The sequence below is a fragment of the Seriola aureovittata genome, chromosome 17 (genome assembly GCF_021018895.1).
Source record: "Seriola aureovittata isolate HTS-2021-v1 ecotype China chromosome 17, ASM2101889v1, whole genome shotgun sequence".
NCBI lineage: Eukaryota > Metazoa > Chordata > Actinopteri > Carangiformes > Carangidae > Seriola > Seriola aureovittata.
Genome location: NC_079380.1, coordinates 19,012,417 through 19,299,288, shown reverse-complemented (window position 1 = coordinate 19,299,288; position 286,872 = coordinate 19,012,417). Strand labels below are relative to the sequence as shown.

Below are 286,872 nucleotides of genomic sequence, written 5' to 3'. Positions count from 1 at the left end.
GACTTCAGTTAAAATGTAGGTAGGATCAAGCTTGGGCATGTAGAAGAAATGAGTTTAAGTGGTTGTATACCAACATTACAGTCTTAACCTTGTATTGTACAGTCTTGTAGTCTTAGATAACCTGCTTTAAAACACAGGAATGTTACGTATCTTTAAAGCAATTATAATCAATATTTTATATTAACAATAGATCACTTGACTACTTATATGTGAAAGGGATCGCTGGTAATGAAGAATCCACAGCTGATTACCGTCCGATATGTTAGTGCTTCTCAACTCCACCGAGCTGACCTACATAGCTTCTTTTAGTTCACTATTCTGATTTTTCAGTCTGCAATGTTTTGGTAAACTCTCACCGCTTAATAAACCAATTATCTGCTACTTGATCGGCCCCAAACGGCGCACAGACAGTGAATCATTTAGCAGCTTAAGAGACAGATATTTCCTTTAAGAATTTGTTGGAGACCAAAAACAGTTAAAAGTTAAAAGAGAGTGAAAATTGGATTTAGATTAATGAACAGAAGCATGAAATGAGCAACTGTTTGCAAACAATCTGCCCTGAAGAGGTAGCGCTCCTCAGAGGACATATTATAACCTCCTGTTTTATAAAGACAATGATGGTCGAAGCTCCTGTGAAGCGACAATCATCACCAGCTGCTCCCGGAAAGAAACCACGTTCAGCAGTGAGGCTGTCCTCAACCGTGCATTAGCTGAATGCTAACATGCTCACAATGACAATGCTAGCATGGTGATGTTTAGCAGATGTAATGTTTACCATGTTCACCATCTGTGTTTAGTGTGTTAGCATGCTAACATTTGCAATTTAGCAATAAACACAGTCGCCTACAGCTGAGACTGATAAGATTGTAATTTCTTATGCAGGTATTTTTCCGATTAAGCAATTTTGACCTGATAGTGCTACATGAAAACTGAGTCTTCTATTATGGCTGACAATACGGAGAACACAGGATTTTTCTTGAATGTCTTCCATGTTGACATATAACAGAGCACACAAGCAAAAGGAATCAACTGGGAGATTAAGCAAATATTTAAGCCAACAACCCCCTGTCAGCTCCTTTCTGAGATCTTCTCTTGGTTGAAATGCAAAACAGGAATTAAAGAAGCGTGGAAGCAACCATCACATCTTCCAGTGCTTCTAAATGCATTATGAAACTGTTCTTTCCAAAATGTCAATGTTTAGCAAAACATTTCAAAATTTTAAAATAGTTGTAATTGCAGTTCATGCAGGTTAAAACGGTCAGAACTGAGATTTGAGGACGTTAAAATGTTCATTGTAATAGTTCCTTTCCGAACCAAGACCAAAAAATAAACCATGTTAAACCAGTGAAAGTTGTGTTTTTTCTACTTCTGTAGTCTGGACAACATATGTTGTTTTCATGGAGCTGTTGACTGAGTCATTTTAAGCCTAAAAAGTAATGAGACCTAAATTAAAGAGTCAAGATTGATGTCGATTTTCTCTTTAGCTCTATAAATGTACATAAAGACTTTGATCACTTACTACATTTCTAAGTGGTTTATCTTTAGCATGTTGTGTCACATCAGTTCTTACAAGCAGAACAGTATTTCTGACCCCAAGAGATGAAACAACACACACACACATCTACACAGACAATTCATACATATGAGTATGATCTAATCAAAGCATATTGCAAAGCTATATAGCAATAAAGTCGGACTTATCAGTGAAGCAAAAAATCCAACTCTCTAATTTCTAACATTTTCCTGCCAGAACAGAGCTGGAGAAAAAACATGAAAATGTTTAGGATTCCTGCAGAGGAGGAAGAGAAGAAGAGATTGAAATGACGTTAATTATCCCCAAAGATTATAGAGGAGGTAGAGAGACATTTGGGAAACCTAAAATAAAAAAAGAAAGTAATAAAAAAGAAAGTGTTTGTGTCGCTGTTGCTGTTGCTGTTGCTTTGATAAGAGATTGTGTTACCATCCAGGACTGCCCTGGGCGTCTGAATTAAATATCTACCCAATAGGATTTAGCATGATTAAACTCAGGGCCAAAGGAAACAGTGTAGCGGTGGCTTGTTAAATGACCCTGCAAGCAAGTGACAGTATGTGATCTGAAACTTTAGTAGAAAATGACTTGGTTTGACTGACCAGAAAAGCAGCTTGTGCATGGATGGATGGATGGATGGATGGATGGATGTCTCTGAATAACTTTATCATTTATGTCACACAGATTTTCCATTGAATGTGGCACCTTCAAAGACTACCCAGGCTTCACATGACTGTACCACTGGCACACAAAATAAGATCTAATGTGGAGAAACAGATTGTGCTCAGTGGCTCTCCAAAATCTCTTTGTATGCTGATGACTTACTTGTGTATATGAATCATACATCAGCTACACCGAAAGAAAATTTTGCTTTGGTTCAGCTGCAACAAAACCCCAGTATTTCATATATTTGAAACACTGACTGTCTTCATGCCAGTCTTGTAGTTTCTTTGTTAAATACTGACTGTATTTGTATAGTAAATGGTGGTTCGAGTACTGTGGGAGAATAAGTGATGTTATTTTATTTGTATGTCAGTCAAGGTAAAAAAAAAAAAGGTAATAATGTGTCAAAAAAGTTCCTCCATTCACAGTTACCTGCAGTAAAGTGACGAGTTAATGGAGTCATCGTCCACAGGTTGCACACTGGCACAAAGTGAGGGGAAGAAAAGGAAATGTTGGCTGAATGTCTTTGAAAAGAAAAAGAGTCAAATTCTTTTTCATGGAAAAACTTTGAGCAGGAACCTGAGGAAGCAGCAGCTCTTTTCTCTCTGAGAGACCACAGCACATTTTAAAATAACTTTCCTGCAGCCCAAACACAGTCATATACCTCTGTTAAAAACAAAGCTTCAAAAATGCTGTAATAAATGACTGACGACAATGAAAATATGACTAATTGTTGAAAAAGTATTATTTAATGCCAGATCAGTGATTTACTGTTCACATTGCACAATATTAGAGCCATTCGGGAAAAGGTAGAGACCTTCAACCCTTTAATATCTCGTTAAACGCACATTTTCTTTCATGGAAAGTAGATGTATTCAACTTTATTAAGCTTTCTACAGAACTCTGTCGAAGTGAAGTACTGCTTCTAATAAGTAATTATTAATTATTAGTTTCAGAGCTCACTGATAAAAATTACATAAATCAATAATCCTGAAAATGTCTGTTTTTTTTTTTAATAATTTCTATAATTAACATGTAAAATCAATTGAAATATCCATTTATCGTAAAGTTATTTTCACTTCTTTTAACCAAAACTGAACTGAATTTTTGTTGTTTTTGAATAAAGATTATCATTTTATTATTAATCTGTATATGTTACATATAAAATGTTACATTTCTTAGGTTTTAGATATTACTCTTGTTCATAAAAACAAATCAGTCTCTTTGGTAGATGCATAATTGATATAAAAAAAACTTTGCAGTCTGTTGTGAAATAAAACAACTGATTTTTTGTGTTTATAGGTAGAAATTAAAGCAAAAAGAAAAAAATATATTTTAGTCGTTTTGTTTAGTACTCGTTTACACTGACAACAGGGTTTGGGAGACACAAAATAAACTTGAGTGACACATTCACAAGCAGGTGAGGGCAGAGAGACAACTATTAACAAGCTGTGAAGCCTGTTTCACCTTCAGTTCATACATTTGACACCTAGACATAAGCAAACACACACAGACACACACACACACACACACACACATACACACACACACTGCAGCCTTTGAACTTCAGGATTCCCACACTGATCCTCTTTTGAGCTCAGATGAACTACAGTATATTTCCCCTCTGCCACCTCTGTCTGTACGATGTGAATGCTGCGATGGCGTCTTCGCCGCATCATCACCGCATCATCGCCACAGTGGCATCAGAGCCACAGATCGACAGGAGCTGCCACTGAACAGTGAAAAGGCCACATGATGGGCCTGGATCTGGATTCAAAGCTATGACAAGCATCATCAAATTAAGACTTGTCTCTTACTCACTTACTCCTAATTTTTTAATTTTGATTACCAAACCTTGCTGCTTATGTGAGTGTGTAGATGACAGTCACTGAGTTGAAGGATGCTTTGAATATTTGTCCCTTCTAACACAGCGTCTCATCTGTTTCCAACAAATGGACAAATGACATGCTTTTCTGTAAGCTGAGGTGTTTTTTGCTGTAGGCCTCATATTACTCAAGCAACCGCTGCTGTTATTACTGGTACTTCTGTTTCTCTTAGTAATATTACCATCACTGGTGACAGACAGATAAGTGGCTGCATGTCAAAGTACAGCGCAGCACTGCTGAGTGTGGTTCATGTTCATGTGAAGTTCCTCACAGTTTCACCTGTTGCTCACAACGAAAATAAGGGTTTACTCCGCCTCGGTATTTGTGCACAGTTGGCAAGAGGCTTCTCACAGTTCCTCTGTGGATTCAGGCTGTATCAGTGTCTCAGTGTCATCTGTGTCTTCGAGTGATTCCACACTGATTCCATGAGGTTAAAATCAGGGAGGTCAGAGCATCTGCTGCAGGACTCATTGTTCTTCTTGTCACTGAAGATAGTTCTTCATGGCTCTGGTTGAACGTTTGGGGTCGTTGTCCTGCTGCAGAATGAATTCGGAACCCATCAGATTCAATTCAATTCAATTCAATTCAATTCAATTCAGTTCAATCAGGTCCAGACTGTAGTCTTGTGATATTTTTTACAGAGCCCCCCCCCCCCCCCCCCCCCCCCCCCCTAACAGGCAGAAACCTTGAACAGGACCGGGCTCATGGTTGGTGGCCGTCTGCCTCGACCCTTCCTGGGGATGCTGAGCTGGAATTTGGTAAATGACTAAAACAGACTGTTATGCTTCCATTTTACTGATCAACCTAGCTTCTTTTCAAAAGGATAGTATATATTGAAAAGCTTTATAAAGATTTTTATTTTGGACTGGCATTTGAATCTTCATGGCCGAGGTCTGGCTCAAACTGCAGCGATGATTGTAATCTGATCAAATTTATTAAGCTGGAATGGAGTGCCTGACCTGCACAGAGTCACATTTCACTTGTGATTTTCTCAGTCATGAACTGTGTCCAAAGTCTATTATGTAACTCACTCATCCATCAGAAAAGTGGGCCGAGCTTCAGAATTCCAGAAATGCTGAGCTTTTTGGGAAATGAAGGGGTTTTGTTGCAGAGCAGAGACTAATAACAGTACTAGTGCCACCAGTCTTAATAATAATGATCAGGACTAAGTCAAAGAAGTCACACAACCATCTGAGATCCTCCGCAGGTTTCAGACGAGCCACGAGGTGTTCGTACTTCCGACAGAGCTGTTATTGATCCTGCTGGAGAAACCATCACCTGACGACGCTGAGCCGCTCCAGCAGCAGTGGCACATATCCAGTTGAAGGTAGCAGTGACGCTGCTGTTTCATTATTACACAACCAGACTTGTTACGCAAGAATTTTAATTGATCAAAATGGCAATGGAAAAAAAAAGGAAACCCAACACTCAAAAAACAGGGTGAGTTCTGAGGTTTTCCCAGAGAAACGGAAATACTCTCATTGCTAAAAACAGTGGTTTGTGAAATACATATTTTAATGAGAAAACATTTTATTAATGGAAAAGTATTTATTATAGTTTATTATGACCGTTTCAATAAAGATTTTTTTATGTGACAGCATTATCAACACTTCAAGTTGAAGAACAGCACAAACAGACACAGACACTTCACTATGGCTGCTATCAGTCCAGGTGTCAGTGCTGTTTGGTTTCTCATCTTTCAGTAGAGGCAGGTGAGGAGTGGGCTTTGGAGAGGGGGGGGGGGGGGTCCTAAACCTTCATCTGGTGATCCTCCCAGCTGTTTCCCCCCTGGGAGCAAGGCTCTTCCTCACTTTACTTCTCGACTGTGTCGTTAAAAAACAGATCGCGTGGAGACGAAGAGGCGGGTGGAGGAATGTGGAGGGGAGGGATGGAGGGATGACAGCAGGATGCAGAGAGGATGAAGCGAAGATGAGGAAGAGAGGTTCAATTGTTCTCAATAAATCACAGTCACAGATGGAGGTGTTTGAACAGGAAACAGCTAGCCTCGTATTAAAGCTATCACCAGAACGTCCGACAGCCTCCTCCACTGATCTGACTGGCTGGATGAAGTTACCTGTTTTATAACCGAACATATCTGCACTTTCCCTCCACCTGCACACAGACTGGATGAGAGCTGGAGTGAGAGGTAGAAGTGCAATACAGCACTTTCCTAAAATGGACTACACATTCAGCATGACTGAAAAACTATAATTCACCAAACAACACAATTAACGCTCTGGAATTAGTTCCTCCCGAGTCCTCATTGGCTCCTCCTGCAAACATTTAAAATTCCTCACAAATATATATTCATCTCTTTAGTCCGGATCCAAGACTTGGAAAATAAAGCAGTTGGCTGAAAGAGAACCAGACTTGTGTCGGTATGTGTGAAAATGTGTAGCGAGTAATGGAGAGTTACGCTGGGTGGAATTTGGGTCCAGTGAACTTACGTCCTCATCTAAAAAACTAATTCTCAGTTCTGATGTAATTTCCTTTTGCATTTGTGTTTCAGCCTGTGAGGAATTTATATTTGTACATCCCATGTAGGAAGGTGCCCAAAGTCAAAAAGTTGTTTGACCACAGACTCACACACATGCCCATAATTCAAAAGAGATGTTGCAGTTCAAGTCACCTGTAGGCAATTTATTTTTATCACATATATGCATCAATAAAATATATGAAACACCCACAGTAAAATTTGTATATGTACATATCAATAATTGTTTTACGGTATAACAAGTTGCGACCATATATGTTAACAATATATAGGCCTATTTAATTTATAGATGCAAGTTTATTAAAACAACATACATATGGAAAAAGATCCTATATGTTTATGTATGTTTGTCTAATTAATATAAATTTTAAACATTTCTATCTTTCCATTTCTGGGAAAGTGATATCCAAGATATTCCACTGGGTGATCAGAATATGATGCCACACAAATAATAAGCTGTGAGGACTAAAAAGGCAGAAATTTCTCATAAACTAAAAGCTCCCTTGGTGCACCGGCAGTTGAGGTTTGGGTTTTGGGTTGAGCTCAGTGTCTACGAGGGTCACTGAGCCAGACGAACTGAATGTGAATTAGCAGGAAAAGATTTAGCACCGTGACAACAACCCCGCTGAAGTACAGTTGGACACGAGTGAAGAGGAAGAGGAAGATGTCAAAAAGTAAGTTAGGAGGGTAAAGGACAGGGAAGAGGAGGGTGATGAGAAGAAGAGAAGAAGATGGAGATTTAGAAAAGAAAAGAAGAGAAAAGAAAAAGGCTGAAAACACGACAGAGTAAGAAAAGGGCGTGTGTCTTTGGCCTGGAGTCAGTGTGTTGTCCAAACAGACTGAAATAGAAGCAGTCATTACTGCATGAACTGCTGTGACTGCTGACTGGCTGACTGACTGACTGACTGAATGACTGACTGTCTTCCTGTCCATCTGACAATGTGTCTGTCTTATTGTGTGTCTGACTGTCCCTCTCTTTCTTTCTGTCTCACTGACTTCTGTGCTCTGGTCATTATGTGATGTGGTCAGTTAGCAGAGATACAGACTGCAGGGTGGAGCTGCCTTTACTGTAACCACACACACACACACACACACACACACACACACACACACACACACACACACACACACACACACACACACACACACACACACGAAAGTCCGCACAGTTATCCTTGTTAGACATTGCATTGACTTCCATTCATTGTGGGCAGCCGTAACTCAAACACTAACCCTAACCTCAACCAGAAGCTCAGAAATTACATTTAGCCTCATTAGGACCAGGTTTTGATCCCTGTGTGTAAGAAAGTAACAAAAATACAAGTACACACACAGACATACACACACCCACAGATGTGATTCCTTCTTGATTTGGACCTGAACCGTTGGCAGCATCAGTCAACAAGCAAATGTCAGCAAGAAGGCGGGAAAATCTGCATCATCTCTATGAGTCAAGTGTAGCAAGCCAACAAATTTGCACAATGCAAATACACTAGACTGAAAAAGGTGCTCTGTGACATCATGTTGCTTATATAAGCTGTGTGTTACCCAATCATTTTTAATTAATTGTTAATATATTGATTAGGTTTGTAAAAAACTGATTATTTAGTAAATGTGAAAACTGCTCTTCAACAGAGGCCAAGGGGAAATCTTCAAATTGCTTATTTGATTGACAAACAGTCCAATATGTTATCAATACTTTAGTTAAAGAAATCTTTAGCTTCTCAATATTCAGCCAGACATTAGAAGAAGAAGAAGAAGAAGAAGAACGATAACTGTGTGATTCTACAGCACTCGACATGTGAACTGAAATCCTAGCACATCTTTCAGCTTGCGACTGTCATGAAGACAGTGGTGGAGCCTGAACCAGCCTGTAATCCATTTATGTTTTTGAAGTGATGCATGATTTTGTTCATGCAGACGAAAGACTTTCCCATTACATCTACAGTGACACACTCACTGCACTTCCTTTTTCGCGTCCTGCACAATAAAAAATGTATAGAGCTGAATTACATTTGTAAAACCGATCTGCCTCATGATGCATTGTTTAAATGTTAAAACACACATTCATTGTTTTTTTCTTGGCTTTTAAAATCTCTGTGATTCTGGCTGTGAAACGAGTTGCAAGAGGAAGAGAAGAAGAAATCAGAGCAGCTCATTTAAAAAAAAAAAACTATTTTAAAAAATGAACATGAACTAGTTGATTTTAATCTGTGTGAACTGAACTTTGAGCTCCTGTGAAGTGTGACCATCACACAACATGTTACGTGGCTATGTTGGGTCATGACACTTTGAAACTGTCGACACAAACAACATTAGAGGAGAATTAAACAACTGCGGAGAACTGAACATTAGTGTGTTGAATTAAACTGTACTTAACTGTACTGCCACTTTGATGTTGCTCTGCTGTCGACTTAGCACTTCCTCTCTGGTTGTAAAACCTGAACACACAGCTGTCTGTCATCACACACAGCAAGAGAGGCTGTGTGTGTGTGTGTGTGTGTGTGTGTGTGTGTGTGTGTGTGTGTGTGTGTGTGTGTGTGTGTGTGTGTGTGTGTGTGTGACAGAGAGAGGGGTTAGCCTACCTGCTGCTTTCTCATTACTGCCTTTGAGAGCCTCAGCAATAGTCAAACATGCGTGTGAGTGTGTGTGTGTGTGTGTGTATGTAGGTGTTTGTGAGTGTGTGTGTGTGTGTGTGTGTGTGTGTGTGTGTGTGTGTGTGTGTGTGTGTGTGTGTGTGTGTGTGTGTGTAGGTGTTCGTGTGTGTAATGGGCTCTTTATGAACGGAAGCTCTTGGTTGTTTGAAGTTTATGCTACTGGCAAAGAAGAGAGGAGTTTAGGGTTTTATGCAGAGTGTGTGTGTGTGTTTGTGTGTGTGCATATGCATATGTGTGTATCTGTATGTAGGTTATATGTACGTATGTGTGTGTGTGTGTGTGTGTGTGTGTGTGTGTGTGTGTGTGTGTGTGTGTGTGTGTGTGTGTGTGTTTGTCAATGTGTGTGTGTGTGAGGGGGGCCTCTTGCTAATAATCATTTACTGCAAGTGTGTGTGTTTTGTATGAATGGGAGGGTTACACCTAATAAACATGTTTCACCTGGATGTGTGATGGTGTCTTCGGTTCTACAGGAACTGACCAGCAGTTAATGGGCTGTTCTGGGTCCAGTGTGTCCTTCAATACGGCTCCACACAACCTGCTCCTTTAACATACTCACTAAACATGAAAGGGAAATTTTTACATAATTTTAAATTTATAATGTATCAATTTCCAAGATGAACACATAATATGAAAGTAACTGGATGAATTCATTTGGACATCATTTTTTACTCTCATGACTGTACATTAGATATGAAGCTAAACCCAGCAGCCAGTTAGCTTAGCTTAGCTTGATTAGTGAGTTTAAGAGGTACTGGTTGGTGTACAGAGCCAGGCTAACAACTTCCACTGTTTCCAGTTTTTATGCTATGCTAAGCTATGCTAACCAGCTGCTGTATGTTTAATGTAGATATATTTATCAGGAAATGACCTAATGTGCTTTCTCACTGTAGCCTCCTGAAAACGTAGCACTGCTCAGAGGACGTATTATAACCTCATGTATTATAAAGAAAACAATGGCTGAAGCTCTTGTCAAACAACAATCATCACCACCTGCTCCCGGCAAGAAACCAGATTTCTACACAGAGAAAACTTAGAAACTCAGCCCCTTTACTTCGGTTTGCCAACTTTTGTCCACATTTTGATTGATATTGTTTGTTTATAATATCAGCTCTTCACTTACAGGACGTCCCAATGGTCACTAAAGGGACATCCATGAAATACTGACATCATTAGACATTATTATATTTTTTATCAACCATTACCACATATCAAAGGCCACATACTCAATCAATCATTAGAGATGAGGTTAATAATTTCATTATATGGATAATAATTCTGTGTGTGTGTGTGTGTGTGTGTGTGTGTGTGTGTGTGTGTATGTGTGTGTGAGCGTGTGTGTGTGTGTGCGCGTGTGTGTGTGTGTGTGTTTATGTTTGTGTGTGTTTGTGTGTTTGTGTAAAGTGCAGGTCTGTGGGCCAGACTGACTACACTCTACTGCCACCTGTTATTAAAACCACCTACTGGAATTACAACTGAGAGAAAGAGAGTCAGAATCAGTTTAATCTCAATGAACATTATAAAGGAATTTAGGAATTTCCTGGGTTGAGAGAGAGAGAGAGAGAGAGAGAGAGAGACAGTGTGGAGATGAAGAGCTTCTTACTGCAGAGTCCTCTCTCTCTCTCTCTCTCTCTCTCTCTCTCTCTCTCTCTCTCTCTCTTTGTCTCTCTCTCTCTCTCTCTCTCTTCACCAAAAGCAGATAATTGAAGGCCTCGCTCTGGTTTCGGAAACAAACGGATAGAGATGAGCGAAGAACAAGATGCAGCGATCGAGAGCAAAGAGGAGTGACAGAGAGAGAGAGAGAGAGAGAGAGAAAGAGAGAGGGAAGCCACGTCCACATGTATGACTCACACTCTTTCCCTCCCCGTGCTCTATAACTCTTTGTTTATGTCACTCTCCCTCTCTCTCTCTCTCTCTCTCCATCTCTGTCAATGAGGTCAAACTGAACTCGGAGCTGCAGCGATTTCACTTCTGCTGCTACTAATATTTATTTGCACCAAGCAGAAATAATAATATTCATATTTCTAGAAATGGTTTTTACTAACGAGGAGCATTATTAGCAGTAGAAGATAAAAGTGCCTCTGGGCAAGGCATTGAATACCTCTTACACACACACACACACACACACACACACACACACACCACACACACACACACACACACACACACACACACACACAGCTCTTTTTGATGTGTTTGCTAAGGTAAACTCAGACAGGCTTGAGGATGGTGTCTGGCATCTAAATATATATCTAATATATATATGTATGCATGTGTGTGTGTGTGTGTGTGTGTGTGTGTGGCGAATGATACATGCTCCTTTGCTAACCGCAAGAAATATCTGAGAGACTGAGACTGAGAGCATAAAACAACAGGGCTGGCAAAATTGAAAATTGCACAAGCATTTATGAAAATAACAAACAATGAATAATCTTTTCAGAGCTGGAATGTTTTTGCAGTTTTTTCCTCTCAAGCAGTCAAATCACTCGACAGACTGGAGCTAGGAGTGAGCACCAGCAGTGTGTGTGGAGTTTACCTGTGCTGTGTTTGAGGTAAAGCTCAGCCTCTGATTGATCATCACTCAGTTCAGCTGCCAGATGTGAACACTGGTGTAACGATGGGAATTGGGACTGTACAACTGATAAAGTGTCAATAATAATAATAACAACATTAAACTGCACGGCCTGTAAAATTTGCTTTGTGTCGAGTTTAAACGCAAACACGAGGCTCAGGAGGTGAAGTGGTCGTCTGGCAATCGCAGGGCTTCTGGTTTGACCCCCTGGTTTTCCTGACAGCGAGACGAAGTGTCCTTGAGCAAGACACTGAACTCCTAACTGTTCCTGATGCTACGCTGTGTGTGAATGTGTGTGTGAATGGGTGAACTGGACATACTGTAAAGTGTTTTCAGTGGTCGATACATAAAAAGCCGTCCATTTACCATTTCCATCTATAATGGAACTATAACAGGACTATCTAATATATGAAGCTAAATCTACAGTGATGCAAGATTTCTCTAAACACATCCAACCCAAATGCACAGTTGCATCTGAGCAGCAAGATACTTTTCTCTTACCTCACAAGTTCTTCTGCCTAAAGCTAGAAATCAAAAGTTGAAGTTGCTCCTTTGGTTTTAATTGAGTTCTGAGTTTTTGCAAACGTAAGTGCAACTGCAGTGCAGCACTGCAGGGCCATGATTTTCAGTCTCCCAAAATCTGTTGCTACCAAGTTTTATATTATTAATTACTATTAGTGTTTTATGGTTTAGGTTTTGTTATTTTTGTGCCATTGTGTTGTTCCAGACAAAAGTTGTCACTGTGAGAGAAATGTCATAAAATCCTGGTCGTCAATCCAGAAAAGTGGTTCTAGATCACAATGAGAGAATCTTCCATCAGTGGTCAATGTGGAGCTTTGGTGACCAGAGACAGTCTGTGTCTCTGATGCATTACTGCCAACAGCTGAACTGGTGTGGAAGTTGTGAATCAAACAGCAAACCGCAGACAGACAGACAGACAGACAGACAGACAGACACACACACACACACACACACACACACACACACACACACACACACAGATGGGGCAATGTTTTCTCACAGGCTCTACGTCAGCAGAGGGAGACCCTCCGGTCACAGCGCACCAGGAACATCTGAGTGACATCACCCATCAGCAGCCAATCACACACTTGCAATAAATGTTTAGAATATTTCTACATTTGCAGGGCGTGTTGTAACGATGAGGGCCTGATGGCAATCAGACAAATAAAGTTTCCTTGTGTTGAAAGAACGGGGGGACCCGAAAATTAAAGAAAGAGAAAGACAGAGAGTGGAATGAAGAAGGAAAGTCATGAATAAAGGATGGGTTGGATTATAAAGAGTAGAGGAGGAAGCCAGTGAGAGTGAACGAATGGAAAAGCAGACGGAGGAGTGACTCAGTGCAGCCAGAGAGAGAGAGAGGGAGAGGAATGTTTAACACACTTTATGTCTCTCTGTCGAACTTACTTCTGTTTCCCAACATGCCCCCCACCCCCTCCTCCAACACACACACACACACACACACACAACACACACACACACACAGATGGGGCAATGTTTTCTCACAGGCTCTACGTCAGCAGAGGGAGACCCTCCGGTCACAGCGCACCAGGAACATCTGAGTGACATCACCCATCAGCAGCCAATCACACACTTGCAATAAATGTTTAGAATATTTCTACATTTGCAGGGCGTGTTGTAACGATGAGGGCCTGATGGCAATCAGACAAATAAAGTTTCCTTGTGTTGAAAGAACGGGGGGACCCGAAAATTAAAGAAAGAGAAAGACAGAGAGTGGAATGAAGAAGGAAAGTCATGAATAAAGGATGGGTTGGATTATAAAGAGTAGAGGAGGAAGCCAGTGAGAGTGAACGAATGGAAAAGCAGACGGAGGAGTGACTCAGTGCAGCCAGAGAGAGAGAGAGGGAGAGGAATGTTTAACACACTTTATGTCTCTCTGTCGAACTTACTTCTGTTTCCCAACATGCCCCCCACCCCCTCCTCCAACACACACACACACACACACACACACACACACACACACACACACACACACACACGCACACACGCACATACACACAGAGCAGACTGGCTGAGGATGGAAACTATGAGCACTTTGCTGCTGCCAGACAGCAGAGAGAGAAATGATCAACAGAGGGAAAATAACCAGGAAAACTTTGACTCAGTTCATTCTATTCTATTCTATTCTATTCTATTCAGCTATCTTCTGTTAAAGACGGGGGAATGATGTAAGATGTAATTTTGATTAAAGTGACATTTATTTGGAGTCCAGTTCAGGAGAATAAGCCTGAGCTCACGTGCCCAACGCAGGTTCAGATTTACACCTTTGCAGACACAGCACACCGACACAGACACACATTTAGGCAGAGAGTTATGATGATAATGATAAGGTGGGGTTAATTGGCATGAAATGAAAGCATACAATCAACGTCTCTTCATTCAAAGAGAGTCTGTGAGCCCTGTGATGTCAGACAGTGCTAAGATTCTGCTCCTGGTTCATTTATTTTGTTGTCTGAGTGGTTGTGAAGTAGCTCTGCTCTGTTTGCAACCGTCTCTCCACTGAAGGAGAATAATTTTAACTGATGTCACCTCACTGATCTGCTGCTGGGTCAAGCATCAGAAACTCATGCAGTCAAACGCTGTGCAAACACAAAAAGTCTGACAGTTCATTCATAGAGTGTGTGAGTGGTTTCCTATTAGGGATATCTCTTAGAGATCTCTGTATTCACATTTATACAAGTGGAAGGGGCTTATACAGGAAACAGGAAGTTGTTAGAACTTGTGTTGATTGTTCAGAGGAGCTTTTTATAAGTTTCGCTATTGCTACACAGCCAACATTATCATTAACAGCTGTTTACTTACATGTATAGAAGAAATGTGCATCAAACCTCATTCCTTTACTCACCAAGAGTAACAGGTATTTTTCAACAAATCCTGAGTTCCTCTCTGTCTCCTCCCCTCACACACCTTTACATTTCCTCATTCATACAGTTGATATCAAATGCATATCTGAAGATGATCAAAACATCCCAGTTTGATATTAGTTTGTTATCCAACATGATCGTTTCCGTCAGTTCTTTAAACAGCGATCTCTGTCCTTACATTCAAATATTACACGACTTTATCCTCAGCTCAGAATAAAATATAGGCTGCAAATAGTTTTGACAACATTTTGAAGTACAATAATTCAGTTTTGCTGAATGACATTTTGAAATTTAAAATCAATATTATTTGTCCAAAATCAATGTTAGTCAATTCAGAGTTCAGGGTTATTTATTATTATTTTATTATTATTAGAGTTTGTTAAATCTGCTTTCTGGAACAGACCACTGAAGAGACAAAATGTGTGTGTGTGTGTGTGTGTGTGTGTGTGTGTGTGTGTGTGTGTGTGTGTGTGTGTGTGTGTGTGTGTGTGTGTGTTAATGACATGTCATAACCTCCTGCTGTCCTCCATTTCCTGTGTAATAAATCCACAGCCTGCAGTCACACCTGTGTGTGTGTGTGTGTGTACGTGTCTACACCTCATGGGGTGCTTAGGCGCCATTTGCATGTGTTTTAAAAGGCAATCCACCGTGTGCTGACTCGAGAGGCAGTGTTAAATGTTGATGTTGGCTTTAGCTGATTGAGCTGGAATCAGAACAAAATCCAGGTAAAAAAAAAACACAGTGTAGGTGTTTCATTTCACGTACTGGTGAGGTGATGAAATACGAGGCTGGTTTCAGTGATAGACCCGTGTGTTTGAAGGTTTATGTATCTTACAACTGATCGACTGATACAATCATTTTATTCTACACCTCCTGAAAGCAACCACCTGAATGTGAAGCAGTCTACCAGGTGTGTGACCATGTATTTGATTGGCGACCAGTGCAGTGTGACGATGATGATGCTGCTTCAGTGAATTTGTTTTTCGTAGCGTTGCTTTGGAAAGAATGAAGGGGCATTAACTGTATAAAGGTAAATGAACTAAGCTCCAACTAAAAAAGCTAATTATCCTGTTCTTCCATGACACTGACTACAATTTTAAGTCTTAATTTGATATTGAAAAAATTGCATCAAGGCGAGGGTCACATGATAGACACACTCTGTTAAAAGAGTTCATGGGCTTCTTTTAGGTTAGCCTTGCTAACTATGCTAAAGTTACTTGCTGTGTACTGAAAGGAGACAATAAGAGTCGACGTAGTGCTGCAGGAATAACACATATATGTAAGCCAGCTGGGATGTTGGCGCGCATGACTTCAACGTCACCGCTAAACTTTCAACTTGTAGTTTGATTTAACTTTTACCTCTTCTACAAAAGCCTTTCCATTTACAAAGTTAGCACTAGTTTGCAACAGCGCAAGTATAAACACAGTGAGGTTGTACAGGTGGACAGGTGAGTCGATTGGTTTTTGTGTTGGGTGTGATGATGATTAACGTCCCCGACGACCTCTGTAGTCTCATTTAGACATTTGTTAGCAACCGGCCTTTTTTAAGAGACGTAACAGCTTAAAGGAATCACGACTGGGGTATTTTTATATCATATTTTATATCATGGAATAGAAGTTTAGCTTGTGTTAACCACAGACCGTATTTCATTCATCTTACCAAAAAGAAACAAACAAAAAAAAAACCATAGACCCATAGGGAACATGAACACTCATTTCCTGGTTTCAGGACTCATTCCTGTGGCACTCTATGGAGAAGCTCACATGACCCTCATCTTGTACATTGTACATCATCATCATCATCATCATCATGTACCATTTCATTCCTCATGTAGGTCTATGCATGTTCTAATTTATGTTTTGGACTGGTCTTTATTGGCGATTATCTCAGTTCAGCTTTGAAAGTTTGTGGCTTCACAAACAAAACTTTGAAAATATCCAGTAAAAACACTTAATAACAAAACCATCACATACAGTGTGTGTCTGGAGTGTTGGTACATCCTGAGCAGATGAAACAAGACCTTGTGATTCTGGATCTTTGTAGACGTATGATTTAAACACTTTCTGTGCCATTTAAAGAAAAAAAAAGCATGACATGGTCAGATGGGAGTGGGCGGGGCTAAACCATTCCAGACACTGAGATCAAATACCTCCTCCGTGGTCTGAGGCCGATCTGCAGAGCTCCAGCTCTCCAGCGCCCCGCAGCCTCTGTTAGCTAATGTTTTTTTCCCTGGCTGCTCGCCAAGACCGCAGCCCAGGAAGAGGAAGAGACACAACACGCCGAGCAGAGCTGCATTTATCTGCGGTCACACACCTACAATCCTTTACCTGTACAAACACACACGGCGGTTAGGAGATAAGACTCTCCATGGCACACACACACACACGTATCCATCAATCAGCTGTGAAGAGATAACAGTAAAACTCCATGTGATCTGTCAACAAAAGTGTGTAATCTAATGTTTACTGTACTTGAATCAATGAGGTGAGTCTTTTCCTTCCATCTAATCTCCTTCTCCAAGTGTAGTACTCCATATTTACAATATATAAACGTTCTGTAACAGAGACACCGATCTGTGAGTGTATTCTGTGCTTCATTAGCAATTTTTTTATCTGGTGCAGAGCAACACAACAACCTTTGCTTTGTTTTGTTTTTTTAGTTTGTAGAACATCTGGAAACATTCAGTGCTACGTTGTCATGGCTACAACCAGGGGATGGACAAAGTGGCAGTGTAAATCCGCCTCTGCTCTTGTCCCCTGGATGAGAAAGGCATGATGGGAAAGCTAGGAGCAGGTCCCGCCTGGAAAGCTAAAAGAATAAAGGGGATGTCATGAATGAGGGAGTGTATGTGTCCACAAACTTCCACATGAGAGCGGAGGTCACTCTGAGAGACATCACTGCTCATCCCCTGCTAGAGGTCAAAGGTCAGAGGGGGTAAGTGTCAGTGGTGGGGGTAGAACAGTTACTCCGTCTGACTCTGACATGGTAAAAGCTTTTCCAGCTGCCCCAGCTCCAGGCTCAGGATGCCTCTATTAATTCTTATGCGTTTATTTTATCACCTCTGAAGCGCCAGGTGGGTGGGGCTTTGCTGCATAAGACGGTTCACATGACGTCACTGTTGCATGTTTACTTTTACATAATTTTTGCTCAGCATGTTGGAAACTTTTTGTAGGTTTGACTTTGTTTCTGCTTTTCTTTAGCTCCACCTGAGCCTGAAACTTTGCAACTCCAATATAACCACTACGTTGACTTATTATTACAAATATTCTATATGGATTTGGTTAAAGTGTGGATGTGAGACAGCACTCTGTTCTTCTGGGGCTTGTTCTTCCTGCCTCCTGTTGGTCTTACATGTGTTTTCTCCATCACTGCTGAATACTGCACCTCATTGGCTAAGAGGTCAGTGACCCCAGCGGCCTGTGAAAACACACAAGAAGAAAGTCAAGGTATGGATCCTCCCATCAGTTGCACTGCTGAACATCGTCACTGCAATGTGAGGACTTCATTACCCAGAAATCCTCTCTCTGCACAGAAACGTGTGGTATCAGACTGGAGAGAAATCTGTGCAAGCATGACGCTCTCAACCGTGAATTCAGCAAAGGACACTAACGGTTTAAATTAAGTCAGGTGGCTGCTGACAGAAGCAGTGTAGACAGATGCTGGCGGTGCCAAGGTGCTGTGTGGGAACATGAGGTAGAGAAATAAAGAGCATCATAGTTATACATTAAAACTGTGCTGTCAGTAGATTGGTTACTTGCGTTTCCCTTTGGGCGTTAGCAGGAAATTGTCAAAGCTTGTTGTACAGTGGCCCTGAGAGCTCAACACACTGCAACTGAGGAAAACACATGCAAATAGAGAAAACACAATGAAATTCAGAAAACACCTCCATAAATTTGACGACACGTGTTCTGCAAATACTCACAACACAACGGAAGTGTTTTCGAGAAGACACTAATATATTTCTAACTTCTTAAGCTCCTCCTCTAATTTTTCATTTTACAGATGCAAATCTGTAAAATCACGCTCTATACTCCAGTTGCTAAAGTAGCTCTCCTGGTTCATGAGGAGCAGTGATCAGGTCTGAAATCTGATATTTACACAGCCACATCAGCAGCATCACTGAGCTGTCCCTCTGTCATGTGACAGTATTTCCATTTACAGAGTTCCAGGGTTCGTCTTTCCATCTGTTTTGGAATAAAACTCATCTTTATCACGTATGATGTTATCACGTATTATATCATATGAAATAATATTCACCTCAGGTATGGAAAAGCAAATATATTTTTAGGATTAAAATATTGGAAAATTAGAAATATCAGAATTAAGGGGAATTTGTGCCCAACAAGTTCATAGAAGCAGCATATTAAAACTTTAGAAATATAAAGGTACAATCCCTATATATGGTAAAAAGTATCACCTCAGTCTGAGTTATTAAACTTTTCAGATTCTGCTGAAAGTTTTTTTGCATTAGGAAAGATTGTAAACACAAGACTGATCAACACTCTAGTAAACTGATCATATATCAGTCAGTTCTGGAAATGATGCACAATACAAAAATCTGAATCTGAAAATTGTATGATATTATGTCATTTATACACTTATACACTTATATAATGCAACCGATGTTCCTGTTGTTGTTGCATTTGCTTTTCAGTGTTAACTGCTGGAAAAGACTTTTGGTTGGTACTTCATGAGTTCACCTGGTCTGACATCCTCAGCAACAAGACAAGATATTGTTTCATTTACCAGCAATGCAACTGTAATAACATTAGCTAGTTATCCACAGTGAAGTAACAAAACCCTGACAAGAGCAAAAGTAGAAGTCAGGTGATCATTTTATAGAGCGACAAAGTCCAGGTAGGAAATTAAGTCGTCCTGCTGATGGAGCGTCAGATCAGAAAAGGGCAGCGACAAATGATGGACTTGTTGAGCCACATTATAAACTAATATTAAACCAGTTTAAAACACAAGTTGTGTCAGCAGTTGCTTTCCCTCTGATTGTTTTCTTACTGGCTACTGACTGTTTTTCTGTTCCTTTTTCTGTCAACCTGCAGGAGTGGACTAAACCGTGTGCACCTTTTGAGGGACCTGACCACAATGCCTCAGACTAGTGGACAGTATGTCCATTTGATGGGGTGCTGAAGCTAAAAGTATAGTCTTCCTTCATTTAGTCATATTGGCACATTGGGTGGAAAAATATCTTTCTGAAATCAGGGTTTGAGAGTAATCACAGCCATAAACTTAGTCCCTTAAATTGAGAGGCTCAAATACTGTTTTAGATACAAGAAATTGTCTGTCAATAATTTATTCAGCCAACAGTAATTGTTTAATTATGATGTTAATGATGTTAAATGTAAAATTTGCTGATAAATACAAACTTAACTTAATTGATGAAGCCATATAGTCTTTCAGAGTTTTGTAAAAGGTTTGTGTGTAAACTTAGGATTCATCTGTTTGACATTCACACAGACCTTCATATTTAATTCAGCCCACTGAATTCAAATGGTATGGGACTGGTTACAGCCTGGAGTCAGAAGCTATGATGTTTTAGCCAGAGCAACTAAAACAAACTTATCTGCCTCTCGTGGACTTTTTTGCAGTATCGCAGCTCCAGTCTGGTTTCCAGCGTTAATGTGAGGTGATGAAGCTTTCCAGGCCGCCCTGCCTGCAGCTCAGAATAAACTCCTCTCTCTCAGTCTATTTCCAGCTCTTTCTTTCTTTGCCTTCTCTGCTCGCCTCACATTTTCTCTTTCTCTTTGCTCCACCTTTAACTTTAACTTTTCTCTCTCACTTATTGATGTTGTACTTTTGAAGTTCGCTTTAAAGTTAATGATGATAACATGGCTGCATCAAGCCCCTGTGATGTTTGACATGTGAAGGAGTTTTTACACCACGCTTTCTCATTTTCTTCTTTCTCGCAGCCTCACTCTGAGACAATCCTCATCTATTCCCACTGTTTCATTACCTCTTTTGACCTCTATTCTGTGTGTGTGTGTGTGTGTGTGTGTGTGTGTGTGTGTGTGTGTGTGTGTGTGAAAGAGAGAGAAAGAGGCAGACTGCCGATCCTCGACGTGGCAGGGTGACGTTGCAAAACCTGAAGACAAACCCTGAGGCTGGCGGAGAGACAACCATACAGAGACAAAGAAAGAGACAGAGGAACAGGAGGCTGTTTTATTTTCCTCTGTGTTTATTAAACACCGTGGCCATTTACAACTCATACCAATAAAGACTTTGCTTTTTAAAAAAAACTATGGTACAAAGAATTTGGGGAGGAAGAAAAAGCAAGACACATTTGTCCTGTGTAATACCAATTTGTAGCAAGTGTGTGTGTGTGTGCGTGTGTGTGTGTGTGCGTGTGTGTGTGTGTGTGTGCAGCAGCGAAACAGCTATATGTGCTGTCAAACATGAACAGCAACAAACATGTTACAATATAATTAGATACATTTAATAAGAATTAAGGCTAAATACAGGAACATACATCGCTACAGTACATTTTTAAGCACATGAGTGATTATTAAATAATCATTTGTTTATTTTCATTAATTAAACACTTACTTCAAAACTAGAGACCATCTAGAGATGGGATCACACCAGCCGCAACACCCGTCAACATGTTGACGTTTAGGACCCTTAGTGCTCATTAGACTTTACTACATTATTACATGAAAAGTCAAAATTCATGGGTTGGACCACAACCACCTACAAACTGGGCCTTCAGTTTGAGCTCAGCTACACACCTGTGAAGTTTTGTGACTGTATCTGACACGGTTGTGACGCTATTACAGTGAAAGGATCTATGACGACATGCCGCAGTACTCAAACCGTGGTACTTCCTGCTACAGTAGATCTACAGGACTGTATTTTGCCATGATGACACACACAGACACGTACACACACACGCGTTCACACACACAAACGACCATGGTACCTGTGGGTAGCTTCAATAACCATGGAGTTTGCGGTAAACTTGGGCAATTACTAGAGCCAGGAAATCATAATTTGGGCAAACCACTGTCACTGGCTGTGATAGGCTGACACACACGTCAGAAATGCAAAAACACTGAACCTAAAAACAAAACTGAGAGTCTGTAGCCATGGCAGCTGCTCTGTGCGGGTGTAGCCTACTTTCAACACATTTAGCTAAATGCTAACGTCAGCCTGCTAACGACCTGCTTACAATGGCATGGCTGACATAATGATGATGATATATATCAGGTATGATATAATGAATCATCTCTAAAACAGTTTCCACACAGACTGAACAGTCACGAAGGAAGATTTATTGCAGGACTGTTGTGTTAGCCTGCATTAGTTTTAACTCAGTGTACCTAATCAACTGCTAGCGAATAATGTGGCTAAAAGTCTACAGTTTATTAAGTGCTGACTGCCCATTTCCCATTTATTTGACAGAGTCTTCTTCAAAACACATTGTGGTCACTGCTTTGTCCTGGGCGCACAACTAATAAAGGTTCCTGTATCTGACCAGTTACATCAGCCTCTAACACGGTGGACATAGTGAGGGGTAAAAAAAATTAAATCTAGTGCGGTCCCACTGGAAACATGGTCAGTTTGCCACCAAAACAACATGTAGTCCACATTCTCTACTACCAGAACCACCCAGCTATGTTTGGTCAACAGCGTCACATTTTATCATTTCCCATTTCCTTTGTTCACTTCCTCAGATAAGTCAATGTGAGATTTCACTTGCTGAAGCTGAGCAGGAGAGCAGTTTAGCGACTTTGCTATTGGCTTTGACGGAAAATAATAAAAACAAAAAAAACTTGGTTTGGTTCCATCTATTAACCTGCAACTTGTTAATTGTCTCAAAATACAAAATACTTTGGTAGCAGTGATATATTTTGAAAATGAGTCTGTAAGAAGTGTTTTTAAAATGTGTTCATTTCTTCTCTCATCGAGATGTGATTATGAACACAGAAGTTTTAATTATAGAAACAGTTATTCCTCAACAATAAAAAAGAAACTTTGTCATGGTGAGCAGGCAGATAAATGCATGTGAAATGTAGCTGGGACAATGTCCCACAAAGCAGAAAAGAATGTATTCACAGTTTACACTAGCTAAAACATTCCTCAAGTACAGCTGCATTTAGTCCTCTAATCAAAAACGTAGTAATGGATTTATGGCATGTTATGTTACACTCTGCTTCTACAAAAATGCTGTAAAGATAAAAAAGTGTTTTCGTGTTTATGATAATTCAGCTTTCCGAGCTGAACTGAGAGAGAAAAGGAGAGTAACAACTAGAGAGAGAGTCTGGGTCAAATGTGGGAAAAAATATTCTCTCTCTCTCTCTCTCTCTCTCGCTCGCTCTCTCTCCCCGTGGCAGTTTAATCTAACCAATATGTGTGTGTCTGACACATAAGGGGAAGGAGATGGAGAAAAAGAGAGACTGAGAGGGAGAGAGAGGGTTTGCATTCTTTTCCATTGAGGTCAATGTTTTACAGAGCCTTTGACCACTGCCTGCAGAGTCTGTATGTGTGTGTGTGTGTGCGTGTGTGTGCGTGTGAGTCTGTGTGTGTGTGTGTGTGTGTGTGTGTGTGTGTGTGTGTGTGTGAGTCTGCGTGCATGTGCGCGAGTGTGTGCGTTTGACTTCACCGCAGAAGAACAAGTTCATGTGCAATGCAAAACACGGTATGCAGCAGTGTGGACACATGGGAACTTGATCATTTGTCCTATAATCAATAATCAGATTGAGAGGGATGTCCGTTCACTGCCCTTCTCTTTTTGGTTCGCATGTGTCTTGGCATCGTCTCACAGTTATGACATCACAGCCAAATGCTTTGAACTGCTTCGTCTGTGGAGAAGCTTTTGTATTTTAGCCAAGCATTTAAAACTTTCACTTTTTCAGTCAGTTTGAATAATAATCAGTTAATATCCACTAATTATTTTGATTTAAAATTTTTATTTTCATGCTTTTAAATTAGATAATTAGATTAATGATAATTTTAAAGAGTTTAAAAGAAGTATAAAGATGTTATGTGTGTTTTGCCTTTTGCTGATTTCTCTGCAGTTCCTTCCCTCTCCTTTCTCCTCCTCCATTTTTCCCCTCTCTCAATGTTCCTCTACTTTTCATCTCCCCCTCCCTCTGTCTTTTCTCTCCTCCTGAAACGTCCCACGTCATTCAGATCCAAATCCTCTTTTAATGTTTTTTAAGTCTCCTCTCCCTCTCTCTCTTCTTCTCCTCCTCTCTATCCACACGTCACACTGTCTGTCTCTTTTCCTTGGTTTTCTCCATTTTTTCCTTCCTTCCTTTTTTTTTTATCTGTCGTTCTTTCTCGTTTCTTTTGTCTGTGACATCAATCTTTCCATTTTCTTTCTCCGCCCTTTCAGCCATCCCTCACTGTCCATTTCTCAGTTTCTTTTGTCTTTTGATCCTAGGCTGCATTTTGACCTCAAATATCCCCTTTTTCTCCTCCACCTTTCTGACTTTCTGTCATCTTCTCGTGTATTTCTCTTCTCTGTCTCCTCTGTGCTTCAGGCGAGCATGAGGAAAATATCTGAAACTGGAAGAAATGGGGGGGGGGACTTTTTTTTCAACAGGTTTTTAAAATTTTCCATATAGCAACCATGTGTCTGCACGTGTGTGTGCATGTGTGTGGATCTCCAAGTTCAATCATTGTTGAAAGAGTTGATCAACTTTACAGTAATTTCAAAGGAAGGGGAGCAAAGTATAATTTGTTTGCATACTGAGAATGGTAACCTATCATCTTAAGCAGTGCTCATTTTGTCAGTGGAAACTATGATGAAAAATATTCAATGAGGAATCTCACATTGTAGTGACTGGTAAAATGTATCCTTCACTACCCAAAAGCATCTATTCTCCAGCTGATGTAGCTGCTTGACTTGTTGCATCAATAAACAACAACATTACTCATCAGTAGCATTACATCTGCCTGTGTTGTTAGCTAACGTTACTGGTTCTTAAGTTTCTGGCAGCGGAGTTAGCTAACGTTAGTGGTTAAGTCACTGGCGGTAATGTTAGCTAACGTTACTGGTTCTTAAGTTTCTGGCGGCACAGTTAACTAATGTTAGTGGTTAAGTCACTGACAGTAATGTTGGCTAATGTAACTGATTCTTAAGTCTCTGGCAATAATCGTGGCTAAAATTAGCGGTTCTTCAGTCTCTGCCAGTAACATCAGCTAAAAAGTAAAAGATTTATTTATCAATCTGAAATTCCGCAGAAAAACTCTGTTGACTCAAAGTGTCAACAGAGTAAACTACAGAAACATGTAGGTCAGGAGACATTCATGAAAAGGTATCAGGTGTGGACGTAGCTCTGTAACCGTAGTAACTGCATACAACATTGATGGCGACAACTGTAGCCTCAGAATAAGGCTAAAACTTCACAGATGTAAACTAGGCTAAAATGTCTTTCCATAGTCCTTTTTTTTTCACTGAAACTAAACTGACCAAATGAGTGAAATGTGACTGGATGTATCCCACACACACACACACACACTCACACAGACACGCACACACACACTATTTTTATCAGCAGCCCTGTAATTTGACTGTATGTGGTCAGTGTGGATGGGATATGAAGAGTTAACCTCCTCTCTCCATACGACTCCTCTCTGCTCTGGTTTCTCTCACACTCTCGCCACTCCCTAACATGAGTCGCAGTCCACCACAAGTGTGTGTGTGTGTGTGTGTGTGTGTGTGTGTGTGGGGTGGGGGGGGACTCGAAGCCTTCCTCCCAGCTGGATTCAGAGACTTTTTGGAATCAGCTGTGATGCATTTATTTCATTGTCAGAGGTGGAAGGAAGGACCAAACTGCAGAAACTTTTCCTGATATTTTGCTCATACAGACGATGCTCAGAGAACATTTGTTCCCTGGTATTCATGAGCATTACCATGTAGTTTGATAACGTGTGACTTTAATCGTTTTTGTCCCTCTTCTCTCTCATCTGACTTTCCTTTGTCTCTTTCTTTCCTTCACTGTTAACTTTTCTGGCATGGGTTTCATTTTCCCTTTTGTCTCCTGTTACTGCAGTCTGCTTATTCAGTTTTTGCTGTGCCCCCCCCCCCCCCCCTCGTAATCTCTCGCCCACATGACTTCACCTATTTCCTCTTTTCCTTCTCCTCCTTTTTTCCTTTGTTTATAACCACTCCAACATTGACTAAGAAGCACATTAGCCAGTGACACTAGTTTCACATTCAACTGTTGCATGGGGCAAGTTTCTCTGAGCTTACTTTAAATCTCAGTTTGAAATGTGCACGCAGAAGCCTGATTTGTGGTAACACAACAGGTTTGGAAGCAATCTACGCTCCAATATACAATTTACACAAGTGTGACGTGGAAATCTAAAACTTCCAGAGCGCATGCACTGAGAATGGAAACATCGAGGAAAGATCTTGTGTCCAGCAAATAAGCATTTGAGTAGAAAAATTTCCATACTCACAGAGTTTTTTCAATGAGACGGGGGAAGAAGAATTTTGAATGAATTTTTTTTGTGGGGGAACCAAATAAGATTCAAATGATTATTTTAAGTAAAGTATTTTAAATGTCGTTTAGCATAATGTTATCGTAGTGCAGCACAAAGTATTTGGGATGGTAGTGAGGTGGATGGTTCAGCTTAAAAGGAGAGAGCTGCTCACGTCCTGTCTTCTACCAACTGTGAACAGTTGGGTTAGCTAACCCTAACCCTAACCCTAACCCCAACCCTAACCCCAACCCTAACCAATGAGTTTTAGTTTCCTAAACTAACTAACTAACATAAATGGCATATGAGAAGACAATGAGAAATGTATGATGTATTTTGTCGAGTAGGTGATTCACACCTTTAGCCCTGGTTGCTGACCTGCAGCACTGCCTGCTCTCCTCCGTTTGTGTTGCTTCTCCTCACATCTCCCCACCTGACCACGACTGATTGAGCCGTTTGTCTTAATTTTGCCAGACTTGTAAAAATAAGAAACTTTTACTTTTGCTAAAGATTTTGCAAAGCCAATGAACAACAATAAGATCACACACGCACTTTCAACTCAAACTTCTTTTAAACTTGTCTTTGTTTGCCCGGCTCTCTTTGGCGCACTAACTCTTTTAACTTCACTTATTTATCTCAGCATTTTCCCGTCGCTCGCTGTGGTCGCCGTTCACCGTGTGCCTCGTGTGTCAGTCCTCCTCGGCCCAGCACGCTACTGCATCAAGCAAAGGGAAGAAACTCATTAACAGGCAGCAGCTGATCAATCACCTCACCTGGCACTGGCCTCTCCACACCCCTCTCTCTCCTGCAGCTGCGCACACTGATGGTGTGAGCTGCTGTAAGAGTTAAGTCACATTTCTCCAAACTAAAATTCATATTATATGATGACAATAAAGCTGCTACAGACACCGGACTCTGAATATGGTGAAAACGCGCCTTTATTTATGACCTGTCTCACAAAAAAAAAAGTACATATCACAACGGGTGAATGAAACAAACTAGAACCCAACTTTCCTTCTATGCTAAAACCCACATTGTGTTAATGTGCTCTCAACTTTTACAACCTAGGCTGACCATCAGTCCAATCTCCTGGAAACTGTTTTCCTTGAACAAAAAATAATTATACTCTTTTCAACACATTCCTCAAACAGGCCTCACCTATCCTGTTAAAACACCTTAAATTACACGTTTCTCCACATCTCCTAAGCACCCCCCCATCTAAATCTCTCCCTCTCTTTGTCTTTCTCTCTCTCTCTCTCATCGTACCACCTGTGTCCTCCTAAGCAGGTGTTTCCCATGATGCCATATGGTCTGTAATATGTGACATTATGGAAGCAGAAGGGAGAAATATGTGGGGTTTTATGATCGTCCCGACACCCCTGTTATTTTCTTATGATTAGAGGTTCAACTACTGGAAGTGGAGTGTGTGTGTGCGTGTGTGTGTGTGTGTGTGAGGAGGGAGAGGAGGATAAGGAGAAGAATCATACAACAGTATAAAAGGTGAAGAAAGCTGAAGATATTTGTTTTTTCATCCCACCGGGGATTAGGATCCGCAACAGTGCAGATGTAAAGAGGTCACGAGTTCAACGTAAACACAAACACACAGATACACTAAACGGTCATGCTCTGTGATCATGTGTTGTCGGGATTTTGCAATTAAAGGCCAGCTGAAGCAGAGAAAAGAGAAGAGAGAAAGACACGAGAGAGAACTGAAGGACAATAATAACTTCTGAACAGAGAGGTTGGTCGTTTTGTGGTAATTTTTTTTTCTTCTCTTTTTCAGGGTGGACTTCAGGAAACCACACGTATGCACAGGGAGAGAGGAGGCGGCAGTCGTGGTAATTTCAGAAACAGGTTTGAGCTCAAGTGTCCTTTCCTCACTCTGAGACGTCACGCAGGAATAGAGAATAACTCTGGTGATATTCTATATTTTCTTACTGTCAAGAAATCCCATTGAAAACATCCATGCCAACAATGGATAAATCCTCCTAACAGAATCGAGTGTGTCTCCAAAGCCTGGCATAGCTGATCCCTCTTTGCCATAGAGCGCCATTGTTCATCTCCAAAAACTAAAGACACATCAGCGAACCACACCATTGCACAAAGGGTCGTTTTCCTTCACTGCCATGAACACACACTGGTGGCCTTTTAAATAATGTGTCTACAGTTGGACAAATGGATTTGAAGCTGGGTGCCACAGACAGGGAATGAAAATACAGAGAGACACATTGCTGATTTTGGTCCTCATGGGATTTACTGACAATGAAAAAAACACAAAATAGCAGTAGACTTATTCTGCAGTTGAACTCTGCACTTTGGGAGTCAAACTTTAAAGGGAAACTGCATCAGTTTTACACATCAAGACCTGGTTCAAGTCTCTACCACTGCACATGTGAAAAAAAGTTATATAAAGTCTTTTGTGGCTCCAGGAGGAGCTTGATGAAATGTGTTAAATGTCGTCATGTGATGTCACTTGAGTCAGTGTTGGCTGGTGTGTTGGTGTGGTGTTACCAGAGCTCTGTCGCCTGCTCCTCATCTCTGCTTGAGGCCACCAGTTAAAGGCAACACTAGCTGCTACTAGGTTGTCGGTGGTGGAGTTGCATTTTGGGTAATGGGTAATGTTATATATATAACATATATATACTCTATATATATATACATATATATATATTATAAGCACCAAAAGCAGGTCTGTAATAGCCTGTTGTTTCAGTGACGTTACTGAAACAACAAAGAATTAGTCCTTGTGCGTTCATTTCTGCAACGTGCATGTGTGGCACTAAAGTGCCACACATGCACACAACTGTAGGTGAACTAGGTTGTTTTTTTAGTAATGATATGATCACGTGGTTACAGTACATTAAGAAAATGACGTTTTCTCCCACATTATCCTCCTTTCTCCTCATTTACAAACCACTTCCTGTTTCTGGGTAAAAAACACACACATTTAGACCCCCCCCCCCTTCTTTTGTTTATGTTGGGGTAAATAGGCCTAGTTATGTGTGACAGTGAAATGTGTGTGTGTGTGTGTGTGTGTGTGTGTGTGTGTGTGTGTGTGTGTGTGTGTGTGTGTGTGCGTGCAAGTGTGTAACCTGGCCTCCTGATGGAGAAACCTGCCGCTATATTTTCCATCAGGACACTGGAGCTGATCTGTGAGTGTGGGTGGATGTGCATTGATCTTTGTGTGAATGAATGTGTGTTTTTGTGCAAAGCATTTATGTGTAAAGAAATAACAGATGATCAAAATAACACAGAAACAATTAAAGACTTGATCACACCTGCATTTAAAATGACAAAATCATTATATTAGAATAGATTAGTTTCATGCTGTTTATCAATAGCAAAACAGTTAGTTAACCTCAACCCTAACCTTAGGTAATTTTAACCGTAACTGTCTTCACAGTGATGGTTTCAAGATAAAATTTGTCCACGCAACCATAGAAAGACCTGCACACACACACACAAACATACACACACACACACACACACACACACACACACACACATAGCAAGAGGGAAAGGGGTGAAATAATCCAGGAATCCATGGATACAGGTGACTGTCTCTACCTAGTGTGTGTGTGTGTGTGTGTGTGTGTGTGTGTGTGTGTGTGTGTGTGTGTGTGTGTCTCTAACTGTCCTTTTTCGTGATGACTTGAACACGTGGAAAGAATTCTTCACAATCGTGAATTTTTGCAGGCAGGTTTTCTTTCACCAATGGAAACCACACCTTTCCCCCTCCTCCCCTCTTGGCTTTAGAAAATGCCAGGTGTCTAAATGCATAATACACACACACACACACACACACACACACACACACACACACACACACACACACAGATTACCATAACTATCTAGAAAGGTTTCTGGTCTCCTTGTACTTCCTGTACTTTTAATTTGACTCTTATGATCTTCTGGTATTTCATTTACTGAAGATTGAATCTGGAGCTGAGAAATATTAGCGCAAAGTATCTCACTGCTCTTTTTCAGAATAATAAACACCTCTGTAATCCTCGGAGGCTTCCTGATCCACTCCTCCACCCGACTCAGCCTTCACACTGCCACCTCTCCAGCAAACCTCCACCTCCCAACCACCTGAACTCCTCCTGAACTTGGTACAAAGTGAAATTGGACTTTATTAGACTTGCATCATTTGACTTATTGTATCATTACGACTTTCCATCCACCCACTTCCTGTTACTGGTCCAGGTCACAGTGGTAGCTAAGTTGTCCAAATATCTTTATCGCTCATCAGGCCAAATGGGATAATAATCCCTCCAGCATCTTCGTGCCGCGCCAGGGTCTCCTCTCTCTGGAAATACCTTCACAGAAAAGCATAAGTGAGGCATCCTAATCCTCATCGGCTTGAAACACCTCAAACGGCTCCTTTCAACACATAGATGCAGCGGTTCTTTCTGTGTGTGTGTGTGTGTGTGTGTGTGTGTGTGTGTCTGTGTGCGCACGTGAGTGAATGGATGAATGTGGCTTGTAGTGTAAAGCACTTGGAGTGGTCAACAACTAGTAGTAGTGCTACAACTAACTCACATTACCAGGACTGTGAATACTAATAAACTGTCTGCTTTGCAGTTTCACACAAAATCTGCCATTTGAAAGGAGAGTCAATCTGTACCTTTCAGAATAAAAGCTCGAAAAGTGAAGTCGTGGTGTGCAAGTCACAGGAAAGGAGGGGAGGGCTGGGAAGAGTACTGTGTAATCACGCCTCAACATTTTCCTCCATCCACCATGGCGTCCAGGCCACTCAGACTGCTATAAATATACATCAAATTAGAGACTCTCCCTGTGTGTGTGTGTGTGTGTGTGTGTGTGTGTGTGTGTGTGTGTGTGTGTGTGTGTGTGTGTGTGTGTGTGTGTGGGAACTAATGGTCCTCGGGCTGAGAAGACGTGAACACTTGTGTATTTGCCTACGTGTGTGTAGATTACAATAGATGTGGACTGACCACTGGTCTGCCCTCTTTCTTTCTTTCTTTCTTTCTTTCTTTCTAGGAATGGCAGACATCTGGCCTCATTTCAAGACTGCAGAAACTCACGAATGAATTTCTTCTGGATTGTGAAATGACGTGGCTGCCCTCTCAACCTTCGGCTGAGAAATAAAACTCAAAGTGTCCATCAGCACTTTGCTTCCGTCTCTTCCACGCCACCTCCTCCGCTCTGCTCTTAACATACTTTGTGTTTGGCAGCAGGTGTGATGAGGCTTTTAAAAGCCCCCAACCTTTTCATTTACAGGCACAGTGAGGAGAAAAGCGACAGCATGTGTGTTTAAGAAGACGTTCGCAGCGCTACGATTAACATAACTACCGTTGGTGCTCCTCTATTAAAGGAAAACTCCACTAAAACACTGTAACTCCGCTCACAACAGCTGTTGGTTATGTTCTTCTCATTCCTGGCTGCATTTTGTAGTTCTTTGTATATTTCTGTAGCCTGTGGGTAGGTGGCCAGTCACATATTACATGACATCATATCCCAATATTTCCAGCAGCTCCAGTTGAGTCTGAGAGAAGAGGATTATAAATATCATCTATAATCAAAGAGAAAGGGCTTATTACCAAAGCTGCAGGTTTACACCAGTGTTCGCTGTAGCAGCCCCATAACTTCCGTTCAGATGTTACTGGTCAAACGGAAAAACTCATCGACTCATATTGTTCTCATTAGTCACATTAACATTTGTAAAAATGCAAATTACGTCAGCACAGAGTCTCTATACAGCTTTTTGATGAAAGGCATCCTGGGAAATACATCGAAAATCACAAATAGATAACATAAAGCCGTGTAATAAGATACAATTCCCCTTTATATTACTGCTACCGCTGCCATTCTGTTCATGTAAGCATAACACGTCCATTAAAATGCATTGGAGCTGATTTTACTACTGTGTTAGCATGTGTGTGTGTGTGTGTGTGTGTGTCTGGTGTTGCTGGCGGCAGCAGGTTTTACACAACTGAAGATCAAGGTGAAGAAGCAGAGAGCATGGTGGGATACCTGGTGTGTTTACTGCTTCCTTAGAAACCAGAAGCTCTTATTGGGGTGTTTCTCTGTGTTTGTGTAAAGTCAAAGAGAGAGAGAGAGATATGCCAATAAAGCACCTTTGAATTTGAATATGAATGTAAATAAACCTAAATGTGATTCTATCTGCTTCAGCTTCATTACTTGAGTGAAAGAATAAATACTCAGGGTCAAATATTGCTCCAATACAAGTGGAGGTTGTTCAGTCAAAGCATTGTTGTATTCTTCCACATTTACTGAACCTAGTGACTCTGAAACAACCTGGACACACTGACTCAGTGTCCAACCTGTAGAATAAAAAGCTTGTAGGATATGCTATGGCCATTGCTGTGTCTGAGATACTTCAGTCAGTACACTCACATGTAGTACACTGTGTACACAGCGTACTCACTGGAACACTGTGTGAATGTCAGTGTTGTCCCAAATCGAAAACTGTTGTTGACACCCACTGGAAATGACGATCGCGGCGTGTCACTGCGATTGTCGCCTGCCTGCCGACTTGACATCAAAAATAACGTTTTACTTTCCTCCGTCTGCCCCCTGTGTCATGCAACATGGAAATCAGGCCGCCATTGGTGCTTCCGGCAATGTGTTCTTCTTCTTTAGTCGCCATTTTCACAAGTTTGAAAACACATTAGAGAAACCATCAGTGTCAGATTGCTTCACAGACGAGGATCAGCTGTAGTTTATACTTTGATCCGCTGTAGTTTAACCTGGTGCCAAAACCAATCAACATCAGTTCTTGCCACAAGGCCGGAAGGCGGCCATCTTTGATTGTACCTGGACACATACACACATAAACATTAAGCTGAAACATCAGCAGCTACGCCACGCTGGCACCCCCAACCTCCTAAAAGTCTTTATGAAGTGGTTTTAAAATGGCCCCCCTCTGGCGGTTTCCAGTATGACATCGGGGGGCCACAGGTCACCTCTTCCTCTCCTTTCTTCTCCTCTTTTTATGTCCCTATTTCTCTCCCTCTCAGCAACTTTTAAACAGTCCCTCTTTCCATATTAGCTGCTCTCGAAGCCTATTAACACCCCCACCCCCCACCCCCCCCACCCCCCACTCCTCTCAGCCCCCCACCCATAGCCCACTGATGTTTTCTGTTAGCACTTAGCCACATCGTACCGGCTGTATCTCCACACAGGGATGAAGAGGAGGAACCGCTTACATTGGACCTGCACGTTTTTGAAGTTTTATGGTGGTGTTTTAAATGGGTTTTCTGGGGCTTTAGGTCACAAAATGTATTTTATAGCTGCTTCCATTTTGCCTTCAGTTTTAATTTTTTTCCATTTCAACAAGAGTGGCTCAAAACCTTAGACCTACTGAGTTCGACATCCATTAGAGATGCAGATTAGAGGATATTAAGATTGTAAGGCCTCAGTTACACTCACTTGTGGATACCCGGACAGCTGTGGTCACCACCGAGCTCCACATGTGCGCGCCACGAAAAACAAATCAAAGTGGCGACATCCCTGCAGGAAGACATTTGGTTGGCGTTGTGTTGTTTTAAGGAGAAACTGTAGAGGTGAGGGTGGCGGCAGACCTCCTCATACATGGACCTCTTCAAACTCGGGGTCCATGTCTGTTTTCCAACTCATGCACAGTTGGTAACCTTAGTAACGTAGCAGCTGCGTGGAGACAACAACATGGTCGGTACGCGGACATCCGCTCCAGAGCAGTGTGTTACACCAAATTTATGTCACGCGGACCTTCGAATAAGCGCGCGTGTGGAGAGTGTAACATTGGCTTAACGCTGTATTTAAAAAGCTCAAGACTGTTCTACTGCTGACAAGTTGTAGGTCCATGAGTTTGAAGGCTTATCAGACCAAAGCAATGCACAACTATTTGATGCCAGCTTCATGACAGCATGAATCATCCTCTAATACGAGGGAAAACTCTTACAAGATAGAAAGTAGGAGAAATGTGCACCGGAATTGCAGTGTGTTGCTGAAAAATGTTGCATCATTGAAAGATGAAGTTTTAACTGCCACAGAGTTTACATTGTGTTAAGGAAATGTTGCTGTGTCTGGGTCAAAGGTCACAATGAAGAGACACATGGACTGGGCTACCACCAGTCCAGACAGGGAGAGGATTATTCAGATAATTCAGATGATTCCTCAAGCTTTCAGACTGAGTGTGAAGAGCAGAGTGACGCTGAGGAATTCCCTCTGAGCCGCAGAGAGAGAGAGAGAGATCACCCTGATTTTATTTTTCAATCTGTTGCTACTTATACAGACATCTGCTTTTCTCCTTCTTGCTCTTTTAAACACAAACATCATTACCTGCACTCGACTTTTAGTTCATGGTAAAAATTCAGTTCTCCTGACAGAAAGAAAGAAACTCTGGGGACAGAACTCATATCCATATCCTACCTGCATATCCTCATCACATATTGATCAATGTGTCTTCTCTCTTGTTTGACTCATCAACAAAACTGAGAATAAAAAGATGCAAATTTACACCAGTAAAGTCTTTGACAGAAGTGATGCTCAACACATCAATGCAACAGTCCAAGAGAAGCAGGGATTTATTCATGTACTGTATTCATATATTCTCCCAGGTGCAGCCTCCTATTGATCTCCTAATGCCACAGTAATGCATTATTACCATGATTGGGCCATAAAGCGTTATATAGTAACAAACTACTGTCATGTCAACATATAATGACTTTTTTTGAGTAACAACTAGTGTAAGGAATCACTCATTTGAAATTTAGCATTTATAATACAGTTGCTAACCCTAGTAACGCCCTGCCGCTTCAACAATTTTGGAGTCATCTGGTTTACCAGGGATTAGGGATTAGATCGAGGGTTGAACAACAATTAGCTTTGTCTACATCAGAGGACGGACCGGTACAGGACATGTTTGCTTGGTACAGTGGATGGAGAAGTCAGGGAAAAGAGAGGAATGTGACTCAGCTGGTAACTCCAAAGTTGTCATGTTCATATGCTGTGTGTTCATGCTGGTTTGCTAATGTGAATCACTACACTGGACTACATTCAAGAATCACTTCGCTCTGTCGGAAGGTATGTGAACCCCACAGATTCACTGTGAGTCATTGTAGCTAATGTTAAGCTAGCTGTGGATAGTCAGTGAATCCCACCAAACTACAGACTGGCTACTTGTCAAAGCACATCTTGTTTTCTATTTCTACACATTGACTACAGATGTGACATGCAGAGGATTTGGAGTTGTTGATTGGGCTGTGATGAGAAGTAACTGTAAAGTAACAAGTAATAAAAGCTTGCTGTTGAGTAATTAGTAATATAATGTAATACTTTTATTTTCAGTAACATGGTTACTATGGTTAGTATTTGATGACGTTTTTAACGTTACTTAACCGACACTGTTGCTCAGTTGTGTCATTTCGTGAAATGTTTTTGCTGTTTGGCCAAACTGATGTATTTTACTTACAATTTGTTTCTGGTTTCGTATCAGCAGAGTTACTGAAGACTTCTCTGACATGGGAAGGATCAGCTGTATTTTTGCCTTGATGACCCACCTTAATGTTCCTCCTCTCTAGTGGACAGTCTAGTGTCTTGTTAAAGAAAACTTGAATGTGTTAGTTTCAACAAAATAGCACTTGAACACTTCAGCTCCTGGCATGAGTCCAGGATTACCAGAGCTCTTAAAATAAAGACTGCTTCATGTCTGAGGTAGATTCACCACACTGTTCCTGCGTGCCGAGAAATTCTGTACGTGCTGGATTTTGAACCGAGTCGTTGACATTAGTTTTATATTGTTGAGGTTTGAACAAAACAGATGAAAGTTTTTTTCACTTTGGGAGAAGAGGCATCAGAGCTTCACCAGATGACGGACGAGGCCCTGCAGCCGCTGGTGGGCGGGGCTAAGCATTGGGTGGGTTCATTCAAACGGGCCGCTGCTGATTGGTCAATACCAAGATCGGTTGCATACTATTGGCTGTTGCGGTGCTGAGACATCGGAGCTGCTGGAATCTGAGTTGGCTGATGAGATCTGCAGAGGACCAAGAGTCCAAGACACACACACACACACACACATGCAGACATACACAGCCAATGGATTATTCGTTACTGACTGCACTGTAACAGTTATGTGGCCTGGTTTCATCTCTCTCTGTTTCTTTCTCTCTTGTTTATCAGTGTCTCTCTCTCTAACCTTCACTGTTTATTTTTCCCTATCAGAGGTTTTCCTTCCGGCAGAAATGGAGCGTGGTCACAGTATCTGAGTTTTACAAAGTCACAGTCACCTTTTACTCTGAGAGTACAGACCGTTGCTGTTACATTAACAGACTTCTGATGCACCTGGATCTCTTTTATGACGCTGCAATCATCTCTTACCTTCCCAGATTGTAATAGTTTACTGTAAGGTTTGTTTTCCGCTGTTGGAAAGTGTTTCTTCATTGTAAATTGAACTTTTCCCATTAACTTATTTTTCCATATTGGACAATCTTGACCACTTTAACACTTTACTGCGAAAAATAACAGAAAAAATATAACAGATATAGGATCAACGTTACATCTGCTGTTGGCTGATTTTTTTAATTTATTTGCTATTTACACATCAATAGGGGCTGGCTGGGCGATAGGACTATGGTTAGTAAAGTAAATATGACAGGGAGAAACAGTTAGCCTGGCTTTACAGGTGCTGGTAGGTATATTTTGTTTACTTTGGACATGCTGCAGATTTATCAATATATGTGTCCTGCTGCCTTCAGACAGCTGCAGGGATTAAATGAACTGAAGCAGAAGCTTTTAACACAATATAAAACAGCTGTGGATGGTAGAGTCACCTGTATCAGATAAATGCAGACTGATTTAGATTTCTGTTTTCACCACTTTAAATGTTATTTTTCATGCCAAGTTAAAAGCATCTACTGGTTGGGGAGGATTTAGTTAGAACAGTTTTTCAGTGTTATTGTATTATTGATGATTTGTTTGCTCAGATTGGCAGCAGATTGACGTTGCACCGATTGTTTCACTAGTTGCTGCACTGCCACAAATTCAGGGCTGTAAGTCTGTGAAATGCTGCTGTTCTTCCTTACAAAATTTAGCATGGAGTTACATTTTGATGTTTTCCTTTTCAGCTGCATTGGGTGGTTCTTTGACTGATCAGGTGGTACGGTAGTGTCCACACAAGCAGTACGTGACACCCCTGTCATACATAGATGCATGATGGTAGCCAGAGAGGCTCTCCTGTACGACGGCGACATCACGTAGCAATCCTTGGACTGACAGGGCACAAAAGGAAACAGACACACGAGCATGAGTCTGATAGAAAGATGGCAGAGGGAACACACTCACACACACACACGCAAACAAACACAGGTGAACACACACGATCTCAACACCTGCGTCTGGAGCACATGTTTTTTTTGTTTTGGCAAACCGGTTTATTTGACCTGTGTAGCTGTTGGACTGAGCACTGACTTGGTGTGAAGTTGGTTCAGTATAAAAATAAATAAAAAAAAGTAGCTCCTGATGTAATAAACTACCTTTGTCATGTTGCTTGTAGCTTAGCTTGCTACATGTCTCTGGAGCAGCTTCAGTGCAGTGAAGCTTCACTGGCAGCATTGCCCACTGCACTTTCCAAGTAGCTTGGCCAACACTGGATAATAGCAGCCTCCTCTTCATCAGTGCTGTCTGTGGTTTTAACAGTGAGACCTCAGCAGCTCTGTTTTGACAGGCAGAACTGTTCTGGTGGCCCCTGGTGGACACACCGGGTCACTGCACTCCCACAACCAGAACTCCCATTCACACACACAGACCCTAGGTCCCTGTAGTCTCCCTAAGCTGCTCCTGTACTGGTACTGGTACTGGTTTCACTGGTGGACTGGTTTGTTTTTGTGGTGTGGGAGCAGGAAGAGACAACATGCCATATCACCTGGATATCACCAACAATCAACTACATGTGAGAAAACACTGCAGATTTGGGGTGTCGGGGGAGAGAGGGAGGGAGGGAGGGGCAGCTGAGGGTAGAACTGTACAGAGCATAGGGGCGTGTTCTATAAGATGAAGGAGAGGAAGGAGGTGTCCTCTTTCCAGACGGGAGGCGAAGCAAAGCAGAACAAAACACTCCAAGATGTGTGTTAGCGTTCTAGCTGATAACATACACACATGCAAGTACATACAACCTACATGTGCAGATGAACAGCAACATGTTAAGTGAACCAGATCATACTCTGTGTTCATCAGTGCTTTAGTGATTAGTACCTGGAACATTAACAACTTCAAGCAGCTGATCAAAGCTTTTTGACTTGTATAATCAATTATTCTGCATTTTACTTATTGTCAATAAATCCCATGAAAAAAACAAAATTAACAATTTATCCTATTAACAGGTATTGTGTGTGTGTGTGTGTGTGTGTGTGTGTGTGTGTGTGTGTGTGTGTGTGTGTGTGTGTGTGTGTGGAGCTCCATTGTTCATCTCCAAAACCTATTATACAAATATAACACATCAGTGAGCCAAACTGATGCACTTAGTGACATTTTTCCTTCATTTTAATTTCAATGAACACACACACACACACACTGTAGTTTATTTTGACTCAATCCCACATACACTGTCCTGCTGCTGGAAATACTACAGCGATATAAATGTGTATTAATCCACAGCTAAAAATAGTCCCAAACAATTTCCTCCTGCTTGATTAACATTTGCAAAAAGCTCCAGTTCCCAGCTGTTTTAGTTCATCTTGAGGTGAACCTACAGTTATTTGGCATTTTATAAGTACACCTTTTAAGAAGGAGGATTTATCGCAGGACTGTTGGGTTAGACTACATTAGTTTTAGCTAGTACCAACTGTGTGTATATATTTGTGACCTGTCCTTAAAGACGTGTCTTCAGTAGGAACCAATGGGCTGGGAGCCGAGTTCCATAGACTGGACAGTGTAAGGAAGTCAGAAGGTACTGAGACGCAGACTAACACATCGTTGGTGTTGGTGGTTGGAAAAATTCAAAATAACTGCAGGTGTATGCTGCAGTTTGGATATTGAACAATAATATATGTTATACTTGTGATTATTTGTGAGTATGGCCATAAGACTGGGGGCTAACACCACTATTGTATAGGAAAAGAAGGTAAGGTGAAGGCCTCACGTCCAAGACACAAATGTTCATCAAATTCCCAAACAAACAGTGGGATGCCTTAAGGAGGAGCCAAGGATGCTGTTTATTTTCATTTTGATAGCACTTTGTAATAACATCCCACAAAATACAAAAGTGAAAAAGAAGGAGGCAGCATTTATATATATCTATGTTTTCAAACATATTACCAATGGAAGACGTGAAAACCTTCTTCAATGTGCAGCTCTGCCTCTGCACTAGCACATCACATGTATATCATCAAATGTATATCATCAAATGTATATCACTGATAATGAAAAGTGCATGAAGTGCAAATTAATTAAATGAAATGCAGGATTCATTTTTTATTAGTGGTCTATAATGATCAGCTGTAAACCCTCATGCAATGCATGTGTTGTTTATGTGTTTTAACTGTCAAAATATCTGACAATAAAACAAACTACATTTGTGTGTGTGTGACTTAAGGCTTGGAGCTTGTTTGCTTTGCAGTGGGACAGAAATATTCTCCCCAACTCCAAGACAGATAGAGTTTCTATGTGAACAACACAGGACTCGTCATGGTAGTTAAAGTGTTAGTGTGTGTGTGTGTGTCTGTGTGTGTGTGTGTGTGTGTGTGTGTGTGTGTGTGTGTGTGTGTGTGTACCCCTGGACAGTGTCTCAGGTCTGAATTCAGAATGGGAGCGACTGCAGTGTGGGGCTCTGACTAAAAGGTTTCTCTACTATTGACATAAATCAGTGGGCAACATCAGCAGGCCAGATGTGTGTGTGTGTGTGTGTATATGTGTGTGTACATTTGGGTGAAGTGGGGGGAGCCAAAAGCAGGGGAGGTCTTCTCTGATTGGCTGTCTCAGGATGACGATGTGAGTCACCAACATGAACTTTGGGCGGATGAAATATCTCTCTCTCTCTCTCTCTGCTTTTTTGAGTTTTCTCAAACACACACACACACACACACACACACATACACACACACACACACACACACACAGACACCTCCCCCCTCCGTCTCCTCAGGATGGAAAAAGCAGATTCACCATCAGTTCATACCAGGAAAAGAACACAAGCTGGTTTTGGTTAGAAAACCTCCCAGCTGAGAGTTTCCTCCAAGTCTGACACTGTGATTAAACTCAAAATCCTCTCTGACACTAAATGATTCGTTAAATTAACTGCAGTAATAAGCAACATTAAAACAGCATGATCAACATTTTCTAGCATGATGCTCAGTCTGTCATTAAAACTTGTCTAAGATACGATCTCATCATTGATGATTATTCATTAATTGCAGTTAATGAGATAAGAATATGGAAAATATCCTCACAGGCAAAAACATCCTTTCAACTCAATCCTCTTCTTCTTCTTGTGTTTAAGGTTCTTTTGTTTTTTTTCAAACTCATGTTTTATAGCTGCAACATCAACTCAAATCAACATTTTTGATGTCTCATGCATCACGTCCTTGTACTTCAATTGTAAAAGTCAAATTCAACCTTGAAATGAAGATGTGAAAGTTTCATTCCCTCACCTGATGTAGTTCAGATATTTGCGGGGGTCAACCATTAATTCTGTGGTTGGGTAGCACCCTGCAACTAAAACCCAAAGACAAAGGCATCATATAATAAGACAAGTATATATATACATATATATATATATATTCCTTTTGTATAGTCAGGGATAAAAAATCAAGACAGATGTGTGTGTTAATGACTCATTGCTGTACAAATTGGATCATAATTAAAAACTGTTGATTTCAAAAGGCGAGCAACAGACAAGGCAAAAATGAATACACGTCATCATCACTCCTCTTCCTCCTCAGTTCAGACGAGGAAAACTTTTAGTCGTGGCTGAACCAAAGTGTTAGGGTGAAGGCTGAGCATATCCTCCCTCCTTCCCTCCCTCCCTCCCTCCCTTGCTTCCTCCTCTTTCCTCCCTGGGTGTGTCTTTTCACCCCGAGCAAAAAGAACTCCCCTGGAATGTGGGATGAAGAGAGTCGGCCAAATGGCTTTTCAAGCTTTTAATGTGTTTCTATTGTGGTTTACTTTATTTGACCGTGTGTGTGTGTGTGTGTGTGTGTGTGTGTGTGTGCCTGTGTGTGTGTGTGTGTGTGTGTGTGTGTCTGTGTGTGTATGTGTGTCATCAGCTGAGTGTGTGGACTGTATTCATGTCAAATGAATCATCACAGACTTTTGTCTTCATCGTAAAAATTCAAGATAACAACATCCGGACCAACTTCCCATTTAGTTTCTAATAGGTGATGAGGTCAAGATAAAATGAAGAATACACAAATATACTCACAAATAAACAGGCAGAGGGAGGTAGCTTTCTGATTTCTAACATGTTGAAATGATTGAATAAAAAAAGGCCTTCTAACCAATGAAGTGTCTGTAAAGATTGAGTCATCATTCCTACAAGATCCCAGAAGAAAAATCAGAGGTGGAAAGTTTTCATATCCATTTACCATAGCAGAGTGTAAAAGTAAAAATGTTACTTCATTAAAAGTTTAATTAATTATAATCAATTTGATTACGTAACTATTGTATATGCTGCTGGGTCATTTAATCTGCAATCTGTATTTATGAGCCCATAATACATTTTGTATATCAGATCTGTAAAGTAATTAGCAAGTATTGCTGTACAATAAATGTATTGCAGTAAAAGGCACAGCACAGTATTTTCCACTAAAATGTAGTGCAGTAGAAGTATAAAGTGAAATAAAATATGAAACAGAAAATACAAGCACCTAAAGCAGTTTAAAATCTTTCAAGAGTACAAAGTGACACATCAGATGAATTGCTTTGTTTTCCAGATGTTCACAGTTTGCCTCTGGTTTTGAGCATAACAATACTGTAACTATCACCTTTATGTTGTTAGCATGTTTCCATCCATCAGATTAGCAAAAAGTTTTGACGTTACGCACGGGTTTCTGAAGAGCGGTTTTAAAGCTCATGCTGCTGTAACAGTATGATATAATAACATGATAGATGTTTGGTGATTCTTATCAGTTAACAGTATCAGCTGCAGTGTAACGTATGAGACGCATTGACTCATCAGTCACAGGTGATATTGTGGCTCTGTGGGTTTGGATCTGACTGACGAAGAACACACGTGTCTAACCTGCAGCACAATTAAACAAATATGAGCTGATGTGAAATTAGTTTTTTGATTCAAACGCAGCAAACCTGTATTCAGACTGCTGCCCCTGTTTCCCTGTGAAGTCCTCATCACCTCGTCTTTGTTTCCTCTCTCGTCTCCTTCAGTCAGCCTGTCTGTGCCTGCCTCCAGCATACCTCAAGTTCCAGCCTATAGTTTCTCCCTCTTTCTATTTCTCTGCTCCTCCGTGTTTAAATAAAAGACAAACAGTAAGATTTACAGTAAAATACTGGCTGCAGGGTAGCTGCAGCCACTTTTTTTTTTTTTTACAACAATCTTACTGTAATTGAATTACAGCTGTTTATTGTATCAAAAATACAGGAAAACTATGTATTTACTCATTTTAGAGTAATTTACCTGAGATATACTAGCAATATAATCCTGTACAGTGTATGACCCAATTGTGTGAATTCGCTGTATTTGAAATAAGTAACACTATATTTCCAGTATATGTGTCTGTGGCCAACAACAGCAAACTGGCTGCAATGTCCCAAAAAACGTCCATTATGGAGAAACAAGCTGCAAATTCAGAAACTATGCAGATTCAAAAGCACCGACGAAAATACAAAACAAATACAACAACAGGAAAGTGCTGTGAACATAGACTGTATACAACAAGGCTGTGAGGGGAAGAATGTGCTGCAGGAAGCCAAAAGAAATACATCAACAGCAAACACACTGCAAATACTGAATCAAGGCAAAAACAAAAGACACACAGACCCCCGAAACGCTGCATATCCAGACAACACAAGGGAAGTGCTCCTGGCCTCTAGGGGGAGCATAGTGTTTTAGCCACTTAAAAAAAACTTGAACCGCACAAGTGCACCTATGGCGCACACTGTAAGTGCGTAGGAATACGGTAGTTCAGCGGTTGAGAAAATGTAGTTCCAAATGAATAAAGCAGTTTCACATTTAAAGACAGTGGTTGACCGACGCTGAGCAGCGACACGAGATGTCAGGGAAGAGTTGGGAGCTGAGATTGCTGCTAAACTTTTGTCTGATAACTTATGAACCAGACGTTCAGGAAGGTTTAATGGCAGCTGAATTATGCACAGAGTTGTCCTCTCCATAACAAACGGACCAGGGGATTAAAACCAGTAGAAACAGCCACCAAGCAGTTTCACTTTAAAATCAGTGATTCACCGCCGCTCTTCGGGGGACACAGGACGTCTTGGAGCGACTGGGAGCTGAGCTGTGTAACATTTACCTGGCTTTTTTCTCCAATGAAATCCTTTCCCAAGTTAAAATACATAGTTGAAAACAACCAGGGTGTAAAAAGTGTATGTGGCTTTAAACTAGATAAAACTCAATTTCAAGCTTCCAGCAGGAAACAGATCAACGAATGCACGAAGGAGATGTGATGTCATTGAGAATTGCTGGAAACATTTGAGAAAATGTAAGTACACAACTCAAAAAATATATATCATAGGTCTAGGTCTAATTGTTTTCATTTAAACTTGCAAGACTAATGCCTCTATGACCACCCAAGATTTAAAACCACACACACACACACACACACACACACACACACACACACACACACACACACACACACACACACACGCACACACACACGCACACACACACGCACACACCTGCAGACCCATCAACTTACACGGGTTTGACCTCTGCCTATTTAAACACATAAAGACAAGCCTGGACAGGCATGCTGCTCTGGATATAGGGTTACACACTCATACACACACAGGACAAGCTGCCACAGGAGAGGATGTTAAATAATTTATAAAGTTTAAGATTTGAACACAGAAAATAAATCCTCAGAGTGACTGTAACTGCTGAACACAGAGAGTGGAATTAGAAACATGTTAGCAGCCGAACATGTAGAGGAACTCGGACACAAAGACAAACACACGACACAGAGTGAAGGGAACACTGAGACTAAAGACACTGGGGCAGGAGAGACAATGACACACAGGTGCAACACATTAGGGCGGGGTCAAGTAATCACACAGGAGGGCAGGAAGTGCAGGGACCTGGAATGAGACAAGAGGAGAGTATCAAAACAGGAAACATGATGAGATATGAGGGAAGAAGACAAAATGGACTTGACTAACAAGATGTGGCAGTGACTCGAGTCATTCCCACATTACAATAAAAATAAAACCCAATAAATAGGTATTGTACAGTCACTGTTTCTTTGCACTGAGAAGTAAGGCTGCACCATATGCAAATAAAAAATAATCATATTGCGATTATTTTGGCAGATATTGAAATTTGCGATGTGAGACACGATTTCAGTTGGAATGATCTTCTTTGCATTTTCTTCTTTCACTGAAAACATGTTCCCTTACGTCCGGAGAACATGATTTGTAGGTCGGGGCGTCTCTGTAGCACCACAACTACTTATGGTGCTAACAAGACACAGCAATGTTGTGACACGTTTTAGCTTCATCAAGAGAAATTGCAGCTCCTGTGATTTGGATATTGCACTTGGCCATATTGCGATTTCGATTATATTATCATATTTCGATTAATTGTGCAGCTCTACTAAGAAGTTAAGGTTGATCGTGAATCTGGTCAGTGCTGATGCATCTGTAGCTGCTGGGTTCATGGATTCGGAGGAGACAATGGAGCAGAACAGCAACAGTTTTTTAATCGTTTTTTAATTGATGTCTTTGCTTGAGTCAAACTTGTGGTTCTGCTCTGTGGTGTTCACCATGTGTACACTCATTACACCCAACCCTAACCCTTAACCCCTTACATTTCAATATGTGCTGCTTACCCAACAACTTTAACGTTTCACCCCCTGAGACACGTGATGTAGGTGTCGCATTGCAGTGACTATGATAATAATAAAAAAAAAACTTTATCATACTCTTATCATACAAAATGATGTTTCAATCCTCTTTTACATGATGCTAAGGTGGAGTTTTCTGGGCTTCATTTCCTCTGCAGTACAGGTACTAATCACACAACTTGTGGCAGTGAAACACACCACCACCCTAAGTGTCACCCACACAGTCAGACAGTAGACTGCAGCAGACATCTTAAACCAAACATAGTGAATGAGTAAAGGATGCAACCGTGTGATTCTTTACAAATTACATTTATGACTTTGTAAGTAATAATTAAGTGTTAAGATTGGACTTACAGATGAAAATGTTTTCAACTGTTAGGACAGGGGAGGCAAATCTTTTTCCCTTCGCAGGCCATACTTACACTTATATCACACTACTCTCTCTGTAGTGCGATGACTGGGACTGCCTCTCTCTGGCGTCTGATGTCAGAGGGTGGTGATGATGATGCTACTCAGTTTTGAAAGGAACTGCTCACAGCAGCAGGTTGTTGAACGCGGATTGGTCAAGAATTGAGCTCAAATTTGTGGTAAATGTGTAAAAGGCCTTAAAAATCAGTAGCTAAAGAATAAGTCTATCATCCAAAATCATATCTGTATATTCGCTTCTACTCAAGTCTAGAATTAACCTGACACGTCTTCCTTGTATGAAGCCGCATTCTTCATTTAAAATACTGAATGTGATCATATTAAGTTTTTTGAAAAATGGTAGCAAACAACTTTTTTCTGTTATTTGGAGGATCACCTTCAGATTACCGTCCTGCTTGTAACATGTGAAACTTCCAGATTTCATGGCTCCTCTGACACTGCTGCTTCATCTTCATGAAGTACTTTGAATTCGTTTGACTTTGTGAACTGTGCTCTATGAATAAACTTTACCCCATATTAAAAGCAATATGTTGTTGCTGTGTTTTCTATTGTTCATGTGCAGTTGTTCGGACTTTAAGAGACACAGTGCGACTCAGTGGGTGTATCTTTAGGCCTGAGTCTTGCAGCTGGATCTCAGTATCGTCTCAGTGTGAAGCTCCCTCTAGTGGATTACTGCTCACACCCACTGGTGATACACGTGTACCGTTTTCTCCAGCCGTGAAGCAGAAAGCAGCAGAGTTGGCCAACTAGCAGCGTGGTCACCACAGAAAGGGAGCACCATGCATTATGGGAGCGCTAACCAATTAGACCATGTGACTAAAGCTCAACTCTGTTTTAACTGGATGTGCCGTTGACCTCAGCCCAGCGCCTGAACCTATCCGACACCAGAAAAGCCTCATGTAATTCCATGTTTCAGTAATGACACACAGGAAAGTCTACTTTCAGTAACATGGGGTTAGAGACATGGCTCAGTTTTAACTCTTAACTCTGTCTTTTCTTGCTTTATTCTACATCCAAACCAAAACACACACACACACACACACACACACACATACACACACACACACTTCCTTTTTCGGGCTCACAGATTTTTTGATGTGGCAGAAATGCATATTTATCAGAGATATCGATGTATCCAAACACAAATTCAGGCCCGTCTGGAATTTTATTGGACACCCTGGTGCACCCCCCCCACCCCCACCCCCAACACACACACACCCCACCCCACCCCCACCCCCTCCCAAACCAGAGTCAAGAGGTAGTTGTCGGCTTGCTAGTGTAAGAAGTGACTGGATTGGAAAGTCAGTCAAAGTATCACAAAGAGACACGAGATGACTACACAGAGACACAAACAACTACAAGGGGATGCAAATGATCACAAAGACACACAATATGACCACAGAGAGAAGCAGAATGGCTATAAATAGATTACACAAGGATACACAACAACCATAAAGATGTTTTGTCGATCTCATTGTGTTGTTCCTGTGTAAGAAGAAGATTTACATGACTGTGTCTCATATTCTGTCCATGGCTGTTTGGAGTTTCTATTATCATCTATTTACATGATTTCATATTAGAAAATTTTAACTTTATTTGGCATTTTCATGTGTAACACTGAAAACCAGTTTTATTTCTCAAGAACCAGGACTTTAAATGTGAGTCTTAACACACTTTTACTCATTCTTTCTTTCCTGTCTTCTGCAGTGATTTGAGTGGATGGAATTGTTTTGATCCCAAACATAGAAGGGGTTTCTCTAAACTGAAGTCTCTTCAGATAACACAGTGGTCTCAACCAGGCGTAAGTGTGTAATCCCAGTGCAGCATCTTATCGCCCCCTGGTGGCCATGTCAGAGGGTTACCATGTGATTCCAGCACAGCTGCCCTGACAGACCAAGTCTCGCTGCTCTGAGACAAGAGAGACAGATGATGTTGAATTCTGCTGTTGTTTATTGTTAAACAGACATACAGACAAGGAAAACTTTAAATGGAGAAAACATGTGAAACACACAAACTCTGCTTCCACGCAGGAGTAGGAAGGTGTAAAGTAAATGAAAATTGTGTGGCAAAATTACCACTGTTATCACAGTGTATGTGTGATGATGGTCTCTCAGTCTCCTGTCATAATGGAGAGGTGATTTGAGGTCCGGTAATACACTGACTATAGATAAAAAACCCCACATCAATAATATCACTTTAACTTGATGTTCAATATTCTGTGAATATCTTTTACATCTTCAAATACTAGTAATACTAGTAACTTGCTCAACACTATTGAGGCACATTTTTCACCATATTTACACCAATATTAGTGAACGTTGTCTTTTAGTTTTCTATAAAAATATTTCATGTCATGTTAAATCTAAATCTAAATGCTAAATCTAAATGTTACATATCAAATCTAGATTTAAGATTTAGATTTGACACCAAATTTTAATTAAATACATATTTTTGAAAGAGAAAAGTAAATATGACAAAGTTCACAAGCATTGGTGTATATCTAATAAAAAAAGTGACTATAAAAAAAATTCACACCACTTTTTTTCAACATTGTTTGGAGCTAAATCCTCCAGTTACACATGAAATCTTCTGTAAATGACACATGTAGGAGAAGACTGAGATATATAGGTTTAACAAGCAGTCAACAAGCTAAGGTCATGGATAAAAGCTTCTGCCAAATGAGTTAATGTAAATTTAAATGTATTTACTGACCATCAGCAGATAGTTTTATGTTATGGAGCATGCTACAGCAATACAATACATACAATCTGAACTTTATATCTGCCTGCAACATATGTTTGAAAGTTATGTTAACATATGTCCACTCATTTAAATACCTCCATGCCTCAGTGATAGACAAAACAGTGCATTTGATTAACTGATGTCTTTATACTCTCACCTTGTCTAATTGAAACAGTAATTCAAGAGTACAAGTTTAGGATTCCCCATCTCAGTGAAGGTGCTGTCAGCCAGTGAAAGGTTGCCATTCAAATATCACACACACTCACACGTCCAGGACAACAGGTAGAGTAACACTGCAAACAGGTCAAACTATGAGCAACAAATAGGGGGTCTCTAAATTTATATGAAGCCTCAATCAATCACAGTTAATTAAGTTAACAATGATAATAAAAAAAAAAAAAAAAAAAAAAAAAAATGATTAGATTAACAAAGGCAGGAAGAGGAGTACAGAGATTAATAATTAATTACTGCAAAAGGCCCATAACCCTAGCCAATCCTTCACATGGGAAAAAACTGTGACAGTCAATGTTACAGTCGGCTAGAGAGAGATAGAGTGAGTGAGTGAGTGAGTGAGTGAGTGAGTGAGTGAGTCTACTTCTGTTGTCCCCTAAATAATCTTCCCCAGGGTCTTAAGGCACATACACCAGTATCGATCCTTGGAGCACTCCTGTGGGGAGGGGGGATAAGGGATGTTTGTCCTTGCGCCCAGTGAGATCCAAACCAAGATGCCCGTGTCAGAGAGGATAGACAGGACAGGCTGCTGATAGGTCCAGCAAGATAAGGACCGAGGACTGAGCTGCAGCTCGAGCTTGGGGCTTCTGTCACAGACAACAGAACCGTCTCAGTGGAGCGGCCGCTCTCAAAGCCCCACTGGTTTGGATCAAGGAGGTTAAGAGGAGGTCTGCTAATAGTTTGGGTTAAGAGTGACGTGTTCTAGTTGGTGAATAATCCACCAACCTATGGATCCAGAGCTCCCCATGCCATACTGCAAGTGTCATGTTTGGTTATATTTCTCAAACTAATTGAATGAAAACCGCGTCCATACTGCATCTTAATTCTCATTTTTACTCAATTTCTCAATTTTTTTTCTTCTTTCCCCTGTTTCCCTTTTTCAAGAATGATATAATAATGATTTTGTTCTCTGATGAAACAGTGTGCCTCAAATATTTGGGAGAATACAATTATTTACATCTATACATTTATTTTCTTGTGATCACACAACATTTTGTCCACAGGTCTTCATCCACGTACAGAGTTTGCATTCTGCCTTCACAGCCACGGCGCAGCACACACACATATACAGAGACACGTTGGACAAGACAATGTGACCGAGTTAAAAAAAAAGAGACATGACATCAAGTCATTACAAGCATCTGTTTAGCAAATATGCAATGTTTTGTGTATCACTGAGGCATGGAGGCATTTGAATGTGTGGCTGTATTAGGGCACGAGAAAAAGAAAGCACCTGTCATCAGTAAAATAATTAAAAAGCCTTATATAAAGACTAAAACATAAAATATAGAAATTACAAAAATTGACCAGTGCATATCTCATTTTCATTTTCAGCGACCTACCTACCTACAATCTAATTTCACAAACCCGTGTCATGATGTAAAACCAGGATTAAGTGAATATAGAGGATATTCATTGATGGGTTGACATTGTTCCAGACCGAAATATCTAAACAACTTGGATTGTCATGACATTTTACATTCGACAGACATTCGGTGAGAAGATAAATCTAGTGACCTTGGCGATCTCCTCCATCAAGTCAAAGTTTTCCCCTTTTCCAGTGAAATATCTCAACATCTGCATGACGGATTTGGTTAAGGCATTAATGGTTCCTAAATGATGTATCCAAATTAAGCTTTGACATTAAACATTTTATCTGATGCTGTTTTGGCTTAATTTCTCAAGGGGGTGAATTTATGCTGTATTCCTTCCTGCTCTAGTCTTGTATGTCACTTCCACTTTACACTTTTTCTATGGTTTACATTGACTACCTTATATGTGCATGCTGTTCTATAATCTAAGGTCTGGGTGAGCGAGTAAAGGAGTAAAGTTTGTTGTTTAACCTGCAACATTTCTTCTGGACTGGTAAGTAAACAGCTGTTGCTGTTAGATGCTAACACTGGCTATGTAGCAAAAGCAACACTTACATATAGTTCCTTTAACAACAAGTACCATGACATAATGTAATGCATATACCTTTTACAAGGACTGAACACCAAGAGGCACTAATCCCTGCTTTGTATATCAGCTGGCGCTCCACTGGGATTTGCCAGATGACCGGGGAGACAGGAAGAGAGAGAGACAGAGAGGATGGGTAGGTGACTTGCAACCTTATAAATACCATAGCTGGCACGGTAACTCTGCTTGGTGTTGCACATTGCTGTGATTGTCCATCAGACTGAAAGCTGGTTTCACTTCTGCTATTGCCCAAGGTGAGTGCTGTTATACAAACTAGGAAAACGAATAGTGCCAGGCACTAAGCAGCTGTTTAACAAGTTTTACAAGTAGTTTTTTTTTTTTTTTTTTTTTTAAAGTAATGTCTCAGTGATTCACAGATGTCATAACAGTGTTAGGGACAAAGTAGTTCAAGGTTGCATCCATAATTGAGTGCACAAGTTGGTGAATTACTGTTTGGACTGATCAAATTAGCTCTTTTTAATACTCATTCAGAGATCTGACAACAGAAACAAAATGAGAACAACTAAAAATGTGAAGCCTACATTTTATAATACATCCCACTAAGTAAAGTGTATTAATATATTCCTCAGACAGCACGGTACCATATAAGTACATAAAGTATGCAACTATTAAAAAGGTAAAATTTCTGCACTACTGCTGAGAAGTGTCATCAAACTACCTGCACCAATCACTGCACCATCACAGCAGCTGTGAGTCCAGCAAACAAGTTAAAAAAAATGTTGTTAATGAAATAATTGCTCTATAAAAATGTTCATGTAACTGCAGGTAAATCCTCCTGTGGCAGATATAATGCTGAAGATTCTTGTCCCGCTGCTGCTCCTCCTTCCTTCTGTGTGTGGGCAGGTGGGAGGACTGCGAGCTGCCAAGTTTAAACAGTACCCTTACTCTGGTTACAAGAAGACCTGGGCAGAAGCACAGGTCTTCTGCAGGAGGAATCACACTGACCTGGTCACCATCAGAAATGAAGAAGAGAATCGGGCCTTTGTCAGTGGCGCCGGCTGGATCGGTTTGTACCAAAAGGACTCAAACAGTCCATGGAAATGGTCCAGAAGAGGAGAGATAGCCAACTTCACCAACTGGATGTCAGGCGGTAAGCAGGGCCAGCATGTCACTGAGTTAATCATGTCAGGTTTTGTAGATCATACTTCATTGTTATCATACTATGTCAATATTTGTGCTGTGCACTCAGTGTTTTTTTTATGATGAATAAGTAAATAATTATAGATATGTAAAAAAAAAAAAAAAAGTATATCTACACAAGCTTTGCCCTTTGCTGAACAGAGGCCAGTTTTTTTTTCTTTGGGAGAGCAGTGTGTTCGCTGCCAGATGAGTGAAAATTAAGTTCTTCTTAAAGTTCTTCTTAACAAACGTTCACTTAGCTCGGTTTCAGTTGATACCTGTTGACAAATAGACAGAAGCTAAACAAAATATTTCAGAGATGTGTATCATTCATCGTCCATCGTGGCCTGAATGAAAAGTTGTTTGGAGCTTTCATCTGCAGCACTCCATATCTCTACCTCACTTCTCCTGCTTCTTGCAGAGCCAGACTCAGTTGATCATTGTGGTTTCAAGGAACGCAACACAGCAAAATGGCAAGGCGGCCTCTGTGAGGACAAACATAGTTTCATGTGTTTTGACAAGAAGCTGGTTCTGGTGAAGGAAAAGAGGACGTGGGAGACAGCACTAAAGTACTGCAGGAATATGGGGGCGTTGGACACAAGTAAGCCTGTCTCGGACTACCAAAACCACCGCTATGACCTCGCCACCCTGATCACTCAAGATGACCACCACTTCGCACGAGAGACAGCACGAGAGGCCATCACTGCAGAGGTACGACAGTTTTACCAGTGTATTGTGTTACTGAGCAAGCTCGTCCTCTGTGTTTACATCCCTCTGCTAAATGTTGGTAGGTGTGGACGGGCCTGCGTTTCCTGGCCGGTGGGTGGAAGTGGGTGGGTGGAGAAACAGTGACGTACCAGGGTATTAAAGGCTGCCCGACGACGAAGCTCTGTGGCACCCTGGCGAAGAACAGCACCACACCGTTCGGGAGAAGGGACTGCAAGGAGAAACTGAACTTCCTCTGTTACAGGAAGAATTAAAAGTAACTAAGTACATTTTCTCAAGTGCTGTACTTAAAGTGATAATTTGGGTGTGAGGTACTTATACATTGCGGGTGGCCGTGGCTCAGGAAGAGGCGGGTCGTCCACTAATTAGAAGGTCTGCTCCATCCGCGTATGAGTGTATGGGTGTGATGTATGAATGTGTGAGTGCTTTGATGGTCAGTCAGAAAAATCAACCGCCCGACCATAATAGCTGGTCAATTAACCAAATAGTTACTGGTTTTGTGTCTTGTGTTGATATGCAGCTTCTTAAATTACAGGTCTGTTGGTCAGGTTTGAGCTGTGTTCTAAAAAACAAATTACAATTAGCGCCTCGCGGTTGTATCCCTCCGCCAACCAGCCAAGTTGCAGAAAATATAGAAATCTCTCCTTCCTGAGTTAAAGCATTGAATAATGGCTGGAGGTGTTTTTGCTAAACATTATGATGTCACAGTGGAGTTGACCTTTGACCATTTGGATATAAAATGTTATCACTTAATTTTATCCTTATGGACATTTGAACTAAATTGTGTCATAATTAATAATTAGTTCATTTGTGAGTTCTGGCCAAAAATGTGAGGTCACAGTGACCTTGACATTTGTCTTTTAACCACCAAAATCTAATCAGTTCATACTTAAGACCAAATGAATGTTTGTGGCAAATTTGAAGAAGTTCCCTCAAAGCGTTACTGAGATATTGGCTTCACAAGATTGGGAAAGACGTACAGACTCGAAAACAAGATTACTCTGGCCCTGGCTGTCGCTGGCGTTGAGGCATGAAAATGACTGGAACAATCAAGAAAATAATAAGCAGATTAATACATAAGAAACATCATTAGTTGCAGACCAATATTGAATAGTTAGTACTTTTACTTTTGATACTTTAGTTAAAACGTTCCTGATGATACTTACATACTGTTTCTGTTGTTGTGTATTAATTCTTGGCGTCCAGACTCCATCTATTCATACAGCTGTGCAGCATCACCACTACTGAGTCTGGTCCAGTCTGCTGTGGGATCCCCCTTCACTGGGTGGTGCTGATCACATGATGTGGTAAAAGTGGGCCGTAGCAAACACTGCTGCAGCTGTGATTTAACCTGAGCAGCTGTTTCATGCTAACTTGAGCTTGCTGCACAGTTAACGCTGCTGTTACCTTTGATTTATTGCTTTTTGTTTCCATGGATTTGCCTCTATGCGCAGATCTCTGGTTGTGTCACCTTGCATCTGAAGTTTGTAAACAGAATAATTGTCCTTGATAACAAACAATAAATGGCAATACAATGCATGATTACACTGGTGATATGTTGCTACCCTTAGTGTAACAGTAACATTTGAACATTTATTTCTTAGTGGAAAATTCCTCCTTAGAAGACAGTATATCCACTGGGAAAGTCAGCCTCAAACATGTAAACAAACCACCATGTGGGGATGAATATATAGAGTGATTAGGTCAGCCAAAAAGCTGCAATGGATGTAGCTCCTTTTGTAGTTTTCTCCACTTTCTGTGTTTACTTTTCATGGACCTGTAAATAACTATACAGTAACTATATTTTCCACATGTCGAGGCTACGCTTGATTAAAGCAAACAAAAAAAAAAAAAATTAAAAATTGTCGACAATTTCAACAGTAGATTTGTTGTATTTCCAAACAGCAAACAAACAATCAAAACATCTGTAATGTCCTTTTATGAATTACAGTGGCAAGTGTCTTAAGTATGAGAAGCTCAGCCGACGTGACCCATCACATGCCACTCAGTGTGATGTCCCCATACGGTCTGATGTCACACATAAGGGCCCACACTCCCCATGTGGTAAGGGGCCACAGAGCAGTTCAGGAGTTGGCGCCGGTCCGTGGCCCTCTGTAGACTTGGATCCTGGCTTCATCATCCAGCTCCTCCATGATTTTCTCCTGTTTGACGGACAGGATGGTGTAGCTAACTGGACAGCTACACGTTAAAGGAAAACATGACAACATTTAACAATTACCCTCGCACCTTGTTGATTGTGTAAATTCATTTTATTTTTTAAATTTCATTCTTGGACTATGAACTCAAAGCTCTCCTAAAAACAAATGAAAATTGGGGGAAAACGAAGTACATACAACATTTGATGAGTAGTTTAAGCTCCACTCCAGTAGCAAGTGTTCAGGATAAACCACAGCGATATTTATGACTCTCACAATACATTTATATGAAATAGTGTATAGTAGACATAATAATAGGATAATAGGAGACATAGCGAACCAATTCAACTCTTGCCTGAAACCCAAGAGGATCCAAATCTCCTGCAGACAAAAATAAGGACACTTCATTCTAGACATGGCCAAGACCATTTTATGTATTAATATTAAATTTGATTTATTATTATTATTTTTTTTAATAGCCTTTGTAAGTAACACTAAAGCAGTTGTCATCTCCTCATAGTTTAAATTTTAAAGGATAATTCCTGTAATATTTTTTACTTCTTACTGTCAACAAATCGCATGAAAATCCCAAAACCAGTAATGAACTCATCCACTGTATTTAGATATTAAGTTTTTGATATCCAAACGTAGTGTAGGCGATACCACGACAGTTTACTTCATGTTAGTTAATGTAACCACAGTTACACTTTACAGTGTTAATGACATCATTGCTTAGCAGTGTTTCAAACATGTTAATATTAACTCTGACATTGGTAACTTGTGTTTATATACATTTTTAAATATTACATATCATGTAAGCTCTATCTGACAGTGCTCTTTATTTTTTTGTCAACCCCCACTACATCTTATGGTAAACAATACGATCATGTTAAGTGTTGATTCAGATTCATGTATATATCTGCAGCTGTGAGTTCAGCAGAGTCTTTTCTGTTTGTTTAAGTAGCTCACACTTTATTTTATTTTTAAATACAATTAAATAAAAAACAGCTTATGACATCTATATGACCAGACTGTGAAGGATACACATCCCGACCACGAACGCCCCGATAGTCAGGCCGGTCAGCAGGTTCCGCCTGCGGAGCCGCGCTGCGTTTTTCCTCCAGTAGTCGAGCTCCTGTGGGCGGCGGAAGAGGTTGTTCTCTGCCGCTGTTAGCACCCGTTTCGCGGATCCTTCTGCTCCTTTCTCCGCCATGATTTGTTTGGATAATCAGCTGCTCGGGAGCGATGGTCGGAAGTACTCTCTGACATGACCCGGAAGCCGTCTTTCACTAAAGAAAAACAAAGTGCATACTGCCACCTACTGTACTGGAGTGTGTAGAATCGGTGATTATGAATTGAAATTACTATCAGATTTTAAAAATCATATCCTACTACTAAGCTCAGCTCAGCCTTTGTTATCTTGTAGCTGTTTGAAATTTCAATGAAGGCACATCCTTAGTAACTTTTGAGTGGAAATTACACATATAGTGTGATTTTTGTAGCTTACTGTTTTATAGACACGTTTTAGCAAAGAAACTTGGGAAAGAAACTTTTAGCCGTGCCGGGTTGTGTGTTTTCTCTTGCGTGAAAAGGCAGCAGAGGGAAACTGCTTGATTTGGTGCCTCTTCACCTTCCCGAGGAGCTGGACTCAGGCCGTCCTGACCTCCAGCTCAAACTGCGAGACTATGTCACCAGAGAGTCTCGTGTCACAGTTCAAGATGAAGCAACATGTCTATCTGAGCTCCATCCACAAAGATGAGCTCTGTTCACAGAAACTGAAAAACAAACATAGTCATGTCTGTGCCTGCTCATCTCTGTGGCCTCATCAGAGCGGACCTTCTCCACCTTGTGAAAACATGGCTGCAGCAACACCAAGACCAGAGACAAATTCACCTCTCCTTGATACATGTCCACACTGACATTTTGAACTCATTGGACATCCATGCCCATATGAAAGACTCTCCACAACACCTGAGCACAAGGCCACATTTGGATTATTATTATTATTACTGGAGCACCTGGCCTGCAGCTTAAGGTAGTTTTTTGGTTTAAGCTGCCGCCGAGCAGTTTAATATTCAGTTGTCAAGTACTTTTAACATCACACTGATATACCTTTGTTGAGAAAATGTGCATATTTGTGTGTCAATATTTGGATATGTTCTTGTGTGCCGTGTGCAATAGGCTTTTATGTCTATAGTGAACCTCAGAAAAAGGTACAACATGTACTGTATTTGTTTAGTTACAAATGTTGCATATCAGGGGTCATTGATGTGAAAAAGTTTGAGAACCGCTGGTTTAAAGAATTATAAAAAGATTTAATGCATCCAAGCCTTCAACTAAACTTCAAGCTGTAACTCTCAGTTTCCTGGAGAGGGCGACATTGTAAAGAGATTTGCACTGTATGAATTTTCACTTTGAATGTCCATGTCCTGAAGGAATCAGACTGGCACTTCAATATAAACTTCTCTAGCGTGACCAGCCACTCGACAGTCGGGAAGTGGCTGAAGGATTTGACTTTATTGCTATTGAACCAGCTTGTCAACAGAAACTTTAATTTTTATCTTAAATACTTTTAGCATTCTTTTGCTCCACAGATACCGATGCCATACTCCAGTAAAATATCATGTTTGGCCAAATTTCTTAAACTAATAGAATGAAAACTGCGTCCATGAGTGAAACTGTTTAAAAGGTCCTCATCCATATGCAAAGGTTAATTAGCATTTTGCTTTCAAAGACACGTTGCAGCGCAAACACAGACAAGTCATGGTGACATAGGAAAAGAAGAGACTTCATCAAAGGCATCCATTTTGCATGACATTGTTTTGTCTATCAAATGCCTCAGACATGGATGTATTTGAATATGAAGGAGTATTAGGGCACAAGATTCAAGGTTGGAAGGCATAAATCACACCAATGACATTGGTGATCTCCTGACTTTTTCTCTTGCGCCTCCAGCAAGTCAAGCTGTTTCACTGGAAAGGTTTTAACTCATACAGACCTTTGGATCCATATCCATCATAATGAAGCTTTGGCGTAAAATCTTTTCTCTCGCGGTGTTTTGTGTTCATTTTTCAAGGGGGTGAATTTATGCTTAACTCCTTCCTGCTCTAAACTTCTAGTTCACTTCCACTTTAACACAACATTGTATTACCTTTTAATAACAAATTCTGGCGTGACCAGAATCCTTTCATTCTGTGGTTTACATTAACAGCTGATCTCCTCTTCTTGAACTGAATCCCCTGACCTTTCATATAGCAGGTTTATCCCTTTGCTACAGAGTGAAAGGTTTGAAAAATCATTGGCTGGATTCCCCTTAAATTTGCTACAGACAGTCATGTTCTAGTTGCTTAGTTTTTACTAAGCTGAACTGTGTCGTCTCTGATCAGCCATCATTGCGTTGAGACAAGAGGTTATAATACATGCTCTGAGCAGCTTCTTCCTCAGGGCAGACTGGATGCTACAGTGACTCTGTATCGGAAAGTGTCGAGACAGTTCAGCCAGACCATAGTTAGCAAAACTAACATGTTTAACAACAAGTACCATGACATAATGTAAGGCATACACCTTCTACAAGGACTGAACACCAAGAGGCACTAATCCCTGCTTTGTATATCAGCTGGGACTCCACTGGGATTTGCCAGATGACCGGGGAGACAGGAAGAGAGAGAGACAGAGAGGATGGGTAGGTGACTTGCAACCTTATAAATACCATAGCTGGCACGATAACTCTGCTTGGTGTTGCACATTGCTGTGATTGTCCATCAGACTGAAAGCTGGTTTCACTCCTGCTATTGCCCAAGGTGAGTGCTGTTATACAAACTAGGAAAACGAATAGTGCCAGGCACTAAGCAGCTGTTTAACAAGTTTTACAAGTAGTTTTTTTTTTTTTTTTTTTTAAAGTAATGTCTCAGTGATTCACAGATGTCATAACAGTGTTAGGGACAAAGTAGTTCAAGGTTGCATCCATAATTGAGTGCACAAGTTGGTGAATTACTGTTTGGACTGATCAAATTAGCTCTTTTTAATACTCATTCAGAGATCTGACAACAGAAACAAAATGAGAACAACTAAAAATGGGAGGCCTACATTTTATAATACATCCCATTAAGTAAAGTGTATTAATATATTCCTCAGACAGCACGGTACCATATAAGTACATAAAGTATGCAACTATTAAAAAGGTAAAATTTCTGCACTACTGCTGAGAAGTGTCATCAAACTACCTGCACCAATCACTGCACCATCACAGCAGCTGTGAGTCCAGCAAACAAGTTAAAAAAAATGTTGTTAATGAAATAATTGCTCTATAAAAATGTTCATGTAACTGCAGGTAAATCCTCCTGTGGCAGATATAATGCTGAAGATTCTTGTCCCGCTGCTGCTCCTCCTTCCTTCTGTGTGTGGGCAGGTGGGAGGACTGCGAGCTGCCAAGTTTAAACAGTACCCTTACTCTGGTTACAAGAAGACCTGGGCAGAAGCACAGGTCTTCTGCAGGAGGAATCACACTGACCTGGTCACCATCAGAAATGAAGAAGAGAATTGGGCCTTTCTAAATGTCCACGGCTGGATCGGTTTGTACCGAGAGGACTCAAACAGTCCATGGAAATGGTCCAGAGGAGGAGAGATAGCCAACTTCACCACCTGGGTGTCAGGCGGTAAGCAGGGCCAGCATGTCACTGAGTTAATCATGTCAGGGCTTTCAGACTTTTAGTAGCTTCAAAATTGTTTTGTAGATCATACTTCATTGTTATCATACTATGTCAATATTTTTTTATGATGAATAAGTAAATAATTATACATATGTAAAAAGAAATTTAAAAAAAATTATATCCACACAAGCAGAAGTTTGCAGCAGCATATATGTTGATAAAAAACATAATGCTGCTTCTAATGTGTTTTGGTTGTAATGAGCATATCTGCACAATGTTCACTGTCAACATACCTTAGTTCATTTGTTTTCTGTAAAATATGTACAATTAATGTTTTTTATAGTTCGGTTTTTCCAACACATTGCTCCTTGGATTAAGATTTGCCCTTTGCTGAACAGAGGCCAGTTTTTTTTTTTCTTTGGGAGAGCAGTTTAAGATGTTTTAAGATTGCTTTCATATGCAGACAACAGTAATTTCTCAGTGTAGCAGCACTATTGTACTGCAGGAAGTAGAACTGTATGTTGCTGTCAGATTGGTGAGAAAAAGACATGTAATAAAGGAAGACAGATTGGTTGGTCAGGGGTTCATGCTACAGCAAGATATTGACCCAAAACAGTAGAAGAACCAGACAGAGGCTTCACATGATGAGAACCAGCACAGTCTCCAGACATAAACCCCATGGAGCTGGTTTTGGATGAACTGGACAGAAGGTGAAAGCAAAGAAACCTGCAAGTGCAACACATTCATAGGAACATTGCAACAGTGTTGGAATGAGCAATATTTGCATTTCCATTCTAGACAGAACGCCACAAGTGTGTTCGCTGCCAGATGAGTGAAAATTTTGACTTTTTCTATCTTCATTATTTCTTTGTTCTATGCTTTAATTTCACAAAAATTTAGATATTACACAAAAGAAATCTTTTTTTTCTGTATATACTGTATGTTGAGACACAGTCAGTCACAAATGAAATGCATAATAAGTCGACTCTTAATGAATACAGGCATTTATATACATTGACAAGTGTATTTTACAAAAAGCCAGAACAGGGAAAACAGGCTCGGCACAAGACAATAGTGGAGCAGGGAAAAGCCTGCGTCTCAAATCTGGCGAACACGTGCACCAGATGCTGCTGTGACACAAGGACTTTATCAAAACCCAAGAGATCTTAACTAGTTTTCCACCACTCAAAACGTTACCCCCCGAACTCTGTAGTTGGACCAGTTGGGACAAGTCCGCCCTGTTCCTCCTTTCATGTTCTTCTTAACAACCGTTCACTTAGCTCGGTTTCAGTTGATACCTGTTGACAAATAGACAGAAGCTAAACAAAATATTTCAGAGATGTGTGATATCATTCATCGTCCATCGTGGCCTGAATGAAAAGTTGTTCGGAGCTTTCATCTGCAGCACTCCATATCTCTACCTCACGTCTCCTGCTTCTTGCAGAGCCAGACTCAGGTGATCGTTGTGGTTTCAAGTACAGCTCAAGAAAAGAATGGCGAAGCAGTCCCTGTGAGGACAAACGTGGTTTCTTGTGTTTTGACAAGAAGCTGGTTCTGGTGAAGGAAAAGAGGACGTGGGAGACAGCACTAAAGTACTGCAGGAATATGGGGGCGTTGGACACAAGTAAGCCTGTCTCGGACTACCAAAACCACCGCTATGACCTCGCCACCCTGATCACTCAAGATGACCACGACTTCGCACGACAGACAGCACGAGAGGCCATCACTGCAGAGGTACGACAGTTTTACCAGTGTATTGTGTTACTGAGTGTAACCGGTAGGTTATGTCCTCCCTGCCACTGGGGGTTGCTGTGTAATCCCAGCTCCTTCCTGTTCCACACCTGCAGCAAGTCCCCTAATTTGCAGCACATAAAGACAGGTGGTAGCAATAACAATTGAGATCTTCTTGCTGCTGTCCCTGGTTTGGTGCCATTGTATTCGGTGGAACCAACAAACGGTGTCTGTTCCCCCAGGTTGGCCATATCATATACATTGATTGGATAATATACAGCCAAGGTAATAGTATTTCTCAATTGTAAGTTTCTGTAAATGTACTGAAGACAAGATTAACCTGTGTTTTGTCTCAGCAGGTGATTGCCACTGCTGCTTTGTTCTACTGAAACTCACTTGGATCTTTAATTTCTTTTATTGAGTTTTAAATACTAGGTTTCTTAAGTGATTTTAGTCTATTTATGTTTTTTTAGTAGATTTGTAAATTGTTTTATATTTTGGGCTAGTGGTGGGGCTCATTTTTATATCGTGGTTGTTTTAAACTTTTAAGATTCATACAGAAGTGGTTTAGCACTAACTTTTAAAAGGTGGCCTTGTGATTTTATTTAGTTATTTTCTTGTGTGCTTTTATATTTTATCGTGATTTATTTATTGTGTTCTAGTTTTAACGCCTACCTAATAGTGTGACCCCTTTTGTATGTTTTAGTTTTCTTAATTCAGTTTTAATTATTCTAAAATCACTGAAACCTTGATCTTGGCCAAATCTTCAGTTTGATGTATTTTATTGCTATGGTATGAAGCATTTGCATCGCTGAAAGAAATTAAATGTAAAAAAAATTTTCTTCTCAAAACCACGTCCCTGTTAAATTTTTGTGATACTTACTTGTGTAGTCAAAGTGGGGTTTAATAACTGTGTATTCTCTGGGTGGAACTTCCAGAGTGGCGTTGTCGGGTTTGTTTAATTTAGCTCGAGTTCAGCCAAGACCTGATCAGGTTACAATTCTTGGTGTTGTCGGCAGGATTCACAGTCAGGGACTTGTTTTTGGATGTTTGAGTTTTTTTTTTTTTTTTTTTTTTTTAGTTTTTTTTTATTTATTCAAGTGAGTTTCAGTAGAACAAAGCAGCAGTGGCAATCACCTGCTGAGACAAAACACAGGTTAATCTTGTCTTCAGTACATTTACAGAAATTTACAATTGAGAAATACTATTACCGTGGCTGTATATTATCCAATCAATGTATATGATATGGCCAACCTGGGGGAACAGACACCGTTTGTTGGTTCCACCGAATACAATGGCACCAAACCAGGGACAGCAGCAAGAAGATCTCAATTGTTAGTGCTACCACCTGTCTTTATGTGCTGCAAATTAGGGGACTTGCTGCAGGTGTGGAACAGGAAGGAGCTGGGATTACACAGCAACCCCCAGTGGCAGGGAGGACATAACCTACCGGTTACATGAGCAAGCTCGTCCTCTGTGTTTACATCCCTCTGCTAAATGTTGGTAGGTGTGGATGGGCCTGCGTTTCCTGGCCGGTGGGTGGAAGTGGGTGGGTGGAGAAACAGTGACGTACCAGGGTATTAAAGGCTGCCCGACGACGAAGCTCTGTGGCACCCTGGTGAAGAACAGCACCAGACCGTTCGGGAGAAGGGACTGCAAGGAGAAACTGAACTTCCTCTGTTACATGAAGAATTAAAAGTAACTAAGTTAATTTTCTCAAGTGCTGTACTGTATTTTTGTTGCTTGACTTTTTTTCTTTTTTTTGGGGGGGGGGGGGGAGGTACAGCCACTGCAGGTGGGGTGGATGACCAAGGGAAAATATGGAGTGAAACTAAATTGAATGAATATCATCTATGTAGGGAAAATAAACTAGAATTTGCATAAAATTTCTTTTTGTTGCTTCCCCTATCTTTATAAAAGACCGATAAATAGTCTGTAGTGTTGTGTGTATGTGTGTGTGTGTGTGAAAAAGTCTAAGAAACCACTATCCTGAACTGACATACACCAAATCCAGTATTATCATCCTAAAAATTACAAAATAAAAATGCAGAGCTGAGTAACCACTAAAAATGGCATTATTTTAAGTCATTACTGCTACATCACTATCAATATGTATATATACATATATTTTATAAATTAATTTGAGGACTATAATTCCTTCCTCCTGAACTCAGCGTCTTTTTACACTTTTCGATACCTGTGGATTTGTTGGTTTTATGTGCATGAGCAAATGAATAACCAAGGTTATATTTGAAAAATCTGATGGCAAAAATAATTAAAAGTCATACTGATATTCACCAATATAGGCCATTTAGCAAACTCTGGCAAATACTTTGCTAACCTGCTTTTATGTAAATTAAAAAAGAAGAGAACGTGACTCAGGGTCATGAAATTATTCAGTTCATCATCACATCATTTTACAGCTGCACACACTGTACAAACACACAGTTATCATGTTGTAAACTCTCTGCCCGGCTCTAATTCCCCTTTCAAGTAAAACCTTTTTATTTTCTGTCCTTGCATATTATATTCATCATATTATTTATTTATTTATTTTGGGATTAAAGATGAGCTATATTTTTATGTTATATTGGACGACATTACAGAAATTACATGTAAGATGCGGCACTGTGAAATGATGTGGCTGGAAAAGGGTGATAGGATCATTTCATGTGCCGAGTCAATTAACCTATTTCAATTTAAGACACAAGCTCACTGAAGGTGTACCGTGTACGCTGTATTGTAAATTTATCATGAGATTCACCCATTTATTGATTTTTGCATATGAGCTTTTTTGTTTAAAGTTATTTGCCTTACATATGAAACACACACATAAAACTTTTTTGGCATTTTCTTTTCTTCTTTTAAAATTTTACTGTTGATAAAATGCATAACTGCTTCATAATTCTTGGTAGATACAGGTTCTGGACACAGGTGTTTGGTCTGAAGTGCTTTAATGACCTGAATAGTAAACACAAATACTCCCTTTGGCATTTCAGAAGTACATGAGAACCAGGATAAAAAAAAAAAAAGCTACATTTTCTTACCCACCAAGAAAAGCTGCCAACTGCAACATCTCTTCCTTCTCGTATTATTTGTCTGTACTTTCTGCTTGTGAATTTGTCAGCAGAAGCTGAAATATTGTGACTTTTAAGATCTAAAAACACCGGATCCCACATTTCCTATAATGCAAATTGATAGCATCTTTCATCAGTCCCTGCCTACCTGGTAATTGCCCACCTCTTTCAAACCCCACATACCTGATGGTAATGCAGGTTTACTGTTTTTTTTAGTGTTGGAACCAAAACTAAAACGACTGATAACATTGCTCCAACGATATCAGGATTTTTTTCTCAAATCTATAAAAATCTCCCTTCACCACATCAAATTGCATCACAAAATCAGGGTACTGCCCCTTCAAAAACACTTGTATTGTGTGCTTAGATGTATTGGAATTCAAAATAAGCAATCACAGAAAGACCTGGAGGAGATACAGCACCTGGCTGTGTTCATGAAGGCAACAGTACAGTGGAAAAGCTTAGTGTTCCTGGTCCACATCACAAAGTAAGACCATAGTTTTGACCATTTTGGTTGTGAAAAACACCAATTTTTTTTCTGGTCAGAAGAAACAAAGAGCAAAAGTTGCCTGTTCAAAGAAGACAAACTTGAAAAGTGTGTACAAAGTGTATTTTTGCAAAGTGGAAATACCCCTGTAACCCTCAGCTATAAGCACTAGAATGCTCAGTTACGCCCATCTTTGAAAATAAAGGATTTATGTCAAAATACTGAATGTAAGTAAATCCCCACAACACAGGCGCTTTGCTTTTGAAGTTTCAAGATACAGAAAAACCCAAGTAAAAAAATTCAGAACAGGAAAAAGCCCAGTCACAGCAAAAATGAGAAAACAATATCCACATTTTCCAGGCTGAACACTCCAGAGGCTCAGAGCTAAAACAGCTACAGCGCTAACAACCAGCAGCTGGGAGGTCCAGGATCCAGAGGCAGGTGGGTGGAGCTACTGGGAAGCAGATAGGGTGGAGGCATGGAAAGAGTCAGGAAGGTTCTTGGCATACTCCACCAGCTCATAGGAATCTCTGATGTCTGTCAGGCCGAACCAGAAGACGGTCCATACCCCGTTAACAAAGCTCCCATCACAGTGTTTAAAGTACCTGGACGGAAAGAAAGAGAGACAGACTTTGTGAAATGTGTTTGTTAGTTTTATATTAACGTTGTAACAAGACTACGGCCCTTTTTTCAAATAGTCAGTCTTAGGCGCTGCACTGTGCAGGCGTCTCCACATGCTGTTTTGGTTCATGCATGTGCTCAGACTCAGTTTCCACCAAAATACCAACTGACTTTGCAGGTGCACTTGTGCGTAGTAATACATAGTAGTTCAACCGCTGCAAAATATAGTTCCAAAGTAAAAGGCTGTTTGATGGCAAGATAAAGCGGTGAAGATATTCCAAATAAAGCGAACACTTCAATTGATATTGGCTTTTTATGTAGCTAAAACACATTTTTCTGCTGACCCCATCCACATCCCCTTTCAGTTATTTGTTTAAAAAGGATACCCTCCCTATCTAGCTCTTGTCCGTATGTGCTTTTAATTGTTGCTTTGTACAAATAGATCTGCCAAATACATGTAATGTCCAGGTGTATGTCTCACCAGGGGTTGATCCTGTTGGTGGCTCTAGACCTCCAGAACAGTTTGCCCAGGTCCTGTCTGATACACTCCCACAGGATGTGGCCGGTGCCCTGGCCCTGCTTACTGCTGCTCACCACAAACTTGTCGAGGTAGGGAGTACCGCTGTTCACTGGCTCCATGGTGATGATGGCTGCGGCACTGTAGCTGGAGGGACAGAGGCAAAACATTTAGCAGAGAGGCTCACTTGGTTTGGATTCATATATCTAACATAGTTACTGTTATGGCCCCGGTTGTATTGTTGACCGGTGTCCAGTTCTTTCTGTATTACTCTGTTGTGTGACTGTTTTTTTGTGTGAGAGTGGTTGCTCTGTTCGTGTGACGAGCCTTGCGTGCTGCACCTTTAGGTCCCATCTATTTGGCTGGATGAATGGGCCTTTTCCAGTGCCCAGGCACCAGTACCACAATCCAGATCTATGACAGACCTGACAGCAGCATCTCGGTTCTGTCCCCGGCCTCCAAACTGATCCAGTTTTATTAGTTCTGTGCGATACCTATGAGTGTTTGTCAGGCCCAGTGCCGGTGTTAGTATTGTTGTAAATAGATTTAGGACTACGTAAGTACATAGATTGACACACTTTATTGCAAATAACACTGAATCTGTAGGGGTGAACTGCTTTACCTTAAGCAGGCAGGTTTAGTCAGTGTCATTTGTTTTCACCTAGGGTTTCACTTACGCTAGTTTCTTTTGTTTATTGTTTTGGCCCTGGTTCATCCTGAGGTGGTTGCTTCTAATAGTTGAAATAAACGAATAAATTGCTTCACTTTATCGATCAATCAGTGTTTCGACTTTGGTTTTGGGGAACGGCAGCAGAAACCACCTTGTACTTTTATGTTGCGCTTCTAATCCCCTAGACGGGAGTGTAACACTTAAACCTGTGTGCGTTTGTTTGGTAATGACGACAGGGCGCAGGTTATAATGATAACCCTGGCCTTGATTTATATGTGGGTTTGGGGACTTTATTCCTGGAATAGTTGCACACACCCTTCAGAGAGGTAGATGGAATGCAGTCGTCCTTTCAGGGAGTCAATGTAGTCTCGCCTCAGAGTTTTATCAAATGACTTGTTGATGAGAGCCAGGAGACGCTCCACATCGATCCCATCCAGAGAGCTGTACCTGCACACACGGACAGGGAACAATCATTTACTTTAAATGCTATAAATGAGTCAAATCCTGTGTGTGTTTCTGTGCTTTTAAACTTGTGAAGGAGACAGCAACTCAATACTTTAAGGAGGTAATTTATGGTCATGACTTGAGTTTATGGTTAAGGTTCAGATTACACATTTGTGTGTATGTGCAGTTAGTTACCGGTGTATGGGGTCTCCATTTTTAAAGAGTGTCCCAGACCCTAAGGAGGAGGGACAGACAAGAAGAAGCAGTTATGAAAATCCTATTAAAAAATAACTCATGTTAATCACTACTGGCTGGTCAAACCATGTCTCCACACATACAGGCCAGCGCCCTCTTGGGTTACACCTCAAAATAGACAGCGCTCTATGCATGTGTGTGTTTACATATGAGCCAGTCCACGGCCTCACCTCTGTGGCTGAACAGCTCGGTCAGCAGCGTGTTGGCAGAGGTAATCACTGCAGACGACTCAGTCGGCAGCTGGTTGAGCAGTCTGGCTATGGTTGTCACTCTGTGGCGCTCTGCAGTGCTCAGCCATGCCGCAATGGTAAGACTGGGGAGGTCGCAAGGCAACGACACCGTGCCCAGCACCTGGAACACAAATACAAAGTGTTCGGGACATGTTTATGTCGATGTATTCTGCAGCCAACTTTGCAAATAGATAGATGAATACTATACACATACTATACTACCACATACTATATATATAGTATACTATATATGTCTATGGAAACAGTCAGGAGTCAGGGTCCATGCCTTGTGCTCTTGGCTGCAGAGGCCTCCTGAGTTGTTTAGGAACATGACTTTGTGCGGCTGTAGGGCTCGGGAAATAGCCGCTGTCACGTCCGTTGGGTCCAACATTACCGAGCAACCGCGGCCGTCCCTCCCCACTGGACAAACCAATGGGATTGTGCCACAGTCCAGAGTCCACTGGAGGAGGCTGGTGTCCACAGCAACATATGGTGGAGCACTGAAGGGAAGAAGAAGGAAGAGGATGAAAACAGGGTCAGTGGCAACTGTACAATATCATGCATCAGTTCCAAAAAATTAAATCTGCTGACTGATACAAATCTTGAAGCAATGAAGAAAAACACTCCTTACTGAAAGACAAATGTGAACAGGTGAACAAAACTCATGCAGTAAGAAACCTGACACCCCTCACCTGCTGCCTCGTGGTGCTTCATGCAGCAGGAGGAAGGACTCAGCAGAAAAGAACGGCAGTACGGTGGCTGAGTGCTGCTGCAGAGCCTCTGTCAGCTGCTGGCACCACTCCACCAGCCCTCGGCTGCACCGCGGCTCGGCTACCGGTTGAGCCGGTCCCATCTCCCTGTACTCAGACCAGCCCATCACCACCACAGGCTTCATATCCATCCGCTGCAAGAAGGAGAGCCCAAAGGCCAGGCTTTGAACCATCTCCCTGCTGTTGAACACCGAGCTGTCCACCTGGGAGGGACAGAAGCTGATTTTAGACAGCATGCAGGTGATGTGTAACACAACAGCATCGGGGATTTGAAGGTGAAAGAACAATGTTTTTGTGCAATGTTTTTTTCTATACAGAACGATGGGGCGGAATAAAGGCACAACCTTCCTACCTTGAAAAGGCTGCATAAAAGGGACTAGAGACAGGCAGGCACGCTGATTAGTGATGTGCAAAGCAGCTCTTTACAGTGTCCTGAATCACTAGAATCAGTTCATTCAAAACATTAGTTCATTGAATTGTTCAGTGACTGACCAGAGCTCTGACTGTGTAGTCCCACTCACAGAATTGAAACACGGCCAAACTGTGTATATTCTTCATGATCCCTGACGTCCAGAGACAGGAGTGCTGTCGCTTTGAAAAGCACGGCAAACTCTGTTTATAATTCTTGATATTTTATGTTTCCTCACTGAATATCAGAGAGGAAAGCTGGTTTGTAATTACTTTTAACAGATCTACAGTTCTGCATTACTCTTGCTGGGTCTGATTCCAGCAGGTGTCACATTCACTGTGTAGTGCGTTCAGTGAACAGGATACACTCATTCATTCAGTGGGTGAGTGTATCTCCGAAAACTAATCACACTCGCTGGGATACAAACGGATCACTTTCACTTGCAGTGTGTGTGAGTGTAACACTGCACATTCACTCACTCAGTGATTCAGTTCAGTGAATTGTTCGTTAACGACACTACACTAACAGATGGACAAAAAACACAAAATGTCTCATTAGCACAGTAACAAACTAATAAATTCTCTAACAGAAGTTTTTCAGGGTCTGAACCACAAAACAGGGTTAATTTGTACAACACATCAGTCCATTTCCTATACATGACTGTCAAGTGTCAAAATCTGTCAAACTTATTTTTATAGCACTGTCATCTTTCTTGGGTTTAATGAAGTTAGTTAAAGTTACTTTTTTTTTTTTTGGTAGTTTAGGGCAACCTCAGGTCTGGATTAGAAACATTATAATAATATGTATAATAAAAAGTTTGTCTACTTGGTATTTCTTGACTGCACTTGAACAACTTTTGATGTTGTTCCTCAGGTTTTGGCTGTCAAATAGAATTAAGTATCAATTATGAAATTTACAACATTTTACCTCTGGCACCTGTCAACTTTAAAAGCCTGGACTTCTATCAGTTATGACCAACTGACGGTTCTACTACATCACGGTTTTTATGAAAAACCTGATGAGTTATTTTCTTTCCAACCATTTTTTAGGTTGTGAAATTGCTCGTATATACTGAAACGTAAAAATTATATTAGTCAAATAATTCAAAGAAGTGCGACACAACAGTTTGAACATTTTCTGTGAAGTTTTTGAATTGAATAATAGTTTACCATGCCGCCTACCTCCAGTATGGCAAATGCAGGAGACTGGGCCGAGGTGGCTCTCTGGAACTGGGTCAGCCAGTAGCGAGCCTCCCGGGGGTCTCCACCGACTTCATTCAGAAAAGCCTTCACGTCCCGGTAAATTAAATTCCGGTTCGCCAGCACATGTCGGTCTGCGGCGGAGAAATACCCTGGTTGCTCAAGCTGGGCCAAAGCCGCGGTCTTTCCTCCCGTGCCGGCCGCGTCAGAGCTCACCATACGGCGATGGGGACCGAACATCCTCCGCTGCCGCTGGCCAGAACTCCGGGTCAGTACTGGGAGAGACGGACTCGACAGGTACTTTCCTGCCATAACCATGGCCCGACAACCGGAGGAGCCGCTGTTTACTTTGGCCATGTTGCCTCCTGCCAGAGTCCTGAGTCCCTCGGGAAGACGGCTGAAGTTGGAGAGCACCGCATTTAGTCCCTGCCGGGTACTAGCAGCTTTCGGGAGCCAGTGTTTCATTCAGCGGGCTCCGTGCTGCTGCTGCGTCGGCACTTCTCAGGTTTCATCAGCCCGGGAAATGAAGAGAGATGCTGTCACCTGCAGTGGAGTATGGAAGTTGTAGGCTTTAACATAAAATGTAGTAGAGCTCAGTTTTAATCAGATTTTGACTCTTCACTTGATAAAGCTGCAACCACTGTGTGAGAAAATATTTTCAGGCTGTCCTGTCTATCAAATGGGTATAAAATGTTTATAGTTATTTCTGCTTATGTTACTCAAACTTATTATTTAAAAAAAATCTACTCAGAAAAAAGAGGTGTATCACAAGATTGACAACTGTAACTTTTGAAAATGAAAATGTAGGCTCTATTTTATTTTTCTTCTACAAATTTAAAGTGATGGAAATTGGATCATTAAGTGCCCCTCTTTAGGCAGTATTTTAATTTTATTATGGTCATTTGATGTAGTGGCTCTAGAAGATAGAGAATGAATACTGAAAATTTTATAAGAATAAAATAGGATTCCTTCTCCCTTAATTTACATGGATTATCATGACTATAGACATGATACAGACTACCATAAATCACATTATTGATCATTTTGACTGATGTGAACTGAAAGTCCATTCATAGTCAAACTCACAATGTACAGCCTAATAAATAGGCCTGTTACATAATTTATGTACCTTTTACCACCCTATGTGTGAGTGTCTAGTTATTCTATAAAGAACTTGAATATCTGACAAAAAATCTCAGCACAGGGTCCATTCAGAAGGCTAGCTGTTAGAGCTTTTGATCACATTGCATGATCTTCAGCGAATGGAGTTAAGTATGGAATTAGATGTTAAAATGTCATTTTTTCTGAGCATTATGAGGACTTTTCATCCATGTCAACTTGACATTTTGCTCATTTCATCAAGTCAAGTAAGTGTAATCCTAGAACACATACATGTGGAAAATTACATTTTCATTTTTAAGTTTACATGATCATTTGAATAAGATCCCCAATAGGCTCATATAATGACTTTAATATATATAATTTTAGCCTGTTTTGAGGATGGAGCATTATATCATCATCATGGATTGTGCATTTAAAGGAGAATCCATCCCTTTATATTCAATTCAATTTTATATGATTTCTAGCTTTAAGACGATAATACAGACTTAACTGTCCTTGGGCATGGGAATAATACATGTGACATTTAAGCCTTTTATTTAGTTAAAATTGCTTTCAAATGAATGAACTGTATTTTTATGAATGTTGTGATTATTATTTATGAGTATTTTGAACTTCATACACAGCTGCTGTTGGACTTTTACCTTCACTTCCCGTTGCAGTTCGTGGATTTCAGCTGCAGCTTATGAAGTTTGAAGGTTCCTTTATGGATTTTGTGTCACTTGCAGCTGGACTTCATGTTTGCTGGTTCACTCTTTCCTTTCCTGTGCCCATGAGACAAAGCGGCAGATGTACTCACAACACCGCAGTTCTCGGCAGAGTCATATAAATACCAGCATAATAAAAGTAAACTGTGGAACCATCGATGTGGGGAACATGGGTGTAGTCCTATTATAAGACATATTAGTTTGAAATAATACAAGCATGGTTGGCAACAAACAAACACCTGTAACAGACGGTGGAGCCGGAAGGGGAGGGGAGCTCTGCACTGTTATACACTGCCCTCGTGTGGTGATTGGGCAGTTTTGGCGCCATTTAGGATTTAAATACGGACGACAAAAAAAAAAACATGATGGCGTTAGAGAACTACTCGGTTCAGTGTGCAGTCCGCGGTAGTTAAGTACTCGGATCTCCAGGAACCCTCGTCCTCTTACATCTTGTTTGAAGAAGAAATCAACTACCCGGTACCGGGGGTAAGTCCGACAGCGTCGGAGTTTTAAGAGGTTACTCTATAAAAGATTTATTTGATTGGGAAGATGGCTCGTTTGCATGGTAAAGGCATAGGGTGAAACAATGAATTGAATGGAAGTGAAACATTGATTGTTTGGGAAGAGTGTTACTCAGCACAAAGTTCAGATACTTAACTGAATTTCTGTTGTTGCTGGTCCTTGTATGTCCAGGCAGTCCGTTTATTATGAATTTACACGGACCCAGGATCTGCCGATGAAGGCAACAGAAACACCTGCACTCTGATTGGACTCTGCTTTGAATTTGGACTGAATACTACTACTAAATTAACTATTTTAATGAGGTCGTATTTGCCACTCAATAGTAGTTTGTTTCTCTCCGGGAAAAGGGGAAAATATTAGAATTCTGTTACTAAAAAAAACATTTTGAAATAGTAAAACTGGCTATGAATGAGTAAGTACATGATTATGAAAATATAAAACTCAGCATATCCAGAGATCGTTAAACGGTAAGCTTGCTTACAGTTAGCCATGGCAGTTGACCACTTACCGTTAGCCTAGCGTTAGCCTAGCATCATGGGACTGGCCTTGATTGTCGAATAAGTAGTTTTCAACAAATAACTTACAGCCTTTCAAGTTTAGAACTTGGTGTTAATGAACCATCCCGGCGATTACCATCAGCCGTTGTAGTCTTCGGCAAGTTGTGGTGTGACACGTTGAAAATAATTTTGTCCAAAGTTTAGGAGTTTTACCGGCTGCAGGCACTGAAGGTAACTGGATGTAAACAACCACGGCGTTTGACTACTTCCGCTTTCGTGACGCACATCATGAAAAGGGCCTACTAGGCATAGGGTGAAATAGGCTCTCGTTTTCATTGGCACCAGTAAATACCACTTAGACCATATCCAAGTCATGTAAATATAACATACTCTGCTGTGTTTTCTATATGTTATGCTTTTTGAGGTGTGTCCTCTGGGAAGTGCCATAGGACTGCCTTGAAGTGTTGGTTGTTGTTGTTGTGTGCCTTGTTTTATATTGGCACTGACTGTATAATGTGACCAGTTGAAAACCTGTCTGATCAGCTAATTCCTCATTAAGGTGGGAGAATAGTGAATTTGCTGACTTTGTTAAACTGTGTTGGTATTTGTGCTGACTGGTTTTGCATTGCACACTTTGATATTTGTGTACTTTCTTTTCTTAATAGGGACGTTTCCAGTTGGGGGGGTGTATGTAACAGACTCTCCTGTTTGCTATGTGTTATGCTTTTTGAAGTGTGTCCCCTGGGAATTACCGTAGGGCTGCCATAAAGTGTTGGTTGTTGTTGGAAACTATTTTGGGGGTCACACGTGGAGTACAGAAATAAAGACAAGTGTCGCTAGTGTTCATCGTATTCCTTCTCCATGACCCGTTTGCAGTTTTGATACTAAGTACATTGATATTGCATAACCCAAGACGCTCGGTTACATAAGGTTTGAGGTAGCCTGTTTCTTGCTGAGAAATTTGGTGTGAATATAGGGGTGGGTCATCTGGCAAAATGATCACTTAATAATCTTTTTTGGGTAATTGCAATCCATCTGCATTCTGTTTCCGCTATTTTTATTGAGACAGTCCTGTCTGGAAGTTGTGATTTGTATCTTTACGCCACTTTGATGATTTTTTTTTTTTTTTTTTTTTTTTTTTTTTTTCTCTCTTCGGATGTTTGTCTGCTCGCTGCCAATGTAGATCCGCAATGCTGTTTACAAATTGTGTCACAACTAATCAGGCCCACGGATGGACTGTAACTCAGCCAACTTAGCAGGTTAGCTGTTTAACAGTTGGCAGTGGGCTGGTTAACAGTGACTGAATATTTAAATTTAAATATCTAAAAAAGCAGCTATTGATGATGCAACCTGTACGATTTATCTGGAAAGTAGATCATGTTCCAAAGTAAGATCATCCATGATAAAGGAATCAGATTGCCCACTCCCATGTGAACATATGTATGTTAGGTAAGCAGCAGATGTTTTTTTTGTTTGTTTGTTTGTTTTTATTATTATTATTATTATTATTATTATTATTATTATTATTATTATTAAAAACGGGCTCAAACTGTTGTTAGCTCTAGCTATTGTTAAATGGCTCTTTTGCTGGCTGATCTCAAACTAGTGGATGTATTAGCTTGCTGGCTGGGCACATGGCCACTGAGTGAAGCTAGCTCCCCCAATTATGTGTAGTATTATTATTATTATTATTATTATTATTATTATTATTATTATTATTATATATTAGCAGCTGGCTTGCTTGCATTGTCCATTGACGAATGAATTTAATGATAGCAACATAAGACTGCAAAATAACAAAATATTTTTTTTAAAGTGACTGAATACTTGTACTGATAAATGCACTGCATGTCTAACTGATCGATCCACCAGGGAGTTTATCTAGTTTAATGTGTAATGCATATTATTTACACTTGTATTCATGCTTGATAACTTGTTTTAGCACAAAAATTGTAAAATGTCATTAAATGCGCATTTACAGTGACCTCTTTTTGAGTATGTTTTCATGATGATTTTTCATTTATTCTTTCTGAATAAACATGTTCTCTAAAATATGGCACTGAGTCTAATGTCTCATCATTTAACAATGTTATGTATGTAAATATTTACTTTTTATTCATTCCTATAATTTCTGACTGGATATTTACTATAATGTTGTATATGTAGAACTGCTAGTTGTCATTCCCTTTATGCTACTCACCAAAACAGATTTACAGTAAATGAGTGACTAAATAAGATGTCATAAAAATCAAACCATTTTTCATGGAGTCTCATCTTGTTATACAATTGTGTCAAATGATAAAGAAATGAACCTTGCAACCTTTCAATTATTTAGTATATATTGTGTGTTATGACATATTCCTTACTATTACTACCTGTTATTTGATGTTGAATTACATGATGATTTTTTTCTGTTTATCTCTTATCCCCATCAACTGCCTGTTTGAGGGGGGGGAATATATGGTTAAAAAAGTTATAGAACAATATTGAGAAGAATCTAGATTAGATGGCAAAAATAGACAAGACGACACATACAAAGCAACAAAAGTAACAGAAGTTGAAGGAAGCAGTGATGCGAAGAATGGAGAAACTATCACTGGTGACTCATTATGTGTCAAATTTAATCTTTTGGTAAATTTGCAGCAGAGAATTTGGGCAGAAACAAAGGTTTGTGTCATAAGTTAATGCAGTGAATCTAGTAATGGGGGCAGTGAGAGTGAGCAACAGTTTCTTTGCTGTTGCTGGTGCATCTGTCAATATTGTTATTTGTCTCCTTTAGCTGAGAAGCTGCTTGTCTTTTGTTTTCTGCTTTCACATCTACTTTTAGATACATTTGGGTCATTTTAAAGTTATATGTAACTTATCCACATTAGACTGTCTAAAAATGACTAGACCTATGTTATATTTTTGTACTTACATTACCTTAACAAAATTAATTTGAATTTCAGTTTGACTTTAAACACATTACAAAGCTGAATTACTTTGCCATATACAGGAACAGGGGCAAACACAACACACTCTCAATATCTTCAATCAATTATTTGACTTTTTCTTTTCTTGTTTCTTCCTCATTCAGTTTAGTCGATATATCAGACTTTAGAAAATTAGAGCAGAACATCGTTTAGCACAAAACAACTTGGAGCGGAAATGAAGCCACATTCAAGACAACTAAAGATTAGTTGTTCATTTCATGCTCATTCTTTGAGCAAATGTTTGCTTCAGGATGAGTCACATCCGATCAACAGCCATGGTCTGTTTTATATTACACACTCTGTGTGAGAGAAAACTGCATGTTAAAAACGCAGCTTCCCTTTACTTTTTTAAATAAATTAAACCTACACAGTGAAACTAATTTGGCCAACATATTTAACTATGCATAACATTAAAGAAAACAAACATAATGTCATGATTGAATCCAAACCTCAAGATACTCAAAGTATTGTGCTGCCTGTCAAACCTCTTATTGTAATGTCAAATATCAATAAAAATACAGCTGCAAAAAACCTTGCTTGTCAGCTCTCTGAAAACTGTGTGATGTTGATACTGTTCTGGATTTTCCTTTTCAGTTTCTTGTCACTTATCAACTTTATCAGGAAATGGTTCTGTCCATGTGTGGCCTGTCTGCTTCTCAGGTGAATTAAGTTTGCCAAGTTCTGCTGGCTTCCTCTGGGTTTCAGGGCTTCAGCTGATCAAGTCAGACCAGACAGACAGGAAGGAGTTGGTGTGGGAGGGGATGTTCAATAACTGTAACATTCTTGCTTACATCAGCTTATATTGGATTCTGATTGGCCGGAGGGTGTGTAGTATTCTCAGATAATTTCATAGCTCTGACACATCGTGCTCACTAACTCTCTGCTGGTTTCAGTTACAACTTCACAAAGTCGTTGGGCAGGTAAAGTGACTTTTATTGTTTATTTAAGCACAATGAGCGCATACACATTTATAGTGAAATAATGAACTGCTGGAACATCTTGACAGGCAGCATGTTGTTGAACAGGAACAGTACACTATCCACCCATCCATCCTGGGCCAGAGCCTCTGTTTGAAATGACTGGTAACATTTCTTGTTGAAAAATCAACAAAACAACCACAAAGTGACACGTGTGTCTCTTTAATTTTTGGCCATCTTGCATCTGTACGCAAGGGTCCATTGCCTCAGAAACTATCCATGCCCAGGTGTCCCTATGCAGCCATAGTGGTCGTTCCAGTCAGCTACTCTGTGTTTACTTTGGGTCAAGTCAGCGCAACCCACAGAGTCCCAATAGCCACATTTATGGGAATTACACCAGGCTTAAAAAATGTCGTAGTTTTCCTTTAAGTTATTAGCAGCTCTATGTAAAACAGCGTGCACCAGTAAAAAGAAAACCTAAGGAAATGTTAGGAATATGGTTGTGAAGGGTGTTCCCAGTCGCCAAACCCATTTCCTATTGACTGATGTATTTGATTGTCTCCACTGTTACGCAACTCTTCTGTCACTTTAAATGAGCATCTGGTTTAAATTGTATTTTTTCTTTGTTGCAGGCACCCAGCAGGAAGAATAAGATACAGCTGTGCCCTAACAGGGGAGTCTTGGAAAAGACCAGTAAGCCCCATGTTCAAATCTGTGTTGACCACACCTAAATAAATAAACCTTCTTGACTCTAAACGAAACTCATAAAACTGCACCAGAAGTGAAACGAAAGTGAAACATAGATGCAGATTATGGTACGCCCACCCAAATCCGGAAGAGTCCTATATAAAGCAAAGTGAACTCGCACTCTGCACTCTTTGACGAACCTGGAGAAAGGTACGTGAACGTGCATTTTGTTTTTACCCTAAGAAATCTGTATTTTACAGTAAATATTATAAATGCTACATGTGAACTTCCCGTTTGATAAAGGCAGATTAATCCTGGTGTTTCCAGGATTTACAATTTACAGTTACATTTCTGAACTCAGTTTAAGCTCAGTGAGAAGTTGCGGCAAAACACTGATTTTTCTCAGAAAATGTGATATTAGTTAAATTGAACTATACACTGTTGTAAATAATGGGAAACGACATTTTAATTAGGTCATAGTTGAAAAACAGTGAAGCAATCCAGAAAAGACTAACAGACCAGAATATAAGCATATATGTATTAGGACTCACCCCCTGGGCACCATTAATATCATCAACATTTAGTTCAAAGCACTGCTGTGCCTAAGGCCATATTTAGACCAACCTTTGCCCTGTGTAAAAAAAAAAATACAGCTTCCTCATTCATTTGAATGGGGACAGTCCAGTGACACGTCCCCATTCAAATGAATGAGGAATTTGTATTTTTTTTCAATCTGAACACCTTCTGAATAAAGCCACGCAGCTTGGTTAACAGTTTCCCTCTGCTTCTTCTGGTCTTTGTTCTAAGATAGGCTAAACACAACCACAACCTAGAATAGACCTTAAATGTTGTAATGTGTTGTTGAATCATCTCTTAATATTGTGGTTTCATTCCTGTGTTTTTTTATTTACAGCAATGAGATGATTTTTTGCACCAGATCCTTCTAAACAATAACAATTAAAAAAAAACCTAAAAAAAAAAAAACCTCTTTCCTACAGTGATACTGACATCAACATGAACCAGTTCAAGTGGGCTGAAGATGACTTTGATCTGCCTGCAGGGGCATTTCGGCTTGGACCCTCTGATCCTCAGCCGGTTAATGGTAAAACCTACATCATGTACCACGGCACCACCAGGAAAAATGCTGAGTCGATCAAGGCCAATGGTTTTGCCCGTTCTGCAGGGGGGATGCTTGGCCCCGGCGTCTACCTCAGCAGAGACCTGCTGAAAGCTAGTCGCTATCCCATTGATCACCCTGAGCATGACAAGGTCGTCATTAGAGTTACGGTCAACGTGGGTAAAGTGATTGTCATCAATCGTCAGTACCACCCACGTCAGAAGAACTGGCATGACCGCAGGTATGGCGAGGTGTACGACACCGCCTGGGTACCACCCAGTTGTGGGATGGTGAAGAGCGGTTTGGAGGAGAATTGTGTCTGGGATCCCAAACGAATCAAGATCAACAACACCATCAAGCCCAGCCCAGTGTCAAGCGGAATGACCTTTGGATGTGGTGCACGAGGCTACATGTGAGCTCCACGAGCTGTCACCAATTTATTTTGTATCTTCAAATGTATTTTTATAAATTTGGATGAAAAGTAAATGACATTATATTTTGTTACTGTGTCTCACAGGTGTGTCACCTGCAAAATAAATGCGTCATGTTAAATCTGAGTGGCTGTCTGAGCCTAAATTGAAAATGTCATGAGTACATCTTTATTCTAAAACATTGGGCTCTGAAATAACTGTTGCCACTTTAATGCAGTGGAGGTGGATGGCATTTTGAAGGATTAAAAAATGTATTTGAAAGATTTAAAAGCAACTTGTCTTTTCAGAAACATTTTCACAGCTGCTCTGGACAATCACTGGACTTTACTGTCAGTTTTTATTTCACCATTTATTTTGTGCCGATAACAGTCAAGGTCAAGGTGACAGAGGTAACATTATCTGAAATTTTAGTGGAAAAAGAGCAGCAAAAAAATCTCAATTTATCTGAATATAGATTCAATTTAATTCAATGAATGCCCATCATTTAAAGGGATAGTCTAAAGGAATAGTCCAACTAATGACCCTCCATAAATCAGGTATTAATTAGATCTTTAGAGGAGCTGGTGGATTGTGGTGGATTGTGTTACCTTTGGACAGAGCCATGCTAACAGTTTCCCCTTGTTTCCAGTCTTTTTGCTAAACTAATCTAATGGACTGCTGACTGAAACTTCATATTTACTGTCCAGACATCATGAGAGTGCTGTCAACATATTAATAATCATAGTTATTGCTATATACATTCCTATATGAGTGATTGTATCTTATGATGATGCATACTAAGTCCAGGTGGCACAGTGGCTCTATGGTTAACACACCTGCCTCAAAATAAGCAGGTCCTAGATAAAGGTATGAAATGGATACAGGTAATCACCCACAGGTGTGAATGTATTTAAACGATTTAACACATCAAGCATTATTAAATCATTCAATCAATTTAATAATCTATACAACATGTGACACCACAGACCTTCATTTCAGATAAAAAGAAATAAAATTACCTCCTCATGGTTGTCTGCCTCTACCACTCAGACTAGTTTCAGGTTACATCCCTGTTTATCCAGAGTCGCATTAAATATTAACCAATTGTGTGAAATTTTGTCATAATTAATGTGTGAAGTCTTGAGCTATGGCTAAAGAGTGGTTTTTGAGATCACCGTGACCTTGACCTTTGACATTATGGAGATATTGAGTTCACAAGGCCAAAACATTGAAACGCCAAACATTTTATGAGGTCACCCTGACCTTGGCCTTTGACCTTTAGCCACCAAAATCTAATCAGTTTGTGCTTGAGTCCAGGTGAATGTTTGTGCCAAATTTGAAGAAGTTCCATGAAGGCATTACAGAGATATCGTGTCCATGAGACTGAGACAGACAGATGGACAAAACGAAAACAATATGCCTCCATATCTGTCTGTCGCCGGCGCAGAGGCATAATAACTTCCCCAAAAAGCCCTTTACTTGTGAAAATAAAATTAAACAACAGAAGAGGGAGGAAAAATACACTGACTATTGTCATTTCATATTTTAGACTTTTTTATGTGAAACCAAATGGCAATAAAGTGTTAAATCTGGACCTTTGCATCCCTCTTCCAGTATAGACAGACAGGCAACAGATGTGGTCAGCACAGAGCAGACAGATGTAACAATATTGAAATTACACTATGGAGAAACCGAGTGACAACATTAGGTAGATATATCACAAATACAGATTCAGGTAAATCCAGGTTGGTCCTGAGCCACACCCCCTCCTCTTCACCAAGAATCCCTGGAAAGATGAACTATACATTCACACAGGAGACAAAACCCAAGGACATAATTCACAGAGAGAGAGGAGATTAAAGTTGAGGCTGAGTCTGCTGGAGGACAAAGCTCCAGATCCAAGACATCTGAATTAAAGCATCTGGAAGGACAAGTAGATGGAGAGAGCACAAAGAGAGTGAAAGAGAGGGCAAAGCAGTGAAAAAGGAAGAATTCATCTCTATTTTTAGATGTTCATTCAATTAGATCACTGGCACTTCTCTGCAATATGCATGAAATCAGACTAATCTGGTGGAAAGTGTATTAGTAGGCGAGCAGTGATGGGGCAGTGGAGGTTTCTTAGAGCTGCTGGAGCATATTGCATATATATGTATAAATGTGTGTTTACTGCATGACTGGAGACACAAGAGGTATGCAGGAGTAATCATTTCCTCAGGTCATATAACGGAGGTTTTGTTTGTATGCATATATGATGTAAATGTGTGTGTTCTCATTCAAACGATGCTGCTACAATTACAATTACTGGATCATCTGATCCGTTTCACGACTGAAACTTTATGTATTCTGTCTAATGTGCATGTGCATATGTTTTGCACAATCAACTGCTCCATCACCATATTCTTATTTATTTTTATTCTTTATTCTTATGACTTACAGACTTTCTTTTTGAGGTATCCCTCTTACTGCCTCTGTGCCGGCGACAGTCAGAGATGGAGACATGTGTTTTCAGGTTGTCCGACAGTCCCATTTTCATTGACACAATATCTCAGTAACGCCTTGATGGAACTTGGGCTCAAAGATGAATTGATTAGATTTTGATGGCTAAAGGTCAAAGGTCAAATGACAAGGTTTCCATAACATTACAAAAGACTTCTTGAAGAATAAATAGAGCATGCTGAATTGAACTGAAACTGAAGGCAAGAAAATAAAAGACAAGAGATTACTTTTATTCTTTAGGCTCATTAAAATCGTGTAAACACACTGTAAAACAGTTTACACACACAATGTTAAGAGTTGCATTAAATTCAAAATTGTACCTTTTTACACAAAATGTTTTTTTTGTTTGTTTTTTTATATTTCGATTCTGTGATTCAATTAAATCAGTTCAGTAATTCAGTAATTCGGGGTGTGTCTTATATAAGAAAGGTGATATCATATTGGATTATTATTTGAAGTAGTGATAAAAGAAGGAGTATTAGTATGAAGATTATCAGTATTAAAAGTATTAATTGAATGCTGTTCGGGTCAAGAGCTGTTGCCCACGGCGGTTGAAAAGCAAGTCCGGCTCTGGCAGTGACTCCTGATGCTTCTGCACTTCACTGGTTCACAAACTGCAACGACGTCATTTGCTCTACATGAAAAAATAAATGCTTTCTCTAAAACTGTTTACTCGGTAATGGCCACATGAGGGCCTCTGTGTCCTCTCTGCTGCCTGCAAACCTCCAAACCTCTCTCCTCATTTCAAGCCTTTGCCAAGTTCCCTCCTCCCTCCTCCCTCCTCCTCCTCCTCCTCCTCCTCCTCTCTGCCTGCCAGTAGCCTCGCTCAGGCCGTGTAGGGGAGCATTCATACCCCGCTGTCGGCGTTTAGCGGATGGGGCTCTCAGCTTGAGCCGGAGGGAGGAGGAGGAGAACGATGAACGGTAACCCGTGTGCCCGCAGGCTGGCCCGGCACTCCAGGTCCGCCCTGCTGCTCGCCGCTCTGGCCGTCCTGCTGGTCCAGACTCTTATCGTGTGGAACTTCAGCAGCCTGGACTCTGCTGGCGGGGACGGAGGCGCCAGGAGCCGGGAGAAGAGAGAGGACCGAGCCGGGGGGCTCAACAAAGCCGACAGGGAGCACCCGAGGAGGGGGCTGCAGAAGAAGGGCGACCCGCCGCTGCTGTTCGGAAAGGCGGCCGTTCGGCACAGGCTGCAGGCGGTAGGATTGAACGATATCTGCTTCAATATTCACGGTGAACCTTAATGTGTGAGTTTAATTTGAATTTCACACGTGTGTTTTCCTCCACCGACTGGAAAACGAGCGGCTGTCCCCGAGGGAAACCGCATGGTAGATATGGAGAAGATGCTACTGAGCGGCTGCAGCTGCTCGCCTGTTGTTTTGGCATTTGCGTCAACACAATTGCCATCTATCGTCTCTTGTGTGGAGACATGGGGCGGGAGGCCAAACTTAATTTTAAAATCTGTCGATTTAAAGGTGTCGAGTAATGGCCAATGTGTCAGGTGAAATAACGACCCGGTCCCATTTTCGAAGAATTGTAGCTGTGTGGACGTGTGAAAGTACATTCAACGTACCCACAGTATTTAAATAAATGTATAACTTTAAGCTACGGTCAAACTGATTGTTTTTTATCCACTTTTCGTAATGGAAGATAAGACAAGCGGCATTAACAGAAACATATTGATGTCTGTTTAATTTAGTGCAGATTAATCGATAATATAACTGCTGAATGTAAGAATGACGCAGATTCGTCTATAAAATATCTTCAGGCATGTTTTCCAATACATGTCAACTTATCGAAAAACTAAGAAGGTTTATAATTGTGTGATTTCTTAACGGGGTTTGGTGCGACGTTTCTCTACTCAACTGACGAGAGATTGTCGCTTTTCGAGCGGTATTTTCTTTAGTTTTGTAGATGTAGAAGGTCAACACATTGTTTATGAAATCTTTAATTGTAAACCTTAACAATCATTTAAGATTTTCATATTAAGGTAGATGTGCACAGAATGAGTGACTCCAGGGGATGAAACTGTTCATGTGAGTCTGTCTCGGATCTGTGATTTAGAGTGTTAATTAAAACCGTCTTGCAGAAACCAATGAACTGCCCTGACACCTTTGGAAATTAAGAAATGATTAAGCCGTTTTTATTCATGGAAATTAGTGCCCAGTGATATTGGTTTGTAGAAAGACAGGCTTATATGTATTGGAAAAAAGACATCTTGCTGCTTTGCCAAATCAAACAAAAAAACTCTTCTTTCTTCTGCATATTTACATCTTCCCATTCAACGACTGTCTCTCTTACATTTATATTATTTAATTTCCAACCCTCTCAAGCTTTCCTAGTTGCTATATGTGTGTGTGTGCATAGTGAGTAATCACGTACAGTACACCTATATGATGGAGGGGATACCACAGTGTTTTTTACGTGCAGGAAATAATGTTATATGTATGTGTTGCTTTACCTGGTGGGATCCAGGCTTTTTAACATGTTGTTAAGACACGAACATACTGTATATGCTGCTGTGTGTGTGTGTGTGCGTGTGTGTTAGTGAGTGTGAGAGAGAGGGAGAGACGTGGGTTATATTGCAGGGATCCATTTTTACGGCCTTTCATTACAGTTGGGCGGATGCCCTGTGATCTTCCCCCTGTGTGTGTGTGTGTGTATGCGAGTGGTGATATGCCCTGACAGTTATTGGCTTTTAAAACCTTAGAGATACATGCCAGCACTTTTTATAGGACCGGAGTTTGGGAGGTGAAGAGAGATGGGGTGAGATGGAAGAGAAAACAGGATTGAATACAAAAAGCAGTGGTGAAGAAGGTGAGAGTTAGATGGGTAATTGGAGAGATCTGAAGACATGGCTGAGCAGGGAAATAACTACAGTGTGTTATTAGTCAGTTAGGGTGTGTGAGTATACAAGACCAGCTGATGCTGTGTATCTGGTGTGTGTCATGTGTGTAGAATCTTCACCACCGTTGTCAGATAGCACCGATATTTTGTCCTGACTTTCAGACGTTCAGGGTCGATCTCTGTTCATCTTTGGTTTTAGACAGATTTCTAGCACTTGTTGGAAATCTTTTGTTGTGCTTAACCTGGCGAGTTGTCAACCTGTCTCTCCTCTGCTTGGTGTGTGTGGGCTGAGACACACACACTGTGGAACAGGAAGCAAAGGAGAGGAGAGAAACGCCACCGTAAATGGCAGTAAAACACAGAGGAGACTCCCCCCCAAACAGGACCCCTCTGTTGCTCCAGGGCAATGGTAGGACAAACACAATCTGACATTTTATAGACTGAATGAGTAATCAATTAATTGTAAAATAAAAAGCTGATTAAACGATGATTGAAATAATCGTTAGCTGCAGCTCTAGTGTTAAAACGACATCAAACATATTTTGGTGTATTTTGTAAATGAATTAAAAGGCTTTTGTAGAAAATCAGATTTGTAACACAAAGATTTTGAGATCAGGGTGAGAACATGTCATTGATAATTTGATTAAAACAGAAATTTGATAAATGAAAAAGAGCATGTATCCCCTCAAATATGAAAGGTATTAATGTAATTAACCTGCCACGCAGACAACCTGGAGCATGTGGGGACGCCTGATGGTCTGGTGTGTGGGTGTCGGTGGGTGGGAAGGTGCATGTTTATTGTCAGGAAGACGCGTCCTATTTCCAATAAAAGACTGGACATCGTTTGAGGGAGAACAATAAAACTGAACCTGCCACCCTGTGTGTGTGTGTGTGTGTGTGTGTGTGTGTGTGTGTGTGTGTGTGTGTGTGTGTGTGTGTGTGTGTGTGTGTGTGTGTGTGTGTGTGTGTGTGTGTGTGTGTGTGTCTTTAACTTCCACTGCAGCAGCTTCCACAGTGCACACATTCACATCACTGACACCGAAGCAGCAGCGCTCAGCTTGTCAGTATCTAGACCACAGGAAGGAGGAAGGCGAGTGTTTACAGGTGTCATGGATGGCGCCACAGTAGCACAACTCTCACATTCATAACAACTTTAAGGGAATGGCTTCTCACACACACACACACAGTAGTTGGGGATTATTGAACAATCTAAACTAGATTAGAAAGTATGAATCCCATCAGCGAAACCTGATCCAAACCAATCCTCTAATCTGATCTGACCTGGCTGTTAGGATGTCAATCTGATCTGACACACACGTGGTCAGCTGTGTGTGTGTGTGTGTGCGTGCGTGCGCGCGCGTGCGTGCGTGTGTGTGTGTGTGCGTGTGCGTGTGTGTGTGTTTCAGTGATGTTTATCCACGGCTCTGGGGATGTCACTCTGCCAGTCCCCAACACCTTGGTCCAGACTGAAATATCTCAACAACTATTGGACGGACTATCGTGAAATTTGAGAAATCGTATTCACTTTTTTCCTCAGATGACGATCATATCTCCTCTCAAATTCGCTTTAGTATAGTGGTGGGCAATCTGGCCAAAAGATCGTATGAGAATCTTTTTGAGTAGAATCGCTATCCGCTGTCTGAATCATGAGCTGCATCATGTTTCTGCTCTGGTTTTATTGTGAAAGTCCTGACTGGAAGTTGTGATTTGTTTTGAGTGTTTGTCAGCTCGCCACTACTCTTCATCCACAAAGCCTCTCTTCTGTTTACAAAATGTGTCACAACCAATTTCACTTTTTGCCCATTTCATATGGAGTTATTCGTTTGGACAGCGCTGTTTTTTTATTTATGAGGTGTTTATACAGTATTTTAGTGTTTTGATTTGAAAAGTTCAGTCACTGCTAACCAGCTAGCCGCAGCTAGGGAAACGAAACTGTTTCAGCGGCGTTCCTCTGTCAGTCATCGTATCAAACCCTCCCCACTTTAGGTAAATGGCTGTGTCTGACTCGACTTGTTTTAGGACAGATGCAGATCTGGACAGGAGGGGGTCCAGACCACCTGGTTTCCAGGCTGCATTAAAAGCTGATCATTGTGAAATGTGGCTGATTGGAAACTTTTGTAGAAAAAATTTAACTAACTTTTCTTATTATTTTCTGAAATATACTTAAGTGGTTATTTGGAGTTTGATGTTTGTAAGAACAGAGAAATATGTGATTGATTCGTCATGACAGTGCCTTCAGTCAGAACTGCAGGGCGCAGTGTCACAGATGATTTCCTCTGCTCAACATCATGCTGGCGTGTCTCTCTCTCTATTAGCGATTTAGCAAAACACACTGATGTTAAAACCATAAAGCTGCTTTATGGTTTTTTTTTTTTTTTTTTTTTCCATTTTCTTTTAGATAATTCTGGTTAAATCTGGCATAGATAGATTTAAATCCCTGCTGTAATCCCGGGCCGTCCTGTGAGTACCAGGGCTACTACAGCCAGGTTTCACAGCACCATCCAGCCCCTCGTTATAGTCCATTTAGCTTCCTCTCTCTCCATCTGGCTCTGTTTTTCCTTTGTCTCTCCAGCTCTATTTTCAGCTTGGTGTTTAGACAGATAACTTCATTCATTTCCTCAGGGGGATGATGCTTTCTTCTAGGTTTTTTTTCTTGAGTATTTGTGATCCTGATTAGATTCTAAGGTTTTTTTACTCCATCTTTGGATGAAGTGAGAGAAAAAAGAGGTAATGATCCTCTGACACAGTCACAGGTTTGATAGCGTGGAGAGCGAGTTTCTCCTGCCACATCATTTCAGTTTACCATTTACTCACGTTCTGTTCTGTTCTGTTCATTAGTGAAATCAGATTTTTTTTAAACCTGGTGTATGAAAGATGTTAAAATGACAGAATCAGTTTTTTCTCTGTGTAAATCCAAGATAATGAGACATTTATGTCCTGATCACTGATGTAGTTTTCTTCGGGCTCTAGGAAGGCTTACATCATCAGACTGTTGTCGTTCTTCACACACCTTTTATATGAACATTACAGTGTTACAACCAGTTGCTTAATCAATTAGTTGGTTGATAGACAATCAACAAGTTTGATAATCGATTAATTTGAAAAGAAAATTACAATTATTTGCTGCTTTTCTCTTGTTTTATCTCTCTGTAAACCAGGGCTGAACCATTAATCAAAATATTATCAAAATCGTAATAAAGCCAAGTGCAATATCCAAATCACAGGAGCTGCAGTTTATTTGATGAAGGTAAAATGTGTCACAACAAACGGAGACGCCCCAGCCAACAAATCGTATTCTCCAGATTCTTAAGGGACATGCTTGTCTGGTTCCAGCCCCAACAAAAATCACATCATTATAATTTTTATATTTTATATATTTTATATTTTCAGTAAAAATGAAATGCAAAAATGACTCAACTGAAATCATGACTCCTGTCGTCATTGCAGTATCTGAGTAACGTTCAGCCACTGTGAACAGAATATATTTGTGTTTTGGATTCTGAGTCCGACATAAACGTCTCTTACTGCTCTGGGAACCTCTGATCAGAATTTCACACCGTTTTACATTTTATGGTTTTTATAGCAGAGGCGCACTCCCTTGTGTGGAATAGAGTGCCAAGGACGCCTCTGGCAACGTCACAACAAATGATAACATTTTTATGAAATAAAAGGCTTGTTATCCTTTAGTGGCCCAGCATCATGTAGCCTTGTATTTAAGATATGAAATGATTGATTAAACTGTCGTTAAAGTCAGGATCTGTCTGATTCAGCTCAGTAATTGGTCGATCACATCGTGCAGTAATTAATCAGAGCAGGAAGCTGCGGTATCACAGGAAAGAGTGAAGGCAAGAAGCTCAGTCAGACACAGTCAGGATCTAATGTGTGTCTTGCTGGTCAGACACAAGGCCGAAGTTTATAACCTGCAGTTGGACTCGTTGGACTTGGTTTTATGGAATAGAGGCTGCCTCCCTAAACCCTAACCCTGCATCATCAACCCTGAACTAAAGAATGAATTGACAAATAATGAAAGGTAAATCGATGAATCCCACTGTGGATTTGAATTTCTTAGCTGCAGTACGTTCATGAAAACTTTCTCAACCTTTTCAGTGGTTTCATTAACTTTAGTACAACATGACTGTTTTTCTTAAAAACCTGACATTCTGGGTGAACACGGGTTTTACTGGGCAACAGCAATAAATTCCAGGCTGTGTTATGTTCCCACAGGTATACTGAGTATAAACACACACCCACGTACACAAGTGTTTGAGTAATTCATAGCTGGGGACTTGATGCTGTGTACAGGCTGGTGAAAGAGCTCTTTATTGCTTGATATGAGGGTTTTTTTTTCTGTTTCGCTCTCACATACACAAGCTCGTTACTGTTCATTAGGGCTGCACCATATATCCTGTCATTATCGTCGTGATGCGAGTATGTGCGCTAGTCACATTGCAGTAAGGCAAATTAACTCAAACATTTAATATGACGACGGTGGAGTAGCTCACTCTGTGACGTCACGGAAGCTACGTCCATCTTTATTTACCTTCATTCATTTTCTAAAACAGCTCTCACTTTAGTGTCTTCTTTTTAAAAAAAATTTTAAATCAAACATTACTCAAACTGGAAGAAATAGTGCCTGTCTGGGACTATTTTCAGCAGCGGATTTATCCACATTTGGTGCTCTCATGATTATTTGGGGCAGCGGGACAGTGTTTGTAGGTGTGTGTGTGTGAGTCTGTTCGCGGTTGCTGGTTTCAGTCTGCACATGGGATTATTTTGTCATTTATGAACCACCATTAGTAAAACGTTTCCTGTCTTGCCGTTTTCATTTTAGTCATCAAACATTTAGGAAAGAATTTAAAACGCCTGCATTTTCATATCCGCCCTCATCAGTGTGAATATGGCCTGTAATCAACAGATGTCAAAGCAACAGGTCTCCTTTCTTCCACCCCTCCCATCGCTCTCTCTTCCCTCTCGCCTCTTTTATAATGTCTCTCGCCCCGGGCGCCTGAGGGTACAGGCTCTCTTGTCTCTTTTCTGTCGCCTTTATCGTGGAGCAGCAGGAGGTCTGAAGACAGCGTAGAAGACTTGAATGAGGACCTGCTGAGGAGGAGAGAGGCTGAGAGCAAACTGACTCATACAAGAACACAGCAAGAAAGCAATGACTCAGAGAGAGTGTGTGTGTGTGTGTGTGTGTGTGTGTGTGTGTGTGTGTGTGTGTGTGTGTGTGTGTGTGTGTGTGTGTGTGTGTGTGTGCGCGCACGCACAAGTACAAAGAATGATGCCTTTGTAGGTAAGCGGTGGTATTTTAGCTGTGGCCGGTCTCCATGGAATGCAGAAAGCTTCTGGGAAAAAGGCACGGCTTTTTAGAAAGATCTGTGAAGGAGAGAAACTCCTGAAACTGTAAGAAATCACAGCCAAAATCGTTCGAGAACATTCTTACAGTTTGAGTATCCTGCACACACTCAGTCACTTTTGTAGGAGAAAGGAATGACCATGGAAATGTGTGTGAGCAAAGGTTTGACAGATTTTTTTAAAAAGACTGATAATAACTAGGTCTGCAACGAATTACAGTTAATCTGTGGCCTATTTTCTCAATCCGTTAATCAATTGGTCTCTAAGAATATTGAAAAATGCCATCGAATTTTTCCCAGAAGCCAAGGTGAATTCTTCAAAGTCCTCGTTTTCTCAGACCAACACTCCTAAACCCAAGGATTCTCAGTTTACTGTCAGAAGATGAAGAAAAGCTGCAAATATTCACATTTGAGAGGCTAAAACCAGTAAAAAAAGAATCAGTAAAAACATTCAAATATCTAGTTTTATTCGACCAACAGAACCAAAACCCCAAATTATTTCATTTACAGTGAGACGTGAAAAGCAGCGAAACCTTTTGAGTCAGAGAATATTTGGCATCATTTCACTATTTTTGGTTGAAAAATGCTTAAACAATGAATCGATAATCAATTATTATTTTTCTGTTGATTAACCGACTAAGCGTTTCAGCTCTAGTTCACATAAGCCTGGCTAATAAATATAATGAAAATGATTATCATCTTTCTCACAACGAGGGTACCATATAAAAAACTGATTAAATTATCAGTCCACTAAACCTCACTTTGTTTCAGTAATGATGTGTTAACTGAGAGGAGATGATACCTGTCTTATATTTTGATTATGCTTAGGACAATATATAATTACACATTGTCAACTGTAAATCAAAATATACACGAAATGATTTTCAGTCCCTGGGGCATCCGGCTGCTCGCTGAGGTGCATAACATGTAATTGAAATGTTTTCAGTTGAATTCCGGCTGGGATTTTTTTGTTGCACATCATCCCCCCTCTTTCATCCTGTGTTTCCTGTCTGTCTCTGGAAAAAAACAAAAAACAAATCAGATGTTGTGACTGCAGATCTTCCTCTTGGGCTGCATACAACCCACACACAACCTCCACCAGTCATCAGGTTGATCTTGTGAAATTTGAGCAGTGGCGTTCGTAATCCAGCGAATCGAAGTGAATATTGGGGAAACACTGACATCACTACAGCTAACTGACCACAAACCCCTGGAAAATGATTGAATGTTTTTCCTTTAGCACCACCGTCATGTATGTTAATGTCATGTATGTTAATGTCATGTATGTTAACTCAGTCAATAGAGTGTGTGTGTTTGCGTATTGATGTGTGTGTGAGCCTTTTACCTCTCTCTGTACACTGGAGGTTTCATTCCTGGTTTCCTCTGCATTTTATTTTAAAATATTCACTACAGCTCCACACACACACACACACACACACACACATACACACAGACACACACACACACACACACACACACATACACATACACATACACACAGACACCACATACATACATTCCTCTAAGCTGATATTATAGATGAGATAATGAAAGGTTGTTTGAGAAGCAGGTGGCAAGAACTGATATTACTGCTTTCCCACAGGCGCTCTGATTGTGTGTGCGTGCGTGCGTGCGTGCGTGCGTGCGTGCGTGCGTGCGTGCGTGCGTGCGGCTCATGTACAAACACACTCTTTATCCCTGGAAAAAACAGATATAGGGTAATCTGTGGGATTAAAATACCCATCGAGGTCATGTGGCTTTCCTACTGAAACACATTCTCACACACACACACACACACACACACACACACACACACACATCAACACCTGACTCTGATATGTCAAGGCCAAGGCCACAGCTGCCTGTGTCTTTGGGGTCAAAAGTCACTTCCTTTCCTCTGTCTCTTCACTGCTCTGTATTTTGTTCCTAGAGAGAGAACATGGTTGAATTCCCTGCATGCACCTCAGGCACTGTCTGGGGATTTCTTTCAAACCGCGCACTTTACAGGACCAAAATAAACACCATAGAATATAGAAGTGAGCACTTCTGTATCAAAACACCTCTCCACAGGTGTTTCCAATAAAGTGCTCAGTGAGTGTAGATGTTTGTGTTGTCGGGGCAGAAGTGATTATCTAGTGTAGTTAGTGCTTTTATGGCGAAAGGTTCATTTCCTGCCCTCAGCGGGAAAAGTTTTATGCTTTTACTGAAGTGTTAGTTGCATCATAAGGAACAAACGTTTTGCAGCTGTTTAAAGGTTCCATAATGTGTAAAGGCAGATTCCCATTTCATTTTGATTATAAAGCCGGTCTAGGTTCTAGAGAGACAGCATCACACCCATACTTGCCACCCTGCATTGGTTACCAGTCACATACCGCATAGAGTTCAAGGTTCTTTTATTTGTTTTGGTTTATTTTTGCCTTACACGGCCTGGCACCAGAGTATATCTCTGAGCTCGCCCTCTCCATCCCGAGATCCCTCACCTCTTCAGACCAGCTACTCCTGGCCGCCCCTTGGTCGAGGCTGAGCGGAAAGGGTGATCGGGCTTTTGCGGTAGCTGCCCTCAAACTTCGGAACAGTTTACCTCTTCTAATTAAGTGTTCCCTCTCTGTGGACATGGTTTAAGTCTAATCTTAAAACCCACATGTTTTCATTGGCTTTTGAATGTCCCTAAGATTTTTATCTTTCGTTTTAATCCCCTGTGTTTTTAATTCAATATATGTCCGTCTCAGACCATGAGCTAATTAATGCATCACATTTTAGCTATTTCTATGTCGTGTGCTTCTTGTTGTATTTTATTGTACAGCACTTTGGTCAACCCTGGTTGTTTTAAATTTGCTTTATAAATAAACTTGATTTGATTTGATATATTAATATTGTGAAAGTATCAAAGCGCTCATCCACAGAGAAATGCACACAGCCTGTATTAAGAAACTGAGCCTTAACACGAGCCGTTAGGACTTCTGTAACTTTGTGATGTAACAACAAAGCAGTCCCAGCTGTCAGCCATGCCCCAAGCTCCGCCCACCCAGATAGAAAACAGTCAACCAAAAGAGAGGCTCTTATGCAAAATAGCGTCTTTTTAATTTTGGATATTTAACGTCATGTTTTGTGTCAGGAGGCATCAGTATAGCCATGTTCGAGTGTTTATCTTCACAGTGGGAATGTGTTAAGATTTTTTGTTTTCTCTCCCTCACAGGATGTCTACCATTCCCACCGCCCTAAAGAGAAACTTCGTCTGGACAGCAACAATAACGAGAACTCGGTCCCCAAAGACTTTGACTCCATTGACAGCAACAGCAACCTAGGTGCACAATCCCAACGCCAACGAGTGCCAGTCGGAAATGGCAAGCACAAGCTGGACAAGGCCCAAGTTCAGAGCATGCTGGGAAAATCTGCCAACGAGGTCCTCAAGTTCCCTCCCATGCAACCCAGAGGGATCGGGCACAATCACAACCACACCCACATCCGTAAACCCCACCCCCAGGCGCCGACCGTCCCAGCGCTGGTCCAGCTGTCCAATCAGGATCCACCGTTCCACCAGTCGAAGAAGTCGGCCAGTCTTGAGCCAAGGAAGGAGCAGCCGCAGTGCGAGATCAGCGGGAAGGAAGCAATTTCTGCTCTGGCCAGAGCCAAGAGCCGGGAGTGTCGGCAGCAGATAGTGGAGGTCTACTGTAAGCACAAGGAGAGAGCGCTGATGCCTGAGAAAGTGCCTCGATACTGCCCCATAGAAGGTGAGATCAGCTGACTGAGGCGCATGAGTTTGTGTCATGAAAACAAAATATTTCCCAGCTCACTTTTAACTTTATGTAACTCAAGATAACAATATTTTTTATATCACGTTGATAATTTTGTTCTGTGATCTAGAGACAAAAAAGTGCTGCGAAAAGTCCAAGTCCAGCTTGTCAGTTTGAGCCGTTTCCTCCTTTTATTCACAAGGCGACACCTGAGACACCTGGCGTTTGGTCGTCTGTAAGTTCAGCTCACACTGAACTTAGCCTCCCTTAACTTAGCCTGAGGCTAAGAGAGCTAAAAAAAAAAACTTTCCCACTGGCACAGTTCTGGCCTTTTCCAAAGTAGGCTCACACCATTTTAAGCCTACAGTTTGCTGGCCTGCTCTGAAACAGGGTTGGCTCAGAGTTTGTGGGGTTATCCCCTGAAAATCAACTAAACACAGGGCTGAAAGGAGCCAGGACTATTCTTAGCCCAGGGCGAAGGATCTAACTCGTTATTGCCACTTCCTTCTTCTTCCCTTTTGCTTTTTACATCAAACTAGAACTAAACTACAACTAGACTAGAGACTAGACTTGTGGGGTTATTGTGCTGCAACATCAGTCCTGGGAGAATCACATCTCAAGTACCTACAACACCTACGCTACCTTCAGTTTCAGCAGAAGAACAAGTACCATCGCGTTTTCAGAATTTTGGCATCAACTTGGTACCAATCAATTCTCGTGACATCCCTACGAATAGCGGCCCAAATTCTGTGTGGAATACAGTCTAGAAAACACAACAGGAGAGATGTCTATGTTTGAAAGAGCCTCATGCTAATTAGACTGAATTTGTACAGGGAGTGATATGGTATGTTTCCCAGATACAGTAGCCTGTGTTTATGGGAGTAATCCAGAATATGAGCATACAGAGTTATTGTAGATAGTTGGTTTAAACGTATAATAACTAACTGTAATGTATTTAGAACATAGTGATTGAGTCAGTCAACAAATGAAAGGGTGACAGTCTTACAGACAGAAAGCGAAGGAATGGGACGAGCTGGCGGTTGCTTTGAAGTGGCACATTGCAACAAGTCAGAGATTTTATTCTTTCTAAATTTACCCGTTGAAGAACATTTTTAACCCGGCACGTGCCAGAACCTTGGAGAAGCATCCCGTTGGTTTCCAATTCTATTTCTAGGGCCTTAAAGCATGAATGGATCCAGTGAGGCTGCTCACCACAAGGATGATATTCATCCAGTGTAATTACACCCTAATTAAACAAGCAGTTCGTAGTCTTATTTTGAGAATGGCTGGCTAATGATTTACTTGTAGTCGTACTCTCTTGAACCACCCAGGGCCGTTTGAGGTTTAATTTATATGATTATAGGTGGCTTTGATGGTACACTAGTCATTATATGTACAGACTGAAGCCGGGCTGGAGCAGCAGAAACGGATGATTTGGTTTGTTCTGATGTTCGAGTTTGACTGACGTGTGCTCAGTCTTTTAAAAAGAACTAGAGGGTTGTTGAAGCAAAGATTGGTGTTTCTGTACTCGTGCAGACATAAGAGCGTATCCATGACATGGTACACGACGTCTCGCCCCCTGCCTCCCTCTGTCTGCAGAGCAGTGCTTGACTGTGCCGCCTGATTACAGTTATTTCTTCTCAAACTCCAATCCCAGCATGCCTCACAGCCTGGGAAGGTCACTAATTAGGCTTCGCAGGCCTCAACCCGTGCCATCTTTAGAGTGAGCGTGATGATGGAGAAGTATCAGGCTGTCATATAGATTGTATATACGAGAGGCAGATTTAGCTCAGCCAGCCACAGGCTGAATATTTCCTGGAAAGACAGAAGTGAAGATTGAGGAGTGGAGAACAGGGAGAACAGGGATGGTTTCGTTGAATTACAAACCACTCTTTAGACCAAGAATCAAAAAAGCAGCAAGTATTGTTTGTTTTTAATCTTTTAATTTTGTCTAATAAAAATTAGAAACCAAATGACCAAAATCTGAGGAGCTGAAACCAGAGAACGTTGTTGAAAAATAACTGAAACTCATTATTAAAATCATCATCATATCTAAAGTAGAGATCACTGAATCTTGGGATCGAACAACAGCCTAACCCATGTTGATGTTCTGACCCGAGTAGTCAGTACTCGTGGGTGAGACCACACCCATCTTCAAACTCTGTCTTCATTTTGATTCCAACTGCACATCTGTCCACACACAGACATATAAACAAACCCCCTCTGGTAGTTCCTGCTACAGATGACATGCACAGACTCACAAGTTGAAAACAATACGAGCCTGGCTGTCGCTGCTGGGACGCTAACTGCACTTTGGACAATGCATTATGTTCCATGAGCTGTCATACTTATCTTCTCTGTCCAGGTAAGGTTAACGTCAACGTACAGTGGGAAGAGGACCCCTCTAACGCTGCCCGGCTCGTGCCGGTGCGGATCGCCTTCGTCCTGGTTGTCCACGGCCGAGCCTCGCGTCAGTTCCATCGTCTCTTCAAAGCCATCTACCACACCTCACACTACTACTACATCCATGTAGACCAGGTGAGAGCCCTCACAGTTATTCAGAAGTTTTTGGGGATGTGTTTTTCTGTGAAAGAGACAAAAAAAAGTGAAAGAAGATTTCCTGAAAACTAATAGTTCTCAGTGAGATTGGTAATAATGTTTTCACATTACAGGAAGTTGTTTGATTCAGTGTTTTATTTATTAATGGTGAGTTTATAACCTCCCTCCTTGTTTTCCTTCCCTCCTCCCCTTCCCAGAGATCCAACTACCTCCACAGAGAGGTCTTGTCTCTGGCCAACCAGTATCCGAACGTCAGGGTCACTCCTTGGCGGATGGCCACCATCTGGGGCGGGGCCAGCCTCTTGACCATGTACCTACGCAGCATGGAGGACCTCCTCAAAATGACCGACTGGTCTTGGGACTTCTTCATCAACCTGAGCGCTGCCGACTACCCCATCAGGTAAGAGAACGGGTCAGACAGCAGAGGAGTCACCTGTAGTGAATGATTTTACCTTTTGGTTGAAAACAGCTTGAAATGCCAATTAAAGTTAAACTAGATCTAAAATGTAGTTCAGGCAAATAGACAAATGTAAGAAATATAATAATGTAAAGACTGCTGTAGAAAGAAGTATTAGAAACCATCAGGAAAAATCTTTTTCTTGGGTTTTAAATAAAGGTCCATAGTTGGTAATAATATTTTTGGCCTGTTGTTGTGTGGTTTGTTTGAAACTAAAAAGCTGGTTTTGTTAAAAGTCCCTCCATTGTTCTCATTATATACCACTGCAGAAGACTGCAGGAGATTTACCGATCATGTCAAGTTCCTGCCAAACACACAGCACATTGATTTGGAATAGAACTGTGTCAGCTAATGGACACTAACCAGTGGCTTGGCAGCCCCGCGGGCCGAGTTTGGTTTGTTTGAGGTCTTATGGATCAGGTTGTATGGCCAATAGACCACAAGTGCATTGACTTTGAATGGACCGGGACTCTATAGCTTTGACGCAGAGCCCTTTAATGGCTGTCTTGCTGCTTGGGGATTTGAGAGGATCTTTATTGTTGAGGAAAAGCGCGTAGCTGTGATCAGGGGAGACATTGACTGATGCTTCACTCGCTGTAGCTGCAGCAGAACAGAAAGCCGTGTGTGTAGGATATGGTCAGTGTTGCGTTTGGCTCACTGCTGACTGATCTGTTGGACCTAGGGCAGAGATGTTGGGATTCTTAAAGCGGTCCAGAAGCTTGTGTCCAGCTGAGTCACGCCTGTTGCATAACGGTGAAATCACATTATCAAAGGTAACATGAGGCTGATTGTCAAGTGTTCAGTTGGATTCAGTCCACAGCAAAGATGCTAATTTAATGTGGAGCGGACATGTCATGGCTGGTACCAGATCAGCTTCATAAGGTCAACCAGTTATCAGATTTGTTGCTAATTGATTTTCCGTCACTGGTTTAGGTGACAGGGTTTAACTGGGAGCAGGTCCCCAGTTAAACCCTGTCACCTAAACCACATTATTTAGAGATAAAAACAAAATTCCCATTGATAAGTTATGGGATAACTTTATGGTTCTAACTAGGCTTTTCCTACTCACTGTAGCTGTTTACTGGGGTGAGCTTTGTTTGTGTTTCCAGTTAAGTAGGTCAGACATAGGGGTTTGCTTCCAACATGTGCGATGCTCTCGACAGCTGGTGTTGCTCAAATGAGTTGAGCTAAAATAAAGTTGATTGTTTGATTCCAGTCCTATGCTAACACTCACTTACTGAGCCGACCTCTTTCCTCTGAGTAAACCTAATCTAAAACTGTTTATCCTGACACTAAGCTGTCTCTTCAAAGAGGCTCGAACTGAAGTCTTTATCTTAATGACTTCTCTTCATCTTTCTGTTCATGAATGTACTCCTCATAAAGTCAAAAATACAAGAACACACACACGCACACACACACACACACACACACACACACACACACTGATCTGATCTGTTCTCTACTGTCCTACCATCAAAGTGACTGTTTGAACACCCTTCCAGCCAAAATCCATAACACAGCTGCAGCATTAGCTCCACAGCATCAATAGCTGTGACGTCATTAAGGCACATGCAGTGTGAGTCAATGGAGCTCTGTGTGTGTGTGTGTGTGTGTGTGTGTGTGTGTGTGTGTGTGTGTGTGTGTGTGTGTGTGTGTGTGTGTGTGTGTGTGTGTGTGTGTGTGTGTGTGCGTGCAGCGAGAAGGTTGCATAAACTTTCTAAATGTCAGACAGATTTTTAAATTTGGGTTACATGATGTGGGTTTGTATTTTAAAACCAAATGTCCTTCATTTTTCCACCAAGAATAAAAGCTTTTAACTGAAGAGATATGTGTTCAGAACAGACAGGGTCGATTTAGCTGTTTATTTTCCTTTGATTTGAGTTTTATCATTAGAACAAACACTAGAATAAAGCCAACTTTTTATTTTATGTCTTTTGTTTATACTTACCATATGGTAGATGCAGAGTAAATCCTTGTCTCTGATTGGCTACTCTTGCTGTGAGCATACTTGTGATTTTCATGTGATCACTTGAGCTTTGCTGTTTACTCCTGGCTCTTTTGGACATTGTCAACAGGAGTTCTTTGGTTAATACAGACCCTGATCCCTGATGTCTGACAGGAAAATGGACAATATTTCAAATATTGATTTTGGTCAGCACTAAAAATTGCCAAAATTAACACTTTTATCTGAAGGCAAATGCACTGAGCTGCTATAACATCCATGTGGGTCAGTCCACACCTGTTATGAAGCCTCTAGACAGACACACATTTGGAAACTTTAATGCATTTTTGGAGGGGAAAATGTCAAATGTGAAGATTCCCACCCAACCATGATCATGTCAAAGAACATAATTAAACCCCAAAAAAAATCCAAGATGAAAAAAACCTTATATGACCAGTGGGATTTAAAATAGCTGCAAAATCCCAGCAGCTTCAGTCTGAGTTTGATGTGTGTCAGTATCTCATGAACACAAACATGCCCTCGAACACACACATGCCCTCGAACACACACATGCCCTCGAACACACACATGCCCTCGAACACACACATGCATGCCTGTGGTTCGTCTTAACGACTGTAATCAGATGTAATCCAAGCGATCTGTCTGTCTGCCGTCCCGTCTACTCATTAGGAAGACACCGGGTTCGAGCCGTGTGCTCACGGCTTGTACTACATGCAGGGAGTGGCCGTCTCCTCTTCGGGCCACACACCGGCACTGAGCTGTTTTCCCTCATTTGAAAGACGAAGCTAAATAAACCGGTCCTGCTGTCCCAAACAGAGACACTTGGAGTCTCTCCAACTCGCCTAAACGGAAGAATGTTTTGCATTGTTTAAAAAAATAGAATGCAGCGTTTATGCAACCTGCTTAGATGTGAGTCCATTTAAGAGAAAAATACTTAAAACACAAGAAAAAACAATTGGGAACAAACGCGCATGAGTCGTCCTCCTGTGGCCGAACAGATGACGACACCGGAGGAGTTTCGAAAGCATGACATTTTTCAGAGAGTCAAATGATCAAAAGTGAATTAAAGGAGTGGATGAATTATAAGATGATGGGATGTAGAGATTGGATGTTTAAAAGGACGCCACTCCATATTATCATCAGGTCAGGCTCAGCAATGAAACATCTGCACACATCAGTATGATACAATATAGGTTTTGCAATCAAACATGATATTTGACAAACTTACGCAAACTTAAACAAGCAGTTTCCAACATTATGATCTGATAAAGTTCCCACAGTTCATCCTCCGGGGAACATGAATATGCAAATTTAATGACAGTCCATCCAATAGTTATTCATTTCTTTTGAAAACCATAAATGTCAACCTCATGGTGGCGCTGGAGAAGTCCACGCTTCACCAAAGTCATTGTCACCTGTCAGTCTAACCAGAGTTTACACCGTGAAGCTGGAGGTGTGTTTCTGTGATAAAGTGTCTGTGCTGTGTGGTTACTGCCTGAGCTGATGATTGACAGCTGCTGTCTCTCCTCAGGACCAATGAACAGCTGGTGGCTTTCCTGTCAAAGTACCGGAGCATGAACTTCATCAAATCTCACGGCAGAGACAACGCACGGTAAGAGAGTCATCAGCTCCCTTGGTCTCTCTATCACGGTTTCTCTCTCTCTGTTTGTATTTCGTTTTCTCTGATGATGGAATCAGTGTTTTTGTTACAAACTAAAAAAGTTTTGGATCTACTGCTCTAACTGTCAGATGGAAGTTGTCTCATGATTTTCTTTCATAGATTCAGTGTAATCTGAAAAATGGTGTGGTACTTGGCTGAAATCAAAACATATTGACTAGTCCTTGTACCAAAATATGGACAAAAAATTATATATTATATTATTATATTAGCTTATATTTTGCTGGTTTGCATGATTTGAGGATTGATTTGAAATGTGGAATGAAAAATATGCAGTTTATGTTTCTACAGTATGGAAGCTTTGATTCCTGTCTTCACCTCAACACTGAAAGGTCTGTCTTCTCAGTTTTATCCGGAAACAGGGTCTGGACCGTCTCTTCTACGAGTGCGACACCCACATGTGGCGTCTCGGGGACCGCAAGATCCCAGAGGGCATTGCGGTGGACGGAGGCTCTGATTGGTTCCTGCTCAACCGGCCCTTTGTGGATTATGTGGTGAACTCCAGAGACGAGCTGGTCAGCAGCATGAAGCGCTTCTACACCTACACACTGCTGCCTGCTGAGGTAACACACACACACACACACACACACACACACACACACACACACACACACACACACACACACTGCACTCAAGTAACCCCTTCAGACTCTATATACAAGTAGAGTGTTTAACGGGATTCAAAGTCTGAAGCTCTGCGGGTTTCGCCTAGAGGACAACATGAATATCAACAGCATATTTCTTTGCTGTGTTATTCTTCTTTGGACTTACTTCAAAAATCCATAAAACAAAACAATAAAATATCTGGACTTTTTCTTTCTTTAAAGGTCCCATATCTTACACTTTTCCGGTTGTAGTGTAAATGGGGTCTTAGATAATCAACGAACAAGTTTGAGTCATTTGTATCAAGCAAAAATAGATATGAACTAAATGAATTTTGGCTGTTGGATGGTTGAGAAGAAATGTTAAGTTGACGCTCAGCGCCAGCAGGGGCCTCAGCATCATTAGGGAACCCACCCACCCCGTCCTCCGCACCCTGCTACCATCCGGCAGGAGGAAGCACAGCATCAAAACCTCCTCTACCAGACTCTGCAACAGCTTCGTCTCTTAAACTGTGAGACCAGCACTCACAACCCCCTCCCAATTGGTCCATGAGCAAACAATATTTCACTAATACATTTTTATGATATACATATGTAGAAGTGACGACTAAAAAAGCTCGAACCTTAAACTTAAGATCTGAGAAATTGTGATTATCGCTTCTTTTTTTAATTCATAGGTTCAAATGTTGTATTTAACCAAGACATCATTGATATTGTTCTGGCCAAGGCGCGAATGATTTCTGTTTTTGTGTTCAGATTAGATACTTAATTGAGACTGGACGACAAATGTGAAGAGAACCTGTCTGTCTCTCTACACTTGCCTCCCCCTCCAGTCTTTTTTCCACACCGTGCTGGAGAACAGCGCCCACTGTGAGACCATGGTGGACAACAACCTGAGGCTCACCAACTGGAACCGCAAACTGGGATGCAAATGCCAGTACAAGCACATTGTGGACTGGTGTGGCTGCTCACCCAACGACTTCAAACCTTCGGATCTGCCGCGCTTCCAGGTGAGCCCTAACATAATGACACAGCCATTTCCTGTTCGTTTACTCTGAGCTCTGGATGATCTCAGACAATGTTTTTGGCCAATATTTAACAAAAAAAAAAAAAAAGACTTGAGCTGTTGCTTCAAGTTACTATATGTGAAATTCTGCCACTGTGCTACTGACCAAGATTAAGGGCTGTGTTTCCATGTTGGCTCAGTGCAAATTGCAGCTCTGTTCCAGCATAGTGGCATTTTTTAGTTTTTTCTTCGACAGTAACGCAGCTTCGTGCAGCCAAAGAACTTTTTAACCTCTCAGTTGTCACAAAGCTTTCCATGGCTGATCTCTTTTTTAGCATCAAGTGAGATGAAGTTACAGCCCTGTCCAGGCTGCTTGAGCACGGCTATAACGATAACGGTCATCATGTTAGTAATCCTGGACACTCAGTCCGTCTCTCGCGTCCACCTTTCCTTCTCAGGGCCGCGGTGGCGCTGGACCAGAATAGCTGTGTATTCACAAATTAGCAGTGCCGCTTTTACTTACAACAGGCGGTGCTTGGCTCCGTGTAACGACAGACCTGGAGACAGCGTCTGTGGTCGAGCTGCTGATGGTTTCTATAAGGAGAGCTGATCCTGGAAACAGCTGTACACTGCAGGCAGTTAGTATTTTTAGAGCTTTGTAGCTAGCTGCCGCTGAGGTTCCTAAGGTTGTCATTATCATAATGTCGGGTTTCGCCAGCGAGCGAGGCAGCTCAGAGTCCTGACTGTATAGGGTCAGGAACACACACATGTGCACTATGTACAGGACAATAGACACACTCACACACAACTGTAGTTATTTCTGTTATTTGACCCATTTGAAAAACCTCCTGCCTGTCCTCATTTAAAAAATTATTTTTTTTAAAGTTGATCATCTTTCTGTTTTCTTACATGGCCCACTCAAAAATGTTGGCAGCCCACGTCTGACGCCATAAGAGTACAGAGGTCAAGTAGTGCAATATCAAAGCACAGCAGGAGAAACACGTAGGAAGCTTATTCTTTGTTTTTCTTTTTTCTTTTTTTGATTCACCATCTGTCTTCTGACTTTTTCATTTTAATTCTTCCTGTTGCTAACCAGCTATCCTTTTTGATAAATTTTTTGTCATGGATTTAATCTTTGAGCGCACAGTCAGACTGAGCTAGCAGGCAAGTATACGATGTGGTCCGAGGGCAACAACCTAAAAGTTCCTACCGTTGACTTATCACAGTGATCGGCCGTAATATGAGAAAAAAACAATGACAGGAGTTTATTCTTTTTTTACTGTTTAAACATTTACAACGTTTATTGCTATTCACACTAACCACTGCACCATTGTGCCGACATTTTATTGACCAAAGGTTTGATTGAGCAAATAATCAGCATATAATTCAATAATGAGAATTAAAAAAAGCTGCTTTTCTCGTATCACTGTGGAATTTGCGTTTTGGATAGTTGATCAAATTTTTGTGTAAATCTGTTAATCAAAAATAATTATATATGTTCATATATATATAAATATATATATGTATATATTTATAATGATGTCTGTATATAATGAAAATAATTATTAGTTATTACTGTAACTAAAAATGTCACTTAAAAATAAGCTAAAACAACCAAAAAGAGAAAAGTGGGTAAAATGCAAAGCATCATGGTGCCCAAGGTTGAAGCGTGTCTTGACTAAACACAGGTCCAACAAAAGAGCAGCTCATGTTATAGAACATATAGTAAAAAGATCATATAATTTCCCTCTGATCTCACGATGAAGGAAAGAAAAATCCTTCTTGACCCTGTAACTAGTGGTTTCCACTGTTGCCTTTAGCTGTGTAAGGTCACAGATTGTTCAGTAACAGATCCAGAATAATCTCTCAGATGAAACCGTCCTGCTGAATAACGAGCTCCGCTGTGGTTCTCAAGGTTCTCATTATGCTGGGGTTTCCTGGCTCGTTGGTGCTGCCGGAGCCCACCAAGAGTCGGCCTGGTGAAGTCACACCCTCCTGATGCCATCATGAACCACGCCCTTCCTTCCTCCAGGCTGGGCCTCATGACAAGTGTGTGTGTGTGTGTGTGTGTGTGTGTGTGTGTGTGTGTGTGTGTGTGTGTGTGTGTGTGTGTGTGTGTGTGTGAGAGAGAGAGCAGACCAATGCTTAGCTTGCTTATTCCGTAGGATGTAGGCTAGAGGGTTCTCAGGTATTTGTTCTGATGGGAAGAATCTTTGAATATCTATAAATGTACATTTTATTACATTATAAATCTTTTTTTTAATGTAGCTATAGAAACAGTAGTTTAGTGCGGTCTTCATGAGGCATGACAACATAACCACATCATTAACATTCAAGAGTATTAACTCTCTAGTGTTCACTCCAGAGCAAAAATCTGCAACAGTTTATTAAAGATTCATTGTTTTCGTCTTTTTTTTTTTTTTTTTTTTTTTTTTATTAAAAATTCTTTGGTTAGTTGCAGCTCTAGTCAGTCAAAGTGTGTCCAAACTTTTGACTGGTTCTGTAAAAGCATAACATGAACAACCTTTTTTATTCCTAACAGCATTGTTACAAAGATACATACTGAGCGAGAGATTTCACAGTGAAAATCTGTGGGTTAGAGTTCTCTAGTTTCTAAATGACCTCAAACATATCTCTGAGCTTCCTGTACTGACACTTATTTTGTCCAATGACCAACACGTGCCAAAACCAATAAACCGGTGTCTGATATATCAGCACATATATATAATCAGCTGGGATCATGTATCAGTCAGAATCTAGAAAGTAGCATAGACACCAAAACAAACTTGAGGGTCACAATTGAATCTGCGATGCAGTCCTCAGGTGTTCGTGCTTAACCTTCAAAATAAAAGATTTTCTTCTGACAAAATCATCATTAGGCTTTTTAATATTCAAATTACTGGTGGCGCAGACCCATTCACATCCATTCAACCTAAATATTTATTTAATGTTAGAATATTTCGATAGGATCTTCCTGCTCACTGCTTGTCTAGTATATTGGATTTGTGTTTCGCAGATTGTCAGTTCCAGAGTTTTTTTTTCTTTCTTCACAGAGCTATTTCAGGAAAGAGGAGAACCCTTCACTTCTCCTTTGATATCCTGGCATGGTGTCAAACAATGTTGGCCATAGACTGTGTGTGTGTGTGTGTGTGTGTGTGTGTGTGTGTGTGTGTGTGTGTGTGTGTGTGTGTGTGTGTGTGTGTGTGTGTGTGTTGCCAGGGAGTAGTCTGTGGTTGTCATAGTATCATAGGGTTTGGATGGAGCATGAGCTGATGAAAATAAAATCATAGTTTTTACTGTGTGTATCAGTAGTTTGTGTGCATGTTTGAGTGTGTGATTTTGAGTGATCTCTCACTACAGAGACAGTTGCAAAAGTATTTTTGGCTCAAACACTGACCACAGTTCACACGTGCAGACAGAATCAGCTCTGTGGTTCCTCAGAAACGAGACCGGATGTGAAATGAAGTGGTCGCTGCTGCTGTTGTTTTCCACCACCACGACAGTTGGTGACAAGGTGCCATGGAGCAAGTCATTTAACAGCCAGCTGCACCAGAGCCGTAGAAAACAGAAGCAGACCGCACTGACTGGCTCCGAGTCTGTGTTAGTCAGATTTCTGCTTGAACGTCACGTCTCTACCACCACTAACCCACTGAGCTCTGACGCTGCTTTACTTGACATTTTCTTTGGTGCAGGTCACATGATAGTGAATAAAGTCTCTGTCTCTTTACTGATTTTTTTTTTTTTTCTATGTTCCGTCCCTGCTTATGTCCTCCTGTCTTTCCTGACCACAGCAAGCGTCCAGACCCACCTTCTTTGCCAGGAAGTTTGAGGCCAGTGTCAGTCAGGAGATCATCAGCCAGTTGGACTCCTACCTGTTCGGAGCGTATGCCTCGGGCACCCCCAACCTCCAAGCCTACTGGGAAAACATCTATGAGCAAGAGACGGACGGACCTGCCAGCCTATCAGACTCCGCGCTCACCCACTACCACGCCTTCACTCGTATGGGATTATCCCGCGCTGCCAGCTCACTGCAGGGCCATCCCAACGATAACAGCTGCAGGTACAAGCATGGGGTGCCAGGCATGGCATTGATGTATTAAGAGAGCTGGATGTAGTGTCATAGTCAGTCTTCCTGTCAGTTTGTCCCTGTCCAACAAGTACTAAAAAAAAAAAACCCATTAAGCATTCTCCCCATACACCAGCGCTATAAAAGACTCTGTAAAACCACTGACAGGACACCTTGAACAGCAGACAAGGTCAATTATGACTCTGTGGTGTATGAACCTTTACAACATGAAGGTTGAGTATTTGAAAAATGTCTTCAGAACCCAGAAAAACCCTCATTATGTGTGTTTTGTCACATTCATATTAATGTGGATGCCAATGGGGGAAAACAAATTAGTCATAGCATCTCTAGCTCTCTCAGCACATATCTGGTATTAGGCTGGGCAAATGGTTTGTGAAGCCAAACTATTGAAACTATTGAGTGCAGGGGATTCTTAATGGCGGGCCAAGGGTTTCTAAATGGGCTCTAGTCCATGATGTTGGTCCAGGGGTGCTTAGAGGAGTTGAAGGGTTAGTGTTGGTGGCTGAAGTGTTCCAGGACTTTTTGTATTGGGTCCACAGTTCAGTTTGTAAATCTCACTGTAACCCAATTACAGTTACTATGCTCTGTATTTCTTTTAAATTTAAATTTATATTGCGCTTTTCTAGTCTTAACGACCACTCAAAGCTATTTGCACTAAAAGTCACATTCACCTTTCACACACACATTCATACACCACTTTTCACTACAAATATAGAGCTTTTTCTACCTACCATGTACACACACACACACACCAATTTGGGGTACAGTATTGTGCCCAAGGACACTTGTGTGGACACATGTGGACTGGAGGAGCCAGGGATCAAACCACCGCTCTAACCTCCTGAGTCACAGCCGCCCTAACATCTAACCCACTTGGTTCAGTTCAAACCAAATAAACAAATCAAAAAAAAGGAAAGCTCCTCAGTTATCGATTTAGGCAATGTATATATTTGAGAAAGAATATTTGGTAACCATGGTAACATGAAATCAAAGTGAAAAGGAGTTAGAACTGTCTGTGACTGTTTCGCTTGTGCTCATCTCTGTATTTAGATATTCCTCCTTTTTAAAAAAAAAAAAAAAAAAAGTGTGAAATGTAGTGGCGACACCACCACACCTCTCTCCACAATGTTTATGATACAAGAAACATTTTTCCCCTGTTTGGTCATTATTTAAGATATGAAGTCCGACTGTTGTCCCGATTATTAACCGGAGACATCAGAGTAGTTTACTGAGGTAAACTAGGTGTTTGTTCAAGTGCAGCATCAGGTACCAGAAATTTGATTTCCCATGTAGATCCATGAAGTGTAAAGAATAGATCTCGCAGATGTGAGAGCAGAAATCTGTGCTAGAATCACTCCAGGCCAATTTCTACCTCATCTACAAGTATCAGTCCTCACCTGCTGTGAGTGTATTAGGGTGCTTTGTATAAGTCATACAGTCGCTGGGTCAGTAAATTCAGCCCTTGTGCTTTCTGCTGAGAGAGGAACTGCACAGTCACTGTCTGAGTGAAAGGAGGAGGACTGGCAGATGAAATGTGTCTTTCCAATAAACTCACCACCACTGATGTTTGTGTGTATTTGCCAGTCCAAATTAAATATGAAGATAACGCTGGCTTGTCCAGAGGTACAATCAGGCTTCAGTTTCTGCACAGGCGGGTTTTTTCCAGCTGTGTGTGTGTGTGTGTGTGTGTGTGTGTGTGTGTGTGTGTGTGTGTGTGTGTGTGTGTGTGTGTGTGTGTGTGTGTGTGTGTGTGTGTGTGTGTGTTGTGTGTGTGTGTGTGTGTGTGTGTGTGTGTGTGTGTGTGTGTGTGTGTGTGGGGTGGAGACCCACAGTAGGTACAAGGAGGTACTTGTTGGAGTTCGGGTGGGGATTGGTGGCTAGAGTGGGTGGGGGCAGCATTATGGGAAGTGTGTGTGTGTGTGAGACATAGAGGGGGGAGGATAGGGGGAGTTAAAACAGGACTAGTCTGTTCCTTTCAGCCTGTGATTTTAGTCAGGCAACATCTTAAACCACGTCCACACTGATGTGGAATAAATTTGAAAACACATCTACCTGTCAAGACATGGTTCCACATTCGAACTTTGAGATAGTTCACAGTTTACAGATGTTAGTCGACACTTCAACTGAAAACAACAAAACCGTTAAATCTCTCCCCAAATTGTGCATCACTGCCAACAACTAGTTCATGTTTGTATGGAGTTAACACTCAATAAACGGCTCCTAAACTGCTCCCGCCCTTCTCTGACTCTATCAGTACAGCTGATCACACAGTGCAGGTGTTATTACTCACATGTTGTGTGTTTTTAAAAAGTGATTTGCTCAAAGGTTAGCTTGTTGATACCCAGGGCTTAGTTTAATTACTGGGCTGCTGCATTCCTGCCTTCTCTTAAACCTCTGTACACTGATTAGCAGTCTGACCACGGAAACACAACAGGATTTAGTCTACAGCCAAGCTAACGGCTCTGTAAGGGTGTGCTTAGGCAAAGCAGAGTTTTGAGTTAAATACTAATGTCGGCGTGCTAACATGCTGATGTTTAGCAGGTGTAATGTTTACCATGGCCACTATCTTGGTTTAGCGTTTTACTGTGCAAAAATTTGCTATTTGATATTAAAACTTATTTGTTCATTAAACAAATGGACAATTAAAGGTCCCATATTTTCCATCTGTTCAAGAAGCCAATCAGAGGAGAAGCTCTGATTGGCTTATTGACGAAATTGACTGTTTTCTGAGTGATTCAATAAAAATATAGCAGATTTCAGGTACACCAAGAGAAACCAAATTCTGCCAGGTTGGATGGTGGTTTGAGGTGGGCATGGCTTTGGGAATGGCTGAGGGCGATGACTGCTTTGTTGTGACATCACAAAGTTACAGAAGTCCTGACAGCTTGTTTTAAGGCTTAGTTTCTGAATACAGACTCTGCATTTCTCTGTGGACTGAGCGCTTTGATACTGAACAGTATTGATGTAGAACCTAGATCTGCTTTATAATCAAAAAAGACATGGACCTTTATCTACGTTTATACTGTATGGACCTTTAAAATTTAGTCTTGATGATTAATCAATAGATTAAATGTCAAGTTATTACAGTTTGCCCTGAGAGGGACAAAAATGTGTGTTCGAAATGTCACATAAATCTGTCCAATAGTTGTTCAGATCTTTCACTCAGGACCAGAGAGGTGTGACAGACCGACTTCTATAGAGCCGTCCCACTGTCTCTGTGTCATCACCTGATTAGAAATGACACAAAACAAGTGATTACAGAAACGGTTTATCAGCTTCGTGTGGATGGAAAAACAACAGAGAGAAAAGATGCATCTTAAAAATGTACCCACTGTATTGCAGACATGGTCTAAGTGCAGTATGTGTGTGTGTGTCTCAGGTACATGGCCATGACCCACCCAGTGTCAGTCCACCTGTACTTCCTGTCAGACCAGTTCCAGGGCTACCTTGTGCGTCATGTGGCCACTAACCGAGCCTCCACCCAGCTGGAGAGCCTGGAGACCTGGGTGACTCCCAAAGACCACTTCACCCTGGCCAGCCCCCCCCATCCCACCAACAGACTGCAGCATGTCCAGGTCAGACACACACACACACACACATCATATTCAGTATATTTAAATGTCATATTCAGCAATGTACTAAGCCGCTTGTCAAACATTAAAGTTTGTTTTCAAATCATCATCATCAGTTGAAAACTATGTAGTTGTTGAAGCCTGCGGGTTAGTCAGGTTTGAACTACTCTGACCCTCTTCCTGTTCTTCAGGTGGGCTCAGACTGGGATCCTAAGGAGCGTCTCTTCAGGAACTGGGGGGGTCTGCTGGGGCCCGAGGACGAGCCGGTGGCGGTGCAGCGCTGGAGCCGAGGCCAGAGCAACCTGACGGCCACCGTGGTATGGATCGACCCCACCAACGTCATCGCTGCCACGTACGACATCCTGGTGGACGCTTCCGCTGAAGTCACCCACTACCGGCCTCCGCTCACTCCGCCGCTGAGGCCTGGCGTGTGGATGCTGAGGGTGCTGCACCACTGGAGCCCGCTGGGCCAGACCAGCTTCATCGTGGCTCCACTGGAGTTTCATCGGCAGCAGCCCATACAGCAAGGTGAGCGACCCCAACGCTGCCAATGTGTTCACATCCATATAAAGAAAATCCAGATCACTGAGAGAAAGCAGGTTCAGACAGGACACAGACCTGGAGATTCACCAGTTCACCTCAGAATTAGGGTTTCCATCAGAGTATATGTGTTTACAGTATGTGTGTGTGTGTGTGTATATATATATATATACACACACACACACACACACACACACACACACACACACACACATATATATATATATATATATATAAAATGTACACTCAGTTATCAGTTTATTAGGTACACCTAGCTAAAACTAAGTTAGTGTCTAGTGCAACAGTCTTATTTAGCATACCCTCATTAATTTGAATGGGGTGGACAAAATAATAGAAAGACATGTCAACATACTGTAATTCAATGCAGTTCAACAGCACACTACATCCTCCAAAATGATCAAACAGTTGAATCAATACATGAAGGAGGATTTATTGTAGGACTGTTATTATTATTATTATTAATAGACTCCAGAAGTTTTAGCTAGGTGTTCCTAATAAACTGACAACTAAGTGTAAATATTACTGTAAATCAAATTATCTGGAAATTCAGTTCAAATTTTTCTAATGAAATTAATTAGCATTTAGTTTGCTCATTATCAATACTGTAAATATGATACTGAGAAATAATTCAGTTAATTAAATACCTGTCAGGTCAGTAAAATACCAACTGCACCTTTGAACATCAGTATGAAACTTGATGGCACCTGTTGAAATGATATTCAACAGCTTAGAGGGATCACTGTGGTTCACATGTCATTAACAGATACACACACACACAGCAGAGGCCTTCCTGTCACAGCTGTCAACACCATGCATACTTATATTTATAGTGTCAGTATCCAGTCATCCACACACACACACACACACACACACACACACACACACACACACACACACACACACACACACACACACACACTCTCTCTCTCTCTCTCACAGGGAGGTCAAACAAATCAAATAGTTGCCCAGGAGAGGCTAATTTAGACAGAGGTGACCCCGTGTGTGTGTGTGTGTGTGTGTGTGTGTGTGTGTGTGTGGTGTGTGTGTGTGTGTGTGTGTGTGTGTGTCTAAGTAAAGCTCAGAGCATGAATAGATTTTTATGGGTTGGTGTTATAAAGTGAAAGAGGCATGTGATGTTATCTGATCTGAGTGTGTGTCATTGTGTTTTCCATGCACTAGTATCCATCCCTCTATAGCTGGTGCCTCTGTGTTTAAATACAACTGGTTCACCTCTAAATAACTTAAATTAGATCTTTGTTTAACGACACCCCCTGGTGTTCAGAAGATATTTCCACAATCTTCAAAGATTCAACAATCTGAACGGAGAAATAATCCATCCTTACACATTGTAATAATATCTCTATATTTTCAAAGATATTATTCTTTACTTTGTATGGAAAAAGGTGAATGAAAGGTACCAAAATATACTTATAAAGCATAACATTTTAATGTTTGGTTTACAGGAGATTTTTGACTTCAGAGACATAATTTGGAAAACAAGTTAAAAAGCTTTTGTTTAGCAGCAAACAGAATATTTGTTCATCCAAATAGATAAAAGAGGATTCTGGAAATACCTTCGGAGCAGTGTTAAGTTATGTCAAACAACTCTATGGACTGGCTAAAGATGGCAGGTATTTACTTTTTGGAAAATCAACTACACAACTCAGTCACATAAACTTCTCCCTTAACCTTAAAGGAGAAAATGTTGCCCTGCTGTACAAACAGCACACTGTGGACAGTCTGAATAAAATGTTCAAATTTCAAATTCACATTCTCAGGCTTTTAAATCTGATCTAAAATTCTCTTTTCTTCATTTTCCACCTCTTCTCCTCCCTCCCTCTCCTAACACCTCCTTGTTGTGATCCAGAGGACACTCGGCGGCTGCACGCCGGCCCAGCCAGGAACTCCTACATGGAGCAGAGCTTCCACGGCCTCAACCCAGTGCTGCGGCTGCCGGTGAGCCTGGGCGCCGTGGAGGAGGCCGAGGCCAACGCTGGACTGACGGGGGCGCCGCTGCGTCACTGGCTGGACCGGTTGCTGGAAGGCCACTGGTCCGCCTCAGACGTCTGCTCGACGGGCCCCAGCGCCTGTCCCGTCATGCAGCGATGCCGCCTCACAGCCTGGAGCTCTGCCAGCCCCGACCCCAAATCTGAAGTGACCCCGCCCAGAGAGGACGGACGGATCAGGTAGCAGACGGACGGACTGAGGGACCTGTGAATGGAGGAGGGGAACAAATGAAGGAGGACATGGGGCTGATGCCCTTTTAGTGTCATATTTATTTATTTAAAGTTTGTGAATGATGGTGAGGCGGCGGTGAAGGAGAAGGATGGAACTTCAGAGGGAGCGACGAGAGGACGAGGAACAGACACTTCAGTTCTCAGTCTGCTGCTCTCACTGAGATTTGGGACTAGAAAGCTGTGTGTGAGTGTGTGAGTGAGTGAGTGAGTGCGTCAGAAGAACTGTATACCTCTTGTTGTATGAGTGTGTTTTTATATGTTGAGAAGCTCAAAACAGATGTTTTAGCTAATTTTTAGGCCCATTATCTTAATAATAATCATTATTATGATGAAGGCTCCATTTCATTAGATAAATTATGTTTGATCGAGCTCATTTATTTTATTTGAGTTCACAGTCACCCAAGAAACCCTGAATTCTTTCATGCAGTTTCCATTTTTTTTTGTTAAAAATGAACAATAATTACAAAATAAGCAGCTGCCCAGGAAAATTTGTTAAGAAAAAGTCGACAGTTAATACTTTGATCAGCTAATGTTACCATTAACAATTGTTCGCTGACAAAAAATCCTGAAGATGAATTTCTTAATGGGTTAAAATCCTGCAAGTAGCTGGTTCTGTTGAGTTATTGAACTGTTACTATCTCATTATCTTGATAACAAATGCAGATAACACTGTGTTTTATCTGATGTCTCTGAGGCTGAGTGGAAAGACAAAGAACATGAATACAGATGCCAGTATTCCAGGAATAATGAAGATTAATTTATCACCACAATACAATTTGATTTCTTGAGAAACTGCCATAATTAAATGTTGGTAACCAGCTTGAAACACTAATTACACGCATCACTTGTTTTCTAGATATGATGCTTCAGAGATAATGGGTCTAAAAAAGTTACTAGCAACCACAGACATTCTCATACAGAGCCAGGTGGGTGTTTTGGGGTGGGGGGGTGGATTCATTTAAATTATTTCCTCAAATGACCAATTTTTGCACACAGTATACATGTATTCCTTCAGTTTGGTTATTTGTAGTCCTAAAAAGTACAATATTTGCCTCCACACAGGTACCTCAGAGTTTTCCTTTAATATACTGTAGTACTTTAGTAAACCACCGCTGCAAACTACCTATGAAGAACTTACTGAAAACGTTCCCCCTTCACAACGATCGGCTCGTCAGTGTGTGTGTGTGTGTGTGTGTGTGTGTGTGTGTGTGTGTGTGTGTGTGTGTGTGTGTGTGTGTGTGTGTGTGTGTGTGTGTGTGTGTGTGTGTGTGTGTGTGTGTGTGTGTGTGTGTGTGTGTGTGTGTGTGTGTGTGTGCTTCTTTGTTTTCATTGTGTGCCATGTCTGAATCCTTCAGACTGCCTGAGACTTGAAGTGTGACACGTCTGCCATGCTGGAACTCAGAGGAGATTCACCTCCAATTTTCTTCTTCTCTTTTAACTTCACATTTTTATTTGCTCTTTGCTGTAGAAACTGATGTGACTGTGTAATTTATTTCAGAAGTTTATATAAAACAAATTTTCGATTATTTTAGATGACTAATTCAGTGACTAATATTTGATGCTGATTTTTGGACAGAAATGTTTGCCTCAGTCAGTTTTGAATGAAATGGCCTCCTCTCCTCATTGCCTTTTAACGTAGCTGCTCTCATTTCAAACTGCGACTTTATTACAACTACATTTTTTCACTTAAATAGGTTGTTTAAGTCAGGTTTTTTATGTTGATAGGATATTTCTGGGGCAGTCAGTCAGTTTTTTATTATTAGTTAGTGTTTGTTGTAATTTTAGTAATTGTATAATGTCAAAAATATAACAGAAAATGCCCAACAACATTAAGCAAAGCACAAGCCTTGAAAATGCATATTTATATTGTTTATATATATATATATATGAGCACTACTCAATTTATAATATAAAAAATTGAGAAAAGCAACAAATCTTCATATTTAAGAAGCTCTAAACAAATTAATCAAATTAATTACCACATGTTGAGGGGTAAAAACAATGAATGAACACAAATGTTGGTTTGTATATTTAAATATTAGTTGATCTTAACTGGTCTTTAATTTCTTTATATTTATATTTTTTATATAATTTCTGAATTTTTAACTGCGAGTAACATCCCCTCCTGTGAATTCAGTTTGATAGAGTAGCAGGTGGAGGGGAGGGAGGAGGCCATCCAAGAAATGTCGATGCACCTTTAGATTTCCATGCTGCTCAATGATGTATTTTGTGCCAAAACAGCTGGCTCAGCAAATAGTTACACCAAGTCTGGGTTGCACCAGTAAGCATATTTCCAACATTTAATACAGTGTCAGAAATAACAATCATAGAATTATCTACATATGTGAATGGTGATTTTAAAACTAAATGGTGAGAGGTTATCGTAGTTAACAAATCCTTAGTGGTGCAATCCATCCTTAGTTATATTGTTCATTACTATAAAAGCTAATATCTAATATTGTTGGAATAAATGGTTCCAGTGTGTGTAGTTACCATATACAATGATAATAATATTGGGACCAAGACCAGAAACCAGTGGAGTTTTGTAAGGATGAGGGGGAAGCTAATAGTGTTATGTTGTTCTGTGACAGTCGGCACTTAGTCAGGACACAAACACTGTCATATTTATTCTACAAAAGAGGCTCTTTTATATAATTTATTATTTGAGATGATGGACACATGGTGCAGATGTTACCAGATGTTTGGGTTGTTATTGATCACTGTTGGCTGCTGTTTCTGGGTTTAACCCTGTCAAAGCCGATCTCTGTTGAGCTGTACAAACAGTACAGCAGCAGTCTACATGACCAAAACATACAGAGGGCATAAACATCAGTAAGTTACCGCCACTGCATTGAGGGTGAAACCATTTGATTTAGTTAACCCATTTGGTTTCTCTGGTAACTCTGCATCATCACATTTCACATCATTTTTAGAATTTGACAGATGCCAATCACAATCACTGTCTTTATAAAGTTTAAACATTATTTATTATTAACAGCTTCCATACTTGATCTGAACTGACAATTCTTTGAACGTATTTCAGTCATTTTAGAGTTGTGTCAAAAAAATGTTCTAAACATTAAAGAAAAAAATGTAGGAAGGTGACAAAAAAATTATTGCAAAGTCAGCTTTTATTTATTTTCTGTTCCTGCTCAAGGCAAATGGTATTAATTTGAAAATTAAGAGCCATTTTATGTCCAATATGTATTTTTCATATGACAAGTGAATCTATGTAAATCAGTATTTTGTAAAATACTCAATAGAATATGTACAGTATTAAGTTAATGACTAGCCAGGTCCAGGAGTTTGGATACAGCGCTGTGACGGTGCCACAGAAGTCACGTGACTGTTTTTAAGAAATTTTTTCAGACATTTCGATCAAGTGAAAATGTTAAGATGTTGATAAAGTCTTCAGATTCTGGAGGAAAATCCCAGCTGAGAGGTTTTCAGACTTTATTTTTGCCTCATGTTTTTGCTATGTTTCTTTTTTTAGGGTTTTCTTTGTGCCATTTCTTTGTCTCATTGACTGTTAGTTTTTTTTTTTTGCTTGTTTTTCTCTATTGTTTTCTCTCTGGGGGTAGTGTCGTGCCTTAGCTGTACTCCTGTTTTAGGAAACCCTCTCTGAAAGCATCAAAACTGTATCAAATGTCCAAAAACCAAAAGAAAGAGAATTGTTGTGAATGCCTTATAAATGACCGTAGTGATTTTGAAGTACAATTTTGGAAATAAAACAGAATCTCTCTTTATTTTGTGCCCATGCAATTTATTTCACTCATGTTTTGGTCTTTTCCTGTTTACAGTAACATAGATATAAAATCTCACCAGGCTTATCATTCAAGTATACATGATTTTCTTTTAAATTACTTGATACATCCCCTGTCTTATTTCAAATGAAAAGATCTTGAGAATTTCCTAAGGGAACTTTCATGAATGCTTCATCTCTGCAGTGAAGAGCATCCACAGCTGGCGGTGATGGAATCATCAATAGAGCCAAGGCCGGCCCAAGGCATGAGCAAATTTAGCGTCTGCCTAGGGCCCCCTGATGTTATTTAACCATGATAGCTAGCGTTGACTAGCAAACTTAGCCTGGCTTGTGTCCTCTGTAGGCTAACATTCAGGTTGCTAGCAATGGAAAATATTAAATAGGGGATATATCAAAGAGTGTGTTAAATTTTACTATGAATACTGTGACTTTTTTATGCATTACTATACTATGACTTTATAAGTTACTGTACTATCACTTTTTCATGCCTTGCGATGAATTTTTATGCCTTACTATACTATGCCGTTTGGTACCTTACTACACTATGACGTTTTTTGACGGTTTTATACCTTACTATACTATGACATTTTTTGATGTTTTTATGCTTTACTTTACTATGACGTTTTATGCCTTACTATACTCTGACATTTTGTGACATTTTTATACCTTCCTATACTGTTTTTTTTTTGTTTTTTTTTTATGCCTTACTATACTATGTTTTTTTGACATTTTTATGCCTTACTATACTATGCTGTTTTTTTTGACATTTTTATGCCTTACTGTACTATGACGTTTTTTGCCTTACTATACTATGACGTTTTTTGACGGTTTTATACCTTACTATACTATGATGTTTTTTGCCTTACTATACTATGACATTTTTTTTGACATTTTTATACTTAACTATACTGTGACGTTTTAAACCTTACTATACTATGACGTTTTTTTTGACATTTTTTAACCTTCCTATACTATGACGTTATTTTTGCACTTTTTATGCCTTACTATATATACTATGATGTTTTATGCCTTACTATACTATCACCTTTTTTGTCATTTTTATAATTTACTATACTATGAAGTTATTTTTGCAATTTTTATGCCTTACTATACTATCATGTTTTTTGAAGTTTTTATGCCTTATTATAATATGATGTTTTTTTGACATTTTTATACTTTACTATACTATGACGTTATTTTTGCAATTTTTATGCCTTACTATACTATGATGTTTTTTGCCTTACTATACTATGACTTTATTTTTGCACTTTTTATGCCTTACTATACTATGACATTTTATGACATTTTTATACCTTCCTATCCTATGTTATTTTTGCAATTTTTATGCCTTACTATACTATCATGTTTTTTGACGGTTTTATACCTTACTATACTATGACATTTTTTGACGGTTTTATACCTTATCATACTATGATGTTTTCTGCCTTACTATACTATGACTTTATTTTTGCACTTTTTATGCCTTACTATACTATGACATTTTATGACATTTTTATATCTTCCTATCCTATGAAGTTATTTTTGCAATTTTTATCCCTTACTATACTATGACCTTTTTTTGACATTTTATGACATTTTTATACCTTCCTATCCTATGACGTTATTTTTGCAATTTTTATGCCTTACTATACTATGACTTTTTTTGCAATTTTTATACCTTACTAAACTATGATGTTTTTTGCCTTACTATACTATGACGTTATTTTTGCACTTTTTACGCCTTATTATACTATGATGTTTTATGCCTTACTATACTATCACCTTTTTTGACATTTTTATAATTTACTATACTATGACGTTATTTTTGCACTTTTTATGCCTTACTATACTATGACATTTTTTGAAGTTTTTATGCCTTATTATACTATGATGTTTTTTTGACATTTTTATACTTTACTTTACTATGACGTTTTATACCTTACTATAGTATGACGTTTTTTCACATTTTTATACCTTACTACACTTTGACGTTTTTTGACGGTTTTATACCTTACTATACTATGATGTTTTCTGCCTTACTATACTATGACATTTTATGACATTTTTATACCTTCCTATCCTATGAACTTACTTTTGCACTTTTTATGCCTTACTATACTATGACGTTTTTTTGACATTTTTATACCTTACTATACTATGATGTTTTTTGCCTTACTATATTATGACGTTTTTTTTGACATTTTTATACCTTACTATACTATGATGTTTTCTGCCTTACTATACAATGACATTTTATGACTTTTCTATACCTTCCTATCCTATGACGTTATTTTTGCAATTTTTATGCCTTACTATACTATGACCTTTTTTTGAAGTTTTTATGCCTTATTATACTATGATGTTTTTTTGACATTTTTATAATTTACTATACTATGACTTTTTTTGACATTTTATGACATTTTTATACCTTACTATAGTATGACGTTTTATGCCTTACTATACTCTGACATTTTATCACATTTTTATACCTTCCTATACTATGACGTTATTTTTGCACTTTTTATGCCTTACTATACTATGACTTTTTATGCCTTACTATACTATGACTTTTTTTGCCATTTTTATAATTTACTATACTATGACGTTATTTTTGCAATTTTTATGCCTTACTATACTATGATGTTTTATGCCTTACTATAGTATGATGTTTTATGCCTTACTATACTATGACATTTTATGACATTTTTATACCTTCCTATACTATGACGTTATTTTTGCAATTTTTGTGCCTTACTATACTATGACCTTTTTTTGAAGTTTTTATGCCTTATTATACTATGATGTTTTTTGCCTTACTATACTATGACATTTTTTGAAGTTTTTAGGCCTTATTATACTATGATGTTTTTTTGACATTTTTATACTTTACTTTACTATGACGTTTTATACCTTACTATAGTATGACGTTTTTTGACATTTTTATACCTTACTACACTTTGACGTTTTTTGACGGTTTTATACCTTACTATACTATGATGTTTTCTGCCTTACTATACTATGACATTTTATGACATTTTTATACCTTCCTATCCTATTAACTTATATTTGCAATTTTTATGCCTTACTATACTATGACGTTTTTTTGACATTTTTATACCTTACTACACTTTGACGTTTTTTGACGGTTTTATACCTTACTATACTATGATGTTTTCTGCCTTACTATACTATGACATTTTATGACATTTTTATACCTTCCTATCCTATTAACTTATATTTGCAATTTTTATGCCTTACTATACTATGACGTTTTTTTGACATTTTTATACCTTACTATACTATGATGTTTTTTGCCTTACTATATTATGACGTTTTTTTTTACATTTTTATACCTTACTATACTATGACGTTTTTTGACATTTTTATACCTTACTATACTATGACGTTTTTTTGACATTTTTACACCTTCCTATACTATGACGTTATTTTTGCAATTTTTATGCCTTACTATACTATTATGTTTTATGCCTTGCTATAGTATGACGTTTTATGCCTTACTATACTATGACATTTTATGACATTTTTATACCTTCCTATACTATGACGTTATTTTTGCAATTTTTATGCCTTACTATACTATGACCTTTTTTTGACACTTTTACACCTTCCTATACTATGACGTTATTTTTGCACTTTTTATGCCTTACTATACTATGATGTTTTATGCCTTATTATACTATGATGTTTTTTGCCTTACTATACTATGACATTTTTTGAAGTTTTTAGGCCTTATTATACTATGATGTTTTTTTGACATTTTTATACTTTACTTTACTATGACGTTTTATACCTTACTATAGTATGACGTTTTTTGACATTTTTATACCTTACTACACTTTGACGTTTTTTGACGGTTTTATACCTTACTATACTATGATGTTTTCTGCCTTACTATACTATGACATTTTATGACATTTTTATACCTTCCTATCCTATTAACTTATATTTGCAATTTTTATGCCTTACTATACTATGACGTTTTTTGACATTTTTATACCTTACTATACTATGATGTTTTTTGCCTTACTATATTATGACCTTTTTTGAAGTTTTTAGGCCTTATTATACTATGATGTTTTTTTGACATTTTTATACTTTACTTTACTATGACGTTTTATACCTTACTATAGTATGACGTTTTTTGACATTTTTATACCTTACTACACTTTGACGTTTTTTGACGGTTTTATACCTTACTATACTATGATGTTTTCTGCCTTACTATACTATGACATTTTATGACATTTTTATACCTTCCTATCCTATTAACTTATATTTGCAATTTTTATGCCTTACTATACTATGACGTTTTTTTGACATTTTTATACCTTACTATACTATGATGTTTTTTGCCTTACTATATTATGACCTTTTTTGAAGTTTTTAGGCCTTATTATACTATGATGTTTTTTTGACATTTTTATACTTTACTTTACTATGACGTTTTATACCTTACTATAGTATGACGTTTTTTTGACATTTTTATACCTTACTACACTTTGACGTTTTTTTGACGGTTTTATACCTTACTATACTATGATGTTTTCTGCCTTACTATACTATGACATTTTATGACATTTTTATACCTTCCTATCCTATTAACTTATATTTGCAATTTTTATGCCTTACTATACTATGACGTTTTTTTGACATTTTTATACCTTACTATACTATGATGTTTTTTGCCTTACTATATTATGACGTTTTTTTTTACATTTTTATACCTTACTATACTATGACGTTTTTTGACATTTTTATACCTTACTATACTATGACGTTTTTTTGACATTTTTACACCTTCCTATACTATGACGTTATTTTTGCAATTTTTATGCCTTACTATACTATTATGTTTTATGCCTTGCTATAGTATGACGTTTTATGCCTTATTATACTATGATGTTTTTTGCCTTACTATACTATGACATTTTTTGAAGTTTTTAGGCCTTATTATACTATGATGTTTTTTTGACATTTTTATACTTTACCATACTATTTCGTTTTATACCTTACTATAGTATGACGTTTTATGCCTTACTATACTCTGACATTTTATCACATTTTTATACCTTCCTATACTATGACGTTATTTTTGCAATTTTTATGCCTTACTATACTATGACGTTTTTTTGACACTTTTACACCTTCTTATACTATGACGTTATTTTTGCACTTTTTATGCCTTACTATACTATAATGTTTTATGCCTTACTATACTATGACTTTTTTGCCATTTTTATAATTTACTATACTATGACGTTATTTTTGCAATTTTTATCCCTTACTATACTATGACCTTTTTTTGAAATTTTTATACCTTACTATACTATGATGTTTTTTGCCTTACTATACTATGACTTTAATTTTGCACTTTTTATGCCTTACTATACTATCATGTTTTATGCCCTACTATACTATGACATTTTATGACATTTTTATACCTTCCTATCCTATGACGTTATTTTTGCAATTTTTATGCCTTACTATACTATGACTTTTTTTGACATTTTTATACCTTACCTTTTTATACCTATGATGTTTTTTGCCTTACTATACTATGACGTTATTTTTGCAATTTTTATACCTTACTAAACTATGATGTTTTTTGCCTTACTATACTATGACGTTATTTTTGCACTTTTTACGCCTTATTATACTATGATGTTTTATGCCTTACTATACTATCACCTTTTTTGACATTTTTATAATTTACTATACTATGACGTTATTTTTGCACTTTTTATGCCTTACTATACTATGACATTTTTTGAAGTTTTTATGCCTTATTATACTATGATGTTTTTTTGACATTTTTATACTTTACTTTACTATGACGTTTTATACCTTACTATAGTATGACGTTTTTTCACATTTTTATACCTTACTACACTTTGACGTTTTTTTGACGGTTTTATACCTTACTATACTATGATGTTTTCTGCCTTACTATACTATGACATTTTATGACATTTTTATACCTTCCTATCCTATTAACTTATTTTTGCAATTTTTATGCCTTACTATACTATGACGTTTTTTTGACATTTTTATACCTTACTATACTATGATGTTTTTTGCCTTACTATATTATGACGTTTTTTTTTACATTTTTATACCTTACTATACTATGACGTTTTTTGACATTTTTATACCTTACTATACTATGACGTTTTTTTGACATTTTTACACCTTCCTATACTATGACGTTATTTTTGCAATTTTTATGCCTTACTATACTATTATGTTTTATGCCTTGCTATAGTATGACGTTTTATGCCTTATTATACTATGATGTTTTTTGCCTTACTATACTATGACATTTTTTGAAGTTTTTAGGCCTTATTATACTATGATGTTTTTTTGACATTTTTATACTTTACCATACTATTTCGTTTTATACCTTACTATAGTATGACGTTTTATGCCTTACTATACTCTGACATTTTATCACATTTTTATACCTTCCTATACTATGATGTTTTTTGCCTTACTATACAATGACATTTTATGACATTTTTATACCTTACTATACTATGACGTTTTTTTGACACTTTTACACCTTCTTATACTATGACGTTATTTTTGCACTTTTTATGCCTTACTATACTATAATGTTTTATGCCTTACTATACTATGACTTTTTTGCCATTTTTATAATTTACTATACTATGACGTTATTTTTGCAATTTTTATCCCTTACTATACTATGACCTTTTTTTGAAATTTTTATACCTTACTATACTATGATGTTTTTTGCCTTACTATACTATGACTTTATTTTTGCACTTTTTATGCCTTACTATACTATCATGTTTTATGCCTTACTATACTATGACATTTTATGACATTTTTATACCTTCCTATCCTATGACGTTATTTTTGCAATTTTTATGCCTTACTATACTATGACTTTTTTTGACATTTTTATACCTTACCTTTTTATACCTATGATGTTTTTTGCCTTACTATACTATGACGTTATTTTTGCAATTTTTATACCTTACTAAACTATGATGTTTTTTGCCTTACTATACTATGACGTTATTTTTGCACTTTTTACGCCTTATTATACTATGATGTTTTATGCCTTACTATACTATCACCTTTTTTGACATTTTTATAATTTACTATACTATGACGTTATTTTTGCACTTTTTATGCCTTACTATACTATGACATTTTTTGAAGTTTTTATGCCTTATTATACTATGATGTTTTTTTGACATTTTTATACTTTACTTTACTATGACGTTTTATACCTTACTATAGTATGACGTTTTTTCACATTTTTATACCTTACTACACTTTGACGTTTTTTTGACGGTTTTATACCTTACTATACTATGATGTTTTCTGCCTTACTATACTATGACATTTTATGACATTTTTATACCTTCCTATCCTATGAACTTATTTTTGCACTTTTTATGCCTTACTATACTATGACGTTTTTTTGACATTTTTATACCTTACTATACTATGATGTTTTTTGCCTTACTATATTATGACGTTTTTTTTGACATTTTTATACCTTACTATACTATGATGTTTTCTGCCTTACTATACAATGACATTTTATGACTTTTCTATACCTTCCTATCCTATGACGTTATTTTTGCAATTTTTATGCCTTACTATACTATGACCTTCTTTTGAAGTTTTTATGCCTTATTATACTATGATGTTTTTTTGACATTTTTATGCTTTACTATACTATTTCGTTTTATACCTTACTATAGTATGACGTTTTATGCCTTACTATACTCTGACATTTTATCACATTTTTATACCTTCCTATACTATGACGTTTTTTTGACATTTTTACACCTTCCTATACTATGACGTTATTTTTGCACTTTTTATGCCTTACTATACTATGACTTTTTTTTGCCATTTTTATAATTTACTATACTATGACGTTATTTTTGCAATTTTTATGCCTTACTATACTATGACGTTATTTTTGCAATTTTTATGCCTTACTATACTATGATGTTTTATGCCTTACTATAGTATGACGTTTTATGCCTTACTATAGTATGACGTTTTATGCCTTACTATACTCTGACATTTTATGACATTTTTATACCTTCCTATACTATGACGTTATTTTTGCAATTTTTATGCCTTACTATACTATGACCTTTTTTTGAAGTTTTTATGCCTTATTATACTATGATGTTTTTTTGACATTTTTATACTTTACTATACTATTTCGTTTTATACCTTACTATAGTATGACGTTTTATGCCTTACTATACTCTGACATTTTATCACATTTTTATACCTTCCTATACTATGACGTTATTTTTGCAATTTTTATGCCTTACTATACTATGACGTTTTTTTGACACTTTTACACCTTCCTATACTATGACGTTATTTTTGCACTTTTTATGCCTTATTATACTATGATGTTTTTTTTACATTTTTATACTTTACTTTACTATGACGTTTTATACCTTACTATAGTATGACGTTTTTTCACATTTTTATACCTTAGTACACTTTGACGTTTTTTGACGGTTTTATACCTTACTATACTATGATGTTTTCTGCCTTACTATACTATGACATTTTATGACATTTTTATACCTTCCTATCCTATTAACTTATTTTTGCAATTTTTATGCCTTACTATACTATACGTTTTTTTGACATTTTTATACCTTACTATACTATGATGTTTTTTGCCTTACTATATTATGACGTTTTTTTTTACATTTTTATACCTTACTATACTATGACGTTTTTTGACATTTTTATACCTTACTATACTATGACGTTTTTTTGACATTTTTACACCTTCCTATACTATGACGTTATTTTTGCAATTTTTATGCCTTACTATACTATGATGTTTTATGCCTTACTATAGTATGACGTTTTATGCCTTACTATAGTATGACGTTTTATGCCTTACTATACTATGACATTTTATGACATTTTTATACCTTCCTATACTATGACGTTATTTTTGCAATTTTTATGCCTTACTATACTATGACCTTTTTTTGAAGTTTTTATGCCTTATTATGCTATGATGTTTTTTGCCTTACTATACTATGACATTTTTTGAAGTTTTTAGGCCTTATTATACTATGATGTTTTTTTGACATTTTTATACTTTACCATACTATTTCGTTTTATACCTTACTATAGTATGACGTTTTATGCCTTACTATACTCTGACATTTTATCACATTTTTATACCTTCCTATACTATGACGTTATTTTTGCAATTTTTATGCCTTACTATACTATGACCTTTTTTTGAAGTTTTTATGCCTTATTATACTATGATGTTTTTTTGACATTTTTATACTTTACTATACTATGACGTTATTTTTGCAATTTTTATGCCTTACTATACTATCATGTTTTTTTGACATTTTTATACTTTACTATTCTAATTCGTTTTATACCTTACTATAGTATGACGTTTTATGCCTTACTATACTCTGACATTTTATCACATTTTTATACCTTCCTATACTATGACGTTATTTTTGCAATTTTTATGCCTTACTATACTATGACGTTTTTTTGACATTTTTACACCTTCCTATACTATGACGTTATTTTTGCACTTTTTATGCCTTAAAAAGTATACTATACTATGACTTTTTTTTGCCATTTTTATAATTTACTATACTATGACGTTATTTTTGCAATTTTTATGCCTTACTATACTATGTCGTTTTTTGACATTTTTATACTTTACTATACTATGACGTTTTTTTGACATTTTTACACCTTCCTATACTATGACGTTATTTTTGCAATTTTTATGCCTTACTATACTGTGATGTTTTATGCCTTACTATAGTATGACGTTTTATGCCTTACTATACTCTGACATTTTATCACATTTTTATACCTTCCTATACTATGACGTTATTTTTGTAATTTTTATGCCTTACTATACTATGACGTTTTTTTAACATTTTGATACCTTACTATACTATGATGTTTTTTTGACATTTTTATGCCTTATTTATACTATGATATTTTTTGCCTTACTATACTATGACCTTTTTTGACAATTTTATACCTTAAAACACTATGAAGTTTTGGACAGTTTTATGCCTTCCTATACTATGACATTTTGACATCTTTATACCTTCCTATACTATGACCTTATTATTGCAATTTTAATGCCTTACTATACTATGATGTTTTTTGCCTTACTATACTATGACGATTTTTGGGCATTTTTATACTTTACTATGATGTTTTATGCCTTACTATACTCTGACATTTTATGAGATTTGTATACCTTCCTATACTATGACATTATTTTTGCAATTTTTATACCTTACTATACTATGACATTTTATGCCTTTCTATACTATGACGTTTTTTTGACATTTTTATACTTAACTATGACGTTTTATGCCTTACTATACTCTGACATTTTATGACATTTTTATACCTTCCTATACTATGATGTTAGCTTTGCAATTTTTATACCTTACTACATTATGATGTTTTTTGACGATTTTATACATTATTATACTATGATGTTTTTTGCCTTACTATACTATGACATTTTTTTGACATTATTATACTTAACTATACTATGATGTTTAATGCCTGACTATAGTATCAAGTTTTATGACATTTTATGCCATACTATACCTTGACGTTTTGTGGAATTTTTATACCTTCCTATACTATGATGTTATTTTTGCAATTTTTATACTTTACTATACTATACTATGACGTTTTTTGACGGTTTTATACCTTACTACACTATGACATTTTAATGTCTTACCATACTATGACATTTTTATGATATACCATACTATGACTTTTTAATGCCTTACTATACTATGATTTTTTATAACTTACTATACTATGACATTTTATACCTAACTATACTATGACTTTTTGTTGCTTTACTATTGTTGGCTCTGTGCTCTACCCCACAAGCATAGCAGCATATGTTGGGCCTTTGGTTGTTCATCAATTTATCGCCTGTCATAAATTATGAAAATATATTTAAAATATTAATATCAAATAATAACTTTAAAAGAATTAAAGTTCTTGGGGGCACCAGCCTAAAAATGTGGGCCAATATTGGTTCAATCTCAAATTATTACTATTAATCTCGAACTCTGATGAATAATTAGCTTAATAATTATAATCAAAATACCATATCAACAGTAAGTCAAAGTTGAAAGATTGGATTTCTACTAAGTAGAGGTTGGCAATACTCACACGTGAAACATTAAACACACCAGCAGTTATACTACATTTATTTACAATGGAACAGAGTAAAAACACACTTAAGTATATAGTAAGTATATACTTAAGTTTTATCTCAAGTATATACAGGTGTGTTTAAGTGTGTGTCTGTGTGCCTGTGTGTGTGGGGGTGTGTCTATGGGGGACACAGACAAAGGCAAGATGGCCGAATCAAAATGGTTGCTGTGACCATATGACCTGAACAAAGAAGACCACATAGGATGGCAGTAGACAAAGAAACTGTCCAAAATGGCTGCTGAGACCACCTGATGTGTGGGGAAGGGAAATGAGTGTGAGTTTCTTTGTTGGTCGTTGGTTGTAGTCTAAAAGGTGCCAGGTTAGAAGCAGAAGGTTGGCTGCATGTATGTTCTAGAACTGAGATGTACTACAGGTATGTGTGTGAACATACAAGCACCCAATTAACTGTGTGACTAACCACAACCTAAGCAAACATTACAACAACAAAACATTAACCAACATGTACATGTACATGTACATTAACAAAGGTTAAGAGTTCTGATGCTTAGCTGTGCTATGCTAGGTGAGGTTAGTCCCAGTCAGTTAACAGTGCCCAGTCCTTAGAACAAAAGAAAGAGGTTTTCTAGTGTTGTTGAAGAGTCCAGTGAGCTGGGTGGCTTCTTGGTGGAGTGAAGTCCTGTCTGGCTGTGTGGTGTCTGTGTTGCAGAGTAGGCTGCTGTTCTCCTCTTTGTTCTTCTCGCAGAGTTAGCTGCTCCACTCTGCTGTGGCTTTGGTTGCTCCAAAAAGCAGCCAGCAAACTTTCTGTTGTAGCCGCTGAAGTAAACTTTTCCACCGGCGTTGCTGCTGTTGAAGAGCAGAGTGAGCAGGCCCACATAAGAGCTGAATGTCTCAGGTGGCAGTGCCAAGCTGGGCTGGAGCCTTGTTGCTCCATGAAGAGCCAAGAGGGAAGAGGGGCCGCTGCTTCTGAACAAGCTGAGGAGAGAAGAGAAAGAACAAAGAAGAGGTTTTGTCTGGTGACACCCTGGGGGCTCACATGTCCCACACTGACTGGTCAGTGAGGGTTGTCCCCAGGTGTGAACAGTGAGGAATTGTGGGGAAGTGAGTTCTTTTGTCTGTGGAACAAATGAATATGTGGTCTCCACATCTTTAATGGACTGAGTCCCAACACTTTACTATGACTTTTTTATGCCATACTATACTATGACTTTATGAATTACTATACTATTGCTTTGCTTTGCTTTGCTTTGCTTTGGAGGGGTCATAGGGTTGTTGTGTCCCTACCAATATTGAGAAAAAATCTACGCCCTTGGCCAAATCAAATTCTGCTTAGGGACCCATAAAGGCTTGGGCCGGCTCTGAATAGAGCTGATCAATGACAAACAGCTAAAGGACGGAACTAATTATCATTTGTGTGGCAGCAGAGTTAGCTGCTGTCTCCCAGCATGTGACACTGACCATAAACATAGGGTGACTTGGGTAATTGGCAATTACTTGAAATATAAGATATTTCCTTACATTTTGTGATTAGATGTAATCTATCTTTTTAAAATCTGAGTCTCACAAGGGGACATAGCATATTTAGACTGTTAAGGGTAACTACAACTAACAAAATGCAGTACTAACCTGCAGTACTTGTAATCAGACTAATAGTAAATGAACATTTATCTCATTAGAATCACTTAAGGCTCAAGATATCCAGGGTATTATGGTGGATTGTACCAGTGTTACTGCCACACTTGTAGGACAATACACCAAAGTAAGTCTCTAAAATGTTTAATTTCTTGTATCTGAGAGATTTTATTCACTCAAAGTGCTTAATTATATATTTTCTGTAAATAGCATTTGGCGAGCGCACATGCACCAGCAAATCATTCATCATTGTCAGATTACTACATAATAACAACAATCTTATATTTTGACAGGGAAAAGCAAGCACAACTGTTAGTATCTGGGAGCAGATGCTGCATTTTAAAATTTCATATTTGACTTAATCTGGATTTTATGTATCTTTGTTGTGATTTTTAACTTATAGCCGTAACCTCTACTGTTCCATATGCACAACTTGTGTGTAATGTTTGTCTTATTACTGATTTGATATGGAACTGTTACCGTTTAACAATAGTTTATTGTTTGAGTGTAAAGTTTCCTGTTTCACTACATCTTTGTTGCAACTTCTTACTGACAAAATTTGAGGGACCCTAGTTAAAAACGGTGGTTATGTGTTATCCGTCTCAAAGAACATCCTACATTTTATCAAAATGAAGTTATCAGTAATTTGTAAAAGGTAAAATGAATTGGTGCTTTGTGATATTTGTATTTGGGTGATTGACTGGAATGACTTTTCTAACCATCAGTAGTCAGACAAAGCAATGCCACCCCCTTGTGTTCATTCTGGTGTTTACATCAGACTGGGAACTTGCATTTACAAATCTGTTTCTGCATCTGTAATAAACCTGGAGCTCTATTATCTCTGGGAACTACATGTCTGGATGTAGACCAAATGTAGCTTTAGTGTGAAGTTGAATTTATACATTTACATAAAATTTTATACTATTGCTTCCAATTCATAAAAACATCTCATCTGTTGCTGACATTCAAACAATGGAGGTTCAGTGTCCCGTACTAACATTGTTCACCAGCTCTCATAGAAATGTTCATCCTCACAAAAATTCACACTAAAAACAAGAATCATTTGAATGAATGAAAAATCAAACCACATGGACAAAGCAGCTGAGACGAACCTGGGACATCACTGGGAAGAGCAGGAAATCATGTTCAACCACATCATCCTATTAATCCCAGAGTTTAAATACAATTAAAAAAAAACACAGCATGAAGGCATCAAGTTACTGCTGAGATTACCTCTACAGGTCCCCCACCTACTGCCCTCTGAAAATGAACCCTGCCACCTCCAAGTTCCCATTAAGTCCTGTAGCCAAACCTCCAGTGCTGAGACTTAATGTCTTAGTTTGTGGTAATTTGATTGAATAGAAATTTATGTAGGAGTGTGCTCCACATGAGGGAAATATAAATTAAAAAATGTAAACATCTTAAAACTAAGGCTTGATACAGAGCCCGAACCCTCCCACCACCCACAAAAAAGGGCCAGATAAGTTAACAATGCAGGACTAATTAGAGTCTGGGGGCCATTACATGATCATTTTCCACCTTATTGTACAGTGTATAAGACTGTCCACTGATTTGCACAGTATTTTACTGCACTACCATAGCACAGTAATATATTCAGAATATATCAGACTTAAAAATAATAATATCCCATAATATAATATTCCATTTTATATCATTTGACTTTGGCAGACTTTTAGAAGTAGTTGTTACTGAGGAAAGAAGAAATCAGGAGACATGTCTGTTTTGTTTTTTTTACATATATATTTAAGAAAATACTGACAGATGCTACTAATAACTATATACAGCAGGTTTTCATAACAGCAGTGTTTTGCCAGTTGAAGAGAAAAGGTAAAGGGGAAGCTGGCAGATGATATGTGTTGCTGGCTCTGTCTCTCACTTCTTGGACAACTTGGCTTGTTTATTTTTGGGGGGCGCCCACTTCAAACACATAGTGTCCACTGTGAAAGAGACAAGACACACCATGAGTGACATAGCAGTGGAGGTTAAAACATGAACACACGGTGGATTTTTGGAGGACTGCATCATGGGTCTGCAAGTCTCTTGCGACAACACACAAAGACACAAAAAGGAGAAAACCTTCATGCAGCCCTCTAGTGGTGAGCGGTGAAAAAAATCTGTGTTACAGGAACATTTTAATCAGTTTGAGACTGAAGTTGGAGACTCAGAAAATGTGAACACACCCTGAGTTCACTGTATCATTTCTGTAGTGTATGACAACAGTGTGGTTTTTGCCACATAAAAAAGCATCTGTGCTAACAACATTATTCAATTAATTGTTTCAGAACTACACACACACACTTGGACACATCTGTGGCTTCATGCTCAGTTACATAGGAAATTAACATTGACATGATTTATAGTTAAATCTTGGGTTTTGTGGTTACAGTCAAGTTCAGGGACAGTAATGAAGGAATAAAGTATTCAGTGGAAGTTTGTGCTAATCACATAATGTCTGCACTTACCTGTGATTGGTGGTTTCTTATACTGGGCGCTCTTTAGATGCTCCTCCACCAGTTTGGGCGTCACACAGATAACGTGTTGACCTTTCCAGTACTTCACCATGTTGAGCGACTGCAGTGTGCTTATGATGTCACTCTGCGTGATGCTGGTCATCTGGCTGCGGATAAACAGAGGGAGGACGGTCTGGCATGAGGATCAGAATCTGGGCTCTCAGTAAAACCAGTATGAACTGACGGGATGATTGTGGTTAAAAAGATAGAAGGGCTCAAACAGAGTATTTGTGTGACTACCTGAGGTCTTTGATCGAAAGCGTTCCTCTGAAGTCCCTCAGGATCTCTAACAGGACCCAGGACCAGTAGCTTCTGTAGCTCAGCTTTCCCAGATCAGACAAAGGCTTCTCCGGAGAACCAACCGTGCTCTCCAGCTTAGACAGCTCATAGCCTACACACAGCAGGCAGAGGAGAGGTTTTTATTACGAAGGTGAAATGATGATTCATGTGTTGTGCTTAAAATACATTTATGCAATAAATGTGTGTTAAGCGAGCCCATGTTATTGAATTTGACCATTAACTCTGCTGCACTCTTTAGACAAGAGGTCAGCTTTATGCAGTGGATAATTTGTTTGATCAGTATCCCAGCTGCAGCTGAGACCGTGGTGAGTTCACATGTATAAGAATATTCCTACTTAAACTAGTCAATCAGCTTATAGGTAAATTCACAAGACATCAGACTGACAATGATGTTGATTAGCAATTGATCATCAACTAAAAATGAACTGATCAGACAAACATTTGATGATTACAGTTTCAAAAACACTAAGATTACTTTGTTTTTCTTTGTTCCATGTCACTATCAAATCAGGATAGATTTTTTTTGTCATCAACAAAGAAAAGATTTAATTGTAGGCCTTTGTAACTTGTTATGATCATTTCATCATTTTTCACAGGTTCAGCTATTACCAAAAGAATAGAAAAAAAAAATATATATATATATATTTGTAGTACTGATGCACACACACATTATAGCTCCTGTCATGTTGCATCACTCACTGAAAGCTATGAGAAACTTTCCGTAGCCTCTGCGTTGGTACGGCGGCAGCGTGAGAATACACGCAACATTATTCCCGTCTGGAGACTCTTTCTCCTGAAAAACAAACCCAACGGCAACAGGTAAGGCCAACAGTTGTTATTTCATCTGCTCACTTCAAATCTTTTTATATGTGTGAAATTTGAAGATCCCCCACATAGGTGACATGTTTACACATGTAACAAGTCTGTCATGCAAAGTGTGTAAAATTTGTGAAACAAGATTGATGAAAACATGGTAAACAACACAGAACCCCACACATCACACCCCTCAGTGATGATGCTTACTTTGGAGAAGTAGCCGACTATGTGCGCCCCCTGTTTGTTGACTTCAGTGAGGATGTAGAAGATAAATGGCTCAACATCAAAATACAATGTCTTGTGGTCAAGAAATAGTTTTGCTAGTAGACAAAGATTCTGACAGTAGATCTGCAAACAGAGCGACAAACAATCAGTACGACATCATCACAAATAAAAGTCTCTTACAGAATCTAAGCACAGTTCTGTTTTATTTCCACTTAAAACAGTGAGAAACAGACAAATCCCTACTATTTTGCATTTAGCAGCTTTGCAGATGTAATCACCTTGTGGTCCCGCCCATCAACTTCAAACACTGATATGTTGCTCCGTCTGTAGATTTCTTTCCCCGGAGGCTGCTTCCACTGACAATGAGACTGAAGAAAACGGTCATGGGTCAAACTTCTTGTATTTAGGTTGCAAGAGATGTACAAACATCACAATCAATTAATTGACTGATTGGTGCTACCTGCAGTGATGGTTTCATGTGATTCAGAAAAAAGACAAAATTTTGGCTCAAACTGTGATGGCAGAAGGAAGAAGGAACAGATGTTGTTCCTAGTTGATGTCTTTGTTTGCAAAAAACACGAAAGATGATTCCACAAGAGGCACCAACTTCCCTATTTCCTAAACTGAAGTGAAAGCTAGACTGACCAGGTGATGTCTGAAGGTCTTCTCATACTTCATGTATTTCAGGCAGTACTCGCAGATCCACAGCTTGGGCTGCTTGCCATAATCTTCTGGAAATGGTGAGAAGTACCAGGCATCAATCTCAAAGTTTCCAATCTGGATCTTATCCACATATTTCACTTTGGTGATCTGTCAGAGAGAGAGGCAAGTTTGTACAGTGAGGAAAATTGTTTTTATTACATAAAAGACAACCAAACATTGAGATTGAAAAGTAAATGCATGAGCTAATTGTGCATAGGACACAGAAAAAGGTAACTAAACATGATGAGCAACAGAACAAGGCAGTTATAATTGCACACTTTTTTTATATGAGTATGTCATTTTTAAAAGAAACCAACACACACACGCTCTCCACCTTACCGCCTCATGCTCCTTCTCTAGTGCAGCTGTTGTTGGGTCCATCTCTGCATACGTCTGCAAAAAGAAAATGCATTAGGTACCTACAACCATTTAATACATCAGAGTGCCACCACCAACAGCATGAAAGAACTACATAACATACTCAACCTTCTGCACATGGTTGATCTCATCGTGCTTGCGCTTCTGGTTGCGGGTGATCTTCCTTTCAGGCTGGTCACCCAAATCACCAACACCTCCAATCTCTGTGCTCTTTCTCACTGCATCCTTCACTGTCTTGGTAAGTGCCAGGCGGGCCTTCCCCACCCACTCATCTAAGCGCCTGTTGACTGCATGCCAAAGAACGGGAGAAAGTCATTGTGGAGCAGTAAGTGAGGGGGATAGAGAGGGTACAGGCAACTGAGGGTAGAGCAGGGATGATTCTGTGTGCACTGGATTCATGAGTGTATCAACAACTGGTGATGTACTCACATCCTACATAGTGAACATAAAACTCCTCCCTGCCCTCCTGCTCATTCAGTCGGGACTGAATAACTTCTGCCGCATCTGAAAAATAAGCAAAATCCATCAGTTAATGTTTTGCCATAAAAAGCGGTTTTCGCTAGTCATTGTTGTCAGCAAACTATCTCGTTTGGATTGAATGTCTAGCCAAACTTCATTCGGATTTCTAAGACTTAAATTCAATCTTTTTCATTAGCTAATGTGAAATAACACTTACTGTTATTTCTCCTGCTAAAACTGAGATGATAAGGAATTGCACCATTCTTCAATTCGGGAATCCCATTATGGACCAAACTCCAACTTTAACCTATTTACTTCAGTAAAATATCAACTCTTAGAAGCGACAGTTTGCACTGTTAAGATCTGTACCGAATTTTCCAGAAAGACCACTCGTTAGATAAAGTAGTTTAATTACGTCTTACTGTCGTAAATACGCTTACAGAGAATTAGTGAGACTAAATTTAAATAGAGTTTGGTGTTGAGTCCTTAACAAAACAAAGGAGAGTAAGCGCCACTAACGTTGATCTGTTAACTGAAATTTGGGTGAAACAGGCAGAGAAGTGGATTCACTCACGCCATGTCTTGTCAGCTCTTTGACATAAATACGTCTCTCCGATCTCGACCGACACCTCTTGCTCTCTACCGCAGCCGAGCATTCCTCCCCCGTCCGGCGTGTGCTGACTACTAGAACCCCCGGCTTGTCTCCCACGTCCAACGGCCTCCGTCTCGTCCTCTTCCCCGCCACTGCCGTTAGAAGAGCACGCAGCCGGGATACTACTGTCCAGTTCCCCCCGTTCACTTTCAATATGACTGGAATCCATGTCTACATCCATTCCGTACTCCGAGTCTTTATTGTTGTTATAGCTTTTGTGAAACTCGGTCCCGCCAGTCATTACCACCGCCGTTTTGAAAACAACCACACGCTTCTGCGACCCTGCGCAGATTATCCAGAGGGGTTGGTCCTCAACAACAAACTGCCAAGATGGCGTTGGCTAAACGTAAGTTCCGCGTCTCTTCCTCCCAACACGCTCCTCCTTCAACGTTCAACAACTACAGCTCCCGTGAGTCTTAGCGGCATGTTGTTTTATCGTCAATATAAATATGAGGCGCTCGACTTAGTATTAGATAATTTAAATTCAGGGCTGAACTAATCTTTTAGGGAAATAAATATTAATGTGGAGCCAGTGTATTGGTTAGAAATTATTAGTTTGTAGGTATTTGAGTGAACAGAATGTAAAAATAGATCATAGAGATTTAAAATTATATTTTAACTCACCATCCTTCTCCAAGATAGGTATTATATAATAATGTTGGTATCACCATAAGCCCCCTGTAACTGCTATTTATGTTGTGCTTCATGAGGTGGTATTCAGTATTACACAATTTATAATCATCATAATAGTCAAATTAACACTACCAACAACTCTAAATGCATAGCCTTGAGACCCCGTGAGGGTCAAGGCCCAAAGCAGTTGCAATGTTTTTTAAAAGCTCACTATATACTTTAAAAATGTTTAATCTGCAAAGTAACCAGTAACCATATCTGTGAGCTAAATGTAATAAAGTACAAAAGTTCTGCTACACACATGGAATAATATAAACTGGACATTGCCCGTTGTCCCACAGGACACCACCACTCAGTCCCGTCTGGTGTATTGCCATGTTAAGATAGCTTCAAATTACAGCATTATTGTTGTTGTCAAATGTCAATACATATTAAAGATATATTACATATTAAATATTATATATTCACACTGCAACAGTCACAGCTGATGCAACTGAACTGAACAGGAATGAACCTTATTACAAAATTGAATACAGACACACTACCAACCTGATGTCCAGAGAAAATTTAATTTGTGGTTCTTTCAGGTCATATTGCATCACAACAAAAAACAACAACCATCGGTGTCTGATATTAGTGTGCATGAAAGGGTATATCAGAGACCAGGATAGCGGCGATGTACAGGGTAGGACACTAGAGTGAATGTCATTTCTGCTGCAGGGCTTTAATCTATGCAAACTCATTATGGAGGCACACACACATTTGTTCATTGGCCCTCCTGTTGCCCTTTGTCATAGCACCTCCTCTCTTCCCCTCTCTCTCTCCACCACCTTCTGTTGGAAGCCCCTTCCATGACCCCGGTGGGGCCCGCCTCCTCTGCTGTACAGGTTGTTGGCCCCTCCCCTGCTTCTTGAAGCTCGCCCGTCCCAGTGGTATCGTGCGGGCCCAGGGCCTCCGCTGTGTGGGGCAGATCGGTGAGGGCCCTTTCTCCTTCCATGATAACCACGGCCGCCTGCAGAGTCTGCCACATCTTTTTGGCATTCAGTTTCCAGACCTGACTTGCACACTGGCTGACCGTCTGGAGAAACCTGCTGCTGCTCTGCATAGACCTCCCTGCCTGTCTTTGACTGACACAATTCTGCATTTACTTGCATCTGTTGGTCATGATTACCCTGAGCTTGTGCTCTTACTGGTCCTTCAGTGCAGTCTGAGGACAGAGAGAGTTTGTCCAGCTGCTCTGTGACGGGGGCGGCTCTCCCGTGTTGAGGTCTGGACCTGCCTCCTCTCCTCGGCCCTCTCACCTGGTTCTGACGCCTCTGGCCCTGAGCGCCTCTGCAGTGGGACAGTCCAGGAACAAACTGGTCCTCTCTGACACCAGTTTCATCAGAGGACACATTAGAAGCAGAGGGTACCGGAGGGCTGGGGAACATGTCTGCGTCTAGGTTTCCATTTTCAGCGACAGATGGAGTCTGTGGGAGTTGGCATGCATTGCTGTAAATGTTTTTATATAACATTATGTAGGAACAGTCTTAATGAAGCAGCTTTGGGGTTGTATTGACAGTGCTGGGCAAGCAGTTTGCATCTACTTTTTTGTGCTAAGCTAACATCTCCCAGTCCTCCATTTCCTTATCTGACTCTGGGTTTAAGCTTGACTAGTTATTTCATACAAAACAGAGGCCAGATTGTCTATCAGCTATATACAGTCACTTGAGTGGAAGCTATCATACAGAGGTATGACAGTATAAACAATTGTGTCATAGACTGTATCTTGTGGCCACCAGTGGAGCACTGAGCTGTTGATTAGCTCTGCAGGAAAAAATCCTGAGGGATTTCAGATATTTCATGATGTATTGATTGTAATCACTTGACTCGGTTTGAGTTTTTTTGGGACATTAAACCTGTTTTTTTTCTGCCTGAGAAGTTGGTAAGAAGATTTCCCAACTTTTGATGAATTTGTATTTTAACACTGTTCCCATAAAAATATTTAGAAATGCCAAAAAAATAAAGTGTCCAGGTGATTTGTAGTTATGACAGAAATAAAAAGACAATTTTTATGCTCTGATTTTGTAGCCTTATTACACAGGAACATGATTCTTCTAAAAGACTAATAATAATAATAATAATAATTACAAACTAGCAATAAAATGTGGGCTTGCTTTCAATAAATTCTCAACATGTTTGGGGCCTTATGAAACTGTGTTATTGAGATACCTGGTATAGAAGGTGCCTATCACAAAAGTGAGACATGCAACATATATCTGAACACTCCAGTCTGAATCTGTCGTGTGTCAGACACAATTAAAAGAAACAAACTTGAATGTTATATATTATAGTTATAGGATATATAGTTATATTTTTATTCTGGTGTAAGGTATCAGTCGCAGGGTTGCAGCCTATCCAAATGTGGCCGTGTAATTTCTGATTCAGCCTCACCTCATTGATGTGGATCAGAAATCGGTTTGATTCCTCCTCCGGGTCGATGATGCCACCTTTAGACCTCTGTCTTTCCAAAAGCTTCTGGAGTTCAAACCACTTCTGTTGAAAGTCTGAGCCGATGGCTGCTTCATCCAGCTGAGAGAAAAAAACAACACAAGTCTGATGCTTTTTTTTTTTTTTTTTTTTTTTTTTTTTTTTTAAAACAGTCAAACTGTTGAGGTGTAAAGTTCCTTCCTGATCCTGGAAACAGCAGTGAGCAAAACCACCTCCCCATGAGCTCCATGAGTAAAGGTGGTGATTGACCTCATGGTTTTACCTCAGGCAGCTGGGGGGCAGGGGACGACAGCAGCTGATCAACATCATACGCCAGAGGTTCTCGACACACCGGACACACCACAGTCAGCTCCTGTTGGAGGACTCAAAGTGAGGATTCAGTGTTTCTTTGATCACAGCTATTTAACTGTCAACACATCAGCTGACATCAGACCTGACAGTCTGCTCTCTCTCTGGTCTTGTCCTCCTCCAACTCCTTCTCCCTCTGGCGCAGCTCCCCCTCAGAGTGGCTGGCGTAGCGGCCGAGGCAGTGCGAGTGGAAATAGTGGTAGCAGCTCGTCTTGGTGAACGTCTCCCCCTCCTGGCAACACACAGGACACACAGCAGCAGGACGGGGTGAGCTAGAGTTTTAGCAGATGCTGATTACAGGAATATTTGTGGTAATATTTAAAGAAGAGAGACATTAAAGCACTATTAATTTCACTTTTTGATCACTTGTGTGCAACAGAACTGTACCTGTACATTTAATTTGTGACAAAAAAATAGGTGTCATTTCATTATCAATAAATCTACCAATTATTTTCTTGATTAATTGATTAATGAAAGAAAACAATGAAAAATGTCAATAAATAATAGAATAAAGGAGAAATACTACTGAACTCATCCATCTCATCCTCTTTTCCAGGATTCTGAAACACACTGAGCAAACTGAAACAATATTTCTCATCATCTGGACCCTAAATATTTCAGGGTTTTGTGGAGTCATTTCATGACAATTTTTTTAATCATCATAGTTTGTTCTGTGCAAGAGAGAAATGGGACTCTATTCAATCTGTTTTCTCTACTCAATATTTTTAAATCTGGCAACATCAACATCCAGAGGAAGAAGAGCAGCTGTTTGAGATTAACAAGACATACGAGTGACTCAGGGGAAAGGTTTTTGTTTGACATCCATGAAAACAGTCTTGGCTTTGAAAATAAAATAGTTTCCTGCCTGTTAACACATCCAGCAGGCTGGAGGTTATGTTAGCTTTCACTTGATGAATGTAAGTCCAACATTCACTCCATCCTTTTGTAAAAATATCGATTAGTGCAGCTTCAAAGCTTTTAAACTGCTGAATTCAACCCTGCTCTTACTTTTCAACAGAGATCAGAGTTCAAAATTTAAGAGGTTTCATCCTGAATCAGGAAAAATCCTGAAAGAGACTGTTGATGAATTTTTAGACAAAAAAATCCACATAAAACAACATAAAGCTTTCAGAGATTCTGTCAGTGCCAGACAGGAAATGAGGTGGAAACCCATGGAAACACAAACAACTCACCTTAAATCCATAGAGGCAAATGACACAATTTCCATGAGGAATGTTGCTTTCAGTCAGGATTTCTTTTGCTTTCTGGAAAAGAAAAAAAGATGGAGGAGAGTTAAAAATAAAAGCTTAATAAAAATATTACTAATCAGTATCATGAAATAATAATTCCACAGTATTAACACATTAACTCATTTATTCTCTTAAATGAAAAAAACTATAGTGACCTCAATGAGCTGGTACAACACTGGCGAACCCAGACAGGACTGAGCCTCCAAGTGAAGACACTTTTGGACACTAAGAAAAAGAGGTTGCACATGATTATAGGGTTTCACACTGGTTATATAAAGCTCCTCGGCAGAGAACAGTGATACTGGTAAATGAGACACACACAGAGAACAGAGTCTACTCAGTCTACATCTTCAGTTCATCACCTGCTGAGCTTGTCATCAGAGAGTCCCCGGGGGTTATGAATGGAGATGGCTGGAGAAGATGAAGGGTACTAAAAATAGAAAAACAGGAGCGAGACTCTTTACTCATGTTCATCAGCATTTATAATGACACCAAAAACAGAAATTTTAATTGCAATAAACCACAACATGACTCTTGTAACTTTAATTTCATAGCATCTAATACTTGGCATTTTGTTTTCCTTATGCAGAAACTCAGCATAGACAAATGCCATAGATTATAGAGAGGGGTACCTGCTGATCGAGCGTCAAAGTCAGGGTGAGTCGGACGAACTGGGAGACCGAGTCCTCCGCTGTGGACGGGTACAGGACCAGACTCACCTCCCAGCCCCTGGAGGACAGAAAACACCAGCAGCCTTTAAAAACAAAGAAAAGCAACTGGAGGCTAAATGAAAGTCAGTGTCTTCAGACAACAACATGGCTGACGCAATAAAACCGCAGCACAAGGCCCAACAGGCCACACAAACCATGTGCTCTGCGCAGACACTCTGTGCCAAACTCTTATTTAAAAAAAAATATGGGAATTTTATGTTTCCTTGCTCATGTACAAAACATTATATCACCTAAAGATTTCAAGATCTTTAATCAATAGAAAAAAGTTGCCCATACCCAAAATTAACTTATCTGAATGATCTCTAACTATTTACAGATTATGCTGATTCATCTGAGGTTTTTTACTGAGTCATCGACAAGTCTAAAAGGTGATCTAACTGGGATGTTAATCTGATGAACAATCTGCTATGACACTGACAGAAGACACTCATCCTAAGGGATAACAGGGGTCTCATTCACTAACTTATGTATGCTAATAACATCCAGGCCTGAGAGGACAGTTTTAGTTTTGTTTATTACCATTTGTTTGTCCTGACAGGTGTTAGTTTAAATGCCTGATGAGGATTTCAGCTCTATTGCCTCTGCAAACGTTTTCACTAAAGTTTATCACCTTCTGTATTTTAATGGGTGTTTTGGTGACACTCTGGTGCCCCCGTAGAGAACAGGTAGGGTGAGCAGATCACCACAATTTGTCCCCTGACAGAATCTGAAACACTACGTGAAAAAAAGATGGAAGTGTAGACCACATATTAATGCTGAAATGACAGCTAACTGTTGTCTCACCCGTCCTCTCTCCTGTTCACTTGCAGTTCATCAAGGTAGATCGACTCTAGCACCTCGATTTCAGACAGCACGCTGCGGAGGAGAAAAATGGCTGCAGTTAAAGTGTTCAACTGTTTTTCTTTTCTGAGCTGTTTTTAACTGTTTAACGTTCACACAAAATAAGCTAGCGTTAGCACGTTAGCTCATACACTGTGCAGCTGGTTAGCTCCATCACACCCGCGACATTACAACAGATTTTACTAAGAGCACAGTGAATGACACTGAACAAATTAAGTGGAGGTTAAATACACAGTGTCATGAGATTTGAGAAGGTGTGGGGGGAGAATTCAGACATGCTGTCAACAAACTCACTCGCACTCCGCTGCCATGATGATGTTTCTGTGTGAGCCGCTGGGTGTCCCGGCTGAGAAGTGTCGTTATCCCGATTCAACACGCTAAAAAAAAAACACGTAACCACACCACAAACCTGAACCGTTACTCCTGCGACGGGCGTAAACTCGTTATTCCCGTACACTCAAATTGATAGTTTATTTTGAATGTCCGTACCGGAAGTCATACAATGCTATTATGTCTAACTTGACGGTGATAGTTCACTGTTATCATGAGTGTCGACTGCCGACTAGTGGCCTCAGCGCGCAACTGCGTCTGCATTTTATAGGTATTATGTCAAAAGATGTATGATTTACAAAAAAAAAAAAAAAATCTGTTCATTTATCGGGGAGCATGTACTCCCACCATCTTTTGCTATATTTCAAGGGGAGAAACGTGACAAACTCTAGATGTAAAATAGTACTTATTGTCTTTAGTTATACACTGCCCTCTCGTGGTCACAGTGCGTAACTATATCGTTTGCAAAAGTTTTATTTTGAATGTTTTACAGGAAGTAATACTACACTTAATATGATTAGCTTGATAGTAGTGGAGTGTAGTAGTTACACACCGTGGCCACCAGAGGGCAGACATATTCATGATAAGAAATACACAAATATTATTTTCATGTCTGCTGAGGTACACCTGTAACAGAAAACCGACAAACAATGAAAAACCATTATTTTTAAATGATGATTTTTTTTTGTATTTAAAACCTGCAATTTTCCATTTCTAAACTTTGCAAAACTTTTTTCTTCTTCTTCTTCTTCTTTTCTTCGTCTTCTTCTTCTTCTTCTTCTTCTTATCATTATTATTATTACATGTCAATACGTACAAAAATGTATGATATTGAATTTGTTCACTAGAATATTTAGTAGCTTTACTTGCCATGATTTATAATCACGAATATACACTAAACTCAAAATGAGTAACTACATCAATTTCAAACGTTTTAGTTTGAATGTAACAACCGGAAGTAGTACTACCGTTAATGTAGTTAGCTTGATGTTGGTGGTGTGCCGTTATAGTTACTCGCTGTGGCCACTAGAGGGCATAAATATTGAAAATATTGCATACATTCATAATTATGTATATAAACTTTACGTCAGTAAATGTTAGAAAACAGTTATTAAAACAACTAATTACCGTTAACGTTATTACAAATACCGTTGTAATAATGATGTTAATAATGTTATACTGATACCGTATTAAACAGTGCTTGTTACCATACATTTAAATAGGGTCCTGCAGTTCTTCATTGTGACCACTAGAAGGCAGCAAACACACGATTCTTGGGTCAACTGTCAAGTCAGTGTCATACTTCTTGTGAAAACTTCCTGTGATTTTTCAAAATAACACTACCAGCGTAGTGCTGTAGAGGGAGCGTCTGAGCACCTGCTTTGCGTGAAACTCATTGGAAGAGTAAGGAGAAGAAGAAGAAGGAAGACGACACCGACGAAGAAGAAGAAGTAAACCCGCGATAAGCAAACGTTATGTTATTTTCATAACAGAAGAATGATATGAGCAGCTATTATCTTACTCACATTAGCTAGTTTGTTGTTACTGAAGAAAGTGTAAGAAAATGGAGGAAACTGTGATGGAATCAGACTCGGCCGAAATTTCGGGATCCGAATCACAACACGGGATCGCTGATGCTTGGGAAACTGTGACAGCAGCTCTGGTGAGTGGGGTTTATCGCCTGACTCGTGTGGTTAAAAGACCCAGAAGGCAACATGGAGGGGACCGATGATGCCGAACCACATTCAAATATCTAACGATATAATATTTTCTTGCTCGTGGCGGTGGCGAACACCCAGTGTGACATGGCATGTTCAGTTAAATTCGGCACATCTGTGTCTCCGTCTCTCTCTTATATTACCTGTCTTTGTCTTTCTTTTTTGTCTCTGGTTGTGTAAATTCTGTCAGTGCTCTGCTCTACTGGCTGTTTGCCTCTGTCTTTGCAAAAACCAACGTCAACTAACTAGCTATTAATGTCTAATATCATAATTTTAATGAAAGAGGTTTTCCTCCTGTTTCCAGATTTACATCACCACGTTGCTCACTGAAGCTCAAACACCGAACTAAAGTAATAGGAAAAACTTTTGACTAGAAGTGGCTTTTACAGTAAATGCTCTGATGAAACCTTTGGCCAAGGCCTAGATACTGTAAGTGCAAGTTCAACACAAAACCTGACTCGAGGCTGTGTATTAACTCTGAATCTCTTATCTGTGTTTGGTCCATTTCCAGGTGTCTCCTGGCTTCTCAGTGACGGAGCAGAGCCTCTCGAACTCCCTGGCCCTGCTGTGTGGTCAGGGTCTGGGACAGCTGGTGGGCGGCTGGCTGCTGGAGACTCTGCAGATGCGTCTGTCCTCCTCCGTGGTTCCCGAGTTCTGGTCCGGACTCAAACAGCCAGAGAATGACCTGGAGGAGAGAGGCAGGGCCTGGGTTCTCCTCACCACCTTCCGGACTCTGTTGGACCGACTGGAGCCATTCCTGGGCAAGTAGAAAAACTATGACTGGATAAGTTGACAGTGGATCACAGGTTTTCTCTGTTTATGTCAGGGGTGCAACAGCATTCAAACAACCCCTCTTCCTCCTCCTAGGTGGTTTGGAGCGGCTGGGGATGTGGCAGGACGAGGGCCGTGGCGGTCTCTGTGGCCCGGGGCCCAGGGGCCTTCAGGAGCGGGCCTTCACCATCATCAGGGCCCTCCTCCTCTTCTCCCCCTCCCCTGTTCTCCAGGAGCGAGTGCTAGAGTTTTACAGCAGGACCTTCTCTGTCTATATGAACCAGGAGGGGGAGGCGGAGGACGGGGCGGAGGCTACTGACAGCCCAGAGGGAGGGGTCTGCCCAGGCTGTGGGGTTCCAGCACAGCAGTGCTGGTGTCAGGAGGCCCTGGAGCAACTACAGGAGCTCAGCCACATACTGTGAGTGGACTCAGGAAGAGGGACAGTAGAGATCATTTATGCATAAATAACACACAGCTGATCATTTCCAAACAACTTTTACTTTTTTTTTTTTTTACCAACACACACAATCTGTAGTAGTATTTTAAATTCATAACTTGTCTCATATTTATAATGTAGTGCTATTTTTCTTTTGTCAACAACCTCTGCTGCACTAATCAATAATTTTATAATATGAAATGTTGTGCTCTGTGGTACAAACCCACATAAGAGTTACCTCTCAGAGTTTCCCTTCAGCCTTTTAGCCTCTTTTAGCTCCTAGTTTTGGTTTTACAGAACATTTTCTGTACAGTTCAGTCTCAGTGTTTCCAGCAGCAGCTGTTTTCATGAATCACACTCTGATAAAGCCACTGATAAAGTCCATGACCTGCTCAGCAGCAAACAGCAGACAGACGGTTAGAGAGCAGCTAGTCAACATAGTGGAGCACTGAGCAGCTAAAGAGCCAGATATTTCCCTCAGGAGTTGGTGGAGACCAAACACAGAGTTTTAAATTCAACTAAACAAGTTTAAAAATAAATCTGCAAATGGCCACCAAATCAGACAACAACATACTGCAATACAGTACAGATGAACTCAAATCAGGGTAAGGTAATCTTAGATTCAGTTAGAAATTAGGTGTTTTTCAAAAGCAGCCCAGCCCACATCAGATCCCAGTTTGTTCCAGTTTTGCACTTGAAAAGTGAAGCAGCTGATGCAGTCAAAAATAAATTAAAGTAAATTCTCAAGGTTGTTTCACAAAGTGCTTCTCCTTTCCTTGAAGCAAACAACAATGACAAACAGACAGTTTAGGAACTACATTCCCACAATATAATTTTCAAAAACCACGACACTACACGACGCTTCCTAAAGTAAAACATGTTTCCTCTTTGTTATCTTGGGAAAAACAGGATGCGATAAATCTGAAATTCATCCACTATTTTTGGTTTGAAGCCAGTATTGAAACAGTACATGATGTATTGGACATTATTTTTTTAATTGTTTTTTTTTTTTTTATATTCATGTTGTAGTTCAAAACTCCAGCTGCTGGAGTGGGTCAGCTCCGAGGCCGTCACCTCCATCCTCCACAAGCTCATCGAGCAGCGAATGGAGCAGCACTGCAGGGGCGAGTACGAGTGCTCCTTCCTGCTGGAGTTCCAGGAGGTAAAACAAGATGATCAGTGAATATTAATCATGAAGTTTTTTATCAGGACAAGCCCCTTCGTTAGCCGTTAGCTGGTGGCTAATAGGTGGTGGTAAGGTTGATTTTCCTTTTTGTTTTTGTGTGAGCAGTGGCTGGAGCTGGTGCTGGGCTGGCTGAGCAAGGTGTTTGCAAGTGAGGCGGACACAGAGGGTCCGGTACCTGCTCCCAGCATTCCTAGTGCACCCAGCACACCCAGTGCTCCCAGCATCCAGGCCGGCCAGCCCACCAGCCCCATCCTGAAGCAGTGGAGATGCCACATGCACCAGTTCTTCTGCAGGATCTACGTCAACATGAGGATCGAAGAGCTCTTCAGCATCATCAGAGGTGAGAGAGAAAACAGCATGTTACTGGTTGTGTGGGTTACGTCCCAGCATGTCTTCAAAGTCAGTCAGTCATGCTTTTAATCAGAATTGAACTGGAATGGTAAATAAGTTTGGTTTCTTTAAGTGACCAAAGATTTTTTGCACAAACAGGATTTTTTAAAAATGAAAGTCCAGAGATGATTGGTCAGTTTATGAAGGTTTTTTCAGGCTAACAGTTTCCACCTGCTCCAAGTCTTTGTGCTAAGCTAGGCTAAATACGTCCTTGACTTATCTGTATCCTGGACACTCAGAGATGAAACCTCTGACTGTGGGAAATACAGATAACAAAAAGATTTGCTCACAAGTCAGTGTCATTTTTAAAGGTTCAAATCTGCCCTGCACTTTGTGTCCCTGTTATGTTCTGTAAGTGAATCATACAGTACAAAAACAGCGGAGCTCAGACATCCTCATCAGTTTCTGTTATCACAGTTTGAGTTTATAGTGGAAATGCTCAGTTAGGGGGAATGAAATCAGCTGACTGTGACTTTTCCTGTGTTTATTTCCATGTGTCCTGTCTCTCAGATTTCCCAGAATCCAAAGCTGCCATTGAGGATCTGAAGTTCTGTCTGGAAAGAACCAATCAGAGACAGCAGCTCCTCACCTCATTAAAATCTGCTTTTGAGAGTCGTCTTCTGCACCCAGGTTAGTGAGCAGTGTAAGATACTGTAATGTGATGGTTTTGGAGCTTTCATGATATCTGTATGAGATATCTGAAGGAATAGTATTGGCGCAGTATACAGTATGTGCAGTGATTAGACAGCAGAACCAGAAGCTATTTGAAAATCAGTTCAGATTTATATTGAGCCTCTGTGTCTGTTGCACCTTCCGTCCATAGGCGTTCACACGTCTGATATCCTCACGGTTTACATCTCGGCCATCAAGGCCCTCAGAGAGCTGGACCCCTCCATGGTCATCCTGCAGGTCGCCTGCCAACCAATCCGCAAATACCTCAGGTGAGTCACTTTATACTCATGTAGGTTCTTTTCTTACATTAAATGTGTAAAATATTCAATTGTAATCTTGCTTTGTATGAAGTGTAATTGGTGGTTGATATCTTTGATCTCTCTCATCTTCATCCTCATCAGCTGGTCACAAACGTAATGTAAACATAAATATAAAACCTCTTTAATCCTAATGGGAGATTATAGAGATCTTTACACCTTCAAACTAGAATTTATCACCTCATGGTTGTTTCCTTCACCAACAAGTCGAGTTGCAGAAAATATGGTCACAATCTCCCATTTCTGAGTTGCAGTGTTGAATAATAACCAGATGTGTTTTTGCAGAACATTATGCCGTCACAGTGAAGTTGACCTCTGCACCAGTGACAGAGGCATAGAAATCAAAATTTACTGTAAACAACTATTGAAAATTAAATATAAAGCATGAAATTTGAACTAAAACACAAAAACAGATAAATCAAGACAGTTTCTGCCTGTATGCTCAAACAGCTGACGTTTAAGTCTCTCTGGTGCGTTCCAGGACACGGGAGGACACGGTGAGGCAGATCGTTGCCGGTCTCACCGGAGACGCTGAGGGCTGCACTGACTTGGCCTCCGAGCTGTCACGAGGAGACCCCGTGACTCTTGAGATGCAGGACAGTGATGAAGAAGGCAACCACCCAGAGGACTGGACCCCAGACCCCACAGACGCCGTGCCAGGTCAGCGAACGCATCATATCTTAATGTATGGTGTTGTTCAATTATCTGAACTTCACTAATGTGTCTCCTCTGAACATGTGTCAGATAAAATGGGCTCGAAGCGTCGCTCGTCAGACATCATCAGCCTCCTGGTCAGTATCTACGGCAGCAAGGACATCTTCATAGACGAGTACAGAGCCGTGCTGGCTGACAGACTGCTGCACCAGCTCAACTACAACACCGCCAGGTACATGTGCACAAACAGGCTTCCTCTTCACACCTCGTGATCACCGCTTAGACTTCGATGTGAATGAGCCAGAAATCTGTAATTACAGACAGAGATGAAGTTAGGGTTTTAACTTGATAGAATTTTGTTTTAAAGATCTACAAATTTGAATGACTTCACTTTTGTTTTTTTCATAGACAAGGGTGAAACAGATAGCTAATGACCATGAACGAACTGAACTGACCATCAGCTGCTGGCTGGTCTTCGTTGCCACGTGATGTCATCATCTGATGTCGTTCTATATATTTATTATTTTTACTGTTTTGTCGTCTGTTTGCAGGGAGATTCGTAACGTGGAGCTGCTGAAGCTCAGGTTCGGGGAGTCTCACATGCATTACTGTGAGGTCATGTTGAAGGTAAACACACTCTTGTTTTAGTCACTGCAGTCATTGTTACAGTCCTCTCTGAAATATGCACTGATCTTATAACATTGACTCACAGATATTCAGCTTGTTTTTTTCCACCTGCTGAGTTTTAATTGAGAACTTTACTCTTATCATAGTCTATTTGATTATAAAACAAAAACTGACTTTCACTGTTGTTTACTAGGGAAGATAAAATAAATTGTTTTAAATTTCAAATCTATAATTTCCCTCAATAGCACTGTCTTCTAGATATGTTTAAATAAAAGTAAAACACATTGTCTCCCGTTCCTCTCGTCCAGGACATGGCAGACTCTCGCAGGATCAACAGTAACATCCGAGAGGAGGAGTCGAGGCTGAGCGAGGAGGAGCAGCCCCCACTGTCCCTGTCAGCCATCATCCTGTCCTCCGAGTTCTGGCCTCAGCTGAAGGAGGAGAAGCTGGAGCTGCCCCCGCTCGTCTGCCAGGCCATGGAGGCCTACACACACCGCTACGAGAAACTCAAGGTGGAGTTCACCTGCTGCTTCCTGGTTCTTCTGTGAGGCCAGCGGTGGGGATTTAACGTCTGAGCATCTCAACCCTGTAACATCAGTCTGTCGTCTGCATTTCAGGCCATGAGGACGCTGAGCTGGAAGCCTCACATGGGTTCAGTCACTCTGGATGTGGAGCTGGAGGATCGCACTCTCACCAACCTCAATGTCACTCCCATCCACGCCGCCATCATCCTGCACTTCCAGGAAAAAAGTACACTCTTTCATTTCATTCTTGACGGGAGTGTAGAGTTGATTTAAAATTCTAATCAAATCTTGAGCTTGATTTGTGCTTCTCAACACTGGCTTCTTCATTCACATAACAATAACATTTTACTAAATTACTAGCCAGGAAGTTGAATTTAAAAGATCAACAGCATTGTCAGATTTCACTTGTCGTAAAGTAGCTAAGTATTTGCTCGTGGAAGATTTGTTTTCAAAGATCAAGTTATCATCTTGAGGCTGATATTGATTCCTCCTCCTGAATACAGACAAGTTACTGTTGCTTAAATGCGGTGCAGTAGGAAAATATGGCAACAGCCACAAATCAGGATATTTTATAACAGTTAAATGCAATTTATAAATTAGTTTAGACTGTAGGTTTGTAGTCACTCAAGCTTAGAGACACAAGACTTTACTCACCACAAATTCCTACACTAATCACATCAGCAGAAGTAGGGACGCACCGATCCAAGAACACTGGATCCTTTCCCGATTTGACTTCATAAAGCAGATCAGGTATCAGCCATGACATGATGGATCCACATCATATTCACTTTGTTTGTCAGTGTCATGAGAATCTTCAGTGTTTCTTCTGTTGGTCAGCAGGCCTCCAACTCAGGTTTTAGTGCCTGTACTCATGTTGCTAAATATAAAACTGATATATAAATCTAATGAGGACGAGTCCCACACAGTAGAAGTTTGAGCTGAGGTTCTGGAAAGTTGACATGAAAACGTTTGTCGTCCGTCAGGTTCTTGGACACTGGAGGAGCTGAGCATGAAGCTGGGCGCCCCGAAGGAGCTGGTGCACAGGAAGCTCGCTCTGTGGCAGCAGCACGGCGTGCTGAGGGAGGAGGCGGGAGGACGCTACTACGTGGTGGAGACGGGTTCATCCAAAGAGAAGATGGAGAGAGGCGTGATGCTGATCGACAGCGACGAGGAGAGAGACTCCAACACCACCACCCAGTCTGAGCAGAGGGAGGAGAAGCTGCAGGTGCTCACACACACACACACACACACACACACACACACACACACTCAAATGTACAACAACAGTTAACAGGATGAAAAGTGAATGCATTGCCAAGAAGCCTTTGAAAACACTCAGTCTCTGTCTCTGCAGCTGTTCTGGGCCTACATCCAGGCCATGCTGACCAACCTCGACACCATGACGCTGGAACGAATCCACTCTATGCTCCGGATGTTCGTCGCCACGGGACCCGTTGTTACGGAGATGGACGTCAACGAGCTGGAGGCCTTCTTGCAGAGGAAGGTGAGGGAGCATCAGTTGATGGTCTCTGCAGGCGTCTACAGACTCCCCAAATCCAACTGAGGAAGGAGGAGGCGGGCAAACTGTTTAAGTGTGACGCTGCGTTCATGTGCTGTGAGAAATATGAAAATGCTCTTCTGCTCAGCCTTTGGGTGAAAAACTGAAAAACTATTACAGACTGAGATGAACTCTTTCATCACCCACAGGTAAGTATCAGTCGATTTCAGGTTAATCCAACAGAATTTCCACCTGACTGTCGAACTGGATTTTCCAATGATATGAATGCAGCATAATTTTATGAAGGCTATTCCTCTGAAAAGTTTGGTTTTTCAAAATAAAAGCCCATCCACCCTCTTATGCATCTGTCCAGACAGTGTTAATGCTGCTAAGTTGTGCATGTTATTGGTGTTGAATACTGATGTAACAGACTGATGTATGATTATAAAAGCTCTTTAATATCTTGTGTGTCTTTGAACTGTTTCAATCAGGGACGGCAGCCTTTTTTTTGTTTTGCTGACAACTCATTACAGTTTTTCATTGAGCTGCACAAACACCATGTGACAGGTTTCCAGAGTTTTGAGGATGTTATACTGTTTTTTTCTGCAGTGGTTAGAAACATTTACTTTTCTGATTAAGATTTTGTATTTAAAATACTCCAGTACATAAGATTGTCACTGCAGAACTTTGATGTGTAATGAATTATTTCTACACTGAGGTCCTGCAGCTTTTACTTAAAGGATCTTAGTCTTCTTCCACCACTGTTTTTACTTTTTTGACAGTGGAGACAGACAGGAAGAATGGGGAGAGAAAGTAAGGGAGTGACATGCAGTAAAAAATCCATCCAGCTGGGAGTTGAACTGGGGATCTTACTGCTCAGGGTTTTTTGCGCCCATGTGGTATGCACCCAAACCACTCGCCCCCGTTTTAATTTCTTGGAAGCATAGTTGAATTTCAATATATCAGCGTAATCGGGAAGGGAAAAAAAACTAAATTTTTATTGGGTCAGAGTTTTGTTTCTTAAAAGACAATGTAATCTATTCAATATCATTCACCAGTTTGCGATCAACAGCCCATCTTTTAACTGTCGAGAGACTTCAGAGTAGTCAGGATGATTTTCTAGTAATAGGTGCCCAAGTTAGTTTAATGTGTTAAACTCTGCTGCAGGTTGATCATCTTCATAAGAAAATTTTTGAATTTTACATTAATTATTGTTCTAGCTGAAGCACTGGTCCGTGTGCAGGGATGTTTTTGATACAAACAAAGTCTGGATTTATTGCTTTATTTGGATTTGGACACATTTGCTAGGCAACAGAGATTTACATTTAAAAAAACAACAACAAACGAATGACGAACATTTTGGGCTTGTATTTGTCTCAAGGTTACACATACTGTTGTCTTAGATTACTGGCCTCATTTGAGTGAAACAAGGCATACACATACATTGGACTGCACTCGTCACACTGTTAGTGTGTCAAAGTTACGATTTAATAACAACTGCAACCAGTTCCCTTTCAGTGGTAAAATACTTGTTCTGTATTAAGAAAAACAAAAAGACGTCGGCACATACCAGTGGTTCACTAGAGCTAAGTTAAAGGACCAGACCAGTGTTGTTCTATGTGTTAGCTATTTTACTACAGTTACATACACTTCACATCTCACCGCCATACTTCAAAGCAGATTGTAGTGTTTTTGATTTATGAATTTATCAACTTTACAGGAAGCAGTTTTTCTGTTTGTTTCACTACATGAAAATCAACTCCCAGAGACTTGAAACTATTGAGTTGGTTACAACATGCCTGCTCTGACTGTTTCAGTTATGTTATTTCTTTTACAGAAGTCTCACTTTAGCAGAATGTTCTGTGATGCAGTGTTTCAAGCCGAATGACATGTCAAAGCTAAAACTGGAAGGTTAAAGTCATTTTTCAAGCAAAATGCCAAACATGTTATGATTCTAGCTTCTCGTTGTCCTATTTAATAGTAGACTGAATATCTTTCTGGCTCGGACTTTCAGTCAAACAAAATAAGCTATTTGTTGGCACCATCTTGGGCGTTAGTGAATTGTAATTGGCCCTTTTTACTATTTCCTGGCATTTCATATTCCAAACAGTCACCAGATTAATAGATAATAAAAAATAATCATTATGTACAGAAGGCGTCCTGACCAGCCAGCTCCTCCATCTTCAGGCTTCAAAAATCTAAACCACTACAACATGCTTTTAAATTTGACTTGTAAGACATGGGCTAAAAAAACGTTTTTTTAAAAACATCAGAATGGTCCTTTAACTCCTGTAGCCTCCAAACTGCTACATATTGTCAGTGCTGACAGACTGAATCCCTCAGCCTCAGTTACTTTAACAACCCATAGACTGTTGTGTTGTAACTTGGCGTCGTAAAGAGTGAACCGCACAGTTTCTGACTTTTTTTATCTGCAGTTTGAAACACACAACACTTATCTCCTAAGGCACAGTTTTCCCAATCTTCTTTGCTTTTTGTGTTAAGCGATGAGCGTCGAGTGACTTTGGTGTCCATCTGTGTCTCAGCAGCATTTCTTCCCTCTCTTCCTGCGGTCTCTGTCTCTCTGGGCATTGATGTTGACCGTGTCCTTCTCCCGCTCTCGTTCCCTCTCGGCTCTGTTCTGGCTCTGCTTCTTGGCCCGGAGCACCATGCGGGTGAAGGCCATGAACATCTGAACAGAGGAACAACAAAACAGACTGAACCTTTACAGCTACTAAAATTGTTCTTTGGACACCTGAGGTTTGCATCCTTAAAAAGGAATATAGAGAAAACATGAGTACGTAGTTATAGATATAAATGCACCGATAACATTGCCCTGCTTGACAAGTATGTATATAAAAACTGTTAAATGCAGTTTTAGTAAAGTAAAAAATTCTAAATATTAATTTTAAAAAAATCTGTGTAAATATTGTAATATAAAGGAAGCCACTGCACTCAGGACATCTTGGAGTTACCTCTTCAACGTTTATGTTCTCCTTGGCGCTGGTCTCAAACACCCGAACGCCCACCGACTCCCCAAAACGCACAGCATCCTGGGTATCCACCTGTTTCCTGGCAGGGTCATCGTTCTTGTTTCCCACTGAGAAAGAGAGCAGGAACTTTATCTCTGCACTTAAAAGACTACTGTACCTTTCTTCTGTGAAAACACTGTTTATGTTAATGGCTGGTACTATTTCAACATTTATTATTTTCACCAAATTGCATGAAGAGACAAAAACCAACAATGAATTTATTCTACCACCATACTTTTTTTTTTTTTTATTAAAAAAGGTCCCATAATGTATAAAAGGTAGCTGTCCATGTTTTTGTGATTATAAAGCAGGTCTAGGTTCTATATTAAGAAAATGAGCCTCAAAACGAGCCGTCAGGACTTCTGTAACTTTGTGATGTCACAACACCAACCTTGCAGCAATTGATTTCTCTGATATTTTTTTTATTAGATCACTCAGAAAACAATCAGCCAATCAGAAGAGAGGCTCAGAGCTTCTTTTTGGTTCTTAAAACCACAAATATATCTCCTTACGGATCAACACTTCAAATAAAATACCAGAAAAATGTAAAATATGGGACCTTTCAAATAAACATATTGAACTTCCTGTTTTTGTTTTTTTTAGAATCTCACATTTTAAACTTTACAGAACACACAGAAGGAACCTTCTAGTTTTGGTTCCTGGGTCATAAAGAAGTCCGAGCTCCCAAAGCTGCTCTTTGAGTGAGCTGCTGCACAGGGCGTCACACTGTCCCACCAATAAATGTGAGAATGTTTAACAGTATTTCACCCTGCAAATAACATGAAATTATGATTCTTTCAAACTCTCATTAACACTGTTGACTCACCTAAGATCTTGCAGACGGTGTCACAGTTCTGGGAGATTTCATTTAACCACCTCTTAACATTGACAAACGACTCTGGATTCGTCACATCGTAAACAATAATGACACCGTGGGTGTTTCTGTAGTATCTGGAAAAGGAAGGATGAAGCAGAATGAATTGGGTGATAAACCACCAGGTTAAAATCAAAGTGAGGAAAACTCCTGAACATAAAACCAGTTTTGGTCTGGAGATGATTACGTTGATGTGATGGTTCTGAATCTCTCCTGCCCCGCCGTGTCCCAGATCTGCAGCTTCACCCGCTCTCCTTCGATGTCGACTGTTCGGATCTTAAAGTCAACACCGATAGTGGTGATGTAGCTGCCTGCAGGAGAGCAGCGAATCATCAGAGAGCAGCACACACTGTGCAACATGTGAGGCACATTACCTCCATGCATCAGTCTTTGTCTCATGACAAATACAGCAGATACGAGCTTCAACATTTCCATCAGAATTAGCTTTTTGTCTGTTTTCTTTTGTCTAGCCTACATTTTTTGTCACATTGAATTTGTCTGTGTGTGATGTAATCGGTAAGGAAACGGACCGATTACAAACGTGGTACAGTAACACTATAATAGGGATGGGGGCTCTGTTGGAGTAGGACAGAGGGGGAGGGGACATATTGTCTTTGTTCAACTGCCTCAGTGATTTATTACATTCTGTATGACTTTAAATACCAAAAAAAAAAAGACCTGGACATTTGTCTAAGATGAGGGTCATTCATACTCCAAACCATTCAATACATGGATTAATATCCATGTTCAAATAGCTGCAACACATGTAGATTTATTACTTAGCCTGTGTTTTAACACCACTGCAGTGTGTGGAGCTGTGGCGCGGCCACTCCAGTGTGTGGTTGGTAGAAAAATTATAATCTACACACTGCTCTTTGCTCCCTAATGACTTTTATTCTCTGTTTCAGTCAGTCAGATCTTTTGTCTGATTGTTTATTTGTTTTGTGTTCCAGTTGTTTTCCCCTGTGGCTGATGGTCACTTCAATGTTTTCTGAAAACAGTGAAAAGTCTGTTGCAGATTATATATGTATATTATTCTTATAGTGTGATGTATAACCACCTAATGAACAGATTTTTGGATGCTTTTCCTCCAAATGAAATATTAAGCCACAACATCAAAGATTTTTCATTCATAATGGATTATATATGTTGACACCGTGTTATAAAATTAACTGAATGTGTCAAATCATCTGTGCTTGAGGAAATTACATTTATGATGCTGATGGTTCCAGGACTGTTGGAGTATGTATGAACTTACTGACTGAGATCTACCTCATTCTCCTATAGCGGTCTGCAGGGCCTGTGGGTGGAAATGTTTTCATCCAAATTGGGGATTACATCCAATCGATATCTTTGAAGAGGGCTGTTCTAAATAAAAAGTTCCATGTTCTACATGTCCACCCATCCCCCAACATTTGTTCAAAAACCTGCCTCCTCTGGAGCTCCTGACAGGTTAGAACAGCTCTGATAAACCCTGGAGATATGATGACTTGTCTTGATAAAATGCTTTTACATGTCTGGTTTCCTAACATGGGGAGGCTTGATAAACGTGAGTCCTGGTATTACTTTCATGTGACTTAGATTTTTGGTAACTCACCAGAGAAGGAATTGTCTGCAAAGCGGAGCAGAAGGCTGCTTTTCCCCACATCTGAGAGACAAACAGAAACCAGAGGGAAAGGATTAACAATAACTGTGACCATTCAGGCAAACCAGTTATGTCTAAAGTTTACTTTCAGAATGACAAGACCATCCCATCCTGAATGACAGCTTCCTTCCAGTAATGTCATAAACTAAATATGTGGGTTAGGTTAGCAGAAGTGAAACTAAGCATGAACTAAGGGCAGGTTGGACTCGTACTTAAAATGTGTGATTAAAAAGTGGCTGACATCCTGACAAAACATGAATAAGGTGCTGAAAACAGCCCTGAGAGAACCAGTGGCAATTTGTTAGAAAGAGATTTGACAAAAACCAGAATGAAGCAGGAGCAGAATGGGAAGTCACATAATTACTAACACTATGTTACGCTCAACAACAAAATTGTCTCGCTAAGAAACGAACTGTAGTAATTGAGGATGAAGACATTCAACTTTCTTTACAATAAAGGGGCAAATGTCTGCAGGCAAAGAGGAAAACATTTCACGATGATCCATCACAATACTCAGGATTTGTACCACATCACTATAGAGTCCGAGAAGTGACAAATGTCACTAACAGGCTGCCTGACCACTCAGAGCATTTTTGAATCCATTAATAAACAATTCAAACAGTTTGTTTAAATAATGCCAGTCAAGCCAGATCACAGAAAACCAGAAACAAACTGTTGTAACTTCTGACTATCTGTCCTCAAACAACACTAAAACCTAAAGAAAATGTGTCCTCATTCAAAAGTGAAACAGACTAATTCTAAAGATAAAACCTCCTCTCTCCATGACACCGGGAATCATTAGGAAACGTTACAGGAAAAACTGTTCAGGGAATTGTTCCAGTGAAGGAACATAAATCCATGATGATAATATCACTGGGAATCCACCTTGTACATAAATAAATCCTCATAGGTCAAATGTAAAACAAGAACAGAAAACCAGCTTTGAACTGAAAACATTTCAAAATGTCTGAGAGGTGTAAATTTTTAGAATAAAAAAGGACTCCCTCCCATAAAATCTCCCTGAAACCATCTCCTCAGAGGTGAATTTTTGGGGCCACTGAGCTTTCACCAGTGCCACTGGTTACTGGCTGATACAACACGTGTAGTGTTTACAATATGGTGGACTGGAGCAAGTGCTCACAAGTGTATCTAGACTCCCCAGCAGTTATACAATGAAATCTAATCACTGCACAAAAATAATTTCCTGCAGGGAGGAAGGTGATCTACAATGACTCAGCATTTCCTGCAGCGGGTCTAAAAACAGATTTTTTTTTTTTAATGCCCCCAGTCACAATCATAATCAGCTTTATCATAAGAACAAGTGGGGAAAAAACAGATGTTCTGTGACTTCTTACTCTCCAACAACGACAAGAGTCTGAGCCAGAATTTGATCTGCAACAATAAGCAAATAGGAATTGATAAAATAAAACAATTCCCAACAGCAGTGTTTATGTTTGATACCAAAGCTCTGAGGCCTGTTTCAATATTCCACAACAGTGATGTCTGAACTGCTCTGAAGATCGAGCAGTTTGAAACTTAAAACAAAAAACGACTGTTTGACAGTGTGATTCGGTCTGTGGTTTTCCGTGTCAGAACTTGTGACCTTGATCCTAATGAACTTCTTTTAAACTCTGATAAATATTTTTTGGTGTTATTCGGGCTTTAAAGCAGAGAATGAGAGAAATGCCAAGTTTTTCATAATGATGCAGAATTTTTTTTTTTTTTTTTTTTTTTTTAAGTCCAGGTTCAGGTCAACAGAAGTGCAGGCACATGAAGGTCACAATTCCTGACACAGATCATTATGGTGGTACAACAGACTACTGTTTAATGTGGAATAATCAGCTGTAGGTAATGTGCTGAGGAATCCTCAGAAAGCTTAATTTTGCCATCATCAGAAAACAGGCTCCTCTGTCAGAGCACACGTCCACTCCCTGCGTGCCCTCTCACATGAACGTCTATAAATTACTAACTTCAGCCCTCTTGATAAAAAATCTGGAGGTATCTGAAAAAATACCATCAATCTGAAATATCTAATTACCTTAAACCTCACTGAACCTGTGGTTCCCATACTGCAGTCACATATGACCAGAGGGAATTTGGAGTAACACTTATGTTAAATAGACCATTGTCACAGTCAAACACAGATAAAACTAATAATATGATTAATTGCTGAATTGCACTGCAAAAAGTACTGGAACAAAGTTAATGTTGTTCGTTCCATCTGTGTGCTTCCCATTGCCTGCACACTAACAACTAATGAGGACCATGCTTTAAAAGAATCATGCAGTTCATCTTCTTGATGATGTTATTTCAATGCAAATCTACTTGGTTCCTTTTGTTACTCGCTTCCCCAGTGAACCAGCTGATACAAATCTTGTAGACTTTGGGAATCACTGACTTATATTCACTTGCATGTAGCCTATTAATGCCATTTGTCTCCTCTGGGACTCCTCTGGGAAACAACCTGCTTTGTTAACAACTCAAAATGCACTAACTGGAGTCTCCAATGATGAGCAGTTTAAAGAGATGATTGTAGTCTTTCCCCGCCATCTGGATTGGCCTCTTACTGTATTTCCAAGTAAAATCAGTTTCATAGGAGGAAGTGATTCCCTACTCTTCCCAGTGTTGTTTGTTTGTTCCACCTCCCAATGCTACGAGCTCAAAGTAGAGCTAGAGTTTGTCCAAAAATCACAGGTGTTCCCCTGCCGATAAGAGAACATTTCCAGTTGAATTTCTCCACTTTTCAGTTTTGATTTATCCTTAAAGTTCAAATGTTCACATCATTCTCTTTGGTTTCAAAGTGAAACCACAGCAGCCAGCAGAGTATGGAACATTTCTCGAGAGCTGTGCATTTATGATTCATGCTTGACGGCTAAGACTGGTCGCATGGCTCCACCTTAGTTCCAGTTCCACCCAATGAAACTCATTCAGGGTATTTCCAACTTGTGACGACTCATCGATTTTGACATCCACAGTTCTGTCAGTGCAGTGTGGACACTCCCTCCTGTCTCCTTTGGATGCAGTCCAACATTGAACGTAACGTCTTCACAGAGGTCTACGCATTTAAACACTGATAGTCACTCATCTAAAGCTCCGTGATAGAGGGGTGACATTCTGTGGTTATTGCTCTGACAGCCAAATGGACGGGTTACTTGACAACTGATGGTAAATCCAGTTATTGCTCACTCATTAACTCCATCCCTTATTTAAAATAAGTGAGAAACTAAGATGTTCCTCTTTTCACAGCATTCAGTGGTTATATCTGCTGAGGTTCCTTTCAGTTGATCCCTTAATTTCGCTTCAGTTCCTCTGGTCGTTGGGTAAAATGTCAACCATTCCCTGTTTCATTACAAGAGAATGGTCTCACTTCTCTCTTCACCAGCCCAGGTTTAATAGGTGCTAAACAAGAAAAGAGACAAAATTAATATAAGGTTAGACCAAATAACATCAATCAAGCAGCTCACCACAGTTCATTTTTGATTACTGTTTGCAGTGTGTGCCCCTCCTTACCTCCCTCCCTGTTCTTCAAACAACAGCTGAGTCACTAAATATAACTTCCTCATCCTGCTTTATCCACCCCCATCCTATAACTTAGCTGGGTAAGCTAGGAAGCAACAACACAGGCTCCTTGACTGACAGAGTGAAGCTGAGCTAAATTGGGGAAGTAGAGCTAGGCTAGCTAACAATTTTCCATGAAAACAGGAAAGGCTGCCTGTGAAAGTGTTTTATGGGACTTTGCTAATGTGAGCAAATCTAGCCCCAGTACGCGATGGTTTGCGAGCAGAGCCGGCCACGAATCCCTGTATAAAAACTTTACATTAATGATTCTTTGCATATTAGCAAAGGTTATCACATTGTCCAATACAGTTACAGCTCTTGTTCACTCTTTCATTGATCACCCTTCAATTCGGCCCACACCGACTCCCCCAAACTGTATTTGTTTTAATAAAAATATGCAATTTGAGAACGAGTGTTTGCCGGTTGGCGAGAGTTTGGCCGTGTGTTCAACTGAGGACGACGACGACAGCTTTATGACGTGCAGTAAATAAACACTGAAATTAGCACACAATCAATATTTGATTAATTAAGGTATGAAACCTGCTGTATGAGAAGGAAAAAAAACCTTGAGTCATTTAATATGTGGTAGGAGCACTTGCCCATAGACGAGCTGATTTTTGCAAAGATTTTGAACGTAGTTTGGCGTAAAATTCCCATCCATCAGCACAGGTCCACAGCGGGACATCCACGACAGTACTGGTACAACGGAAGGTTTACATGAAACTGATGTCTAAATTTCGTAAAAGGAACAACGGTAATCGGAATATGTTTCATTAACTTGGTTGCAGTTGCGCCGTTGAAGCAAGGAGGCTAATGTGTGGACAGCTCACCTTGTCCGATACGTTCTTGGTTTGGGAGAACTAAGCCAAACTTCCCATGGAAATCAATTACTTTTCGGAAAAACATATTAATGATGCTGCATCTTAGCCTGAGTTACTCGTGAAGACACAACAATAACGTCTTGAAAGTCGTTCTTCAATTCGGCACACATCAAATCACGTCATACTCACCCGTTAAACCACAAATTCTTCCAACGGTCACGTAAGTCTCAGCTGCCACAACATTTGCCGTAGGAGGTAATCCACGAGAGCTATGAAACAGCAAATTAAATACTATTTTCTTCGCGTTAAGCGCCAACTACTTCAACCGGAGCAACAAAGAAGCCTAAAATAACCCATACAAAACCGCTTATGTGTGTTTTTTAGGATGGGCAGTGATGTTGATAAGCAAGAAAACGCTGCAACTTCCAGGATCTTTTATCCAGTCTGGAGTGACGGTCTCTGGGCCTGACCCTGGCCTGCCACTGACTCGTACTCAACACCCAAGACGTCAGAAAACTTCTCTCCTTGGAAAAACTTTGAACGACCCTGATTATAAAAACTTACTGTGGTCGTCTGGTGTACTTGGTGCTCGTTTGGTGGGTCATGTTGACAGATATGCGGTAGACGTTGTTTTCGTTCCGGTGAGGTCCGCTGGATCACCGCTCCGGTCGGAATGTCTCCCCGCCGACCACACCTGACTGTGTGCAGCTGATGACCCACTCTCATCATCTGGTGCTGCGTTCAAGTCATGTGGGAAAACCCCAGATTCTGTGCAACAGACAACTCAGAGTGTATTACTAAACCTCTTATTTAATCAACTGAATTTAGTTCAAATGACACATTAACAAAAATAAAGGATACAACACAAAAAAGGACACAAGGTACACTGATAATTAGAAACAAAAATGGTTGATTAAAGAATATTCAGTGTACACAGTTTTTATCCCTATAGTGTTTTAAAATTAGGTTTCATCTCATTCTTGAACTTCAAATGTCAGCATTTATAGAAGGGAATGTCATAAAGGGCTGATTAAGCCTGTGCCACGTTAAACAGTCAGTGCAAAAATCAACTCTGACAAATTAGTGAACAAGATCCAAACCATCTCTTATTAAGTGTAGTTAATTTCCACTAAAAGTGTAAGTTTAAAATATCCTGCAGTTATCTTACACTAATACCTGGTTGTGTTTTAGGGTTTACACAGTCAATTAATATCAACAATTGTCAAGCTTGAACTAAAATTTGCTAAAATACTGCATCCAAATCTGACTTAGTAATGAGACTTTTGTGAAACGAAACTACCAGTAAAGACACACGTAACACTGATGTCGCCATCCCAGTTTCATTATTGCAACAGCAGCAGGATCTAGTATCCGGTCAGTTATTGTTGAGTCATTGTTGCATTCCACAGCTAGTTTCACCCTCAGCTTGGACAAGTAGTAAAAATGCTAGAAATGCATTAGTAATTCTATCATAATTTCAATTTAAGTAAACTGCTGTAGTAGAAATTTATTCCAAACAAAAGGGTGTAATAATCTACTACTCTGTACAGTGCAGTAACCAACATGTACTTTATACATCCAATAATATATACATGACAACTCTGTGGACATGGAGAGAAGAATAAACTCAGGCTCCTCGATTTTATGTAATCACAAAATTTTATGCGGATTATCTGTCTGTCTGCAATGCTACAAACATTATGCACAGCTCATTTAGAGCAGCAACACCTTCAGACATGATTTATAAGTTATTCTCTTTTGGTCTCTTGAAAATTACAAGAAAAAAAAGAAAAGAAAAAACATGTCATGCGTTTTTGGCTGCACCACCAAATCAAAATATATGGAAATACTGTGTCTTTCTTGTCATTTCAAGTTAAGTTCTGTGGGTTTGAAGAAACATTATCCACATTACTTGATTTTGTAAGAATGGACTCGTTACAACCAGCCATGCTTAGTCCATCTCCCAGCAATCCCAAGTTAATTGCTCTCATATATATTATCATATATATTTTCTTTGGCGAGTGAATACACATTTGGTGCCCTAGCGATTATTTAGGGGCAGCAGGACAGTGTGTGAGGGACTGAGTCAAAATAAACTACAGTGTACGTTCATGGTGATGAAGGAACATGTCACCCAATGCAACAGTGAGGTTCACTGATGTGTTTTTAGTATGGAGCTCTATGGCTCAGAGGAAGAAGATACATGAGGGCAATATTCGTTAGCAGGACACATTCACTGTTGGTTTGGCTCTGCACATGGGATTGACGACAGGAGGAAAATATCAGACTTATCCTGTAATTTTGATGGACCACAGCAAAACCAAATTTCACACAAATAAAATGTACAATTGCCTTTTATTATTATTACCCATTTTCAACAAAGAAATTAACCACATTTCAGTTTCTGCTCACATTACATGGAAATCGCATATCTGTTACATGATAATAACCAAAATACAGACAGCTCATATCTACAGGTAGAACGCAATAAACGGTACAAGTACAGAGGAACATTGTTAGAGTTACATTTTACTCAGCTGTGTTTATGTGTGTGAATGTGTACGTTTCTTATTCAGCTCATAAAAATAAATGTACAAGCCAGCCTTGGGTCATCGCTGCTTAAAAAAAACAAACACATTGGTGATTACTGTGTGGTGGCTCAGAACGAAAATGAGTCCCCTGACATTCACAGATGTGTATCTACTGACCGCTGGCTGTGAAGTCCATGTTGTGGCCCAGTTCAAACCAGCCAGAGGCGAACAGAGAAACAACATAGAAGAAGTAGTGAGGCGTCTCTGAGTTGTCAGCTCATTTCCTTCGTCTGCTGGTTGACGAGCGGCTTGGTGACTGCCTGCTGCCGCTCCTACCGGAAGAAAAAATAATAAATCATCATTTCTTAAAGCTTGGGTTAAAACTGTGTTGCATAAAAAATAAACCTATTTTTATATAGATCTTTTCCATAAACACCACAGGTCTGATGCAAAATAAACAGATAAAAGCACATTAGAATGAAGACATCCCACAGCCATCGCAGATGTAAAAACAAAGAAGGTCAAGTCAATTTTAGCAAACTTTGCATGTTACACTGGGGGCTTTGTGTAAGATTTTTACGTATTGAAACTCAGGAATGACTTAATTGAGAAGTATCAACTTAATTAAACAAAGAGAAGACATACAACAAAGAGCTAGCCACACAAGAGTACATCTGCTGTATGTAAATGACTCAGTGGGATGAGATGTTTAAGTTTTATAAACTATGAAAACAATTTATATGTTTGCGTGGATAAAAGGCGAGGATAATTAGTTTCAAACCACAAGATTTCCATATGTAAATGCAACTAGCTAGCTAACGATTTTCAGCTGCTTAATGAGACTCTTTCTTTTCAATGTGTGGTACATGACATTCGTCCACTGTGGCAGGCTAACCTACACCACAGGATAAAAAGTAGGTCTCAGCTGGGCCACAGTCAGTGTCTCTTTGGAGGCCGTGACCTTGGTGCACTCCATTAAGACTCAAAGAAATGAAAGCGCACGCATGCTCGCATATGCACGCACGCACACACACAGAGAGAGATGTCAAACTGAAATTATTATTCCATTTCAGCTTTGAACAAGACCTTTATTTCATAAAATAAAACTTTGAGCACTAAGAAGGAATATTTCTGGACTCAGATCTATAGAAACCACTTTATCTTGCCTGTTAGTGGCTGTGAGACCTACTGTATATACTCGTCATATGTTTAGAGACGATTTATCCATGCAAAAGTCACTCTTATAGGTAGAGACATAATAAAGCTATTGGTTTACACTTCTAAGAGTTAAATTGAGCATTTAAACACACTGCATGACACCTGTTTAGACAGACACCATTTATCACTTATCTGACTTATCATTTGTACAGTTAGGTTTTTAGTTAACGCTGCCATTCTTTGCAGTGTAAAGGTCTGTGGGTACAGACCTGCGGCCAGGTGAGGACGGTGCTGCTCTCATGTACCTTGGAGGAGAATAACTGAGCGAGCGAGAATCTCTCAGAGAATCAGCCGGCACCCTCTGAGGTCTGGCGGGGCTGAGAGGAAAACACAAGTGTCAAAGTTTCAACGTAGTATAGTTAACCATCCAATTCACAAAAATCTCAAATAAGATTTGATATTCAAATAACAGTTGGAGATGTTGTCAGTACAACAAAAATGTCATAATAAAAACTAACTTTTATTCAGATTTTGTTCCGTGATAGCAGCTATAACAACAGTATCATGTGTTCAGTGATAACTACTACCTATGCAGCTTTACTGAATGTACCCAGTATGTGTAAAAAAACAAAAAAAAAAACAAACATCCGTCGTAATTACAAATGTTTCATGTCAAATACATAGAACTGATCCTGGCTGTTCATTTATTTTTCCACCTTGCACCAAAAAAGATTTTTAAAAAATGAATAAATAAAAACTTATTTGATTTTGATCAATAAGTATTTTCACTCTGTAATTCAAAGGATCCTCAAAACTCAGCACCAGAGCTGGTGACATTAGTCCTCCTCACAGCTTTGTCCTATATTGAATCAAGTGCTTCCTTTTCCCACATTCATTAAATGAAGTCATGTTTGCTTCCTTGAACTATTTCAGCTCAGTCATTTTTTCTTTTAAATAATAATTTAAATAACATAATATGTCCTTTTCTGTTTTTGTGACCTGAACCACAGAATTTACTTCAAACATCTGTCACATAAAAGTGAAAGTGTTTTTTCTCCTCTTACCTCTTGTTCTTTGTTTCCTTTTCATCCTCAGATGAGGATGATGATGATGAAGGAGAGCTTTGAGCTTTGGTTGTCTTCCTGTTAAAAAGGAAACAACATAGTAAACAGGGTAACTGTTAATATCTAGTGTGTAGTGACTGATTGATCTGCGGAACAGTTGTTTTATTTGATCATAACAAATGAAATGCTGTAATAGCTATTTGGTAACTCATGCTCATTCCCCATCTCCTGCTTACCCCTTTCCTTGCTCCACCTCAGAGTCAGAACTGTCTGAAGAGGAGGACGAAGATGAGGAAGAGGAGGAGGATGAAGAGGATGAAGAGGAGCTGGAGCTCCTGCTGGCTTTCTTTTTTGCATTTGCCTCCTTGCCATTCACAGCGCTCTCATTTCTGACCGTTTGCTCTGTCAGTTGAGGGGCTGCCGGTGGTGATTGCTTCCTGCTTGGACCCCGTGACGGTGGTTTGGTGTCTGGTTGGCTGCTAGCCGGAGCCCTCCTGGAGGTGACATCAGAGCGCCTGGACTCTGATTGGGAGCCTTTTCTACCTGAGGGTGGAGCACGGGATGAGTCTCTGGAAGGGCCCTGAGAGGAAGAAGAACGACTTTTCTGCTCTCTGTCCTCTTTCTTCTCGCCCCCTCGGTCTCTTCTCTGGTCTTTCTCTGCTAAGGGTTGTTTGTCTTTCCTTTCTCGTGGCGGTGAAGGTGAGGATGAGGAAGAAGAGGAGGAGCTGGAAGAAGAAGATGATGAGGAGGACCTGGCGGATTGGGGAACATCTTTTGGGTGTGGATGCTCCTTTTCCCTTTCCCTCTCTTGTTCTACCTCCCTCTGCCTGGTCCTCTCAAGTTCCCTTTCTCTCCCTCTTTCTCTGGAGAGGGAGCGACTGCTTCTCCTTCGCCGCTGTGGAGACGGAGAGCGACGGGACCTGGAAGGCGAAAATATTGACAACAGTTGATTTTCAGAAATGCTGCAAAATGCTAAACATAATTCGTTAAATTTTATTTAAAGAATATCATTTACACTAAATCAGTCAAACATGGGAAAAAATATCTAAATTTTCAAATTTTCATAATAAAAAACAGCTTTAATTTACATTGAAAAATCATTTTTCACTTACTTTTTTCCTTTAAAATAATCTGGGACAAAGCTTCATAAACCAGTCGATAAAAATGAGTGACATTTGTGCTGTTTAATGGTGTCCGTTAACTTAAAGCCTTAAACTTTGAATAGGTACTACTCATAGGTGTTATTTGGGGCACCCAACATGTTACAGGTGTGTAATAAATGTAGGATCCTCTGAGAGAGATAAGGTCCATGAATTCATAAAATCACCCACTTTTTTGTGAACTTAGTAATGGCTGAATATTGAGTGAATGGTCGTCAAATAACTCCAGTGGAAATGATTACATATAGCACTCTTTGAGGGTTGTGAGGTGCATGCATTTTTTGTCCTACCTGATAGGGGGGCTTCGCCTCCTTGGGCTTCTAGACCTGGACCTGCTGCGTCTCCTTGGACTTCTGGATCTGGATCTGCTCCTTCTGGCAATCCGCTCACGTTCTCTGTCCCTCTCTCTCTCTCGCTCTCTCTCCCTCTCCTTCTCTCTCTCCCTCTCCCTGTCCTTCTCTCTTTCTCTCTCCCTTTCCCTTTCCCTATCCCTCTCTCTGTCTCTGTCTCTCTCTCTGTCTCTGTCTCTGTCTCTGTCCCTGTCCCTCTGCCTCTCTCTCTCTCGTTCTGACCAGGCCGGAGGAGGAGGAGGAGAAGCTCTCCTGGATCGGGACGGGGGTTCCTGATACTGCCTTGGTGGAGTGCGACGGGCAGGGGAGGTGGTGGTGGTTTTCTGGGGGGGAGATCGCGACCTCCTGGCTGAGGGGCTAGATCTCGCAGGCCTCCGGGCTGCGTCCCTGTCCCTCCCACTATCCCTTTCCCTAACTTTCGCCTCCGACCTTGTTTTCTCTGCTTCGGCCTCAGACCTGTTGCTCCCTCTGCTGTTGTCCACTCTGTTGGGTGGGGAAGGTGGTGGACTGGGACTATCCATTTGTGTGGGGCTGTATCGTTCCTGACCTTTTGTTCGGGGCGGGTAGTTCTCTGCGGGAGCTCTTTGAGTAGGTCTTTCCCTATCGCGTTTGTCTCCTCCATCCTCTCTATCCTTCTGGGATCGTCTGGGTCCGTCGCCCTCAGATGCAGAGGCGGAGCTTTCCTTTCTCCCATTGGCTAAATATCTTTGAACTGCAGCTCCAATGGCAGCTGGTGCATTTTTCACAGGGCTAGCTTTTTCCCTTCCTGCTGACCCAGCTTTCTTCACCTTGCCCTCATCTTCAGAGGATGAGGATGAAGAGGAAGATGAAGATGAAGAGGAGGATGAGGAGCTATCACTGTCACTGTCGCTGCTGCTACTGCTGCTGCCGCTACTACTGCTACTACTACTGCTGCTGCTGCTGCTCTCTTTTCTTTTCTCGGCCTGTTTGACCCTCTCATCTCGTTTGTCCTTTCTTGGAGGGCTTCTCGTCTTCTCCTGCCTTTCACTTGCGTCTTTCTCCGCAGGTCCAGGTCCATCTTGTCTAATCTCTGCAGGTATTCGAACGACCTCATCTCTGTTTCTGCTTCCTTCTTGACCTCGCATTCTGTTTTGTTCCCCCTGCTTGTTCAGATGCCTGTCCCTCTCCTTTGTGTTCTCTCTGTCTTTCTCTCTTCTCCTCTCATTCTCCCTTTCTCTTTGACGCCCATTGGTGACAGGTGAGCGAGAGGCGGGTGACAGAGAATCTCGAGACGGGTGACCATCCCTTCTCCTGTCATTTTTCTGTTGGCGAGGAGACACCTCCCTCTCCTGTCTCTTCCCAGTGTCTTTCCTGTTGTCCCTTTCATTTGGCGCCCTTGAGTGTAGATCTCTCTCAGCCCTGCGCTCCCTCTCTCCACTCCTCTCCCTCCTCACTCTCTCCTTTTGAGGAGGAGGTGAGGGGGATGAGGAATCGTGTCTTGTCTTTTTTTCCTGTTTATTCCTGTCTTTTTCCTGCTCAGTGTCTCTGCTCCTTTCCCCCCTAATGTCCTGTTTAGGTGGACGAGGAGGGGGAGAAGGAGATGAGGAGGAGTCATGTCTGGTCCTCCGAGGAACAGTCTCCTTTCCTTTGTCCTTCTTTTCTCTGCTTCTTGAACGCCTCCCTTTCTCCATGTCTCTGCTCCTTGAACGCCTCCCTTTCTCCATGTCTCTGCTCCTTGAACGCCTCCCTCTCTCCCTCTCGATTTCCCTGCTCCTGGATCGCCTTCCTTTATCCATCTCTCTGCTTTTGGAGCGCCTTACTCTCTCTCTCTCCTTTTCTTTGCTTCTTGAACGCCTCCCCTTCTCCCTCTCATTTTCTATGCTCCTTGAACGCCCACTTTTCTGCATCTCTCTGCTCCTGGAGTGCATCTCTTTCTCGCTCTCCTTCTGTTTGCTTCTGGATCTCCTCCCTTTCTCCCTCTCCCAGCTTTTTTCTACCTGTGGTGGAGGAGAAGGGGATGAGGAGTCATGTCTCCTCTTAGTGGCAGTCTTCTCCTTCTCACTTGGTCGCTCTTTTTCTCTTTCAAGATTGGACCTCTTCTAGATGGTGGAGAAAAGATTTGTAATTTTACATCCGAAATATTTATACACAATATGATATATCAGTTCATTTAGTTTGGGATAATGTGAGCAAAAGAAATATCAAACTGAAAGTTTCTGACTGTTATTGGATCATGCAGCCAGCCTCAGCCTTACCATGTCACCTCCCTGACGGAGTGGGCTGTGCTCCTCATAGCCCCGTCTCCTCCTGTCAGGCGATCTCTCCCTCCTTCCATCATCAGCTTTTCTTGCAGTTTGGTCCGGTTGACGTGACCTCACTGGAGCTGGAGACTGGCTGTTAATATCCCAGGGGGAAAAAATGTCACGGATACTGTGAACTGCCTGGATTTTGATCAGGTTCATCTCAATCCATTCCTATAAAGGGTTCAGTATGAGTCAAATTAACTATTTTGGAGGGCACTGCCAACCCAGAGAGGAGCAAGACAAGATGCAATTACAGCACAAATGTGGACTGACCCCCCTACGACTGGTTAAATGTCATAAACTGATCTACATGTTCTGGAGAATGCACTGTTACTAATGTTACTAACATTTCCTGCAGGGGTGAAAACCCTTCGTGCTACAATACTGGTACCAGACAAACCAATAATTATCCACAACTCTGGAGACCTGCAAGTCTTTAAAGGATGCTGCACTGTGCCCTTGCAGCACAGTTCTACCACTTTTCCTTCCAACAACATAAATGGTTTTAACACTGCACAGATATACTTTTGTAGAATTTGTGTATTTATTAAACACTGTAGAACTAGTTCAGATGCTGTTTAACGATCCAAGTACTTCTTTTGAATTTAAATGTACTGATTTATTCAGTGGCCTTGACTTGACAGAATTTTTGTAATAAAAAATGATTAATTTTTGTGTAGCATTTTCATGAGCAATTCAAGGTAAAATACACCTGTTTTCTGATGCACTAAATCCTCCAGTTTTAATCCCAGCCAGACATTTCTGCCCTAGTATTTTGCCATGGGCACAGATATTTGTGAATAATCATGCATCAAACATTACTTCATAAAAATGAGATGGGTTCACCTCATCACATACCTGCGAGCAGAGCTGGAGGAGACGCTCCTGTGTCGTGCCACCTTTGCTTTTGGAGGACTTGTACTTTCACTATTTTTCCTTTTCTTCTTTGACACCTTCTGTTTCTCATCTGAGGAACTTTGAGTTGATAAGAGATCGGGGTTGTTGTTTACAAATGACGCTGCACATGAACTTATGCATTCAGTAACAATGACCCAAACTGTATTTCCACTTTGTTAGAAATGTACAACTACAATAACAGCTACAGTTGTCAGACTACAAAACTCATCTACTTTCAATAACATTTCATATATAAAATAAATTGCACCAGCACTGAAATAAAGCAATGATTCGGTACTGATTTTGTATAAGGCAGAGGAGATATGATAGACAGTCTGATTAAAATACACCTACCTATCTTCTTCCTCTGTCTCCTCTGATGCCTCACTGAAAGATACATTTTTTCAGTTAACAATCACTCTCAATGTAAACTCATTAGGGGAAACATTAAAAAAAAAAAAAGAATCTGGCAGTGGAATACCGTTTCTTTTTCTTCTTTCTGGATTTCTTCTTCTCTCTGCGAGGAGAGGGGGATGGACTCTCTGAGCTGCTGGGAGAGGGAACAAAAACCTGTCAGACCCACCTGCAATAGTCAGTACCTTATCTGGTCTTATCAAGTTCATTTTCTCACCTGTCTCTGTTCTTGTTTTTCTTTTTCTTCTTCCGACCATGTTTCTTTGGAGGAGAATCTGAACTGTCTGAATCTTCCACCAACCTGAGAGAACAAGGGCAACACACCTCAAGTCAGGAAGAGAATTGATGCTGGGTGATGAATATGCATACTATCACGCTGTGATTGAGTGACCATACTAACTACAAACTGGTGAACTTTATAATGCTTTTCCAAAACAGAACTGTGCACTGAGCAGAACTGTGGTTGTGATTGTGACACAAGATTAACTTTACTCCATGAGCTGACAAATGGTGCCTTCTACAGAGCTTCAAGCTTGTGATTAGATGAACTTCAGTCTGGTCTGAGAATGGATGACATCACTTGGACAACCCTTATGTAACAGGCCCTGCGCACAACTGCATTTTTACACACAATACCTCTGAAAAATATTAAGTCAGTTCACTACAATGGATTATGTAACTCAAGCAGACTTGAAATATGTCCAAGTTTATTTCTCAGAATATTTGCAGAACCACAAACCAGGGACTGCCTTGAAGGTAGAGAACCAACCTAATATTTCCTCAAAAAATGGTCAGTAGAAAAATTATACTCATTTTGGAATCATTCTCCTTACAATGAACATTAAATCAGGAGAAAAAATAAATAAAAATCACGTGTTTGTGGTAGTGATGGCACACTCACTAAAATACCCTGGAGCAACACACATAAGATGGTATTTTGTACATTGCTTTTGATTATGTTTGTATAGATGATTTCCTGATAATTCCTGATATTTTCCATCACTAATTATACACCAGCTGTTTTTTTTTTATGCCTTTAGCCCATCTTTAGCCTCGTAACTTTTCATGAGTGAATCATGCTGCACTTCTGTGTTTAAAAAAGAATCTGGGTCACATATTTTTATGGGATCAGTGTGCTGTCACTACCACCAACACCTGTGGATTATTTTATCTAATTACATGTTTATCTCGCAGTTACCCGTAATTCTAACTGTGCAGTTTATGCTTTATGCAAACCTCTTTCACAGTACATCAAATGTTCTTTTCATTTTTTTTTTTTCCCCTCAAAATCAAGGCTGGAAAACACTGACAATTATTTTTAACCAGTGTCCAGCTCTTACTTTGCTAGATCGGAATTTTAAAAAAAGAGCCATTAATTCGATACATACAACAGCAGTGGGTGTGTTTTGTGCTTGTCCTACTCACGTATATTTCTGCTGCTGCAGCCTCTCTCTCTCTAAACGTTCCTGTTCTCTCTTCTCCTTCTCTCTCTCCTTGCGGTCAGCATGGAAGGAAGATCCATCCACATAATCGCTGGCGATACCAAAAGCAGCACGAAGACGGTCGTTCTTCTGCTGGTTGGCAGCAGCCAGGGCATGAGTCTCTGTCACCCTGAGAGAGAACAAACCAGAGAGACTTCTGTTACAACACTGCAATATAAACCACTGAAAGGCTCTTAGTATTTTAAGTAAAAGGATTAACTAGATACTGCTATCAGTTGAGGTACTCTACACATAACCTAGTCACAGCAGCCTTTAATTTTAACAAAACATTCTTTAAATGGAGCCATGTAAAATTTAGGTTGTTTGACTGTGGTGTACTTACGTTGGTCTCTCAGTGGTGGCGGGGGCTGGCTCCTGCTTTTCCTGCAGCATCATGCGGAAACTGTTCACCTTCTCCTCAATCTCCTCAGCAGAATACCTGACCGCCCAAACAGAGAAGAGGATTTAATGTTGTACAGAAGTCAACCTGATATAGATGATACCATTTTTCTTTTCCCCACACCATGGCAGACTGAATTTGGCATTTTTACTTGAAAAATTAACTGATACAATTAACTAAATTTTCAAAACAGTTGTTGACAAATTTACTGATGAATGTATAATTGACCGACTAATCATTTCAGATCTGGTGGATTTATTGTAATGAGTACAACTTGGGTCAGATTAGTGAAACCCTGTGTATTATGGGAGCATGGGTTATGGGTCTTTTTTTTTTTTTTTTTACCCTTGCTCCTCCATCATGTCTTGTAGCTCGGCACACTTGACCTCCAACTGCCTCTTCCGTTGGTGCTCCAAGATGTCAGCATTGGGCTGCCTATTGAGCTGACTCTCCAGCCTCTCTCTGTCCTTCTCATCCCGCTCACCACCGCGCTCATCCCGCGGCCGTTTGACCCGCAGGCTCGACAGGTTTCGCTGCACATAGCCATTGGTGCCACTGCCCCGCGGAGTTGTCAGGCCAATCCCATTGTACATGGCTCTGCAGAAATAAAACAGAGGCACACTAAGTGTTTGAAAAGATAACCGGATTTAAGCTCCATCACTCCTTAATATTTAAAGCTTCAGGTAGAAATATAAGGTAATAATAAATCGTTACATGAGCATTAGTCAATGTCTGTTTCCTGCAATCCCATTTCATCCACTATTTTTAACACAACATGAAGGGTGTATGTCATCTTTTACATAAAGCTTAGATGGTTGACCATTTCTATGTAAAAGTCTACACTACCAACATTCAATAATATTTTTTCTTAATACAGCCATTAAGATATTCAGGACTTGGACATCACGTTAGCACACGTTTTCTACAGACATGTCTGTAAAATAAAGAAGAGAAACGGACCACCAAGACGAAAACCCAGTACCATTGACTTTTAAACTTTTAAAATCTGATGCATTTTAAATAAAACAACAATTGAGCAAGCAAAAGCAATCGACACAAGTGTCTGCAGTTTTTCCACTTTGCCACTTTAAAGTATTGTCAAATATTAAGGGACTTCCTATTCTAAAATGGCTGACATAAATAAACTAGTGTAGAGGTTAAAAACCATTGGGCTGATTGTATTTTGAAGTCGAAACTACATGGAAGTGGTTAACGGAAAGACCTGTAATAAAACAATTACTAAAACATGAACACAATTATAATTCAGGCGGCATTTTGTTGACACAGTTCTGTGCTAAGTGTGGCCCCGGTTTCTCGCAGTTGCTGAAGGGCTTATGGACAATTTAATGGATCTCTGTGTCTCTCCTCGCGTCTAAACACACATTCTTATTCATATTTTGAGATTTTAGTCATGATAAAAACATTTTGGTGCGCATTAACACGTGCGCCAGAACAGGCCTGTTGCTACGTCTGTATGTAAAATAGCAATTTTATGATGAGTAACGCCGAGGTAGACAATCAGATTAAGTATTAGACTCATAAACTTTAGCTGACGGATTAAAACTCGCTCCTGTAACACTCAGTTTGTTTAACAACTTAGTATATTTAACGCTTTACATTTCTAAAGGCCCCACCACACTTATGCGTAGCGCACAATTCCTGTCTAAGCTAGCTAGCTAACGTATTTGTTACGTACCAGTGTTTTCTCCGGGAGCGGAGAGAAAATGGTGTCTGAGAGAATTTGTCGATAAATATCTCGTAGAATCAGACGCTGAAACTGACCTTATGATAACTGTGTATTCACAACTGTGAATGATAAAGAAATAGAACTAGATAGCTTTCAGCTAGCTGGTCTGATCTCCAACCACAGGAGGAACGAGATGAAAACCGAGTGACGTCATACGCACGGAACGTACGTCTAAAGTGAGATGCATTCAGGGAAAAACTGTAGAATTAGCACCATGTTTTTAATCTGAATTACAGTAAAAATTTTGTTAATATAAATTGTTCGCAAGAGGAAATTTCAGCATATTTTTAGTGGGATGGTGTAACCATAAAAAGCTTATAAAAAATGATAAAGAAAATACTGTAAAAGTATTGTACAAGGCTGGATTATCAAATAAACAATTTCTATAATGTGCCATTTTGACATTTTAAGCATTTAAAAACAGTTATGGTCTAAAATGGCTGCTATAAATAAGGCAATATTATTGATCTAAGTGCATTTTCAGTCCAAAAACTACTCCTAGGATCCAAACACTCAGGGGCTCCAAAAGCCCAAGGTTGTTTGTGTAGCAATTATTTGTGGCAAATTGATCAATTGTACTCACCTAATCTTAAAACATTGTCTTGCAGAGGGACCTATATCAAAATCTAGTTTAAACACAGTATTTCAGTTGATATTATGCCTATTCCCATTCTTTTTTTAAAACTTGGAACATAGTATTCCAGTTTTGAAATATTAGTTGGTTTTGGGACATATGTGCAAAATGTGTTGTACAGACATAGCTATTGGCCCTATTTTTTGCCTCGGGGAGCCCTAACCCTGGTGTTATACTCTCTCTAAAAATGTTTTTAAACCTTCAAAATTAATGTAAAGAAAAAATGAAGGTGAACATGTATTGCATTTAGTCCATGTGTTTCCTGAAACAGTGAGTATCAGCCAACTAAATCAGACCCCATGTTTTACTTTTAATGAAGTCCACCAATTAGAAATGAAGACATGATTAGTGTGAAAACCACTCAAGCCCAGGTTTAAGTGTGAGCACTTTTTGTGTCAAGTTGAACCAACTTAAGCACTTTGGAATTTAAGATAATGCCAGGTAGACCACTGACTTCCCCCCATTGTCTCAAGTAATACAATGAATTGTGTAAATATTATTAAAGTCGCATCAAATTGTACCAAACACAGTCTATAAAACTTGTCGAAGGGAACTTTTTCCAATCAAAAAGTTTGTATAGCATCAGCAGCTACAGTCTTACACTGATAAAGGCTGCACCTGTGTGGCAAAGGAAAGAACTGCAATTTCACCTTCTAAAGAAGTATGAGGAAGTTCTTGATTATCAGCGGTTCAGAGTCAGATGATCAGCAGTTCAGAGTGAACAAGATGTCCATGGTGATTTATAAGAATGGGCACCGGCTGAGAAAGTAAGGCTTGCAAACAGACATGCAATAGAACAGATTACGTTCTGTATCACATTTTGTTTGAATGTAAGCATGCAAGTATGATGATAAAGTAAATGCCAAATCATCCATCTGTGTTAAATGAATATTGTTATTACAATTGGATGAGCCAAAAGTTGACCTGAATCTGAAATCTGCTGGATTTAGGTTTTTAGACAGAGTCTCTCAGGTGTTTTTTGTTTTGGCATGTCAAATTCTAGTAGTAATAGTATTGCACATATATGTAAACTTTGCAAGAAAAAATAGCCCATTGAAGAAATATTTCTTGTTTGCTTAATTTAATGTCAAAAATGTTAAAAAAAAAAAAAAAAAAAAAAAAAAAAAGAATTTAGAGACAAAGAGCCAGAATGTCAATTCTCCTATGGTTAAAATCACCACAGAAAGTAAAATTATCACATAAAACAACATAGCTTACACTACAGTTTTAATGGTCAACCAATATGTTTGTTTGTTTGTTTGTTTGTTTTGACAAAAAACTACTCTCGGCATGACTGTGACATTTAAATGTGAACCTATTTTGTTTTGTTAATATATTACCCAAGTAAAATAAATGACTGAATAACAAATAATATGCTTTTTTTTAATCTGTCATGCTGTGATCAAAATAAAACAAAATATGGAAAACATTTTTAATGTGTCAAGTGTCAATGACTTTACTAAATCAGACCAAAATATCCTAAAGTACATATACTGTAAGACACACTTTCCTTGATTTGTCCACAAACGCCACACCTGTTTTGCATAACAATTTAATTAAGCCTTTCAGGTAGATTTTTCATCGTAAATTATGTGTTAGACTCATTTAATATGACACTCATTGACCTAGTTTTAATGAGAACTTACAACATTTCGTCAAACTTAATGTCACTGTATTTATTTTAAAAATTCAGAAAAATACTTTAGTGACGTAACTAAGATTATTAAGACTACATTTCCCAGAATGCCATTGGCTGGTTTTTGACGCAAATTTTGGGATAAAAACATCCTGCCAGAGCTCGACCGTTAGTGACGCTGAAGCCAGGGGAGGAAGCGTGTGTGCCGCTGCTGCTCTGCGGGGTCGTTTCTCTACAAAATACGTAAAAATTCACGATTAAAAAATTCCGATCGACGCTGGTTCAGTAACAATGACTGAAATCGACAACAAAAGCGCAAATATGCTGGTGAGTACTACCCAGATTTTATGTAGTGAATTTAAAGGTCTCAGTGAGTTGTGGGTGTGTTTGCAATACTAACGTTAGCATAAGCTGCTGGTGCTAATCCGGTGGCGTTCAAGCAGCAGAGGATGCCATTTTTAAAAAATAAGATTTGCTCAGTTAAAGTAAATTTTGAACCACCAAGTAGCGAGCCGCCTCACCAGCGATTTAGTTTTGTTATTTAAGCGCTTATCCGACCAGTGACGTGACAGAAGCTAACGGCAGCTAGCCTGTTAGCTAGCCAGTTTAATACGCTTTACCCAGTTAGCTTGAGCAGATACGTTTCCCTAGCCTGTTAACGTGCGATAACGATAACTGCTTCAGTTAGTAGCCTATCTGAGCTTAAAAGCCTGAAATCGAGTTGTGATATTCTCACTTGATATAGCTTGATGATATACGTAGTTAGCGCTAATCATTTCGTCTCTTGGGTGGATATACTGCACAGTCATGTCATTGATGGAACATACCGTTACCGATGGCTTGCGTATGGTCAAAGGAACACACCCAAGAGGAAGACTTAACACATGAATTAATTGTCAATTTTAAATTTAAGAATACATTACAAACAAAACCAGCTAGTTTCCACAAACGCTGATGACTGAAAAAAATCACCACTGGTCGAAACCTATCAATATTAAAATATCTTCAAGGTTGAGAATTTAATTAAGTTGAGACTTTAAATGTGTAGACTGCACTCATACCATGGAAGACAATTTTAAAAATGGTGCTATGAATTACAGGTATGAGTGTAGGAATACACATCCTTAATAATCCAGGTTAACTAGACTGGATATAGTAATGTCACACTGACGCCCAAATTGCATAGATGTGAAATTTATCCCAGGAGAAACTCCTGTCCTTGACATTTGAAGAGATCCCTGTTGGTCACTCAGGAATTATGCTGATATTGTAGAAATTTGTTGCTCAGCTTCAACATCAGTAATGTGGTTATTAGTCCATAATGTAATGTATAATGTGTTAAATTCTGTGCCCAGGCTCAGGAAACGGCCCAGCTGGAGGAGCAGCTGCAGGGCTGGGGTGAAGTGATCCTAGCTGGGGATCGCGTCCTGCGCTGGGAGAAGCCATGGTTCCCTGGGGCCCTGATGGGCGCTACTACCGTGCTCTTCCTGTGAGTCCATTTTACTGCATGCTGTGTCACAGGGATACACACAGCTGGGCACATAGTTGGCATAGCGCACATTTCCTTCCTCTCAGCAGTGAAACATTGCTGTAACAAGACAAAGACAAGGAATCTCTACACTAACTGAGCTACTTAATACTGGTTTTAAATGTAGGTGGAAGTGCTCTGGTCCAATGGTCATGTTAAACTTTCCCACATTGTTGAAGCACAAAACCAGAGGAAGGAAACTGTAGATTATACAAGATCAGATTTTGATAAAGGATCTTTGGTTACAACATTCTTTAGTTTGTCATAGTAATTAAGGAAAAAGATTTAAGGTGAAGAATCCAGACTAGAACAGTAAGACTGTTTTCTGCTAAAGTACTAGATGGTTTTTAAAATTACAGCTCCAGCATTCATGTGCAGTGGTCTTTCAGTCTCAACAAGCAGCTATTTAAAAACCACTGTAATATAATGGAAGTGAACAACAGACTTGTCTCTACATTTATGCATACATGATACAAAATGCCCTTCTTCAGTTAGAGCAGTTGGAGTGAAACAGGTTTATAACCATGACTAACTGATTTGTCGTCCTCCTCCAGGCTGATTTACTACCTGGACCCATCAGTGCTGACTGGGCTCTCCTGTTCTGTCATGTTGCTCTGCCTGGCTGACTACCTGGTGCCCACCCTTGCACCCAGAGTCTTTGGATCCAATAAGTGGTGAGAGAATGAAAGTCATACTTGTGGTGGTGGGTGGGGGTTAAAATGTATTTTCCATTAGACCATAAAGTCAAGTTTATTTCAATCTATAAAAATGTTTTTTCTGTTTTGCTAGTCATGGAATCATGGGAGTTCTGTCTTCAGTGAAGACTTCTTTTTGCTGTACCTAATATGACAGCCTGAAAGCTGTCACCTGAAACCAGTCCTATAGGGTGTCCAACCACCTCATGGAGCTTTGACATTATACAGTGCTTACAACAGCCCCTAGACTCAGCTGTGTGTGTTTGATGGTGAGAACCAGACACCCAGGACAGGATAGAGTAACAGGCTGCAGTTGGCAGTGTGTTGGACGTCTGTTCCCCGCCAGACACCTTCGGCCTCTCAATATATAACCCTGCATCAGCAGAGCATGGCCTGCACCCCTTTGCACTGCTGCACATTCCACAGACATGCAGGGTCTGTTCAGCAGGAAGCAGCAGTGACTGTTATTAGATAAATGGTGAAGTGAGAGGTTTTGTGTTCTTGCATGTTACACTTAACATCTAATGGTGTCAGAGTACATTAGCACTAACCTTCTGACAGGGTTTAGTTAAGTGAGGAAATGAGGCAGGCAGCTTAATATTTGTTAGATACAGTTATTGAAAATGTAGCTATTGATCTGCAGAGTCTGAAGATTGTTTGAGATTATACTATGCTAAGTCTCCTGCAGAGTGGGCCAGATATAGCTGGAGTGTCTGTGTGCTTCAGTTAAATGGAGCTATCAGTCTGGTCACAGCTATCGTTTGGCTTGCTGACAACAAGGACTGAAATAGGGAACGATGGCTAAGCATAAAATGAAGGCCACTTTTCCCAGCTGCCCCGCTTCCCTCCTCTTGTCAAGCCCTTCTTTCACCCCTGCAAGTGTCTTATCCCTTCAGTGTTTTTTTTTTTTATTTTTTATTTATTTTTTTGGACCATTCATACCTGGCTAGTTGTCAGGGGGATGTAACAGAAAGCTACAGCTCAATCAGGGTTTCATCTGTGGTTCTTTAATTAGAAATTTTCACTTATCATTTCAGCACTAATAGAGGTTACATATGATGAATAATCTGATGAAATATGGGGATTTCTTTTTCTTTGTTCAAACTGGGAAATAGGTTGATGCAGCAACACTACTGCTACAGTCATGGAGCTCTGAAGTTGTTGCAAATATCTCCCACATGTAGTCTGTTCTCAGGTTAAAAAAAAAAAACAGCTGACAAAAAAAAAGAAGAGCTGTTGACAAGTGGGGATAGCTGTCTTGATGTGACAAACCACAGTGAACTTGCGGGCTTCCTCTTGACGACAAGACAGTACTGTTTGTGACTATTTTGTCTCCAAACATCCTCCTGGCCTCTGCTTTAACTGACCACAAACTCTTCTGCCAAGCTCTTACAGTTTCTTTTTATTCACTCCCTTGTCCTCAACCTCTCCTCGTGTGCAGGACCACTGAGCAGCAGCAGCGTTTCCATGAGATTTGCGGTAACCTGGTGAAGACCCAGCGTCGGGTCGTGGGTTGGTGGAAGCGTCTCTGTGCCCTCAAGGAGGAGAAGCCCAAAATGGTACATTTAAAATCCCAATTATAACACATAAGATGACTGAATTAGCTGAGCATTACATACTGCAGGCATCAACCTGAGCTTGTATGCTGTGATGCACTGGCTGCAGCAGTGTAGTAAATGGACCCTTATCTGTTTATTACAATGGCGAGCTTTCTCTGTGCTCTAGATAAAAATATCCTCAGCTGATTTGGCTTTGCTGCTCCACTTAGCAGAGCTCAAACTGGGTTACAGGCTGTGCTAACCGGGTTTTTCAGTGTGCTTTAACACTGTTATACGCTCTCTGTTAAACCACCTTCTTTAATTCAATGACAGCTTTGTTGGTTCCTTCAAAACAGCATATGCTCTGCTGAGGAAAATAACCTCTGTTGCAGTACATATGAAGAGTGGTTCCTTTAAACCCATTGATGCTCTGCATGCAGTCAGGATGCTAGTTTGTGTGTTTAGGAGCTGAACTGCTGTGGGTTGACAGTAATGTGACCTCCATGCTTTCTGCAGTACTTTGCCTCAGTGATCAGCAGCCTGCTGGCAGTGGCCTGGATTGGACAGCAGGTGCACAACCTGTTCCTCACCTACCTGATTGGTGAGTATTTTACAACTTGGAGTAATTGTGCCTTTTTTTTTTTTTTTTTTTTTAACCTTATCTTCCTGCGTTAGTGGAGGACTCTGCGTTCCATGTCACTATTGTTACCAGCCATGAAAGTTATTCATTCTGTAACTTGTGTTAGCACTTGACTTTGCTAAACACAAAATGCACAAAGACACTATTGTAAGATGAAGATTTTTTTACCAGCTTTTAGTCATTGCAGGCAAGCAGTGGAATGTAATGCTCCAAGACAGAAAATCTTACTGTCCTAAAATGGTTCTTGGGGTTAAACATTTCCCTGTAATATGTTAATCTTTTCACCCACCGGTCATTTTAAATAGGATAAAGTCTTTGACAGTCAAGGAGTTTTAGGTATTCATGCAAAATAGTTCTAAACTTCAGATCAAAATGGAGGAGTTCTGATATTTAATGGTCGGGTATTAATTTTCATTCACAAACTTCTATTGTGTGGTTTTGTACTTTAATGTTTGGGATTAATATGAGAAGTTAAATCCATTGATAAAATGGAGGAAATGCCTCTCGTTACACTCCTGCTGCTCTCACTGTAGTGAAGGTTTACCCTTTTAAATGTAGCTGCTGTGAACTACTGATGTGACGATAGTCACACATGACATGGCAGAAACAGGAAGTGATATGTTTGTCAGAAGTTGTTCTGCTTCAGTGTGTGAAGTTACTTACACATGCTGGATTCAGTGCTGCTGTTTTGCATTAATGTTTTAACTATTGAGAGAAAACTGCAGCACTGATGCTGTAGAGTGTCATCACATGAACTCTGCCCATTATGACCAGGCTTCCTGGTACTATGACTCAGAAGTACAGTGATAATGTGGATCAATACCTGGATCACTGAGACAGCATACAGTTACAGTGCCAGTAATAATAAGTTGGAGCTTTTCTTTTTTTTCATTATTAATGGCAGACAACTAGGAAGTTATTTATCCCTTCTGTCTGCAGAATGGAACCAAAACAAACGAGTGAATGTACAGTGAAACTTTAAATCTTTCAGCTCTACTGTGAATTTAAAATGAACAGGGGACACACTGTCGGCGTTACAGCAGCACAGTGGTGCCTCAGGGAAAGTGGTGGTTGGTGTGTGAGCCAGTCTGCCGCCTGTGTGGGAGCTAGTCATCAGTTATGTAAGCTGAGACATGACTATGAGTATTCATCTTATGGGGAAACCGTGGAGTAGAGATGACTCTGAAACAAAGTGTTCTGTATTTTAATCTGAAATTAAGTTGTTCTTCAGACTTATGTCAGCCACTATCTGCTTTTATGTTTCAAGGACTTCCACCTATTCCACCAATCCTATCAATAATTTGTGGATTTAAAAAATGCTGGCTGTTCACCACTAACCTTTACTTAAATGGGTATGTTAATGTAAACCTGTAACTGCATTTGAGTGAAGAACTTTCTGAGAGTCACGTTTCCTAAACTGTCGACTCTCTTGTTCCTCATCATGGTGTTGTAATGCAGAAAACATCATTTGATGAGACGTGAAGTAATGTTTATGTTGTTGCATCCATTATTTGTCAGTTGCCTAGCAGTGGTGTTCTCATGATAAACTCTTTAACACCAAGCAGATCAGCTTACTGTGTCAAAAACAAGAAGTTTCTTTTGAAAGCAGTAAGTTAGGTTTTCCACAGCTCATAGCTTTTCTAGGACTAATTAAAGGTAACAAGTGGAATTCATATCAGATGGTATAAGGACTTTTTTGTATTTGAGGTCGAGGTGTAGCTCTTGTTCCTGTTAAGTGGGATTTCCCTTACTGTGTTGCTTTTGAAAGGAAGTTTTGTTGCTTATTTTCCAAGTGGTCTAAGAAATCTGAAAATTCTCAGAAGTCCATGTGATGATTTTGAAAACTGTGCAAAGTGGAGATTGTACTGGTGGTCTTTTATGCCTCCACGCCGGCAAAAGTCAGGGCCGAAGGCATTATGTTTTCAGGTTGTCCGTCCGTCTCATTCTCGTGAATGCAATATCTCTGTAACGCCTTAAGGGAATTTGGCACAAATGTTCACTTGGACTCAAGGATCACAAAACACGTTTTTTGGCCATAATTAATTACGACACAATTTAACTGAAATGCCGATATGGATAAAATGAAGTGATGACATTTTATATCCAAATGGTCAAAGGTCAACTCCACTGTGACATCACAATGTCAACAACAAAAACACCCGTTATTCATTGCTGTGACTCAGGAAGGGGAGATTTTGTACTGCATAGTCAGGAGCATTTCTCACAGCCCTAACCCTCATAGTCTCACCTGTCAGGCTGTAAGACAGAAAAAAAACAGGTCAGAAAATTGTATATTACATAAGCAGCATATTGCATAAGCACATATTTATATTCATAAAGACTTCAGCTATATTGTAACACATGCATGTCTTACAGAAGATGAGGTTTGGTAATTTACAAGTTGTTTGCTGACAGAAGTTACACTTATGTCTAGATACTGGGTTGATTTGCTTAGAGTGGCACCCCAGTGATTTTTAGTGTTGCATTTACAGAGTTGAGGGATCAAAATGGGAACAACAGGGTGAGATGACCTGACTGTTAAGTCTCTGGTATGGGTCAAGCTCCAAAAGCTCTGAATCCTAAATTTTCCTTAAAGCAATTAGGCAGTATTGTTCAATCTGTAGGATAAGTTGTTTGTTTTTTTTTTTTTTGTTTTTTTTTAATTTCTTTCTTTCTTTTGTTTGGAAAGCTCCTCCTGATTCAATATTATTATTATTATTATTTTTTTTATTTTTTATTTTTTTTCCCCCCAGTCTTAATATTGCACTTTACGATGAGTAAACCCTTTTAATCTCCCTGATAGGTGCTGTTTTTAAACCTTTTTAAATTTACTCTACTTCTAAAACTCATGGCTATATAGTTAGATCACATGATTAAAATCTTGTCACTCTAATCCACTGACGCCTTCACATTTGACATCACGTTTGTTTCGTCTCTCCCACAGTGAGCTTCCTGCTCCTGCTGCCCGGCCTGAACCAGCACGGCATCATCTCAAAGTATGCCGGCATGGCCAAGAGGGAGATCAACAAACTGCTCAAACAGAAGGAGAAGAAGAATGAGTAGATGGAAGTGTGGGGGCGAATAGGGGAGTCTCTGAAAGATGAACCGCACCACAAAATGGAAGGTGGAAGGAAGTTGTTTTAAGAAAGGACGGAGATCAAAAACAAAAGAGCCTCCTCGGTCTCTGCCACAGAGCAAGATACACATTTGTTTTTTTTGTTTTGTTTTTTTCTTCACACGTTGAATAAGTCTAATTTCTCCCCACCACTTGACATTTCATCATCACCCATTCGATTTTTTTTTTTTTAAATTTTATTGTTTTTATTTATCTGCCATGCATGCAGTCTCCACATGAAGGTTATGTGATATTGTCACTAAGTTCATACACAACACTGAAACATTCAGCAGCACGTGCACACAACCCTCCCTCCATCATGTACACCAAGTTAAAATCCTCCTTCTGTTTCTTAGTTTAAGTGTGCTACGTTTTAAGATGTCAGTAATGCTTTTAAGCCATTCCCTCTACTTAGACAAAGTGACTACTGAGCAGTTTTTGTAGCGTTACTGCATCATTATCAACCTCTCAGATTCCTCACCGTAAGGACTTTTGTGTTACATGAGAACAGGTCATGAAAATTTTTTTTTTTTTTTTTTTTTTTTGGCTTATTCTGCTTTGGTTGTATCGAAAAACGGCACTGAAAACAAAACTGGATTTTAAAGCAGAGCTCATCAGGAGTGAAACTGTTTCTAGTTCCAAGCCTACTGCTGTACCGCTGCTAGTTGGACTCTGTGGTCTATTAGCTCTTATATAAAAACCCTATGTGTTACGGCGTGGGGTGTCTCTGTGTAAATAGGCCTGTCCCTCACAATCTTTTTGTCTGTTATTTATATGTTCTTTCCTCTACAGTCTCCTTATTTCTGGTCTGTCTTTCAGCTCATGTCATTAATTGTCTTTACTGGAGATCTTTACGAAAATGAATAAAATTTGATTTAAATGAATTTCCACTGGCCTCCATGTATAGTTCCTTGGTTTGATTTAGATGCCGTTTAAAGCCTAACAAAGCAGATTTTTGTCTTGAAAGTGGTGGTAAAGGAAAGGTCACGGTCATGTTATTTAAAAGGCTTCATTTTTGGGAGCAATAAATGTTATGATAATCTGCACATTTAGGTTAGTGTGTTTCGGGTGTGTACAAGTAGAGCTCTTGACCTGGCTGATATCCTTAACTTGAAGTCCAAGTGCTGGAGACATACAACTTTTGATGACAATTTGACAGATTTCACCATTCAGCAAATACAATAAAGTCACTGTTACTTCAATAAATGGGATAAAACAAATTTCAGAAGCTCTTTGTCATCACAATCAATGAAGCATGTGAATCAGCTGGGAACTTGTCACTTTGATTTTTGATCAAGCTATAAAACGCATTGTAAAGGCTCATGTTAATTTGAGAACAAATTAAATAACATCTTAAAACCATGTGACATGGGTGCACACCAAACAAAAGATTAATAGCTCAAGTGTAATTTCATTAATGTAACTTGAATGAGCCACCGCCTTTTCTATTTACCAGTTGCATACTTTCTTGTGTTTGTCCACAGACTTGGTCAGTCAGACATTTATCCAACAGGACCAGCATGTAATGCTTGAAGAAAACAATATGGATGAGATCCTCTGAGAGTAAATAGTATAATACTGACATATCAATATCTAATGTGATATAGCACTTAGTACATTGATAAACTGTGTATTTATGGCCAAACCAGCAAAATAAAACACCTCATTGCTCAAAGTTCTTCATCATAAACTCAGGTATAAACAATATTTCAATTGAATGTGGATGAATAAATGAATTACATTTCACACTAAAATGTTATACTATGATTGCCTGTCGGTTTGAGCAAGGCTAAGAAAAATATTTATTTCCTTTTCAAGAGTACTGAAAAATAACCACCGTCTTGTACATTGTGGCCTCCCTAAACCTTTTTATATTTCATTTGTTTTTATTTAAATGTTTTTTCATATTCTATGGTTTATCTCTGGTCTCTTTTTCTCATACAAATGTTGCAGGCATGGTGAGGGACTCTCTCCTTGCAGGTTTGTTAAGAGTGATTTTAGAACAATCAGTGTTCACTGCCCTCCGGTGGTCACAGTCATGAACTGCTGCACTCTTTAAATTGGTGGCTAAAACAAAATCAGCCCAATCAATAAATTATCAATGTCAAACTCATTATTAGTGTGATTATTACACTTATTAGTGATTGATGTTCATTGTCTCGTAACAGTTTGCTTGGACAATCATTTCCAGTCATGCTAATTACTGTCATTACATCTTAAGTATTCTGTGTGTTAGCTAGTAATTTAAATGGAGTGAGCGTTGCAGTTCCTCACTGTGACTGTGATACTTTCAGATCAACACTTCTTTGTCTTTTATTTCAATATACAAAGCTATTGCTGAGACCTAAATAATTCAGGGGAAACTTGACCCATACATGGCGACCTTTGCAGCGATGGCAGGTGTCACCAGAAAAACAGAACCAACCCAAATCAAGCATAGGTACTGGTGTACCAGAGGGAGGCAATAACAATTGAAGTCATATTTTATTGTATAAAGCTCTGGAGAGATAAAACTACCTGTCAGTATGTTGTGTCGTTCTGCCGATGGCCAGCTGTGTTAAGCTGTCACTTCCTGGGGGTGTGTGCACTAGCATGTAGGTGGTCCAGTGCTCAGACGGATCCTGTGGGTTGGTGATCTCTCTGACAGCCTGGCCACTGCAATACTCTCTGAAGAAAGATGGACGTACAGCAGGGTGTGAGGGGGTGAGAGTCATTGTGCTTGTAAAAGGCTCCTTTTTAAGAATGTCCTGGTAAAGGTAGGCACAAATAACAACAGCTAAAGAGAGATGGCATTAGATATGCCACTAAATCTAAATCAAACAGCAATGTGGTTATAAAATCACCCACAAAAGCGCCAATATAATCCCAGTATAGCTAAATACCATCTTAAAATAACTCAGGAGTTTGTCAAAAACATCAAAATACAACACAGGGATGCAAGACATCACTTGTTTACTGGAGAAACATACTCCAGCCCGCCATCCTGCGGTCTGTGGAGGAACTGCAGCGGAGCTGTGGAGAGGACACCGGTGTTCGTGCATCTTCATCTTCCTCCTCCTCGGTTCAGTCAGTCCGTTATCAACACGCTGGTTGACATAGTGTCACTAAGGGCAGTTTATCGTCCGTCGAAATGGCGTCCAACGGTAAGAAACACAACTCATTTCTGTCCAGTGTTTGGAGGACATTGAAGGTTGAAGCTGGTTAGCTAACACTAGAAAATATCCCCACCAAGATGATCCGGTACCGGTACCGGTGACTAGCTCGTTACAAGACGCTAGTTAGTAGTCAACTAGCTGAGGTCGACTAATGCCAGTTATAAGCTAGCTGCTAATTATATTGGTTTAAAATATTGCGGTATTACGGTTTATTTATTTTCCAGTTAGAATTCATGAGCACCTCTTGAACATCGTTTGTCCGTTGGGTAGATCAGCACCGACAGACGTGATTCTGGCGTCGCGATAATTCGAGTCTGCTACGTTTTATTAACATTTAGCTCAAAGGGCTAGCCAGGTCGCTTGTACTACTGACCCAGTTTCCGATGGCGGCCCCGCCTCACGGTGAACAGACTGCGGACACTGTTTGCCTGTACAGGATCATACCAATGTTTTTATTTATTTATTTATATATATATATTAGTGTATTTTCCATGTTATGAAAGATCAACCAACGGCGGTCTGTGGCAGCAGGTACCTGTTTTAAATTGATAAGAGCCATCATATCATTACAAAAAGGTGTAATATAACAAACGACAATGATACAGGATCATACTAATGTTTTGTTCATTTCACTACAGTATGAAAATTTATTTGCAGTCTTGAGTTTATAATCCACCTTGCTGAGCATCCAATGTGTGTCAGAATTACATTCATCTAGGGCTGCATATATAGGGTCAACACCAAACACTTAAATGCAAATAAAAATGAATGCATACTTGATGTTCTGTGATTTCTGACACAACTCAAGTTAACTGATTCCCACAGGCGCCTGTAACTGTAGAAAAGAGCTTCAGCTGTCTTGCCTGCAATTAAAAAAGATCATTAAATTATTTCAATTTTTTTTGATGATTACCATGCAAATGAAGCATAGCAACATTTGAGTCAGCCGTATTTGATGAATACTTTTAAAAAGCATACTGTATTATAATTCATAATATTGCCACCCTGTTTTGTTTATTCCATAGATTATTCCCAAACGTCTGCCCAGGGGTAAGTAATTTAACAATCATAACCCAGAGTTTCTCAGCTGTTTGTGCAGAGAGAGTTTATCATACTCTCTGTACAATATGTTAAGAGCTTTCTTCACTCTCCTAAAACTATGAAGAATAGTAATATATATCATACCAACATTCATATGTGAATGTTATAATGTTATAATTTTGTGGTCGTAAGAAATATAAATGATTAACAATGAAAATGAATTTACCTCATTCTTATTACCTTAGAAACTCACTGACGGATGTTAATTCTCAGTGGATACAATTTTGTAAACAGCATGTTATATATTTGGTGTGTGAACCTTGTCTGCAGCTATGGGTCCTATGGTGGAGGTGGCGGTGGAGGTGGTGGAGGTGGTGGAGCTAACCAGGGCTATGGTCAGTCCTCTGGCCAGAGTTACAGCCAGCAGGGCTATGGGGGCTACAACCAGGGCTCTGACAGCAGCCCTGGCTCCTACAACCAGGGAGGTTATGGCAGCTACGGTCAACCCCAGTCAGGTAGAGGCAGAATCAGTAACTGTCCAAAACCACACAGTTTTTCAGTCACGCATGCAGTTGAACTTAATTACATGCCCTGTCTTCTGCTTACTCCCAGGTGGTTACGGTTCTCCACCCTCTAACCAGAGTGGTGGGGGCGGTTATAATCATTCCAGTCAGTCCTATGGTTCTTCGGGATACAGCAGCAGCAACCAGCCCTCCAACATGAGCTACAACCAGCAGTCATCCTTCTCTGGTTACAGCCAGCAGCAGCCTCCTTCATCCTCTGCAGGGTAAGACACCATCAGCTTCTACTTTTAATTTGCTGAGATTTAGCCCCGTAGACGTAGTGGGGGGATGTGTTTTTTGTAGGTTTTTTAATGGTCTTCTTCTCCTCACCTTCACCAGCTATGAAGGCAACTCACAGGCCCCTGGATATAACCAGCCACCCAGTGGTGGACAGAGCGGAGGTGGTTATGGGAGCAGTGGAGGTCAGACTGGTGGATATGGTGGCAGCGGAAGCCACCAACAACCATCCCAACATGGAGGAGGTCACTACAACCAGTCTCCGAGCTACAACTCCCCTCCCCCACAGAGCTACAGTCAGCAGAGCCAGTATGGTCAAGGTGGTGGTGAGGAAAAAAGTTTACATTAACTGTTATCTAAGTGTAAAGAAGTTATCATCACCTCTTCAGGGAACAAAGATGAACATGAGACATTTAAATGTTATAGCTCAGGGTAATCTCTGACTTCTCTGACAACAGATTTTCAGAGGGACTTATTTAAAAAAGTAGTTCCAAAGAAAACTGTTCAGACACTGTGACTTATAAATAGCTGGGATGTTGTTTCTGGATAAACATTTTGCTGTAAATTGCAGTATTGTTATTGTTTATACAATACTGAGTTACTTGGAGAAAAATAAACTGAAGAAAGTAAAACACTAAAGCTATTTGAATTTAAAAATAGTGGTGACCTTCAGAATGTCTGTCACACTCTCATATGCAAAACTGTTGAGGTCAGATTGTCTCAACTTTCTCTCAGGATATGGAGATGAGAGCCCACCGATGAGTGGAGGAGGAGGTGGAGGATACAGTGGTCCCGATGGAGGTTACGGAGGTCAGGATGGCCGCGGTGGCAGGGGCCGTGGGGGTGGATTTGGAGGTCGTGGTGGTGGCGGCGGATATGATCGCGGTTTTGACCGAGGTGGGCGAGGCGGACCAAGAGGAAGAGGAGGCATGGGGTAAGTGTTTAAAAATCAAGCAGTGTCCATGTTATCAGTTGTTTTTTGGTAGGTCTGGTGGACCTGTGAAAGCGCACTGAATCTGAGTACAGTGATGCATGTAAATGTTTCTCACCTTTGGTTACATGTGGCTCTGCGTAGAGAGATAAAATGAGATGGTACTGTTCCACATTTGTAGCTACATGCTAAAGCAACTGAGAGACGTGTGCCCCCCCTCATGCATTTGAGGAAAAATTATCTCAAGTACTCCTAAATTGCAGCAAAGCATTATAAGTTTTCTGTCTGCAGCGCTGACTGCACAAATCTTTATTTTCAGAGTGGAATGCCATACTGTACATGCACCCTTTTTAGGTGAATGTATACGTACATTAAAAGTTTATCTGTGTTTCGCAGTCCCGTCCTGTGATAAGCTAGTGGTACACTTTCAGCATCCTCAAGTGTACGATGGTTTGTGTAACGTATATTTCGTCATCAGCGGGGTTATGTGAGGCTCTGTGTGGACGTTAGTGTAAGGACATCAACTGTGCATCCGCTCTTCCAAGTGGAGTCCAAGCTGAGAGAAATATCATAAGAACAAGTACGCGTCGTGTCCGCAGCTCTCCATGCGTGCACCTGTGCCTGATCCCAAAACTTGTTATTATGAAAAAGATGCTACTGTTCTATGACAGAGGGAAAAGCCATGTGTCATGATTTACAAGGTTAATGTGTTATGAACAGGCTAATTCTGAATACACTTTTATCACCACTTAGTGATTTGGCATTTCTTTTGATTAGTTAATCACATGCTTGCTAAACTACAATAGACTTTTTAATGATGAATATTAAAGGTGTGTGAATTTCCTGAATTAACATGGTGATTGCTGCACACATGCACACAATGGCAGCAAAGAAACAGAGGGTTCATGCGCTAAGAAAGAGTGTTCATGTGTCCAGAACATGATCTAAGGTGACACAGATATTTTTATTTATAATTGTTGGTATCAATATAACTCTAAAACTCTAAACCAGGCTTACGTTAGGTAGTATGGTATCTCTCTGCCAGCCCTGAGTGCTGACACAAATCCATCATTGCTGGGTTGCTGAGGCTGTGCGATGTGGTAGAACTCAATATCACAATTTTGATAATATTATTTTTCAGATACTAACATCAGTAATGTGGTTCAGAATTCAGTGTAAAAATAATAATGCTATAAACAGTGCTCCGCTGTTATGCATCACATCATGAAAAACTCATTTTGGAAAAATTTAATAACAATTTTCCTGGACTCATTCATTTAGACCACAGATTATTGTAAAACAATAACAGAATATAATGATTTCATCATGAGATGATACCACTAAAAATCGATTTACAATCCTTTGAATTATTGCCCACCCTACTTTAAGTTTACAACTCTAATGTGTTGAATCAGAAAACAGGAAATGCCCGGATCTCACAAAAGGACATTGTACTTGTTAAGAACACTGTTGCCTGTGTCCAAGCACAACATAAAGGTTGTGTTTCAGATGCTGAGCTGAGCTTGTAAAGTTCAGAGTTGACATGGACAGGGGGTTTGGAGTTAAGGTCCTTGTGGCTAAATGTTGGTCAGAAACCACACCAGCAAAGTCAGCATCATGATTATTACCATCAAAAGCAAGAAGATGCAATGAACATATTAACTTTTCAGAATCATTAAAAACGGATCTTTGAACGAATGAACGTGCTACAACATGAACCAGGTTAAATCACTGTTCACAGCAGTTCAATTAAGGCCTTTTACAGTTGGACTGGCTGATCGTCTCTAACAGATTTCAGTTTGCTTCTTTCTCTGTTTCTGTTTGAAATCTTAGAAATTACAGTTTTGGTATGAAACTCTACCCCTTCCTCACTGTCAGTTATTTGAGTAAAGGCCCTTGTTTCAGTGATTCTTGACATAAAATAGTAAGAGAGGTGGGGTGGAACGAGAGAAAAGCCAAAATCAACCATAAACATGTTTACATGCTTTTGTAAGTTTCATTTTTAAACATGCACAGCGAAAATAGAAACTTTAGCTAAAGCAAATATCTACAGAACCAGTGTCTCACATAAATGTTTTGCAACTCTGTATCACAATACGTGGTACAAAATGTGTTTCTTTTACATTAATCTAATCACAAAAACCTTGTGTACAACAGACTCTCTGCTGCCAGTGTGACGATCCAGACAAAAAACAAGCAGGGTGCTGTTGCGTGCTCGACCACAAAATTTCACTCCATCATTGTTATAGAAATGATGGTTTGATCACACTCGAACTCAGCATTGCACGAAAGCCTGATTATAAACAACAACAGTACTGGAACACTAAAGTGAATTTATTTTTTTAAAACTGCACTTAAGGATTTGCTGCCAAACTAAACATTTAGCACCGAACACAGGCTGAAAATGAATTTGTGGTGGCTTGAAAGTTTCCTGCCACACACTGTTGCATTCACAAGCTAATTCCAGTTCCAGTTGTTTTTGTACAAACGTAAGACAGACAAAGATAATAAATGCAAAGATACTGAGAAATACATTTTTAGGGCTTCATAGGGGTTACTTTATTCAGGACAGATTTTACAACAAGAACATCATCATTGAATGAGTGAAGCTATGAGGCAGAAACTGGTATGGTAAGTTGATATTTTGTTTTTCTTTATAGAGGATGCACAATATTTTATGTACTTCTATGTAACCCCATAATGTTGGTGATGAACTCCTAGACAAGTTAGTTTGCCATTCCATTGTATGTTTTCTCACCCATTGTGGACTATATTTAAATATCCTTCTCCATTACAATATTTGAACTCAGTCCCCATCACAGTATCCTTTAATCAGGCAGGTAGCACTGTGCACCGATCAGCTGATATGCTCCTGTGTTGTTCAACAGAGGCATGATGAGTGATCTCTGTTTAAGATTTGAGAATGAAGGGACATGTAAATGTGAGTAAAAAAGCTGCTGGTGCTTGACTTGTCACATCTGTGGTTTTTATACCAGACATGATATCCTGGTATAAGGAAGTCTATGTGCAATTTATAAAAGGCAAAAACTGAGCAGGAAGACAAATTTACCGGACACTGAAACATGACATACACGGCAGCACAACTAGATATTTGATATGTGAAATTTTTGCCCTAAGCATTGAATGTTGTGTGAATAGAATTCAGGTAGCTTGGCCAGTAAGCCTTTACACCCTCTATAGGTCAAAGCCAATATGTTTTTTTTGTTTTTGTTTTTTTTCCCTCTTCACAAGTGTGTTTTTGTCTGCAAGATGCATTTCCGTGATAGTAAACCATGGCCTTGACTCTGCCCCCACATGCCACAAAACATTGCCATCACCTGCTTTTCTCACCTGTTACCACCTCCTTCCCAAGCCCTGACGGATATCTGTGTCATACTCTGCTTTAATCAATCTTTGAATCTTCTCCTAGGCTTTTATCTTCTCTTCAGAGTGGCTTTCTGCTCTTAAGCCATCATTTGGGAAATTCCAAAATGGGGGAAGTCTAGAGACAGTTAATAGTCTTCTTGTAGTTGGAGGAAAGAAAAATTAAAATACCAATAATTTGGGTGATAATGGTAAAAGCCTCAAAGAACACCTGCTTTGGGATTCACTGTGTTTGTGGTAAATAGTAAAGGTTGTCTGAGACCTACAAAATACCCAACACCAATCCAGGGACCAGAGGTGTTAATGTTTGGGTTGGTTAATTGACACAAAACCAAGTTATGTGATGAAATCAAATGGGAACATACAAGTTACGGAAAGACTGGATATATATTTTGGGTAATAATTAAATAAAAAATTTCAGTTGCTTTTGAACAAATAAAGACGAGGTCTTAAAACTGGCCTCTTGTCCTCGAGGTATATTCAGGAGACTCTGAACAAGATTAAGTAGGAGTTCATAATGAAGAGGGGTGGGTTTAATGAAGAGACTGAGAGTGAAGGTTACCCACTACCCAATGAGAGAAATCGCTGTCAACACCAGTCTTCAATGCGTGTCGTTTCTCTCTTCCTCTTCATCAGAATGGGCGAACGTGGAGGATTCAATAAGTTTGGTGGTAAGTGACAAAAAAAATATCACTTCAGCAAAAAGATTTGAGTTTGAAGAGTCAAAGTTAAAGGGAGGGGGATCAGAGACCACACTTAAAGCATAAAGTGGGTTTAAGTGTGTGTGTGTGTGTGTGTGTGTGTGTGTGTGTGTGTGTGTGTGTTTGTGTGTGTGTTTTAAGTAACCCACGTACAAAATTACACTTCACTGTTCCACATACTTAACTGGTGATTGTAGGAGGACAACAGTGTGTAAACACATGCAGAGAAAATGCTCATTCCAGCTGCTGGAAAAACACAAATGTGAAAGGGGAGGCTGAACTTATTCTCAAGGCTTTTTTTTATTTTTTATTTCTCAAAATGCTAAATAGGTTATAGTGTGATTTACAATCTGTTCCATGGCATGGCCTCACAGGTAAGAACCCTCAGTGTGTACTCTTACTCAGCAGAGGGAGTAGTATGGTAACCCCTGTGACTGTAGGTCTGTGCTCACGTCTTGGAATTTGAAGATGTTTGAATTTGATGGATGGGTGTTCAGAGCTCCGTGCGGGCTTTTATGAGTCATTAAACCTGACGCTTTTGATGGGGTGCTGCGTCAGTCAACAAAAGAAATGAGATAAGAAAAGTGTCCGCAGTTTGGACCATACTACTATACCCTTGGAAAATGCCCTGTCATTCAGATTTTGCAAACATGGTTCAAGCTGTGTGTCACATGAATTGATTAAATAACATTTATATTCTTAAGGTATAATTGACAACAATGCCCAGAACCAGAGTGGCTGTAAAACATGTAGATGGAAGTTTTGGTTCTACTTTTCAAAGAAGAGTGTTGGATGGTAAAACTGGTTTTATCACACACCTGTGGAATATTATCAAGCATATGGTGCTTAGTGTACTGTGAATAGGAGAAAGGTTTGTGGTTTCGCAACACACAATGGTCCGTTTGGAACAATAGACCAATTGTTATGAAAGCCTCATCACATGGCTCAGTCTATTGTATGGGTAAACCACATCTAAAGGTTGTAAATCACATATTTGATTTATTGTAAATGACTATATGTTAAAGGTTTGCTGTTGGAAGGTTTATGTTTGCGACTGAAGGCATAATCTCAAACCTTTGATGGGGACAGAGATACTTTTTAGTTGCTTTTATTTGTATATGTATTCAAAATCAAAATTAAAAACCAGTAGAGTTGATGTAACTAGTGGTCAGTGACATTAGGAGGCCCAGAGAAATTCTTAATACTTCACCTGATCTTACCTTAATCAATAACATGAATATTACAAAAATATTAATGGTGAAAAGCTACAACTAAACACTTAAATAATGAAATGTTGCTAATGAGGAAACACAGTTTATAGTAACAGTTTGCTGATGTTTGTGTCGTAATGAAAACTCAACTGACTGATAGAAAAAAGGTAATTATCCTTATTGACATTGTAAAAGTCCATGCAAATTACTAAGAACACATCTGGTCAAATTCTCTCTGTTTAATGGCAGGTTCGTTTGTTGTACATGAAATGCATAAAATCTGGCATAAAATTCGACTAAGCTGAAATCTAGAGTTTTACTGTGGACACTGTTACCTGTTCACATTAGTCATGGTGACATGACGCCATCATGGAAGAAGTCAAAAGTCTAAACAATGAGTCATCTCACAGTCGTGCAGAGATGAATGCTGTGGTCAGTTTCCTGATTGACATTCTTCACTGTAAAGAAGAAAAATGAGTTCTGTGGAAAAGGTTTCGCTTGCTTTTTCACTCTACCTGAGTGTACTGTAAGTGGTTCAACTGTTGTGTTGAATTGAGGGGTGTGACACTGGCGTCTGATAACAGCCAGCCAAAGTTTGTCTTAAACAAGAAAGATTTTATCCAGTAACAGAAGCTCTGGTAAATCAAGCTACCGGTGACGCAGTATGCAGTCCATCTTCAAAAAGGTGACGGGACTTAATGCCTGACTTTCCAAGGTGTTACCACTGAAAACCTGAACATTGGAAGTTGGTTTTATGAATGGGTGAAGTATGCGTAACTGTACAAAATCACAAAAAGCTCTCAGAATGGCAAACACGGTGTTCCTATTCCCAGGATGTATGTTGGGACAATTTCCAAGAGTCCTTTCTTAAGCTGTGGGAAAACCAAAAAAATAAAAAAAGGGATTTCTGTTTCAATGTGTTGGACTTGGTTCCAACAGTTGTTAAAGTTTGTGTGAAAGGAAATGATTCTTAGTGTATCAAGAAATACATCAACACAATGCATTGACTTGACTTGTGGAGTGTTTTATATACCAAAACCCAACCTGAGTGACTTTGCATGAGGTGTCAGTCTTATTTGTTTAAGCAAAAAAAAAAAACCTACCAAAACATTGAAATGGTTTGCTGTGAAATGGTGGTTATTCTGAAGCACAAAATCTACTCGAGGACAGTATCTCAATAATGTGGACGATCTTGTTCCGTACACTTGTTCGTGGGATGACATCGGCTACTTACGGTCCCCTGCATACAGCTGCTGTGAATTGTGGTAATTATGAAAGATTTGATGATATAATGACACGGTGGAAAGACAGGATGGTAAAATGTGCTTTTTGTGACAAGTATTCAGGCTCTCCTGGTACTGTAAGCACCTTAGACTATATCTCCACACGCTCAGTGGCTACGAGCTTAATGTTGGTACTCTTTTGGTGGGAACAAAGTTTGGATGAAAGGAATTTACTGTTTTGTTTTTTATGTGTGATTCAACAAATTTCTTTTCCACAACTGATATCTGCGTCTTGTCTTCTCAAGGACCAAGAGACCCAGGACATGGACATGGAGGACCCGGCTTCAGTAAGTCTTGCATTGTTTAATTTTTGTTCTGGTGTCAGGTGTCTATTCTGTGAGGTCTTGACAACTACTGGGCATATTTACTTGAAGTTTCTAATGGATATTTCTTGTCCAAGAGAGATGGTTGTCTTGGCCCCCTCGCATGAATAATAATTGTCCAAAAGAGATTGCTACTTCGACCAAACATTCAGTTTACGACAAAGTATTTTGATTAGAAAATATCCTAATTGACATCACATTTTAGTTACATATTTATGAACATTCATTAACCTGAAGCATCTCAATCAACAAATCAATCAGGTCAATCAGTTTCCTATTATTCAAATAAAACATCAACATCCAATGGGCAGATTGCTATGAAATTTTCTGACCACTTCCCCTAGATAATGAACCTGTTTGGTTATAATGACAGCAGCTATATCATCTTGTTTTGCAACATTAATGTGAGGTATGTTGCTCTGTCTGCTTGATGTGTAAATAGATGACTTTCACCATAACACATATTTAAGGTGATAATATGTCAGGTGTGTTTTCAGCTTGCTCTGCTGGCTCAGTGGCCAAAATCAATCAGTGCAACTTTAATACCAAATTAATAATGAGAAAAGATTTGGATTGTAGTTGTTGTAGATCAGAAACTGACCTACACAGAGTGATATGTGATCATTTAAAGGGGTGTGATGTCCAGTGTTGTATTGTCCTTTTGTTGTTCTCTGACATCTCTTCACATTTCTTCCAACAGTGCAAGACCAGGATAACTCTGATAATAACACCATCTTTGTACAAGGCCTGGGAGACGACTACACCGTTGAATCAGTGGCTGACTTTTTTAAGCAGATTGGGATCATTAAGGCAAGTGCTACATGTTTGTTATTTATTTATTCACTTATGTAATGTTGAACTTGAACACTGTTCAGGCTCAAACTCAAAAAACCCAACATATTTACAATAAATATCTGTTGCAGCACAATGTCTTCAAATTAAGATTGAGACACTACATCTAGGGACGTGGGGTAAAAATACTGGGTACAGATTTAACAATGGCTGAAATGGAAACTGATAAATAAGTGGAATTTGAACTTATTTGTTTTTCCTTGGTGCCCAATCGTCCCTAATTTTCCTTCTGTCCATCCTCTTAGGTCAACAAGAAAACAGGCCTGCCCATGATCAATCTTTACACGGACAGAGAGACAGGAAAGCTGAAAGGGGAGGCCACAGTTTCCTTTGATGACCCCCCTTCAGCTAAGGCTGCCATCGACTGGTTTGATGGTACGTTGTTTATCTGTCTGTCAGGGCTTACCCAAATTCAGTGTTCGCTCCATGACCTCTTCAAAACGTCAGGCAGGTAACATTATATTTTCAACAAGGTTGCAGTTTAGGAATGAGATGGAAGCAGAGTATTCAACAAAGGTTTGGTTAAAATATAAGTGTGTGGAACATCCTGAGCACAGTGATGGACAGCAGTGAATTGAATCACGCTGCAGGAGTAGTTTGAATTGTTTTGTTCTGGTTATTTTGATTTCTTTCTCCTCCTTAGAAACCTAATATTTTTGGAATCTGTTGTAACTGAATTCAAGCAGTTTTACAGTTACATTTAAGTTTGTCTTGTATTGTGTTGAATTCTGTGCTATTTCTCATTTCTCAGCTTCATCCATTTTGTAATTTAAAGCACATTTTTATTTACCTCAGCTCAGCTGCTTGTGACATTTTGATATCTTTCCTCACCAGGTAAGGACTTCAATGGAAATCCCATCAAGGTGTCCTTTGCCACCCGCAGAGCTGACTTTGGAGGCCGAGGTGGAATGAGGGGAGGTCGCGGACGAGGTGAGCCCATTTTTTAAACTTATTTTTTGAAGGTTGGAACTCTGTAATGGTGTATGAGATGTAATTTAGGAGTCCTGTCTTATTTGAGACAAATTGAGATCGAAAGTGCATTCTTGACTTTAGAAATACAAGGTCTATTTTGTAGCTGCTCAGTAGCTTTTCGTCATATCACACAATCTTCCTGAGCAGACGAAATTTTCCCGGTTGTCATGGGATTGTTGACGTGTTATGTGTTACAACAGGAGATCTAACTGGGTCGTTTTATGTTTTGTTTTTTTTCTTGGTGAAGGGCCGATGGGCCATGGAGGATTTGGAGGGGGTCGAGGTGGAGGTTTCCCAGGAGGCAATGGTGGTGGTGGAGGAGGTGGAGGAGGGGGGCAGCAGAGAGCTGGAGACTGGAAGTGTTCAAACCCGTGAGTCAGAGGCAGTGGGTGGTGGTTTACTTGGTGTTTGAGTCGTTCAGGATTCTGTCTCTCTGACAACCTTTGGTTGAACTTGTTGGCTTCACTTCCTCATCTTCTAAACGTGCCTGTGGTGTACCTCAAGGGTCGATTCTGGAGCCCATCATTTTTTCTATTTGCAGACACAACATAATGCTTAATTTTCACACAGATTAATATTTTTGAAGATATAGAGTGTTGGATGTATTGCAACTCTCATCAGTTTAATGAGGATAAGACATTCAGATAATGACAGTTGAATTAATCATTTCCCTGACCTCACGCTCACAGACTTGAAGCCATCTGTTAGAAATTTGAGAGCACTCTGTCTTTCAAATCTGACCTTTAAAATCAAGTACAAGTTAGTTGTATTTTTATCAGTTATTAAATTGTTTGCAGTTATTCCATAATGAAGCTGCTAGACTGGATCTACGAGATGAGAACACATTACCTCATCTTCACTGGCTTCCCATTGCCTCCAGACTACACTTCAGAATTCTGTTAATAACTTAGAAAAAAGTTCAACTCCACGTCTCTGACCTGCTGAACCCAGAAGTAACATAGCGTACACATAGATCAGCATAAAAAACTCTTCTCACAGTTTCCAGATCTAATCTTATAATCTGAACATACATTTGCTATTCTGGAACCTAATCTGTGGAATACATCACCTTTCACGATCAGCACAGCTGCTTCTTTCATTCATTTTAAATGGCAGCTAAATATACACCTCTTTAAACTGGCTTTTATCTGATATGTATGATTTTAACCCTCCAGGAAAATGTAATGTCATTTCATTTTTCATTTTCAGCAACTGTGGCAACCTGAACTTCTCGTGGCGTAATGAGTGTAACCAGTGCAAGGCTCCTAAACCAGAGGATGCTAGTGGGATGCCCCCCATGGAAAGAGGTTAGATCAGTTTTTACATTATGACAATATTTAGTGGTTTTGTAACTCTCTGCTGATTAAAACACATGACCAGTAATAATACAATAGAAATATATTTTATCAATATTGTTATATTTTATTTGTGACACACACAGTGTGACAATGCAGCTCTTTGTCTGTAGGGTCAAGTCAACTTTATTTATATAACCCTATATCACACATTTGCCCCAAGGGGCTTTACAGTCTGTTCGGCATATTGCAGCCTCTGTTAATAGACCCTAGATTAGGGTAAGGAAAAACTCCCCCTGAATAAAAAAGGGAAAAAAATGGAAGAAACTTGAGGAAGACTTCTAGACTGATCCCTCCTGGTACTGAATCCCTCAGAGTCAATCATAGTAGAGACTTACTCAGCAGTTTACAAATTGTCACCAGATTGCTTGTTGTGATTTCAGGAGGTTATGGAGGAGAACGCAGAGGGGGGTTTGATCGAGGCGGCTTTAGGGGACGAGGCGGTGACCGCGGGGGCTTCAGAGGAGGCAGAGGAGGCGACCGGGGAGGATATGGCCCTGGCAAGATGGACACAAGGTCAGATTCACTCAAACAAACAGCACTCTGGTGAGAAACCATCTTGGTGTCGAGGTTTGAAACCAATTGTGGATAAAAAAAAATTTAAGACACTTAAGACAAGTATTTCTGCATTTTGATGCGTCACATAACTGAAGATTTGGTTGATGTGACTCCTATGAGAAGGAACATAATGTTATCTCTCTCTCTCTCTCTCTCTCTCTCTCTCTCTCTCTCTCCACTTGGCTAGCATTCAGTGCAAGTGGTTTCTGTGTTTGTCGTGAGCGTTCAGTTCAGTGCTGAAGAAGTAAGTGTGTTTGTTATTTCCAGGGGTGATCGCAGACAGGAGCGACGAGGCCGACCTTACTAAATCCTCATTCAAGGACAAACTGTCCCCCTCCCACCTCAGCACAAAGAACAGTTTGTCTACCCCCTGTCCATACTGGGCCCAGCCCACACCTTTCACCTTTTATATAACTGTTAACTTTGATCCTCTTGAATGTGTAGAAAAATGTGACTGTTCCTGTTTTCTGTTTGCTCACTTCTTTCTTCTTCTGGTCAGTGGGGCCTCATTTAGAAAAACAAACTCTGGATCAAGTACTCTCTTATTTTTACAGCCTGAGTCTAATTTCATAATTTTGGCCATCAGTCTAGTTGATAAGGATAATATTCACACCAGCACCATCACTGGAAACAGTCAGAAACAAACCAGCTTAACAATATTAAATCATCTCTTACCTGTGCAAGGAGTTTATATTTTCACCTCCATGGTGAATGTGCCGACATTATTTTTTCTTTTTTCTCATGAACTGCTGAAGCTACCTGATGGAATAATCTGTAGTTTGTTGCAGATCTAGATTAAGATGAAACATTTAGAAATGTGTCATTAAAGTTTATGTAGATTTATATAGCCTTTGGCAGATGAAAACAAAGGTGACCACACCCTATTATTGTAAACTTCAGAGCTACATCATGTGTAACTTTGACCTGCTGTGCTGAGGACAGAGCTCACGGTGTCATGGATGATTATGATTGACATTTGGAGCGCTTAATCTGTTTTCACTCAGCGGTCTAGTAACCCAGGGACTTAAAAACTTGTCTGATAGCCTGTGTTGGTTTTACTATTAGACTCATGTATAAATGTGTGACTACCAGTGCTACTGCATGCTCAGATTAACTGGTATTGTAAGTCAATTATGGTTAAAGCTGTTGAAATAAAAAAAACCCAAGTTGTTAAGAATAAATCGCACCATCAAGAAACTGACTTTGATGTGAAAATATGCTTCATCATAAATGTCACTGCAGAGTCAATTCATATCTGGAGGTTGTGTTGGATCACTGCAGTTTGCTCACAAGGTGAAAAACTCAACAGCTGAACACTTTTTGTCGTGGTGTGAGATCCTAATGGGCCTCATGCAAGATGCACTCAACCAATAGATTTGTTCTAAATGGCATGTTTGAGTGTTTTAATGGAATTTGCTCCATTCACCAGTTTTCTTGAACAGAATTAGAAGTTGAAATTATCTATTTATTACATGTTTATGCAGTTTAAAGAGAATTTAGTGAATCTGATAAATCACTCTGCACAGGAAGTTATCAGACAGGTTTGCGATGAAACTCTGAAAAGTCCCGGTGTCATATTCACTTATAGCTTGCGAACAGGTTTTAAAACTGCCACTGAACTGAAGCTGCTCTTTGTTTTTACAGTCAGTGAGTTGTGTGTAACTTAAGTTACCTGTCAACAACTCACTGGACTGCTGTCAACCTGAGACGCCAACATGGCTCTATATAAGATTCAGTTATGCCTTTAACTTCCTAAATACCTTTCCTCAAAGCTAAGTTTGTCATGGGAGTAGATCTTCAGACAATGATCAACTAAAATTAACTTTTGTAAATGAGGCCCCCACAGTGAAGGGGTTTTTGTTGAGGAATTCTTACTTGTGTATTTATTATTGATGAGTTGTTTTGTATTGTGCATGTGCTGGATTTCAAAAGAAAGTGTTGATAAAACCAAACAGTGCCTCTGTGGTTCTTATTCACTCTTGACTTGTTAATATCTTGTGCTGCTTTCAAACACTTTGTTTGTACAGAAAACTGTTGCTGAACCTGATGGAGCTCAGATGTCAGAACCTACAGACATGATTAGAGGAGACACAGCAGCTATGAACAGTCAGTTATTAAAAACTTGACTGAGTTTTTGAGCATTTAAATCCCCTTCTTCATGCACCAGCTAGGTTTGTGTTAAGCTGGGGAAAAGTCTTTGACTGCCCTGAGATGTTTACCTCTCAATAAACTGGTTTATTTGACTGCCAGGCCTGTTTAAACTTGGCACACTGTTCAGCTTCACAGATGAGTGTCATAGAAACTCTTTCTTTTCTCCATTTTGTTTTAGTCATGGTGGCTGTTTTCATCCTAATGAAGTGATTTAACAACAGTTTGGTGGGAAAATATAAACAAGTTTTAACTGGATTAGGTGTCTCAGCTTATTACACTATACAACTCTTAACACTTTTCCCTACTAAATGTACCTGCTCTTATTGGGTTTGACCCCTCAGAGCCTCCTCCTTATGTTACATGGCTGAATATGAGTAAAAGAATAAAATTAAAGCATTTCTGTTTCATTAGTACATGTTCAGGTGAATGCAAAACCGTGTTACAGTCATGAAATATTATCTCTTTATTAGTATCTATAAGACTGAATCATTAGTCTTTTGGATAATGTTACATGAAATGTGAAAGTCATGTAAATTAAACAAGGCTTTTATTAAAGAGCTATGACTGATAATATGGAGAGAAAAAATAGTTGGTAAGTAGGAAAAAAAGCAGAAAATCATTTAGTTTTTCACTGTCAGTGATTTCTGTAACTAAACTGGAACATTTCTCTGAGAAGATCCAGTCACAGCTTTCCCTCTCTGGTTCTGAGGCGACTTAATGAAACGTTTCAGCTGAGTTGTAATGAACTGAAGTCACATTTTTTGGTCATTGATAGACATTGTATGTCGAGCCCCTCACTAACACCCTGTCGATTTTGTAACCATGACTTTGCACTTTTGCATACCTGCTGTCCTTACCTGTAGTTTACTCTCAGTGAGGCAGACTTCCTTGTTGAGGTTTGTAGACTAACTGGCGGACCCAGTTTTTCTTCACAAGAAAATTATATCCAGTAAGTTCCTGGAGACAACTCGTCCAACAATAAAGACTCTTAATTCATTATTATTAATACACATAGCATTTACAGTATCCAAAAATTAAATCACAACTATAATGAGTGTATTTCACACAGAGCCACCTGCCGCAGTTTTCATGTTTTATTGTCAGGTTTAATGTTGGATTTCGAGACTGATCAACAGAACTTTAATGTCAAAGTGAAGACTCATTACAAATACAAAACACAAGATAAATGTTTACATAAACATTCATCCCCTTTAAACCTAAATAGTCTCTGCTGCAGCCAGTTGGTTTTACAAGTCACATAATTAGTTAAGTGGAGATCACTTGAGTGTCGTTGGAGGGGTTCACACCTGTAGCTGGAAGGTGAGTCTACCATCAAGACAAGAACATCATTGTCAGTCAGTGTTGTCACCCAGCTTTAACCTTTTTAACTATTCATTATCCATCACTTTTAGCTATGTGTCTTTTCTAAGTTTAAGAAAAGTATATAAAGCCTGAGCCTGAGCCTGAGAGATTATAGTGTGTAAACCATGACGTTTGACCTTTATGCTTTCGACAATTTTTTCTAGTTGTACTTGTTCCTAGACAAGTACCTGTTTATGGAAATGACAGTGGCAGCGTTCATTTGTTAACTGGCATCCACATGCAGCTTAACCAGTTCATTCCTGAGCAGGCAGCTCTCCTGAATTTCCCCATCCAACTGTCAGTGTAGATGGATGGAGTTCAGCTGCACAGCATCACCTTTAAAACCAGATCAGTGGTGTCTGTTTGCTTCATGACTTCATGATGAATAGTGTGACTTGTTAGTAGTTCAAGTGACTCATGGGAGTTTTTTTTTTTTTTGTTTTTTTAAGTATATTTTTTTGGGCTTTTGTGCCTTTATTGGACAGGATAGTGGAGAGAGACAGGAAATGGGGAGGCAGAGAGAGGGGGAATGACATGCAGTAAAGGCCGTCCGATGCGGGACTCGAACCGGGGCCAACTGCAGCGAGGACTGTAGCCTCTACACATGGGGCGCCTGCTTAGACCACTACGCCACACGACGCCCCGGGAGTTTTTTAATTAATGGCCCCAGAGTGAAAAACAAACACATTTGAAAGATTACTCCAGCTATCAGCCTCTCTATTCCTAACAAAACATCCATTCCTCGTTGAGTTTAAAAAAGGTTTCTAAACTTCAGGATTTCAGTATATTTCAGAATTAGACAACAGCAGGAATTATTTCAGCAACAGATAACTGTTTGTGGACATGTGGGCATTCAAGACTTGAAAAAACGTGAACCTTAGATGTTTAATTTCATCAGCAATGTATTTTAACACTGAAATGCAGTGGAGTAAAAAGATAAATACGGGTTTTGGAGGCAGCCGACTGAAACTAATGAAGAGATGCTTCCACATGTATGAAAAGGAGGATTATTACAGCAGCCGTCATGTAAAACCTGAAAAAGCACCAGATTTTGTCCAGTGTCAGTCGTCATATTCAAAGACCTCAGTCAGTTTGTGAGTGACAGCAGGTTTCAGTGCTGTGGTCCTGTTGAAGCATTTATTTCAGTGTATCCTCTTCCTCCTTTTCCTTTGTGGTTTTCATGGAATATTCCCACAACAATTCTTGTTTTTCCTGTTTGGTTCCTGTCTCGTCATATGATGACATGATTACACTTAATTAATTTGGCTTTTTTTAAAAGAGTATGTTTACGTCACATTTCTGCGGTTTTCCAAATCATCTCATCAGTTTTTAGTTTGGTTTCCCTCCTTATAGGAAGTCGTTGGTTTAGTTACTGCTCCCCTTTTTTTCAGAGGGAAATATGTCACTTTGTACCATTTGTAAATTACACTCCCCAGTAGGATATAACGTAACGTAAAATGAGCTCCCCCATAACCAGCCACAACAGTTAAATGCTGCTTATAAGTTCAATAATATCAATAACAAATAATAAATCAATAAAAAATATAATAATACAATATTATCAAAAAAATTAAATTTGGATTCTTTATGTGCATTTTATTGATAATACTTCTGTGCTGTAAGTGAAACTTTGAATGTTGGATTTTTACTTGTAACGGAGTATTTTTACACTTTGATATCACGACATATGCTTAATGAAAATTTTTCCCACCTCTGTGGGAATCTGGTGAGAATGAAACCAAAGCTGATGTTAAATGTGATGGATCAGATACAGCAGGAGCAGAAAGGCTGAGTGAACTGAAGTCTGAGGCTGACGACAGGAAATGGGTCTGAAGCAGAATATACGACTGCAAGCCAGACGTTTGTCAGTCGCAATCAAATTCAACCAGACTCCTGGAGATGCAGGAATGCTGCCAGGTGACATTCACCTGACCGTCTGTTACGATCAGTGTGTTCCGCCCTCTGCTCCACTATTTATGGTAATTGAGGCAGGAAATAACATGTCAAGATCAATGGGTAGATAAATAAACTGAAACACCAATTAACATGTTTGTACTTCTCAAGTGGCATAGAAAAAATAACATAACATAAAAATAATAACTTAACATCTTCATGTTCTACACATTGTAATAAAAACAAATAAAAATATTTCATGTAATTTTGAATCTTGACAAAGGAGATGAACTTGGAGAAAAGTTCGCAGGTAGTGTGAGTTCATGGTCAGATGACTGGACCTATAAACACCTATTCAATGCTATCCCATAGCATTGTTAGGATAAACAATAGGACCCATTGACTATGAAAATATGGTCTTTAGAAAAGAAAATATTCATAGATCTTTTTTTAGGATGGTTGAATGTGACGTAATATTGCAACAGTCGGCCTTACAGGGTTAAACAGAACTGTCTTTACATTCTCTACTTAACTAAAAGTACCAGTATCATAATGTAAAAATACTCCAAATTAAAAGTCTTAATCCAACCTAAGTACACAAGTGATATCAGCTACTGTACTATACTTCAAGTGTCAATAGTAAAAGTACTCATTGTGATTTATATATTAATTCTAAATCTTTTACATTTTAACTACGTCATATATAGTTAGATAGTTCAGTCCTGTGGTTCCCAACCCAGGGGTCACGCCCCTCCAAATGGTCACCGGATAAATCTGAGGGGGTTGTCACATGATTCACAGAAGAGGAAAGAAGAAAAAATAAAAGTTGTCATTCACTGTTTTCTGTTTTCTGGTTTTGGATTTTAATCTTTGCTTTTTAAAAATGATTCTACATCATTTGACCTCGTTGGCCCTCGGACAGTTTACAACAAACCATGTGAGAAAAATACTTTAAAGAAGTCTTTTCTTTAAATACACATTGTGTTTTTTTAATAAGCTTTTTATATGTTTTTATATAAAATCTGAACCTACAGCTCAGATAAATCTAGTGGAGAATAAAGAATAATATTTTCCTCATACAAACTAAAAAAAGTACAACTAAACTACTTCAAAATTGTCCTTGAGAAATTTGAGTACTTAGTTTGTCAACTGCCGGGTTTGACAGGCGCTGCCATTTGGTTTGTGGTGAGGTGTTGGGCGTGTCTTGCACAGGTAACGATTTACCTGACATAGAGCGAGGTATGTTTGTATCTGAGAGACGGAAAGAGAGAGCGAGAGGGAGGGAGGGAGGGAGGGAGGGAGGGGAGAAGAAGGTTATTTATGCCGGAGCAGATCATAACATATGGACTTTCAGTCATGGCTCTCTACAAGGTGATCTTTGTGGCAACTGTGCTGACTCTGCTGACACCAGGTAAGGAGCCTTTTCACTGTGCACACCTGAACCAGTAGTGTTTGAGATCTGCTGACAATTGTATCAGACAAGAAACACTGAGGAGGAAGTAAAATCTTTTATGATGAGAATTTATGAAAATTATTAAATCTGGGAGAAAATGATGTTAAGTAAACTTTAAAACCTAAAGATCATTAAGATCATTGTGTCATTGATTGAAATTTCTAACAACCAACCACATTTATTGACTCTGAGTCTGCAGAGTAAACAGTATCTACAGTGGCAGATAAATGTGGTGGAATAAAAAATGCAATATTTCCAACTGAAATTCTGTAAAGGATTAATTAACACAAACAGGCTGCTGTGTCATCTTATTGTTATTCATGTTTTATTTATTTAGGATATTTTTCTTGTTCCAATTCAAATGTCTGAATATTATGAGAACTAAAGGTGAATTGCTCTTTGAAAGTTTGTGTTTGCATTAATATGCTATTATATTATCATTATATCAGTGGTCTTGACAATAACATCATTCATCATGATTATTTCTAGGACAAAACATCGTCCAACAAAAGGAAATATCATGACAGTCCTAAATGATATGACATCAATATATTTTAACCTCCTTTATCTATTTTAACTAATTTAAAGGAGGTTTGACATTGATTAAGTTCAGGTTTAAGGAATATGTAGAGACTAACAGGGTGTTAGTTACATTCAGTCATTCGTAAGAAGTGAATTCGTTTCACACTTTAACACCACCTTAAATATTTTACAGTATAGTATGAAGGTGACATGTACATGAAATAAGTCACGTCTGCAGGTATGGTTGTGTCATGTGACCCAAAGGAAGCCCAGACTTTCTTATTCTAAAGAGTTTTTTTGTGATCCAGCAATTTCTTTTTTGTGGCTTTGATTTCAGCCATTTAAGGGATCTATACGTTTCTTTAAGGAGTTTCTATTAAGGGGTGTTTGGATATGTTACAGCAGCTTTAACCTCTGTGAAGGGATGTTTGAAGTCACTGCACTAACATGGTGTGACCACAGATCTCTGTCATCATGTGTACGGTGGGCAGGTTTCAGCCACTCCTCATTAAGTCCCGGAGTAAAAAATTGATGCTGATTTCAAAAGACTTACTTGTAGAGAAAAATAACTTCTGATGGCTGAACTGTCCTACAGGAGCAGAGCGAGGCGTCTTCCATGTCCTATGATATCACAATGAATCCTTTTTATTAATGTATGTAGGAAAATGGCGGAGGAAATGACAGGACATAAGGACAAAGAGGGACAGGGTTACACACAGCAACACACACTGCAGCGACATGGTCCCGTGTCTTAAACCAGACACCTCATACATTTTTATCACTGTTAGCTCATTGACTTTAAATGAGTTCTTCAGTGATTTAATGTTACATCCATAAGTTGATCCACAAGAAGATATATTTGTGGTTTTAAGAACCAAAACCCATCTCTGTAGTTTTACATCACCTTTCTCAGGCTTCTCTCTGGAGCTCTAATACAAGCAGGTCAGTGAGCCAATCTGTGTCTGTCATCACACATAATTCTGGCTGTAAACACAATAAAGATATGCTCTGAGAAAAATATGTTCGTTATGTTTCCTGTCTTGCCAAAATAAAAAAAACCCCAGCGTGGATAAAGTGCAGCTGAAAGAATGTTGACAGTTCTCTCAGCCAAGGCAGTAAAACCAGTCTGAGAAGAGACCGGGCACCAGGTCGCTACACAAGAGTGAGATCCGTTAAAACAACATGGCAGAAGATGTCCCTTTGGGCTCTGGGGAATTTGTAATAGACATTTTCTGACAATTTATATCACAAACAATCAATTTATTGATGAGATTTCCACTTGAAAAGTTGATTTTCCTACAGTTGATAATGAACACATTTGATGAGCAGTAAATTACACCACTTAAAGTTTGGTTATTGAACCTTTTGCAGTCATAATGATTTCTGTGGGAATGGCATCGAAAACAACAGCAACCTCCTTTTGTAACTGGAAAATTATTTTGTAATCTAAATATCACATAGCACAAAATGAAAATGAATATTTCATGAAATGAAATATCGCTAACTATAAATATAATATACAATATATATATATTGTTGTTTCACAAGTCTTTTTGTTTTCTATTTTTCAGAGTCTCACTCACAACTCGATGGTAAGTCAAAGTTTATGCACACGTAATTTACTTTCTTTCTTTCTGTCATTGGTGACATTGTAAACATGTTGTTAGGACTTTAATTGTTTGGTTTATAGTTTCATTATTGTTATTATTTTCTATCCAACAAAGAATCTCTAAACAGAACCAATTAAACTTCTGAAGAAATTGTGAAATGAGATTAGTTTTGCCGCTGTTGGCTGAGAACAACCCACCATCATAAACCTCGACTAACAGTTTATAATCCTGCAATGGTCGGGCAGAGCGAGTATTGCTCACTGTGTGTTTTTATGTCTCTCCTCAGTGTGTGGCCGGCCTGCACTCAACACCAGGATTGTTGGAGGACAGGCGGCCCCTGAGGGCAGCTGGCCCTGGCAGGTCAGTCTGCAAACTTCTAGACACTTCTGTGGAGGATCCCTCATCAACAACGAATGGGTGCTGACAGCTGCTCACTGCGTCTCAAGGTGAGCACTGATGGTAGAGCTGTGACAAAACACATCATGCCAACATGTCTCCAACTTAGGGGTCGATGCCCCTCCATGGGGTCACAGGATAAATCTGGGGGGACTCAAGATGATTAATGGGAAAGAAAGAAGAAAAATATTGTTCTGCTATTCATCTCTTGGTTCTTTCTTTAGGCCTCTTACAGTCTCAGAGGTTCAGAAGAGAAAATCTTTGGTTTAAATGAATGTTTACTTGTCCTAAGTAGCACTAAAGCTACAGTATGGATGTCTGTGCATCAGGGCCTGTTGTTATATAATGTGTCCATTTTATTTTGCGGCAAAATTGACTAAAACTTTTGTCCCCTCAACTTATGTTGTGCCCATTAATGAACTGTCGTCCAATTGATATTGTCCTCAAAAAATAGCATTATCATCTTAATTTCATTGGTCTTTGTTCCCCTTCCTTTTGTAGTTTTGACACACAGTAGTTTTTAGTACCACCTTGGACTGAGATATACAGATATATTGGTTTGACATTTCTTTAATGTGTATATTGTGAGAAAAGATTAAAGTGCAAAAGTGCTCTTGACAACAACTTTGCTTTTAATGTTTTTTCACTGTTTTGTTTTTCTCCTCATCACCTCAGCTCCGTCAGAAGACACACTGTGTTTCTGGGACGCCAGAGTCAGGAGGGACCCAACCCCAACGAGGTGTCTCGCACAGTAACGCAGACCATCATTCATCCGAACTACAATTCAGCGACATCCAACAACGACATCGCCCTACTAAGGCTCTCCTCACCAGTGACTTTCAGCAACTTCATTCTGCCTGTCTGCCTGGCAGCCGCAGACAGCGCCTTCTTTGCCGGCACTGACACCTGGGTCACCGGCTGGGGCAACATTGGAACTGCTGGTGGGTCGTAAAGCAGCTGGATAACCTTTATATTCAGAGGAACTGTGACCACAAGGGGAGGGGGGATACTGTGTTTGGAGCAACAAAACCTCCCTGTAACTTGAGTTTGTAGGGATAATTTTATCATAATCTGTCTGTGGCACTAGCAAACACACTGTTTTGGAAATAATCATAAAAGATTTGCTAAAAAACTTTTTTTTTAACTGAATTTGTGTATCCTTAGAGCCCCTTCCTTCACCACAAAACCTGATGGAAGTGGAGGTGCCAGTTGTGGGGAACAGACAGTGTAACTGTAACTATGGAGTGGGCAGAATCACAGAGAACATGATATGTGCCGGGTTACTTAATGGAGGGAAGGACTCCTGTCAGGTGATCATTTTACCACCAGTGTTTGTGTCAGATTTTACCTCATGCAAAGATTCCCTCTCCTAAATGTTCCTCTTTTTACAGGGGGACTCTGGCGGTCCAATGGTGAGTAAGCAGAACAACCGCTGGGTCCAGGCGGGAGTCGTGAGTTTTGGAATTGGTTGTGCCCTGCCTAATTTCCCAGGAGTCTACGCCAGAGTATCCCAGTATCAGACCTGGATCAACAGCATTATCACATCCAACCAGCCGGGCTTCATCATCTTCAGGTCCACTGGGACTGATAGTGACCAGAATGTCACCTGTCCAGGCCTGCCGCCACCTACAACCAGACCCCCTCCAACAACCACACCCAGACGTGAGTGTCTGCTGTGTCCAGACTTTGTAAAAACTGATTGTTAATCTTAAATTTACCCTCGGAGATCTTAAATTTAGAATTATATATATATATATATATTCTAGCTCCACTTGTTCCAACTCTTCATTGATGCTGAAAGAAGTTTAATGGAGTTATTTTGTAGGTTTTGCTATTGCTAGAAAAAACGCTGCAAGTCAAACTTAATTCCTGTAGCATTCAGTCTGCCCTGAAGACGTAGTGCTTGTCAGTGGGCGTAATATACCCTCCTCTATTGTTAAACACAATGATGGCTGACGCTCTTGCTAAGACTGTTAAGTAAACAGCCATTAATGCCAATGCTGGCTGTGTAACGAAAGTATAACCTACAAATAGCTCCTTTAAACTGAACAAAATTTTCAAACCAAAGACTGGCTGTCCTCTTCCATCAAACTGAAATGTCCCAGATGTTTTGTGCATTAACTTTCCCAAAATTCACTTATTTGGTATCTGTGGATAATTTGGGATCTGACCAAATCTGACCAAACAACCTGTGTTTGTAATGTCTGCTCTGGATGGTTTGAGTTTACAAGGCTTTTAAACTTCCACTGTCTGCCTGTTGCTTCTTCTCTCCAGCTGTGGTCTGTGGCCGAGCTCCATTGAATTCACGTATTTTGGGAGGAAGCTCGGTGGGGACAGCTGGCGAGTGGCCGTGGATGGCGAGCATACAGATGAATGGAAGTCATGTGTGTGGTGGGACGCTGGTGGCCGAGGACTCTGTGCTGAGCAATGCCAACTGTTTCTCCAGGTGAGACACCTGCAGTGCCATTACGATAGCTAGCAGCTGTGGGAAATGACTGACTCTATATAACATAACTATATGTTTGTAAATGGTCTTAAAGATTTACGTCTTCAGTAGGAACCAATGGTCTTTGAGCTGAGAGCCAAAGACAGAGGAGGGAGGTCAGGGAGTATTGAAAGATACATTATTGGTTTGGGTTGGGTCTGCACATGGAAATTGTTGACGATAAGAAAATATAGCAGACTGCCAACCATATATTTTCACGTAATGTACAAGTTCAATCCCTTGCTTTAAACCAACCCATCCACCCATTTTTAAAGTCTTGAGTTCTCCTCAGGCCTAATTAAGTTCATTTTAACTCCCTCAGTTCACCCACACCGTCTGAATGGACCGTCACCCTGGGTCGTTTGAGGCAGAACGGATCCAATCCCTTTGAGGTGACACTGAATGTGACAAATATCACTCTGAGCAACCTGACTGGGTCTAATGTAGCAGTGCTGCACCTGGAAACCCGACCCACCCTGACCGACTACATCCAGCCCATCTGCCTGGACGACGGACTCACCTTCAGCGTGGGGTCGACGTGCTGGGCTGCCGGCTGGAACTCTGAGCGAGGAGGGGGTGAGTTCATAACACACAGTCTGACACAGTAATTCTAACACTCTGCATCAGTTCACCTATGTAAATTAAACATACTAAATAATACATACAATTGCAGTCAGGGTGTGATTCCACCTCTCATCATTTCCTAATTTTTCCAACTTCAGACGAACAAGTTCTGCAGGAGTTCCGGACCTCGGTTTTAGACTGTGGGAACGCATCAACGAATGGCAGCATTTGTACAGGAGTTTTTACACTGGAGCAGGTGAATAATGAGATTATTATTATTATTATTATTTATTTTTTAATTATTATTTTCATCATACACCATTTGTTGATATGTCTTTGTATCTTATCCAGGTGTTTGTGAGTCGTTTAACATTAGAGAGTTGAGATCAAAAGCTTGTTCTTTAGCTTGGAAACAGCACAAGGTCCATTTAGCAGCTTTTAATAATATCACAATTCAGACTTGTTACAATATGAAAAAATATTAGTTTGTATTTTAACATTTCACATTGTACAATGTAGAGTTTGTCCTGAAGTTGGCGTTGGAAGGAAAGTCATAGGCTTATTAAAGTGAGACTGATGTGATTTTTAAAAAAAAATGATATGATATTTATCTGTATTGCTCATTCAGTGAAACTAAGAACATTATTTTCTGTAATTTTACAAAATGATGTGACTTAATGTCGACTTCATAATCAGAATTCATAATTCATAATCAGTTAATACTAAAACGTTCCCATCTGGCCTGTTTGCTCAGGGTGATTCCGGCGGCCCACTCATGTGTAAGCAGGGCAACTCCTGGTTCCAAATGGCGGTGTTATCAGCTGAAAGCAACTCCACCAGACAAACACGAGCGGATCAAGTGATGGTCTTCACCAAACTGAGCCAGTTCGAGAACTTCTTGTCTCAGACAGTGGGGAGGTTCTTATCTCCAACCACCAACAGCATCAACAGCACTAACAGCACTAACAGCACTAACACCACCACCACACCTACCATGACCACCAGTGGGGGCGTTCTCACTGGCTCCCCCGCCTCGTTCTTCTTCTTCCATTTCCTTTTCCTCTTAGTCTGTCTCCTCCTCTTCTCATAGAAACCTCCAACTCTTTCTGTAAATAGTGATTTACATGATGTGATCGGCACAAATGAATGTAAACACCCATGAATATGAGAGACGATGTCATCTTAAAGCTGCATTAACTTATCTATGACTTGATTCTGCCTCTATTGGTGAGCACCAGTAGTGAAGTTAACGGGGTTAAATCAGGACTCCAGAGTTCCCACAGGGGATGACAGATGAAGGCAGGGTTTTCCAAAACTGTAAAATTCTCCTGGTTTAATCATCAGTGCAAACAACGAAACACTACGCTAAAAAGGTTGTGCTGTTATGCTCAGAGTCAATGTGCCACATAGTTCTGGCGTCTGGCCCCTGAGGCTTTTGGGTAATGTAGTAATTTTTTTAGACTATACACATAACAAACTTCCACCTGTTTGAGTTTATAGGAGCTGTGTTGGCAGGGGCAACATCCTGTCTCCCAGTTCCATGCTAATACATCACATTGTGATACTGTTATAAAAAAAAAAGTTTTGTTTTGTTTTTTTTGTTTTTTTTTTTTTAAATATGGGTTTAAATGAAAGGTGTAAAATAGGGGTGTACAATGAAGAAATGTTTAAGTTGCACTGGAAAAAAAATGCACAGTGGGGTCCACAAGTCTGAAACCACTTGAATGGGAGAGTGGTCTTAGACTGTTTGTGGCCTAGTATTCCAGCATTTCATGGTTTTTGAAGATGATATCTGCACCAGTTTTTTTAATCATTTTTTAAAATCAGCACAATGATGAATGTGAAATATTTGAATATATAATTTGTATTTGATAAATATTATTTAATCTGTTTTGAAGCACAGAGTGATTAGTTAAGTGGGACCCCTGCAGTTGTCACCCTTCAGACATTTTTCCTTTTCTCCTTGCACATTGGAAGTAGGTGAAGTTGCTTCAGAAATCTTTTTCTAAACCTTTTTTTTCAAACTTTTCTTTTATGGATTTCTTGCAGTCCTGAAAACTTAAGGACGTTTTGGAGGTCTGAGGACCACAGTGGCAACAGTCAGCCTGTCCCATCAACTACCTCATATTACCAGAAAGCCACTGTGCCATAATGTAAACGTCTATCTGAGGGGATGAAGCACTTAATGCACACAAATGGTATTTGCTCTAAAATACATAAGCTGCACTTTGAATTGAAAATGATTTGGCTTGAGTGCCGTGGAATAAATATGTAAATGCAAAAGCACTGAAGAGTTTTCCTGTCTGTCATTTTGTCTTTTCTTTTTGATTCAGCAACATTTTCCTTCATGTTGTGATCACTCATGCTGCTGCTGCACAGGAGGCGGGGATCAGTTATACTAGTTCAGCTGGTTTACTTAATGCCAAAAACCAAAGACGAACTCAATGCAACAAATCCATTTTTAAAACATTTCAGAATTTAATAAAAATTTCAAAAAACCAGAACATATAAAAGAATAGCACAAAGCGACTTAAGTCATTTTTACATATACAGAATTTTCTAACATTAAAGTTTAAGTCTGGTGATACAAACTCCCTGAAAAGACCAAAACCAACAATCTCCTCCCAGAGACACTCACCATACCACCAAATGTGGATTAATCCGCTGTTCAAAGTAGTCCCTAACAAAAGCTTTATATATTTACTCTAATTTGTTTGATTAAACCAGTGAGCAGCTGCTGGAGGAAATTGCTGAGCCTTTTAAAAATTTAAACTATATGGTTGTGAGATGTTTTAAAAAATGTATGTCTTCATTAGGAACCAATGGGCTCAGAGCTGAGAGCCACAGACAGAGAGTGTTGAGAGACGAACTAAAACACCGTTGGTTTGAATCTGTTTCACTGGAATTGTTGTCATTGAGAACAATACTGAGTAACACCAGCTTTAAGCTTAAACTCAATGAACCATTCTCAAAACATACACAACACAAAAGGCACCTCCAGATGTTTCAAGCCAGGATTGGCTCTTCATCAAGTTCAGATTACAGCTCTATGGTGTCTAATGCTTTAATCTCCTGGTGTGTGAGACGCAGACCACCCTGCAGACGCTGTTCTGTTTAAGGCGCAGATGAACTGCAACATCCCGAGTTTGAGTTTTGCTGTGGAGATTTGTTGCAAGTCATTCCCCATCTCTCTCTTCCCTCTTTTCCTCTCTCCACTGTCTCTGAACTCTCTAAAGGCTTAAAATTAGACTGTAAAAGTACTTGTCGACAACAAGCTGACATTGGCATCAGCGTACCTCCATCCTTGTCTTCTACTTGATCCTGATCTCGAAGCAGAGACAGTTACAGGACTCGCACTCAGGAGGCTGACAGGTACAGGCACAGTCCCATCTGACACACTGTGGGAAAACATATCAGAAAATTCAGTGAGGAGAAAAACAACAGATATATAAAACAATGTCTTTAAGCACTGACCCCCTGATTTGACAAAAATTACATCACCTATCTTGTGATTGGATGTATGAAAATAAGATAAGAGTGATGTCACTGTGTGGCTTCTAAACATTTCTGATAAGCAGAAACACGTGAGCCATGTTTAAGCTTGAACTCTGCCCACCTTACAATGTCAGGATTGTATTTCTGTTAATTTCACAGACCCATTCCAGGTGTAAATTTTTTAAATATTAAAACATTGCAAGTCTTTGGTGTTTGCACATTAATGATGAAAGAGAAATGTCCTTATAAAATAAAATAAAACCTGAGGCTTCTCTGTAGACAAAAAACCGATGGTAGTTTAGGAAATGGTCGACAGTGTACATGATCTGATTTTGTATATGCTGAAACATTTCTTGATAGAGGGTGAGTGTTTGGGGGTCACTTACAGTAGGAGAGGGGCACGTGTCGTTCAGACATGAACGCATGGTTGGCAGTTTACAGTTACACATTTCAGCCATTGTAAAACACTGCTCACATAGAGAAATGTTTGGACAACAGTCGCCACACTCTGAAGAACAATGGTCCTTTGGGAGACAGAAAACAGAGACAGACATTTCTGCAGTGTTTTACTTGTGTGTAGTGATAAATAGTGACACAGTGGAACATAAAACTTTATTTTCATTCAATTTAAAGTCTGCAGCATCAAGATTAAATAAAAAGTCATGAGTGATGTGCAGAGGGGTGTATCACTCATAACTTCCTTGAAAGACACAGTTTGATATTTAGGGTTAGGATTAGAAAGAAAAACCCATCGATAATCTATTAAATTAAATTAAATTATTGTCTTGTATTTTCAATATGAATCTATTGTAAATTCTTAAAGCCACTTTTGATCAATTTTATGTGATAAAAATAATTTGTAAAATAATTCTGAGGGAATACAGTTTGTTTTAATCAAAATAAAATAATAAAATCTCAAGAGATTATTAAACCATCCTGTGCCCTGTTCCTTTTGCTAAATGTTCCAATCACACCTGAGAAAGAACTTGAATCACCTCAGACGTGTCTCCTACCAAAGTGCAAGTCTTAACAACTTATTGCAGAAAACTGTCAGATGTGACTCAGCAGTGCACAGTTCATCTATTGCTGTGCCTCCGGCGCTTACACTAGATGGTGCCAAAAACAAAACTTTTCTCATGCTGAACATTGAGTTTTGTGTTCATGCTGGTGATTATGAATCAGCAACAGTAGGCCTTCATGCCTTCCTGCTTCTAGGTTTAGAGCAGGTTGTAGTAAGGAGCACATTTTGTTATTTTTAACTGACTGTGTTACCAGCACCAACCTTGAGGCAGAGTCGGATCCACAGCCCAATCCCAATGACGATCATGTAGAAACTCACAGTGATCATCAGTACTGCTGGGAGAGGGATGGCAAGCTCCCAGACTTGCAGCACCTGAGGATCAGGACCAGCAAAATATATAACTGCATAGAACACAGTAGAGCTGAGGAGTGGTCACACCAGTGGGATGATTTCTTACTTGCATTGTCTCTTCTTCAGAAGACATCTTTAAATGTCGCCATCCCTGGGATTCTGACAGGAAATAAAATAGATGGTATTAAAACCTGGTTATTATTCAGGCTTCTAAAAGTCTCTGTTTATTTTCTTCTTTGGACCGCTTTCAGATATGTGCAAAATGCTCGATTATTTTCTGTCTGGTTAAATTAGTTCCATGTAGAGAATCATATGCACCACCTAAATGTAGTTGTGAAATAGAAAGTATCATAAAATTGAAATACTCATGTAAAGTACAGGTACCTCAAATTACGTTCAGTATTTTAGTAAGAGTAAATAAGTGTACTCTCCATCACTACAAGGTAAAAGTGCATAAGTAGCTGTCAGCAGTAAAATGGATTCAAGCAAAGTACTTATAGTGATGAGTTACATGCTCATGATAATGTAAAACTTTCTCAAAATAAATACAAATTGGAGATAACGACAGTGAAGCTAACTGTAGTTTGGTGAAACAGAACAAAGAATACGCTGCTAACGTTACTAAAGTCTTACCGCTCTCTATGGCCCTGTGTCTTCAGAAGTATGTCATAGGTATCGATCCATGTAGATTTTAAATAAAGTCACATTCTTAGTTTTTATTGTTAATCGTATACGATTTGATTCTACTGTCTGCGATCGAAAACAACCCGGGTTTAGCTTATGGCGGCAGCAGCGTTACCATGGAGTCAGACGGATACCAGGAAGGGACAAAATAGGCGCAAAGCAGGGCGAACGCGAAACCAAACCGATTCAAATAAGGCGATGATTAAATTCTGTTTGTCAGAATAAACGACATACATTAAATACAGGAATATGTAATGATTATATGAGGGTGTTTTATACGGTACTTTATTTGAAAAAACATTGAGGAAACATTAACTGGTTTTGTTTTTGACAGGTTTTTCTTTTATGAGTGGAAACTGCTGTAGAACTTTTATGCTTATGCTCTGAACATTTTGACTTTTGAATGGAGTTTCAAGCTGAAAGTATGAATGAGTAGATGGGGTTGAAAAATTCATAAAGGTGGAGATTAAGCAGTTTCATCTTCCAGTCTTCTTGGGTAAATTTCTACAAGCTTTGCACACCTGGATCTGAGCAGTTTATCTGACCCTCCCTCAGATTGGATGGAAGCATCTGCCAACTGCAACCTTCAGGTCTCCACAGGGGGCTTTGGCTGGACCACTTAGGGACAGTCAGATATGTCCTAAGCCACTCAGCAATATCTTGGTTGTTGTCTTCAGTCTCCCTATCCCTGCTGCTGGGCTAAAATGCTTTACACCATAACTATTGTGTGTAATATTGTCATCTACAAGTTACTAGAAACAGTGGAAATACTTTTAGTATTGAATGTAAATGTTTGTGTAAGGAAAAAGTCTTGCTGCAGACCACATAAGTACAGTGCTCAACTTTTTCTGTTGATACACAGCTGTACATATCGGTGTTCTGATCAAATACTGTAAATGAAATGTTTAAGAGCCTGACACCAAACAGTTACTGCAAACTGAAGACACCCACACAAGTACAAATAACAGGACAGGTTCATCAACTGCAGAAATTTTATTGAACCAAATGTGGATTTTGCAAAACAGACTTGCTCTCTCACCTCCAGTCACAGGAGCACAGTGTGACCTGGCCATGGCTTTATTTTTTACTGTATTATTTCAGCATTACTACATCTTTACTTGTATTTATAAATTATTGCATTATAGGAAATTAAAGATTCAAGTGTGTATAACCACAGGTTTGGTACCAGATTTGTTTTTAGACCAAACCAGAAAGCTGGTCAAATGCCAGAGTAGGAAACTAACTTCATTTACCGGTAAATAATTATGTTCTTAATTTTTCCACCTAGAAATCATACTCGCTTAGTGCCATCGATCTACACTAGAGGCAAAGATTACCAGCATTTGATTTCATTTCCCACTCTAGATGGTTCATCTGATCACATAGTGAACTGACTCAGCCTTTCATATCACATGCCTCGCTTTGACCAAAATAAGACCACCAGAGAACACCCATTTAGTTTCAAAACTCACATGGGCAGCAAAAGAAAGAAAAAAAAAAAAATAAAAAAGCAATTAGAAAAAATGTGCCATTAAATAAAAGCAATAAACACATTTTCCAGGGAGCGGTGGTGGAGACAGTCAGCGTTTTACAAACTTGGCTCTGTAAACTGAGAGCAGGCAACTGAACATGTAAACGCCAGTGGGATGTTGAAAGACTGAAAAAAAGAGGGAAATTACTTATGTTGGCAATCCCCTTTCCCCATCCTCCCACCTAAAGACCTTGTTCTTCTAACCCACTTCATCAGTAAACACCATTAGAAAATGTATGACCCTCCTGTACACATCCAGCCCCCACCCCGTTCCCCATGACACCACTCCACTCCAGCATATGGAGACTCATCGTTTTATTGAAACACCTTGAAGTACAAAACAAAAAGTTACATGAAACGGTGCCTCCTTACTGTGGCACAAGACCTAAAAAGAAAAAAATTAAAAAGGAAATAAACAAGGGGGAAAGGAAGGAGGAAGTGTGTGTGGGAGGGTCATCACCACTCATCCCTGATGTTGTGTGGAGCTGCAGTGGTGTGTCTTTGTGAGAGCGAGCCTGCCCCCTGGTGTTGTAGGGGGGCAGTGGTGTTACAGAGTCCCATGTTTGTCAGAGGTAATTCACGTGTTAGCTAATAGGAGCTGGTAGGGCTGCAAAGAGGGAAAGGGGGGAGGAAGAGCAACAGCAGCACATAGGAGGAGGGGACGGGGAGGGGGGTTTAATGGCCTTCCAGGAGAGATGGGAGAGGGCTGATTTGCAGCTTCTAGAAGCCGTGGACTTTCAGCTGCTCCTCCTTGGCCAAGTCAATCTGCAAAGAAGAGACAAGAGATTTGATAAATGAGAACGACCCCTGACCCTAAGTCTGTGCCACATTCCTCAAGTCAGCAAGGTTTCCCCACAAAGCAGAAAGACAACCCTGTTGAATCACACACCCTGGTCAGATTTATCCATAACAGTACAAGACCTACCTCAATGAGGAACTGGCAGATATTCTTGCGCTGGTCTCCCTGTAGCTGGATCACTTCACCATACTCTGGGTGCTCAATCACTGTCCCATTGCAGGCAAACTTCTATTAGGGTCAAAAAAAAAAAAAAAAAAAAAAGCAAAAGAGTGTTAACAGAGCTAGAAAACAAGGACACACCAACCTACATAATTATTTGGTAAAAGCTGGCAGCCTGCCATAATAACAGAACCGTATTAAACAACTACTAAGACAAATTTTGGTAATCAGAAACACCACAAGGAAATTACAGAGGGACATTAATGTCAGTCCCTCTAGACCGTTGACAGCAGTCTAAAACGTATAGAGCATCTTCACACCAGACCCCACCCCGAAGTAGTACCTTCTTGAAGGCCTTGACTAGCTTCTTCTTGTCATAGTCGGCGGAGATGCCCTGGACAGTGGTGAGGGTCTTCCTGCCGTTCCGCTGTTGGATTCTTATGTGGATGTAGTCCTCTGTCCCGGCTGGGAGGCGGTCATCACCCTTAGTTGCATCAGCAAAGGGGTCTGGAGGGGAGAGGGGGTAGAAGAGCAGCATTGTAAGAGAAACAACAATAAAACACAACATAATACACAAACATTGAGCTCAAGAAAAGACTCCATCTCAGACATCTGGATTATACACAGCTTATCAATCATAACCAAATATTTTTACCAGTTTGCATTTTGGTACGCCATATTATGCCCATATTCCCTTGTCCTCAAGACAATGCTACCAGTCAGTTGTACATCTTCCCTGCGTTTTAATCTGGCAGATGTCTCTGGAAGTGTCATATTTCAGATGAAGAACTGCGCAGACGTACAAGCTAAATATACAGCTTAACAGCTTACTGAAGTCTGGCAGCGCTGGCTAGCACTGCTAAGCGGCACCCTTCAGGCAGTGAACACGCCAGTGTTAGGAATAAATAGCACAGTCATGGCTTGTTAACGTTCGTTTTCCATACGTGGATCAGAACTTAAACAGGTGTTTAACTGTGTGAAATAAATATTATGCCGATTTTTTTTTTTTTTTTTTTAAACCAGCTGAAATACCATTTCCTTAAGCCAACAGTTCTGAAGAATAAGCTAACACGTTAGCAGCAAATTTTAGGCCTAATGGCGGCCGTTTTAATGGTAGAGACCAGCTAGTTGACTAGTGAAGGAGTCCAGATTGTCGAATATGTACATAAGGTACTGAACTGCGAGCTAGATATTTATGTTAAGATGGTCACTCTGTGGAACAAGCATAGGATTAGATAGCCAAACCAGCTGCAAAACTAATAAAACTTCGACGCAAGTTGGAAGCTTAACGTTAGCTTAACTAGCACTCGCCCTTCCCCCACCTTGTCTGCCTGTTCGGTTCGATAAAAAGACTTACCAAAAGTTTGGAGGTTCTGGATAGCGGACATACGATAAGATTTGCTTTCCTTTCGGATAATAACTTGGTTAGCGAGCGGTTCGTCGGCTAACTTTGACTTTTATGTCTTTCTTGGTTTTTGCCTTTTGCGGGGACGACGCTTGCTCGGCTTTCACAGCTCACACAAAATGGAGATCGTCGAGTCCGTAAGACTGGAAAACAAGCCTTTATAGCCCCGCCCCGAAACTGACGTCAGTACGTCGCTGACGCATGAATGGGACGTCGCCGGCAGTCACGCCTTAATATTTGTCAACTTTACTGGAAAAGTGACGTCACCATATCAGAATATAGTCATGTTAACAAAAGGAAAATTACCAAAACACAGTAATGCACTTCGATAATATTGAATTAAAATTATTATTTAAAGTTTTAATGTTTAAAATTTTGGTTTAGAGAAATTAATCTATTGGAAACTTCAATAGGACCCTGTGCTCAGAGATCGTCATTATTTTAACTTCCTGTGAAAAGGAATGGCTCTCTTTGCCTAATTATAATATACATGGATGGATTACTGGGAACAGGAGACCGAGTGTCACAGGGTTACTGGGGCAGAGCCTCTGTATGAAGTGACTGTTAATAATTCTCGTTTGAAAGTCATAGCTCAGTTAAAAGAAACAAAATGAACACAAATTCAATCTCAAAGAAAAGCAAACTGACCATAATGAGGTGCAAAACAACCACTACGAGACACAAAATGACCACGAAGACATGAAAAATGTCAGTAAAGAGGTGCAGGCTTTTACTTGTCTGTGCTAAGGGGCCCATTGTATATTCAGAAAAGAATTTCTTCCCAGCATAACCCCTGTTTGATCTGCTAAAATAATAGCTTGTTTTGGATTGAATTTTGTAGTCTTCAATTGAGAGCGAGATGGATCTTGGGGATCAAGTGAAGTTCTGGTTGGCCTATGGCTAGGAGATCAAATTCTACCTGAAGCAGACACCTGACCTTGACATTTCTTGATTTGCCATATTTTTTCTTTTCAGATAATTCAATTTGAACAGTTTTTAGATGCTTGAGACTGGATCTCACTGGTTTTAATGAAAGAGCTAGAGTAAATGTAGTCTTTCCTCTTGACCCCTAAGGTTTATCTTGCAACTCTTGGAGGGGTCCCGACCTTTAGGTTGGAACCCACTGGTTTAAAGCCCACTGACTGCTTTCTTTAACAAGGGTTTGCCACCATGAACATTACCTGACTGATGTACAGCTGGTTAACAAGAACTGAGCTCAGGAGTTCTTTGTGTACAAAGGACACTCCTGTAAAATAGATATTTAATTTTAGTGAGGCACCTTTTTAACACTGCATGTTAATGTAATGAGACTGTTCATCAATTTGACAACAGTGAGCCAGATTCAACCACTAGGAGGAGGCAAAAAGCCACATACACACCAACATGGTCTTTGCACTTGCCTCACAGATCTAATAGTAATTTTGAAGCAAGTAGTTGTCATTTACAACTTTAAATGGTACCGCTGCAGCTGTCCTTTTTGTATTTTATCAACTGCTTGTATTTAACTGTTCACACCAACAATAAACTGAGTAATATAAGAAGAGACGTGAGTGAAAACAGATCTTTGATCAAAGTCACATTTATCTACCATGACCACATGGGGAAACATTTCATCATAGAAAGAGACTGTAGCGACGGTATCACTGCTACACAACTGCACTTAGTGCACAAAACAACATACAAGTGGGATTAGGATAAAAAATGCGAAAGCGCTGTGTCTAGAGTCCAGTAAACGATGTTCTGTAAAATGAAACAACATAACTTCTTCTTCTAGGCGTTATCTTCATTTTAAATCACCATAGTTATTCTATGGAAAAGTGCATATTTTAGAGATTTATGAAGTGAAAAGAAGTAACCACAACCCCTGCAGCAAATATTACAAATTTGCCTTTCTTCATGTGTTCGTGAATAGTTACTTCCTTCATAAACTGAGATAATAGCATGTGCAAAACTACTGTCAATACTTTGTAACCTTCCCTTTGGAAGGTTTGGATATATGAAGGATTTTACGATCATAATTATACATTCAATGTAAGCATAAATAAATAACTAGTACAAACAATAATAACAATTGTCAGACAGTAGAATACAGATAAGAGTTACCCAGCATACAATCAAATGTAAATACATCAGAACAAATATAAATAAAAATGTACCATAATTAAGATATATGCTGTGCATGCATACACAGTTTGTTTACTGTTACTGTACTGTTGAGTGAACATGATGGACTAGATACAAGAGAAGTTCATAGTCATTATCTATTGTTAATATGGTCCCAGAATGGGCTCCATGTCGTTAACAACAGGTCTCAGTATCCCGAGTTTGAATAGTAACTTGTTTTGTTTGATATGATCTCAATCCAGTGCTCAAATAATGAGGATGTGACCTCCATGATGTTATTTCCATTGCCTCACAATGATTCTGCCACCTGTGTTTTTCTTTTTTTCCCGCCAGGTATAAACCCCCCAACATACTGGCACCATTGTTGTTCTTCAATATTTTCCCCAATATCTTTCTTCCACATCAATTCAAGTGCATTGGCAAGAAGTCAAAACAGGAGGACTTTCTACATAACTGAGCCTGTTACCAGCTTTCCATTAAAAACTTGGAAGAGAAGTAGATTAGACCTACATCATCAACTCTCCAGGTCCTCCATATGCTCAACCAGGGAGGCATTTTGGTTTTGCAGCTTTAACTGTGGTCTCCGCCGCTGCAAGCCATTCAACATCTTTCCCAGCGCCAATGTTACGCGGATCCTGAATATACTGATGCATCCACTGAGGACTGCAGAGGTTTGAAAGAGTTTTGAATCAGTGTTATCATGTCATTTGCCTGGTGTTTGGCCATTTCTGTCATTAGCAGCTTGGAGTTACTCCTATTGTTATCAACAAAACTCACTTTGTAGTTGTCTAAGCATGCATGAAGGGGTTTATCATAAGGAATTTACAGTTAGTTTCATCAAACCACAAGTCCTCCAAAGAGCTCAGTTTTAACTTCATCTGTCTGCAGCACTTTTTTTTCTAAAACAACTCTTATCCAGATGTTGCTTTGCAGTCTTCAGATGTTGACTTGTCTGATGAGGTCTCCTCGGGTTTCCTACGTCTTCTTACACCCTGTTTTTTCAAGCAACGCTGCACAGTGGAAAGGTGCACCATCACTCCTGTGTCCGCTAAACCTTCCTGCAGGTCCTTTACAGTCATGTGGGGGTTTTCCTTTGCCTTTCTGCCCAGAACATGTGCTGTTTTGTCTGAAATTTTTCTTGGTCTTCCAGATCTTGGCTTGACTTCCACAGTTCCCCTTAATTTCCATCTCTTAATGACATTCCGGATAGTGGAAACCGAGAACCCAAAGTGGTTTGATATCTTTTTATAGCCTTTCCCTGATTTGTAGGCATTAATCAGCTTCATTTTCAGATCCTCACTCAGTTCAATAGAGGAGCCCATGGTTGTTGAGTGTTAACACAAGTTTTGCTTGGCCGGGTCAATCTGCAAAAAAGAATCAAAACATTTAATCAGTGAAAACAACTTATCCTGAGTCTGTCTTCCAACCACCAGACACCCTGATGGTGAAATTTTGGCATCTGGCTCTCACCTGGCTGTGTGTGTGAAAGTGTTAAAATCCCAAAACAATTATTAACTCTTACAGGCACTTTGAGTTATGTAACTTAACCAAAGTGCAACAGTGAGTCTTCAAACTCTAGAAATAGCAAGAAACAGAGGTAATATACACAGGATAACAGGCGCTGAGTCTACTGTCCGCTCTGGTGCACGAACGAATCCGGTGAGCTGGGGCTCCTCGGTGGCCTCTTCGGTATTCTTCGGCATAAAGGCAGTTCGGCTTGTATGCTGACCGTTCGTCTATTGTTTCTCACAGTTACGATCATGGATGTATTATTAGAACTTAAGAATTAATTAATAAGTTATTACTACTATATTTAATAACATTATAATGCTTATTAAGAAATAACTTAATTATTAGGTCTTATAATACATCCAATAGTTACGATGAAACCGTGCCCACTTCCGTATGACGAAAGCCTCGACAGAACAAACGAAGCCCTTAACCAATACGGAAGTGGCCGTGGTTTAACAGAAACTGGTTGGTTGGAACAAAAATACAGGTGCTGAGGACTAGTGTCAGTTACAGCCGAGTCTCAGGGCTGAAAAACGGGCACAGCTTCTACAATCTAGGTGTGGACGTACCGTTACCAGTCGGAGGTTGAACAGTTTGTTTCAACCTGCTGCGTGATTTCAGTTGAAACACTACGGCTTGAACGTGGCGTTAGCATCTACACACAGGGAGGTGTGTGTGTAGATGCTAACACTACTAATCCCGAGCTCATCAAAATATTGTTTTACAGGAGCGAACGGGAGGATTTTGATACGAGAATACTTAAAATTATATGTTATCATATGAGAGGGGACAAATGAACGGGTAACACAGGGACTGAAGATGGAAATTTCACTGTCTTTAGCTTCGCCAGCTCTCGCCCTTCCCTCACCTTCTCTCACAGCTCAGTTAATAACCACTTACCAACAGTGGACAGATGATAAAAACTGCTTTCCTCTCGAGTTTAACTGTTCAGTTCTGTAATTCACGTTTTAACGGGGATGATGTTCTGGTTTTCTTCTAGCCTACAGCTCGCTCCCTTGTTTTTTTTTTTAATACGATTGGCGAACAAAGAACGGGTGCATTACCACCACCAACTGGTATGGAGTGTGGACCCAGGCTGATTTAATAATAATATGAAATTTGTTTAAGATTAATAAAATGTATCTTCTAATTTATTTCCTTTAATTAAGTATATAACACTCAGTCCCATCATTTAAATTCTGTTTGTTGTATTTCTATATAGAATATCTCATATGACTGAATGGCTGCATCTCAGACTAGTGTTGAACTTGAATCTGAATGACTATGGGCTTGTTTCTTCAGTCCACTGTAATGTTAACATGACTGCAAACATTTCTCTGGTGTGAACTGATCCTATCACTGATTCTTCTCCCCACCTTAATGGTTAAGTACTGATTTAGTCAGATGCTCAAACTTTTGCACATGCCACAATTACTATTCAATGTGTTTCTATTTTTTTTAAGTGCATGAAATAAAAAGCAACAGCACAATGTCTGCTGCAGGGATTTTATTTATTATATATGCGATTTGCCCAGGGGTTTACAAACTTTTGCACACAACTGTAGATGTAATATTAATTTTGAAGCATGTAGTCATCATGTATAACTTAAAGTAGCTGTCCTTTAATTATATCTTATCAACTGTTTACAAAAAAAAAAAAAAATACACTGAGTAATACAAGAAGAGACAATGATAGTGAAAACACCAGATCTTTAATCAAAGTCACATTTATCTACCATGACCACATGGGGAAAAAACATTTCATTGTACAAAGGGTGAGACTGTAGCGACTGTACCACTGGTAGTCACAGGAGCTTTCTGGAGAATACTGGATACATCCAAGCACTCAGCAGAGCAACATGCCACCTTAACAGCTAACCAGCAATACTCAACTGCTACACAACTGCGCCTAGTGCACAAAAAAAAAAAACATACAAGCAGGATTAGGATCAAAAAATGAAAAACAAGACGGTGTCTAGAGTCCAGTAAATGATGTCCTGTAAAATTAAATGATATAAACAAGATGAATTATACGTTAAAATCTGTGAAGACCCTCCGCTGACCAGACACATTCTTCAAATTGATGACTTTAACCCAAATTTTACACCCCCAATCATTTTACTGTGTATCATGTGTAACCATATTCAACACAGGGGTTAACACACACACTGCTGTCATGCCTAACAAAGACACCCTGAGCTGCAGCAATTAAAGATCGTAAGGAAAAATTTCATGTAGAAAAATGTAAATAAAAGCAAAAGGTCTTCATGTTTACTGTAGTTTATGTCACTTTGGATGTGATGCCAGTGAGATGAATGTGCTAGCCAGCTAACTTTGGGCTTAACTCAGGCTTTCCAGCATCATAAAGCCGATTCACTTACTATAATACAGTAAACTTCCATGACTAAACTAAACCAAAAAAAAAAAAAAAAAAATTCTACATCTTCACAATATCTGGATATGGATGGATGCAACAAAATGACAACAACAAGAAAACAAAATGTTTTGATGTCAAATAAGAAAATCTCAGAAACTTGCTACTTTCTTCTATTTTACGTCAGAGTAAACTGAATCTTTGGATTCTGGACTATTGATCGAACAAGACAAAAGACACTTGAAGCTGTCACCTTGAGCTTTAGGAATTGTACTGGGCACTTTAACTATTTTCTGGCATTTTACAGTGATTAGATTGAGACAATAAACTCAGATAATTATATATTCCAAAGATAAAATAATCAGAACATATAACACAACATTTGTCCAGTTTGGGTTTAAAACATCAGGAAGAAAAGTAACCAGAATGATCGAAAGTCACTGCAGTTCAGGGGAATATAATAAAGACTTATAACATTCATCCAGTAATTATTGTATATCTTTTACCTGAATGAAAGTTATATTCTCATACAGTATCTGTGATGCTGCCTGTGATTGGATTGTAATTATGAAATTAGTTATGACACCAGTTATCAAAGACCAGGAATGTCAGGCTTAGCAAGGCCAGGAAACCCAAAGAAAGCTAGACACAGGTGAACTCGCTTCATGATACAGGCTGCAGAGAGGAGAACTGAAAGGACAGGTGCAACCTAGACCAATGCAGCACATTTATGTCCTGAACTCATCTAAAAAGCTGTCTGAACACAAATTCTCCTCCACGTTAAAAACGTTTTCAAAATCATAAAACATGTTATGAAAAGGAAATAAAAATCACAGCACATCGATGTCATGAAAAAAGCCTTCCTAAGGCGAAATGAATAAAACAGACCAAAGCATGGAAGACACAATAATAACCTTTTACAGCTGGACACTGTTGCTTGTGTGGGATCCTGTCTGAGAAGTTCTGAGGTTGTCACCTGAAACTGGCAAAACAAGCAAAAGTTAGGAAACGTCAACTAAGAGTGAGCCAACAATTTGAAATCAAATCATCAGTGCGCTTTTAAAAAACCTGATACCAATCAGTTGTGTGCATATCATATTGACTTTTAACGCAAAGCCTCAAGGGTCCAGCTCTCTCTTCTTTTTCATCCTTTGTCCATGATCACACAGTACTCGTCTGCCTTCAGTACCCTTAAGTCAGACCTACCTCCCGTGTTTTTGTAGGCAAGTCTTTGAGCATTTTATGCCTTTATAGAGGGAACAGTAGAAAGATGACAGGGGTGGGGAGACATGCAACAAAGGTCCTTGGACCAACATCAGCTGGCAACATTTAGGTTCATGGTCAGTGCCTTAAAACCCCAGACCAGGAGGGCACCACACTCCAACAGCTGAAATGATTGGTCAAGTTATTGTTTAGCTGATCAACAGCAAATTAATCAGCAACCATTTTAACAATCAATTGTATAAGTTACCTGATGCTCTGTGGTTCCAGCTGTTGAAATGTTCATTTTGATTTCAATATCTTTAGTTTAATTGGTTGTACAAAACTATTTGAAGACATCATCTTGCCCCGGGAAACTTGTGAGGCCGGCATGTTCTGGTGAACTCCTACTGATACGTTATATATTGAATCACAGCATTAATTTAGTTTTTTTGAATCGGCGATGCTGAAAGCCGAGTGCTGCAAAGCCGGGATGTGAAACGCTCCCTGTCTAATTACAACCCTCGTATCCCACTACAGTCATTTAAAATGAGGTACAACAATAAAAGTGAACAGCCCGAGGGCTGACAGACAGACATACCTCAACACCAAACCCCAACACTGACTGCCTCCGCTATGCTGCACAGAAACCCTCACCAGCAGCAGGCAGCCTGTGGGCAGCTCACCACCCACCTAACTGCTCATACTGCCTCAGCTCAGCTCACACTCCACTTTAGCAAACAGGATGCCGCAGCTTGGGAAGGAGAGAAGTCCAGATTTGTTTTACTGTCAGAACCGTTCATAAAAAAATAAAAAATAAATAAAAACTCAGCTATGTGAGTATACAAGAACTTGTGTTACAAATAAAGTCTGGAGGAAAAAATTCCCCACTTTACCAGTACAGAAACATTGTTTTATTTAAGAGCAACTTATTATTTACAACTACATTTTTTGTTTTGAAAATCTAGATTCAGCATGGTCTTGGTCCTGCTGAGCTTTAACTGGACCATCCCCAACCCTGATGAATTAATGAAACTAATGAAACAAAGGAGCACTGGAACAAAACATTAATAAAAATGTCTCATTGCTGGTGTAAATGCAACTTCTTGTAAGAACTCACCTGCTGCTGTTGTGCTGAGCTCTATGGGGATTCACCTCCATTTTCTGCTGCTGACTTGGGCTGGCTTTTAGACCTAGACCTGGACCCTCTTTTGGAGGAAGGGGTACGGCTTCTGGACCTAGACTTGGACTTGGACTTGGACTTGGACCTGGACCTGGATCTGGAGCGGGATTGGGACTTGGCCTTGGTCTTCTTGCTCCTGGGAGAGTGGGACTTCGATCTGGAGTAGGAACGGGACCTAGATCTGCTGGAGCGGGATCGGCTCCGAGAACGAGAGCGGCTCCTGCTGCGGGATCTGCTGCGTCTTCTGTGTCTTGGGCTGGGGGAAGAGCTGGATACATTCAGTGGGTTGGGTTATCTACAGTGTTAAAACAGCTGGCACTGAAATGAACACACTGTGACCTGGGATGGCAGTCCTGAACGGAGCCACCTTGATACCCAAGAGACACCTTATACAGATTTCATTAGGGTTTACTTTGTCGCTAATAAGATATTAAACTCAGGATTAATTGACATTGGTAGATCAGATGTCCTAAGAAAACACAACTGAAAAACTCTTGTTATTCAGAACATCTCGAGTCGTGGCTAATTGTCTCTCTCTCATTGTATACCAAACAGAACAAAACGGGTGTGCAATAATGAATTTATTAGGTTCTCCTGGTAAATTCAGTATTGATTTGATCCACCAAGCAGCTTGTTCTTTACAGAGAAAATCTGTATCACAGTAGCTTTTGTTACATGTGATTTATGACGAATTGTAGAGTGGATCGTGCTAGTTAGCAAAAACAATACAATACTTCTGTGCATTGGTCAGTAGGCCAAGGCCACCTTGAATAGCCGAATTCTTCTATGGATTCTGGTTTCGGTGTCCACTCAAAGTTGCTATCTTACTCTTACCTTCTGCTTCGCCGTCCAGAACCCCCGTACCTCCGCGTGGGTCCTCCACGCCGCCCTCCACCGTAGTGGGAATCTGGGGGTCTTCCATACCGGGCCATCTGGACGCGCAGCTCCCGTCCATCCAGGAGCGCACCGTCCATGGCGTCCATCGCATCTTCGGCGTCCCGTTTATCGTGGAACCGAACAAAAGCGAACCCCCGGCTTTCTTTGGTGTAGCGGTCTCGGGGAATGTAGACGTCCCCTACCCGGCCATACTTCTCGAATACACGTCTGAGGGTTTCGGGCGATGTTCGGTAGGTGAGATTGTCCACTTTTAGGGAAGTCATGCCGTCGACGTCCGGCGGAGGCCTACCGTAACTCATGGTGATTAACCTAAAAGCCTGGCAGCCTTCCTCGAAACAGTTTATATCTTGACTGCTTTACCACCTGCCTGTAGAAATCCACACACAGACTGGTGTAGTTTTACTCGAAACACGTTGTCTGTAAGATACTTGAAGCCCGCACAATCACGAAATAAGAAACTGTTTCCAACGAAGATAAGTCCGCGGCGCTTCCCACTGCCCTGATCCCGCGAGGTGAACTTCTTCTTCTACTGAACAAATGAGGCGCTCCTCGGAATCATATATGGCGCATTGGTGCCCTCTTGTGGAATTAAGTTTAAATTAAATTTTTCAAAATAAAAGCGGCAACAAGCAAACAACATGAAACAATTTCTTATTATTTGAATTTAGAAAAAAAAAATATATTATAATTGTGGGTAAACCACTAAGAGTTTTGTGGAAGGCTTCGTTATTTTCACTATTTATCATGCTAAACTTTCTCTCTGAAATTAAAAAAAAAAAATCTAATTTGGTTTCCTTAACTCCAGCACAAAAGATGAAGGTGAAGACAAGTCCTACCTCAACATTCTTATCATATTTATGACCAGATTTTAAATTCATAAGTGTAAATACTCGAACAGGAACCTCTTTTTTCCTGGTAATTAAAAAAATACATGTATATTATTTCCCAAATTGGGAATAGAACAACTGTTATAATGCAGAGTATAAGTATGTCTTTTGGTGTTTTTATTTAATTATATTATTATTGTTAAAAGGTATGTGCCCCACTCTCTGGTTCGTCTTTACTGTTTGTAATTTGTGTTTTTTGTAAAGTGTAATTTTACTGGTTTTATGTGATAATGACTTATTGACATATTTTGATACTTGAGAGGAAAATACTTATTTTTCAGTAACGTATTTTTTTTTTAACTGATTTATTTCAACGTTTTTACATTTTTTCTATGTAGCGTTATTATGACCGGAAGTTGTGCAAATTTACTTGTTGTGCTAGTTAGCTAGCTGGCTAGCTGTAGCGTTTCTGAACAGATGAACATTTGTGTTTTTTAAACAAGAAACTGTTTATTCTTCATATGAGGTTATTTAAAAAATGGGTATGATGTACAATTACTAAACACCCTCCATGAAATAGAAAACATTTTCCACAAACAAACAAAACAAAATTGGATTGGATTGGTCTAAGCAGATTCGCTGTTGGTGAAGTTTCGCTGCACTGAGCGTTTGTAAATCTGCGTCGTGGTGCTAAAGGCACAGCTAAGGTTAGTCAGCTGATTCATTCACATGACAAACCCGTTTAGCTTCGGTCCCGTTTACCGGTGCTGTGCAAGTACACAAGAGAATTGTTTCCATACGACGGAAACCATCCTATTAAAGTTAGTTTGGGGTCTACACGCAGAAGACGGATGAGTGAGGATATCGGACGGTCCACAAACAGCTAACTATGCTACTAAAAACACACTGAGTCCACACAAAGAGGAGCAGCCAGGGTTAGCTACGCGGCTTCAACACTGTTGGTAAGTTGTTTCTTAGTTGTTTTCTTAAGATTGACATTACACACACGAAAAGACCCCCTGTCTCTTGGAAACAGCTATTGTCTCGATTCTTTCCTCTTCATTTTAAGAATTGAACAAAAAGACAACAACCCTTTAGAAAACCTGTCAACTAAATGCTCCTCTTCTTATAGTTAGACATAACATCTGTTAGAAAATTCTTTTGTGTCTTAAGGTAATGAAAACTGTCCACTTCATAATTCGGCATACAATACACTAACCAAACAACACATGTTTTAAGGCAGTATAACTTCTAGCTTGAATTTGACTGTCATTTCCAGACTGGTCGTTCAACAAAACACGATTTGAGATGGGTGCCGGCAAGCGGTGAAACGCAATTCTAAAAGTTGTTATTTTAGCGAAATAACGTTATTGCTCTGTGAACTGTTAAATGCCGAAATTATAAGTGTGTACGGTCAAATCATAAATTGTCGGGAAGTATCTATGACTCGTCTTCAAATGTGTGTGTGTTATAAAACAACAGATTTTTGAATGGAGTTTGGTTGAAAGAGAGAATGTATTTCACCAAGGATATTACAGTGAGAGCATTTAAATTTCTTGAATATTACGCACTTTCCTGAATTGTATTTTTTTTTCTCTTCTCCTTCTATTCCCAGATGTGCTGTTCACTCCTGTAGATTTTCTGTTTTCACTTCCTCTAGGAACTTGCTCATAGCTTCCAAAATGAATCCAGAGGGGAAGAGGCTTTTAAACATTGTTATCCTAGGATTCGGCTTTATGTTCATGTTCACAGCTTTTCAAACATGTGGCAATATAGAGGTAGGTTGGATTTATTGATCCACATTACATTACTGGCAGATAACATGTCACTTTAGATAAGAAAAGTCCTAAGCAGTCATCTCTCTCTGTCTTTACAGCAAACGGTTATCAAGAGCTTCAATAGCACTGAGTTCCATGGAAGCGGGTATACGAGGTAAACTACTGGTATCCGTACAGCCATTTACACCTACTGTGTTACATCATATTTCACTGATGCTGCAGCAAACAATATTTTTTTTTTTACAGATGTTAGGCTATGGTTTCATAGACTTGAAGACTTAACCAGCATTGATACAGACCTGGTGGCACATTCTATAATCAAATCAGTCTCACTCACTAATCCCTGCAGAATAATTGAATTTTAGGTAAACCATTTTAAGGAACAAAGTTGACTCTGAGTTCAGTGAGCAGCAGTAAGTCAGGAGTTCATGAAACATCCTACTACAATTAAAGTAACTAAAAAAACAAACAACAAATCCTGATATTTGAGAAGCTGGAACCATTAAATGTTTGGTAGTTTTAGTTTTAGATTAAATTTCTTACAGTCTAAAAAAAAAGATTAATCGGCCACTTGCTGGCATTTGACAAAAAAACACTAGTAAAGTACAGTACTAGTTAGTTTCCAGCACTGGGCTTTGTGATGTAGGATGTCATTGACCAGTTGACATTAATTCTTGTGTGTTTCAGCTCTTTGTAACATGGTCATGTTTGTATTTTTAGATTGTTTTCAATCTAAAATCAATCTGGCTTTCAATCTGACTCTCTTCCCTCAAACTGCCCGTTAACTGTCCTGTCATCTCTCACTCAGTATGGCCATCATCTATGGAGTTTTCTCTGCATCCAACCTGATCGCTCCTTCAGTGGTGGCTGTCATTGGACCACAGCTATCAATGTTCTTTAGTGGGCTTTTGTACAGGTAAACTCACACTGACTAACACTTTTCTCGCTCCCACCTTTTCATGCTGAATCTGGCTTCGAACGCGTCTTCATATTGTTTTTGCAGCGGCTACATCGCCATGTTCATTTACCCGTACACATGGAGCTTCTACACAGCGTCTGTGTTGGTTGGAATTGGAGCAGCGGGTAATTAGATTTAATCCAACAACCTTTTTTTTTTTTTTTAAATAGTTCCCTTTTGCATGTATGTATATTTATTTTTCCTTTTTGTACTCTAGTGCTCTGGACGGCTCAGGGAAATGTGCTCACCATCAACTCCAATGACACCACCATCGGAAGAAACAGTGGCATATTCTGGGCGCTGCTGCAATTCAGGTAAACAGGAGAACTGTGGCTATTCAAGTTTTTAATGAACTTTTCAAATATGTGGAGAACATAAGGACACTTAGGACAAACTTGTGCAGTAAATCACTGAAGAACAAGTAACAGACAAAAAGAAAAAGTCTGGGAACACAGAGGTAGAAATGAGACAAGCAAATATATCACAGAAAAAGTAGTGTAACAGTTTATTTTATGGCCCCTTTCCTCATAATTTCCAAAAAATAAGCTGCTATTTCGCTGTAATTTGCAAGGAATTTTCCAAGAAAGTCCTTCACAGTTTGATACTAAATATAAGGGAAAAGGAGAACATGTTACTTGCCTCAGTAATTAAGAACCCATTTATTATATTAGTTTATTAGCTTTATTATATAGAAGAAAATTATCTTGTACATAAGTGAAAATAGTTCATACACAGACGTCACTATCCATCAGAGTTTCATAGAAAGACAAGACAAAACAAAATCTTTTAAGACTTGATGAGATAGAAAATGTTCCACTGAGTCACATTATGTCACAGCTCTGAGTGCTCTCAGAGTGAAACTTTCCACTGCAGCTGAAAACTACACGTCAGAATGAAATTCAACCAACATGCAGCATAAACTTCAGTTCAGTATTTACTGATCACCAAGCACTTGAAAGTATTAAAAACTTTTTCTCTATACAAATCACCGACTTAACTAATGACTAATTTTCATCAAATCATGGTTCCCACAGAATATTTTTTTCACTAATTCTAATTAATTGTATTTTCAAAAGTCATGAATATCCTTGTCCATAACTGAGAGATGTGTGTTGTATCCATGGATGGATTGTGAGACAAAGGGCCCCTGGACACAGACATGTACCAGGCCCCCGCCACCATCCTTCATAAGAGTGACAGCCTTGTTTGTAGTCAGTTTGTCTAGTTTTGCATCTCTTTGTAGTTGTTGATTGACTTTCCAACAAGAAATGTTAACAGTCACTACACACAGAGGCTCTGATCCACGGGCCCCTGACCCTTTGGGGCCCCTGGACCTGTGCCTGGTAGGCCCTTTCAGTAATCTATCCATACTTTTATCTGTACATCTTGAGCTTTGAATGCCTTCTTCATCATAAGCCTAACCCTAACCCTTCATCTTTGCAGCTTGTTCTTTGGAAATCTCTACATATACTGTGCCTGGCACGGACACGTCCACATAACAGGTAGGAAGAAAGCTGTATTTTATAAAATCTCTGCCTCATCTGCACAGTGTGTATTCATTCCTATTCATAGGTTAGTAATTCCCATGCTGACTTCTGGTAGGAAGTTGTAATTTTAAGAGTGTGACTCATGTTGTTTGTCTCAGACAAAGACCGTCAGACGGTGTTCATCTCTCTCACGGTGATCAGTCTGGTTGGCTGCTTCCTCTTCTTTCTGATCCGGAAGCCTGACCCTGAATCCTCTCCCGCCGAGGTGTCAGAGTCCCTGCTGCAGGCCGAATCCACAGAGAGCTCCACAGCTAGGTGACTTTACTTCAGTTTGTTCATTTATTTGACTGGGACGATGCACATTAATTAAATCTCTGAAAATATGCCTGAGTTAGCCACAAGTCTGACTTTCATCTGTTGTCCCTGAGCACACACAAAAGATAAAACTTTAATAGTATAAAAAAGAGCACACTATCATATCATAATATGTGTTATATGCAATGAGCATAATACCATACAATACAGTACGACAATATTACACAATAAGAGCACCGAAACCGTCTGTCACTGTATATCGCTCCTGCATCATGAAAAAGTCCTGGAAAGTTACCAAACTGACTGAAAATGTCCTGGAGAAAACGATTAGTTATTCTTGAACTGTTTTTAATTTACAACAAAAATGTTTTTTTTGTCACTGATGAGGAAAACTCAAACTTGCCTGTTCAGGAATAAGGGGTTCCAAAACGAGGCATCGTACTAAAACACGGGTCTCACCAATTCTACGTATCAAACAGAGGGAATTTGAAATAAAGACCTGCCTCTAGTAATTGCCTCAAGAAATTCAGGAGGCCCAGAGCTGCACAAGGGGCCCCAGAACTGGCCCTTGGTTATTGATATCTGTTGTTAGGGGACACAAAACTTCTGGCAGTGGCCTCCATGAACTTGAAAAAAAACACATAAATTGTGGAAAGTAGCCTTGAAATGTTCTGGAAAATATATTTTTTTAAAGACAGATGGGAGTCCCTGCTCATCCCTCTCAGACCAGGAACAATATTACAGTGCAGGACAAGACAAGTGACCTTTAACTGTAAATGTTATCCTTTGTTGTCTTTCCTACATTTCTCTTTGAAACTGCTGTGAAACAGTTGCCACAGCAACCAAGTCCAGTTAAGGGATGAGTCAAAAGGTGAAAAAGGTCAGAGAGAAAATGAGTCTGTGAAATGCGGAGGGACAGAGTCCTTTGAGACAGAAAGTTCCAGTTATATCAGTATCTGTATTATCCACTGCAGGCATCTCATTTTTCAGCTGCTGTCTGTGTTTTTTTTGTTGTTTTTTTTTTTTACTGACGACATTTTCCTCCTTGCAGCTCATCTCAATCAGGCCTCTGCTCACAGGCTCTGAATGCTTTTGGTGAGTTCACTGGAATAAACCTCCACTCCATTGGGTTTTAATCATCAGTGTAACAGAACTTTCTCATGTGCTAACGCCCACTTTGTTGTTTGCAGTCCAAGCGTGCAAAATATTTGTCACCAAAGAGATGATGCTGCTGAGCATCTCCATAGGATACACAGGTGGGTAAAAATGAGGATCTGATGTGTTGAGGTGTGTGATGTTGATGAGTTTGAAGTCATGCATGTTGCTCTGTGTGCTCCGTCAGGCTTGGAGCTCACCTTCTACAGCGGGGTGTACGGGACGTGTATTGGATCGATGACCCGGTTTGGCCAAGATGCAAAGAGTTTGATCGGTATCTCTGGGATCTGCATCGGCATAGGCGAGATCTTAGGTGAGTCCTCTGAGCTGTGTCTTCTCCTTACTTTCATGTATGATGCAGTTTGTCACATGACAGCGCTGCAGAGAGAACAAGGAAATGGCTTGACGAGTGTCACGAGGCTACGAGTTGTTTAGTTTTCCTTCCTCTGTCTGCTCTGTCTGTCCAGGAGGGGGCGTGTTTGGGATGCTGAACAAGTGCAACCGGTTTGGTAGGAACCCAGTGGTGCTGCTGGGGCTCATCACTCACTTTGTTGCCTTTTACCTGATTTTCCTGAACATTGCGAGCGATGCTCCTCTGGCCCCGGAGGCAGGAACAGATCTGCAGGCCTACATCAGCCCCAGGTACAAAGAGCACCGCCTATGAAACCAGTAACATAGGCTTCTGACCAAGAGCCACACATTCAAAGAGATGTCTCTTTGGTCATTTTGTGTCTCTTTTTGGTTGTTTTGTGTCTCGTTGTTGCTTTGTGTCTCTTTGTGGTTTTGATGGACTTCCTGACAAGAAATGTTAGCAGTTACTTACTATCAGAAGCTCTGGCCAGTCAATCTGTCAGGCTGAAACACAGTTTAATCCACAGTTCCTCTTTACCGCTGCATGGTGAACATGACTCAGTTTTCACACTGCACTCACTCTGTACTTCAGCACATTATTACAGTCAGTTAATGCGAGATTGCACTGCAATTAGAATAAAGTTAATAAACATTTTTTACTAATGACTGTAGCCTGATAAAGTAAAATTTAAGAAACAGACATCCGGCTATTTAAAATACAGGAAGACACAGATGCCAGTCTGAAGGTATTCTTCAGAGCTGAGGTGCTGAATCCCGTCATCTTGTTCATTCATTTCCAGCACTTTAGGTAAAAGAAAATTCACACTGGACTTGAAACCACGATGACATGGTCACATCACAGGAGGTCTGAGCTTGCTGCTGATTGGGGATACAGTGGTTTTGTTTATTTTTGCTGCAGTATTTCATTCTTCATATGTTTCATATGTGCTGCTGCGACCATGACCACTGTGTTTATTGTGAACTGGTGTGATCTGTGCTTCGTTTTGTTCGGTTCATTCAGGGGTTTTTCACAATACGACCATTTTTTCTGAGCATCCTTTATGAAACACTCCTGAATTTGTTTATTCAGACTATGTTTAGACCCAGTTGTTCTTTTGTCAAGGAGATCATGGTGGTCCATCAGGCAGTCCAAGTGCCTCTTGTTAACTTGAGTGTTTGTGTGTTGTGGCACAGTGTCAGCGTGGCGTTGCTCTGCAGCTTCCTGCTCGGTCTGGGCGACAGCTGCTTCAACACTCAGCTTCTCAGCATCATTGGCTTCATGTTCCGTGACAATAGCGCTCCCGCCTTCGCCGTGTTCAAGTTCATCCAGGTGACAATCCAGCATAGTAACATCAGTTCAGTTAAAACAGTGAATATAAAACAAATATAAATAATATACATATTTGGATTGTATGTTTTATTTGGCAGCTTCAGAGGACTAAGCTTCCCATGAGTAGTGTTTGAGTTTCACTTTAAATTTCATTCATTCAGTTTTACTAAATCATTATAACGTATTGTTATTATTTCCTCTGCAGTCCATCATGGCCGCTTTGGCCTTCTTCTACAGTAACTACCTGCTGCTGCACTGGCAGCTGCTCATCCTGGTGCTGGCCGGTTTTCTGGGCTCGATGATGTTCTTCGTGGCCGAGTGGATGGCGGAGTCCAGCAGGCGGGAATCAGACTACGACAGCATCTGATCTGGTTCCGGTGAGGATGTGGAGGGCACAGCTGGAGATGTTTTGCTCTCCACAGCTGGAAAAATCAGCCAGGGATGATGAAGGTATCCTCTGCTAACAGAGACTGACACTGTGGTATGTTTAGTTTATATGGAGCCACCCGGTCTGTACGGAGCCTGGCAGTGGCTGCAGGAGAACCAAATCTTGATCTCAACATTTTTCTATACTAAATCTAAAGGCATGGGGAGGTATTGTGTGCACACCAGATATACCTCATTTAGTTTCATTCATGGCCTGTCTTTCATCGTGTTGTGCACACAATATGGTAATCGATCTAAACTAAATATGAAAATATACATGGCATGATGAGTAGAGATTTCTTAATAAAGTATCAAGCACTTTTGATTCAAGGCCTGTCAGCTATGATATAAAATAACGGTAATGGGCCCACGGCTAGTGCCTGTACAGAGAGCTCCTGAGGAGTAACACTGACTATATCATGAATCAGCTGCTGGTTTTAATGTTTTCAGTTGGTGCAGCTGCTCTGGCTGCATGTGTAGACTTACATGATAACTCCGGCATTTTTGTACCTGGGCCTTATTTTCTATGTTTTTGAGTGTAACTATTGACAAAATATCCTTTTTTTTTTTTCTAAGCAGAAACAGTCATTATGTCCCTACGTTTCAAAGACACCAGACTCCATTGTGTGACTTTCAGTGGTGGAGGAACTATTCAGACCCTTCAGTTAATGTACCACACAAAATACACAAACAAACGAATTGTGGCAGCGGTAGACCAGCAACTTCTGCGAGGTAAAATGTTTTTATCAAGGAGCCTGGTGGCTTTGAACGTAGCGATATAACAGCTGTTCCATGTTTAAAAAAGGATCTTACTCTTAAACACAAAAGTCTATCTCTGAAGGAATCCATAATGTTGTCAGACAACAATCTGAACCTGTCAGTCCCAAAAGAAGAACTTTAGTGGATGTATTTTGATGTGAACAGCTGCACCATTTTTATTACATTGCAACAGCTGTTTGTCTTGGTCAATAGTAGACTGAATGCAAAGATATTTATCCCTAACAATCCTTTACACCCAAAAATGTGAGGAAAATAAGCCCCAGGTTAAAGAAAAATCCTGTAAGTTATCCTTTAAAAGGAGAAATGTGGTGTTTTCTTCTATTCTATATTTTTCTTTTTCTCAACAACTCCCATGAAAAGACCAAAATCAACAGTGAGTGAGTTCCATTAACAAGCGTCAGAGCGTGAAATAGCTGATTCCTCTGAGCCACAGAGCTCCACTGTTTTCAAACACTATTAAAACACATCAGTGAGCCTCACTGTTGCACTGGGTGACATTTTTCTTCATCACCAATGAACACACACACTCTAGTTTATTTTCACTGAGTCCCACACACACTGTCCTGCTGCCCCACATAATACAAACATGAAACTTTGTTTTTGTGAGGTGTTTTTAAAGATTTACGTCTTCAGTAGGAACCAATGGGCTCAGAGCTGAGAGACACGTTATTGGTTTTTCTCTTTTCATGGGATTTGAAGACATTTGAAATAGAATAACGCCAGGCTGATCTTTCCGCTCTGTTGTGGGACCTCTCCTGCACTCACAGGGGCATGTCATGTGCACAAATTCAACTTTGAAATACTGACAGAAAAGCCACTCCTGGGCTCCATACGTCTGCGTTCTTCCCTCTAAAGTGCAAAAGGAAACTGTCAAAGACTGTGATTTAGTCATGTTGTGTATCCACTGCTTTACTCTACAGTCTGTCCCACATGTTTAGCTGCAGTCGCGACGTAATCACAACCTCAAACTTTTACAACAGATATTCTGCAATCGCAAGTCGTTGAGATTGATTGACTTTGATTTAAAGACATTACAGCATCTGGGAGTGGAGCAGTTTAAAGGGAAACATTATCAAGAATCTTTTTTTTTTTTTTTTTTTTTTGAGTGTGAAATCCATTTTCACTCTCACTCTTTAGCTATGCCATTCTTCTTCTTTTGATACACTCATCATACACCAAGTGCTACATAATTGGTTTAGCTATAATAAGATCCAGATCGTCTTGAGGACAACCCATGACTCCAAGAAACTTCTCATAATTACAAGTGGGTGACTTCATTTAGTTCAGATGAAATTAATGGAGGCTGTTTGGTTTGTGCAACAAAGAAAGAAAAAAAAATGAGTCCTTTTCTTTTCTTTGCTGCTTTTTCTCACCTCTTTAAACTCTTAACCCTCTTTAAGGTGGATTAAAGGGGTTACTCCAGTAACAGAATGGTCAAAAGTGAAGCAGCAGACAGGTCAAGATCCAAAATTCCCAATAATGCACCTAGGTAGTGTCATTTCTGAAACCCTCCCTGCCTGGTAAATGTCTACGTCTTTCAAACTCCACACAACCAGTTTGCAAAACGGGCTTTCTCTTAAAGGTACCCTGAAGAGTTTTCAAGCCATGTTTGTACGACAGGCTCTATGTTGTATCATACAGTGTATATGTGAGCACACAGGTGCCAACAAAGATAGTGTAGTGGATGACTGCAAGCAAGCAAACATGGATGTTAGCGGTGCACAATTTTAAAACATTACAAAATCAGCTTTTCAAATGTTTTCATGAGGGATGTAGACAGGTCAGAAACACTGAACCTAAATATTACTTTTGTTTACAAAAAAAAAAAACTCCACGGGGAACCTTTAAGGATTTATAGTCCACACTGAGACGACCCTGAGCCATTAAGGACTTTATGTATGAACTGTTGAACATGACTAGTAAATGAATGTTGATTTGTAAAATCAGTGGAGTGTCCTTTTAACATGGTGAACTATCTGCGTACGTATGGTCAAACAAAACTGCCACACTCCTATCTTAATACCTTGCTACCATGCTTCCAACATGACACACCCTCCTGAATTAAGTTACCAAAGATCTTTACTCAGTTTTTACATTTACTTTAGAACAAACTATGGACCTTTACTTTTCTGTCTCGCAGTTTCTTTACAATGAGCATTACAGCGTCACAGAGCTTGTCCTTTTCTTTTTAACTACCATCATTGTTGGCCATTGAGAAACCATTCTCCTCAAATTATTTCAAACTGATTGGTTCCGAACCAACGCAGCGCTAAATATGGGCCTTTAGATATGTCGTCTTTTCCTGACAGCTTTATGTAATGTTGTGGTTGGAAAGGGCAACACAGAGCTGCATCTCATAAGCTGTAGTTTTTTCCCTTTCGATTAAAGAGTCAATTTATGCATTACAGTTCATATTCTAGGTAATTTATTGCCAAATAAAATATGAGGGGGTGGGTTTACTGAAGTTTTGTTTCATATTGCGACTGAAATAGATGCAATCAATCTCAAGGATATTAAGGGAAATGCATGTGTACTTTGAAGATGATTTTATACTTGAATGTGGTAATTAAGAATGGCACCTGAACCTTCGCTTGCTTGTTTTTATTATCAATAAAATGTTATTTTCAACATTAGTTGTGTGCTTTATTGAAATAAACCAAAAAAAAGTTATATACAATGCTCTAAAAAGAGCTGCAGTTCACGGATGAACTGGAGTTTGAATTCAAGGTCTGTTACAGTTTACAGTCTTTGTGTTAAAACATTGTGTTTTAAAGTGTGAAAAGTATTCAGACATGAAGTTGCTCCCTTCTGATGATTATTCACTTATTCACTAAAATCTTTACTCATATTTGATTTACATATACATTAAATAGGCAAAACCTAGCTAAACGAAAATGAACAATACAAAGAAATACAGTAAAATAGAGAACTGATAATAAAAAGACAACTTGGAGACATTTTACAAGGGTGTTATTAAAAAAACATATTTTAAAGATTACTACATTTTCAAAGCAAATATTGTATGTTTTACTCCACTACATTAATCTATCAACTTGCCAATTCTAATTCTAATTATTAAAACAATACAATCAACTAGTAATTTATGATCTATTACAGATTAAACTACCTCATTCCTCATTAAATTCACGCTTTTATAGTTAATTAATGGTATATATGATTATGACTTTAACTATCCAGCATAATGACTACATTTACTTTTGGTACTTTCAGTATATTTTCATTCTAATACTTTTGCAGTTTTACTAAGTAAAAGATCTGAGGGCTTCTTCCGCCACAAGTCCTATTTTTCCCATTCCGTGAACGCAGCCTGATTTGCCTCTTGTTGCCTAGCAACCGGCAACGCTGCGAGTTGATTCCAACGTGGGAATCCTCGACGCCAAGCGAGAAACGGCTAAATACTACATCCGATCAAAAGCTTGAAAATAAAAGCCCTACTTATAGTGAATTCATTTTTTTCATTCATATTTTATTGAGATCCCCCCCATAACAGAGATAAAGAGGATAATAAATAAAAATAAATGGATAATAAATATCAATTCAATTTCAAGAAGGCCAAGAAAGAAAAGTGAAAATAATAAAATTCAACATCCATGTATATTTCTAAAATGAATAATTAATGAAGTATACATTGAATAACAGTCTCAATTACATGAAAAAATGCCTTTAGGATCCAGTTAAAACAGCAGTCTAGATCCCTAAGCCCGGAAATCACTCAGTAATACTTGTTACAGTCTGCAGCCACTGATTTAAAGAAGGGGCTTTATCTGTAATCCAGACACTCATAATACATATTTGAGCATAATGCAATAACGTGCAGTAAATGTACACCTAAAAAAATCTGTGATAATTTATCCTCAATATCTATCAGACAGATCTAAGCCCCAGATGAAGAGATCATTTAAAGATCAGAAATGCTGTATATCCTGTAGGGGCAGTCTAACAAACAATGAACTAAATACCCAACCTCAATATTCCATTATTGTAAAACTGACATGAACATGCCATGAATAACAGGCTGTTTGAGAGTAAAGGGACAGCCTAACTACCCAGTGTTAATATAAGGGTATGCTACAGTATAATAGACAATAGTTGTGCCAGTATAGGAATATTGCAGTTCTTGATGCTATGAGGGGATATTTATCGTAAAAATTTCACAAGATGTTACAATATATGGAAATAATTAGCACGTTTCTGTTGAGAATAAATCCTTTTTGCTGTTGTCTTTCAGATTTTTGCTTTACTTTGAAGAGCAGGAGTCTGTTTCCGGTGAATCTGTCCGGTTTGATGTCGCTGAGTTACCGTTTTCTTTTGAACATTTTCGCATTCAACAAACCTCCGTGATTAACGCTGACTGTGGGATGCTGGACACGATTACTAACTTTCGAGAAACACCAAAGTGATATTTTACATTTATTTTTAAATGTTATCCAGTATATTTATTTGTCGTCACGAGCGGAATTTCTTGGCTAAAATATAGTTTAATAAGCTAGCTAACGTTAGCTTAACTTTAAGTAACTTGTCTTCCCGTTCACAAACAAACATGTCGGAGGACAACATCACCTTGTATGACTTGTTAAACTTATCCATCGGGACACCTCAGCAGGGAGCTGTCAACTTCAGCGCCCTCCACCCCCTGCTCCACGCCGTGCTGAAGCACCTGGGTATCCGGGAGATGAGGATCCGGTGGAGTGACTCTACCCCCGGCGACGCGCACACCGACGCTCTGATGGGTGTCACCGGTCCCGGAGAGGACCGGCACACAGAGGAGGAACAACTCCAGCTGGAGGGAGACATGAAGCACGACGTTCAGCCCAGCATCGAGCTGCTGCAGCAGCAGATAACCTCCTCCGCCGCGGACGAGTCAAAGCTCCGGTCCCGCATCCAGACCTGCGAGGATGGTGTGTCCAAGGTAAGAGCAGCAACTCATTCAATCAGTTAAAATAACTCAAATAATAACTTTAAAGTCATTAAACAAGTGTTTATTTTGAATGAACCCTAAGTTACACCATATTCCTTCAACGTGTTTCAAATCACTTCTTAAAACTTTTTAAAAAGGCCTTTCTTTAATTGGTCGTTTGTTATCATTGTTTTTATCTTATAAATACAGAAATACAGAAGTATCAGCAGAAGTATTAAAAGTAAAAATACTCAATTACAAGTAAAAGTCTTGCATCCAAAACTATACTTAAATAAGTGTTGTCAGCAAATGTACTTAAAAGTATAACGTTATTCACTATGTTGCCAAAATGCCATGTCAGAATCATATTATGATATATTATACCATTTGGTTATTATTACTGATGCTTTAACATGTAAACATGCTGTGGTTGCCCAAGATGAAGCTGATTCAAGCTATTTTATAAACCATTGGTTGGTTTAATTTACTAACAATGCATTGTAAAATTGACCTTTAAATGATGAATGAATTATCAAACTAGTAGCCGACTAATTGTTGCAGCCCTACACTAAATTGTTACCTGTTGGGATGCTGTTGCTCAGCATGTTAAGATATATTGGATCATTATTGATGACACACAGGACAAAGTAGATATTTTTGACTACACTGATTGTGTTTCACTGTTTTATAGTGTTGAGCTGTTCAGGTAAGTCGCAATGCTAGCCACACCCCAAGCAGTGATGTCACACCTGGTGCCTTTCCTTTGTCAGTTGATGGAAAACACCTGCCTGGCATCACTGATTGGGGTGGGCACCACAGGTACAACATGCTTGAAAGTTTCAACCCAGAGGTCAGCAGCAGTTGTTAATTAGTGTTGAGTTGTAATTGATCCTTATCCTGCTCATTTGGTTAAATTAGGTTTTCTTTGAAGCATAAGACCCAAAGACTGAGTTTGTATTTGAGCCAGCAACATACATCGTCTTCTTCTTCTCTTCCGTCTCTGGCGGGCTGAGCTGAACATTTCAGCGTATTAGGCTGTTGGTGACAGAGCAGAGTACAATATGAGATGGGCGCCACCCTGACATCTCAAATGACCTCTGCGTGTCTCTGTTCAGGTTTCTGTCATGCAGCTTCCAAAAGAGAGGTAGACAGAGCTGAAGATGTTAACGTCAGCATTAACGTCAGCTGTTATCTTGAAAAGACAAAGGAAGGACAAGAGTTTGATCAGAGGAGACTATGTTAGAGGTGAAGGTTTTTGTGACACTGTCCAGACTTGCCATCACCTTCCCCTATCCCACTCCTGATCTCATCCTCCCTCTCTCCCCCTCTGCGTGTGATAGGGGGTAATTAGTCCCCTGCAGAGATGATCCTGGCTGTCAGGGGATGAATAGCTCTCAGGTGAAAAGCAGGACATCGGGCAGGTGCAGGTGATGCTGTGTCTTTCAGGAGCCCATTTGAATCATTCATGTCCTCTGTGGGCATAGCCGGGGTCAACTAGTGTATCCGCTGACTTAACCATGATGAGGTGACCCGGCGTGCCCTCATCCACTGCTGTCTCTCTTCTAAAAGCCCCCGACCTGTCAGAACACATTTGTTTAGCCTCCGTCTGCTGCACCACTACAGTATGTACCACGTCACGGAGATCAGCCCCTCGCCAACGTGCACCTATTAAGCTGTCAGATGAATTGTTTTTATTGGAATGTGTGTTTGGCAGTGGAAACCCCAGTGATGCCTGATCTGACTCTGTGAGAACACCTGAGTGACGTGTCTCGTTCAAAGTGCAACAACAGTCAGATTCAGTTAATGGCTGACTATTTTTATAGAGGCGACAGCTTAAAGAGTAACAAAGCCTTTCTGTCACTGAATTATTACCTACCCAGGAGGTAATTTCTCTGGTTCTGTTTGTTTGAGTATATCTCAGAGAACGTTTTAACATATTCTATTGAAATAGTCCTTTTTCTCGGTTCTGTTCAAGTGTCCCAGTACGCTGTGACAGTGTGAACAACACCAGAATTAAAGTTATTATTCACACCTGTGCTTTTCCTAGTGACATGTCCGATGAGTTGATCAGTTAGTTTCATTGCTCAACAGAAAATGAATCGCCACCTCTTTTGATAACAGATACATTTTTATATTTAAGTCATTTTTCCACAAGTTTTTCTTTGTTTTACATGACCGTAAACTGAGAACTTTGGGTTTTGGGTCTGTGGGTAAAAACAATTTGAAGATAGCACTCGGCGCTCCAGGAAAACGTGTTCTGACATTTTACAAATGAAGAATGTGTAGTTCTGTTGTCTTTGTTAATCGTCTCTTGTGACTGCTTCTTGTTCTGAGGTCTCTTTGGATAAAAAGAGAAAAAGAGATTTTAATCTCAATGAGTGCCTGATTAAATAAAGATTATATAAAATTAAAATAATCAGCAGATTCACTGATAATCAAACTAATTGTTAGTTGCCTATAAAGGCCTGTAAATAAAAAGCCCAGTTATTGCCGATACCGATATTAAGGAATAAAGAAATTCCGATATCGATATATCGGCCAATATACACACACACACACACACACACACACACACACACACACACACACACACACACACACATATATAAACTGTATATATATAAAAACATAAATACTTGTGAGAAACATATGTAATAAAAGCAAGATATTTTAAACAATAAACCTTATTCTCCAAAATTACATCAGTGCACTGAAATGGTAAACTTCACTGGGAATTAAATAAAATTACTTTAAAAATAGATAACTATAAATAAAAAACATAAGAACAAATATATATATTTCACTTGAATGAAAACAAAGAATTAAATATACATGAAATGCTGCCTATATAACTTGACTTGACCAGAGCATTTCCACTGAATTGTTGCTTCTTGATAAAAGTATTGATATCAGCACATATCAGAGAATATATGCGCTGATACCGATATATCTGTGACAGGCCAATATCGGCCGATAAAATCGCCGTCCAACCAACAGTTTGAATCCCAAAGACACTGAATTTACAGTCAAAACATCTGAGAAGCTGGAACCAGTTCAGCTTGAAAAATGACTGAAACAATGAATTGATTAATTTTCCTACCAATGGACCAATTGATAAATCAACTACTCTTTTCAGCCCTGGGTGCAATTATTTAAAATGCTGCTGTTGCCACTGTTTTTTAATCCACAAATGCTTTAATCTGTGGTGATGATGTCATGTCCTGAAGATGACTTGACAGAGCTGCAGGCAGTTGTATTTAATATAACATATAATAATAATAATAATAATAATTAGGGTTTATTTAATATTAAATGTCATAACAAATTGGGATTTTGTCACAGACCGAACTACAATCAATGTACTGATGAATGAGGTTATGTCTTGCTTGAAACAGAAGTTGACATGAATGTGTAGTCAAGTTTCAGATGAAATAAGTAGTTCAGGTCCTTTCAAGCAAACACCACAGGCTTCATGTGTCGTCGAATTTGACTGCACTAATTAACCAGCTGTTAGTCATTCAGGCTGTGAAGCTGTGTGGGGTCGCCATGCATCAGGTCCTATCCAGGCATATGTGACACACGTTAAACACCACCTCACATACAGCTCAGGAATTTCCTTTGTTACACACACACACACACACACACACACACACACACACACACACACACACACACACACATGAACTGTTGACTCTGCCAACAAGCCCTGAGAGTCTCACAGGAAATTGAAATAACCTGGTTAAAGAGCAGATTATCAGCCTGAAGCACCACATGTGAAAACAGTGTCACAGCTTGATTTGTCTCATCTCTGACGTTTCGATTGTTCTCTGTCCTCTTTGTCAACTTCTGTTGAATTCCTGTCTCGTTTCATCAGGGTCGGGGAGATGGTGCTGATTTGTGTCTGTTCTTGGTTACAGGCCATGAGGCTCATACATGAGCTCCACAACCAGAAAGACAATCTGAAGGATGAGATTAAGGAGCTGCGCCACCAACAGAAGGTGAGACTGCTCAGATGGACGACTCCTGAGATTACTGGCTTGCTCACCATTCTTTTGTGAATTGTTAGCAACTGTAATTAGGGCCAGAGCACCCGAGGGGGGCGAGGACCCTATTGAAATCTCGCTGTTTATGATTATACAATAATATAATCGTCAAAGTAATTTTGACCTGATGTAAAATCAGTTGTAGGTTAAAGTGAGACACTAAACTTATTTTACTAATATGCGTTGAGATTTAACATAATTTCTACCATTTTCTTACATTTGTTAAACTGGATGATGAATCAGTTCATCAAGGAATTGTTTGTACATTCATTTTGCAGTGGCCTCTTCTTAAAGAGTAAATATTATTTGATATCAGCAACTAACACCAAATGCTCATAGAACACAGTGGAATATATGATAGAAATGGATAGAAATGTAGGATATCTCCTCACTAATTCCTGCCATTTGGTCAAAATCCCAGTTGCTTTCTGACTCACTGGCATTCACCTATGATAAATTAATAATAATAATAAATTACATATATATATGATAACAAGAATGGATGGATGATCACAGGTCAGGTCAGTGCTACTCTGAACAGACAAGACGATAAATGAGTGTTAAAAAGTGTTAAATATGTAATTTCCTTTTTCTCTCTATGTTTCCTTTGACAAAAATGGGCACAGCTACACTCACCTGAGTTATGATACAATATCTGTCTCACCTCACTGTGCCTAAATAACATGCAGATATGGATGGTCATTCCTTTTAGAATAGACAGAAGGCCAAAAAGTTGTGAAGACAGAAGTAAAAACAAACAAAATCCCCCAAAGTAGTGAATTATTTTTCCTGCATTTCACATGATCATGTAAATCTAAAAAAAGACACATTATTATGTATTTAGTTGTCATGATTTTCAAGTCAAGCATGACAACCAAATAAGAGGGTTTTGAATATTGAAACAGATCTCCTGTGTGTAGGCGGTCGGTGCTGAGGCAGAGACAATCACTGCAGTGGAGACGTGCTGCCACCGTCTGGACGCCCTGGAGGAAGCAGTGGTGAGTGTGTGTGTGTGGGAGGAACGTCAGCTTCACTCTGTACCGTTCACACTGAAATTATTTATTGGCGCAGTTTTCCTACAATTCATTCTTGTCACCTCGTGTGTTTCTCACGGTGACAGGGATCTCTAATGGACACATATCAGAAGTATCCAGACCCGGAGGAGCTGAGTCGGTGTGTGACCTGGGACGTCATGCAGTCAGCTCTGCTCAATGAGGGAGAAAACCACAAGGTGAGATCCAAAAGCTGTTTGTAGACTTCCCATGAAGAGGGAAATGTAATAATCCAGCCTGCTCATGACAGGCTTCATGACTGTTCAGTAGTTCATTACAGCGGTTCAGACCTCAGCCCTGCTCCTCTCTGAGTATAGTTTTAATGTTCACCCTTTGTCTACAAAAGTGCGTTCATACGTTCAGCTGAAACTACAAAGACTCTTCAGCATTTAGGCCTTTACACTGTGTGATTCAGGGCTGCTTGAGGCGAACATTGACATTCCAGAGAAATGTGCTCAAATCTGCTCTTCGGTCACAAAAAACTGTGATTCTACATCACACAGTGAGACACAGCAGACGATGGCTGATTCTTAGGTTTGGTGACTAAAGACAGCGTCAGCAAGTTCTCACCATGTGACTGAATGCTGCTACGCCCCACATCTACAAAACAACCAACCAGAGTACGATATTAAATGCTGCAGTTGGGTCTTTAAAATTTAGGAGGGAAAAGACACATGCACACAGAGAAACCAAAACGATGGCAGAAAAATGAAACAGAAAATAGCTTTGTCTGCCTTTGTCTTTTAACTGAGCTCTGTGACTTTCAGACCAGAAATATTAACAGTCACTTCACTGTTCAGTAATCCATACATGGGTCCAGGTCATATCAACTGATTGATTATATTACCAGGAATTATTCTTAATAGATAATTGTCAGTCTCACAAAACACAAAAATCTATTTAATGAACAGAAACCAGTGGATCGGTCATTAGCATGTCTTTACTTTTTGCTTATGCTTTTGCTTTTTTTAAGCTTGTGAATTCAGGGGTTGTTGATCTGGTCAGACCCAAACATGCACCTTTCAACAGCAACTTCACTGCTGTAAACACTTCTGACACAGCCACGTCCTCCTCTTCCCACCCTGTCAAGGATTCTGTCAGGACAGCAGCTCCTGGTTCTCCAGCGACTTCTGGAGAGATTTTGACACTTCAGGGAGACCTGGGCACTCAGCCAGCCACAGAGACCTCTTTGGTCCTGTCAGGGCCACCTCAGCAGACTCATCCTAAAACAGGCCGTGTGGCTGCTGGTTTGTCCCTGTCTCTATCGGCCAGCAACTCGGAGCACTACTCAGAGACAGTGGAGGCTCTGAGGAACATTGGCAGACTAAGGGAAAACTTCAACAAGCTGGAAGCTCGTGTGGCAGTGCTGGAGAAAGGAAAGGTGGACCAGACACAGCTGGATCAGCTCAGAGAAATCATCAGCGAGCATGGTAACTATAAATCACCTGCTTGCGCCCTCTCAGTCATCTGTCATGTGTTGACTAACGAAATGTTCAGCTTCTTTCCGTGAACATGAAGGTCCTGCATGAACTCAAAAGAGTTGTGGTTATTTTCATGTGAGATATCTGTAGATGTTGTTTTAACTGTGCTCTTGTCAGTGGTTTGAAGTGGGATATTATGTACTTTGTGCATCAATTAGGATTGGCCCCTGGCCCTTTTGTCTCTCAGCCCTTGTTTCCCGTCTCTCTCTTTAGACTGTTGACTGTCAGTACAGGCAAAATGGCAAAAAAAAATTTAATCTGACAGCTGGTGGGTGGTTTGTTTATATTTTCGGGCTGCTAATCGAATGTTGATCAAACCACACACACACAGCCCTGATGTAGCAACATTGACTGACTAGTTAAGAACAATATAGACACCACCATCATTGAGGGTAAAGCCCTCATTTACAATGATGTTGAGTAAATAAAAACAAATACAACTGATAAGTAATGTAATGACAAGAATCAATTAAAACAGATACAAACAGGAATTAAAATGTTTGAGATTACAAATATAAAATGACCATGAGGTACCAACAAATTAATTTTAAAGTGCTTTGTAGTGAGTTCCAGGGTTAGTAATGTGGTCCAGTGTACCAAACTAACATGGGTGTGAGATATGAAGGCAGTTTTTCAAGGAGGGCTTTGTAAATAAACAAATGCATATACAGAGAGAACGGAAGAGTCCTGGTGTCCTGGTGTGTCCTGCTGAATGATTGGCTCTAGTGATATGTCCTAAATAAGAATGTGGGGTTAAGGTGATTTTATTACTTTTGGACAGAGCCTAGTTGGGTTAGCCATTTCCCCCCGCTGTCAGTCTGTATGCTAAGCTAAGCTAACCTGCTGCTGACCTCAGCTACATATTTATCAGACAAATACATGTGTGAGAGTGGCATCAATGTTACATCTCTTCTAACTCTCAGAAACTATTTCTTTAATAACATTTAAAGACACCAAAAAGCAAGCGCCCTTAACTGCTGGATTTTGCAGTAAATGGATATTAAACCGTAATTGAATGAATCATGTTTTGTTGGAAAATCACTTCCCTGACTTGCACCAACAGTTTCATGTTATATTTTACATTCAGGTTCTCAGGATGTGACTAATAACCTGATGGATCAAGTGAACGAGCAGAGAGCTTTAATAGATGGCCTGATGAGCGACCGGGAAAAGGTGGGTGAGAGAAACAACAACAGAGGAAGCAAAATACTCACACCTCAACATCTTCACCAAGGCAAACTCCGCAGTATCACAAACTGTCTGTTCTGGCTCTGATGATATAATGTGTCTGTCCAAAGCTGGACGATTTGGAGGAAATGTTTATGATCCTGACAAACCAAGAAAGAGAAACCAGCTCAGAAGCAGAAGCAGCTACAGAGAGTGTGGAGTCAGACAGCAACGCCACTCATGAGCTCAGACAGCAAATATCCCTCCTCAGGTAAAGACAGGTGGCAGCACACAGGGAGAGGGATCAGTAACAGCCAAACGCATGAGTTTTCCAATTACATCTAAAAACATAAACAGGCTTTGTACAACAAAGTTTAGAAGAACACTGTGAGCGTTTAGATCAGGTTAGACGTTGGTCTGTGTTTTCACTCATGGTATCCAGGAGGTCTGTGCAGAAACTAGAGGAGGGCCTGAAGCAGCTGAAGGCCAGACAGGCTTTATCAGAGGAGAAACAGAGAGACCAACACCTCCAAGATCAGGTCAGACAGGAGGCATGTGAGGCATCTTTGAAGGGAGTCGATTGCATTAAGACATCGAACAGGGTCACGGGGTCATTGATACTAAGGCCCAGTAATTACTGCACAACAGTTGTAGTCAAACACACAGTAACATCAGCAGCAGTTTAAACCAGCAGGTACAGGTCACTTCTTAAATTTTGAATTTTGTTACAACTTCAGGTTTTTTGATAATTAAAAAAGGAGCATAGTTTCAGCTGAATACTAGAAATACACAGTACTGTCCCTCTGGTTACTATGGAGACGACCTGAGGTAGAGTATGGTTAAAACAGTTGCACAAGTGGTGAAGTAGTAAAATGTAGGACCTCACGTACAAAACTAGAGCTGGAATAATAAGCCGATAAACTGATCGACAGAAAATCAATCAGCATCTATTTCGATAATCACTTAATGATTTGAGTCTTATTTTAGGCAAAATTAGCAAAAATGTTCTGGTTCCAGTCTCTTAATGTTTTCTGGTTTTCCTGGTCTTCTGTGTAGTTAACCATAATAACAATCTTTACCCCTGAGAACACTATTTGCTCACAATCAAGTCATCAAGAAAAATAATGTACATGTTAATTGAAATTGGAAATTATCATTAATTGCAGGTTGCTTAGATGTTAAAACAGATATCATTCTTTGCCAGTGGGAGATGACACCCATGTGTCTTCATCTGCAGGTCAGAACTGCTGCTGCTGTTGCTTCCTGTTCCTCTGTGATAGCTTGTGTAGATAGAACCGGTCAGACAAACAGGCCTGAATGAGTATATAAGAAAGTTACGGGACAGCTATATGAGGTGTTTCTTACCCAGAAATAATGATCTCTCTTAACTTTTATCAGAGTAAGAGCAAGTGTAGAGAAAATGGACAACGTTGTTGTTTTTTAGAATGGAAATAGAGATTGTAGAGTAAGTGTCCGGTATCAGCCCGACATACAGTACATCAGTGTGATCTCAATTCTCTGCCCTCTGACCTCAGCTGGACGACCTGCGAGGCAGGTTGGAGGAAATGATGCTGTCCCTGACCTCCGAGCTGTCCAGCAGCCTTCAGGATGAGACTAGGCAGGATGAGAGCAATAGTCAGGATAAAGAGGGATCAGCTTTCACCACAGTAGCCATTGGGAGGAGGCTCAGCTCTCTGTTCAAGCGCTACGAGCACCTGGAGGACATGGTGAACAGCCTTCTCCAACAGCAGACAGGAGCCAGAGCAGGGACAGTGGAGGACAGAGAGGCAAGCCAAATCAATACAGACAGACAGTTAGGTCAACTAGTGTGTTGATTCAGAGCCGGTTCACCCAGTCAGCTGACAAGAACTACAATAAGTTTTTTAAGAAAGAGGTTGTTTTATCTTTTTAACAGTTAGTTGGGAAGAGGTAAAACTAACTGGAATTTCACAAGAAAAACTTGTAATTTTGAGAACTGACAGAGCCGTATTTTTCTTTTTTACTGTGTGTGCGTGTGTGTGCGTGTGTGTGCGTGTGTGTGCGTGTGTGTGTGTGTGTGTGCATGTGTGTGTGTGTGTGGTGTGTGTGTGTGTGTGTGTGTGTGCGTGCGTGTGTGTGCGTGTGTGTGTGAGTGTGTGTGTGTGTGTGTGTGTGTGTGTGTGTGTGTGTGTGTGTGTGTGTGTGTGTGTGTGTTTCTCAGAGCGTGCAGCTGGTGAACGATGTGCAGAAGGTGATCCTGCAGCTTCAAGCCGAGTGTGAAAAACTGCATGAAACAACCAGGTGTCTGCACGAGGACAACACACAGAAACAGAACCACATAGAGGTAAAGAAAAAAACTTACTGCATGTTTCATGTTGCTCTTTTCTTTGTCCCTCTCTTCTTCGGTGGCCCTTAGAGATCAACGCACTGCAGCCTAAGAAACCACATACTAATAGACAAAACACAAACATATTCAGAAAAGATCTTTATCAATTTGACGTCACATGTGCTGCAAATACACACAACACAACCAAATATAGAAATGTGTTGCAAGAAGCACAGACAACAATGGAAGTGTTTCCAGGGGAAACAAAAAAGTGATGAACCTGGCTGGGATGCACCTGCATGGATGTATCCATACATACTTTGTGTTCGATGCTTTTAACTTCATAAGTCACAAAACATTGAACAACAAGTGCGTCTCATTTAGACAAAAGACAGAAAGAGGAAAATCTGAGAAAGTATCTGAACTGTGTGCACCAGAAATAAGTTTTTTCTTCTTTCCTCTCCTCTTAATTAATGCTTCATATTATTGAATTCAGGAGCTGTACAAGACGACAGAGGAGCTGGAGGAGAAGAAGGCTGACAAGCAGATGGTTGAGAGTGAAATTGTAAGTGGCCTCAATTGAAGGGTAGATACTTCAGTTACCACTCAGACAGGTATGTACAGGTGTGTGCAAAATATACAAGTTCAAAAACCCATTAGTTAAGAGTAGAGATGATCATGTTATTGGTTATTGGTAAACTTGGTAATCCAGAAGAAGATATATTTGTCGTTTTAAGAACCAAAAACCAACCTCCTCTCTCAGGCTTCTCTCTGGAGCTCTAGTAACAACAGGTTGGTGAGCCAATCCCTGAATATCCCCTGTCCAGGAAATCTGTGGCTCAGCAGCTCTGCCCACTGAGGTTTAATTTAACCACTGAGATTATTTCTGCCCCGACCCAACAGCTCCTACCCTTACACACTGTATGAGAAGTAATAATGCAGTTGTGATTAGAGAATATCACATTTTCATTAAAAGAAGAGGATGATAAAGTCTATAAAACCTGATTACCCTTCATCACTTCATACTCTGTTTGCTGTTCCCAATCTTTGAGACAGAGCAGAGACTGATCTTGTCTCTTGTATCACATTTGGTGCATCTTTCCAACCCTGGCCTGTGTCTTTGTATTTTGCTGATCTTAAGCATCTTGTTGTGTCTCCACCTGAAGAAAGCAGATAAATCTGCTCTGGACAGCAAAGTGAGCCGACTGCAGTTTGACTCTGCGACGGAGCAGCTCAACACCATGTTCCACGAGCTGCAGAACAAAGTGACGGACCAGGAACAGGACTGGCACAAAGTCATCGACAAACTCTCCACTGAGATGGAGTGTAAGGTACGGAGAGATCAGCTGTTCAAACACTAACACTGTCAGTCATTTACTTGTGTTTTAACTTTTTAACTGTAATGTCCCAGTGACAGATGCAAGGGTTTGACTCGTACTGCTTTTGAAAGGTTGATCTGATTAACCACGTGGTATTTGACTTGTGATCTCACCACAGCTGGTCAGGATCGAGTTGGACTCTGTGAAGAAGCAGCTGGAAGACTGCAGGAAGAATATTCATGAGAAGCTGCAGTCTCAGGGAGCTGCGGAGAACGACGATGCTGCTGGTATCAGAAAGTAAGTGTTGAAGTCACGCTCATTAATCAACAGTTAAGTTTTTCAATATCAGTAGTCAGCCCTGCTGTATTCACCTCACACCTGCACATGGTTGTTTCATACTGTGAAAATGAAGAACTTAATATAGTGACGTTTCTTTGTGTGTCTTTCTGTTGCAGACAGCTCGTGGACAGATTTCACTGCCTCTCCTGTGACCGACCTGTTGTCAAGCAGACCCCCGGACCGTGAGTCAACACAAATAACAGTGACTATCATAATTCATGTATTTAGATTTCTACTCCTTATGTGTCCAGAGGAAAAGTTATTTCATAATAAAATTTCACACAAATGGTTAATATTTTATATGACTCTGGATAAACAAGAATGTAAACTGAAACTAGTCTGAGGGTCGTAGGCATTCGTACGCAAGGCGGTAATTCTAATTTAGTCATTTCTCAGATTACAAAATCAACACCACTGAGCTGCTCTTTGAGCTCCTCTGCTCTGATATGTTTGTGTGTTTGTTTTGGTAAAGGCATTTGATGACGCTTCCCTCCACTCCTGGATTCCCCTCGAACAAGTCCATCAGGCCGTTCACCGTGTATGCTCTGGAGCAGTTTCGACAGCACTACAGGAGGTGAGATCAGCTGTATCCTCTGTTCACCAGCAGGTGGCACAAGAGTCTGAAAAACATAAGGTTTTCTTTGTTTTGTTTTTATCAAATTGTATTTTATTGTATTGCTAACTATAGAGCAAATAAGACTGTGCCTTAGATCTGTCAGATTGATCACTTGTATTGATCTGTAAACCAAAAAAATAAAAACCATAAACATAATTTATATGGAAGAGGTAATGTCAGACTCTAGTCTCAGCCTTCAAACACCCAGAGCTCTGGGTTAGTTTTCTCAGTACATGCTGCACTGTAAGCTGGTCTCACCGTCTCAGCCTGAAACCAGGGACCAACTGCTACAACTTTGAGGTCGCTAAATCAGGCAGGAGAAGGGAGCGGCTTCAGAGGAGCCACGACGTGATGTGCAGGCAGATAGAGAGCGCGCAGAGACGACTAAAACACTGTGACAGGGCCGGTTCCCAGGACACCATGAGCAACAACCTGAACCAGAAACAGCTAGGAGTCCAGCAGTGAGTCAGGGCCAGGACAGGGGAGAGGTTAAAGGATGGATGACCATTTTTTCAAGTTTGTCTTTCACTGTTATCATTACTCCTCTCCACACATTCTCCAAAGCTGTTATCAAACTCCAGTAACAGAAACCCAAACTGACTAATTTGGGATTTAGGAGGAGACGTGCTGTGTAAACAGCTGTGGTCTCTGACAGCCCAATGCAATGTCATCACTTCAAAATCATGTTTATAAACAAAAAAGTAGATACAGTTTTATTAAATTATATTTTTTGTGCTGTAAACGAGGCTGTGGATCTCCACAACCACACACAGAACATCACTGTGAAGACAGACAAGAGATGAATGTGAACCTGTCCTTTCATTCTATCGTTCTCCGTTTAGATGTTTAGGTTTAAGACACTTAAATGCTAACGGGGTAGTTAAAGCAGCAAATAACACCCAGGGAAAAGAAAAGGATCACATAAAGTGAAAGTATCAAATTTGGGTGGATCACCAAAGCATGAGAAACAGCATCTACAACAACACAAGTATCATAAATAAATAAATAAAACCTCATGTTTAAATGACAGCAGTGGAGGTTGTATGTAAACTTTTTTTTTTTAACATATTAATCTCTGGGATGCAAAACAAAAAATCTCGTAGGTCCCTTGTAGTGACCTTGAACAAATCTGAGGCTCTGAAACTTTAGATCAACAGTTCCAGATTTAGAAAAAGGAAAACCTGCAGACAGTGTCTCGATGTTTCTCTCTGGCCGAGCAGTGAGCGCATCGCTGAGCTGGCGGACTACAGCCACCTGGCTGTGTCGAGGAGCTGCGGCGGGAGTCACACAGTGACCTCAGCCAGCCAACGGCGCACTGGCCTGCAGTACATGAAACACCACAACCAGCCTGAGGGGGACGGTGTCATTCAGGTATGACAAAGAAGAGCTCAGCCATCTTTTATACTGATATAAAGTTACACTTTATATCAACAGCAAGAATCACAGTATGTATACACAGATGTTATCCAGTCAGAGAACCACAGTTCAACTGGTGAATGAACAAACACAAACACTGCCATCCAGGTTCAGAGGTGAAGATAACATACATGTGCCAATTTATTAATCATAAATTTTATATTTCTTACAGTTGTAGAATAACAGTTAAACATTTACAAAAATGTGATCATTTTTTAACTATTTATGAAATGGTTAAAATTAACTCCGTGTGTGTGTGTGTGTGTGTGTGTGTGTGTGTGTGTGTGTGTGTGTGTGTGTTTTGACTGGTCAGTCGGAGGAGGTCGATATCATCGGACTGGATGGGCACATTTACAGAGGTCGCCTGAACCCCCCAGCCATCAGAACCACGGAAACTAAACTACCTACAATCTCTACGAAAGACGGTAAAGTTAATATCTTTAAATGTCTCATGTGTTTGTTCCTGGATTATTAATTTATGTTTTATCATCACAAATGTGACTGACCTCCCCAGATGTTATTGCTTTATTAAGAATGGAAATATTCAACTTTATTTAACCAGGAAATGTTTAGTTAGTGCGATTAAAACTTTCTTTGCAGCACCATGTAACACATAGAGGACCACACACACAGACAGTGAATTACAAAATATATGAAGAGAATAATCAAGGTTCACAAAACACAAAAATAAAATGGATGAAATAAGGCTGATAAAATAAACTCCATGAATATAGCATAACACGTAATATAAAAACAGATTAGCATACAATGGATGAATGAATCCTAAAACAGGTATTACTGATGGTCAAAATATATTTTAAACTACACTTACAACTACGTCAGTGAGCAAGGAAGTGATTCCTGAAGTTGTTGTTGCTTCTAAATTCCCATAAACACATGACAGCAGCAGAGCTCTTATGTGTGAGCAGCTTCTACAGTCAGTTCTTCTTTTTAAACATTTTACTCATGTGGCTGCAGGGAGCAGCAGTGTTGTTCTGTCAGCTCCCAGCAGCTTTAGTCCACATGTGTTGGTGCAGAAACTCTTTGAGCCTTGAACTGAGAACAAATGTCTGAAGGTCGATGTGAAATATGAAGAAGTGATTTCACACCTGTTGAGGCTCATAGTTGCTGTTGAACATGATTCATGACAACAAATGTCATCCAGTGTATTTTGGCTGACAGTTGGAAATGTCAAGGTAAGGTTCAGTTGTTGTTGTTTATGCTGGTTGTCGTGAACCTTCCTCACATGTTGAACTGTCCATGTGCTACAGTGACGGCCGGCTTGTGCAAGATTAAAGACAAAGCCAAATGCTCCCCGTCATACAAACCCACTACTTCTCCAGAGGTGGGGCACAACGCTCCAGTTCATCACCCCCACAGTCCTAAGACTGCCCAGTGCAGCCGCTCAGGTGAGTCACACACAGTCCTCTGCATGCCCTCCCCGGGTTTCCTCTCACAGTCTAAAGACTTCCTGTTCAGGTCCAGTGTTGTGTCAGGAATCTGTGAGAGCTGTCTGAACATGTCTGAACTGATCGGTGCAGACGTCACACTGAAGGCCTGTATTACCTTCACCTGTCTCTCTTCAGTTCACTGAGTTTAACCTTGATCATAATAACATATTATTATCATTATTATTATTATTGTGATGGTATAATTTTTAATGATAATTATAATTATTAAATCCAGTGAATTAATTTTCAGATTCAGTTGAATTAATTTTTTTAATTATTATTTTAAATAATTATTATTATTATTATGGTAGAAAACCAAAACATCTTGGTTTTCACAGAGGAGCTCACAATACAACAGCACACAGAGTCAATCTGATATATAAAGACATTTAAAACTATTAATATAATTAATTCATTTATCTGAATTGTTTCCAACCCTCACCGCTCAGAAATGTCTCTTTTTCTTGCAGTATGTTCTCTGGTTCTGGTCATTTAATTATCTGTTCCCTTACATCAGTAAAAGAACATGTCAACCCTCCTCTTCCTCCTCTTGCTCCTCCTCCTCTTCCTCTTCCTCTGTGTGTCCAGCCTCCAGCAGCTCGGGTCGGGACTGGCCGGTGTCGGCTCTGGGCTGCACGTCTCAGAGCTCCATCACTCAGGCTTCAGCTGCAGCAGACAGCAACACAGAGCCTCAGGACAACCAGCAGGCCGACCTGTAGGAGGCGACAGAGAGCTCTGCACTGTGTCTGATAAGTCATTAAAGCCGTTTCATGTTACTGATTCAATGCTGGTTAATGACATGTTTTTGCGCTACACCTCTCATAAATCACCTGTCAAACACTTTTATATATTTTTGAGTTCTGTGATCAGCTAGTTGAATATTGTTATTATTATTATCATTAATAACTAGTTGTTATTAATAATAATAATAATAATAATAATAATAATAACAATAGTAATTAATAAACTTGAGTGTAAATTGAATCACTACCTGTTGCACCAGAGGATTTTTACAGTCAGCGACACACAACAGTGTTGAGACAGAAAACATAATAAAATGTATGAAAATTAATGGCTGTCCACCAGAGAACTTTTCCCACTCTAACAAAGAAATGTGCAGATTACACCTGTGACACATGTACAACCATAGAACTATTATACCAAACACTGTACATGGTGTTTATAGTGTATACAGACGCCCAGAGCCATGACACCCCCCATGTTGTTCCCTGTCAGCGTAGGCAGGTGGCCATCATGAGGGGAAACACATCACTACTACGAGCGGAAGTGTACATCCTGTTCACAGAAACATCAGGCAGAGAACAAGAAGGACTCGTTTGCGGGTAAAGATGAGAGCAGATGTTGTCACAAAGGAGGGAGGGGCGAGCTGAGTTTGAAGTGCGGTCAGAACTTGCTCCAAATCGTTTCCTGTCTTTGAAGAATTTGGTTTTATGTGGAGCGACTTTTTTTTTCTGTGGTCGACGTATTTCAGACTGAAGCATGAATGTTTTCAGTGGTGGGAAGTTAATACATACTTTTACTCAAGAGCACTTTACTGGAGCATTTCTATTTTATATCACTTTATTACTTCTACTCTACAGAGTTGGGATAAAAGTACTTTAAATATAAACAGACTCTATTATAGTGTGATTTCTTATACGTCTACTGTATAAATAGTGAATTAATATTGTTTACAACATTGAACCGTTGTACATTAATATCTTCACTTATTAGCACTGAAGATTTGTGCATGTTTATAGGCCCCATTTTCCCCAGCAGTTTAATACTTAATACTACATCGAGAAAACAAGAAGCTGGGTAACAACAATTTAAAATGTGCTGAACAAGGTTATATGATCAGATCATTGATCCTGAGTCATCAATCTGACAACAGCTGACATCAAAAGTGTGATGAGCAAGCACATGAGAGTTTTTTTTTTTTCTTTTTGTAGGATGTCAAAAGACAAACAGGATGCGAACCATTGGTTTAATCTTTAACAATGTGTTATATATGTATATCACATTTAGTAAACTATAATCTGCAATGTAACTAGAACTATATCTCTCAAATAAATGTAGTACAGTAACATTTTACTGTAGGTTTTCCCTGTTTGGTGTTTATAATCAGTACAGAATCATAACCTCTATAACTTGCACTGATTATAAACTATAATTTATAAGCAGATATCAGGTCATTTTAAGATGTTTATTAATGTAGTTTTATTGTGATTGAACTCTCACTTTTTAATTACTGGATAGTTGATAGAATAAAACATTTATTAACAGATTTGTCAGAAATTCCAACTTCACCTTTTAAGATATATTTTATATTATCACAGCAGTTTCTTTTTTACTATATTATCAGTTTCTGTTTATTCAGCAGCCTCCACTGACGAGTGTCCACAGGAGTTAAAAGTTGTTAACATGAATAAACACTTAGATCTGTTACTATTACAGTCATATGTTATAAAGACTTTAAGTTAAGTGTTAGCAAAGGTGCAACACTGAAGTTGAGTACAAGTTTAATTAAGTGGGAAAAAATTGAAATATCCAAGTATAAGTTCCTAAAAACTGTGTTACAGTACTTGAGTAAATGTACTCAGTTATTTTCCACCACTGGCAGAAATAGTACTTTTATTGCTGATACTTAAATTACATGAAGCTGATGATGCTTGTTTGTCAGCCTCTGCTCCTCACTTCACCTTTTGTCCTACAACTATGCACTTCTCATTAAAGTCGTCATGTCAGGAAGAGAGAAACTAACAGCAGCTCAGTTTGACACCACATCCTTCCTCAGTCTTCAGTCTCACTGATGCAAAGAAGAGTGAGTTCAGTTCAGGAAACCACAAGTTTCTCTTTTCTCAGAGTTCCGTTGGCTCTTACTGTAATAACCAAAACAAATGTGTTGAGACACCGTCAGCAGTGACACATGAAGCTGAAGACAGTAGCAGATCATACCTTGTTTTATTAAACATATAAATACAAATTTCAACAGAGGAAATGAACAAAGTACTTGAGAAAAATCTCTAGAAAAGAGCCATGGATTAGAACAGAGTGAATTTCTGAGGGTCCATGAGAAAAAAATACCGTCATCCAAGTGATAAGAGCAAAAAAAAAAGAAAAAGAAATCTTGAATGGGAGGTAAACTGTCTTTAAGAAATCATTGCCCAGTTTGTGAAACCTTGAGGGCAGCTGGGACATATCAGCTGTGTTTTTCTGTCTAAAACATGGTGAGAAACTCCATGACAAACAGTAATCAGCCTCCAACGCTGCATGGATTTCCATAACAGAGCTAAAGCAGTAATCCACGCTGCAGGAAGCTCAGAAAAAGACCCCCCCCCCCGTACAGCTCGTTTAATACACACAGCAGTGAATCTGCATTACAGCAGACAACACATCCTGTCACCAACAACAAATCACTCAGGAGTCAGGAGGATTTTATAAACTCCATGTTTTGCCTTGACTTGTCCACAAACCACTGAAGTTTGATTTAAAGGAAAAATCCGCCCTCAGGTCACAGAACACTGATGATCACAGGACCATAACAAAGCTAGGAAATGTTTGAACGTTTAACACAAATCACCTCTCAACATTTTTATAACCATTCTCGAAATTTTTTTTTCTTTTACCACTCCAGACCTCCATTGTTTTTAGTGTGGGATGAAATCCTGTTCATAGTTGTGTAATCCATCACAGTGAACATCATTGTTATCAGATTTCATTTGAGCTACAACGATCCATCAATGGACAGAGAACTAATCAGCTGTTTTAATAGTCACTTTTCAAACCAAACATTTGATGGTTCTAACTTTAAACTGAACATGTTTTGGTTCTGGACTGTAGCTTGCACAAAAAAAAGAAGAAAGAAAAGAAGACATTTGACGATGATGATGATGATGAGCATTTTTCACAGTTTTCTATTGTTTTACAAACCACAGAATTAATAGGCGGATTAATCAATAATGAAGATAATCCCCAACTACAGCCTGAGAGATGAGAGTTTAACTACATTAATGTTCACTGTGATTGATCACATGACTAAAGTCAGCTGATGCCAGTCCACAGCCTCCATGAACAACGGAAAAATAATCTAAAAATATAAAACCGTCCCATTTGTCTTCAGAAGTCCCAATAAAAATGTAACGTTTACATATTATTAAAGTTGCAAAAACACATGTATGGTCCTATAAAGGAGGTCAGTGACCCAGAGGAGGAGCAAGAACGTCCTTTAGTAAACATGTCTGCCTCCTTTTGAAAGAAGCTGTGCTGCTCTTTGAGAAATTTACGCAGCTCAAACATGAATATGAAAAAGTCACAAAACTAAAATGAGTCCAGAAAAGTAATATACATCAGACCTCTGGTTTTCTAACAGTGTTTCAGAGCAGATTTTTCCTTTGCGTCACAGATGATTTGATTCATTTTTGTTTCAGACATTAAAATATAATCTCATCATAGAGCAACGTCATGAAGGGAGAATAACAGCTGTGATATCGCTGCCCCAACTCCCCCTCGAGAGAAACAGTGGTCACTTGGTGGTGTACTAAAAGTGAACAGGTACAAACCCCCTGCTGGACAATAACAACAGAAAATCATAGAGAAACAGGAAAGAGTTGATTGTCTGTGTGAAGCTCAAGAACAAAACCTGTTTTTAAAAAAAAGATTTCTATCTTTGTGTCTGCGTCCCGTCTCTCCCTGATGTCGACGATGACTCCTCCTCTATCTCTCGTGATCGTGAGGTGAAGGTGACGTTTTCCTTTTTCAAAACTAAAACTTGAGACTAATCTACAGGTGATTCTTTTTTTACGTTGTGTCATAAATGGGAACAAAAAAAGGAGTCTTGTTGAGGTTATTTTGTGGATCTTAACAATCATTCAGGATTCTGTACTGAATTGATATCAGGTCTGAGGAGACACAGATGCATCCAGCTCTGGTGTGAACAGTCGTCAGTTCAGTTTCTACTTGTTTAAACCCTCTGATCCTGTCTGTGAATACATTCAGAGCACATGTGGGGCCTCTCCCATTCAGACAGACAGAGGTAGGAGTGGTTGAGCGTCTGAAAGGTTGTGTGGAAAATCACTGAGTCGGCCTCTGAACCCCCCCCCCCCCCCCACACACACACACACACACACACACACACACACACACGGTGGAGGCACCGGCAGCTCGTTGCCCATCTACGTTAAAATATTTTCAAATCAGATTAATGTGTGTGTGTGAGTTCATCTGTGTGTCATCGTCAGCGTTACTGAAATCTTCTAGCTGAGGTTTTATTTACAACTGCCTCTCATTATCAAACTGAAGAGGAAATCAATTAGCAAGGTTTCTGGCTGGAGCCTCCACACCAGCACTCAGGAGAATTAAAAACGAGCGTCCTGCTGAATCTGCAGCTAAAAAAAAAAAAAAAAAAAAAAAAAAAATCTGCTCTTACAGTCTCTCTCTGAAATGATCCGAAACAAGAACATCAGAAACGTGGCAGCTCTCCGTTTCCAGATAATCTGATTATTGCAAACTGTGCCCTTCTACCAAAGTCATCGATCACTACTTTACATTACAACTCTTCTCATTCACCATGTTTTTCTTCGACTCAAACTAACCACATTTCATGTCTCATGTGTCCACGTGACATCTGAATCACAGAGAGCAGCTTTACCCAGAGGCTCATTTAAAGGTCCCATATAGTATAAAGTGAGATTTCCATGTGTTCTTTGATTATAAAGCAGGTCTTGGTTCTATATTAATACTTTGAAAGTATCAAAGTGCTCAGTCCACAGAGAAATGCACACATCCTATATTCAGAAACTGAGATTTAAAGTCAGCTGCCAAAAAGGACACATCTTTTTTGCACAATACAACAAAAGTATTATGTGTGAAAATTTAAGATACTGAAATATAATGTGGATTGTGTATTTAAAATGTTAGTTAACAATAAATGATCATGTTTCTTTGGAGTAAAGAAAATGAAAAATGGTTTGAAAAGATCTCGTCAAATCCAAGATCAAAGATGTCATGTTTTCCTTTATACTGTAAACCCCTTAAATATTCTGAATGTTATGAAAATCTGATTGGTTGTTCAATTTTGAGGTTTTAAGCCTGAAAAAGATAATTAAATAATTAAAAAGATGTATTATTAAAACAGTATTGCACTACAGTTTCTCCTGTTTAATACTGAATGTTTGTAAATGATTTATGAATTTAATTGAAGACTTGAAGGTCTGACAATCTGATTATTGATTGATTTCTTTATTTTTGGATTTTGTTTATATTATTTAAAAATGTATAAGCAGTGTTCTGCATCGTTAATTTACAGTATCATGTAAACACCTTATAAAATGATGTTATAGTCATTATAAGATCAAAATAGACCTACGTAACTGATGAAGTTTGTTTTTAAATTTGGTTTCACGCCATACAAATTGAGTTTAGTTTCCAGCGTCTTTGTTTGGATATGTGACAAAACTGTTTTGTGTCGTGCAGCCGACAGAATATTTTTTTCATCCCTGTGGTTAGAGAATATCTTCAGAACAGCAAGTGTTTTTAAATGAGCTCCTGGGTTTTTTAGAGAATATATATTTTAGAGAATTAGATTCTTGACTCTGTGACTCAAAGGTAAAGTTCACACATGAGAGGCTCATACCGGAGCTGTCAGCCTCTTTCAACATGAACAGTTAAGTTTAAGTTTCACTGTAAGAAGCATCTTATGGCGGTAAATGAAGCCGTGTGGCTGCAGTGTGAATACACACCCGTGATCTACAGAGGCCAGTTCCTCCACATCCTCCTGTGAACCTGTTTGTTTATCTGCTGGTTATTGCCGACGTCCTGCCTGATTATTTGTGAACCCTATGAAAGAAGAGTTTCTACAAAATAAGAATCACAAAGCACTTCAGCAGATCACATGGCTCCTATCCTCGGTAAGTGCTCTGATGGGTCCTGGGCTTGGTTGCATCGATGATAAAGAAAAAAAGATTTTGGGTTCAGAGTGTCCGGCTTGAAGTTTATCAGTGTTGTCAGTGACCTCCAGGTTCTTCCTCGGCTTGGATGATGACGTGATGAAGACGGAGAGGAAAAGCTGCTCGTCTTCAGTTTAGAAAAACAAGAGAAGAAAACAGCAGTGTCTTTGTCTTTTTCCATAAGGGCTCTTCCTCTCATTCCACACATAACCACCCCCCACCCCCCTCCCACCCTCCTGCTCCCAAAACAGATTCATTTGGCTACATGTGAACCAGCCGCCCAGGCCTCCCTCCCTGCCCCTCGCAGCCCAGTGCACAGTCTCATCTCTGGCCGTGGAGCGCCGATACAACGGGGGGCTGCTGGGAGCCGCTGGGCTGAGAGACGGGGGGCCACATGGGAGTCTGTTGCATGTGGTAGTGGTGATGGTGCATGTGGTGGCCGGTGGGCGACGACGGGGGCAGCCAGGCCGGCTGGTGGCTCGGCGGCGAAGAAGCCCAGAAGGAGCTGAAACCTGACGTGGAGGAAGGGACAGGGGGCGAACAGGCCATGGACACCTGGGAGGGTCCGTTGCCAGCGCCGGAGCCGCACTCGGTCGCCCGCAGTTTGGAGAACATGGTGATGGCGTCAGGGAAGTTCGGTGGCGTGGCGGGAGTGTTTCTGGGAGTACACATCTGTGAGGAGAAAGCAAGAGGAGGGAAACCATCAGTTCGTCGTTGTCGTGATGATAAGGTAGCAACCATACATACATTTATGTTCTGACCACAAGTTTAAATTGATTCAAGTTGTTTTTGTGACAGCTCTACAAACTACAATACCCATGAGCCTCAGCCACTGTTGCTGAGAAGAAGCCAGTCAGAGAAATACAAAAACACAAAAGTAAAGTGACTGAAGCTGCTCCGTAACTTAAAATGCATCTTGATGTTTCTCACAGAAATGCACATTGGGAGTTGTAGTTGACTTCTCTCCACAGGCTTTTGACTTTCTTAAAATCATATGTTTTCTGCTGCTGATTGAACCAGGAGAGTTTAATGTTGATGTTATTATAGAGGAGCTCCACCTGTGAGCCACTAACACTAACACTGTGTGGGGAAAATGAATCAGACTTTTACTTTGGTTACCAGGGCGCCTGATAAAGACAATAAGCTGTGAACTTTCTGGTTGAGAAATCCTGTGAAGTACCAGGTTTAAATTTCAACACATGCTGAGGATCAGTCCAGACACATCCACTTTACCTAAGTTTGTTTTGTCAAAAGGAAACATGGTTCCAAACATGTGTATAGTCCCTGAAGTCAGGTATCATACAGACACAGACCAAAGCCCTTTATTTATTTATTGTTTGTTTGTTAAAGCAGTAAAAACGCATCCTGAGCTGTGGTGCTGCAGATACACAGGTTTACAGTGTTTCCCACCTCAGGGGAGGGATTTACTGTAACTGTACACTACTATAAAAACAGCTGCAGACACGTATCAGTGCACTGATCTTACAGAGTACATGTACAGTATGTACAGTACCCTGGAGACTTCTACTCCCTTTAGTCTTAAAGGCATTGCCTCCTGGGGAGAGGTGCTGCCTGACAAACTCAGGGAACAGATGAATCACAGTTCCACAGCTCACAACTACAACTATGAAGGAACAAGTAAAAATTGTCTGACTTGAAGCTGGAAAGACAATGAGATGAACATAATCTGAGATAATGATGTTAGTAGCTCAAAGTGCTTTACTTTCTTACTACCAAGACACCACTACACCAGTGGATTCAGCCTTTAGAACAAGCAGCTTGTGTATGTTTTTAATAGGAAACAGTAAAGTCACATTTCTAGTTCAGCTTCAGTTTCTGACTGTGGTCATGTGACCTGCTGCTAAAGGCCAAAAGTCCTCAGGGAGAAAATCAAATTAAGTGTCATCTGAAAAGTGGTGTGATGCTGGTAGCCAAAGCAAAGGGAAACACACAGACACACACACACACACACACACACACACACACAGAGATCAGGTAACAGACAGAAATAGAAGAGGAGACCTCTCAGCTGTGCAGCAGAAGGCCAGAGAGAAGGGGGCTTGGTGTATTTAGAGCAGCAGGCTGCAAAGAAATGTCACTTCCAGGCACACACACACACACACACACACACACACACACACACACACACACACACACACACACACACACACACACACACACACACACACACACACACACACACACACACAAAGATGTTTCTCAACAGACCAAAACAACTCTAATTCAAGCACACATCTAAACTGTTGTGACAACATCACAGCTCTGTTTGCACAGACACTGGTGTTGTATTCAAGTTTTAGTGCAATTTCCCTCAATCCTGTCTCAATAAATTGTTTGTAATATATATTCATATTTAGTCCTATTTGGTTTACATGTTTTATTTAAATATATTTAAGTTACTTATCTTCATCATCAAAAATCATTTATTTAGGAGTATATAAAACAGAAAAGTAGAAGAAAATGAGGGAACTGAAGGCGGCCATATTTGTTTAAAAAACAAAGGATTCTTGAAAAAAATCTAATCAATGTGGTAACTGGTAAACACACGCACACACTGCTCTGACACATCAACACAAACATCTGACTCATTGTGCTGAGGATAAAACATAAACATGTGTCTCTGGGTCTGTTCCTGCTCGGGCTCCGCAGGGAGTGTTGGTGTTCAGGTTGGATCTGTATGTACATTATGAACAATAACACCTCTCATGGCTGTGACGCCACAGGGGAGGAATGATGAGTAACACACACACACACACACACACACACACACACACACACACACACACACACACACACACACACACACACACACACACACACACACACACACACACACACACACACACACACACACACACTACAGTATACAGTGTTATTCTCTTCAACACACATGACCCTCATTAATTAATAGCCAACATGCCACAGAACCGGTTCTCTGTCAGACTGATGACCTTGAGTGGAAAGATGAGGGGCCGGTTGCACAAAACAAGTTTTCTACTAAAGGTTTCATTTCTCCTTAGCTGAGGGAGTTACTTTTTGGGTGTTGCACAGAATCTCTTAAAAGGTTTCTTAGTTAAGGAAATAAGGTAATTTGCAGCATTTAAAAAGATTTTACAGCGGTAAAATTCTACTGTTTCCATGGAGACCGTTTGCTGGAATTAGTTTATACCTGTTACCAAGGAAGCCTGCAACATTAAAGCAGTGCTTTCACTTAACTTTACTTTAACTTTGAAAACCTTAAGGAAAACACTTCAAGATTTTTTTATTTTAAGGAAAATCTTAACTTAATGTGTTTTGTGCAACTGGCCCCCGGTTCATATTGAAAACTTCTCGGTTTTCTGAAACTTTGACTCATGAGTCACAACGTTCAACATGAACAGTCAAACCGAAGCTTTGAATGAAGAAGCTAAAGGTTTGATAAACCGACTCCTCACAGATGTAAAATCAGGTCCACAGTCACATCCACCCACAAGCCCTCCCTCAAGCTCTGAATCAGCCAATAGCAGGCCTCAAAAGGTGATGCATCACAGCTGCGTCACATCGGTCGTCACAGCTTCGTGCACACTGTGTTGTGATTAAGACCAACATCAGACTAACATGTGACAGAGAGAAGCATCAGATTATCACATTGTGACGATGGAAGCAGCAAATATTTGATATTTCTGCTTGAGATGGTTCTTTACCAAAAACAGTGGCAGATTCATGTTCTGTCGACCTGCTAATGGATTAATGGACTAATTGTTTAAGCTCCAATCCGGAGCAGGAATGATTCAATCAAACCCTCCAGGCTGAGTGGTTTTATTTGTCTAAGTGTTAATATTTCATTCTTCATGTTACATGTTTAGTAACTCATGAACAGATCAGCTTTAAACCAGACTTCACAGTACCTCAAATTAATCCTGGTTCAGTTTGAGTTCATTCAAGACAGACTTTTCACAATAAGAGCAGTTTTTCTGGGCTTCTTGTCTGTGGCTATGAAAGCAGCAGTGACAGACCTGTTGTCAGCACAGAGAGTTAATCTTTGATGAGGGGCTCATTATTGCTTCAACACTGGGCTCTTTCTCCTCAAAGCTGACCCAACATGGCTCCGTGTTGGCCGCCTCAGGGCCAGAGGAAAAGGTCTATGCTGGAAATGGAAACAGCTGCCACTTGCTTCACTCTGTCTCTGCAGCCTTGTACAACCCTGTACGCCTCAGAGCCTCAGGCGAGATGATGTCATTGCACTGCACCCAAAATAATAACAAACCCAGGCCGCCGCCTCTCACACACTTCCTCACTCCCTCGAGCTACAACACACTCCTCCCAGAGCAACAGAGAGGCACGTACACCAAAACAAGAGCGGGGGGGGGGCTTCAGACTGAAAGCAAAACACGGCTGCTGCAGATGTTGGCGTGTTGTTCCTGCACGATCGGGATCAGACAAATCCCAGGACGCTGTGCGGAGATTATTGAGACACATGACGTGACGGTGAAGAAACTGTCATGTGCGATTACATAAGAACCACTGGGCCGAGGGCACAGACATGTCTCTGTACACACTGACGCACGTCTGCACGGCCTCACAATAATTATTTCATTTATTTAAACTGAGCTTTGTCAAGTGAGACCAATTGATGACACGCTAATTACTATGTTACAGGGCTGCAGTTATTTTGACTGCACACACACCCTTCCTTATGACAGAGGGACTTTCTTAATCTAACTGTAATCACATCCAGACACGCCCTGCGATGTGGCTTCAATCCAAATGAAGGGAGAAGTGTGAACACAGTTTCCTGTCCCAAAAGCTCAATGAGCAAAGATCAGACTTAAGTTTACCTTCAGAAGATGAAAAGTTTCAGATGTCAGTGTTTGTCTGAAGGAGCCTGATAATCAGATTAAAGGGTGTAAAGTATCTTACTTTTGTTGTGTGTTTCACCGAGTTAAATCCAACTCTTCTGTGAAAACCCAACAATGAGCTCACAGGAGCTGATGAATGAGGGTTTATCTGCAAACAGATAAAACATCTCATGTTCTGTTCCTACTGACATGTCACTAACTACACACTGTTACATGTTCCTGCATGATGTTATATCACATGGAACACGTTTACACAAATGTCACAGACAAAATGTTTCAGAGGTTTTACAGACTTTTCTGCACCACACCAATTTAAACATATCCTAGTATGGTAAGGACTAATAAGGACTAATTTAACGATTATTGTTTATTCTTAATTTTAAATATCACGACTAATGAGCTGCTGGACACCTGAATTTCCCCTAGAGGATAAATAAAGTGTCTATCTATCTATATATCTATCTAGTTACGTTACAATCCGTTCACATATTGGCAACAAAAGCACAATTTAATGTAGATGTAAACTGCTTCACATTCTTACAGGACCTTTAACAAGTTAAGTTTTCTTTTGACATAAGTGCTCAGAATTTCCAGATATCTCGGTTTGACTACCTGGAGACGGACGTGGGTGGTTTTTTATGATGGTAACGGCCACATCTAGAGCAGCTTGTCTTTTACAACCAATCAGGACCACAAAGTCCTACTTTGTATTCTTAAATACTATATTCCAACATATTCTTTGGATTTTTAATAATCAGTTAAGCACCAGCATGAGCAAAAAACCTAAACACTACCCATCCCTGTTCATCCCTAAAAGCTGGACTCTGACTGCTGGGAGTCCGGCTGGTGCGTGAAGCCCAGCTGGTTGTCTGAGACTCTCCAGTTCAGTCCAGCAGGTCAGTGGGTGCATCCATCCCACCGTCCAGAACGAGAGGATCAGCCTCCACTCAGCCACACATGCCTCAGTCTCATTTCTGTCTGTTGAGGGAAACCAAATGCACTTACCATCTGGTGGTGGTGACTGGGGATGTTCGCCTCCTGGAAAAAGGAGCTTAAGGCCGTCTGCAGAGAGAAAGAGAGAGAGAGAGGGAGAGAGAGGAGATTGTGTTATGAGCCTTTTAACTTCGATTTATTGGAATTAAAACCCGACAACATACAGGAGTGAGGAAGTCAAACTTTTGCCTTATTTTCCTGCGACCACACAGAGGAGGACCCCCCCCCCCCTACACACAGCACATCCTACGGGTCAGTTAACACAACTGGTCACGTGAGCTCAGGGTTAAAACTATTATCTCCATGCTGGGATATAAAACAGGGTTTGTCAACCTCAGACAGGCTTTTTCAGCTCAGCTACAGGCTGAATAACTGACTGATGTTTAACTGAATTTTACACCAAGAAAAGTGTCTGTCTATAAACAGCAAATACAAACACTCATTTTGCTATAATGATAAAACTGAAAAAAGCTCTAATTCTCATGTACAACAAATTAGAGCTAAAACAATGAGTCGGTTCATCTTGGACTACAGTTTAGGATTATTTTCTATATATATTATTATTATTATTATTAATCATTTGTGAGACCACTGAATCACACTGTGGTTAGATTCTCAGAAATGTTTTCTCCTTTTCAGAGGAAGCAGCAGAAGCAGCAGCTCCTGCTGTGTTTAGGCTGCGCTGTTATCGGTCTGTTGTTTCTCACAGGTCATCAAGTGTGTTTTTGTTCACGCTGCCGTTGGCTGTGTTCACAACAAAGAGGAACAATACAAGGAGCCAACTCATTTCCTTGTTTGCACAGCGAGGCAGTCATGAGACCTGCTGTTTACATTTTTATAGCGTTTCTGATTTTCTGCCTCCTCCACCTCCAGCTGGAGACTTTGTGTTGTAGAGCTGCGGCTAACGATTGTTTTCATTATTAATGAATATGCTTATTGTTTTTGCAATTAATCAGTCTTTCCTCTAGTCTATTAAATGTCATAGAATAGTAAAAGAAGTACGCCATAAGTTCTCATTTCATCAGACAAAAGCCCAGAAACAAATGATTATGAAAATGAATGACTTTTGTGATCACAGTATCTCAAATTAACCCTGGATCAGTTTGAGTTTGGGCTCAAGCAAGCCAGACTTGATCACAATAAAAGCAGTTTTTCTAGGCTTCCTGTCAGTGGCTAAGAAAGAAGCAGTGACAGACTTGTTATCAGCACAGAGAGTTAATCTTTGATGAGGGGCTCATTACTGCTTCAACACTGGATTCTTTAAACATAACAGCTGTAACTGACAATTATTTTTTCTAAAGGATTATTTTTTTGATTAATCGTTTGATCCATCAAATGTCAAAAAAAGTGAAAAATTAACATAAGACAACAGTTTAAAATCCAAAGATATTATGTCATGCAACAGAAAAGCAGCAGATCCTCATGCTGATGGAGCTGGACCTCAAGAATGTTCGACAGTTTTTCATATTTCTGAACAAATTTGATTTGATTATTTTTCAGCTTTACATATAAACACCTGCATATTATACAAGGTTTTTCTTCAGTCATTAGTGTTTCTTTTCTTTTATTACCTCGTCCCTCTGCTGAGTTACTGTACACACAAGTTGCTGTTCACTTAAGTTTTAATAAAGTTTACTGGGGTGGGTGGATGGGTGTGTGTGTGTGTGTGTGTGTGTGTGTGTGTGTGTGTGTGTGTGAGAGAGAACTCCAACCACAACATGTTTTTACAGGACAGAAAGTATCAGACTTTACTGCTCAGCGAAGCCATTTCCCTTCACCAGAGGCCTCTGTCTTGCCAACGCTTCAATGAATGCAGTGGTTTCCCTCCCCCTCTCTCCCTCCCCCTCTCTCCCTCTCCCTCCCCCTCCTCCCTCCTCCACACAGTCTGGTTGTTTGACAACAGCAGCGGCAGTGCAGGAATGTCTGCCGTACAACGTGACACACATATCAAAGCGTGAAAGTCTTTTGCTGCTATTGTGCAAGGAGCCACTGAGTGCACGCTGTTCTTTGTCTCCTCTCAGTTTATTCTGCAGAACCAGGTTTGGGGAGCGTCACTCACTGATGTCAGGTAGTCAAAAAGTCGGATTCCAGAAGAAGATCGAATTAAGATTTGGGAATCAATCCTATAGGGAAAAATTCAATATATAATATAGGATATATCCTTTAATCCTAGGGGATAAAATCTAAAATGTCACGTGACTGGGTTGGAGTTTCCCCATTGGCCATTCAAAATGATTTGGCCAAAACAGTTTCTATTAGGGAGGGTTCACAGTCTGCAGTCTTCCAGTTTCTGAATTTGTTGATTTCAGCTCATGTGATGAAGCATCTTTGCTGTTATTTTGAAAGAGGACTAAACGGATACAAGACTTCTGGCCTGTTGTATTATTGTGGGCCTGAAGTTCAATGTCACAATATAAGAGATTACTGTCGCAACACCTTTTCACAGCATCTGGTCACAACAGCTTGTTCTCTTCATACAGGAAACACTAAACATTTCCTGAATGAATTCACTTATATAAATATATATATATATATATATATATATATATATATATATACACACACTAGTAGTTGATATAAGCACCTGTTCACCTGTTCACCTGTGTGCTGGGGGTGGAGAGGGGGTGAATGGGTCACTGTATTTTGGTTAGACGCCATTTTCTTTTGATCGCTGTGGTTATTTTGATCATAATTTTGTGCACAATATAATGAGCTGTTGTTAATAAAGGTTGTTTTTTCTTTCACATATTTTGGACTGGCAGCAGATCTTTTTGGTAGCGTGTCAGAAAAATCAAACCAGGCCCGACCTCCGCCTCTCAGCGACTTTTAGTTTGTTTCCTGAATTTGCTACACAGCCTTAATCTTAATCCTACCATTACACCCTCGCTTATGATGACAAATTTGAGGAAGCTGGAAGAATCAAATTCCAACCAGAGTCATGTTCACCAGCTGAAACCAACTGAACGCTCCTGTAACAGGTGCAGGACTATCTTAAATCCTGGACGTCTGTGTTTTCTTACAGATCTTGAAGCGGCAGCGTCGACATGGTCGTGGCTCTGCACTGATGACCGAGGACAGAAGACGCCATCGGTCTCAGCTCATAGTCTGAATCAGAGCACAAGGAGAATCAGCCCCCCTCTCACACTGACGGCGAGGAGACAAACACAACACCACCGACTCAGATACATACAGATTACGGCTGAAACCATTGGTCACTTAACAGGTTAGTAACTCAACATTTATCAAGCAAAAACACACAAACATTTTCTGGTTCCAGGCTCTCAAATGTGAAGATTTACTTCATGTCTTTGATTTATATCATCACAAACTGAATATATTTGAGTTTGGTCTGAGTAGATGAGTACAATTTATAAAAAACATGACAGTAAAACTATTTCTTCAGGTGATAAATGTGAAAGTGAAAGGATGAAGTGGCAGCACATTGATCACATCAGTTTCCATGTGTGAGGAGTTTTTTTTCTTTTTTTAAATTTTTTTATCAGTATCGTTTCCTCCTTCGTTTCCAAGAAAGCCTCTTATTTTGGTGGATTCTTCCGGTTTCTTTTGGAATAAAACTGGGGATCTTCTGTTTGGAAACAGGCAATAGATTTGTTTTCGGATGTACACTACTGGTGTTAGTATAGTATAGTTAGTATAGTACTCTTACACAGGAGAGATCAGAGGTCGGGGGTTGCATAGATGGGCCCCGGAGGAGCTAGTAGGAAGTGGGTGTCTTGTATGAAGGCACTTCAGCAGGATGTGCTTGAGCCCTTGCTGTCTTAAAGGGGCTGAAACTAATGATTATTGTCATCTTAATTAATCAGGTGAATAGACATTGATAATAACTTTATCAATAAAATGTCAGAAAACAGTGAAGAATATCTGCTCTAATTTGGTCTTCTAAAATCAAAGAGAATCAGTTAACACAAAGAAAATCAGTAAATCTTCAAATGTAAGAAGTTGAATCAGTGAATCTGGCATCAAACTGTTTTTTTTTTTTTCACCAAACAGACCAAAACCCAAAGATATGACGACACAAACAGAAAAAGCAGTGAAATCCTGAACTCATTTGAGTTGACAACTCGACCAATCAACCAATGACTTAATGGAGTTACAATATAAACTGTGGTTTGTTTGCTCCATTTTTGAGATTATTTCTGCCTGTGGAGCAGCTCTGTCATAATGTCACAAAAACTCCAGTTGAGTTTATTCATCCACCCCAAAATAACAAATCACAAATTTGCCTTAAGGGACTTTACCGTCTGTACAACACATAGATGAGTGTATGTAAATGACGTGCTCTAGTTTCATCGGCCTGTGCTTCCTCCTCATTGTTGTATCTGAGGGTTCAGCAGCGTCCAAGTAACATCAAGGTGAGTGAGTCACTGCAGTGACACAACAATGGTCTCTAAACACAGGAATCAGTTACCAGACATATTCTCAGTTTACACTCCCGTTTCAGTTTCCTGTGACAAAGAAAAGAAGCAAATTCTCACGTTTGCTTGAACCAAAGAGCATCTGAAAAATGACTGAAAATGACTGATTATTGAAAGAACTGCAGATTAAATCTCTGTAAACTGACTAATTTATTAATCGACCATAATCAGGCCATAACCAAAACCAAAATAAACGATCTCCCTGACTCTTTAAAGTCATGAGCCGTTCCTTTGTGACTTAGGAAAAACTTCCACCACTTAGCTCCTGAGACAGTCTCTAAACGTAACTTAACCACCCCGACAGACCAGCTGAGCCGAGCCGCCTCCTCCCTCCCCTCTGGTGAACCACCTGGCCCCCAGGCTGCAGCCCGGCACTGACCACACGGCCGCAACAGATTGGTCATTAAAGCGGATGGAGGTGTGGTCTGAGGATAACCATCTGGAAGCTCAGGCTTGGTGTCAGAGGTCCTTCAGGTGTCTGTCAGCTGCTCAACAGGCCTGATGAACATCACAGACTGTAGCGGCCAGTGGCCTGGACGGGCTGTGCTCGAACTGTCCAAACACTCGCCAGGCAGCCATTTTTAGGGCTGGAACTAATGATAATCTTTTTATTACTGATATTCAATTAAAGGAGTAATAGTTTAGTGTATAAAGTGTCAAAAGATAGAGAAACCACAACATTGCAGTTCTTTATGTTCTTCTTGTTTATGTTTGACAAAAAAAAAAAAAAGTTTATAATGTCATATGTCTAATTTGAGAGGCTGGAATCAGAGAATGTTTGGTGTGTTTCACTATTTTAACGAAAACAATAACAGAAAAAACCTTTTTATCAATTATTTTCTGTTGATTAACTGATCTAATGGATTCAGCTCTAGATTAATCTGACAGATATTGACTTGATTTTTAGTTTTAGCCTAAAAAATGATAAATAAATAATAAAATATGTCCAGAGCTGTGACTAACAACTGTTTTCATCATTGAATAATCTGCTGATTATCTTCTCGATTGATCGATTAGTTGTTTGGTCTATATAATGTAAGAAAACAGTGGGAAAAGGCCAGTTTCAGACTCCATGAGAACGTCTTCAGATGTCTTAAGCCATCAGATCAACAGTCAGAAACAGATACTCAGTTTACATTTACACAAACCAGACAACAGCAGCAGATCCTCACATCTGAGAAGATGGAACCAGAGAATCATCATTACAGTTTTAAATAACTGTTAAATGCACAGGGAGGCTGTGTATGAGAACAGCTGGAAGGATAATGCATCTTAATCACTCTATATATAACAGCAGACTAGGATCAATGTCAGACCACTTAGCTCTCAGTCCGGTGAGTCAGACCTCTTTGTCTCCTCTTGTAAAAACAAAACTAATGTCTGAGTCCCACAGTTAACCAACATATTATTAATCTGTAGAAGAAACCTAACCAAAGAAGTGACATAAAAAGTCTCCAGTCAAGCAGGAAATGATTGTTTTAGAGCAGCACAGCAGGGCGGGTTTGATTTAACTTGCTGTGTTGTTGGAGGAAACGAGCCAAACCTGTAGTATTACAACATTTGAGCGATGGATGCGGGTTTTATGAGGACATGTTATCAGACGGGCCTGGACTGACAAGATGGCATCAGTGATTAGGTCGAAGATAAAGCCGTTTGTTTTCGATGACAGCCATTAAACTGTAAAATAAATACCCAGCTACAGCCACCGTCGTGTTCTAGGAAGGCCGGGTCACCCTGCAGCCAGTTAGGCGGACAACAATTAGCTCAGCAATGACACAGTGGATTCCTGTCGAGAATGTAAACAAAAACGGCCGCTGAGCTCAGTGGCACCACGTCCTCAGTGCTAAGCTAACGTTAGCCGCAGGAGCGCATGGTCTTGGGGAAGCACACCAAATATTCAATAATCAACACAGTGTCTCTATTTAAATCTGTCGGTCCATAAACAGTTTGGAGACCGGATAATAGGACAAGCAGGAGAGGACATTGACTGCAGCTGGAATAACCCCCCCAACGTCCGGACTCACCTCGAACTGCCAGTGGGCCGCCTGGAGGAGCTGCTTCGCCTGATCGGCAGCGCAGCCGGCCGTCAAAACAAACTGATTGATCATCACTTGGTGCCTGAGTTCGTCCATATTCACCGACATGGCCTCTTCACGCGCTTTAATGTCGAAAACAAAAGAAAAAAAATGAAATCTAGACTCTGATCGACTCCTGTGAACCTTCAGACCCAGCCTGTCTCCGTCCGGCTCCCACCGCTGAGTCTCTGCAGCCTCCAGCAGCAACAACAATATTCTCATGTCATCACTAACAACAAAGAGGACGGCGACGCTGATTGGACGACTCGGGAGCGAGAAAGTACGAGCGAAGCGTTGATTGGCTGTCGTGGTGAAGCGTTTAAATTCACCGGTGCGCTTGTTTTACTCTCATGGACAGTGCCAGTGAGTGGAGCGCGATAGACTTTCAGTCAGTGATGACCACTCCGCCCTGTGCGGTTTTCCGATGTAGTTGTACACGCGCTTTATTCATGTCCGTTACACTGGCGTCATGTGTTTTCATAGAGCTGATTGGCCGCTTCCTTTGGCAGGTAAGTAAACCACACACATGTAAACAAAGTAAACATTGATATTTAATAGATCCAGTTGTGGAAGAAATACTTTTATCGTTTACTTAAGCACAGGGAGCAAAACCAAACAAGTAAAAGTCCTGCATTCACTAAAGTGTTACCATCAAAATAAAAGTGAAGTAAATGAAAAATGAAAGTAAAAGTAAAAATAATAGTAATAAAAAAAGTACTCATTATGCAGAATGGCATAATTTATATATATATATATATAATTTATAGCAATGTATATTATGTTACTTGATTATAGATATTGATGTTTAATGTTGCAGCTGGTATTTTATATACTACTTGATCTTTATTCTTATTTGTTGATTTTATTTTGTATCATTAATCTACCTCAGATAACCAGTAACTACATGTACTGACAATAAATCACTGTATGCACACACAGAAAAATGAAAAATCCAGATTTTTTTTCTACTGGTTCATGGTTCTCATTAGTTCTGTATGTATGGACATCCTCACTGAGGACTGACTGGACCTGACTATGCTCCTTATAGAACGACGCTAATCTTCTTATCATCTGAGTGCAGCTCCTGGCCTGCAGCCTGTCCAGCTTCTCTTTATCTCTGAATAATTCAGCTGTGCTGCAGGTGAAAACACGTGTGACAGAGGAAGCCTATCTATTATGTATTGTTGCAGGATGTTACCTGGATGCTGCGTCGAGCTGGAGAAGAAAAAGAAAGAAAAACCTCTTGTCTCCTGAGGAAAGACTGAACAGTTCTACGCCTGAAACAATGACTTCACCACTTGAACTGCAGTTTTCTCTTTTAGCGTTGCGGTTAAAATCATATTTTCTCACAGGGAATGTATCATATGAATTCAGCATGTTCCACTGTGTCACTGACAGTTCATCATACAGTACAATGAGGGAAACAATGAGACCAAGACTTTTATCAAATGCATATATTCTAGGCCCCATTTACACCTGGTATTATCATCTGGATAATGACACCAGATCCACTGTTCTTTGCATTTACACCTGACTGAAAATATAGTGTGAGCAGTCTTATCTTCATGAAGCTGTAAAGATCTCACTGGAGGAGGGAGATCAGTAATTCTTCACTGATCTGTATACATTTCCTATTTCCTGCAGCTGTTGTTCATTCCTCCCTTCTGAGCTGCATCAGCTCTAATTAGCTAAAGAGTCACCAAATAAATAATCATATAAATTGACATAGGTTCACTGCTTTTACTTTAAAATGTCACCTATTTAATCTATTACTTGTTGTTTGTAATTATGTATCCTCATTTCCATATGTAAATGTGATATTAACTAAACCACTGTGTGGACTTCACAACCTAACACAAGAAAGTCAAAATTTACCTGGGTACTGGGAGTGAACCTGGCAACCTTGTACGCTCTCTTAGTACGCGCTCAACGAGTGACGTCAGAGGAGAGTTTGCGCTTTTTCCCTTCAGAGACACACCTCAACAACAGGAGCATGCTCAGGCCGACAGTTTTGAACTACGAATGGCCTTGCCGTTCATTTGATGAGAAAATTCATGAATGCGAAGCCCCTGAGGTAGGTTATATGCTTGATTAACTTTGTACATCCCTGTTGTTTCGTCTGTTTAAGTCAGTGTTTGTGTACTGAATACTTAACATTAGCATTAGCTGGTCAGTTTACCCTGCTAGCTAGCTAGCGTGTTGGCATGTGCTGCTCTTTGCGACCCTGCCCTCTGTCTGTATTTTTCTTATTTTCTCATGTTTTATCTTTCTCGGGAGGCTTCTGGGCTGTAGCGTGTTTGGCAGTGGTGTGTAGCCCCCAACCAATTCATCGCGTCGGTTGTGAGGTCTGGGCGCTATAAACACTTAGCGGCCAGCGGTTACATCGCAGTTTACGTCCCTTGAGTTTTACACACAGGCAGAGGGTCTCCTCGGCTGTGGAGGTGTGAGCGGATTTATTTGTGATTAGGAATGTAACCGCTATGAAACAATCGGAAAATAACATTGTATTTCTCTGATTGACTCCTGCATTCTCACTGCTTGCCGACGTTGAATGGTGCGTTTACAAACAATCCTGCAAATTTTATGTTCAGACCTATCTGGTAGGATTTTACCTTCAACTTACACCTTTCTCAACTTGCCCTGTCAGAATACTGTTGCAGGATGGCTATTATTCTGTTTCTATTTGTTTCATGCAGTTACATATTGTTCTCTGCTATAAAGTCACATCTCTCTAATAACAACATGTTGAAGTCAGAAGACATGTCAGCATCTGCTGCTTGATGTTCTTGGATCTTGGAGTTCCATGGAGAGTCTGGAGAGGAACTCCAGATTTTCAAAATTTGAGATTTTATAATAATTATTCTGACCATAATTAACTTCTTTTTTCCAACCTAATAATCTAACTTTAATCTTTGTATACTAGTATTATACAGGTAAGTAGTCACTCATACCACTTTGTACGGAGGAAAAAAAAACCTTTTTAATTGAGTTTAACAACTATTAAGGCATTAACTAAAACGGGCATTTAGGGTACAGTGCTTGTCAAACGTTAAGCCTTTCCATGTTACTAGTATAACTTTAGGTCAGAGGTAACAATCCTATTCTTTAAAACCTAATTAGCTGGCATCAATTGAAAAACCCAGAAGGTTATTTAAAAACACTGTTGTTCTGACAGTATTTTCATAGGCCCCAAGCCAACAAATAATACATTTGTAATAAGTTTTGTAGAAGCCTTATAGTAAGACAATCTTATTGACTAAAAAGTAACCCATGTTATAATGCATCAAATCCATATTATAATAGTGCTTTAGAGTAGGGTAGATAGATGAAATATTATTTAAACATTACTTAAATATGTCCTCAAATTAAGTAAAGAAAAGGTAATTAAATGACCCTGAAATACCAAGCATTTTATAGGGGTTTTGTAATTGGATGCAAAGGTAGTCTGAGTGAAATTTACTTACAAAGGGTGAGTACATTTTATGTCTAAGAAAGAAAATTTTCAGTAAAATCTACTTTGGTATTCTTGGTTTAACAATCCATACTAATAAGTAAACTTGAGGATTTCCTGATCAAAATTACAAAAATACGTTTGCTTGCTCTTGTAACATTGTTATCATATTATCATGTAGGCCGACTTATGATGCCAAATAAAATCTAATATGAACAACTACATACATACAAGTTATGTTGAGTACAGCTGCAGTTACACATAGTCACAGTCTAGGGTCACATACGTTGGATTAAATGGTATGTGGCACCCTCATCTGTCCAACTCTAAGAATTGCACATTAGATTTAAACAAGCTCTAATAAATAATGGGTTTTCTTGCGTTAACAGTTAATACTCATTTTATTTTGACTTAATTTAAAAAAAAAAACACAATTTGCGTAAATGGAATACATTAAATATGAGTTTTTTATACAGCTTTCGTTGATGATTTTACCAAAACAGTCAAGTATTGACAAAAGTAAAATTTTCTGTCATTTTACAAAAATTACTTTTTGTTATGGCAATAAGTTATTGTCAAATACATAAAAATATTATTAAAAAAGGACATATACATATTATGTTTATAAACAAAAGTAAAATGTGTTCTATATAATAAATTTATTCAATAAAACAATTTTATGACACTGTAACTGTGTATCTTTTTAACTTTATTTATTTGTGTATTTGATAGGGACAATGCGTTTTAATGAACATCAGTAAAAAATACATGATGTAAATATACTGGATTGTGAGAAAAATGCTAATTTACATCTGTAATCCCTGAGCATGTAACATAAAACAAAAACAGTCACAATACGCTACTACAAATATAAAAAAATACACAAATAAAGAGACAAATACATTTTGCTGCATGCTGAGTTAAAAATGGATCACAGATCTGGTTAGACTTAAGCCAGTGTTTGAGTCTATAGCGTCCATTTTAATTACCATTACCACAATATTACTTAAACAAAATGATCTGTCAACAGAATAGGAAAATTTCACTTTTGTAAATTAATAATAATTAAAATAAAAAAAAAACCTGCCTTGTGAGAGGAAATATATTGTCAGACAGAAAACAAAGCATATATTACCTTGATTTAAGATACTTCATCCTACTAATACTTTACTTTTCTGTGTAACTGCTCTTCCTCTCTCATCTCCATCACCTTCTCACTTTCCTTTATCGCCATCTCCCCATCTTGTGCTGTATCTGTATGTAACGAATAATAAAACCGTAAAGGACTCAAGAGTCAGGTCGGCCCACATCAACATGCTCTAAACACTGGTAATCATAGCAGCAGCTCTTCATTGAGTACCAGATCAATTGCTGTTGCGATTCCCATTGTTTGTCTTCGTCACTCCCTTTAATGAATTAAATACATTTTCATTCATATTTGCTTTTTAATGCACTTTGAATTGTTGTTTAAAGCTGCAATACAAATAAACTCGCCCTGTATTATCTCTATCTCCGTCTGTGTGTGTGTGTGTGTGTGTGTGTGTGTGTGTGTGTGTGTGTGTGTGTGTGTGTGTGTGTGTGTGTGTGTGTGTGTTCTCTCTCCTTTCACTCAAGTCCAGCTGCATTGTCCTCTATAATCCCTGTGGGTCCTGAGTCAAGTCCGGCCCTCCCTGACCCTCCGCTCCATGAGGTTACTGTGGTTGGCTGCTCCTTCGCTGACCTCTGACCTCTGCTGGAGGTGCAGTGATGGTGCCAGAGAGGGACAAGGTCTGTCTGAGGACTCTGACATGAAGGAGTCTTTCTGGTCTGGAGCTCAGACCTGTCAGGGTTCAAACAATGAGATGAGAAGAACGGGACACAAAGAAGTCAGGAGTGGACTGAAGACCAGGATCCGCTCTTGTAAAATTATAAGCTTTAAATCCCTATTCCACTGACTTTACATCATCTGATAAGAGCTGAAGAAGAGAAATTGTCAACTTTTATGACAACTGATGGATAGTCTGAACTATGAACTTTCTCTAATGTGATGATTTCCACTTTCATATTAGTGTTTCTGTGTTTTTGTAGGTGGATCATCTGGAAAAACTCGACTGTGCTCTTAATCACAGGCAAAATGCAAACCAACATTCTGTGATGTCATCATCATTTACATCTTAATGATGTCATGAGGTTTGCAAATGCGAGCCTGAATTAATGACCCTAATGACACCACTGGGGGCAGTCGAGATGACTCTCAGGCTTGAGGATCGTTTTGGACTTAGTTTATCCAATCTCAGGGAAATAAAGTTGTTTTCTCATGACTCATAACTATATAATTACTATTTTAAAAAAAGAAAAAGTAATTTTCTTCAGATAACAGAGTAATTATCTAGTTACCTGATGAAAACATATAGAATAAACTATAAATATTATACAGCAGTCAGTGATACGATGCGTTTAACTCAATTCCTGCATATCTATGATATCATGATTATGTTATTTGATCTCATAGACTTTGGGCCAAGATAGCCTAATACTGCTGTTTGACATAACTTGAGACCAAACCAAATACAGAAAAAATGTCTGTCCTGAGGCTTTTATTAGTTTCTGACTCTGGGGAAAAAATGTAAAATTCCCCCAAACTATTATATCTTTGAAATATCTCTTTAACCACGTCACATACATTTAGGCTCATTTATGTGATCTCCTTTTGATAACGAATGTAATGACTTGAAATATTTTTCCCTTCCATTCACTGAACCTCACCTGAAACAGTTTGGAGCCGCCCTGGTGAGCCCCACTTTGAAAACCTATGTATTAGAGTATTTTCACATTGTGTTATTACTTTTATGTAGGTAAGAGGTCTGAGTATGTCTCCCACTGCAAATACGTAAATTAAACTTTATTTCATCTGATACATATAAAACACAGATACGATGTGAAATCAACTCGTCCAACCACCTGTTTGATTTCAGGCCATAAAGTTGTTTCTCATTTAAAGGAACATCCTTCTTACACAAAATGTAGTTTTCTATACATGAGTGCTGCTCCTTCACTTTTTTTGATTAATGTTGTTTCACAAAAACATTCTTTGACAGCTGGAACCTGAGAATAATCAAACCACGTCACTGTTTCTTGTTTTGGTGCCAGTAAACCGACCGTTTCACCGGCCTCTTCTCTTTATCCGAATGTCTTCCCATTCATTTTGAGGTTGATCTCCAGAACTGTGAATGAAACGCGTTTTACATATGACAGACAGTAATCAAGTTAAATAGGATTTGTTTTACCCCCTTCTCCTCCCTCAGAGCAGTGTGTGTGTAAGCAGCGGTGGAGATGAGCCTCTGTGGAGTGTGTGACCCATTAAAAGCAACAAGTTGTCAGCAGCACACGGTGCTCCACGTCCAGCCTTGAAGAGACGTCAGGAGCGGGCAGATAAGGAAGCCTTTTTATTGCTTTACAGTTGCCTTTGTGAGGGGCCTCAGGAAACCACTCAGCCACACTAATAGAACGTTCAGGGGGCCAAACCTTTTTGTTTCGCCTTTCTCTCCCTTTCTGTCTTATGAACAAAGTACATTCCTTCACACACACCCCCACCCCCCTGTAAGTCCAAACACTGGGTCCAACTTTTATTTTGTTACCGATTCAATATATTCAGAGATGACGCTGCTTGACCACATGATGATGTTTGTTGTCATCATATGTGGAGGTCGTGGTCAGAGGAGTAGAGCAGTGGTGGTAGAATATTCAGAGTCTTTACTAAAGAAAAACTCGAAATACAATAAAGTATTATCGGCTTCAGGTAGTTAAAGTACAACCAGTAAAAGTACTCAAACTGGTTTAATTACATTAAATGCCGTGAGTTTAGTACAGTGGTTCCCAACCTCAGGGTCGGGCCCCTCCTGAGGACTGAGGTGGAA

The 286,872-nt window shown here is 39.9% G+C and overlaps 17 protein-coding genes across 27 annotated transcripts; 7 read left to right on the top strand and 10 right to left on the bottom strand.

The window, feature by feature from the left end:
* Window positions 1-54,225: 54,225 nt before the first annotated feature.
* On the bottom strand, window positions 54,226-55,768 carry LOC130184500 (cytochrome c oxidase assembly factor 3 homolog, mitochondrial). The gene is made up of 2 exons (XM_056400442.1): window positions 55,554-55,768; window positions 54,226-54,544 (listed from the first exon to the last, which is right to left on the bottom strand). The coding sequence occupies exons 1-2, from the start codon at window positions 55,720-55,722 to the stop codon at window positions 54,438-54,440; spliced, it is 276 nt and encodes a 91-aa protein (XP_056256417.1). The 5' UTR covers window positions 55,723-55,768; the 3' UTR covers window positions 54,226-54,437.
* An 8,058-nt stretch (window positions 55,769-63,826) lies between these two features.
* nags (N-acetylglutamate synthase) lies at window positions 63,827-72,670 on the bottom strand. The gene is made up of 10 exons (XM_056402500.1): window positions 72,425-72,670; window positions 71,332-71,451; window positions 69,551-70,111; window positions 67,883-68,163; window positions 67,477-67,690; window positions 67,131-67,311; window positions 66,901-66,940; window positions 66,577-66,708; window positions 65,556-65,738; window positions 63,827-65,058 (listed from the first exon to the last, which is right to left on the bottom strand). Exons 3-10 carry the CDS (start codon window positions 70,031-70,033, stop codon window positions 64,905-64,907), a joined length of 1,668 nt encoding a protein of 555 aa, XP_056258475.1. The 5' UTR covers window positions 70,034-70,111; window positions 71,332-71,451; window positions 72,425-72,670; the 3' UTR covers window positions 63,827-64,904.
* An 8,587-nt stretch (window positions 72,671-81,257) lies between these two features.
* Window positions 81,258-115,411, top strand: LOC130185864 (xylosyltransferase 1-like). 2 transcript variants are annotated; one of them, XM_056402582.1, is made up of 11 exons: window positions 81,258-82,210; window positions 92,406-92,940; window positions 95,309-95,481; window positions 95,700-95,902; window positions 99,454-99,534; window positions 99,947-100,163; window positions 101,036-101,212; window positions 105,000-105,268; window positions 108,675-108,870; window positions 109,059-109,395; window positions 111,296-115,411. In XM_056402582.1, the coding sequence occupies exons 1-11, from the start codon at window positions 81,929-81,931 to the stop codon at window positions 111,616-111,618; spliced, it is 2,793 nt and encodes a 930-aa protein (XP_056258557.1). In that variant the 5' UTR covers window positions 81,258-81,928; the 3' UTR covers window positions 111,619-115,411. The 2 variants fall into 2 exon arrangements, with proteins under 2 accessions (XP_056258557.1, XP_056258559.1); XM_056402584.1 differs by having other exon boundaries at window positions 82,126-82,258.
* A 14,637-nt stretch (window positions 115,412-130,048) lies between these two features.
* kat8 (K(lysine) acetyltransferase 8) lies at window positions 130,049-134,702 on the bottom strand. The gene is made up of 11 exons (XM_056401046.1): window positions 134,293-134,702; window positions 133,689-133,763; window positions 133,368-133,546; window positions 133,221-133,274; window positions 132,825-132,989; window positions 132,458-132,547; window positions 132,162-132,302; window positions 131,838-131,931; window positions 131,079-131,229; window positions 130,791-130,945; window positions 130,049-130,265 (listed from the first exon to the last, which is right to left on the bottom strand). The coding sequence occupies exons 1-11, from the start codon at window positions 134,609-134,611 to the stop codon at window positions 130,201-130,203; spliced, it is 1,488 nt and encodes a 495-aa protein (XP_056257021.1). The 5' UTR covers window positions 134,612-134,702; the 3' UTR covers window positions 130,049-130,200.
* An 851-nt stretch (window positions 134,703-135,553) lies between these two features.
* Window positions 135,554-141,094, bottom strand: rnf25 (ring finger protein 25). The gene is made up of 10 exons (XM_056401047.1): window positions 140,957-141,094; window positions 140,606-140,677; window positions 139,724-139,820; window positions 139,454-139,521; window positions 139,247-139,316; window positions 139,035-139,106; window positions 137,927-138,073; window positions 137,756-137,845; window positions 137,437-137,574; window positions 135,554-136,472 (listed from the first exon to the last, which is right to left on the bottom strand). The coding sequence occupies exons 1-10, from the start codon at window positions 140,971-140,973 to the stop codon at window positions 135,795-135,797; spliced, it is 1,449 nt and encodes a 482-aa protein (XP_056257022.1). The 5' UTR covers window positions 140,974-141,094; the 3' UTR covers window positions 135,554-135,794.
* A 1,294-nt stretch (window positions 141,095-142,388) lies between these two features.
* Window positions 142,389-150,246, top strand: anapc2 (anaphase promoting complex subunit 2). Its single transcript, XM_056401045.1, has 14 exons — window positions 142,389-142,655; window positions 143,222-143,471; window positions 143,578-143,899; window positions 144,947-145,079; window positions 145,209-145,443; window positions 146,004-146,123; window positions 146,317-146,434; window positions 146,964-147,142; window positions 147,227-147,368; window positions 147,688-147,763; window positions 148,072-148,275; window positions 148,381-148,513; window positions 149,271-149,512; window positions 149,642-150,246. Exons 1-14 carry the CDS (start codon window positions 142,557-142,559, stop codon window positions 149,849-149,851), a joined length of 2,463 nt encoding a protein of 820 aa, XP_056257020.1. The 5' UTR covers window positions 142,389-142,556; the 3' UTR covers window positions 149,852-150,246.
* Window positions 150,247-151,051: 805 nt separating this feature from the next.
* Window positions 151,052-160,437, bottom strand: si:dkey-16l2.16 (ras-related protein Rab-35). 2 transcript variants are annotated; one of them, XM_056401048.1, is made up of 7 exons: window positions 160,277-160,437; window positions 157,829-158,732; window positions 155,286-155,336; window positions 153,876-153,999; window positions 153,641-153,765; window positions 152,758-152,882; window positions 151,052-152,474 (listed from the first exon to the last, which is right to left on the bottom strand). In XM_056401048.1, exons 2-7 carry the CDS (start codon window positions 157,881-157,883, stop codon window positions 152,325-152,327), a joined length of 630 nt encoding a protein of 209 aa, XP_056257023.1. In that variant the 5' UTR covers window positions 157,884-158,732; window positions 160,277-160,437; the 3' UTR covers window positions 151,052-152,324. The 2 variants fall into 2 exon arrangements, with proteins under 2 accessions (XP_056257023.1, XP_056257024.1); XM_056401049.1 differs by lacking the exon at window positions 160,277-160,437 and adding an exon at window positions 159,902-160,184.
* A 1,613-nt stretch (window positions 160,438-162,050) lies between these two features.
* srrm2 (serine/arginine repetitive matrix 2) lies at window positions 162,051-173,322 on the bottom strand. 5 transcript variants are annotated; one of them, XM_056401040.1, is made up of 14 exons: window positions 173,128-173,322; window positions 171,777-172,028; window positions 171,375-171,470; window positions 170,976-171,161; window positions 169,768-169,851; window positions 169,618-169,686; window positions 169,491-169,523; window positions 169,098-169,214; window positions 168,192-168,330; window positions 165,916-168,035; window positions 164,702-165,385; window positions 164,466-164,543; window positions 163,671-163,778; window positions 162,051-162,575 (listed from the first exon to the last, which is right to left on the bottom strand). In XM_056401040.1, exons 2-14 carry the CDS (start codon window positions 172,022-172,024, stop codon window positions 162,521-162,523), a joined length of 4,017 nt encoding a protein of 1,338 aa, XP_056257015.1. In that variant the 5' UTR covers window positions 172,025-172,028; window positions 173,128-173,322; the 3' UTR covers window positions 162,051-162,520. The 5 variants fall into 5 exon arrangements, with proteins under 5 accessions (XP_056257015.1, XP_056257018.1, XP_056257017.1 ...); XM_056401043.1 differs by having other exon boundaries at window positions 163,707-163,778; XM_056401042.1 differs by having other exon boundaries at window positions 165,916-168,032.
* Window positions 173,323-175,616: 2,294 nt separating this feature from the next.
* arl6ip1 (ADP-ribosylation factor-like 6 interacting protein 1) lies at window positions 175,617-183,848 on the top strand. Its single transcript, XM_056401117.1, has 6 exons — window positions 175,617-175,775; window positions 176,804-176,937; window positions 177,531-177,650; window positions 179,113-179,230; window positions 179,726-179,810; window positions 182,794-183,848. Exons 1-6 carry the CDS (start codon window positions 175,740-175,742, stop codon window positions 182,910-182,912), a joined length of 612 nt encoding a protein of 203 aa, XP_056257092.1. The 5' UTR covers window positions 175,617-175,739; the 3' UTR covers window positions 182,913-183,848.
* Window positions 183,849-185,966: 2,118 nt separating this feature from the next.
* fus (FUS RNA binding protein) lies at window positions 185,967-201,482 on the top strand. The gene is made up of 15 exons (XM_056401116.1): window positions 185,967-186,107; window positions 187,145-187,169; window positions 187,491-187,675; window positions 187,773-187,947; window positions 188,063-188,286; window positions 188,696-188,894; window positions 192,912-192,946; window positions 195,716-195,757; window positions 196,494-196,603; window positions 196,891-197,020; window positions 197,480-197,575; window positions 197,865-197,988; window positions 198,827-198,924; window positions 199,356-199,488; window positions 199,798-201,482. Exons 1-15 carry the CDS (start codon window positions 186,095-186,097, stop codon window positions 199,835-199,837), a joined length of 1,629 nt encoding a protein of 542 aa, XP_056257091.1. The 5' UTR covers window positions 185,967-186,094; the 3' UTR covers window positions 199,838-201,482.
* A 4,787-nt stretch (window positions 201,483-206,269) lies between these two features.
* On the top strand, window positions 206,270-214,252 carry zgc:100868 (uncharacterized protein LOC554458 homolog). The gene is made up of 10 exons (XM_056401493.1): window positions 206,270-206,347; window positions 208,483-208,503; window positions 208,808-208,967; window positions 209,593-209,858; window positions 210,082-210,227; window positions 210,309-210,579; window positions 211,192-211,363; window positions 211,725-211,978; window positions 212,125-212,222; window positions 212,721-214,252. The coding sequence occupies exons 1-10, from the start codon at window positions 206,293-206,295 to the stop codon at window positions 213,054-213,056; spliced, it is 1,779 nt and encodes a 592-aa protein (XP_056257468.1). The 5' UTR covers window positions 206,270-206,292; the 3' UTR covers window positions 213,057-214,252.
* A 168-nt stretch (window positions 214,253-214,420) lies between these two features.
* si:ch211-198p11.6 (uncharacterized) lies at window positions 214,421-218,362 on the bottom strand. Its single transcript, XM_056401494.1, has 5 exons — window positions 217,467-218,362; window positions 216,940-216,992; window positions 216,744-216,854; window positions 215,848-215,985; window positions 214,421-215,364 (listed from the first exon to the last, which is right to left on the bottom strand). Exons 2-5 carry the CDS (start codon window positions 216,964-216,966, stop codon window positions 215,278-215,280), a joined length of 363 nt encoding a protein of 120 aa, XP_056257469.1. The 5' UTR covers window positions 216,967-216,992; window positions 217,467-218,362; the 3' UTR covers window positions 214,421-215,277.
* Window positions 218,363-218,495: 133 nt separating this feature from the next.
* LOC130185172 (eukaryotic translation initiation factor 1b) lies at window positions 218,496-221,545 on the bottom strand. The gene is made up of 4 exons (XM_056401495.1): window positions 221,364-221,545; window positions 220,350-220,513; window positions 219,974-220,075; window positions 218,496-219,813 (listed from the first exon to the last, which is right to left on the bottom strand). Exons 1-4 carry the CDS (start codon window positions 221,392-221,394, stop codon window positions 219,769-219,771), a joined length of 342 nt encoding a protein of 113 aa, XP_056257470.1. The 5' UTR covers window positions 221,395-221,545; the 3' UTR covers window positions 218,496-219,768.
* Window positions 221,546-226,740: 5,195 nt separating this feature from the next.
* srsf2b (serine and arginine rich splicing factor 2b) lies at window positions 226,741-231,232 on the bottom strand. Of its 4 annotated transcripts, XR_008830111.1 has the most exons (4): window positions 230,639-231,232; window positions 229,742-230,072; window positions 229,223-229,375; window positions 226,741-228,403 (listed from the first exon to the last, which is right to left on the bottom strand). XR_008830111.1 is itself a non-coding variant. In XM_056401544.1 (3 exons), exons 1-2 carry the CDS (start codon window positions 230,998-231,000, stop codon window positions 229,763-229,765), a joined length of 672 nt encoding a protein of 223 aa, XP_056257519.1. In that variant the 5' UTR covers window positions 231,001-231,232; the 3' UTR covers window positions 226,741-228,397; window positions 229,742-229,762. The 4 variants fall into 4 exon arrangements, 3 of the variants coding, with proteins under 3 accessions (XP_056257519.1, XP_056257520.1, XP_056257518.1); XM_056401544.1 differs by lacking the exon at window positions 229,223-229,375 and having other exon boundaries at window positions 226,741-228,397; XM_056401545.1 differs by lacking the exon at window positions 229,223-229,375 and having other exon boundaries at window positions 229,742-230,060.
* An 880-nt stretch (window positions 231,233-232,112) lies between these two features.
* mfsd11 (major facilitator superfamily domain containing 11) lies at window positions 232,113-242,741 on the top strand. The gene is made up of 14 exons (XM_056402298.1): window positions 232,113-232,490; window positions 233,144-233,306; window positions 233,405-233,460; window positions 234,115-234,222; window positions 234,310-234,389; window positions 234,482-234,578; window positions 235,708-235,766; window positions 235,910-236,066; window positions 237,118-237,161; window positions 237,257-237,322; window positions 237,409-237,534; window positions 237,689-237,863; window positions 238,767-238,902; window positions 239,108-242,741. Exons 2-14 carry the CDS (start codon window positions 233,211-233,213, stop codon window positions 239,267-239,269), a joined length of 1,362 nt encoding a protein of 453 aa, XP_056258273.1. The 5' UTR covers window positions 232,113-232,490; window positions 233,144-233,210; the 3' UTR covers window positions 239,270-242,741.
* Window positions 242,742-244,450: 1,709 nt separating this feature from the next.
* LOC130185038 (glutamine-rich protein 2) lies at window positions 244,451-261,287 on the top strand. 2 transcript variants are annotated; one of them, XM_056401235.1, is made up of 17 exons: window positions 244,451-245,038; window positions 248,944-249,024; window positions 249,990-250,067; window positions 250,190-250,300; window positions 251,212-251,551; window positions 252,690-252,775; window positions 254,970-255,092; window positions 255,571-255,639; window positions 256,241-256,405; window positions 256,572-256,690; window positions 256,849-256,914; window positions 257,205-257,306; window positions 257,615-257,809; window positions 258,569-258,719; window positions 259,078-259,189; window positions 260,036-260,173; window positions 260,804-261,287. In XM_056401235.1, the coding sequence occupies exons 1-17, from the start codon at window positions 244,670-244,672 to the stop codon at window positions 260,932-260,934; spliced, it is 2,436 nt and encodes an 811-aa protein (XP_056257210.1). In that variant the 5' UTR covers window positions 244,451-244,669; the 3' UTR covers window positions 260,935-261,287. The 2 variants fall into 2 exon arrangements, with proteins under 2 accessions (XP_056257210.1, XP_056257211.1); XM_056401236.1 differs by lacking the exon at window positions 257,615-257,809 and having other exon boundaries at window positions 244,452-245,038.
* A 1,875-nt stretch (window positions 261,288-263,162) lies between these two features.
* Window positions 263,163-279,944, bottom strand: ubald2 (UBA-like domain containing 2). Its single transcript, XM_056401237.1, has 3 exons — window positions 279,475-279,944; window positions 273,027-273,083; window positions 263,163-267,834 (listed from the first exon to the last, which is right to left on the bottom strand). Exons 1-3 carry the CDS (start codon window positions 279,745-279,747, stop codon window positions 267,484-267,486), a joined length of 681 nt encoding a protein of 226 aa, XP_056257212.1. The 5' UTR covers window positions 279,748-279,944; the 3' UTR covers window positions 263,163-267,483.
* Between the last annotated feature and the right edge of the window lie 6,928 nt (window positions 279,945-286,872).

What these genes read in the sequence shown, in the direction of transcription:
- LOC130184500 (XM_056400442.1), bottom strand. Translation starts at nt 55,722, where the DNA reads ATGGCGGAGAAAGGAGCAGAAGGATCCGCGAAACGGGTGCTAACAGCG. An exon ending in GGCGTTCGTGGTCGGGATGT is followed by an intron (nt 54,545 to 55,553) that starts GTATCCTTCACA and finishes GTAGCTGTCCAG; the next exon opens with TTAGCTACACCATCCTGTCC.
- nags (XM_056402500.1), bottom strand. Translation starts at nt 70,033, where the DNA reads ATGAAACACTGGCTCCCGAAAGCTGCTAGTACCCGGCAGGGACTAAAT. An exon ending in GAAGCACCACGAGGCAGCAG is followed by an intron (nt 67,691 to 67,882) that starts GTGAGGGGTGTC and finishes TCTTCCCTTCAG; the next exon opens with TGCTCCACCATATGTTGCTG. An exon ending in TCTGCAGCCAAGAGCACAAG is followed by an intron (nt 67,312 to 67,476) that starts GCATGGACCCTG and finishes TTTGTGTTCCAG; the next exon opens with GTGCTGGGCACGGTGTCGTT.
- LOC130185864 (XM_056402582.1), top strand. Translation starts at nt 81,929, where the DNA reads ATGAACGGTAACCCGTGTGCCCGCAGGCTGGCCCGGCACTCCAGGTCC. An exon ending in TTCGGCACAGGCTGCAGGCG is followed by an intron (nt 82,211 to 92,405) that starts GTAGGATTGAAC and finishes TCTCCCTCACAG; the next exon opens with GATGTCTACCATTCCCACCG. An exon ending in ACACACTGCTGCCTGCTGAG is followed by an intron (nt 100,164 to 101,035) that starts GTAACACACACA and finishes CTCCCCCTCCAG; the next exon opens with TCTTTTTTCCACACCGTGCT.
- kat8 (XM_056401046.1), bottom strand. Translation starts at nt 134,611, where the DNA reads ATGACTGGCGGGACCGAGTTTCACAAAAGCTATAACAACAATAAAGAC. An exon ending in AGATCAACCATGTGCAGAAG is followed by an intron (nt 133,275 to 133,367) that starts GTTGAGTATGTT and finishes TTCTTTTTGCAG; the next exon opens with ACGTATGCAGAGATGGACCC. An exon ending in TAAGAAACCACCAATCACAG is followed by an intron (nt 130,266 to 130,790) that starts GTAAGTGCAGAC and finishes TCTCTTTCACAG; the next exon opens with TGGACACTATGTGTTTGAAG.
- rnf25 (XM_056401047.1), bottom strand. An exon ending in TTTGCCTCTATGGATTTAAG is followed by an intron (nt 138,074 to 139,034) that starts GTGAGTTGTTTG and finishes GTGTGTTGCCAG; the next exon opens with GAGGGGGAGACGTTCACCAA. An exon ending in TTCTGATCCACATCAATGAG is followed by an intron (nt 136,473 to 137,436) that starts GTGAGGCTGAAT and finishes CAACTCCCACAG; the next exon opens with ACTCCATCTGTCGCTGAAAA.
- anapc2 (XM_056401045.1), top strand. Translation starts at nt 142,557, where the DNA reads ATGGAGGAAACTGTGATGGAATCAGACTCGGCCGAAATTTCGGGATCC. An exon ending in TCCTGCTGGAGTTCCAGGAG is followed by an intron (nt 145,080 to 145,208) that starts GTAAAACAAGAT and finishes TTGTGTGAGCAG; the next exon opens with TGGCTGGAGCTGGTGCTGGG. An exon ending in ACCGCTACGAGAAACTCAAG is followed by an intron (nt 148,276 to 148,380) that starts GTGGAGTTCACC and finishes TCTGCATTTCAG; the next exon opens with GCCATGAGGACGCTGAGCTG.
- si:dkey-16l2.16 (XM_056401048.1), bottom strand. Translation starts at nt 157,883, where the DNA reads ATGGCGGGGAAAGACTACAATCATCTCTTTAAACTGCTCATCATTGGA. An exon ending in GCTCATCATTGGAGACTCCA is followed by an intron (nt 155,337 to 157,828) that starts GTTAGTGCATTT and finishes TTTGTCTCTCAG; the next exon opens with ATGTGGGGAAAAGCAGCCTT. An exon ending in TTCAGAACCATCACATCAAC is followed by an intron (nt 153,766 to 153,875) that starts GTAATCATCTCC and finishes TTCCTTTTCCAG; the next exon opens with ATACTACAGAAACACCCACG.
- srrm2 (XM_056401040.1), bottom strand. Translation starts at nt 172,024, where the DNA reads ATGTACAATGGGATTGGCCTGACAACTCCGCGGGGCAGTGGCACCAAT. An exon ending in AAAAACAAGAACAGAGACAG is followed by an intron (nt 169,687 to 169,767) that starts GTGAGAAAATGA and finishes TCCCTCTCCCAG; the next exon opens with CAGCTCAGAGAGTCCATCCC. An exon ending in CCGTCCTCACCTGGCCGCAG is followed by an intron (nt 162,576 to 163,670) that starts GTCTGTACCCAC and finishes TTCTTCCGGTAG; the next exon opens with GAGCGGCAGCAGGCAGTCAC.
- arl6ip1 (XM_056401117.1), top strand. Translation starts at nt 175,740, where the DNA reads ATGACTGAAATCGACAACAAAAGCGCAAATATGCTG. An exon ending in ACAAAAGCGCAAATATGCTG is followed by an intron (nt 175,776 to 176,803) that starts GTGAGTACTACC and finishes TTCTGTGCCCAG; the next exon opens with GCTCAGGAAACGGCCCAGCT. An exon ending in GTTCCTCACCTACCTGATTG is followed by an intron (nt 179,811 to 182,793) that starts GTGAGTATTTTA and finishes TCTCTCCCACAG; the next exon opens with TGAGCTTCCTGCTCCTGCTG.
- fus (XM_056401116.1), top strand. An exon ending in AGGATTCAATAAGTTTGGTG is followed by an intron (nt 192,947 to 195,715) that starts GTAAGTGACAAA and finishes TGTCTTCTCAAG; the next exon opens with GACCAAGAGACCCAGGACAT. An exon ending in GACTGGAAGTGTTCAAACCC is followed by an intron (nt 197,989 to 198,826) that starts GTGAGTCAGAGG and finishes TTTCATTTTCAG; the next exon opens with CAACTGTGGCAACCTGAACT.
- zgc:100868 (XM_056401493.1), top strand. Translation starts at nt 206,293, where the DNA reads ATGGCTCTCTACAAGGTGATCTTTGTGGCAACTGTGCTGACTCTGCTG. An exon ending in GCTGACTCTGCTGACACCAG is followed by an intron (nt 206,348 to 208,482) that starts GTAAGGAGCCTT and finishes TCTATTTTTCAG; the next exon opens with AGTCTCACTCACAACTCGAT. An exon ending in AATGCCAACTGTTTCTCCAG is followed by an intron (nt 211,364 to 211,724) that starts GTGAGACACCTG and finishes TAACTCCCTCAG; the next exon opens with TTCACCCACACCGTCTGAAT.
- si:ch211-198p11.6 (XM_056401494.1), bottom strand. Translation starts at nt 216,966, where the DNA reads ATGTCTTCTGAAGAAGAGACAATGCAA. An exon ending in CTGAAGAAGAGACAATGCAA is followed by an intron (nt 216,855 to 216,939) that starts GTAAGAAATCAT and finishes CCTGATCCTCAG; the next exon opens with GTGCTGCAAGTCTGGGAGCT. An exon ending in ACACGTGCCCCTCTCCTACT is followed by an intron (nt 215,365 to 215,847) that starts GTAAGTGACCCC and finishes GTTTTCCCACAG; the next exon opens with TGTGTCAGATGGGACTGTGC.
- LOC130185172 (XM_056401495.1), bottom strand. Translation starts at nt 221,394, where the DNA reads ATGTCCGCTATCCAGAACCTCCAAACTTTTG. An exon ending in CCAGAACCTCCAAACTTTTG is followed by an intron (nt 220,514 to 221,363) that starts GTAAGTCTTTTT and finishes TCTCCCCTCCAG; the next exon opens with ACCCCTTTGCTGATGCAACT. An exon ending in TAGTCAAGGCCTTCAAGAAG is followed by an intron (nt 220,076 to 220,349) that starts GTACTACTTCGG and finishes TGACCCTAATAG; the next exon opens with AAGTTTGCCTGCAATGGGAC.
- srsf2b (XM_056401544.1), bottom strand. Translation starts at nt 231,000, where the DNA reads ATGAGTTACGGTAGGCCTCCGCCGGACGTCGACGGCATGACTTCCCTA. An exon ending in TCTGGACGGCGAAGCAGAAG is followed by an intron (nt 230,073 to 230,638) that starts GTAAGAGTAAGA and finishes GAATGTATCCAG; the next exon opens with CTCTTCCCCCAGCCCAAGAC.
- mfsd11 (XM_056402298.1), top strand. Translation starts at nt 233,211, where the DNA reads ATGAATCCAGAGGGGAAGAGGCTTTTAAACATTGTTATCCTAGGATTC. An exon ending in CATCTCCATAGGATACACAG is followed by an intron (nt 237,323 to 237,408) that starts GTGGGTAAAAAT and finishes GTGCTCCGTCAG; the next exon opens with GCTTGGAGCTCACCTTCTAC. An exon ending in CGGCATAGGCGAGATCTTAG is followed by an intron (nt 237,535 to 237,688) that starts GTGAGTCCTCTG and finishes CTGTCTGTCCAG; the next exon opens with GAGGGGGCGTGTTTGGGATG.
- LOC130185038 (XM_056401235.1), top strand. Translation starts at nt 244,670, where the DNA reads ATGTCGGAGGACAACATCACCTTGTATGACTTGTTAAACTTATCCATC. An exon ending in AGAAACAGAACCACATAGAG is followed by an intron (nt 255,093 to 255,570) that starts GTAAAGAAAAAA and finishes TATTGAATTCAG; the next exon opens with GAGCTGTACAAGACGACAGA. An exon ending in TTTCGACAGCACTACAGGAG is followed by an intron (nt 257,307 to 257,614) that starts GTGAGATCAGCT and finishes TCACCGTCTCAG; the next exon opens with CCTGAAACCAGGGACCAACT.
- ubald2 (XM_056401237.1), bottom strand. Translation starts at nt 279,747, where the DNA reads ATGAGAATATTGTTGTTGCTGCTGGAGGCTGCAGAGACTCAGCGGTGG. An exon ending in CGGCCCACTGGCAGTTCGAG is followed by an intron (nt 273,084 to 279,474) that starts GTGAGTCCGGAC and finishes TTCTCTCTGCAG; the next exon opens with ACGGCCTTAAGCTCCTTTTT. An exon ending in CCAGTCACCACCACCAGATG is followed by an intron (nt 267,835 to 273,026) that starts GTAAGTGCATTT and finishes TTCTCCTCACAG; the next exon opens with ATGTGTACTCCCAGAAACAC.